Source organism: Calonectris borealis, chromosome 6 (assembly GCF_964195595.1).
Source record: "Calonectris borealis chromosome 6, bCalBor7.hap1.2, whole genome shotgun sequence".
NCBI lineage: Eukaryota > Metazoa > Chordata > Aves > Procellariiformes > Procellariidae > Calonectris > Calonectris borealis.
In genome coordinates, this window is record NC_134317.1 from 1886942 (window position 1) to 2112473 (window position 225532).

General features: G+C 46.0%; 2 protein-coding genes across 16 annotated transcripts; one reads left to right on the top strand and one right to left on the bottom strand.

Moving 5' to 3' along the window:
* The first annotated feature begins 18781 nt into the window (after positions 1-18781).
* Positions 18782-45801, top strand: PRPF40A (pre-mRNA processing factor 40A). Of its 11 annotated transcripts, XM_075152641.1 has the most exons (27): positions 18782-19072; positions 19156-19428; positions 20804-20941; positions 23960-24040; positions 27079-27109; positions 27348-27370; positions 29522-29623; positions 29726-29836; positions 30295-30415; positions 31522-31546; positions 31924-32238; positions 33011-33119; positions 34058-34122; positions 34704-34868; positions 35548-35656; positions 37161-37311; positions 38111-38244; positions 38635-38749; positions 38895-38998; positions 39174-39290; positions 39803-39940; positions 40597-40692; positions 41643-41729; positions 41818-41914; positions 42015-42076; positions 43218-43352; positions 44536-45801. In XM_075152641.1, exons 2-27 carry the CDS (start codon positions 19309-19311, stop codon positions 44626-44628), a joined length of 2844 nt encoding a protein of 947 aa, XP_075008742.1. In that variant the 5' UTR covers positions 18782-19072; positions 19156-19308; the 3' UTR covers positions 44629-45801. The 11 variants fall into 11 exon arrangements, with proteins under 11 accessions (XP_075008742.1, XP_075008736.1, XP_075008737.1 ...); XM_075152635.1 differs by having other exon boundaries at positions 18802-19428; positions 29546-29623; XM_075152636.1 differs by having other exon boundaries at positions 18802-19428; positions 29546-29623; positions 38907-38998.
* A 2246-nt stretch (positions 45802-48047) lies between these two features.
* FMNL2 (formin like 2) lies at positions 48048-202136 on the bottom strand. 5 transcript variants are annotated; one of them, XM_075152629.1, is made up of 27 exons: positions 201953-202122; positions 120042-120125; positions 109336-109416; positions 105759-105835; positions 103551-103634; positions 101747-101899; positions 91145-91253; positions 89829-89905; positions 87293-87386; positions 74126-74200; positions 70060-70170; positions 68577-68726; positions 66571-66672; positions 65312-65627; positions 64647-64850; positions 63437-63457; positions 61004-61128; positions 60184-60386; positions 58753-58987; positions 57970-58038; positions 57719-57799; positions 57220-57349; positions 56881-57044; positions 56498-56599; positions 55883-55981; positions 54850-54973; positions 48048-50205 (listed from the first exon to the last, which is right to left on the bottom strand). In XM_075152629.1, the coding sequence occupies exons 1-27, from the start codon at positions 202067-202069 to the stop codon at positions 50096-50098; spliced, it is 3297 nt and encodes a 1098-aa protein (XP_075008730.1). In that variant the 5' UTR covers positions 202070-202122; the 3' UTR covers positions 48048-50095. The 5 variants fall into 5 exon arrangements, with proteins under 5 accessions (XP_075008730.1, XP_075008732.1, XP_075008728.1 ...); XM_075152627.1 differs by lacking the exon at positions 48048-50205 and adding an exon at positions 50546-51696; XM_075152631.1 differs by lacking the exon at positions 63437-63457 and having other exon boundaries at positions 201953-202136.
* Between the last annotated feature and the right edge of the window lie 23396 nt (positions 202137-225532).

The window sequence follows — 225532 nt, forward strand, 5'->3', positions numbered from 1 at the left end:
CTTTTGAGGACAATTTGCTTGTTCTCATATGGCGCAGTCAATTACAAAAATGTAAATCAAAACAAGTAACACGTTCCATTTCAAAAAGAAAAAAAAAAAATCGGGTAACATTTATAAGTCCTACAAAACCGAAATGAACAGTACATTACAGGTAACAGTCTATTTAAAGAAATATTTTACTAGAAAGTCATTTGCTTTGCTTCCATGCTCAGCTCTCTGCACAGGCTCCATTAGCAGACTGATTGCCAACGCGCCAAGTCGGAAGCTTGGAGGTGAGCCGATTTCTCGACACTTAAGCTCACAGTTCCCACACTCCTTATAAATCGCGGTACCAATTCAGTCCCTCTAAGAAAAATGCAGACGACTGCTGCAGTAACGGCTACCGGGAGCAATGTTTTGGAAATGTCCATGTTGCCTCTGGCTGGTGATGAAGATTCTTGAGCGTCATACCTTTATTATAACCGTTTTACCTTTTCTGCTCTTCCCCATCTTCTTTCCTTGGTTTACTCCACTTGGTTTTATTTTGCCTCCCATAGCCCTTTCCCCGACTGTAGCACAGGCCAAGTGCCAGAAGGGGAGGAATGACGGGATCAAAAGCTCAGTCTGGATTTCCGAAGCTGCTCTTGCATCTACAGTATGTGTGAGCATCTGAATAATTCATTGCTTAGGATATTATAACACAGTTTTTGTAGGTCACGGTTTTCAGCGACAGACGTTTAGCATACACCAACTGTTTTAAATTGCTACATAGAGTGAAATTTAATCCAAATCTGTGAATTATTTGGAAAAGCTAAAAATAAACTTAAAAAAATCCCCAGTGGATGTTACGCGTGCTCTCAGAAGTGCAGAGAACGATTTCACACACAGTATAATAAAGAAATAGTGAACCGTCTACAAATGCTGAAGACGTTCCATACACGCCCAGGGGGACGACGTTGTGTGGAATGACTAGGGCTGAAAGATCACGTTTCGACCCACAGATGAGTAAAAATGATGCCAGAAGGGAGAAGGCCACCCGAGCACCATTGCATTACCTCTCGACGCTCTTTCAGCGACACGGAGTTGGACCGTATGGACTGTCTTTGCCGCCAGCTGCCAGAAGGCTGGGTGGGGAGAGAAATCTTAAAGCTATAGTGAAAATCGGACTCTGCTCAGAAAGAAGGGTGCAAGGGTCCGTGTCAGGGATGGGCTGTCTCTGTAAAAGGCAGCCACAGACCGTACAGCATCCTCGGAGTCGCACTGTAAAAGGGCCCAAGCACTCTACTTGTGTACTTCAAGAGAAGCAGATGGAAAAATACCGTGCAGAGTCCTATCCCAAGCTGTGATTCGCCTCGCATCGCTTGCTGGCTAGCCTCACGCGCGCTGGGAGGAGGGTTGTCTCCATCCCTCGAGGGAGCCCCGCTCCCTTCCTCCCCGCAGCAGCTCAGCTCTTCCCCACTAACGGGGCAGGACTCTGCTCTAGCAACAGTCCTGCTCAGTTTCAAAATGCATTTTATTCAATAGAAACATTTCCTGAAATAATTGAACCAGGCCCTGCGAAAGCATATTGACTTTAAAATGTATTTATTTCTAATTCTTCAAATTAGCAAGTTAAAAGAGACTTGAAATGGGAGCAGCAGTTTGTTTTCCCACCCACGACATTGACAGCTGGAGGAGGAACAGGACAGACCTTGTTTGACTGCTTTGTATAACAAGTATAAAAACTCGGCATAACATTTCAGAGACATTGCGTGTATTAATAAAAATATATTTTTATACATTTTTAATTTGAGCTGTCAGTCATAAAATACCTGCTGTGATTATGGCTGCTTTTTATTCACATCTTTGAAGAAACCTTCTTTGACAGACACATTCTCACAGTTACCCTGTAACGCACAAAGTGTCACTGGGATGACAAGTGAACGTGGAAGCCTGCAGGCAGGCAGGGGCTGCGGGTTAGGCAGGCAGGATAAATGATTGCAACACCTTTCTCAGTGGGATCTGGTGCACGGGAAAGGTACCGCTACCTGACCACCAGCCTAATTCAAAGAAAGCTCAACTCTTCAGTGAGCTTGCACTCAATACAACTGTGATCCCTGCCCAGGCACCTGAATAAAAGCAAAAAATCCAGCATACTCTCTTGATAGCATGGCAATTTACCCTCCCATGCTGCTGCGTGTTAAATAAAGCTCCTTTTCCAGGTCAACCACCGCATTACACAATGATACTAATCAAGTCCACGTCATCTGTGTACTTTTTATTTTTCTTTCTTGAGCTGTAATAAAGTAACATGTAATGAAGGGCAGACGTAAGGGATTGCTCTACGACAGAATCAGGCGCTTTTGGCTAAAGCTGTCTCTGCCGACCAAAACTTTGCAACTACTCGTCCGTTGAAGGAACTGCGCTTCACTGGGTGGTGACAACGGGAATCCAAAAGGGCACCGACAGGCACAAAGTGAAGGATCACACCTATTTCATGCAACACTAGGAGGATGCGGATGGTACGAGAGGAAAGTATAAATACATTAACCTTACCTGTGCAATAGGGCAAGACATACCAAAAGCAGCAGGTAAGGTGTTTGCATCAGTTATTGCAAACGTACAGTGCTTTGCAGGTCGTGCCTCCCACATCCAAAAGGGCTCAGAAGGGAACTTAAGGAGCTTCTTACTAGAGTTTTAACACCAAATTGGGCGGACACTGGACGTTTTAGCTGCTGACAAGCAGATCTGAGAAGTAACAACGAGTTGTCTTTACTCCCAGTCGTGGGCAGTTAAGGAGTACATTGGAACTCGAGGCTACCTGGATTTTGGCTGCTACACTCAGCTGTAAAGTCATTCAGAGCTGGCACCCGGCAATCACCCCTGCCAGTTAGCCCAGCAGTAGCTGCATCAGACACAGCGCACAGGAGAAAGCATTACAACAAACACAAAGCCTTCCAAACCCGCCCACCTACCATACATACTGTATCACAGACATATTTATTCTATTTTATATAGCCATTTTAATTAAGAAATTTAATTTCCAATGTAACACAATGTAAGGAGACCATTTTACATGCACCAGCTGATGAGACTTACTCTAGACCTTCTGTAACCAAGAACAACCACTACCTCGATTAGTGCTGTGTACATAGACCCCAATTCTGCCCTAAGCAGAGAACATAAGAATTATGGGCCTGAATAATTCGAGACAAAATGGTTTCGAACGAGGAAAGGTTCACGTGGTTAAGGAACACAGGGTGGAAATGCTGCCAACGGTATTTGAAAAAGCATTTACAAACAGACCAACAATATTCTGCAACAATACAGGTCAGAAAACACAGGTTATTAACAGCATATTTAGATCTGTAGTATTTTCTGTGCAGTGCAAAGTGAAAAAAGGAAAACACTGATGATATTTGATGGCATTTGGTGACAGCTGTATGTATAGGTTTACATAAGGAAAATTCAATTCCATATACATGTGCTTTCATACAGAAACAGGTTTCAGAGTACAGTCAACTATTGTGGCATTTGCCAAATTAAATATCAAGACTGTAAATTCTTAAGAATATTGACTTTGAAACCATAAATTTACTTAGAAATTAATGTTTCTTCACAATTTCAGTTATAACATACAACCACTTTACATTTATCTAAAATGGAATTTTTTTCTGATAGATTATGTTAAGCAAATTAAGTGAGACAAACCAAATTCCATCGTCTATCACTGCACCATATATGACTGGCAGACTTGATCTTCTTAAAAGCATGGGAAAAATACTGCAGAAAAGGTAAGCAGTTTTATATACTTTGCAAAGATAAAAAACCTGTAACAGTTACTTCTGAGGCTCTTCAGTGTGTACATCTGCCAACAAATTCTAAAACACATGAATATATGTAAGATTTAAGTGTATAAGAACAGAGCAGCATTGTTAGCCTTTGTTTCTTTGTCAAAATCTTCTTAGCGCAAATACTTTTGCATATTCAATATTGGCTGCACATAGCTGCATTCCTTGCAGGTAAATACAACATCAAGAAGTTTACGCACAAGATTGAGATTGCTTATAAAAACATAGGAAGGAGTAAGAGATATAAAAGAAATTATAGTTTCTCTAAATCCAATAAAAATGCTTAAATAACTTCTTCCCTGCAGTGTTAGGAAAAAAAAAAATAACCCAGTGCTGTGCAAATATCAGAGAGCCCAAGTACTTGACTATATGAACTAAAAAATGCTGATTTTTAGCAGTATAATTTATACAGCAAGAGCAGTGGGAAAAAAAGTTACTGGACTTCATTAACATCTTTAATTGCAAATTAGTTTTCTCTCCTTTTACCTGCACCCCTATAGCACAGCTAGAAGCACAGACAAAAATACTAAAAAAAAAGAGAAAATATCTTACGGGTTTGAAACATTGTCTGATTTTCTGGAAGATAAATAGTCATATTTTGTACATAAGCATACATCCCCTTTCCTTTTTTCTTAGACATAACACCCCCTAAGTCTAAGGTTTCATCTATAGATCTGAAATACAGAGAACAGCAAACTATTCTATTTTAAGACCTGAACCACCATTCTCTACAGTGGTGTTTAAGACATCAAACTCCATCAGTAGGCTCGAGATGCATCTTCAAGGAAGCGTTAGCAAACGTCATTGAGTCACCACACCAGCCGCATCGGGTACCATAAAAACACAAGAGCAGCCACCACGCCATTCGGGGTTGCCACAGCGCAAACGGTACAGGAAGAATATCCTGTCGGTGCCTGCAGAAGAAAATCAGAATGCTAATACAGCAAAATTCATTAAAACAAATTCACTCCAAACCTTTACCCGTGGCGGACTCCTTTCTTTAATCTCTAGAAGACAGTACTATTGTAAAAGGTAAAGCCATGAGTAAGCACACAAACCACTCTGTATAGTGCTATAGCTTCCCATAAGCATGTATCATGTGAGGTGCTCTTCTGATATATACATATAGATATATACATAGAGATATGCGTAACAGCGGGCAAACTCAGATATTTTCCAATGGTTAGGCATTCATAACATCTCCCATGTGATTTTTTTGTTGTGCAACAAGAGCCGAGTTCAACCAATAGTCTTCACTTCAAGCTGGGGAAACATACTGTCTCTTCTGCTGACCCCTCGTCTTTGCAGGCTCTACCCTTCCAGCTTCCCTGAAGCTGCCCAGCGGGCTCCAAAGGTCTCTTCTGGGTGGTGATGGGCAACAGAACAGAGGAGAAGAAAAAGAGAGCAAATGCCCTCATCTCACAAGCCCCATTTTATCAGACATGAAGCTAAAATAACTATCACCTGAAGGCTTTGCAGGTTTAGGAGTTCAGAAATCGGTTCGGTTGCTCCAGCTTACAAGGAATTGCTGGCTGCAGCCACCAAAGCGCGATCGCTGCCCACAGTGCAGCCCCGCAGAGGAGTACAAACAAAGGACCGAATGGGCATGGAGATGCTTTGGAAAGCAAACATTTTGGATTATTCTTTTAAAACATCCCATAGCAGCAGTGGAAGAGGAAAACATGGAAAACATTTTTATCCAAACAGAAAAAATTTCTCAGATTTCTACAACGTGCCCTAAATATAAGCTCCTCGTTGGCGGATGCTTATGTTTCCACTGGAGCTACTGTGTAGCATAGCAAACAAATTTAAAATAAAATTTGACCAAAAAAGCACAAAAGAAGAGAACCTTGCATGAAAACCTGATCAGTACATTGACAAGAACAAACATTAATTAAACTCTCCTTCCACCGTCTTCCAGACAGCTGTAGGATCCATATTGAAACAGACAATTTGCAATCATTTCAGCTTTCCAATTTAGAGACTAGATTGCCAAAAGCCGTTGGCAGCAATCTTTATATAACATGGTCAGGATCCAATCTTCCATGCGATCTTATGCTGCGACTTCAGACGAATTTTAGATGTTTATTTATAACGTATTATCTTCGAGGTCCTGCAGCGTACTTGCACTCTCCGCTCCTTCCCAGCCTGCAGCAGAAACAATAGCTCTGATATGCAATCAGCGCTGCTGGCGCCCATCAGGGCCCTGACGGTGCTGTACGATGATGACAATAATTCAGCAGTAATCTTTGCATAAGACACATTTAAGCCACAAACTCTTCGCTGTGGGATTCAGGGAGCAGTTCTGGTCGGGAAAACTTTTTGCATTTAAAAAAAGTGCACCAATGCAGAAGTAGGAATCCTAAAGCCAGAGCAGAACTAAGGACAACAATGAAAAGCCTGTCGCTGACTCTACAAGCGCCTGAGCCCACACATCACTATCAGATCGCTGCTACAGCTGCTGGCAGCTTTGCTCTGGTCTAAAATAGCTATTTTAATGCTCTAAAGTACTAAAAAAAAAAAAAAAAAAAAAAAAAGATCACTGCCGCATTTGCTGTCCACTAGTGACGAAATAGCTATATCCCCAACACCCTGTTCTTGTAGGAAGTATTAGTTAATGCAGCACTAGTTCCCTATACAGCATTTGCACAGAGGAAGCCAGCTAACTGTCCCTGTGTGGGACCTCCGTGCTGGGAGACGCTGGAACCCAGCTGGACAAACCCTTCAAGGACAAACCCACCGCAGAGCTGGCCCTGCTCCAGTGCTGGCCCAGACCAGGCGGCCTCCGGGGACCCCTTCCTTGCTCAGAAATGGATTCAAAGACGTTCATGAACACAATCGATCGTATGATTGCTTTCTGAAAATCTCTGAAATTGAGATTGCTTAAGAAGCGAGAGTGAAACAATGAAAATGGACAGCATCGGTGCAGAACCTAGGTCCAGCTCAATAGAGTAGACATTGTCAGAATTAAAGTACAACATATTTTATTTACATTTTGCATAAAATCCAATTTTTTATTTGTACTCAACACCTTTAAATATACTTATTGAAAGATTCTTCAAGAACTCTCCCATAATCATGGTTAACTCCGTAAGAAATGCTTAATTATATTTCTTAATGATGACAATAGTATTTGATTTGTCAGGTTTGCCCATTGCAGAATCAGCCGGTCTCCAGGAAATCCCTCTCCCCGAGTCACCCTCAAACACTTCTCCAAACCCAGATTTTGGACAGGGTGACAGTCCCGTGGGTTCCTGCTCCCCATGAAAACGCACAGTCGGCAGAAAGTGTTGGTTGTGGGACAGGCTGTTCTGCTCTCCATGCTGCCCGGGCTGCGAGCACACCCAGCGGGAAGTGGCGTACCAGCAGGAAAACATGAAAATTTGACTAAAATTTTTCATTTTTAATTGTTGACATCATTAAAAAAGTTGCCTCTCACAGACTTTTCCATCGTGCATTAGGAAGAACAGTAAAGCTGCTGAATGGTGCCAAAAGCAAGCAGGTGTACAGATAACATTTGGTACTGTCAGACTGATTTCATTTTCCATTACACACCATGCAGATTGCCAGAACACTTCAACACGACGTAAGAATAAGAAAAACACTTTACAGCAATGCAGGCTGAAATTTTCTTTTTATAGAAAGGCCTCCACAGCAAGGGGTAGGGGTAGCAAACATTCAAGTAAAAGTCAAATGAAACACTGACAAAAGTTAGTAATTTTAGAAGCCATTTTAAGCTGAACAGAAACGTGGCAGGATGACCAAGCAGGAAGCGTTGGCTTGTTTCAAATGGATTACTGAAAAAGACATTTGCAATTTCCCCATTATTTCATTCTGCGGGCACATGCCAGAGTAATTAAAAAGCTTTTTTGAGCGATTATGGAGCACACCACTTTGGAGATGGCATTCCTAACACCTCAGGGACAGGGCTCTTCCCGATGCCCTTCCCAGGCGTAGGACATGATCAGAGAAGGAATCTGTTTTCCCCGTGTGCCTATACCTCTGTCCATGTTCAGCTTATTTCTCATGTTCAACATCAGATTAACATATTAATTTTGATTATTTTGTTCCTCCCACACTATTATCTGCAGGATTAAATAGCAGATTAGAAAACGCCTACCGTTTAATAGGATGGCTTCTTCTAAACATTTAATCACCTGTAGTCTCGGTGCCTTTTTTCCCCCCACAGGAAAGCCTGGACCTTTCCTTACAATGGACTCAGAACAGGACTCACTGCAAAGTTACACCAGAAGATTTAGCTAAAGCAATCGAAGCAGACCCTCCTGCTAGGTGATACCCCATTTTTGAAACACCCATGCTCTGACTTTACATCTTTAATGGATTCATTGAACTTCTGTAAGTCTCTGCGACCACCAATGACTTTCACATTGACTGTCGTGGTAGAACACCATTCTAGGAAGTGAATAAAACTAACAAGAAGATTAAGCTCATTTTTATGCAACAGTATTATGGATAGTAAAGCCTACTTTCCATGACCCATTAGACCAAAATTTAACCATTTGTAATACCATTGATTCTCTTATACCGATAACACTCATTCCATGTTTAGCCATGTAAGTTCAAATCAGGACCATCAGAAATAAGGAAATATATTTTCATCAGAAGCCTGATGAACAACATTCTTCTGCATAGCGAAGCTCCATTTACCCTGATTTTCAAGCTTAAATTCACAGAAAACAATTATCTGCAGAGACAACTTCCTGGATCACAACAAATTGATTCCTTTATCAATGCATTAAGAAGTTTCCCTAAGAAATGAACTCCAGAAGTGAAATAAGGTACATAAGACTTAGTATATTTGAGGGAAGGAAAAAAAATAATAGCATTCAGGAAGATTATCAAAGAATTAATTTGCCTTCCTGAAGGACAGGCCACACTCACGTACGGAGCAGGCTGCATTTCCACAACTATTTCCAAATATACCCTTTTAGGATTTTTGTTCTGACTTTTCCATCACTTGACATTAACTTGAAAGGCTGTCATTGTTTTTCTCTCAACTAAAAAACCCTTCCTGCTGATAGGTGCCCTGAACTGAAAGAAACCACCTTCTGAAACAGGGAGAATGTCCAGGCATTGTAAGATTTCTCTTCCTACTGCTAACGTTGTTTGTGAATTAAATGTAGCTCTATTGCCCTTTAAGCTTTATCCCTATGCTTTTATCTTTAGGTTCATTAGTCTCTTTAGAACACATTTCAGACAGGCTTCAAAGCTTTCCCATGTACAAAATACAATTTTCAGATAACCTGGACTGCTATTTTATTCTGATTTTTCTCACACATTGGTGGTGGTTTTTTTTTCCTCCCCTGCTTTTATTTCCTGTATTTAATAACTTCAAAGGTTCATAAATGTTGGTTGAGAGGGTCAGATGCTATTAAGCAGATGTCATTACTCTCTTCGTTTTTTTAACATTTCTCTTGAGAGATTTTTTTTTCCAACTTTAATCCTCTCTTATGACTTCAGGATTTGTTTTTCAACCAATAGTCCCGAGTACATTTTTATTTCTAGCACTTGCTAGTAATGAAATACGGATTATTTGTCTTAAATCCATGAATTCATCAGCTATACAGCAGTAGGATCAAGCAACAAGCATTACTGATCTATGTTTCACTGCATGATTTTTATGAAACAAACAAGCATATGAACGCAATAAAGTGGGATACGCAATTATTTAGCATAACATCCCTTATTAGCTTTATCAAAATCAGTAACTAGTCTTGCATCAAATTTTAACAAGCATTCTACTAAAAAGCAAATCAGGTGAAAAAGTCCAACGTTTACCACACAAGATCTGCAAACACACAAATTATCCATCTCAGAGTGAGAATTGCCCTGGGCATACTACACACTCAGAGATGTAAGCTACCCAAGGTGAATATCAATATTTTTTTAATTGTCACATACTTTTGCTTTGCATTTTGCCTTAACTTTGCTACAACTGTCTTACATCCTTCATTCAGCACTGGGTTCGGATGTGTTGCTTCTCATGGCACCTGACACCTAAACTCTTACCTTCCTGAGCTGACAGAGAAGTAGGGATTCAACTAGTTTCCCCAGAACCCGAGTTCTTCAGGCTCCCAGATTCCCCAAAAGGGTCTCAGGAAACAGACACCTCTGGGATCAAGTTGCTCAAAGGAAGTTTCAGACCCCCCAAAGAAGACACCTCATTTCCAGAGGCATTCCCATTCTGTTTCTTCTGACATCTATTGCACGAAGCGCTCCCTAGAAATAACACTGTATTCATTCTCAGCTTTAGACTGTTTCAGGAAAAAAAGTTAGACATAGCCTTGTTATTGCTCCCCGCATTGGACTGATCTGAATTCAGCCTGCTCTTGGCCTGACGTTTTCCATGATGGCAGTGCAAGTGGAAGCAGAACACAATCATGATAACATGCCATGATCATATAGCACCCAGCATACAATGCAATCCCACAGTTTATAAAGCAAAATACACTACTGGAAAATTTCAATACATTTTTCATAGCCTAAAGAGTGAGAATTAAGTAACATTGTTCAGAGGAAGAAATAAGCTGCACAGAATACATTTGAAACAGGGGAAAAAGCTTCCTACAGCTCTTGACAAAAGAGACTAAGGTTACGTGCTGAATATATCTAACCAGAATATATCCGATATCCCTGGGATTCCTTGCAAGAAAAAAAAAAAACAAAACCACCCTTACCACAACATCAAAACTGTATTTTTAAAAAACAAAATCAATTCAATTCTTGAATAACTTATGAAGCTCTAATGGAAAAAAAAAATAAATCCTTCTGTATAACTTAAGGCACATTTGTTGTGAAATAATCAGACACACCAGCAAACCAAAAACATAACTAACTTCATGTGGAATATGATTTCACCCTTTTTTTTTTTTTTTAATGTCCAAAGAGATTTCTTTAACTCAACATGTTAGAAACCAGTAGTTCTAATCTATCCAGAAACTAAGACCGCAGTTGCTAAGGCAACACTGCCTTTTAGACCCATTTGCTCTTTGCTTCATACGCCAATATTTGAAAATATTTTACCAGTGCATATAAAGCAGGACAGAATTCTAAATGACATTCCAAAATTTAAAAAAAAAATCTTACAAATGTTTTTTCCTTAACAAGCTGCTCCTGTTTTATTAACTGAATCCCAAGACAGACAAGCTGGAAGCTTCACTAATATTTCCTTTTAGATTCACAGTCTTAAAGCATATTCTGTGTACAAGCCCTCACCCTGCTGGCCAGACCACAGACCGTCTGTCTTAGAAACTGCTGTATTTCCAAAAAATAACCATCTATACATAAAGTGACAGGTGTCTAGGAAACATTTGAGAGTAATTTTATATCTGGTTTATACATAAAAAGCGTAAGTGCATTTCTAAGAGCAAACCTAAAAGACCACTGTGTTTTTAAATATAGCCTAACTAGTAGTGCTATAATTCCATTGCAAAAGAAACTTAAGCACTCCTTCTCCCCCCAGATTCCTACAACTTCTGCATTTCAAAATACAGACGCACCGGCAGGGAACTTTCCTACAGGACCAGAAAGGAAGAAAGGGTGAAAGATATGTGCTCTATCAAAACATATGAAAAACAATACAAAAAGTTAAAAACTTGGGGGGGGAAATCACTGGATTTAGACTTATTTTAGGCAGCAATGTTTAACAAAAAAAGAGAAGAGACTGTAAATAGCAAACTTGAACTTCAGGATAACAAAAGCAACTTTAATCCCTGTTGAAGCTATGCTCACTGTAGGAAATCAAAAGCAGTCAGATTCAACTCTCCTGAACGCAAATGCAAAATCAATTGCATCGCCCCTTAGGACAACTTGTCTTTTGAAATTATTCCATATTGGGGGTTCCTGTGGCAAATTGGGGTTCTCGCACCATGCAAGTTCAAGTCTGCACCTGACAGGCAGGGAAGGGGAAATGCCAGAGGATGAAGTGGTGCAGCAGCCACAGGGAGAGGGTCACAGCTTGAGGAGGCAAACACATGCAAAATGAAGGTGAAGCGTTCACACAAGAGGGCAAGAACATCTTTCAGGTGTCTTTGTTTGGGAAGACGTGCCTAAAAAATGAGGAACTGCACCTACAGCTTACAGTAACCAGCACCTAAATCCGTTGTAAATCACAAGGCTAAAGGGAGTAACCTAGGGAATGCTGGGCAGAGACAGGAAAAGACGAAGCCTCTGCTTTCAGATTTTGAATGAGACCCCTTATCTTCTTGTATGAGGTGAGCAGATCTTGTTCGGGCAGGAAGAAGTTTCAGATTAAATGGGATGCTTTAGCAGCACCATTAATTCTAGACAGCAAATAATGAGATTTAAAAATTTAATTCCACCATGGCAGAAAAATCTGATGAAGTAAAGGCCTTTTAATGTTTATGTATTTAGAGACTGTTAATTTGGACTCTGCCAGAAATGCAAGGACTATGGTTTATAGTTTTAACTCAAGATATGTATGACCTTTGTAAAATAGTGATTGAGGAGGTATTTCACACAGATCAGTATCTCCATGCTGAAGTGGCAGAACTGGGTTGGTGTGGTTCTGGAAACAGTAAAAGCACTGCCCATTCAATTTTAATACTATTACAACATTTGGCTGAATTCTACCCCGTTTGTAACAAACCTTAAACACTTGAGAAGTAATGTCTACAAACAGGGTAAAACCAGCTTTCTTCTCTAGCACTGAAGAGAAATACCCAACTCAACAGAAAACATTAACACACACACACATCTGAGATACCAAATAAATTCCTCATCAGAATACCTTTATTTCATATACTGAACAATGTAAAATCACAACATATAATGCATTCCTTCAATACATGTAGGTATGCACAAACACATACAGAGTTGAAGTAAAATTATACAAGCTGATTGCATTTTTAATCTCTTATCTGCAACCTAAGAACTACAGTGGATATTCACAAAGAAATTTTCCTTGATCCCACAATCCAAGAAAGATTAGAAGTAAAAGGCAAAGGGTACTCTCGCTTACTTCCATCATTGGAACACCACAAGACACTTAAAATACGTCTATGTAGAAACAGACAGGCTCACCCTGCCCTCACTTGAAGTGAGCTGGACTTGTGCTCTCCCCAAACTGGGAACCAGCTGGGTGCTGCTGCACCCTGCCCTTATTAGCTTCAGAGCAATGCTAACGAGCCAGCACAGATCAAAGCTCACCAGTTCAGCATCTTAACTGAACGAGCTCATGTCTGACTGCGGAAAAGTGGTTTAAATGTCTCAAAGTGCAATATTAACAGTGTTTGATAATAATGGAGGTGGGTGGAAATCAGATAATATTATACAGGCACAAAAATAAAATCCACGTTCCTTGAATATCTACTCTCTTCAAACGAGAAAGCTATGTAACATATAATATGCAGTGCAATGCTAGTAAAAGAAAAACATATTACAAGTGTTGCAATTATAGGAAGTACACTCCAGTTATCATAGTTACATAGTAGCAATAGAAAGATAAACATGACATCACTCTGACAAACAAACACTAACTAAGGGAGCAGGTCTGTGTGCTTTTTTCTTTAGTTCCTACAGAAGTTATTTCCAGAAGTTTTTTACTACAGTTGTTAAATTTAACTCTTGTTTTAGCAGTACATTATCTCAGTGAAAATTAAGTAAGAAAACAAGTCCTTGTGCATGACAGCATCAAGAAAATTGCACCAGTTTTTCAATTCTAAATAAATCCTCATTCTCCAACTTGAGTTTATGATAAAGTAACTTTTAAAATTAATTTTTAATCTGAATGCATCACCATTACAATTCAGCCTGAGAAGCTGCTGTCTCTGCACAAGGAACGTGTGCAGTAGCCACTTCTTCAGCACTGCATCTCACCTCTGTACATATTCTGTGCCAGATTTTTATTTGTCCAGATCATTTAAGATCACAAGCAGATCAATCAAAGCCATGCCAATGCTGAGCGCAGCAGAGATTATCCCTGGATCTCTTAAAACATGCTCCTGTGAATTTCAAGGTAGCATTTGCCTGTTTTGCAGCACCATGACACTGGTCACTCCAGTTCAGCTCATACTGCACTCAAAGTCCTCACTCCTTTCCTACACTACTGCTGCATCAGGTGTTTCCACAGCTGGACCTCAGCAAACAACCTGCATCACAGCTAAGTTTGGTGTTGCAATTAAGTGGCACAAAACAAAATTATAAATTATTTGGAATTTTGCTGTCTTTACTAGCCCTCCAGCCCTTCTCCCACATTATTCAAGTATCTATCCCACTGACTAAATTCACAGGCAGTAATTTTATTATTAAGATCATATGAAATGATTTCTTAAATATGCAGTTTCACCTGTACATTCATATTAGATTCCTTTGTTTTCTCTAAAACCAGAACATTTTGTCTAAGTTTAATGAGTGCATCGTATTTTAAATAATACACATTTCAGCAATAATCACAGCACCTAAATCGATGACACCATAATTATAATGGCCATATGTATTAACTGCTGAGCTTTAACAATTATTCAGTGACTCCTTAGCTTACACGCATGTACACACTGCAGTTACTTACTGCTGCCGTAATACAGATCAACATTAGTTCCTTCCACTCCTCTGAAAAAAAAAAAGAAAAAAATAACAACTCTAAAACCCATTCTAAAGGCTTCCAGCTATTCTGGCAGCCCACATGGACAACTGTCCTGGTTTCGGCTGGGATAAAGTTAAATTTCTTCCTAGTGCTGTGGTTTGGATTTAGTATGAGAAGAATGTTGATAAAGCACTGATGTTTTCAGTTGTTGCTAAGTACCCCGCTAGTCAAGGACATTCAGCTTAAAAAAAAAAAACAAAACAAAACAGGCGCTGGGGGGAAGCAAAGCCAGGACAGCTGGCCCAGCTGGCCAATGGGGTATTCCATACCATGTGACGTCATGCTCAGTATATGAAAGGTAGGCGTGATCCAGGAAGTACTGATCACTACTTGGTTATCGGTCAGCGCGGGTGGTGAGCAATTGCATTGTGCATCACTCATTTTTGTATATTCTATCATTTTTTTTTCTCCTTCCCTTTTTTGGGAAACTGTCTTTATCTCTACCCACGAGTTTTTCTCACTTTTACCCTTCCGATTCTCTCCCCGTCCCACGGCGGGGAGTGAGTGAGCGGCTGCGTGGTATTGGCTGCCTGTCAGGTTAAACCACAACAATAACTCTACCACATGTCAAATCAACACGGCTGGTTTCTTTTGAGACCCCTTCTCAGAGGTTTGCTAATCAAGCTGTCTGGTGAATATACTGCATCAGCGTAAACAGCAAAAGAAGAAATCTGCCCGCTCACCATCTGCAGAGACTAACAATGAGAACACGGAACAGCTGTAACACAGCTGGTTCTGGGCAAACAAACTGCTCAACTTTGCAAGATGTTTTTAAACAAGAGATTAGGTAAATTCTTCACTTCAGGCAAAACTCTTACCTCCATTGTCTCTAGAATATTGTTCACATCTCTTATATGCATCCATCCCTCTTGTAAGTTTCGAGTACAAACTGGTAGGTTTTTTACAGTGGGTTCCTGTAACTTTCACAAAACTACCAAGAACAGACACTTGTTGCCTTCTCTAAGGGCACAGCATGAGTTCAACTCTCCCCAGAAAATAAGAGCATTCACCTGGCAGCTCATTCACAAACGCAAGTCTCTGCAAAACTTAGTTTCCAGTGCTCACAGCACTGCTTCCTCCTGCCTTAAAAAAAAAAAAAAATCATGAAACCACATCTGAAACTGTTTGGCCAGAACTTTAAACCCAAACATCATCCTCACTGAAGACAATAGTGCATTAACACAGTGGAGCTTTCCCTGCTGAAAGCAGGGCACAGTTTCCAGTTTTTTGGTAGCTACCATGGCAGTAGCTGCTGCATCAGGGGAACAGTACAGTCAGAACCCGCTTTGCCATGCGTACAGACACACCTTACTGTTAGTATCTGCATCTTCATAGTTGCTCTGACCACATCGTTAGGAGAACACTAGTTATAAATAATTATGAAGCTAAATTTCCAATGCTTTTCTGACACAGACAGTAGCCTTTTGTTTGTCTCTAAATCACACATCAATCCTGTTTACCTGTGTTGTCCAACATCTCCATCCAGACCCAGGATTTCGCAGATGGCGATGATTCCCTCACATGATGAATACCAGATGACATCTTTTGCCCAGCAGCGTGCTGCCCGCAATTGGATTTGAGCCATGCGACACAAAGCTGCACACACCCCCTGTTTACACAGAACCTGGCTAGAAAAGTATACATCGGTCAGTGCGCAAACTACAAGCAGTTTCCAAAATAATCACCTCAACTGCACAATTAAGTTTGCTGAAGTAGCAGTGATTGAAAAACATAATTTTGCATTTGAAAACATATTCAAGCCTAAGAATCAAGTCTTAAATCATGCCAAGCTGTTAGGAAAGGATGCCGATCTCATGAGCTGATGAAGATACACCAATTGTTTGGTATGACAGAAATCAAGTTTTAATATCCTGTCCACAAGCTGCCCTGTTTTATCACCTGTACAAAACTTCAACATGGTAAAAACATATATTAAAGCAGGAGCACCGTTCCAAATCAACAACTCAATCTTTTTGCATTATTATTCCTGCTTTTTAATTTCCACTTTTGGTCCTGGTAAAAGTTAACATCAACCTGAGCAAATTCAGCGTGTTTCTTCATAAAAGGATAACTAAAACTCAATCAAAAAGACGCTGGATGTTAGAAGCGAGGTATGTGGTCCAAATATCATTTGCCTAATGCTTTTGCCTCCTTGAAAACACGAAGCTGAGAATTTGCTTAATATGATTAACTTTTTTATAATACACCTATAAAAGCTAGCTGAAAAGCATCAAGATAATGCTTATCTACAGTAATTTGACAGAGCCACACACACTGTTCTGCTCTCTTCAGCTCTTACTGGACAACCAGTTGGGAATTTAATATCTTATTCAGATGAGAACTCTTAATTAGAGACTCTCACCCAAGCCTAGTGACATTAGACATGTATTCTTTCAGCCTGGATATAGTACTTCGTATTTACAGAGTTTTAAAATAATCTGTGCATATCACACAAAATAAATTAAGCTTTGATATATAAGTGTTGCTCCTTATTACGGGATAATGAATTGACTTGACAGGTACATTTGGTACAGAGGAAAACCAGCGGTGGAACTAGAAACAGCTTCTATCAACAAATTCCAAGTTCCACCACAAGCATATCACTACAGTAGGATGATCCTGTTGTAGGGTCACATAACTTTGGATCTTTGTAGGATCACATCTTATACAAATCCTATCAATCATCATATGGAGCTTAAGACTACTATTAAACAGACTTGTTAAGTGACAGGAGTAGGACACCTGTACAAAATGCTTCCCCATTTAGCAGCTAGCACACTTATTTGCAGTATCAAAAAAAAACCCAAACCAAAACAACCTCAACACACTACTACATCTAAAGGGCCACATTCACAACTGATTTTTAAAACATAAAAATATGTATGTTGTGCTCACCTCTACTTATAAGTTACAGATACCGAGACATAAAATATTGACACTCCATGTGTGCATATATGTATATAAAATAAATAAAAAGACAGGGTTTACACATATCATACACTTTTTATCTTGATATAATAAACTCCTTCCTCCACACTTTTCAGTAGGCGTATATATTCTTATAAAAAGCTAGCTACACACCATATGCAAAAAAACCCCACAGTTTGACACGTTTTTTACCATTTTATTGAAAACCAAGGGTTACATGTTACACTTAATTTCAGTTGAAGTTACAGTGTGTTTTAACATTGGCTCATTTTTTAGGTCTCCTTTTCTGGTTCCCCCCCTCTTCTCTCACCATTTCCAGCACTGAATCCGACCACAAACTACGAAGGGGGCAGAGGGACCAGGACTGAAGTAGTAAGGCACATTCTGATCTGATGTAGGGCAGAGGGGAGGAGAGAGAAGACCCAAAGAAACAGTGCGAAATTGATGTTTAAGATAGTCTGTTGGTTAAAGTCAAGCTCTGTCAAACCCAGTTTATATAAAAATGCTTCACAGAACCCATGAAAGCATCAACACATCCGCAACGCTACACTTTGCCCAACTGAGCCTCTCCAGTTCTCATTTGAGGCGGCAGAACAGGATTTCTAAAAAGGGTAAAATCTCTCAGGTTTTTTCCACAAGTCTCCTTGGAAAAGGTCGAAGGCTTCAGTGCTTGGAGAAGCCCTAACTTCAACTGCCTCCGGCCAGATTTTCAACTCTACCTCAACATCAGTACCTCGAGTGGCCCTAATTAGAGCTTGCGATTTAAGGCAGGACGCTTTCTTTTCCTGAACGACAAAGCCCACGCACACTGTGCGGATCTCGACCCACAGAAAGCCACCCTTATGGCAACGCTACCCGTCCCACCGGCCACGGCGGGCCCGAGCGGGCTGTGCGCGGCCCAAGAGCGCGTCAGGAGCGCTGCTGCTCCCTCACGGGCCCACAGCTGGCCCAGCGGGCCTGGGGCCCGGAGCGCCGCCACCGGCCTACCTCAGCCGAGCAGCCGCGGGCCGCCCGCCCTCAGCCACGGTTCGGCGGTGAGGAGAGCGGGCGGGCCGAGGGCCTCCTCCCGCCCTGAGGAGCCGCCCCCGCCATGGCGCCCGCCGAGCGCGGCCCGCTTCCTCCTCAGGAGGCACCTACCACCGCGCGCCCAGGGCGGGGGGGCAGGGGAAACGGCTCGTACCAACCCGGACCGGCATGGGGAGGCGGACTATAAGGCCGAGCCTCTGGGCCGACGCGTACCACCTGCCGCGCGGCGGAGGGGAGCGCGGCCACCACCTGCCGGTCTGCTTGAACGGGCGGAAAAGTTGGCGGTGGGCGCCTCCCCCCCCTTCCTTCAGACGCTCCTGGTACCGCCCAGCTCCCAGTGCCCCGCCCCCGCCCCACGTGAGCCCTTTCCCAGCGTCCCCTCTGCTCGGCCCCCGCCGCAGCCACTTCCCCCCGCGCGAGCTCCGCGGCCCGGCGGGCCTGCGCCCCGTACCCTGCCGGCAGCGGCCCGCTCTCGCCGGGAGGCGCCTCTGCTCGCCGCAGGCCCGCCGCACCCCCGGTCCGGCCCGGCGAGCCGACTTTTCTCCGCGGCTCCCCCGCCCCCCCCCCCCGGCGCGGGGCCTCTCTCCATCCGCCTGGTCCTTGCCGCCGCCAGCGGCTCCGGGCGCCGACGCTAGGAGAGGCGGAGAAGAGCTCCTCGCGGCTGGGCCGGCGGCCAGGATGTCAGGTGGGGATTCGGCGGCGGCGGCGGCGACCGCCTCCCCGCAGCCGCTCCCGTTCTCCTTGCCGAAGCCCCCTCCCCTCATGCAGCTGACGCCGGGGGACGCCGTCCGCCCCGTAGCTTCCGCCGCGGACCAATCGCCGAAGAGCACCCGACTGGCGGGCCGTCCGGATTGGCCGGCCGGGAAGCCAGTCAGCCTGCTGGCCCCGTTGCTCCCGCCCCGCGGGGAGCCCGAGCCGCTCATGCCCTTTGGCCCCTCGTCGCGGCAGCCACTCAGAGGGCGGCTTCTTGGCAGGTGCAGCGGGGGCAGTCTGCTGAGCCCCTCGATGCGGCCCGGCGGCGTCGACCGCGGCTCCCTCATGGTGAGTAGGGGGCGCCGGGTGGGCCGCGCTGCGGGGTTGGCGGCACTCGGCCGTGCCTCGGGCCGGGGCCGCGGCCCTTTGTGGCGGGGCCGGCTTTGTCGTGTGAACGGGGGATTGCTGCGAGGGCGCTAGGGCCTGGCGGGCTTCCGCCTCTGGAGGCGGCGCGTTGCTGTCGAGCCCCGTGAATGGGTGTGCGGCTGAGGGGAGGGGAGGCTTAGCCGGTGCCGTTCCCGCCGTAAGAGCCCTCTGCCACAGCGACCGCCAGGCAGGGGCTGGCGGGTGACCAGCGGCACCTGGTTGGCAGGTCCCTCAGGAAGGAAAAGAAAAGGCGGTGACACTCGGAGGAGGGTCTGAGGAAACACTGTTGTTCTACCTTGAGTTATGTGGACAGCATCTGAGGCTCAGTAAAGAGGCAAGCTGTCACTGCCTGTCCTGTAAGAGTCAAGGATGTGGCGGGGGTCAAGTGTTACATTTGGATGCTTCAGACCTTTCTAGTTGTTTGTGATTTCTTTGTATGAACCACACACTCCCAGCTTCAGAGACAGTTAGTATTCCTGTCTTCTGGTACAAAAAGAAAAAAATCATAGAAAAATTGTTTTTGAAAATATCAAAAAGAAGCTTTACTTGTTTTTATTTTTTGCTAAGCACTCTTCTAAAATGATGTTTTGCTTAAAGATAGTTTTCATATTTATAAACTGGAGCACTTATACACACACAGAAATATGTTATTCACTTAAGTTATCTCCTCAAAGAAAAATGCTTTCCAGTGTTTTTCCTGAGGTACTCTTAGAGCTGTTGCTTCTAAGTAGAATAGAAAGCTCTCAATATGTTTTGGTAATTAAAAAAAATAGGAAAAAATGTCTGTATCCATCTTTGTACTAGCAGTGTGACTACACCAAGTATTAGAAGAGCAACAGCATTCAGGTTTTTAGGAAAATACGGGGATGGTAGTCAGTGTAGAAGTTATTTCAGACTTGGACGTCAGGAGTAGGAGATACTTTCTTTCTCTGATTTACTTTTATGCCACAGGGTTACTTGCGTTAATCATAATTGTATGGAAGAGCATGCAGAAACAGTTCCATTCCTAAATTTAGTGCGTTTTTGTGTGACAAACCACAAGATGAAAGATTGTGGAGGATTTTTTTCATTTGGATGATGGTTTTGAAATTTTAAATGGATTTGTTAATTCTGATTGGCTCTGGCTCTAGAGGACCTAAGAAGAGTGAATGATCTTGTTTGCTGTTTTGCAGTATCAATCTAAAATTGCCCAAATCATGTTCAGTTCAGTGTTGAGCGTCTCTTTGTTATTAATGCTTTTGTGAAGTTTGGGTTGTTGGCTTCGTGCTGATTTTTCTCATTTGTTGCTGTCTTTCAGATGGGACACCCAGGCATGCCACATTATCCTCCCATGGGAATGCACCCAATGGGTCAGAGACCACCAAATATGCCGCCAGTTCCCCACGGTATGATGCCTCAGATGATGCCCCCCATGGGAGGACCACCAATGGGGCAGGTAAGGCAGTTTTACAAGATTTTTTTTTTTTCTTTCTTTCTTCCCATAATGATGTCGGGTAATTCCTGAGGTAGGTAAGTCTCATACAGTAACTTGCATATGTTAAGGTTAATAATTCGGGGTATTTTATGCCACAGCATTCCTATCCATGCAGAAACTCTTCTCATTTGTAACAGGTAATTGATGCACCTCATGCGTAACTTTAATTGTAAATAGCCGTAGGTATGAATCCATAATTTGTTTTTTATTAAAGCTTTTTGGTAGTTTTCTTTAGATTTTGATGAGGTAAGGTTATCTTACTAATACAAGCTAGAAACATAAAGTAGTGCTCTTTTCAGAGGTAGTAGTGGTAGAGAACTTCATGTTTCTTTAATTCTTGGCTAACTCTTACATCTACACAGACGGAAATTATAGGGAGATGCAAGGCAAGGAATAATTATGTTTTGAATTTTTGCAGAATTCCTTCTTGAATCCTAGGGAGTGGTTTATAATTCTGTCTATATACAGTTGTTGCTAGTCTCATGTGATTGAAAAATAAACTTGGCCATTCAGATCGACAGGTGTGAACCTGGGTTGGCAGGCAGAGTAGCCAGAATCATATCTGTGCTTTTTGCAAATTTAAAGCTTTTATTTTCAACAATTAAAGATACTTTCCTGTGTGGTTTCTGATTAAATTCTGAACTTCTAAAAGAAGCAATTTCCTTTCTGTATATAATAAATGTTCTAGTGATACTACCTGTGATGGTGGTTTCATAATTAGAAACTGAGTGTCATCGAGTAGACCAGAGTAGACAGAGGATGGCAAGAAAGATTAACCCTTTGAGAAGAGCCACAAGGTCATGCTGGCAACTCAGTGTCTTTCTTTGCAGTACCTTAGATAGGGCGTGTGTCGTCTTTTTTTTTTCTTTTAGCTGGTGTATAAAGGCTTAGTCGGAGTCTCTTCAGCATGGTTTTGCAGCCTCTTCGAGCTTCTGGTGTAAAAATAATGCAGTGTTAAAAGATGAGGAGGATTTGACCATTATCATGGTAGCTAATAGCGTGAGCTTTTGTGTGTGTTCATTAGAAACTTAACTAGCAGTTCTGTTTTATTCCTCTACTTAATAGTTCTTTTGTAGCTTCTGTTCCACTGTTCTCACTCTCATGTATCGAATATTTCAGTCTTTAATATTTTAGTGAGCAATATAGAGAACTGGGGACTTTTTGATAGGTGTAGAGTAAAAAGCTAAGTATAAATGGCACGGCAGAGAGAAGCTTAGAGGCTTGGTTATCCTACAGCCTTAAGGATGGAAAGGGACGGTGACATCCTCACACCAGAACTATTGTGCTGGAAGTATCGACTCACTTTGGCTTGTTTCCTTGAACGATAAGCTCTTCCTTCCAGCAGATATCATAGATTTATTTGTGAGGCCTTGCAGGATGGGATGTTGTGTAGCTTGTTTTCTCCTTTCTGAGGTGAACCCCTGTAGGACAGGTACTTTGCATAGATAGTAGCAACAGCCTCCTGCCAGCGTCATTCAGAGGAGGGTCTTTTGGAAAAGAGTTCGCCCTCCTTCCCAATTTTTTTTCCTTTGCTGACTTTGGGTTAGTGTTATGCAGAAACTGCGCAGGGTTTCTTCAGGACCTGAGCCAGGGCTTTCAAGAAGTTTCACACGCTCAGAGCCCCCTTAGTTGCAAGTAGCGGTGGGGCAAGAGTGCTTTCTTCTCCTGCTTCTACAGGATGGCGAGGAATAGGAGGGGCCGCCTTCCAGTCTTTCCTTCCTCCCTCACCCTCCCAAGAAAACCTTGTGGATTGAGGGTGGAGCAGTAGCCCTACCACATATCCCTCTCTCCGCACGAGATGCAAGATGAGGAGAGTGGTAACCTGATGCTCCCTGAAGATACAGGGGGATGGGGTCACTTGGCCAGCCTGCCAAGGACAATAAAGGTAAAGGGGCATAACTGAAAGGTTGAAGGGGTTTGACTTCTCAAGACCTGTTTGGGATCAGTGGCCAAAAGTTCATGTTCGTAGTGACCTAAATTGTATATTTAATTCATTTTGCCACTTTTTTATGGCTTGTTAGTTCTCAAAAGCCGGGATCAGCCAAAATAATGGGAAATGTGCAAGGTATTAAACGCTTTTTCAGTAGCATTTTTGACACCTTTTCAGTGCATCGCTTCAGTGATGCATAACTTCTGTATAACTATCCCTTTGAGACCATAAGCATAAATACTTGAGCAAAAGCTAGCTTATCTGAGTTAGCAGTTCTGTGGTTTTTTGGTCTCATCAGAGCACCCAACAAACTCAGATAGAAGTCTAGACTCAAACTTTTCATTTCTGTAGTGTCATATGTCCCCATTACCAAGTTCACACTGTTACATGGTTTAATATCGTGTGTCTATATTAAGGTTTTTTTCCCCAGGCCTTTAAAAAAAGAGATCACAATTGTTTTAGAGCTTTGATGTTTGAATTTAATAGCTCTTTTCATCCTGAAGTTGTTGGCAGAAATTCATTCTTCTTTACAGTGTCCCTTTAAAGTGTTTCTTCCTATTTGTGAGGTAAGAGGAAAGGGAGACAGGTTGAAAGTTGTCAAAATATGTGAGCAGAACTAATCTTAGACTCTTGAGTTTACCTTTCCTTTGTTTAGTTTGTTCCGTGTGGCCTTGGAATTTTGCAGAAATCTTTCCCAACCTTTATTTTTCCTGCTTTAACTTAGGATTTCAGTTATAGCTTATTAACAGATCACACATCTTATCATTTGCTGTTGTTCTTTTGTAGTTTAAATGGTCTTCTTTGTTAATACTTCATATCAGACTTTGAATACTGTAGACATGTTATTGCTAACGTCGATTTTGTAGGAGTGTAATGAAGGGAATTAGAATTTTATAAACCTATCTTACTTTTTGTTGCCAAGTGCTTAAAAGGGTTTTTTTTTATTAAAAACTATTACCAGATATTTGCTTTTAAATAAAAATAAAAGAATCCTCATATTTTATGTTTAAAATATAATAAAATATATCTGAAATACTATTTAATTATAGATGCCTGGAATGATGCAGTCAGTAATGCCTGGAATGATGATGTCTCACATGTCTCAAGCTGCTATGCAGCCTACGGTTCCGGTGAGTTTAACTTAACTTTTCTGGTTTTTAAAAGGTCTTTGTGTCAGTTGCTATCATTACTTCAGTATGGGTATGCCTTTGTTTTCTTGATTTAGACTATGAAAAAGGTATTGCTAATTACAATGAAGTTTTATGTAGCTTTTGAATTATTGTAAAAAAAGTAAGATTTCTGCGAGAGGTAGAGCTAGTGATACTTGGTGTCCTGTGGATTTTCATCAGTCTTTAAACTCTTCTCTGTATCTGTGCCTGCTTTTCCCTTCTTTTTTCTGTCTGGATTCTGCTTCCCATAATGCTTCCCGCACCCCTGGCCTCCTCCCTTGTCCCTCACCTGCTTGTAGCTCGGCAGGAACCAGTGTGAACTCTGGCTGTTTGGAGGGAGGGCTAATTGTCTGACCGCTATATGTCTGATTTTTCGTAAAACTTTCTGAAATTCAGCACGTTTGAGATCTTGAGTAAAGTTTGCTGAAATCAGTAGAGGTATGAAGAAGTTATTTGGGTGGAAATGGAGAGGGAAGAGTTAACAGATATGACAGATGAAGTGTCTCTGAAGTGGAAAAGGCTAAATTTCTTTCCTATTAACATAATCTTTTTGGAGATTTAAAGTAACTGTAGGAGATCCACTTCAAAACAGTTCTATCCACTTAAATTTAGAAATAAATTATTTTTTGTTTTCTACCATGCAGATACTACATCCCCAAGTCAGATTTCATCCTTGTAGAACTCTGAATTTTCCTATAGTGCTAAGTACAAAACCTTTGCTACTGCTTTTGTTGATTATTTTAAAAAATAAGTTGGTTAATATTCCACTTGGTTTTTTTCATTAAGGGTTTGCTGAAAGAGATCTTTAATTCATCTACTAAATATGCTGTGTGTAACCAGATGTATTGTGTTAAGCAGTCCATCCGCCCTCTGGAGTAATGAAAGAAAAATCACAAAGGTGCAAAGTATCTGCAAAATACATAGAGAAGGGACTGTTAGGAAAAGGATGTAATGTCACCTTGACGTGTGCTAGATGACTGAGAATTCATACCAGAGAAGGGATGTTAATTATCTTAACAGTGGAGAAAAATTTAGTGCTTGGGCTTTATCAGACACTAGAGAATCTGCCTGTTAGTTACAAGTTCGTTTCTCACTGCTGTTCTCTGTTTAATGAGATGTGAGTGTATGTTACAGCCTTAGTGTAATTTAAGTAAAAGTCAGTAACTCCTTAGGCAAATTCGTGGGAACTGTGCTTCAATAGTTCTTGTGCTTATATAGCTGCTTCCTAATGCACTAAATATTTTAGAAGCTACCAAGTAGGAAGGATGTTAGTGATTTTCCTCCATTTCCCATACAGAAGTTGTTACGAATTTCTGACAAATGATGCTCATGGAAAATTTTGAAAGAATTTCAGACCTCCAGAGAAAAATCTTAAAAATGCTATGGCCAAAAGAGACTTAAAAGGGGAGGGAGGGATCAGCACTAAAATCAGTCTAATTTTGAGTTTTACTGTATGTTTTTACATATTTTGGCAAGAAGGCAGATTTGGGTTTCTAATATGGGATTAGGAATAAATTTTGATTGAATTAAGTCTGTGGATATATGGTATTTAGGAGTTAAAGTAGCATAGCAGAGGGCTCCAGCATTTAATTTTGCCCTTAACCCTCTTGGCAGTGATAGGAGGAGCTCACACCTTTGCGCATGTGTATGAGAAGGCATTTGTCTGTCATGGCAGCATTCTTGTACCTCGCATGTGTACCACAGCATGGAAAGTGTTTCAGAAATAAAAGAATGATTTTACCACTTCCTAATTTAAAATAATTTGTAGATGAGCAAAAAATGGTGACCTTCTTTGCAGCCTTGATGATTTGCTTGGTAAACTTCATGAGATTATTGACTTGTTGAATGGCTGTCTGATGGAAAATACCTTCTCGAAGTGTAAAATGTAATCTAAAGCTCATTGAGGCCAACGGAATGATTTATACTGATGTCAGGGCTCTTTGGTCTTGACTGTTTCATCCAAGTGTGGTGGTCTTTCAAATGACTCCTATGCAGGTCGCTGTTCTGTGGTCTACAGAAGTGTTTACTTCCAGAAAGCTGATTAGAACCAGTGTAATTCCTAAAAATTATTATTTCAGTCAGATTAGTGCTCTTACAATACACAGAAAATCAGAATAGAATTTGGAAAAGTAAACATAGGCACAAGAAAAGAAATGTGTCAGAAAGGTTACTTACCAGAGACACAAATTTAACTATGGCCTTGCTTAACTGACAGTACTTACGCTCATAGACATATGCATGCACACAGAGTAGCTGAGGTTTTTTTAATATACAGAATGCACTTTAAAGGCCTACATTTCATTGATGATTCACCTGGTTTAGGTCTATTGGATAATATCAAACATAATTGATCAAACATGATTTCTTTTCTCTTTTTAACAAATTTTACTTTTTTTACTTGAGGAGTTTTTTGTTAATAAAGTTTGTAGAAGAAAGCTGAAAGATAAACCCTAGCAAAAGATAAGCTTGCAGGCTAATTTTTGCCTACAGAAAAAGAAAGAAATTGGGAAAACTCTATGTGAATTCTGTTAATCTTTTTCCTTAGTTTGAAAGAATTTCAAAAAGGGTATGTGTAAGAGCTTTGGTTATTTGCAAGCAGTTCCATGAATGCAACAAATTCAACACTAATATGTTCAAAGGCTTATGCCACATAACTATAACAGAAGCCTACTAACCTACTCCAGCAGAAATTCAGAATCCTTTTTTTTTTTTTCCTCCCAACCTACTCATTTGGGAGATAAAGATTTGTATTGGAAAGGGCAAGGGACCCCCTGGTATAGTTTATTGTATATATTGCCTTTCTGAAAAGTAGCTTGATGTTCCTAATCGCTTATTTAAGAAGTAGTAATAATAAAGTGGGCGATGGGAAGATAGGAATCCGTATTTAAGGCAGTAGAGCATTTGGTGTTGAAAGCACTTGTTTGGATATGTACTGTATTTATTGATGATTTAGTTATAATTGCACTCAGTACTTAAACGTCTGTTGATTGTTTCTACAGCCAGGAGTGAACAGTATGGATGCACAAGTAGGTAAGTATAAACAATTTGTTACCATTTCAAAATATTTCAGCAAAATTAGGTGAAGTATTTAAAAAAAAAAATATTATACTTTTCTGTAAAATGTGATTTAGCATATCAGTAACTGATATCTTCATTGATTCACAGAAAACCTTTTTTTCTTTCAAACACTGATTAATTGCAGTCTTTTGTAGAAAAATAAAGCAACCAAACTCATTTTTAAATCAATTTTTTAAATTTTATTTTTTAGGTGTAACACCTCCTGGAACTCAAGTAAGTGAAAATCAAAATTCTAGAAGATTGTAATAGCTGTGTGGTGTTGTGCATACATGGCTTTACAGGTTTAAAAGAAAACCTTGTATCTTATTTTTCTTCTTATATGGAGCTTCTTTGCTTATTTGACTGTCAGTCTGTAATTAATGTTAAAATTAATAGCTCCAAATGTGTTTTTTATTTGTCAGATACATATGGTTTTCATGATCTTTTTGTGTGAATGTAGTATTTTGTCATTTAAAGAAATTTAAGCTTGAACTAAAGTAGGTGTGCCTTTCTGCTGTATTTCTAGTTCTTCTAGTATGCAGGACAGCAATATGAGATGTTCCTTGTAGTGGTTTTAGGTCTTTTTGCCCTATCTGAGCAGCAAGTGAATTGTATCATAGATACCTATGTTACTTTAAAGCTGACTGTTTTCAGATTTAAATCTTTGCAAGTGTTGGGCTAGATAGTTACTCAGAGTAGAGTTGGGGTTCTATTTGCGCTGAAGAAGATTGAAGGTTGTTCCTCTTTCTGTGTTTTCCTCTTTTTTTTTTTTCCTTTCTTTTGTCCTTCCATATCAGTGACCAGTTTATAAGCAGATTTTTATTTTACTTACATTTGGGTAACTTTTTGCCTATTACATATTAATGAATATTTTGCTTTAGGAGTTCTAATATGTGTAGCAGAATTTGCTAGGCAATGATTAAGTCTTTCTTGCTGTTCCTTAGTGCAGCTGTGCTTAGCAGGAGAAGCCAGGTCAAGGTTCTGGTATTGTTCAGTCCCATGTGATTTATTGGAACCTTTATTAGCATTGTCAGCTTACTGAGAGTTTTGTTACCAAACACTTTAACAATAAAAAGAGAATAGCCTATATAGTTACCCATAATAATTTTGAAAACATCATTGTGGTTTTTGAAGAATATAAAGTACTAACCTCAAAAGAATAGTTATCACCACTTCATCAATTTTGCTGCTTGTTGGTAATTTAGCTTAACTTCTCCCCCCCGAAGTCTTGACATTATTTGAAATTTGCTTTTGTTAGTGTCTCTTTCCGTGTTTGTGGGAACATAGCATAATTCAGTAGCTTAAGTAGAAATAAATATTGGGTAGGTTGCATGGAAGGTGATTCAACATAGGTTGAACTTGTAAACAGGAAGGTCGCTTGCAGGCCAAATTTACCTCGTTAGGTGATTTTTCAGTATTCTTCCACCTTTCCATCAGATGGGATATCGCTGATGGAACAGAACTGGTGCTGTGTATCTCAATAATGAAACTTTTGAATCGTGAATTAATGTGACTTTGTATTGAGGTAGGCAGGTCATTTGGAAGGAATCTCAAATTTTGAATTTGTCTTTCATGACACCTTGAATGACCATGAATAACTTTCAGTCACTATCAGATTTCTATTTAAAATTTTGTAAATGTTAAATTACTTGTCTAGAAGATATCCCAGACATTTACCTTTAGTTTTTAAGATGATGAAGAAAATAGTTTGGCTAGATAACGAAGAGGCGGAATCTGTAAAAATAGTCATGTGGCCTCAAAGATACCCCATTGTAAGTTTTTTGGTTGTTACTTCAAAATTTGGGGACCTTGTACCTAGCTTAATTATTAAATATCGGTTAACATCAATTGTCCTTTTATTTCTATGAGATTTGCATTCTGTGTAATTGGGCAAGGCAATTGGACCTGTAAAAAGGTTGTTTCACCTCAGCCATACCCGGTAACTGAAACAGAGTAGATGTCTAAAGCTGTATTCCGCCAGCCCTAATTTCAGAAAGTTTATATAAACTGTTGATGAAAGCAGTAGCAAGGTACTCCTGAGTGCACACTAAACTCTTGAAGTCAGAATCTTCTTGAAGCAAATTTTTCTTAGTTTTGAAAACATGGAGTGCTTCTGGGACTTTCACTTGAAGTTGTTAGGGTCCGATCATCTTCACTTTTGCTTTCTTTTCTGATGGTAATTGGCTGCCTTGGATTGCTGAATGGGAGGGGGCTTTGAGGGACTCTTAATAGCTCTTGTCTCAAAATAGTAGTTTCTCGAAAACAATGTGGACTTAAATGTGTTTAGATTTTGGCTTGCTGTTTTTCCTTTGTTGCTGAATTACTTAGTATATTTAATATACACATTCAAATGAAAAACAAATATTAACCAGAATGTCTTTTCAGAGCTCTGTTTTGTTTCGCCCTCAGACAACACATCCCGTAGTTTGTGCAGCCCAGCAAACTGCCACAACCAACAGTTCTGTTAATGAAGAGCACTCTAAACAGGTTTATCAGCTTTCCACTTGTATTTAACTTTTTAGTGGCTTTTGATAGCATCTCGGTCAGCAATTATTTTTCATCATTAATGGTACCTTTTATTTTTCCTAGAAATCTACATGGACAGAACACAAATCACCTGATGGAAGAACATATTATTATAATACTGAAACAAAGCAGTCTACATGGGAGAAGCCAGATGATCTCAAAACACCCGCTGAGGTAAACTAAATTCAGATGAAGATTACCGTACTGTGTGAGTTTGTGTGAACGCAAGAATTTGCTAGCATAACTATTGTGCAGGATAGCTGTGCCAATAGATTTTTTTTTTATTTTTTTAATGGGAGCAAACTCTTAAAATAAGGAACGTTGCAAAAATGTTTATATCACATTCCTTATGTTGTTGGAACTTGTGGCTGCAAAAAAGACAAAGTTCTCAACAGTTTTTGTCAATTTTTAAATAAATTTTCCTTATTAGAAAGATGGCTTTCTTTAATATTTAGATAAGTGATGTATTTATTTATCACTAGGGAGGATTTTTCTTGCAAAGTATATGACTTGTATTCATTGATCCTTAAGTTATTTCTTGGCATAGTGTTTCTGGCTCGCTTTTAGCTATCCTTTTAATTTTAAAACACAATTGTAAGTTTGATTTTATGTTTTTGTTTTCTATCCATTAGCAATTGTTGTCTAAGTGTCCCTGGAAAGAGTATAAATCGGATTCTGGAAAGCCCTACTATTATAATTCCCAAACAAAAGAATCGCGCTGGGCAAAACCCAAAGAGCTTGAGGATCTTGAAGGTAATGTTAAGAAAAATTAGTAGGGAGAGTGGCAGTGAGTTGTAAGCTGTGCATACGCATGACTTCTAGCAAAAATTTGGTATCAAAGCATAGCAGTCAAACTTCTGTTAGAAATGAAATCTACTGGAATAAGCTGTATGTAGTAGAGTTAATGCAGTCTGAGGTTTCTATGGAGCAGTCTTGTCTCCTGTGTCCACACCCCCTCACCTTTCCCTTTTTCCACTGTACCCTTAGTTCTTCCCTACTTATGTGGCAGCAGCATCAGCTCCCCCTCGTGTCCCTGAACGGGAACTGGATTAGGATGTGATGTGCTGTGGCTTGTTCAGGGCTATGTGCATGCTTTCTGTCTTAGCAGTAGGTAATGCTTCTAGTCTTTCTTCATTTTAGGGCTGTTGTAGGGTTTGACTCTTACTTAGCCACTAATCCTTTGGAAACTTGTAGGAACTTAGTAGGATTTGTGAAGGGGTTTAGGTTGATGGGGGAAGACGAGAGGCAGAGGGGTGACTGTACTAATCGTCATTGACTTGGGAAACCAGGGTAAAAGGTGCTGGACTTCTCTTATACAGTATAGCTTATAACTGAGTAAGAATTACATTTTTGTTTTGGTGTCTTGGAAGAATTTTAAAAACAGTAATGTATTTTATCCTCAGAGCACTAGTATTGGCTGTCTGCTGAAAGCCAGTAAGGGAAGTAAGATCTTGATGAAAAATCTACAAAATCAGCTGGGGTAGTCAATGAGTATTTTAAAAAGTACTACGAAGAGTAAGCATCAGTGACTGTTAGAATAAAAAAAGAAGGAAAGATCTGTTTCAGTAAACCTGACTTTAAAAGACTAGTTTAAAGAACAGATAAAGTTGAAATAATTATTTTAAACCAAGAAGTCGTTTTTTATATACCCTAATCTTTATTTAATGGGATTTCTAAATTTTGTTTTAGTCTGAATTGATGTCAGTCTTTAAAGGGCACAAATTTTAGAATTATTGATAGTAACAAAAATATTTAAAGCTATGCTTTTATTAAATCATATTAATTATAAATTTTTACCCTGCATATATAAACTATTTTTGAAGCTATATTTTGATTGTTTCTTCCCCTTTCTCCTCTAGCAATGATTAAAGCTGAAGAAAACAGGTATGTTTTTAATGGTATGCTAATGTCTTTTACATTAGGCTGCCTATTATTTCTTAAAAATGGAATCTAGTCCTTGAATCTTAAAACATGCTTCTTCCAGCTTTTCATTCCAAATGGTGGCTTAATATATAAAAACGCAAATCGTATATTCTAGATTTCTTTTTAACTGAAATGATTGATCTACATAGTTACACAGTTTCAGTAAAGCGTTTCCTTTGTCTGAGCTAAGATTGTTTTGTGTTCGAGATACAATCTTTGTAACTAGACCTAAACCTCTCGTTTCATACTTCATTAATTTATTTAAACTACAGGTTTCTCTAAGCCATTAAGTTATCCCATGCTTCTATGTGACTGTTCCTGTTTTTTGATACCTATAGCACAAAACCCGAAGAATCGACTCCAACAACATCTGCTCCAGCTGCTGCAGCAGAAGCCACAAACACAACCACCACAGCCACAACCGCTGCTGAAGCTGCTGCGGCTGTTACTACCACCACTGCTGCTTCTGCAGCAACAGCAGCCCCCGAAGCAGAATCTGCTGCAGCTACTTCTGTTGTAGAAAATGAGAGTACTGGCACAGCCGCAGCTGAGGAACAGGGACAAGCAACTTCTACACCTGCTGTGCAGGAACAGAGTGGAGAAACTGCAGCTAACGCAGCAGATGACTCTTCCAAGCAGGAGGCTTCGGGAGAGTAAGTGAAATGACAACGCATGTGGCTTTGCTGCAGTTTTGTATTTCTTCTAGGATCTGGTTTATCTTCAACTATAGGTGGCCAGGCTCCTTTGACAGTTAGCCATTTCTTCAATGAAATGTAAGCATGGATCAATGGCAGCAAGAGAAGAATAATGAGGAAGAAGTGTTAAATCTATTTTTAGAAAAATTAACGCCCTGCCCTTGCTAACCCTCTCCCAAAGCTCTTAAACCCTACAGAGAATGTTAGTGGTTTGAACATTTCATTTTTTGATAGCTGCAAGAGTTTCCCAGGGTAATATTACATGCTTACCCTATATGTTTCCTCTTACATAGATCTGTGCAATTAGCTATCGTTAGAAGAAAATGCAATACTAAATAGATCTTTATCTGTTCCACCAGACATGAGATCCTTTGGTTTTTAATAATGGAGAATTGATTATGTGGAGAATTACAGCTTATGATTTTCATCATTCAAACAAAAAAGAAATACGCTGTGGGGGATTATAGCCATCGGGAGATAACTAAGGGCAAGAGGCATAAGTGATAATACTTTTCTGAAATAGTTTGCTTTGTTTTTGATCAGTTGTGTATGGTGTCTGTAAGGAAAAGTCTTGTACAAATTGTGGTGTTTCTCATGTGTAGCATTATTTTTCTTTGAGTTGCTATTTAAAAAACTCATTCTATCTTATTATGGTGGTTTATGACTCTTCAGTGCCTCTAACTTAGAAAAAAAAGGCTTAAAAAATAAAACTACTGATTCTTTTATATAGTGCTGCTTCAAAGAAAGAGGACGATGATGCTCAACCAGTTAAAAAAACCTATACATGGAATACAAAAGAAGAAGCAAAGCAAGCATTTAAAGAACTGTTAAAAGAAAAGGTATTTCAGTTAACTATTCTTCATGCTTTATTGAACTATAAAAACTGCATTTGCCAGAAATTGCTAGATGTTTTTTCATGTGAAGAATTTCTCGCTGTTGTGGAAGATGACTTTTGTACTAGACAAGAAATAAGGAAAAAGAATGCAAAGTGAAAACAATACACAGTTGGAACTTTTTTCCAGCTCTTGGGGTGAATGGGAGGTGTTGAGTTTTCATCCGGGCTCTCAGTTCAGTTTTTTCTTATTTTCTTCGTTTTACATGATCCCCACACTGCAATGCAAACTTGTAATCTGGTCTTTGTCCAAAATTCAGACTGGATCGGTGAGTGATTTCACGGACAGCTTTACTAGATGCTTCAGAGACAGACAGTGTAGAGGTCCATACAGAAAAAGGACGAACTGTTAGATTTAGTATGCAGTGTTTCCATAAGCTAGTATGATTTAAAGACACTTTTTTTTTCCCTATGAAGTAGTAATTCTAAAACTGTATTTAAAGTGTTGTGGAAATTATGGCGGCCAATATTTTTGTCTGACAGTGAGGTACATTTCTAATAAAAGTGTTGCCTGATTGTCTGAGCGCTCAATTTTTTATCTTTGTTATAAAGATGAAGTGGGAGTAAAATGAGACTGGCTTTGGTTTTCCCTCAGAGTATATGGGATCTGTTTGTGTTTTGTCTAGTGAGTCAACATAGTTGTATAGTAGACAAACTTCCAGAAGAATTTATTGTAGAAATAACAATAATCCCAAAAGTACCTTGTTTCGTTTTCCATGTCGACTATTAATAAAATTTTAAAAAGATTTGTGGCAAAGAACGGTGTCTTAACCTTGAAAGTGTAGTGCTTTTTTTTTTTTTTTGTAAGGGCTATTTTTTAAGGAATCTGTCATTTTTGGATGTTGGTTCCATATCTGATTAGGTAATGATTTAATGTCTTCACAGCGAGTACCATCCAATGCTTCTTGGGAGCAAGCTATGAAAATGATCATTAATGATCCTAGATACAGGTACTGCTTGATTCTTTCCTCATTACATTTCTACGCAAATACTATTAAGGTAGTTTGACTTTACTGATGTAACTTTTGATTGTTTTAATAGATATTTTTGCATTTGTGAATGTGTACCATTGTCGGGGGACTTTGTTCCTTTACTACATAAAGAAATGCAAGTCCTAGCTGTAATCTTTCATTTGGAAAAGATGTGGCAGTTGTTGTATTTTATGCTCTTTAAATGATTTTCTTGGGAATAAAAGCATGCATTTACAACGATGGAGCTAAAGACATTCTAGGTTACTTTTTTAAATGGATGGCTGCTATAAACCTTGGCAGAAAAGTGGTTGATATCCATGATAAAAATAGTATTGTAACGCGAAATGTGTAAATGCAACCTGAAAGCATGATAGTAGCTTGTGGTTTATTAACTGCTTTTATTAGTAAGTGCTTGTTTTCATTGCTTTTTTGAAATGATCTTCCATAATCCTGAGGGAGAGACAGTGTGATGACTTTTATCTTTTGGCTCTTTGGTTTGTTTTTCTAATTTAATTCCCTTTTGTATAATTGACGTTGTTTTGTTTTTCTTCCATATGAAGTGCTTTGGCAAAATTAAGTGAAAAAAAGCAAGCCTTTAATGCTTACAAAGTTCAAACAGAAAAAGAAGAGAAAGAAGAAGCAAGATCAAAATACAAAGAAGCTAAAGAATCCTTCCAGCGTTTTCTTGAAAACCATGAAAAGATGACATCCACAACAAGATACAAGTAAGACTGATCTTAAATGAAGTTCCAGCCTTCACTAGCTTGCCAAGTTAATAATCAAATCTTGCTGGCTTGCTCTTGGTGAATGCTAATCTTTGTATGCGCTCAGCCTGGAAAAGCCTGTAACTTAAAATTTTTATAGGAACACAAATATTCTCATTTTCATAGACCGAGGCAAAAAAAACACTCAAATGAGTGTTGTGCTGATGATAATGGTTTGAGCTTCTAATAAGTAGAAATACAAGATAACGCTGAGAGGAGTTTTATATTACATCTGCCATTAAGAACAAAGTAGTTCTGATAGCAAGTTCATGCCCAAAGGGAGGTATATCTAATAAGCCTGTCATTGAAAATTTCATATATCTGATTTCATATAATGTTTACTGGAACAGTGGCCTGAACATGTGCTAGCCCTCAGATAAAAATACTAATGTAATGCACTCCTCTTCTATGGAGAGGAGCATATAGTGGCATCAGCTTTAGTTTTTAACTGTTTTCTTTGTTTATAAGAGATAGAAAGCTGTCACAGAAAAAGTTGCCCAAGACAGAATATTAGGGAGATGCCATACAAAAGCATTACTACTTAAAACAGAGTTCATTTGATGTTATTGTAAGTCAATGGGACAATTTAAGTGAGTGTTCACCAGCAAATGATTGTGTGCTTTTTCTTCGTTTTGTACAGGAAAGCTGAACAAATGTTTGGAGAGATGGAAGTCTGGAATGCGATATCTGAGCGTGATCGTCTTGAAATTTATGAAGATGTCTTGTTTTTTCTGTCTAAGAAAGAGAAGGTAACTTCCTTTCAAACTTATCTTTTCACTTGTTACCTGTAAATTAGTTTATACCTCTCAGTAAAGAAATCTTGCAAGCAGTGCAATTTTAAGTGTCAAAATGCAAACAGAAAGGGAGAAATCTGTAGGAAAGGCATGGAGAAGCAAATGAGAACGTTGCTGCGTTACTGTGAACCGTATACTGCTTACAGGGTACAGGTCAGTTTACTCCCTTTCCAAAGGGAGAGAGAGAGAAAAGAACAGAAGAGAGGCAAGGTTTATCAACAGAGACACTGCAGAGAGGGGACTCTTCAGTTTAGAAGGATGTGATGGGGGAAGGGGACAAAGCAAAAAGCATTGGTGGAACTCTTCAAAACTGTCACTGGTTTTGTAGATGTGAATTTGGAGACACTTGTTCCTGATTTCTCATTATACAGTACATAAGGGGTATAATAACGTTAGCAGGCAGAAGGTAATGAATCTTTACCTAAACAAACTATTGGAAGTTCTGTTCCTGCACAGTACACAACTGAAGTTGTGGAACTAGTTGCTGCAGGGTAACATTCTGGAGATCACAATTTGCTGAAAAGCTACCTGTCTGAAACTGGGCAAGCATACTAGGAGTAGATCGTTCTTGTTATCTTTGCCTAGTTCATTGCAGTCTGCTGGTGGAAAAGATGAACCCTTGATTTGACTCTGTATGGCAGATAAAATAGCAGTTTCTTCAAAAGGTCTTTGTTCTTATTGAGCTTTGTTGCTGTTAATTTTGCAATGTGTTTAATTTTCAGTATGATTTTAATAAATTATATGATGGCTTTTATTCTGAACTGCTGTGAATCAGACTGTGAAACTGTCATGGGCTTCTTAGAGGAAGCTGTGTTTCCTTTAACCTCAGTGGTACCATGCTGACTGTGAGGATCTGGCCCTGACTGTGTCTGGTCAGTTCATTTTCACTGAAATTTGGTAGTGATGCTAGCACTCGCCAACATCCTTGGGTAGACAGAAAAGTAGAAACAGGCAATTAGAAACAAACTGTGTAGCAAGACAATTTCTGAAATTGATTTAAGTGGGACTAAGCGTTAAGGTCCACACTTGCTAGAAAAGGAAAACAAACAGAAAGGCCAGCTATCTAAACAGCACCGCTTAAGGAATGGCCTATGATTAGCATGTCTGGTTTAGATCTGCTCTTCAGCAGCACGGTGGGCCATAGTACCCTGTTGCAGCACTGACTGTTTACTGAAAGTACTGGCAGTTTCCTAGCAGCATCTCTAAAAGATGAGCACCCTTTCATGAGCTTTTCCTGTCTGTCGGGAACAGAGATAATAGTACTGAGATGGTTTATCTGTGGATGCAAGCAATAATAGTATGTAAAAATTGTTTGTAGGTCCAAATTGTATTACGTTGCTTTGCGTGTAAATGAAAGGTTAATTTTGTGTTTTCTTAGAGAACAAACTTTTCAGGGGTTATGTATTTTTGTCTAGACAACCTCAAATTTAAAAAAAAAAAAAATTCATTTTTTCCTCAGGAACAAGCTAAACAGTTACGAAAGAGGAATTGGGAAGCTTTAAAGAACATACTAGATAATATGGCTAATGTCACTTACTGTACTACTTGGTCGGAGGCTCAGCAGTATCTGATGGACAATCCTACATTTGCAGAAGATGAGGAACTTCAGAGTATGTAAAAAGTCTATGCGTTTCTTTTGGAAGAGGGAATGGGTTTGTCTTTAGCAGTGAGGACTCCTGACTAAGTATGGCTTGCTCTTGCCCAGTCCGGGGCCGCTATGACAGCTGCTGAGCAGCTTGTGTAAAGGAACCTGTCTTGTTTTGTTCCTAGGAAACAGATGTCAGCTTCAAAAACTGTTACTGATTAATCTTGATGGTAAAGCAAAGGCTATCTTTTTTGGGTATTGAGTTGCCTTAGTAGTTGTTAGCCTTTGAAATTTGAAGTATTATTTGACAACATAATCTGTGTTGCAAATACTTACACTACCTTCTGCTAGACTGAGATCCTGCTGTGTTTGTTTTCCTAGAAAAAGTAATTGTTTTACTCTTCTAGAGTAAGAGGGTAGTTTTTCCATTATGAGCACGTTTTTCCTATAAATGAGTCAATCCTGTATTTTAAGAGCAGCATATGCATTTACACAACTGCTAAAGCATTTGATAAAGATACTCTGTTCTTACTTCTGTCCTGCATTTCTAAGATACCTGTGGTAATGCAGGGAGATGCACAAGTGCTCATCCACAATACTTCTGTCATAAAGGCTTCTGTGCTCTGCATTGGCAATGATAATTTATCCAGGTTGGGGGAGGTTGGTTTTTGCTACTGCACAGGTTTTCATGTATTTCAGCGCTCAGTGAAACTTCCACTCACAGTAACAACTGGCAACCATTATCTCATAGTAAGAAATTTTCTACGGTTAGTGGGAAGAAATACCTAATTTTTACTCTTATCACTGTTGTTATCTGTTGCTAGACATGGATAAGGAGGATGCACTGATCTGTTTTGAGGAACACATTAGGGCATTGGAAAAAGAGGAGGAAGAAGAAAAACAGAAAAGTTTGCTTAGAGAAAGAAGGCGGCAGCGTAAAAATAGAGAATCTTTTCAGGTTGGTGGACTTTCTTTTTCTGTCCTAGACATGTTACGTGATTAGATATTCTATGCGGCTTTTTATTTCTTAGGGTAGGCTAATGGGCGCGTATAATGCGTCAGTTATCAGCATTGTAGCATTTTGTCTGCTGTATAATACATCTGTTTGCCAGAAAGCTGCAAGTGTAGGGGAAAGTAAGAGGAAATAAATTTCAATGGAAATGAAATGCAATTGGAACATTGTAAATGGTGGAGGAAGGCAGGAAGAAATGATGATGTAAAAAATGATTTTTTCCATGGCGTTTTAACAAAAATGGTATTCCAATTATCAAGAGTATCCATTCCAGCTGTTAGCCAAGTAATAGTATGATGAGTGACTACAAGTTTCCATTTCACTTGTATTTTGTAGCTATTTTTAGATGAACTGCACGAGCATGGACAATTACATTCAATGTCCTCTTGGATGGAGTTGTACCCAACCATAAGCTCTGACATCAGATTCACTAATATGCTTGGTCAACCTGGTAAGAACACTGTCTCTTCCAACCCTGTAGAAAGTGAGGTACAGGTCTTGGATTTGGGGCAGAATAGAGCAGGGTTATTTGTATATTTTCTAAATGTTTAAAAAAATGCAGCTCTTTTATTAGAGCTAGCTTTTGACTTATCTAGTTTTTTCATCAGGATCAACAGCACTTGATCTTTTCAAGTTCTATGTTGAAGACCTGAAAGCACGTTACCATGATGAAAAGAAGATAATAAAAGATATCTTAAAGGTGAGACGGGAAAATGCTCCATTATGTGGTTTCTTCTTTTAATGCCAAACATATCATTCAAGTGAACTCTTTGCTACTGGGAGATGGCATTTCAAATTGTGTTAATGTCATGTGCATTCGCACTGAAGTGAGAGTTCCTGACTTACCTGATGCCAAAGAAGCAATTTTCTTACAGGATAAAGGATTTGTGGTTGAAGTGAATACTTCCTTTGAAGATTTTGTTACGGTCATCAGTTCAACTAAAAGAGCTACTACTTTAGATGCAGGAAATATCAAGCTGGCTTTCAACAGTGTAAGTATTCATATATAGGAATGTTCAAAAAATTACAGTATTAAATCTCTTGTAAAAAGAAGAATTGGCACTTATTTTCACTGTATTGCTATGACTGGTAATATTTAAGCAACTCTAAAGCACAGCATCTCTCATTCTGATATCGGTTCCCAAAATAAAGATTGCAGAGATATGTCTTTATTCAAAACATAAACATTTCAACTTGAGAAATTCTGTGGTAGGAATTAAGTAATGTTCTGTCATTTATACGTAACTTTTCTCATTTTTGTGTGTGTGTGCGCTTCTGTAATTCTGGCTTGCATTATGTACTAACTCTATTTTAGATTCTGTTTGAGAAACAGCAGTTGCATGCTGTAAGAATACGTAATGGGTTAATTTTCCTGTACACCCAAGTGACTAGTAGAAAACTCTAAAGGTGAACTGTCATTGGGCTTTCCAAAAATTGCATTAAACTGAATTATTAGTCCTCCATTTTGATATCTTTCAAATGATCTTACGTTTGTTTGATATAGCTGCTAGAAAAGGCAGAAGCCCGTGAAAGAGAGAGGGAAAAAGAAGAAGCTCGCAAAATGAAGCGGAAAGAGTCTGCCTTCAAGAGTATGTTGAAGCAAGCTACTCCTCCCATTGAATTGGATGCTGTCTGGGAAGATGTATGTATTGTCACTTAACATTGAAAGTCTTTCCAAATATATTTAACAGGCTGCTGCATGCTAATGCTTTTATAAGTAAACCTAGATTCTCTAAGCTCTTAGCGTTTCTCTTTATATAACTTAGACCCATAAAAATTGTCCTGTCATTTCTTCAGTAAAATATGAAATGTCATGTTAATAACTTCATTCTATTGATACTTTTGTTTGAATACAATTTAAAACAAAACAAAACAAAACCCTAAACCCAACCAACCAATCAAAAAAAAAACTCACCCCCACCCCCAAAAAACTGATCACACAAAGCCCCCAAACTTAATTTAGAGATATAAAACACTCTGCTTAGTCTATAACTTTCTTCTGGTAGGATGATCTTTCAAAACCTTTCCTCTCAAAGTATACTTTGTATAAAAATGCATGCTTTAACAAGCTTGCATGGCTTAAATGGCAGGAAAAAACAGTCTGATTCTGCATGCTTCCATCTGTTACAGTTTTACTGAAGACCATTTTGGTTGTGAAGCTGGCATAAAAAATAAGTTTAGCCTTGTGACAGTACAGTGGCTTTTTCAACTGCTGAAATTATGTCTTTTTTTAATTATTATTTTTATTTCTGAATGGCTGTATTTCATATTAGTATTTTATTGCTATTTTTCTTACAGATCAGAGATAGATTTGTGAAGGAACCAGCATTTGAAGACATCACTCTGGAGTCTGAAAGAAAAAGAATATTTAAAGATTTCATGCATGTACTAGAGGTAATTATTACTTTATTTTTTCCTGATTAGAGAACATACAAAAAAATTCTTAGTTGATAGGCTCTTAAATTGTGTGGAAAGGGAGAGGGATTTAACAGAATTCTACTGATTTCTGTTAACAGTGGACATTGTGCGTTACGTAAAAGTAATGGATATTAAAACCTCATCTTGAAAGTAAGGAACTGAAGAACACGTTAGAGTTATTTGATATTATTTGATACATAGTTGTTCTTTTAATCTGCTTCCCTACAAGAATTTTCAGAAGTTAATTTAGCATTGTTTCTTGCTGTGATTTCATACAAAACATGATGAAACTTCTGGGGTATTTTGTTCACTACAAATCTGAAACTTCAAGAACGTGCCAAGCTCTGCAGATGTACTTTTTTTCCCACCATAGCCAATTTTTTGCCGATGTGCAAAAGTGATGTTGTAGTTTAGTTTCATTCTTAACTTTAGGATCGGCCGCAGTAAGAGTTAAGCTGACAAGTCATTCTTGTTGAATAAGGTGCTGTTTTTTGCTAGATAATGTGAGATTTGATTTTACAGCACATGCTCTTTGGGTTTTTTGTTTCATTTTCTGGAGTTTGTAAGAGATTTTAAAATGGCTTAATTTCAGAATTTGAAATTTGGCAAAGCAAGCTACGCAGTATATTCTAGGCCATCTTGAGCAGGGGCTTAATTGGAAGTGTTGAAACAGGGATCCAGGTAATAGAAGCTGTGTGCATCCACGCCTAAAGCTGTATGCTTCCTTCTTTCTAAATGCTTCTTATTACTACTTTAACATGGCAATACTGGTAGCTGTTTATGGGTTTTGACACAATAAATGCTGGATTCTATATTTTTTTTTAACCACTGCTAGCTGTAGATGCCTTGTGGATAATAAGAAACATTACAGTTCCTTGTTGTGTCCTATAGACCAATTATAACATTTGTCTTCTCTTGTACTTTAGCACGAGTGTCAGCATCATCATTCAAAGAACAAGAAACATTCTAAAAAGTCTAAAAAACATCACAGGAAGCGATCACGTTCTCGTTCGGTAAGGTGTTCCATGATGTCTTAAAATCTAATTCTGTAACTATTCGCAGTGCTGTTGTCTTGCTAACCACGTTCTTTTGTATCTCAAGGGCTCGGAGTCTGAGGATGATGATAGCCATTCAAAGAAGAAAAGGCAGCGTTCAGAATCTAGATCAGTTTCTGAGCGTTCTTCCAGCGCAGAATCTGGTATGAGATTGTTTTGTTTGTTTTTAAATTAATGTTACTGTTTTATTGCTGGGTCTTCATAATTTTATTGATGTATTTTTATTTCTCCCTATGTTTGCAGAGAGAAGTTACAAGAAGTCAAAAAAACACAAGAAAAAGAGCAAGAAGCGAAGACATAAGTCTGTAAGTGCAGTTAACTTCTTTGAGTTGGCTGATGGACAACTTGACACCTTATGGTTTTAGTAATCCTTTTTAGGTACCTGTAGTCATCCAGCTGTCTTTGTAATAGGCACTGGGTGAGATCAAACTGCAGGAGGGTATTGGCAACTTAATAACTTTGTATATATACCTTAATATTAAACCATTTAAGACTGCTAAATTTGGGGGGTTTAACTGCAACCATGCAAGCAGATGTAAAGGACTGTACTAGTAGCCTGGTATTTGCCGTTCATCATGGCAAATCTTGGCGTTGACTTTTACTGTGGAGAGCTGAGAAGAACCCCAGCCATCTTTTCCTTTTGCCTTATGCTCAGCATCATTCCGTTTGTCTGCTTGATATCAGGGTTGCGTTAGAAGCACTCATAGCAAATGTACTATCAAAAGGACCTAAAGAGCAGAAAGAGAGCTTTCACTCTCTGTCCGTTGAAGCCAAAGAATATTTTTTGTCCTGGATAAGGAAAGAAGCTTGGGTCTCTGAACTCGTGTTGGCTGCAAAGCACTTCAAAACTGACGTATTCTTCTGTTTCTGCAATTCCTGAGCGGTTAGCTGTGCCCTTCAGTGGGCAGTGGTCACAAGCGGGGGGGATATTAATTGTTAGCCGTTGAGTAAGGTACTTGTGCTAAAGGGTTGCAACACAAACAAGGTCACATAAGCTTAGCCACACTGGGATGAAACGTGGAATAAAAACACAGTGGTGACACCTAGTCCCTCACAGTATGGTTAATAGTCCAGTAAAAACCCAGCGATGTTACAAGCAGCTGTGTAACAGAAAAATGTTTCCCAGATTTCACCCTTTCCAGAGATCTTACTGAGCGAATGACATTTGTGTACAGAAGAGATCTATTGCATCGCATCCAGTGTGCCCGGTCTTTGCATGCACTGAGAATGGTGAAAGTTCTTCTGTATTGAACAAACCTCTCCTTTTCTTTTCAAATCACTTTAGTGATGTTTTTGCATTACTTACTTCTGCCATGGTTAATAGGAAGTGCTTAATTAGTAACCACTTTAAGCAGTTTTTCTAATATGTTCTGTATTGAAATGAAGTCAGACTTTTCTGAGGTGTTGTTATTCTACAAATTAATATTTTCCCCTCTGTTTACACAGGATTCACCAGAATCGGATATTGAACGAGAAAAAGACAAAAAAGAAAGAGAGAGAGAGAGCGAAAAGGATAGAGCTAGACAAAGATCGGAATCAAAACATAAATCTCCTACTAAAAAACGACCTGGAAAAGATTCTGTAAGCTTGCTCGTTTCCTTTTTGTCTGATGCTTTGGGCTTTATGTATCAATGGGATGCTGCAGTATAGTATGCAAGCTTTATAGGTTTACTTTAAGAAAGCTTTATTTATGCTAAAGCTTTATTTATGTTCCATTTATAGATAAAAATGACCAAATGTTCAAGCAGAGCTTAATTATACAGATCTTATTCCCTCATTTAGTGTTTTTTTTTATTGATGTGTGAAATTACTATTTGATTAAGTGCTATTTGTTGTTGCTCGTTGACGTAAAGTGTGAACGAGGCACATTATTTTATAGACAGTACTGAAGTTTGGTCCGTACTGTGACGAAGTAGTATTTATGACTAAACTGCCCTTCTTTTTTCCATCGCATTGGCCAGATTGATCTCAAAAGAGATGAGCAGCACAGCTGGTTAAACATTTGAGTGACTGTGTGGCACCCGCATTCTAAAGCTTCAGTAGTTGCAGTGCGGGGCTGGCGCTAGGCTGACACTGGGAGAAAATCTTAGTGGAACGAAGTTCCACAATTCTTGCACTTTTCAAGCTGGGGAGTCCTGTGGGAGCGTGCTGGTGGCTGCGGCCCTGCTCTTTGCTGTGGCGCTTCTGTGCGTAACTGGTTTTGGAAGGGGCTTGGGACAGTATTTTCAAAGACACATAAAAGTGTTTGAAAGAACAACTTCTGGTTCAGCATCTTTTGGGGTCTCTTCAGGGGGGGATGGTACACCCCGCTCTGGTTGTTTAGATTGTGGTCGTGGTGGTGTCCTTCCGGGTAACGCCCCATACGTTCCACCTTCCGAGAGGAGATGGGAGGGCAGATGTCTGCTTTTCATATTATCTTAAAATAAGCTGCTTTGGCCTCCAGATGCCTTTGAAAAACCCAGTTACACGGCCTAACGCGGCATCTTCCATTGGGAACGCGAACTCGGGTGTGATCAGGCAGACGCGGTCTGCAGGAGGAGCTCAGCTTAGCTTGCCCTTTCCCCCTTGCCCTCCCCACTTCTTCTGGCTGCCGCCGCTCGGGGTGCGTGAGCCTGGCACCGAGCAGCCCCCTGTGCCCCCAGCTTTCGGTCCCTCTCCTGCTGGGGGCTGTAAGGGGGACAGCGGGCACAGGCTGTGCCGCCGGTGAGCCGGCGCCGCGTGGAAAACCAACCCTTCTTGCCGCTAACCGTGCTTCTCTCCGCAGGGGAACTGGGACACTTCTGGCAGTGAACTGAGTGAAGGGGAGTTGGAAAAACAGAGGAGGACTCTTTTGGAACAACTGGATGAAGATCAATGAGAACATTATTTATACCAAATATGTTTACATTGTGGCATAATAAAAGAAACCAATGTCTAATTCAGGATGTGGGTTCTGATATCCTGAGTTCCATTGTTGAAGTAACAGTGGGTTTTAATTTTACCACATAAATACATTCAAGTACTATTATTATGGGCCTGGCATCAAATCTAGAACAGTGAATGAAATTCTGAGTGCGAAGCTGAGTGTCTGTCCAGGACCTGCTAGGCAGGACGGGCACTCTGCTCGCCGTGGAGGGAGCCCTCTGAAGGGAACGCCGCGGTGGAGGTGTTCCAGCGCTCACTGGATCTTGTCTGCAGGCCCAGGGAAGTGTTGGCACCTTTCTAGCAAAGCATCTCTTAAGTACGGTCCTTCCTAGAAAGGTAGTAACGCTGCTTTTCCCGGCCGGTGTAGGCAGGTAAAATTTCATTTTTAGAAAGAGATTCTTAATATAGTTTCTTGTGGTTTAATTTGTTTTATGGATTTGTTTTTATTTTGAAAAGGGGAAGGCAATGGAAGGGGAGTAACGAATCCATTTCTTGATCTGTACTGCAAAAAGATACCGGATATTGGAATTGCTCTTTTGTGAACTGCGTCACTGGCCAAACCCATGTTGAGCTTTTGTACGAAACGGAGGACGTGACTTCCTGGCTGAGATTCGTGTCTAAGTACCGTCTCGGAGCCAATTTTTACGGTAAATTGTCAAAGCCCTGGAACTGCGGCTGAGGGGAATGCGAGGGGCCCTTCGCTGCGGTGCCAGCAGAGGGTGCTGCCTGTCCCAGCCGCCTCTCGCGCTCCCCCAGAACCCGATCCGAACAGCTACGGGTGTTACTTCAGCGTTACCTTCCCGTTAAGAAAATTTAAAAACAAAAATCAAATTGTAAATGAATTTCAGTGCGTTGCCTTAAGAACCTGCTGAAGAATGTACCACTGCGTTTCAACAGCAGCCGCGTAGCCGCATCTAGAACATCCCTTGACAAGGGGAAAGGAAGAAGCTGAAGCCCCGTCTCCTGTTTGCTCGCCTCTGACCAGTTTGTGTTCAGGAAGGCTGTGCCAGCCCTGCGCGGTGACAAGCAGCGGCTGCTGTGGTACGCCTTCTGAAACCTCTCCCGTTGGAATATTTTTGTACATTTTTATCAATTATTAAACCTTGTCTTCTAGTGTGTACTAGTATTTATTTCTAAATACTCTGTACAGCTCTGGTAAATAATTATTACTGTCTTCTGATTGTTGGATTTAAGCAATGTATGTGCTCACAGAAGCTATTTGAAGACTATTTATAAGAGTTCAGCTTCCTTTTCAGTGCATTTTTCCCTAATATTGACAGCTGTTACTAGTGCACAAACCCCCAAAAGGTCCAACTCATACAGCGCATTTTCCTGCTAGGGTGGTTACGTGATTCAGACTGATTCTTAGAGTGCTCTTTGGGATTGAAATTAGCCAAGTGAAATAGAAGGGGCTGGCGGCAGCTGAGCGCTGTACTCGGTGGGACCCGATGACCTTTTTTATTGAACTTCGCGGGGTCTTTAGTACCGAGTGTGTGTCAAGATCGGTGTTTTCCAGCAGAGTGAGGAGTGGTTGCTCATCACCCACTCCTTGCCCATCACTTAGGGGCAAAACACCTGAGTTTGGGCAAACAGGACTTGGAATTCTTTGTATCTACTGTCAAAATCTGAGAAGGTGCCGGCTGAAGCGCTGGCAGCTTTGTTTCTCCCCCGCAGCAAGTGGCTCTCCCAAGCCTGGCAGGACGGGCAGTAGTTGGTGCTCCCAGGACTAATCAGCCGAGACTTTAAACGTGTATTTTGCTAACTGTGTAAATTCACTTTCCTGGATTTATATTTTAACACGGACATGTGTAGATAGCGTAGTAGCAATGCCCAAGTGGAAGACAGCCCAAGCAATGGTTCCGAGGACGTGAGGCGAACGTTAGTCGCGTCTGACGTGGGTTTCACGCCGATGTAGCGCTCAACGTGGGCAGCTGGCGCGTCCTGAGCTAACAGAACCGGACAGGCCGCAATGGTTTGCAAACGCATTAGAACGTATGTACAATATTTTGTTACTGCCTTGCATTCGCGTAACTTGCATAAGGAAAACGTTTCTAAGTAAATACTACTTTTAAAAGGGTTGCCTTTATTTTTCCATTAAAAATAAAAAACTGTACATTATTCTAATGGAGTTTTTTTGTATGTCTTAATTGGATCTTGCAAAAGAAATGCATTTTGAAAGGAGACTGCTTTCAGAACAATCCTGGCAAGGCATAATTTAGTTTTTAGGGAAATAAGTTCAGGCTTTTTTGCAGGGTTTGGGGTTTGTTTGTTTCCTCCTCTTTCCCGTTTCACAGCCTCATCTGGTTACAGTGGCCTGTCGCTGGTGTGGTAGAACCGCGCTGCCTGTGTAGCCCAGCCGTGTTCTTACAGGGCGACTCTCTCCCTCCTGCCTGGCCAGCACAACGATGCTCTGGGCTCAAACTCTCCATTTCTGCCTTGAAATTGAACGGATTTTTTAGCAAGATCAGTTATTTTTAAGTGTTAATGGTGTCCATCACAGTGTTTAAATTTGATTGTGTTTGATTTGCTGTTTTGCGCAGCCCAGCGCAGCTTCCTGTCCTGTGTGTGACGGTTCAGTTCCAACCCCACCTGGCAGCTGCCGCCCCGCAGCGCCCGGGGCCGCTGCAGCCGCTCTCACCCTACGCTCCACTGTATTTGTTTTGTTCAACCCTTCTAAAAATTAAATCTGCATTTTGGCTAAAGTATGAAGTTGTTCTCTGTAAGTTTAGGACTTAAATACTTGTACTCTTGTTGGTTTTTTTTATTTATTTATAGCAAACGACTCACCGCCACTCATTTTCACAAAGAGGGTTGGCAGCTGCTGCGGACACGCACCCTGGTCCGTACTCCTGCGCCAGGTATCGTACGGCACGTGCCCACCGCAGGAACAGCGATGCAGAATTTGTCCCCTTCCTAGCCTGGCTACGCCGTAGCTAGGAGTAAACTGATGGTGCAAATAAATACAAATTACCTGGAGACTTGCTCTGGCATCAGTACAGCAGAGGCCGGGTAGTGAACAGCGGGAACCCACGGCAAAGGCGGCCTCGGTCCAGGGCCGGATCGCTGCAGGGGGGTGTGGAAGGACCTCGGCGGTTCCCTTCCATCCCTTCCCCAACTCCAAGAGCCCCGAAGAATTACACTTCAGAGGGGAAAAAAAGAAAGAAAAAACAGCACCAGGGTCCGCTTACAGTCATTGAGGGACTGGAGGTACAGCAGCAAACAGTGAGTGCTTTTAAAAATAACAAAAAAAAACCCAAAACCAAACCAGCATCCAGGCTTTCTCTCTGCCCCTGCTGAAAGCTCCAGGTGTTCACCTGCAAAATACCACCATTTGTGGGAAAAAACATAAAAGTGACCAAAAAAAAAACCCTGTGGATTACTGTGTAGTAGTGTAAATAGTTTATTTGATCTTATGCCAGGAACAGACCAGGAAAGTAACAGGAACTGCTTTTATAAAACACTTCTAATATTGCTAAGAAGCAGGTCTATTACTAGAAAAATATTAAAGAGAACATGCCAGCATTATATTCTAGTTGTATGATCATTTTTGTCTTCAATTAAAAAAATACCTTTGAGCTTAAGAATGTGAGAGCCAGTGCTTTTAAGCATTTGCCTAACAATTTATTAAATTAATTGTCAACTTTTCTTACGCAGATTAAAATACTCTTCTGTCACTGTCTGTGAAGCAAGAGGCAATTGGCATGTTCTCTTTAGCATGTCAAGTACACGTTGCTGTAAATGCAAGAAGGTGGCAGTTTTTAAAGTAAACTTCCTGTAAATAGGTAAGCAGAGGTCAATGTGGTAACTTTGAGCCCCAAACTGTCCATTTAGTTAAATATAAAAACAAAAACTATAAGTTAAAATAACATTCAGATTGTATAGCACAGGCTGATGCATTTTTTTTAAACAATATTTACAATATTACCCAGAGGCTAAAGTGGGAATAAAAGAGAAGTGTAAAAACCATAAAAAACTGCACCAATTTTGTAGCAAAATATCTGTACATTTAAAAACAGATTATCATATAACTACACATTATCCAAGAAAAAAATGGGACCTTCACCAGTGGTTCACATAAGCACAACATAAAAGAAAAAGAAATTCAGTGGTTAAATACTATACAATAAACTTTACAATTAACATATTGATGCAATGAGACCAGGAAAGGTAAGCTGTAAGCAAAACGTATCTTGGGAAGTACAAATTTCTCTTCAGTCCAGTTCTTCACTTCTGAGAAGATCGCGTACCCTGCCGGCACCAATTCGGCTTCATCTTGCTGCTCTGGGATACTGGTGCAAACTGGCAGCGGGGGGTGCGTAACGTTGCTGAAGTCAGTCTCCTCTCCCTTTTTAAGCTTTAAAAACGCAATGTATAACCTATAACCTATCGGGATTTTTAGGCTGGGCTTCCCTTCGCTGACCAAATGATCCTTAGCAGGGAATTTGAACCGGATTGTCCAAGGAACTTGGAGCTGCAGCGGGGTATTAATCCCACAGAGCAGGGCACAGGATGATTCCCTGCGCGAGTAACTGAACTGCAATGGTCCTCAGAATCCTAATACTGATTATTGAGATGTTAATACCTTAGTGCTAATTAATAAATACACTGTTACTCAAAAGCTGCCTCTAGCTGAAGAACATAGACATGCCTTAGCCACCCTTCTCGTTTTCTGCATTTGCAATGCGTCTGTGCCCCCGCACCCCCGCGCCTCAGCCCCGCACTGCAACTGCAAACCTCAAGGTGAAGACTCGTGTTCGTTTGCTATACATCTTGTGATCACTGACGTGCACGGTACCACATCCTAGCTACGGCGGTGCGGAGTCTGGGGGTGTGGTGGGAAAAGGTACGGGTCTCCTCTTGGAATTATTTTCATATTACAAATAGAAAGCCCTTAAATGTCTTCCTTTTTAAAAAAAAAAACCCAAAAACAAAACACAAAAGCCAGTAAGTGCAGCTGAAGCCAAGGTTAATCCCTCGGCGGACAGCACAGGAATGCATTTAAAAGCAGAGCACGTCCAAGTATTACCTGTTCACAACCAGTCGGGATGCAGGTCAGGTCCACAGGAGACCAGTCACTAAGCTTTTATATAATCAAACCAAACTAAACACCCAAAAACAACACGTATTTTACATTTTGGTTAAAAATACTGAATAATGTATTGGTGTAAAAAGATACCCAATCAAATCAAGTCCTATTGCTTTGATTAATTTGAGCAGGTACTTCAATTTTAGGCACTTGTTAGCTACGGTCGAGTGGAGAGCCCATCGCTGACGTTCCTATGCACTTTCTAGGTCTTTGAGCCCTTTGGAAGGTAAATTTTACTGTTCCCAAGGCTGCAAATGAGTGGCAGAACACAGAGTTCACACGGACAAGGTATCATTCAAGCACCCCCTTTCCTTGACACCTGCAGGTCTCCAGCTCACATGGTTATTTCAGCACCGTTTGCAGAGCGCAAGTTCTGATCATCAAAGCGCCGCCGGACGCTTCTCCTCACCGCGTCGGCCCGTCGGTATGGCTGGTTTCTAAGATCTGCGGAGAGGAAAGCGGCGTTCGTAAACACGCACGGCTCGCCCTCGTGCACGCACACACGCACACACGCACGCACGCGCAGTCTAGACAAGGAAAAGTCCTGCTGGAAGCCAATCAAAGCAGCTTGTGTAGGAACAGGAGAAGGGACTTCAACCCAACGAGAGCAGAAGTGAGCAAATACTGACGTGCCCTTTTACTACGCACCCAAGCAGCAGGTAATACTGGTGAAATGCGCCGAAATGCTGGTGAAACTAAACGGAGTTATGCCGTCGAGTTAGTGTGAACGTCTCCCCACCCACGGGCTGCTAGTGTTCATTAACGCCAGTAAGGAAGGCATCGTCAGCTGAAACCAGCCTGCTTGACGTGTGCCTCGGTCCTTCACGCAGCCTCTCAAACACTAGCGTGAGCTGAAGGAGTTTTCTAAAGCAGGATGAAGCTCCCTGGAGATGTGTGACCCAGGGTACAATGGTGCAAGTGTTTAGCAACACAAGGGTGGGTCTATGCTCCCTATATACCCATTTATTTAAAAGAGGGTGCCCTGAGAAAAAGCAGCTGGTACGCTGCAACCGGCTTGCAAAGCTCCAGCTGCCGTCCTGCCCCCCTGCCACCATCTCGCCCGGCTGCGGAGATGCTTCCTTAGCCGAAGGCAGCGGAGCGGTCAACCCCCTCCCTCCTCCTCCTCGCCGGCAGCAAAGCCCGGCCCGACCCGCCCTGCTGCTGCTGCTGGGGAGGCGAGAGCTCGGGAGGAAGGGGAGGGAATACTGAGCATGCAGCGGAGAAAGCTGGAGATGGACGTGTTGATGAAAGCCTGGGTTACATGTGCTGTTACATGGGTTACGTGTGTGGCTACGATATAACGAGCACACTTGGTACACCTGAAGACTAATTAGCGTTAAAATACTTCTCTCCCGGAAAATTTGCCTTGGACTGGGCAAACCCTCCCTCAAGTTTCCTGGACGCCTTATGTCTTGGTTTAAATACAACTCCCGAACCTCTCAGCTCTTGGTGTACCCCAGCAGAAGGTGCCTCTGCTTGAGGCTGCCCTCTCCCACCTCCACGCTTTGAGCTGCCGGTTCTCCATCTCTCCCGTCGCGTTTGGTGGCCGTAGCAGGACCGAGACGGGGCAGCAGAATGTCCAGGGAACTACGGGGTTGAAACAGCCTGGGGACAAGACTGCCTATCTCGGGCTAAACTTGGAAGAGGAAGGGCCAGAACGGAGTGTGCAGACGGTCACCAGCCCGTGGCCTATGGATGCCCCACACCACAGAGGGTGAAAATAAAGGGTCTCGGTCTCCACGGGCCTTCAGGCTCTCACCAGTATTACTCTTAGCCACATCTACCAACAGGCTGTCTGGCATACAGAGAGAGGAGGAAGCTAAGTAAAAAGTGATGCTTGCCAGCTCTGTGTATCCTCCACCACCGGTGTGCTAGAAGAAATCCTTACCCTCGAGTGAACATTTGGAAATTTAGTGATATTATTCTTCTTTAGGGCTAAACAGAAAAAAACAAAACAAAACAAAACACAAAATGATGGTTAAGTAAAAAATGGGATGGAAAATGAAGAGCAAGTCAACTCAGCGTTCAAAACTCCCAGGCACGTTAGCCAACAGAGCAAGAGGGGTAAGGCCAAGGCTACGAGAGGAGGTTAGACACCGAGAGGAAAGGACAGCAGGGCCACCCTCGCCTCTCGCTAACCAAATTCCAAGCTGCTTTGAAGATTGGCTCCAGGAAGATGATACAGCAATTAACTCGAAAGAGCAAATAACCGTTGAGCTGATTATAGTTTGCAATTTTATTAGAAGCATTCATAAAAATACATATCGCAAAAGTGAAACACTGTTGTCTTCTTAAGCCGCTGAGTCCTTAAATCAAGACAACAGTGTTAACAGACATGCTGGGTTAAACACACCCGTCTTACACTTTACACCACACGATGTAAATTGCTCAGTTCCATGTCAAGCTTCTCATCGTCACAATTTCTGCGGTTCTGGCAAATAACCGAGTGTTTCCCCAGCTCCGCTCCTTCCCTCTCCCCCCTGGTTCATGCACCGCTGCCGCTACCGAGCCCAACCCCAGCACTGCACAAAGTCCAAGGGAATTGGAACTGGTTAGTGCTCAGTAAACATCTCTGACTTTATTTAGATAAAGTTGGCATGGAACTGAAAAAAGTTAAATATGGATGTGACCGAATGAGAAAAGATTTTACGCTGTTCATTTTATCCCGTATCTCACATGCAGACAAACATGCAGGTGCTGGTTAAAAAGTCTAAACCAAAACACTCCTCGCAGAGGACGTACGTTATTACAGACAACCCTTCCAAACCAGAAAGCAAACCCCAAGAAAGTCCCACTTAGTTCATGCAAACTGTAATTTTGCTTTGGCATACCGCTGATGTATTACATGCATTTTACACAGGTAGATTGGCATACAGAGAAAGATCTGTAGGCCAGAAGAGATGACATAGAAAAGCCAAGTGAACTGTCACTTCTTGACTGCATTTGGTCTCCTAAGTCTCGTGAACTGCAGGAAACCTGCACCAAATCTACCGTGACTTCCACCACTTGCTGTTCTATGGCACGAGGGTGAGAGATGCCTTTGAAACGCAAGGATGGCCAAAAGCATCAAGCACAAAGTCGATGGGATGGAATAAAAAGTTACTGAAACACAAGAACATGCAACAGAGGTGACATAAATACAACTTCAGGTGGACGCTGGACATTACTATACACTCAACATTCACATGATCCTGGCTGAGATCCGTACAAATGGAGAAGTGTCAAAAATCTACAGCAACCTTTCTTTTTTCTAAGAGCATCAGATGTGAAAGAGGAATAGTTTAGTAATGGAATTCCTCAGTGAGAACAGGTTCGCAGAAAAACCGAGAGCCCCGCTTGGCGGTTCGAGCAGTAAAGGGCACAGTCTTCAGCACTGCATGGGAATAACAGCCAAACAGACAAACAGAGCCGTGAGAAGCGGATCTATCGCATTAGTACAGTGTTAGCGCTCGGTTACGGACACCCAGGGACGCTCTTACATGTTCCAACCAGCTGTCTAATCGCACTGCACTTCAGTAGGCTTTGGCAACAAGGCAGTTGTAAGTCTCTGAGTCAGCATTTCTTACATTACATCGTTTTCAATGGTTTTGAGAGACTACTGCTAAACGTGCTCCAGAAAGGGTGGGTTGTTAGACAGTGCTCTGCTCCGGATCAGCAGAGCTTTTCTGGGCATCTGATGAGGCACTATCCCATTTAAAATGACACTTTCAGTCATTTCCATACCATTGAGAGAGATCTCACGGGCCGCATTCGAGTGACCTCGGTCCTACCTGACTTTCTGTGCCTAACCTTTATTACTACGTGGCTTGAGGCCCTCAGAGACACCCCCATAATGGGAAATACTAGGCACAAGACCATATGAAATGTTTAATTTGAGTCTGGCACTCCCTTTTGCATGTGGATGTTCTTCTGCCACACAATCTGTTTTTCCCACAGAGCAGGAGAACCGCTTTACCAATTAAACAAGCTTCCAGGAGTCTGAAGGAGTTGTACAAGCAGTAACAGATTAGATATTATAGCAACTCTGCCCTTTAAATAAAGAATATTCTCTTAGGAAGCTATTAATCAAGGTTAAAAAGAGTTGTGAAAGCTTCAAGCATTTCAGCCCTGTCATCTAGTTGGGCAAAAATTCCCTGGCTTTCCTTAGTGAGTGGTAAAACCGCTCTCCTCCCCTCCTGCAGGAAAAACTCATGTGAAAAACATTCAGGAGCAGTAGCCAAGGAAATCCTGCCCAAAGACCTTTTTTTGAGCTTCTGTGCAATGGAAACAAAGTACTGTAAAGCTATCGAAGTGTTAAAATCGTGTTCCTTTCACACCACGGGTGAAGAATGTGCAGTAAAATCAAAGTACTCCACTCAGAGCAGCTGTATAGATTAAAAATTATTTGACTCCTGAGCAAAATGCAGTTTAGAAGGCAGCTCTTTTTATCAGCAAATATTTGCACCAAAGTCCTGACTTTCTCTGGCTACGACAGCAGGTTCTGCCCCTCTCCCTCCAGCCCAAGGTTGGGATCAGCGCAGACTTTGCCTACCAAACTGAGAAGCAGTAAAACCAGAAGCAGATTAGGGTCGTAAATCATTCAGGTTTGACTAAATGATTTGCTGTAACTGTGCAATAATGTGGTGCAATTACTGTTAGTACATTTTAATGAAAATGTAGGCTCTTAATAATGTTAAACATCCGTCATTCGTTCCATTTATGGGGAAAAAAGATTTCTGGGAAAGATCTGCATGCATATCCCCACCGGAGCATCTGCTGAGATCAGACACTGAACTGGCTACTCTAAAGATCAGAGACCGAGTACGTCCCCACATGCTGGAAGAGAAGAACTAAGAAACAGAGCGTGTGTCCGAGGCCTGCGCACGCAGCATTGGCAGCGGACACGTAAAGGCAGGTTACTGGGTTTGTTTGTTACATACCATTAGCAAAAGTTTCTATACTTGATTCACATCATATAAACAATGTCCTAAGCTGCGCTCGAGTAACGCTTTTTTAAGAGTACACGAAGCACTTACAATAGCTACTAGGCAGATACACATTTTTATCCTTTGTGAAAGGGCCTCAGATCACGGAACAAAAGGCGTTTACCTGTTATAATATCTTCAATAGCACCATCCTTCCCTTCGTACACATGCCTGTTATCCTTGACTTGCCGCCGTCTGAGCTCTGCAATCAGCTCTTGCTGCTGTCTCTTTGTTTTATGTGAAGGAGACTGAAAGCAAAGAAGAGAGGACTTGTAAGGCCTGACCTCCAGCTACCCTGCCTCTCTCTTCCCCAGCGTCAAACACCAGGTGATCCCACCGGTGATCAATCAGCAAACAAAACCGCCAGCGCTCTGCCCAATTTTGCAAGACCGGGAAAAAACACGTGTGCGTTAGCTCACGTCCCGTGGAGAGGACGGGCAGAGTCACAGGTTAACCTGGCTGCCACGCTGCTTTTCTTTCTTCCATTTGTAATCTACTTCCAAGCCTTCTCATCACTTGGAACTGGAGCTCCAAGCTCTTACCTCTGAAAAGCATTAAGGGAACAAGGAGAATAGGCTTTCCTTCCGAGGGAAAAAGCTTGGCTGGGAGCAAAGATCCCAACAACAGCTGTGGGAAGCAGCACCAGCCAACAAACTGGCTGTTTTAGAGCCATGGGAAACTTTCTCCAGCAAATCTAAGGTGTTACCTCAGAAAAAAAAAAACACGTCAGGAAAATTCTATAAAACGGTAACATGGGGCTCAGTCCTGCTGCCGTGCTCGGACAGGGAAGGATCTGGGGACGATCGCTCCTGTCCCTGTAAGCGACGGGAGGCTCTGCACACTGACACCAATGAGGTTTTAACAGATACAAGGCTAGAGCAGAAGAAAGTTTAGCTAATGGCAATGTGGACGAGATTACTTTCTCTCTCTTCAGTTTTTCTTAATTTTGCAGACTTCAAAGTAGCACAACTATACACTTGTAGACTTTTAGCTTATTTTGGTTCTCTCCCCATACGGAGAAAACTTCCAGCGACTCTATTTAGAGGCAACTATAAGTTGGACAATTGCAGTTCTTATACAGAGCTGAGGTTTCTGAACTACCAGGGAAAACACATGAACATGATGGCTCCTGCCTGTAAGATGTATCTGTTTCCTACCTTTTGGTCCTGTTGCTCCATCAATGCTTCTTGCTCCATAAGTTTTTCCATCAAGGCCTGTTCCTGCTTTTTTCTCAACTCATTCTCCTCTTCTGCTTGCTATTTATCACAAAAAAGCACAGGTTATAGCTTCCAATAGCTAGAGGGAACCTAAACATTACAAACGAGTAACACTATCACTTGCTACCACGGGGCTTTCCAAGGAAGCAAGCTTAGGTGTAGCAATTTAGCTGCCTCTGAACACAGTCTCAAAAAACTGGGCTGGGAGAGACCCTACTAGGTCGCACAAACCATCCTCTCCCAGTCCCAAAAGATGTGTATTCAGGGTTAAAGGTGTAAGCTGCAGCCAGCCAGACATTAAATTTCTGAGGATTCCTCCAGCGTCCCAGACAGCCGTGTTGTCTTTAAGCCCTAAAATAATCCCCAAACAACTATTTGTGCTGCCCTGGGCTGGTGTTGCCGTGCTGTCGGGGATGGCTCACATTGCATCAAAGCTAGAGGGAGCCACAAGCTGCTTTGTTGGGCGCCCCGAGCCACGCAGGTACCAAATCAGTTCAGGAAGTTCAGAAAAAAGTTCAGAAGGACAGAAGAGAAGAGGAGGATGCTCCTGTTTACCTTGTAGGCCTTCACAAACCGGACAAACACTGGGAAAAAGACCGAGGGGGGTGTTGTCTTGGGATTCTCCCCGAAGTACTTCACAGCATCATCAAAGGCATCCTACAAAAAGCACAGATTTACTGCGTTGCACGTATTTCAAGATAAACTCACCATCCACTACTGCAGTATTCAGTGTAAAAGGTCTAGATTTCCTCTGCATGTGAACCCCTTGGCTCAGACCAGCACACCTACCTCTAGCACCTGAACTCAGAACAAACCCACAACATTGCTGCACCTTCTCCTCCCTGCTGGGTAGATCAAAGCACACCCTTGGCAGTGACGTGCTGCTATTCACTGTGTCACTCACACTCCCTCACCAAACCCCGAGAATAAAGAAATACCTGGGCTATTTTGGCATCGTCCTGCAGTTTCTTCAGCTTCCCTTCGTTGTTCTGAATGAACTCCTTCAGCATCGTGTTGTGGTCATGCATGGTGTACTCGCGCTTCGTCAGATCCAGGCCCCTCTGCAGCTCCTTCACGTCCAAGAGGACGTTTTCAAGAGACACTAGGAAATAAAAAAAAACCTGCTGCATCGCTCCTGCGCCACAAGCACACGAACCCACAGCTTGAACAATTCCCCACCAAGAAGTGCCTCCACAGCCCATGTGTGGTGTGCCATGAAGTCCCTCGCATGGCATGCATGTCACCACCGCTGGCCAGGCACAGGAGGGTGACAGTACCTGCAGCAGCCTTCTCTACGTAATGAAGTTCGTTGTAAAAGAGGGATACGTGCTGGTACTTCTCCTTGACCACATTTGAAATATAGTGCAGCAGGGTCTGCTTTCGGTCTGTTGACTTTGTTTCTAGGAGCTGGGGAGAGAAGGCAAAGACACTGCTGGGTGGAGGTGCAGCAGGCTCCAAGCAAAGTCACTCAACCGGTGCTCGCCTTTCCCTGGTGTTTCTCCATCTGATAAATGAGCTTTTACAGACGTCCCTAAGTGTTTAGCAGGTGGTTTTCAAGCTGTGGTCTGCAGAGCCTCTGAAGACACGTGCCTTCTCCTAAGTGGCCCCCCAAAACAACAACAAGCAAAGCAAACTCACAGCGCCTGGCCGGGAGCGCCCTCCCCGCTGCTGCTCTCTGCCTTCACCGGCTGGAAAGCACTGACCGAGTCCCCCAGCAGCCACTCGCCGTGCACGTGAAATGCGTTCCCGCCCGCAAGACACCTCTGGTTTACTTACCAGGTCTAAACTCTGTAGCTTAAATCCATACACAGCTCCTCGTTTACTGCTGTTCATGTAGTTTCCAAGAGCCAAGATTATCTGCCAGGATGAAACAGAGCAGAGCGTGAGTTTTCAGGACAAATGCACGGCGCTTTAGCAACCTCTGGAAGGGGAGTTGGTATGTCAGCGTCCAGGTACAGTTTCAGTATATGTAAGGGGATGCACCGGTGAGTGATGGAGCTATTGAACTTATCTAAAATAAGACCTACCTCCAGTATTTTCTTAAGCTTTTGGGATGACTTTATTGAGACAGATGCAGCTATTATTGCGTGAAGTTGCTGCAGGTAAACACAGGAAGAGCTTTGGTTAATGCACATCCAACCCAAGAGTAAAATGAAAATCTAAACATTCACATTGTGAAAAAAACCTCTTGTTTTTCATCCATACTGTGGGCCCTAGCATGAATGTTATCCTGCCCTGACACATCAGGATTTTAAGCAATTCATTTGCACCGCAGATTTACCACACTTAGATGTGGTTGCATAAAAGTGTATTTACATTTCAATCCTTACGACTGTGAAAGATGCATCAGGCTGAATGGGACACACTTCAAAGAGCCCACGGACCAGCACTGATAAGAACTTTCCCTGATGATACAAACAACTAGATTTTCATTTAAACCGGTTTTAAACTTCTACAGGGTAAAGAAATAGGACAGTGCGGAGCACTGCAGAGTACAAACAGCACCTGGGATATCAGTCGTTGATATATGAAAATATAGCTTGAAAACCACTTTTTCATTTGTGTAATTGTTTCTTGTTCTGTCTCTGTGAGAACTAATAATCACTTCACAACACTCAAACCATCTCTCTGTCTTAGAAAAACCTTCACCAACTGGCCCACACCTTCGCGTGCCCGCAATGCTCCCCGCAAGCTGACCCCACGCCGCAGAGCGCAGCTCCCAAGGGGAGCCTGACCCCCCGGGAAGCCCTGATCCCCGCACAGCCGATGCATCCCCAGGTGTTCCCAGGCGTTGCCCCTCACTCCCTCACCGGGGTCAGCATCTGGATGCTTTCTGCAAAGTTGCCTATAAACGCCATGATGGTCATCTTCTGCATCAGCCTCTCAATCTTGCTGAACTGCATCATGAACCGGTCTTCGTCAGACAGGTTCTCGATGGGTTTCCTTTCCCGCTCATAGAGCCGCAGCACTTTCACTTCGTTCTCCGTGGGCAGGAACCGCATGAGGCATTCAACAAAATCCACCGGCAATGTTTTCAGGTCAAACCTACGTGATACCAAACCAGAAGAAGTGGTGTTACGTCAAGGCTCTACAGAAAATGATGGAAAAGTGAAAGAAGTGAGAAAGCTGCCAAAGGCAGCTCTGCCTCCTACACTGCCCAGCTACACATGAGCCTGAGTCAGTAAAGCAGGGAGAAGCTATACAGAAGCTGTGAAGTTACTCCTGCCCGTGTTGCCCGGCCTGGGGTGGGGGGCACGGTCCTGCACGTGAAGCTCCCTGCACATGAAGATGCAAACAAGGTTACCGTGCTGATGTGAATGGTGCTGCTGGGCACCTTGTTTCTGTTTTCAAAGACGTGGTCATTCCCCCCACCCCTGCACGGCCACACCTCATTTTTCTCAGAGAAGATAGGCGGGGAGGAGCAAATAGCAGTTTTATTTAACTGGGCCACAGCCCTGTAACCCCAACTGCTGGACCTGCCTCAATTGGGTCACCCTCCTCACCAGCCCAAAGGTAATGCTTGCGCATCCACATTTTGAAGATATTCCTTAACGGAGAAATGGGAGATGTTTGTCATGGCCACGAGTACTAAGTGCTTCTGGATGGATGCAGGATCAGCCCCAAGGAGCAGGCACACCTGCCTCCGTCCCCGGGAGCTGCTGGAGTCGGCAGACAAGGGTCCGTATCAGCCTGGGGATGGGATGGGGCACAGCCGAGCCCCGCGCTGCACTCCTGCGGCGGGGGTCTGCCACGTACCTCGGGCACACCTGCATCACATTTGGTTTGGCACTGCCTGGGGCCATTACATAAACCTAGTTCTATGCAAAACCCTTCCAGTGCACTTGGACTAAACTCGTCCTTTATGGAGCAAACTAAAATAGTTGCCTCTTCCTGATACTCTGGCTTTTGAGCGTTCCTTACAACAGAAAGTATGGTGCAAACAGAATGAGTGATGCAGTATGCAATGGCATACTGTGCATACACATGAATTAGCTTCTTTTATTAAAGAAGTGTTAATTTGTTAAGCCTATATAGTGATACAGCAACATAAAACTGCAAGTCTTCTATTTTAGTTCAAGAGAATCTGATTTCTGGGAATTCAGAATGGTTCCATCCTTACTCCTGGATTTCTTCCAGATGCAAAAACATTTACATCAACTGCCAATTCAAAACCATTCCACTTACCAAAAATCACAGTAAATCTTAAACACAATTTCTTTGCTGACAAGTGTTTTACTTACACGTGAATAGCTTTGCATATTTCATCTGCCGTCTTTCCAGCTTTTCTTAAAGTAATGGCAAGATTTTTTGCCCTGTTGGCATCCAGTAACGTGACTTTGTTTGATCCTTTCTGAGTTATCTTTTGCTTGCTTGAAGTAAGATCAATGGCTGGACCTTGGGCTTTTGTTTTGAATATTTCTTCAAATTCATCCACATTTAAATCCTAAAAAGGAAAGAAAATGATTTATCCCTCCCACAGCAAACACTAAAACCCGCGCTGCCTAATATTGTGCCAGAACTGCAGTACAAATGCTGCGACGCTGTGACTACAGCAGAGTACTTTGATCAGGGGCTGCAGGATGTAACGAACATGCCTCCATCCCCAATAGCCCCATACATGTTCAAAAGTTCAGGAAAACAGTCATGTTAGCACTCAGGCTTTATCCAGCCACGTGCCTCTTCAGGGCATGGGGAGCACGCAAGACCTGCGTAGTCAGCTCTGCTCCGTGCTGCTTTAGGCTTCGTTCCCTGGCACGCAGCCACCCACCCAAGCCTAACTCCTACAGACTGGAGCAGCAATTTTAGGCTGGGAAAAACGCATCTTCCTCATCTTGGTTGATCTGTTTTAAACAAATGCACACAACAGGTATGCACCCTTTATAATCGATACTACCAGCTACCATCCCTAATTCTCAACCAAGGCACTCACGCTGACCTACTGCGTACCAGGGGCCACTGGATGAGCTGTTTGCCAAAATAACTGCGGCAATCTATCCCTGCAAAGACCGATATTCACTTGTGTTATGGACAGAAGTGGGAGGCAGAAGGCAGCACTCATACCTCCAGGATCCTTTCGTCATCTATTTCATTGAAGACCGTCCCATTGATCTGGTTGGGTTTGAGGGCGACCCAGTTGAACACCGGCATGCGGAACTTGGTCTTGATCGGCTTCTTGATTTTCACAGCTAAAGACAGCAGAGGAGAAGAAATGACAAATTCCCCAACCGCTGAAAAACACCCTGCGTGCCCGAACTGCAGCTTTCGAGTTGGCATTTCAGCACTGGAGGAAGAACTGGCCAGAGCTAAATTATCACGCTGGAAAGCCTGGAAAGATCTTGCTGCCCTGACAGGCAAACGGCGCCGAGAAGCTTTCATCCAGCCCCTCAGCTGTTTCAGGCCCAGCCTCTGCAGAACCAGACTGAACGCCAGAGGCTGTGAAAACTTCACTAAAGGAAATGTGTTATTACTTTATTACTGCATGTTGTCTGGATTGATTTAAAAGCCCAGGCTATTTTTAAACGCTACAGAAAATGGAGAGTGGTCGAATTTAACCCTATCCTGCTGGGTGCAGAGCCCACCCTGGTGTGAGCTGATGCACAGCCATGCACAGCTGATCCGTGTCACAAAACTCAACGCAGAATAGATGACAAGAAGAAAAAAAGCCCCTTTCCCAAAGTTTTGGTACAGGGAGCGGCCCTTCCCACTGCCTGCTGCAATGGGGCAGTGCTGCCTCTCACCAGGTTTGTCTTTTAAAGCAAAAGGGGGTGGGCTGCAGCACACGTGAGCTTTAACATGGTTGAAATAACAAGTTTAATCTTCTTGTGCTGTGCAGAACCAGTAAATGATTTAGTAGCTTACACAGAAAAGCTATGAAAATGAAGACTGACTACTCTCATTAATCTGTGAACAGAGTACAAAAAAGCAATGTTGGAGCAAGGAAAACAACACTTTTCTATGCCTATTCCTAACAAGCCTGGAAGGTACGTGAATAATTTCTGTAATTCAGTTCTCATTTCTTTGTATCTTGATGTAAACATGAAGTTGTTAGTTGCTACAAAATCAGGATGCTCAATCAAGTGACCAATCAACGTTTTGGTCCTGAATTACTTAGAAAATAAACCGTTTCTTTCCAAGTTGCAAACATGAAACAGAAACCCTGGTCCTTCCTCTCCAGTGCTGGAAAAAAGAGCCATTCAGCCCGCAGCAGCAGTCAGTGGCAGAGGCATGCAGGGGACAGCCCCCGCGCCCCGGCCGGGGACGCTCAGCCCCGCAGCACGCCCACGCAGATTCACCGCTCCCCCCAGCCGAGGACGGATCACGTTTGGTTTTGTTCAGTCCAGTGTTTGCTCCTGACTCCTGCCTACCCCGCATTCATAGAAGGAGCAATCTTCTCCAGATATTTGATGCTCTGTAGAGATGCTAGATTTTTTTTCCCCTCAGTTTCAGAAGATGGCCAGGTTCCCAGGTTGCAAAGCACTTGAGCAAGTATTTATTTTAATTTCCCCTAACGATTCTGTATGTATGTTTTTGCCAGGATAGAGACGACCTATTTCAGGGGACAGTCCTGTTGTGCACTGGAGCTGGGTGAATGCTGAAAACATCTCTCGCTTTGTCATTCCACTTTTAAAACAAGAGTCGAGTTGTGTATCCATGTCCCTTTCAAGCTCACACTCATTTTGCAGGGACATCACAAAGAATAAATTACTGGCAAGAGTATTTGCTTGAAACAAAGAACCATAAGTGAATAACAGGAAACATATACAATATTCAGCTTGAAAGTCTGTGTATTTTGAGAATTATATTCATCCAACTGGAAGACAGGAACACACGTGATCAACTTCTGCTCATCTAAACTAAACAATTTTACTCTCTGCTTAATTAGTGTGGTTACTTCAAAATAATTCCTAAAATCAAAAAAAGAAATAGCTTTTTCCATCTGAAACACCCATGCAAAAAAACATTTTCTACTCATGCATACATTAGAATAGATTATTAACTGCTCCGGGGTTATTTCAGGACAGGAAAGGAGGCTAACTGCCTCATGGGCCAGTTCCTGATGTAGCTAATAAAAATCTTTTAAAATTTCCGTTCCTGCTCCGTTACAGAGCCCTGGCAAAGTGACGTCCCCGGGAGTTGTGCCGCTGCCGGGACCAGACCCACAGAGGATACTCACAGCTGGCGAAAGCTGCCACAGCTCCGCACTTGGCCTCGTTGGGAAAAGCCTATCCTCAACGTGACCGGTGCTGAGAGCATGGCTCCAGGATGGCTCGAAAGAAACCGCATGTCTTAATTACTTGCTGAAGTGCTTTGCTGAATCAGGGCCTCCCCTGATGGTTGGCAGCATCCCCAAAGCTCCTGTGTGCTCCGGCTCTGTCCAGCCTCCCCCTCCCCACCGCCTCCCCATCGCCCACACGAGTCCACGGGCACGCACACAGGCACAGCACAGAGGGAAACGCGGGGAGGTGGGTAAATACTTAGCAGAAAGCAACCTACAGAAAAGCTTGATTGGCCCGTCTTACCAGGAAGCAGAAAGAGCAGAGAGAAAATGTTAGTAATGGTCAAGAAAAGCAAAATTCGTTATTTCACTGACTCCCCTCTGACCCAGAAGGTTCCCGCCCCGAGAAACGCTCTTCTGTGCAGCCATCGTATCAAGCAAAGGTGTTTTCACTCTCCTTCCTTCTCCTAACCCACTGAAGAACAAAATATCCATCCCACCCGGCTTTGGGCATCTCACCCAAGCACCTAAGCGAGGGGCTCTGCTGCAGGGGCTTGCCCCTGCCGTCGGTGCAGCTCAGAGGAGCCACGTGCAGAAGCAGGGCTTGCTCCACTGCTCCCATCCCCAAATAATACCGCGAGGATGCCGGGCTAAGGCACGGTGTCTGGGACGGCAGCCCTCCAAGCACCACCACGGCCACATCCTGCACCCTGACGCTCTGCACCGCAGGACCACAGCCTCCCATCGGGAGGGACCAGCCCGTAACCTCAGCTGTGTCGCGCCTTTTGGGCTTTTTTTTTTTTTTTTTTTTTTTTTTTTTTTGTAATACACCCTGGGACCCTCTAGCTCTATGATGCTTTTTGCTTTCAGAGCAAACTTTAAAGGCTAGAATACTTAATCAGTTTTCAGGAAAAAAGCTATTAATCAGAGCTCCTCGGTTTCTCTTTCTGGACTCATATCATGCTTTTGAGATTTCCTGGGGGGGTAGTGGTGCGATACCAATTAGCATTTACTTGCTTGGCATATGTCAGAGAGTGCATAAAAACATGATTAAAGACAATCAGTAAATTTTTCTTCCTTCGAAAAAAATTACAAAAGGTTTGCCATTTTTTTGCAGATATTTCTTCATCAAGTTCTCAGAAGAAATCAAAACCATGAAGCTTTGTATTTCTTTCAAAACCATATTTTGTTTGCTTAAAGCCAAAAATGCTCATGTTTGAAAAGTATTTTTGGCAATAGCTTTAGTTTCACTGAAGAAGCCATCTCTTCCAGACCAGACCCAAACTGTTTGGTTGATAAATGCTCTTTCCTTTTATAAACCCCTCTAAGTACAATACCAGTAAGAGATAATGGGTATTATTTAGGGGATTAAGAGTAACAAAGTCCCACCTCGGCACCCTGTCCGCTCTAGCTGACGTGCCCCAACCTTGCCTTTGCTTACTTTGCCAGCAATCCACAGCATGCTGGGGAGACGCGCGGGCGTTTTACCTGCAAGCCCTGAGTTGAACACCACGGTGGGAGAGGCTGTCCCGGGCAGGGGGGGTGCCGACGGCGGGGGTGGTGGGGGCAGCGGAGCCGCAGGAGCTGTCTCCAAAGCTGGACCTGGGAGAGGAGGCGGTGGTGGTGGTGGTGGAGGTGGTGGTGGAGGCGGCGGCGGAGGCGGCATTGGCACTGACACAGGACCGTTTTGCACTACGAAATGAAGGAATAATATATTACTGTGAACACCGACCAAAATACCACAAGCATGCGCAGGGAAAGTCTCAACATCCATCTTGTCCCCCACTATGCATCTCCTCTCCACCACTACACTGGCCCTTATTGGGGGGCCAGCATTTTTTGGACCTTTCACCAAAGTATTCAGTGCATTAACACAGGAGGAAACTACCCTAATGAAAGAAGTCAGTATTTTTTTCTATCAACTGAAGGGCTCAGAAATAGATCAGTCAAACATGGGAGCCACCAGAGAGTGAGAGTGCAAACACAGCTGGGGGACCCCAGCATCCTCGGCTGCTGCAAGGTGCCATGACCTGCAGGCTCATTACAACTGAAGGTGGTTTTGTCGTGTAAGGTTGCTGTGACTGTCCCTGGCACAACGAACTGCACCCCCAGCTCCCAGCCAGCCCACCTCTCGGGGACAAAGTGCTTCTTACCTGCCTCAGATGCTGCTGCTAAGGCGGGTAATGGTGGTGGAGGTGGTGGCAATGGTACTGAAGATGCAGCTCCAGCGACCGGTGCGACACACGTGCCAGCCACAGCCTCTGACCCTGCCGGCACCATCCCAGAGGCCAGAGCAACAGGAAGGATAGAGATGTCACCATCACCTTTCTTCTGGATCTTAATGGTTCCCTGCTTCTCCAGTTCATGGATCTTTTTCTCCAGTGTTGACTGTCGCTGGATGGCTTCTTCTTTTTCTTTCACCATTTTTCTCAAGGTGTGAACCTGGGTATTGGCATCTTTGTAGATTTCCTGAGAATGCCGCAGAAACAAGGAATTTGCACTTGTACTCACAAAACACAATACCAATACCAGAAATAGAACAGCCTGACATGGGACGGTCACTGCACCAGTGAGCTTTGATGCAAACCATACATCTTCGTTGGTGAGGAAGAATTCATTTTGTGTCTTTCCCAAGCTGGCAGCAAGGCTGTGCACAGTACGGAGTCCCGGGAGAAATCTCACCTGTGGGCACCAACACCTCGGGGTGCAGAATTTCTCATCATCACTTTTCATGATGTCTCCCATTTCTTATGCTAGTCTTAAACATATAGTGTAGGTATGTTACCTCGATTTTGACTTTAACAGAGAGTATCTGATGCCTTGCTGGTTGTTCTACCTATGAGCAGATGTTGGCCCATAAAGGGAAGCAGGAACAGAGCTCCTGATCTGGAGGGGAGATTGTACCTGCAAGTACCCGGGGCAGACCCTCCAAAGGAACCCTAGAACCACATTTAGGCTGAAGTTAGTTAATATTATACTAATAATTTTTGTTACTAAGTTTGTACACCGAGAAGTAACGAGTCTGGATTGTGCACAGAAAGCTGGCTGCACTTGACAGCACAGACACAGGGCACTTGCTCCCGTCCTGCTGCTGTGCAGCCCCAGTCTGAAAGACTCCAGGTCCTCCAACGCCCTTCCACAGCCAACCATACGTGCAAGACTCGACACACAGATGCTACAGACCTGAGTGATAAGAGGTACTGGTCTCATTCACTGATTTGCTAGCACGTTCAAAGAGTTTTATGTCCATCTTTGAGTGCACACACCAGTAATTCTACTTGAAATCTGTCCTACGTTCAAAATTAGGAAGCTAACAGACGGCAGGTGGCCCATTAAAAGAGTCATTACCTCCCAAACACAAAGCGCACAGGAGATCGCTACCCTGAAGCCAGAGCTTTCCAATCGCACTTACCCGAATCACATCCAGTTCTTTATTTCTTTGCATAAGTTGCTTTTCCAGTTCCACAATCTTTGCCATGGCTTCATTCTCCGTATCTTGGAGTTTTTCAGATAACTATCATTCAAAAGAGACATAGATTATATAAATAGGCAACAGTAGTTTTCTCAACCAAAACGTCAGGAGCAGTGGTACGTAGTAAATTATTGATATTACACCAAACCCTGAAGTCTTTCTTTGGAAAGAGAGAGGGTTCCTGCATGCGACCAGGGGGCACTAAGTGCCCCAGTGAAGGTTCCTCTGATGATGAATGTTACCCTTCAGTTATGACCAGCAGGTAACTTGGCTGGGCTGTAGCTATGAACCTGTCCAGGTAAGAGAGCATACTCCACAATAAAGCACTTAAAATGCAATTATTTTCATACACACTAAGTCTGATCTGAAACCCCAAAACCCCACAGAATACCACAATGGCACTGTTGCAAAACCAATAGATGCTGAAATCGTGCAACCTATAAATATCACCTCTCACAATGAGGCTAATTTGATTAGTAATGAATGCAATGGTTTATTTTTTTTCCCCCATGGTCTTTTGATTTATTTTTATTTTTTGCCAGCCCCACAAACCTAGGATCTGAAAGCCCCGCTGGTTTTGCTGGCTTTTTCCATCAACCACCAATCACGCCGACTCAGGCGAGGCTGCAGAGGTGGTGAGGTGGCATGGATTGCTGTGTTTTTGCAATAAAACTTCTGCAATTCTATTACTAATATTTCTGTCAACATATGACAGAAAATTATGTCCATACTCCTGGGATGAGTCTAGTTTATATAACAAGAGATCAGAAGCAAGCCCTTAAAAATTTGCCACCAGAGTAAACCATCACATTTCTAAACAGCTAAAAGGAGTAGATCTATGAAGCAAATGCTGCCATTTCTACTGAATTACTTTTCTCTAGCAGAAGAGCACCTTGGAGGGGCAAATACTGCACGTTTAAGAATGTATTTATTCTAAGTGATGACCATATAGGAATGCTAACAGAATGACCCTTTTATGATTTTTTTTAAAGTATGGAAAACATTTTAAATTTGAAACAGCCAGGCCATGTTTTCTGGACTAAAGTACCTGACACAAAGAAGGTATGGGACAGAAAAGCCGTGAGCAAACACTGAGTATCTGCACAGCGCTATTTTTCAGTCTTAAGCCCCATAATGTTTTTTAAGACAGGACGGTTATCTGCTCTATTTACCGGTACTGCATTGCTGAGGAATTTGCAATTTCTATGTAAATTAGCTTTCCCAGCTCATAAGATAACTCTTTGCAAAGGCTCCATGCACCAAGTGACTCCACCTGGAACCGCAACCGAACCGAAGCTGAAGGCTCCGAAGCTGCAAACCCGCCGTGCCAGGGCCTCGGGGGTGCGACCCTCTGCTCAGCTGGGCCCCCGGCACCGGGAGTCATCCCCTCCCGGCTCACCGCGGCTTTCGGGGGATAAATGGGCGAGTGCTGCAGCCATGGCCACGTAAGCCCTTAGACGGGCAGGCGCCGCGCAGCACAGTCCCTTGACGTACACAGAAACGGCGTGTCAAGCCCCACGTTAACAAGGCAATGCTACTCCTTTATAAGAAGCTGGGGGTTGTGTCAGATAGGAGAGTAAATAAAATGACAGACTAAGACATTTTCTCATCAGGTCAATAAACAGCTTATGAACAAATCTTTGTAGCAAGTGGAGCACCTGTTAACTAAAACGTGCAGAATATGAGGTTCAAAATATAGCATGAAAGCACCCAGGAAGTTTACCTGCCTAAGATCTCCTGAATTCCTTCATTTGCCAAATATCCGATTATTCTCCCAATACAGAAGCATAGCAGTCCTAAGGCTTTTTCTAAGTGAACCTCACTCCAAAGGTTGTAGCCCCACTGCGCCTGTGCTTCCACCTCCCGAAACGGGCAGTAGCAAAGCCCACGCGCAGAGCGGGCTCTGAACTACTTCAGAGACAAAGCTGACAGAGTTTGGTACTAACATGGGAAATGTTTTCTTCCAGTTCTTCAACTCTTTCCAGGGCTGCATTCTTCGTTTCAGCATCCTCCAGTAAAGCTCCCACATCAAAAACGTTATCCAGGTAAGCTTGAATTTGCACCTGCAGTTTGTCGCTCTCCGTGTGTTTCAGTTTCTGCAAATCCAAGAAGACAAGGGTGTCACGCGGCACTGGCAGCCCTTCGCAGCAAGAGGGCCGCAGACAGCAAACGGGGTGGGAGAGCGGCGGGAGCTCAAGCCACTTCCATCACCCAGGAAAACACTTTGCATTTTAACGTTAGCTGGGGTCGTAAGTGATAAACAGTCATTTTTGAAGACCAAACATCCAAGGCTTTCAAATAAAACTAAGCACTATCTTAGGTTCTGTTACTACAGAGGATGCTACTGCTTTCCTCCGTGCTTGCTGCTTGACCGTGGCAAGCTCTGAATCCACCACCCGGCCCTGGGACGGTGCGAGGCCAGCGAGATGGGCGGCCGGTGGGGCTGACCCTGCTGCTGCCCACGGTGGCCACTCGCTCGGTGGCCGGTAGGCAGAGGTGAGGCCACCACTTGTGTTTGGGTTCGAAGCAGCCGCGTGGCCCAGAGCAAATCCTCTGATTGCTCTCGCTGACCTCGCGCTGGGTTTGCTGTGTTCAAAATGAGCAGGCTTTATCTCCAAAGATAACATCAGAGCATGCTTTGAACTGCTCTGTCTGTTCCCGATGGACTGCAGGGTTTGTGCCACCCTGGGACCCCAAACAGACCCGTGCTCGGTATCACCATGTACAAATACTTCTTGCAGACAGCAAAAAACCTCCCTCCTGGTTACTGCTGAGCAGAAGTCAGCAGGGACAAATCAATCCCTCGTCAACACGAGCACTGTTTTCCTGTGTGTGCTCCCGAGGGCAGGGACAGGGAGAGAGAGAAAAAAACAAAAAGGGAAACATAAAAGCAGCTTTCTTCTGAAAGAGAATTTCCCACAGGATGCCAGAAAATGCCTGGCTGTCAGGAGAAAACTCAAAGGAGGATTTTTTCACAGGGGGACGGAGGGGGCCCTCGCGGCACCTGAGCCGGGGCCGACACGAGGACTGCAGCCCGTGGCTGGAAGTCAGGGACGTGGCGTGGGCGAGGACGACTGCGGTTCATCCTCCCTTTGTTATAAGGCGAAGCTACAAATTTAGCTCCCAGTCCGTAATTGCAGTTAGTTGCAGTTGATTCTTCTTCTGCAGGGGTGGCTCCACGCCACAGCCCCCAGTCAGCGGCCAAGGCACTGCATTTTTAGCAGAGACTACGGCACAGCCCGGCTCTGCCCTCCCGAAAGCTCTCGGCTGAGGGGGTTTAAGGAGGTTTAAGGCTAGGCTGGGCAGCGGCGGTGCTGGGGGACATGGCATGGTGCCTCCACAGCCGCAAGTGGACCCAGCCCGCGCCGGTCAGCCCCGCCGGGAGAGCAGACCCACGCTGCGAGGCATCGAGACCTAGGTCATACTCACATCCAAATACTCGTCCAGGCCCAGCTTGGTAAATTCATACTGCAGGTGGACTCTGAAGTTCATGTCCTCTACCGAGTGGACAACGATGTTGATGAACTGCATGCAGGCCACCTGCAAGGAGAACCGCTGCACGTGAGAGGAGGCGACGGCGCGGCCCCGGCTGCCCCCCGAAAGCCCCAGGCACTCTCCTGGGGCCCCATGGGTCAGACACAGCGAATGACCACATTTCCTTGCAGTTACTACAAGGGGAAACTGTGATCCGCTATTCTGCAGCTTTTTTCCAAGCCGGTGCTAGATTCGGGCTTACGGGGCGTTTGTCTGCTGTGACAAAGGCAAACACAGGTTCCAGAAATTAAGTCATGTCTGCAGAGTCTACCTTTACCGCATGCCGGTGAACAGAAACGCTTTCCATGCCAGCTCGCACGGCCAGACATCATACAAGCACACAAGCTCTTAAGAAAACAATGCTGTTTCTGAAACGGCCTGTAAAAGAGAGATTAATTTTGCGACTGGAACCCCTAGCTTAGGAAACGGGACTTTCACAAAAGGCGCTTTGTTGTTTGCAGAAAGCATATTTTCAAAGCTGTGGTTTGGTAACTGAACAAGGGACCAGATCATAGGAGTTGGCATCCAAACACGTCCCAACACGGCGAAGGAAAGGAAAAGGCTCTCAAGCGAAGCGGGTCGCGAGCAGTATGAGAAACCTCCCGCAGAGCGGCAGGAATCGGGCTACAAACCCCAAAAGGTTTGCCCTTCACTTGAATGTAAGGCCAAATCCTGCTCTGCACAAGTATCCCCAGCCCTCTTTCAGCTCACAGATGATCATGTCTGTCACCTTTGAGCTGCCTTAAGAGAGGGTTTGCCAAGTCCTTGCTGGGCTCCTATCCTGCTATCCTAGCAACGCCGCAGCAGGGGTAATACCAAGCTTCTCAACGTATCTGGGAAGTATCTCAGTAGTTCTAGAATGAGAAATGATAAAATCAAAGCAACCTGATTTTACCTGCAGGATAAGCCTCCAGGAGACCCCACGTCTCTGGGTCATTTTGTGGGAAGAAAGAACTGAAGGCCACTCGCTGGATCAGCAGTTTGCTACAGGAAACTGGCCAATTCTCTGTGATCTGCTTAGGGCCCAGAGGATACAACTCATGAGCAGGCATCTGCTGCATGGTGGCCTTTGACTACAGGGCTGGCCGGGATGCCCCAGGCTGCTCCTTCCAGCCGGAGCTCCCAGCAGCTGCTAAGCTGCCATAAAAACTTTCCTGGCTGAACTGCCTGGCAGGGCCCAGCTTTGGAGGAACTGGGACCACAGGGACACAACCAAGGTCAGTCAAAACCTTTCAGCCACATCTTCCCATGTAGACCCTGACCAGCTTTAACCACTCTGTTTCCAAAATGACTTTAACCCTAGATAATGCAAAGTTGTGAGACTGGTAACAGGGATAACCCCTGGGAAGAGAGGAAGGAAGACAGATGGTCTAAAGACTCACCCAGGAGCTCCTGTGATGCCTCATCCCCATCTCTTGGTGTGTATCCATCTCTTACACAAACAACCCGATCCAGGCAGCTGGAAACCCAACTTTAGGTTTTGAGTCTTTGCAGGACCCTTTCCAGCTCCTGTGGCGAACCCTGGTTCCTCCTAGCGCTGGTTCTGGCCTTCGCCAGCTGAACCCTGCTGTCCCGTTGTATCACCCAGAGCCAAATACCTTTATTTCAAAAGCGCTTTTGTTACACTTGCTTTGGCTCTCGCAACGTGAGGGCCAAATTCTCATTTCCTTTCTCAGATCCTTACATACACAACTAAGGAATTTGTCAAGTCAAAGAAAACTAATCTAAGAAAGTTGCTTTTAAAATGAAGCAAGTCAGTGTCAACAACAGGAACCTTCTCTAAAATACTTTTGCCTTTTTGTTGTTCTTTCCTCCCTGTCGATCCATGCAATTAACTGCGGCCCCTTCCAGCTACAGCTTCCCAGACAGCTCTCCATTTAGGGCAACGTGAAAGCCAGGTCCTGCAGGAATAGCTCTTTGTTTATGTTCAGTCGCTGCAACTCCTTGAATTACTCGAGCTTTAACGTTACGTCCTGGAGCCTGAGCTCCGGCACCCGTTTTATCCCGTCCTGCGGAAAGGAGCGATGTCTGCCCTGGGCACAGCCTGGTGCAACCCGCAGGCTCCCGCAGCGCCGGTACCGCAGCGAGCCGAGGGGCAGGGGCCGCGGCGCTCCCCGCTCGCCGCCCGAAGCATGTCGGCCAGCGCTCGCAGCAGCATGCGGAGCTCGTTAGGGCCAGATGGTGACAAGAACAGGCAGATCTGCTGGATCGTTTGTCATGAGCTCTCTCTTGTAGCTTTAGGCTCGTCATATAGTCAAGCCTGTAGTTGGTGGAAGCAGCCCAAAGATGCAGATTTTATTAGTATTTGGGCAAGTCCTGAAAAAAACATACTTACCCTTTTTCAAGCAAATTTCACCACTACCTTCAACCTATGGCCTGAGAGGACCAGGGAATTTTCTTACAGGCCATCCAGATGGATGCTGAATATTCACAGCTCAACGGGCTTGTATGGACACATACTCACATGCGTATTCCCTATTATATCCTTACATATATCTTAAATAAAGATGAGAAATGGTTTGTTTTGGTTTTTTTTTAAAACAGTGGACAAATCCCATAGCTCAAAGCAAGGTGGCTGGCTGCAGGCTGCTGCCACCATCTTGCTTCCAGGCTGCACTGAGCTGTGCTACTCTCCCTGCTCCCCAAATACAATTACTTTTCCCTGGGAGCACAGGAAAAATTACTAAGAGTCGGGTGTTGAGGACTGACACATCTTTCTGTTAAATTACAGACTAAACTGTATGTACATCTGAGAATACTTAATGTATACTGTGACTAGCAACATGTCCTTAGTAGGACTGCAGTAATGAGGAACAAAACCAACTGTAACATGTCGGAGAGTTACTGAGAGCAGCTTGCCAACTTGAGTAAAATTGCAGGGATCACTGTAATTTTTTTTTTTTTTTTAATACAAGAAAGAGGCTAATCCTATCTTTGTCACACCACCTCCTTTTTATTCTGCTGTCCCCTCAAGGGTGCGAGCCTGCCCCGGCCATCAGGGCTGCAAGTCACTGACACTGGAGTGCTGGAAACACCGCACTGGGTGCTTTAACACCTAATTCCTGGCAGAAAGAGGTCTTTAACACAAAGCTCAGCACTAAAATAGTATAAAGTGTAACAGATGCTTAACAGAGGCCGAAGCAGACCGGCCAGTGTGACCGGGTAGGAAGCCCTCCTGCTCTGCTCTCACCTCAAAACATCAGATCCGAAGCACCGAGCACAAGCAGTGCAAGGGAGACTGCACTGACCATGCCAGTACCACATTCATTTTGTAATTTAAAACAGGGCTTTAATTTCTCAGCTTTCTGACCTGAGCACTGGCTGGCCATGCACTTTAAAGAAATGGATGCAGAAGTATTTTTGATATCAGTCACGTAACCAGCTAGCTCATCCTTACTGTCACGACCGCTGCCTTTCACGTGCTGCCAGCGTGCAAGCTGGGGCTGGTGTTTGTGGGTGCCAGCCAGAGTTTCCTCTCTCGCCCTTCTCTCTCGCGCTCCAGGGGAAGTGGTTTTGGTGAATAATCATGCATATGCACATTGAGGAACCAAAAGTGGTGCAAACTACTGCTATATTTATCAGCAGATAAGGACAGACAGCAGCTGCAGTGAGTCTCTCCCACACTTCCCTGTCTGTGACTCTGAGGATGTTGGCACACAGACAGAACACGCATCTTGATATTGCAGAAGCTGCTGCTTTGCTGCAGCAAAATAGCACACACAACCAAAAGGCCACTTTCCTCTTACCTTCACTATGGTACAAGGCATTTCTTGAAGATAACCGAATTGAACTGAAGCTAAAAATGAAACGCATATTATGTAGTTTGGAATACAAAAAATTCTATTGTGGTAATTTTAGGCCAAGGATCAGAAGGCAGATACATCTTGCTGCTGCCTACGACAGCAGAACCAGACAGAGTAAACACTGAAACCAAAGTTTGCTGATGATAAATAGCACTCACCATAAAGTCTATATTGTTGTCTTCATTTCGGAAATGCTCCATCAGCTTCTCAAAGCGCTGTTTCTCTCCACACACCTACAAAAGAATCACCACGTTTGTTAAACTACAGCTTGCAAGAGAGAGTATTAAACACATTCAAAAAGTAGCTCATCCGCTTGCTCAAAACCTCTCCGTCCAGATTTCCTCTTTTGTTAAAAATATTCTTCTTCGTGACAAATCCAGCGGAGGAATCACAGGTGAACACCTGTGCTGCAAGTCTACGGGGTCAGGTACAATTATCTCTTTTCCTCCTAAAAATTAAATCGTACCCAGTGATGGTACGAACATAAGCAACAGAGTTGCACCAGGGTATGCCACAGGAAGACTCGGCCTCTTTCACAGTGCGGAATTGGCTTTCCTCTGTAATATAATGTAATTAGGAAGAAGAACAAATTACAGGGAGGAAGAAAAGAAAATTATCACCGGCTAAATGAGGAGTGAAATACATCAGCGTAACTATCAGCTGGTCAGAATTACAGAGCCGTAATACCGGGGTGTTGGCAGGAAACACGAGCAACTTGAGGGAGTAATAAGATCTAAGATAAAGCAGGTCTCAGGATACTGTTTAAATCTTATTACTTCCCAGTAGCTTCTCTAGCTCAGTTCTACTCTTCTCAGCACACAAACGACCTAGAGTAATTCACACCAAATTCACAAAATATTAAATAAGTTGGAAAGCAGAAGAGAGCAGAGGTGAGCACCAGGAGGTGCACCCATTTCCCCGTCCTCCCTACTTAGTAACCGCAACTCCTCCCTCCGTGGTGCATCGTTCGGGGTATTTTTTCTATCCCTGCGTGGACAGACTACACGGAACACCTAGGCTGTAGGGGTAGGAGCCGGTGCACAGCAGCTGCCCCCACACAGCCCTACTGTCCCAGCACGGTCAGATGGGAAGTGATGGGGGCAGTGCAAAGTGTCCCACATGTTCCCGAATCCACTGGGAGCTTCCTCATACCCTGCACCGTGAGTTGACTTCTCGCTTGCTGGATTTTGGCGTCAAACTGAGCAGTGAATGCAGGAAGAACACAGGCGTGCTCTTCTGAACAAAGCTGTAAGGGCCTGGCTAGGCACATCCATCCACCAACAGCGTTAAATGCTGTTCCCAGCTTCCCTCCTCAGATGCTGGCTGTGTGTAGAGGGACAGGAGAAGCTCTGAAAGAAGGTCTTTTGCTCTTAAAGGTCCTGAAAAGCAGAGTCCCGTCATCTGGAGGACTGAAACTTCCCTTCTGCTGAGAAACAAAACCCTCGGCGAGCCCAAGAGCCGGGGCGACAGCAGTGGGACCTCCAACGCGGGCCGTCCGCTTGGGGTCTGCCAGAGTCTGAGCGGCACACCCCCCTGAGACATCAGCTGCTGTTTCCCTTAGCAGCCAGCTCACGGCACAGTAGTTAGGTGAAATTAGCCAACGAATGGTAAATTAAGGATTGGCGGGAGCACTGGCTACTTCTTCTTTAGAAACTAACCTCTCTGGGGCAGGGGCCAGTTCTTTGTACGTATTTCTACATTTGTGTCTCCCGAAAGGAGACCAAATCCCCAGTTGGGGTTTCTAGATACTCCCAAAAAGCAAGTTCTTTACAAAGTATGCATTATTATTACTATGCCCATATCAGCCTCCTCCTTCTAACTGCGTCTATCTTATAGTATGTACCTACACAAAGGTTAAGGCACCGAGCAGACCTCAGTGAAGTCACACAGAGTTTAGTGCGACCTGAACCGAGCTGATCACGAGATCTGCAAAGGACTGCGAGTAGGAGCCTGCTGGGTGACCTCTCACCACGCTTTCTGCTGTCTGCTATGACTGAATAAAACATACTTGTGGTGTATGCGATACATCTTCTGTCATTCCTAAGCAAAATTGCCACAACTGAGTTATTATTCAGATATTTGTGGTCAGTACCTGACGTCAATGAGAATTCTACCACTGGATCTCTGCGAGAGGACAGGGACGCTGGTTATGATGAAGTATTGGATAACATTACCATCAATATTCATGGCCACAATCCCACGAGTTGCAACTAATGGGCTCCGTGCAGGCTCAGCAAGCCCCACTCGCACAGCCTCTGGTAGGCAGGGCGCTGAAGTCCGCACAAACACTTGCTAAAGTTGTATTTAAGTGTTTCCAGCTAAATCTTAACGACTCACAAGGTAGAACACACTTACACAACAAAGCATGCACCCTCATGAAAAACAGATTACACTTGTTGGTCAAGCAAATTATCATGATCTTAAACCCAAAGGACTTGGCTCTCTCTACAGCCTAGGCCATGAAAGCGATTTTGAAGCATTGATCGCCTTTACATGGGCTGTTCCACTAGGCCCACAAAACACACATTAAGGTCTAAGATAGAGTAAAACAGAGCCCCGACAGACCCACTCTTGGATGGAGCAGTCTCCACGGTGCTGCCTGGCCTGCAGTTGTGCAAGGGGATGACCTGTCTCTCTGCTTAGCAGAGGTGGGGTCCCTGGGACACGGAAAGGACGGGTGAGTTTGGAGAGCCACTGCCATTCAGGTTGTAAATCAGTCCAATCTCAGGCTTTTCTTCAGGAGTAATCCTCGTAAAGCCTCCCTACAGCGTCAGGAATCACCTTGCTGGCAGATCAAAGCCCAAACACCGCATACACATTGCTGATGGTTGAGCAGCTCCCACGAAAACTGAGGGCGAGCGAGCGAGCCCTGCCCCAGCCTCCCAGCGCGTTTGCTTTGCAGCGGGTGCTCGAGAGCTGGCGTCACTGGTGAAGAGCCTTAGGCTCTGCAAAGCCACCAAATGGCCAAACTCAAATCCAAAATGGCCAGGAGCACCCTTGGGAAAACAGGGAGATCATCGTGAGCATTCTGGCATGACTATCCTGGTTTCACAAGAGTGCGTTTAAAAGCGAGAGGCGGGATGAGCGCGCTCCGGCGGGGACCAGAGCATCTCCGCACCAGGCGACAGCACCAGCGCCTGCCGGCATCCCGCCCGGCTCCCCCGCCCTGCGCGGGCAGGACCGGCAATCGATTCCTCCTGAGGAAGCTCAAGTTCATCGAACACGCAGCAACGTGACGTGCTCCGGGCGCTCCCCAGGAATGCCCTACCGCGCAGCTCTCACCCAGGGCCCACCGAAAGCACGGCTGGCAGGGAGCAGCCTGCAGGCGTGCAGCTCTGCCCGGGACGCAGCCCCTTCCCCGCAGCAGCAACACGCCCTTCAGGAGCAACAGAGGCGAAACGCTGCGAAAGGGCCGGCCTCCGTCAGGAAGAGCCAAAGAGAAAACCAGAACCTGGCCGAGATTCAGGAACCTACTGGCACTGTAAGGATCAAAGGCAGCAGCTGCCCGCCAGTATAATTTGATTTTGGAGGCCTCCGCTGGGTCTGATCCAAGTCCCGCTCAAAGCAACCCCAAGGAACCCTCTCCTTGACTTGCACCACAGGCTGCTTAGATGCACTCATCCCTACGTTATTATCCCAAGCCATTTTTTTCCTACTACAGTAAATGGGATGGTATTTCAGTTCAACCAACTGCAAATTCTTCCAGTGATCTCTGTACTCTCTCCTCCCCACAAAACAGTTAAGAGTCAACGCAACAAAAGAAAAGAAGTAGGTTCAACTCAACTTTGAGGTCTAAACAATCGCATCTCTCTTGTACCCACTTCAGAAAAAATGGAGCCGATTTAAACAAAATCATGTATTATGGAAACAAACATAACAATGGTGCATACGATCACTTAACAATAAAAGCCAGACGGACTGATTTCTGGGAAATCTAATGTAAACCATTCCACATGGATGAGAAAAAGCTGACATAAACAACTACAAGCCATTAATGGCTGACTAATTAAATTAGGGAGCAATTCGAAGTGATGCAGCCCCGGCAGAGAACTGCCGATCCCGGGACGCAAGCAGCCCCGGCTGGCTGGGATACAGCAGCTGATAGCAAGAGGAAAAGCAACAACAACCTGCGGCTTTCAGTGGCTGCTTGCAGATATTTCACACTATCATCAGATGAGTCAGAGCTGGGAACGTGTGCGTTTCAAGAGACAGCGAGCTGACTTTCATGAAATGATATAATTTATCCTGGAAGATTAAAGAGAGTGTAACTGTAGATGAAGCCTACAGCCTGAAGATTGGCCAAAATCCAAGATGAATGCTGAAATCAAATCCCACCACATAAAACCATATGTTGCCATTTATATTTGAATAAATTTCCAAGGTCTGTCATTTGAAAGTATGGCTGGGACTAAGAAAGGCTGATCTTTCTTTTATTAGCATTATTCTGTGCAAGAAGCAAGATTAAACGGGTTACCACAACTATAAAAAACCTCTGCCTCTATTTAGGCTGTGAAAAAAAACTTTTTAGGTTGCGTTAAACCCACATCATTCTAGAAGAACAATGTGGCTTTATGGAAAACCACCCACGAAGGGTCCTTTCTCTGGCAAGGCTTTGGGTGCTAACGAAGTCAACCCGTCACAGATCTATTACAAAGGTACAATACAATCCTATAAGGAAGCAAAAGGATCCGTTATGAAAAATGCAGTGACGATTATATCCATATCCACCTGGCAATGCTCTCAGGTCACACAGTTTGCATCCAGACCACCCAAAAGCAAAGTTCAACTACGACAACCCTCGCGTTGCTCCTGCTCACGTGGCCGGATTACTGTACGATGCTCCAGAAAGGCATGTGGGCAGACAGCAAAAGACACCCAGGGTATTTTGGAAAAACTGAAGATGTTTTCATGTGCAGTGTCAGGCAGAAAGTGAAAATCCAGGCTCATCAAAGCACGTCCATCGTCCTCCTACCTCAGACAGTTTATCTAACAACATGAAGCACCACCTCATTTTGTTGGAGAATGGAGCTCATAACTAAACTTCACCACAAGCAAATACAGCGTGCTCCGTATGGAGATGGCAGCGAACACAGGCAGTGTTTCAGGCTCTGGAGCTGCAGCTTGTTGGCGGTACAGAACGCACACTACGAGGCACAGCTGCCAGACCGCTACCTCCTCCACATCTGGAGGACTGATGCTCCAAAGCCTGAGATGCAGTGCCCCATCCAGACACAGAAACTGCCTACTGCAACCGCCTCGAGGCCAGTGTTGGTCTGTCAGCAAAGGGGGGCAGAGAGAATGACAGCTCTGAGCTAGCACATAGGCTCGTAGCAAAGACATTAGTAAGCTCACCAACTCACAAAATGCCCCTGTGCCAGGAAGCAGGTAACGCCTGGTGGTCCCAAACTCCACACAGAAAATGAAATCATTTTGTCTGCGTTTACACTCGAGGTGAATATGGTCTGGCTCGGCAAAGGCAGCTAACAGTGACCTCCAGGCAGGGAAAACAATCTCTGAAGGACCAAATTTAAAATACCTAAACCTTAGCAAAGGCTTTGCAATACAGGACATTTTCTGTCAATGCAAATGTTAAAGTGACCATGTGTTGCCCAAAGGTTGTTTTAAGCTGCTCCCTCCTCCTTCAATAACTTTTCGAGTTCTGCAAGAGCGAGAAGCGGTAGCACAATTTCACAGCAAATATGCACTGTGTACATGAACGCAGCCCATGCTGGATATGGTGTTACAAATAGCCTGATGTATATGCAACCCAAAAATTCACGGGACCCTTTGTGAACCTTTTCTCCTGTCTGTGCTCCTTTATCCGGCGGCACAATGCTGGCTTTCTCTCCCCCACAACAGCCCACTGTGATCAGCAGATCCCACCACCGGCAAGCAGCACTCCACAGAAACACTTTGTTTGGACTGATCATGCTGACATTTTTGCAGTTTGCTGAAGAACAAAAAATCAGTTTTCCCATAAGTTACTGGTTAAGTAAACAGTTATTTAATACTTACTAGGTTAAAATACCTTTTACTTCTCTCCCAGCAGGGTTAAGGCACTCTCAAAATACCGCTGCAGTGCAAAAGACAACAAATGTATTTACATTTTCCGGCACTTGCAAGCAGTTTCTTCTAGTACTGAGTTATTATAATGGCCTGTAAGAATAATTCAGAACTGCTGTTTTCAGTGCCGCCATTCATTATTCAAATAGAGAAATCTGACTCTGAATTAAGCATTGTGAAAACTGAGGGCTGAACAATATTGTCTCACTTTGCCGGCGTGAAAACTGACGGAGGTAAACAATGAGGTTCATTTGCCGTGCCCCCGCCTTTCAGCTCGCGGCCCAGCAATTCAGATGGAGCCGGCCTCTGTAAGCTCGGCATTAACTGTCATACCCAGGCGATGCGTGAGGGGATCACAATTCTTCTCACCTGCCAGGTATTTCAGAACAGCAAACACGTAACTCAAATAAATTGATGTTGAAACAAGAGGGAGCACCAGTGTGCCGGACCCCGCTCCTCTCTTATCCCCCGCTCCCCAACAAGTTAGGCCAGCTCTTCTCTCCCCAGCACGTGGGGAAGTTCAGATGCTGGAATAACCACCAGACAATGAGTTTCCCAAAAGTTTTCTGGATTATCTGAATTCCCATTTATTTTTTAGCATTTCTCAGAGCAAAACAAGGTGCTTTCTTGAAAGGTATGGTTCATCGTAGGAAAAGCACCTCAATTCTGTTTTTATTTTTAAATACTAAAATTGTTTCCCGAACGAAGAAGCACACAAGCATACACTCACCTTACCAAATTCAATTATTCTGGTATAAGCTTGTATAATAATCAATTTAACTGCTTTGCTGGATTAGAGCCAAAGTCGGGAAGTGTTCCCTGCAGAGAGCCAGGATTATTTCTGGCTGGCTTTCTGTCTCACTACAGACCCCAGTCAATTCTTTTGCCTCCTCGGTTTGGATCCATTTTAAAACTACTATTGTGCTTATTAAAAAAAAAAAAAAAAAAAAAGTGGCAGAGTCCTCTGGTCTTTTCCCAGAAATATTTAGTTGTTATTGAAGTAAATTCTCCTATGTTTAAAATGGAGATTAACCAAAAGCTGCATAAGGATCTAAGCTTGTGCTCCTTAAAATGTTAGTTCAGAGTGCCGTGAAGTATATTCAAAAACTGTCACTGTCAGATCTTCACTAAAGCTGAGGAAATTAATATTTGCAAAAAACCCCACAATTTCTTTGTAACTGTTTCATTATGCAATCACATTAGTGCTGTTGGGTTGTGATTTTTTTCAACATATCTGTAAACTTACTGAAGCTATTCATTTATTGGCTACTATACTTTCAGTAAATGAAAAACATGTAAACCATGTAAATAAAACAGCTAACTAGAAATGCCACAAAAAAATTTAATTTTGAGGCAAAGCCATAAATGAGTTGGAAAACAGCTTTCTGCACTCGTAGCCTCAACAAGTTTAATTCTGTTGAACTAGAACTTTTCTGTTAATTCTATTTCTGGGTGTTCTCACCAGATTTCATGACCTTGCTCACAATTCGCCTGCCCACATTATTTCTGTGCTTTAGCTCTGAGGAATCCTCAGCCCTCCTTAGCCCTGAGGCTATCCCGTGATAGCCTGGGACCAAATGTGCAGTCTCCGAGCTGGGGAAGGAGTTTATTTCGGCTGGTGGTACCACGGGAGGTCTCGCTGCTTGCTTCCCAGGGACGCCCTGCGATGCTGCCCAAGCCCCCCATGCAATTAGACTAATTCAGGTATTTCTGGGGATATATAGTGCACTAAAACCTTTGCCTCCAGGCTCTGTCAGTGATGTTTTCTACAACTGAAGAGAAATGCTGAGAGACTCTGGCTCTGACTGTAAGCAAAAGTTCCTTAAAACCAACCCAAGAGTCAAAGGTGTGTGTATATATGTACATATATGTATGTATATAAATACGAATATATAATGGACAAAGCATTACGTAACTTTTACTAGGAACACACAGTCACAAGAAACTTTACCGTGCAGCAGCCCTAACCCATAGCACAGCTCGGAGGTGGCCCCTGAGGAGTCCGAGCCATGCTCCCCACCAGGGCAGCACCTGATAACACCGTTATCAGGTTCCCATCCACGCTCGCTTCAGGCTCCCTGAGAAGAGGCTCCAAGAAAGAGCTGGCCCCAGTTAAATGGTACACTGGTCTTCAGTAGAACATAACACAGGTCAGCCAGGAGAGCAGAAACTCCTTTACGAGCTGTGCTTCCAAGGGGAATGCAAAGCAACGCGGGGTTTCGGCACTCAGATCAGAAAAATGCACCCTGAGTTAAAAACGGCTCTTGTACCCGAGGGATCGCTTTGCCAAGGTGCGAGCCAGAGCCCGACGTGCGACTGCACAGGCAGACACCATGCCGCTGGTGAACAGCAGGTTTGGGTATCCTCATATTCTTTTTCTCAGCTCTGTAAAACCTTCTTCATCTTCCAGCCAGTATCAACTGCAGCAAAACATTTCCTACGCAATTCGCTCTTGGCATACCAGTATATTAGAAGTATCCAGTCAATGGCAGTGATGATTAAAAGGTCTTCTCAACCTGTAGAATCTCACCAACATGAAAACATCCTTCCTTGACACAGCAGCAATGAATGACAGCATTTTGATTATGGCAAGATGTCAGTGAAACGACAGAGAGCAAGGGCAGCTTTGGAACGATGCTCGTTTTGGGTCCTGAGTGAGTTACCATCGCGTGACTATGCTGTGGTTTAAGCAGCACCGTCTCCACGCCGTCTCTACGTGAAGTGCGCAGAAGCGTGTGCGAAGCCACACGCTTGCACCGTGCTGGCTCTCACCATTTCCCACGGCCACGGGCAGACTCACCAGGACACCGACACGCCTAAGCTCCAGCGCAACGTGCCTCTGTGAATTCAGCATCTCCAGGAAACAGTAAGGGGAGTAAGCAATGAAATAATAGTAAAACAAAGTTTTATTGTTGGCAGTAAAAGACGGCAGCTTAATTCTCTGTATACCCACATATGCAATCGCACTATTAAAATGAATTAACTACTCTGAATAAGCATTAGGAAAATATATCTTGTTTTCCAACAGTGCACTCAGCCTTGCTTCGATTTAGATGGGGCACAAGCTCTTAGCATCTGGCCTGTGACCCTCAGAGCTCCCCCAAAGCTGCCTTGCGGCTAACTCTGCTCTCCTCTTCTTCCCCTGGCATTCTGCTGAAGTGCATTTGCTCATCCCGCAACACAAATCCCAGGCAACTCGGATAAAACCGCACAGCCAATTCTCACAAATCCATGGAAACAAGCACAAAGGGACGGGAACACTGCTAAGGAAGCCCACTGGCGAGCGGGTAAAGGCAGGGGTCGCGGTCGTGCCGAAGAGCTCTCCCAGCCAAGGCTGCGATACTCCATTCAAGCAGCATTTGCCTTCGGTGTGAGGTGGCTGCAAACAGAACCAGCAACAGGCCAGAAAGTGTCAAAAAGATAAGGGAATAGCCAAACGCCCCAGCTATTCTGGTGGGCTACCTGTGGCACAGTAACTCCAAACTATTTCCCATAAATACAGCAGAATTCAGTCAAGCATCACTCAGAAAAAGGAAGTTTTCCAGCTGCAGAGTGCAGGTGGCCAGAGCACACCCGGAGCCGCTTGCTGAGCAGCAGCACCCAGCACCACCACCACCTCCTTGCATTTCTGCTCCGAGACCTTTCAGAAGCTGTTCGAGGCCTGATGACATCGAGAGTGGCTGCAGGAAAACCAAAACATCTGCGGGCCTTCCTGGCTAGCAGAGCTCCTCATAACTAGGATCTGACCATCCTGCAAGCACGAACTTAGCCGGGCTGCTGAGGCTTTTCTTGACGTAGAGGCTAAGCAGCACCTGGGGGTTCACCCAACGTCTGCACTGGCCTGGAAAGAACGACCAAACGCAGGTGGTGTGTGAACATTTGGGACATTTCTCTCTCAGAGAGCTGGAAGTTGCCATTCTGTCAGTGCCGAATAGTTGGCAAAACGTAGAACGGGCTGCAGAAAGCAGACGCGTGCACCATGACAGACTGACCTAAATCAGCCCCTGCTTGTACTCAACACGCAAACTCCTTCAACATTACAGGGAACACAAGGGAGAAATACAAAGATGGATAAGAAACTAATACTGATATCCCCCTTAAAATTGCTAATTCATTCCGTACAATACAGATGAGGATTTCATTGTAACCGCTTTCTGCCTTTTGGCAAAATTAAAAAAAAAAAAACCGTACTCAACAGCTCTGCCACGCACTGGACTGAACCAGGGGGCTCGTGCTTCCTAGCACCAGCGCGACTGCGTGAAGCCTGGTTTCCTCAACTCTAATGAACTTTGGATAAACACCTGCCTTTCCTTCCACCCGTCCCAAACTACTCCTTCCCCCTCCATTCCCCATCAGTAACAATGGTTCTGGATTTTCTTTTCCTGTTGAGTTCTGCTTTACCCGACTCCTTCTCAAGCTCCTGGTTTGTTGTAAACTTCTTGGTGGCTTTGAAATATCCTCGTGTTTCTGTGTTCGGAAGTGATCTGTTCAACACGACCTTAACCCTGTACTAAAAAGCGAGCACTGGGCTATGTCTGTAATGCACAGAGCTGAGTCCCCGGCACACAAGAATCAATGATTTCAGGTGAAGTAACTGGACAAGAACAATTTGCAAGAGACAGCTTAACAAAACAAACCATTCTCCATTTGAATATCCTGACCCCAGCCAGAAAAAGATTTCATTTTCAAATCAAAAGTCATTTTCAAAAGGAATTCTTGACAAGATTCAGATCAACTGTGGTTTTCCAGCTCAGTCAGGCCCTGAGAACCAAATTCTGTTCTCATTTACATCAGAGCAAAGCTCAAAGCCTAATGAAATATTTGATGTTCACCCTGATGTAAACGAGAGCAGAATTTGGTCCGAAATATCCTGTTTTCCCTACTGACTTTATTACAGGGTAAGTGTTAAGCGGGAGTTCAGGTTTCTTTTGAAGTTATTTTATGGCAAGGAGATAGAGTGGCAGACATCTAGTTCGACGAGTCTAATCTGTCCTAAATATGCACACAGTGTCTGATGAAAGAACCACAGAGAAGCTGTGGCAGCCCTGCAATGCATAGTTACAGAAGCCACACAAATATTATTGAGCTTACAGTAATTTAAATTGGAAGTATACTGCTAGAAATCTAACCCTGAGTACTTTACACGTCAGCAACTCAGAGATTTTTAATACACCAGTTGAATGAGTTACAAACATGAAGACTTGAAACCATTACTGAAAACTTGCCCAGAAGGAAACTGGAAAACAACAGCATAGAGCAAGAAATAGGCTGCATAATTGGATAAAGAGAACAGCCAAGCATAGAATTGAGAAAGGTAGAATACCCTCCTTGCATGGCCGCTCCACCTGCAACATCCAACAGTTCCACTATAGCAAACGTCTTGATCAAACACAAACAGGAATGGAATAAGTAAATAATGGCAGACAAACCGAATGTGTTACAGAGGAATTTTTGAATGTCAGCAGGAGAAAAGAGAGATGATAGAGCACTTGGAAGAAAATGAAGGAGCAAAACCTCGACTAAAAATGTCAGGAAGGTAAGAGAGCAAATGGGACTTCACACATCCTTCCCTGTGACATGCAAAGGGCCTGTTTAATGAGCCTTACAGACCGTCCCAACTGCTGGTATTTCGGCTGTATCATTTGCCCAACTTATCTGTAATCCCTCACACCGTCCTCCCTAATGAGTCATGTTTCTTCTACAATAGAGTAGTAATAAGCCAGAAGAATTTAAGCCTAGAATAATAACATTGTACTTTGCATGTTTACAGTGCTTTTCCTATTTAAAGCACTTCTTTCATATTACCCAATTGTTCTTCATAACAACCTCATCTGCATTTGCTTCCGTGATTCCTTCATTTCACAAAGGTGCAAATAAAGACAAGATACCGGCAGCTTGCCCAAGGCTACAGATGAATAAATGAAAGAACCAAACTACAATTTCCAGTTCTGTGCCTGCATTAAAGGACTGCAGACCTTTCCCCAGCTGGAAGCAGAATGCCTTATTTCCATATTCTGACCATCCCTTCCGCTGGTGTAACCCAGAAGCAAGGCTTTCTCCATGGTCACACAATACTTCCAGCTCGACTTCCACTTCACAGCCGGGGAAGCCTCGCCAGCAGCCGTGCCATTCCCATTACCTCTGTCCTCAGGTCGCTCTACATACACAACACAGCTCGCACCTAGGACAGGTCTGGTCTTGCAAAGCTGAGGGTTCTACAGCAAGCCCACACTGGAGATTACTTCAAACCTTTTGCTCTGGCTCTGTATAATGACGAGCACCTCAGAAAAACAGTTATGGTGCAGCTCTACGACATGCAAATACTTACAGTGGATGTAAATCAGAGATTGGTATCTCCCCACCAGAAATGATTCCCCAAACACAGAAAGTAAAAAGATTAACAACTTGGCTTGTTGATCATCTGCATTAACCTACTTCTAGCAACAGCAGCATTAAGGAAAAACATGCTACATGTTTACACACAGTCCAGCTGGGACTCATCAAGTCTAACAATTTTTGAGCTGGTAAGTCGAGATTCATTTTTCCTTTGATAATAAATCCACACATATATCCAATATTCAAAATAAACTAGAACAGCAGCGTTCTAGGACTTGATTCTCACACCAGTGCTTCTGAATCTTCATACAATGTTCTCAAATCCCACTACTGTATGCAAACATGTGATACGCTTGAATGTATACACCTACGAATGACACTGTTGTGCTCCACTTGAGCCTGCTGGAACACGTGTATTAATTTCAGCAGTCAGTGCTCCATTACAGAGACTTGATTTTGTAATTTCTTCACAAATAAAATTCCTACTGATAGTAAAACTCCTGACAGGAGGTTTGCATTTCAAGGGCTTGTATAAATGGCTCTGAAAATGGGAGATTTAATACACCATTCCCGGTTGTTTCATCTAAGAACGTACAAAAGTGTTTAGAGACAGAAGAACTGGAGTAAAGCTCTCAAGATCTCTATTAGTTTCCCACTTCAGGGACACAGCTTGACTGACCAAAAAGCAAAGGGAGCAATTCACACTCTGGATTCATCTTGTTGGGATTATGGCTCTTTTACGCAAAAGCGCACAAAATGGCGGCATCAACACCACTGTCCGATTCTTTGCAGCTCACAGTGACTTACAGAATATCTGCAGTTTATGGAAATCTAGGAAATTTAGCTGAATGAGAAAACTGTAGCCAACACCATGTAAGAGAACTATCGACACGCGCATCAAATTCTAATAAAGCAGAGTAACATACCTCCTTAAAGTTATCGAATGCAGATAAAATGATTTCATGCCCTCCTCTGACGAGGCAAACAGCTGCTAGAAGTTCCAAGACAAGGGCCTTTGTCCTGCGAAGAAAAGAAACCACAACAGTCAGTGACCACCATGCGATGAACCACTTTCTTTCTACCTGTTTGCAAAAGGGATGCGGAGTCACTGGGAGACATAGTTTGCATCCCGTGAATTTTCAATCTCTTCAAACTAGTAAACCTGTAAGATGCATAATGCTGAGCATCATCTGATCCAGGGCATTTTGACTCTCCCAGGATCATGCAGTTTTCCCCCATTTTAATGCTTCTCAAAACATGCAAAAATTTAAATCACAAATTATACTTGTGGAAATTCAAGCAAACCCAAGGCAGTTGCATAACTCTGGTAAAGACAGACCATGTCAGCCTTCGACAGCTTGTACTCCCGGAGAGTTCACCTGCCCAAACCCGGAGAGGAGGCAGTTTCACACAAGCCAGGATCACCGTACATCAGCCATTAGTCAGCTGTCTTCACCACAAGGCAGCCCATTTCCTCTGAGCCCCGTTTTTAATGAATGTGCTTATAATTCAAACCTGTATTTTTCCTGATACAAATCTGAATTATTTTCTATGATAATTTGTGTTATTCATAGCCACAAAAAAAAAAAAAGACGTGGTTCGCTGAAGTAAATATAGGATGCCTTAGCACGTCTTTCCCCTCTTGAATCAGAAATCTGGGCAACTGATTGACAGCAGTACTAACACAGGCACATTAATGAGAGAAGACAACAGATTACTGAAAGAAAAGCATGCAATAGACTCAGTATAACTCCAGTATAAATAATCCCCAGTACTTTCTTATAGGGTTCACGTAAGGCAAAAACACCAACCGGACTTTATGGTCAGATGAGCTCTGAGCAGATATTAAAATCATGCAGACACATATGAAATTAGTCTCATGCTAAAGCCATGACTCAAACCAGATGTTATAGAAAAAGAAATACCTTTTGGCTTTCAAAGTGTCAAGGTTATCTTTGGAAACCAGATAAAATGTTCACTTTCCTAGGAGATTTTAAATGTATCATTTTCAATTCTTACTCATCAATTTTTTTTCCTTCCACAAGTAGAAAATCCAAGCTCTTTCAGACCGGATCAAGGGGTTCTTACTACAGATCTTCAGTAACACCCCCTCCGAGGGCAGGCTATGAACCGTGCGTGCGGGGAGAAGGGAGAGCGACCTCTGTGAGCAGAGAGCCCAGGGGGATGCCCAGGTCTCCGACGCTGCCCGGAGCGCTCACCCGACGGCTGCCCACACATCTGGGGTGGGGACGGGGAGAGGACAGTTACAGCTGTGTCTGTGGCATCCGTTTAGGCACAGCCAGAGGAGACGGAGTCCCTACATCCATCCTCCACCTGGCCTGCCCCCTCCTACGGCACTTAGCTCCGCAGCATGCACGGTCTGGGGATGGGATCAGCTCTGCAGCGTCTCTCAGAGCTGCTGCTTCCCTTTTTGCACATCCCAGACAACCCTAAGCACTCAAACCTCTGGTTTCTTCAAAAGTCATGATGGGGCTAAACCAAAAAGAAATTAGGTTTTGAACAGCACTAACATTAAGTTTTGTCTTCAGATTATTTTAGCCACATTTGAAAATTTTTTTTTTTCCCAATAAACGGAAATCTAAATAACCGACTTCTTTCAAAAATAAAAACTTAGGCTCTCTCTTGATGACCTGATTTCCAGGAACAAGACACCAAAAATGATAAAAACAATAAACTTCCCATATCCTTCCCATGTATGCTGTGCCCAGGCTTGCTGACTAAGGGCTAAATAAAAGAAAGGAAGGAAGTACCTACTTCCATCAGGACAAGACTTCAAGCAGTGCACTGTAAGGCAAGCGGACAGCCTAAGCAAAGGCTATATATATGCACATATATAGTGCTGTTTAGTTTTGTCTCATCCCCTAGTTTTACCTTTCCTTGCAAACATCAGTACGTCAGATTTGGTTTCGTTAGACATGCAAGAAGTTCACAGCTCCAGGCTTTGCTGGAAGTGGCCGCCAGGGTCACAAGTGTGTGCGGGGAGAGGAGGGGACGCAGCCTCGCAGCCATCAGTTCCACTGTGCAATTACAACGTTACTGCTGTGGCTGAACAGCAACCCGACACAGAACAAGAATGAAACCCTCTCTCAAAGAAATTCAAATCTAAGGACCCCTCAGACAAAATCTAGTTAAGAAGGTTTTCCTATTCTTCAGGAAAATCCCATGCTAAGCTGCTCATTATCAGCAGAGTCTTCTTTGCACTGCAATAGAGCTGGAGTGCTTTAACAGCAAATTTTCAACCGAAGAGTCAGTAGCTCCTGAAACCAATGGAACTAGATGGCAACTGCTCATCTATTTGCACCATAATACAGATTTAATCTGATTCAGAATGAAGTCTATTTTTTGCTATGGGTTTGTGCATAAACATACCCCTGAAAATCTCTTTCCATGTACTCTTTACTTACCTACTTCTTAAACTCTCTAAAAGCAAGTGCAACCTACCTGGGATTCTTGTTGTTCAAACTTAGTGCAATTTCATTAACGGCGTGTGGATGTGACATGACCATATTGAATCCATACTGAAAAGAGAAGGGGAAAATACCATTTCAGTTTTGAGACTGAAATTATTATTTTTAAAATCCAACAAATTACATATCTCTGACCAGATCTGGCAGCAGCCTTTCATAATGCTGTAAGCCAAACAAAACGTTGTCGAATTTACCAAGTCAGCCAGCACATTTCCATCTACCACCATGCCTATCAACTTCTCTGCCACTAACAGTGTCAAAAGTACTCGGTTTGGCCACGTCAGCCAACGGAAAGGGGTCCAGGAGCTGCTCCTACACCACTGCCAACCCCACTGCTCATCCGTTCCCCTCCCTCCTCTTTTTATTTCTGCCAGTCAAGTGCATCATTTACTCTCTAAAGAGGACTTTGCAATTCAGCTGCCAAAATCACTTCTTTTCCAGCATGCGTGCTGCCATAGATCGACTGCATCATGCAGTTACTGCACGAGTACTGCTGGCTTTGTTCTCCAAAAATGAAAAAAGAACTGCTTTGGAAAATACTGTACTGGCTATTAGTACAAGATCGTTGTTTGCATCCTTCCCATCAGAGGTAAGAAACTGTAAATCCCAGGGAGCTGGTATCCCCAGGGGCAGAGTTCACATACGCAGCCGTGTTAGAAATACCTTGTACGACCATAAACTCGTAATAAAGGTGTTCACCACGGCCTTTCTTTGAAGCACGTAACTTTTAGCTGTTACTGTTTTTGCGAAAAATCCCAAGTCTCTGAAGCTACCTGGGCATGCCATGTGATCACAGCATCCCACTGAAGAGAAAAGAAACTCACGAAAATAAGATTAGCTTTGGTCTGGTTTATTCTTTGACTTGCAGTTATTGCAATTGCCTTGCGGCAAACATGTAACAAGAGTGAAAGCCTGGATTTTCCACCAGTGTATAGCGCTTGTGAAAAATTCTATTTCCTAAGTGTTAGTACTAAATTCTGAGACAAATTGTAACTTCAGTTGTGTAGCTGCATGTCTAATCAGTTAGTGCAAACTGAGCCCATCACTGCAAACAGGAACTGGCCCAATATGCACATGCTCTTATCTACGTGTGTCTTCACATCTGTATTAAATAATCTGCATGGGTACACAAGGACTGTGTTATATTGCTTCCCAGCTACACTGCTTAAGAATGAGTAAGAATTTAAACCTTTGCATCAGTTTTACATTAACAACTCACCCCTAACGTTATCCTCCCTGCTCCCAACAACAAAATAGTTATGTGGCCCAAAAGAACAAAAAGGGAAATACCTGGTAATTCATTATGGCCCGTAAACACATGATGCAGACATGAACATCATCTTTTTTACTCACTAATCTGGAATTTTTTAGTGTTCTTCGGCTTGGCAGGGTGTTATATCTGCAAACAAAAACAGCTCTCATCAATCACAGGACTATTTTTAGGCGGTAAGAATAAAGGAATGGAAATACTCCTCCACTGGGTGAAAATGCCAACGTCTTTCAGTTCTGCAGAGCCGACGACCATCGGACAATACACATACAAATAAAGCAGAAAAAAGGTCACAGGCTGTTTACACTGGCAGCGTACGAAGCTCCAGATGCACGGCTCCACGACTGCCTGCTGGCCACCGCTGCCCAGCCCAGGGCCAGCGCAGACCACGAGCTGCCGGTCTCAGCCCTTCCACCCGGCGCAGCCGATGCCACCAGCCACAGCACAACTCATCCAACACCAGGTACCTCCAACTCTCATGGCATGCAACGGGGAAAGAATGATCCACCCACAGCCAGAGGTATTCCGGATTTTTTTCCGTGCACTTTACTCTGCACGAGCAATGGCACAGACTTTTAATGGAACTGAGCATTCGTAGGCATCAGCAAATGTATTAATTCCCGCTGCATTTCGTTTAAGAATGGTGCCTCTCTTCTATTCTGTAGCTGAGCTTTCTGAAAGCCCTCCAAATTATTTGAGGAAAATACAGCCCTTAGGAAATTTCCTCAGAAAAAAGGCATTAATTATTTTAATTGTAACCCCTAACTGGTAAATCAACCTTGAATTCAATTAAATAAGTACACGGAATAAACACAAAGGGAAACCTCTAAATCTGTCATTTCTATGGCATAAATGAAAACCACATTTCAGCTCTTCCTGAGACACTGCTTATTTTCTTTAAAAAAAAAACATGCTTTGAGACCTGAGCGCAGGAAATTGGAGACAAGGAGACGGGCCGCCATATGAAATACATACATGTTCTTACATATGTGAAATTAAATAAGCAACAAGAAGATTATGATTATGGTCAAGAAACTCTTTTGACAGTGATCCACCAACTGCTGCAACTGGCCGACGGTGCCCGTGGTGCTGCCGCGCTGCCCCGGGAGCAGCACACCACGCAGGACAAGCCCCATCCAAACTGCGGGGGGTCCGCGGGGCCCCCCGGCTGTGCCAGGGACACGGAGGTTCTCTGCAAAGCTGTGCAGGCTGCCCCGCGCAGCCCCGGCCAGCGGCATGGCGGGTGATGCTGACAGCGAAGGTGAAGGGTGGTGTTTGGGATTGGAAAAACAGATTATTTATCCTGCTCCCCCAATTTACAGTGTAGAAACAGCCCAGAGAGAAGGTCCAAGCAGGTTCTCAACAGGGCTGCAGCATCCAGAGATTTGCTCCTGATTTACACCCATGCAGGTGAAAGCAGAGACCAGAAGGGCATCAGCTCGCCGGTTTGGAGGCTAACGAAACCTCTAGGCAGGCACAGTAATCCTTTTGCATTTCCAACTATCACACTCGGGCCTGAAAATGGAGGAAGAAGGTATAAAAATCTGCTGATAGGAAGACAGAAAGAAAAATAACGTGATGCACGTGCAGCGATGTGCAAATTCTGACATTTGTTATGCAAAGAGCAACTCTACTAGGGGAAGAAAGAGAAATTCATAGATGAAGCCTGACTGGTGGAGTAAACACAACCTCCAGCAAAAACAAGGCTTCTTCAGACAACTGCAGCTGGCCTCATACTTGCTAATGCCACCTCTGCAGCCTGGAGAACATACACGGGAAGGCTTTTCTTCTCTTTGATTCGGGAAAACAACTACAGTGGGGAAAGCTTCTCGATTACAGCATCCTTAGCTCTCACTCCAGTCCCTAACCAGGAGTTAAACGAATCAGTGCTGGCACCCAGCAATGACTCAAAGCACAACTGCAAACACATGCCGAGGCAGGGCGAGAAGGTGAGATGGAGAACGGGGTAGCTTCCAGGGGACACGCACACCCAGGCTTTTCCGTCTGAGAACTATCCCAACATTCCAAGAAAGTATGAGAGTCATGGAAGGAGTCAACGGGAACGATCTGTCGTTATTTCTCGTAACATGGGAACTATGTGGCATCACATATAATTATCAGGTGACAGGATCAAAGCAAACCTGGTAGTTTTCGTGGCACTCCTCCACACAGTGCTCTGCAGAGCAGGAGCTCTTCAGCACGACTGCTTAGCCTGGCACGGGCTCCAGAAGCACTTACACCAATTCACAGAGGAAAAAAAATCCATCAAGAACTATTGAGCATGAGGTGCAATCCTTAGATCAGGGTGCTTAAATCTACAGACTGCTGGACGCAGGAGCATGTACCAGGAGAAACATCACTGGGTATCTGCCTTGCTCGTACTCAGCAAGTGCTCCAAGCACCTCCTGCACATTGTCTGCTCCTGGGCAATGTCAGGGAGGGAATTAGATACAGCTTTGGTGTTATCACACTTCACTGTTCTCCTTTGACTTCCTCTGCATATTTTGAGTGCGTTTGGGGGTTGCCCTGTTTATTGCCAATGCTACTGTGCAAGTTACTTGTCTAATCCACGCTACTCACTTTGTTTAAAAAAGAGGTGTGGCTCTTAAAATCAGTGAATAACATTATTAATGATGATGACAATAATAATAGTAACAGTAAAGATTAATAATAAATACATGAACAAATAATAACAGACTTGTTTTATTCTGACTCACTAGCTCACTCTCCAACACAAAGAACATCCTTGCAAATTTTCTCACTTTAAATGTACAACCAAAACGAATGAGCTAGCTGGTACGGGCTCTGGGCGTACCGCGTGCCGGGCAGCCACCACAGCTCAGCAGCACCCTGGCTGTGCCCGCCTGTGCGGCTGCGGGAGCCTTCCCCGCTCCGCAGCTCCAGCGCGGGACGAGAACAGAACGCGCAGCGAGCTCCGGAGCACGGTGCAAAACCACCCTGCCCACGGAGAGCTGGCGACTCTCGGGCTTCAGCAATTACTTCCCTTTGCTTTCATTTTCCAGGAGCGCCGAGATGAAAGAAACCCCAAAATTCAAAGCAGAATTCAGTCAAACTGCTTTTTCTTCCCATATATATGAATGCATAAATCAGCTCAGGGCACTCCAGACGGATTTCAGATTTGCAGGAAACATGACCTAGTTTTGCCTGAGCCAGAGCGAGCGGTTAAAGCACGGGAGCTGGGTTTTGGGGAGCAGACCCTGAGGAGGGGCGCAGGCTGTGCCTCGGAGGACCAGGACAGGATTAGGCTGCTCCCCACGCTGCAGGGCTGTCCCCAAGCCACCACGAGCACTTTGGATGGGGTGCTGCACTGCACCTCACACCCGGGCTCCGGGACACTTTGTCCGGCGGCTCCTGGCGGGAATGGGGCCGGCCAGGGAGCTCCAGCTGGGGCTGTCCTGCCGTCCTGCCTGCATCCCTGCGGACACACAGACAGCCCACACACAGACCCTGCGCTCGGGGACCCATTCATCTTACAAACCTCCTTCCTGAGACAAAAGAAGAGCGGTGCAACCTTTACCTGGGAGCCCTACATTGAGTCTGAACTGGGAAGTGTGGAAGCGCTGCCGGTGTTGGCTGGAGAATGCATAACTACACCGCACTAGCGTATTTCCATACATTCATTTCACTAAATATGAAAAACACTGCAATAAAAAGATCTAAAAGTCATTTCTAGTCATATAGAGATCGTTCCTACAATGACTTATCTCAGTTTTAAATTACCAAAGGCTGCATACATTATTTTCCTTTAAATTGTAAATGAGCAGAGTAATTAGATCTTTATCATGCCACTGATAGAAGCAAAAAATCTTCCTCGGTGCCTGGTGTATCAACTTCTTAAATTTCAGAATGCCTTTAAACATCTCACAGAGTTTTGTCAGCTGTAACAAATGGGAGCAAGTCTCCTTAAACTAATGAAAGATGACCATAAAGCCAGAATTTGGCATTTCCAGCCGCTTGGGGAGTGAGGAGAAACAGAATCGGGGAGCAAAGATACTCTGCAATGCAGCAGGACCCTGAGGCACGCTGGGTCTGATCTCCCTGGAACTCAGCCTGGGATCCAGCCACCTGGACGGAGTCTTCCCGGGCTGAGAGATGCTCTCCTCTACACCTCTTGCTAGCCACATGGCTTTCCGGCCACCTAATCAAACCCCCGCTCTGCAGAGCGATGCAGGCACCAAAAGGAAGGTTTGAGGTGAAGACAGTATCTGCCTCTTCTGAAGAGGTGGAAAAGACACACAGAAACCCAATAAGGGCTGCAGACATCCCGTACGGCACTACCTGCCCGCAGCCAGGAAAACTGCTGTTTTGAAGCCTGGAGGATCGTAATGACCAGCCAATAGGCAAAGTCAGAGGTAGCTGTTGTGTTCTCTTCCCAAAACCCAAGACAATCCTCACCTCTGGGGACTCTGCCCCAGGGCAGGTACACAGCTCCAGCCCCAGCTGCACACCTTGCTCCGGGCTCTCTCCGCAGCCGTCCCCCCGCCTTCCCCACCAGCCCGCACACTGCTAGTCGGTGGTGTGTTATTCAGTGATATCATCAGTGATATTCAGAGCCCACACCCTCCGGCTCACAGAGCTTCCACCCATTTCCACCCATAGTTTACGATTAGGCTGAGAAACGGGTACAGAATATGCAATCGAGAGCTGCAGTGCAGAGAAAATATCTCTAGCACAGATGGGATTCTGCCCTAGATTTAGATCGCTTCCCTTCAACAGATGCAAATTTCTTCACACAGACATCAATGCCAAGAATTAATGAGGATTTTTTGTAGAGAAACTCTTTTACGACGACTCTGCACACTGGAACTAAGGCTCAAGATGCTTTCTCTGTATAGTGGCAATTGCAACGACCCCTATTTGTTTCCTTCCTAAAGGCAGGGCAGACTGGCGGTAGCTCTAACACCTCCCTTTACGCGACATGAGCCAAGCCAGGGTGGATGATCTTCTTTTGCTTTTGTTTCATTTCTTGTTACTAAACATTAGGCCGATCCAAGCATCTGGATGAATCGTTGGTTTTGATTTCCTGTCTGCTGCAGGTCAAAGATTATGTCACCAAGGGTATATTTATCCTGGTAATTAAATTCAGATGGTTCCTCTTTTATTTCCTCTGCCCCTCCTTTAAAGAAGAACTATAAAACCTTACTTCTGAAAAAAGCAGAAACAGAAAACCTGACCATGTGCAAGCTCCTGCAGCGTGTAATGCTTTCCTCCTGCCAGCCGTCGGCGGTGGGTACGGGCTGTCACACGTGGGGAGGGAGCTACTCCACAGCTTTGTGCCTTTGCCGCCGGAGGCTACGGGGAAGCAGGCAGGATCTGGCACTGCCACTGCCGGGACGCTGCACCCGCGTGGGAAAACCAACAACCATTAAAACCGGGGCTAAATCTGTGCTGAAATACACAGTACGGTTTAAGGTTCTTTTTCTCGCCCAGATCTAATAGAAGTACACTCCTGTTCAAGAATAACTCATTCTTCATTTTCATTCAATTTGTTAACAATTTAGTTAATTCCGTGCTTGTAAAGGCACTGCCATGATGTCTCTGGAGACCAGGCTGCGCTTTTACCCACCAGCCTCCTAGAGAAAGGTGAGAAGGACCTTCAGCCCAGGCAGCCTGAAGAAATTAAAACCACTCCTGCCTCCATGTCCACCTTCCTTTGTTAACGTGATCAGCCAGAACCGCTGAAAACGTCCAGTGTGTCCTGGACTCATCCAGCACTTTGTACAACCGAGACATAGAAAACACAACACACAAGGGCATCTTTTGGTGCAAAACGGCTCACACTGACACTGAAGACCCACAGATGGATAATTAAAACACCTACGCAACAAATCGGGATACTCAAAGTAAATAAAAGCCCTTTCCACCATGGGAACTGAGCACAAAGCTCAGTACAAATTCCTGCCATCTCCACCAACTGTAATGGGAGGACTTTCATGCTTAAAACACGGACATGTGCCCAGTCCAATGACGTAGACTTCTAATGCACCACGTTAATAACACGTAAATACAAGATACAGCTGGTTTCTCCTATCATTTTTATTTTATTATCTGCTAAAGAATATCATGCCCTCATTTGTCTACACTCTCTCCCTCAGAGGAGAAGCAAGGAGAGCAGAGGACGGCCCAGGGTGGACCTCACCACCCCCATGGCAGCTCGCCCAGCTCTGTGTGGGCTGGGACTTCTGGTTTTTGTTGGGGTTTGGTGGTTTTTGGATTGCATTTCTGCAATTTTGTTGGTGGTGGTTTGGAGGTGGTAGTGTTTGTATTACGAATGTCCTTCTGACAGCAGAAAGGGACTTTGGAAGAGGAAAGTCTTGGTGCTTCCTACTAACTTTGCATTTCTCTGATCTCGTCTTAGAGCAAGTTACAAGCTGGGTCTGCTGGAGGTGGGGACCCTGAACGTGCACCCCTCTGCAGGGGATGAGTCCTGGAGAGGGAAAGACCACCAGCCTGTGCTCGGTGCTGGCCCCACAAGCACTAAAACCAGTGAGGTGCCACCAGCTCCTGCGCTCACGCAAGGGCATAAATATCTGCCCTGGGCGAGGCAGAGCAGGTGGCTGTGCTGCCCGAACACGTCCTTCTGCCACTTCAGACAAGGGCGACAATGCTGGTTTGTGCTACAAATGTAAAGAAAATAAATGACTTTGAGCCTACTGGTTTTGTCTTCATCTAAAAGAATGTGGGAAAATTATTAATCCATAAAGCTGAGGAGGTATTTGCTGCTTTAAAAAGGTGAGAAAAGAAATCGGAACAGCCGGTCTTGGTCTCCCTCCCTCCTCCCAGGCTACGCAGCCAGTGTGTGACTCCAGATGTAAATGCACACGCAGGTGGGGCTCAGCTCTGCAACGCTGTGCGCGTCCCACGTAACTTCCAGCACGGGAACAAGCGTGTTTCTTCACCTCTGTACGCAATCACAGATGGGTACTGGAGCGGATTCTCCCCCAGTTCGACCAGGGCATTTACCACTACCTAACTAATGCCTGTCCAAGGTCTGTAAAAATCGTGGTCTTCAGGTGGAGAAACCAGAAGAATCACAAGACTGACAGCTGACTGCTCAAAAACATGCTCTGTTAAATTAGCAAGTATCTGACAAAAATTATGACAACCAAGTCAGCTGGTCCCTGAGCAGTGAAAGTGTTAATGGAGAAGTCCAATTCATTGCAGCCTAAGAAGCAGTTCCAAATTTGACTCCAATTATTGAATGCATTCAAAGCCCATTTATGGATTAAGATACATTTGCCTAGATCACTCTCTCATTATGGACTCCACGGATTTTGAAGAAAGAAATGAATTTTCTCAGTTCAATCCACATAAAAATTGAAGTATTTGACTCAGAAGAAAGGGAATTCCTAATAGGCTGGGACGTTACAAAGTCTGCATTAATATTTATCTGACAGGAGAGTATGACTCTCATGTGAAAGTAATGCTCTTTCCCCCCAAAAAAGCAGCAATAAAATCCCCAAAGATTCATCCCCGTTTTTATCCTTCTGCCCTCATTTTGGTGTTCGCTTCCCAAATCCCTGTGCCTCCTCTTGAAAAAAATAAAACCTCAGTTGCCAAGGAAACCCAGTGAGCCGGGAATTGGCAGGATTTAGCACTACTAAAAAGAGCTACGGGAAGCCAGTTAAAGTCACAATTAGAAATGGATAGCCTCAGCCACGCAAACGAAGAGGCAGAAAGCCTCCGTGCCCACGTCACCGCCGGGTGAGTTCACACCGCAGCAAGCTTGCCCTGCCTGGTTGCAAGGGAACTGCTCAGTACGATGGAACTGCATCGTCTGCAAGTGTGCAAGGGGTATAACCCTGCCAGGACTTCCTAGTGTTGCTCTGTGCTTATCTCCTGTTCTTTTTGCTATAATTAACTGTGTACAGCACAGATCAGCTGGGATCGTGCAGGGTCCTGAGGGCTACAGCAGGTTTACTGCTATTGAACCCTGAGGGCAGGCAGGAAAACTGGTGCCACGACACTGCCACACAAGCACCAAAAATGAGAAAAAATGGTATTAAAGCTGGCACGAAACACTATCTCCCCAACTCTTCTTGCTATTTTAATAAAAAGTAATCCAGGCCAAATCTGTTTTCATTTTTCATACTGCTGTGGCATAGCAGGGATGAGTCCAGCTCCTGAATTTTAAATTACCCTGTTAAGATTGTCAGACTTCTCCTTTTTCATCCAAGAGGGAGGACCGCTTCTTCCTTTCTCTCCATTTTAATGTTTTTTATAACAAAGACAGAAGACGAGCTTCCACACAAAGAACCTATGGCTTGGGTCTCTGCGTGTCCCAGACACGTCATCTACCCAGCAATGGGGCAGTAACCTCCTGGTTTTGACCAGAAACGCCATCCTGCACACCCTCCTCATTCGATGAGCACCGAGCTTGTTCTCAGGAAAAGATTCTGTTTCAGTTAACCAATATTTACTAATTATACCAAAAAACCCTCTTAAAAACTTCCCACCTACTTTTAGCTTTTACTTTTTTCAATACACGTAGTCCCCAGCTATTGAAAAAGTACACATTTTAACACACAGGGGTTTTCTTTAACGAAACACAAACCAAAGATGGTAATTCACGTAAAAGTTGGACAGTTTCTGCCCAAGCTGCCCCGGTACAAAGATGGCTCTGCAGGCAGGAGGGGGCACTTGACTGAAAAACACTGTACTAGGTTACATTTCTGTGCCAGTGTTGGATATGAGTGAAGTCTCTATTTGTAATAAAAAAGATGAAATAACATGGACAATGACTAAGGACTCTATGTCTTAAGTATGAAACTAGTAATACTATTTGCAATATGATAAAGAAAACTAGTATCTTGTTTCAAAGTAAACCACATTTTATTTTCTTTTAGAAAATCCCACTCTACGGAAGCAAACTACACTTTGAAATTATAATGTGATAACCACACGTTTTGGAGGCTGAAAACTCCCCCTGATGCTCAGGCGGCCGCTTTACCACGACGTATGATTACCAGATTATAAGGCATGGGGAGCAGTGCTAGCCACGCGGCTCCCATGCCCTGCACAGCCCGTGCTGCGTGTAACCTTGCACCTGGGACTTACGAGATTTTCCGGCTCGAAGCCTCATCAGCAGAGCGCAAAGTGAAGCCGCTCCAGAGGCAGTTGGCTGAAAAGCAGCTCTGGCGGCGTTTGAACTGAAGTTGCTCAGGCAGAGAAACCGATCTGATGGTATGTGAAAGGCAGATGAGAGCAGAGGAGGAAAGGATGCGAGAGAGAGAATTGGAGAAGAGCATTTGAAAGAGGGAAGGGAATGAAGGATGTAAGGAAGGAGACATTGAAATGGAAAATTAAAAAGGTAAGGAATAAAGGAGGATGTGAAAAAGGAAAAAGGATGGAAAGAAATGAAGAGAAAAAAAATGTAAGACACATGTAATGTATACCTGACATGCATTTCTAGTGTAACCCATCACAAGCACACCTCCCAAAGACAGAGAACAGAATCAGACATCCTCCTGCAAGCACAAGACTCTACCATTTCTCTGTCATAGTAATTAAAGATCAAAGAAAACCAACAACACTAAGAACACCTTTGCAACATTTAAAAAAAAATAAATCAACTGGTCAAGTGATTTTGCTGCGCTCCACAGCCTGTATCTCTTTACCAGAACTGTGTGTCTGTCTCCTCCTCTCCACTGCCTGAGGTCTGTGAACTACATCTTCCAGGTATCACATCCGCTGCCACTCAGGCTGTAGGTGGAAGGCACTCACTTAACATCAACATTACCATTGACTGACAAACCAAAACTGAACCTCAACTGGAAGATGTAGGAAAAAGCTGCAAGTCCTCACTGGCTCCATCTTTTTTGGACTCCTTTATGCTTATAGTACTATTTAACAAAACTCCACAAAAGCCAAAAAAAGTCAAGAAGTAAATGAGTAAATGCCATTCAGCACTCTGAGCTGCGCCCCTAGGTAACAGTACTGCTAGTCTAAAGGTGATGTTTAGTATGCTTTATAACAGTGAAGCATCGAAGGAATGTAACAGAGTTGACTGCCATTCAGTCCTGGGAAGTGATCCTGCCTTTTCCAGAAACTAAAAAAAAACCAGTATTCGGAAAGAGAGACTTCATAGTAAAGCCTGGGGTGGTGCTAGTATTTACAGCAGGTTTGAAGGATGGAAGTGGCCTTTAAAAAAAAAGAAAAAATCTTGTTCATAGCAGCACGGAAGGAATGTGCTGCTAGAAGAGACCTTTTTGGACGAGACACCAGATTGGAGCCCCAGACTGGCTGGGTCCATGGAAATCCTGAGGCACTCTTTGGAGAAGAGGAATTGCTTCCTCTGTGCAAGCCACATTGTACCTGATGGAAACGTATCGTGCATCCTTAGATCATTCTGCCATTGGAAAGGGAGGCAGAGTTATTCTTGTCTCTTCCTCAATTGCTGTGTAACGCTGCCCCGCGTTACTAGCTTAGCACTTCTTTCCACCTCAAAACCATCAGTACAATGACACGTTTCCTATATATGTCAAGCTTACACTGTGAAAAGAGGGAAGATGAAAAATATTCTAATTGAAAAACCATACTGACTCTTCTCACTTGGGCACTCGCTGTTTGCAGGTCACCCACTGCCTGATTTAACTCCTTACCGTAAAGTTGAGTGTCTGCCAGAGCGGGAAATGCTGTTGCCAACCGGTGAGGGTAAATTACTGCCTCTGTGCAGGTCCTCAATAGATCGGCTCCAAGGTTTGGACTTGTCCATCGAGTTTTCCACATTGTTCTCCAAACTTTCAAAGTCAAACCTGAAAGGAAACAGAAATTCCAATGCCGGGTTAGACAGAAAAGATGCACACAGCGTTTTCCTTCCTGTTCAACATCTGCAGATTTTAGTAGGTCCCAAAAGATTACAAAAAGAAAGGAAGAAGGCAACGCAGGCTAACTTCCCTTCGGCCGCAATTCAGCGCGAGCTTCAAATGCATCGTGCAGCAAATCTGGACCTTGACAAAGGGAGCAGCTAACCACACGAGCATACAATTTCAGAAAGATCAAACGGCTACGTATTCTACTTCAATGTAACATAAATACAACGTTGGCTGCTTTGCTGATGATTAGTCCTGCCTTGAAGGAAAGAGGGAGAATGCTTAAAGCTGTCTCCATTTCAATGAATCAATACGTCGTGCAAGTACTCATTCCGTTTCCTCCATCAATATGTGACCAAGCACTTACTCTGGCTTGCTGGCCCTCATGAATCTCCCAGCATATGTAATACATTACCATAATCATTACAGATTTTCTTTGATTTCTGACTCATTGCCCATTGTACTGCTATTTCAAGCAAAAATTGCTTGTTCCCCTTACAGCTTTTGAGGTTATTACTCATGTTTACCATGCTAGAGAGGGGAAAAACCCAGCAAGCTAACTTGCATACATTTGTATAATTTTAGGAAGATAGTCTTTATACAAACACTTCTTTTCGCTGTGCAGTTTTTTCCAGTGTTAGTAACATTTTAAAACATATAATTTTCCTTCATTAATTTTATTGCAACCCCACCAAAAATCTCTTTTCTTTGCGATGGTATACATACATCTGATGGCATCTTTTCTAAAAATAAAACATCAACGCTACTCAGCTCGAGTTCCTAACTACAACAGTATCTTTAACCTACCGCTTCTTTTCATACAATTTTATACAAAAATCTATTGCTACAATATCCTGAAGTGAAAGCCTGTGGATATATAAAACAAAATCCTCAGCTGAACATCTATTTCAAATTGTGCGATATAATGACTAGCAAAAGCTGATTTTTTCCCCAATTATTTTAATAGAGTACATTTAATGATTTATTACCTAAATGACTAAATCTGACTCCCAGCTAATCAGATGTCAGAACTGCAAAAGCTTGCTTCATAGTCTTCCTGACTTGCAAAATCACCTTGAAATTCCTACTCTTGTTTTGCAGTGCAGCTGCTGCACACAATGCTCACAACTTTGCTTGCCACGAGCCTTGTGAGAAATGGTTCGTGTGTGGATGTTGCTTTGAACATGGTAGGCAGTATTATAATTCCTTGGGGTTGGACACTAATTACAAACCTATTTCTAAGGAAGCCTGCCTGCTTCCACACATTTGTGGAATGTTTTTGCACTGTACCCCTAAGACGGTCAGAGGCCAAAGCTAAAAAATATGTCAGTACAGTCTTAGAAATAAATAATTTCAAGGCTTAAATTTAGGCTTTTTTTTCTCTGCAACATGTTATGATCCAATGGCTTTGGATTAACGTTACCATTTTCTCTGCTCTGAGGTACATACATAGTATTATACCAAGCTGCTGGCAGGAAAGCTCTGCTAGAAAAGCTGAGCATCTGCCCCGGCATTTCCCCTCTTGCTTTGTAGAGACGGCAGGAGGCTTGCTTTGCCTTGCAACCCCAGAGAGTACCAGGCATGTCTTACTTACGTGACTGCATACTGTGCAAACGACAAGTACTCCACCAGAACATCCAGGCCTTTGTTTTCTTCGTTCAGGAACTCCCTGACCCATCTGTTAGAAAAATCATTAGACATCAGAGCGTTTCACAGGCTTTGTGCAGTTACTGAAGTTCTTGTCAGATAAGCTAGAGACAGATCCATTGCAGGAAAAGCAGCACTGCTGAGCAAAACTTTGCTTTCTCACTCAGGAGAAGAGGACTTTTCAAAAATGCCCTTTATTATTTAGAGGACTTTAAAAAGTCCTTTAGAGGGCTTTACAAATCTACTGAAACAAGCTTTTTTGCAGCACCACGATGGGAAAAAACATTCCACCAAAAAAAAAAGCATAAAAACCCCTATGCCCACTCTGCATTGCTCAGAAATAGAGGTTTGCTCTTCTAAGTACAGAGCTCTGGAGCTGGTAAGTGCCTTTCCCACCATAGCGGAGCTGCTGCAAGAGGGCCACGGTGCGCCGGGGAGCTCGGCTGCTGCCCGGCTTCGCTCCAAACCCAGGCTCATCTCCTCCCTGGCACACGCCGCTGTGCAAACCGCCGAGCAGTGGTTACAGCTGCCTTCTAAAGCATGAGTCGCTGGGACCTGGTTTATTTTTTTCCACATCCTGATCTCTAGCAGTATTTCAAAAGCATACGGACAGCACACCAGCAAAAGAGCAACGGCTCCAAGGGCGAGATCTGCCATCCTGGATGTGCATTTAACAGTAACTTTGCCTTCTCTTTTTAAAAGATGTTAACCTATTACTGTGAATTTTGGTCCCTGAGAATTATGAAAAATAATCTTCAATTCAGAAAAGCCTGTTATCTTCCAAAGCTTTCAAAAACTCAAAAATGCCAAGTGAAGTTTGAAGATCCATACATCTGGGGGCAAACCCAGGTGAGCAAGGAGCCTCAGCACAGCCCCAGCTCAGCTCTCCTCCAAACTCCGGCCGGGGCAGCCGAAACTCCACCAGGAGTGGGTTAGGTGCCACTGGAACGAGTGGGGAGCCAGGGAGGGAACTGGGGCTCTGGGCTCGCTCTGCCTCCAGGGCCTCACAGCTATGGATCCCCTGCTCTCAGCAGAGTGGGAATTCATTACCTCTGAGTTATTCTAGTCTTCAGGCTTTAAATCTTTCGCTGTTTACCTGCTGAAATAAACAACCTGGCATTTTTATAAAACGTATTTTGAAACACATCTTTCAGCCAAGTGAACCAAATAAATAAACATTGGACTTGTCAGCCTCCTTTATTTATCTGGTGCACCATCACGTTCCTTCTGCGCACCCATGAGCCGTCATAAATCTGCAGAGTGTCATGCTTCGGATGCCCTAAGTCTTTGGTGGGGAATCTTTTGTGTTGGAAAATGAGAGAAAACATAGCAGGAGGCAGAGCAGGGGTGTGGGAGAAGTTTCTTGGAAATATTTGCGACCGGTGCAGCTTGCGGGAGGGTCCCCCACTGCCACGCCTGCCGTCCGTGCACGCCACGCTGGGGAGCCGGCTCCCACGGAGAAAGAATGGCTATTCCTCCCAGTTTAAAATGCCCTTGTTTCCACGAAGTAAGAGCAGCATCCTGTAAAATCGATGTAATTGAGCTGGACACAGGGTGTGATCACGAAACAAAACACTGAAGAAACCTTCCTGGCTGATGTACCAGCGCTGAAGCGGCTTCTGGTCCCGAGACCCAAAGCAGAGAGTGAGACCAGTGGAAACGTGGATGGGAACAGCATGTTCGATAAAAAACTGAAGTCTCTGAGATTCTTTTACTTTTGCTATTTAAAAGGAATTTTGTGCTTTGTAGAAGTAAAATACTGGAAATATTACTCACAGCCAGTCTTCATGAACTGCATCATGTTAAAGCTATAAAACAGCATGGGGGTTTTTTATACATACATTTATAGCTGCAATACTATTACTATTCTAGACACAATCGTGTTCACTGCTGCTCTGACTGACTTAGGGTGAGCAGAACTTGACTGCAATCTTTTTGCAGCCTTCACAGAGATGTGGATGAACCCTATCATGAAAGGATTAAAGCTGAATTATTCTCCTGAGATGCCCAGTTATCCCTTAACTGAGCCCTTCAGGCCTTAACGATTAATCAAGTGGTATCACTGCTTGACATGCAAAGAGATATTCTCTCAAAGGCATCCATCAGATGTAAAAAAAAAAAAAATCTTAAATCAGAGGACATCAAAAATTCTTACCCGATGTGATTTGTTCTTAAAGAAATTTCCAGTTCTCTGAGTACTTGAGTAGACTCTTGGACTCGTCTTCTGAATTTCTGTAATTGAGTGAGCAGGCAAATATAACAATTAGACTCATGTGATGCTATTAAAAATATCAACATCTCATGCAGTGCAGAATGAATAAATAAAAGATTAAGGTAAACTGAGAACGCCTCTAAATCCTGAGGAATGCAACAACAATAGTCCGGCAGTCAACAAAAACACACTCAGAAAAATAACTTCTGTTCCCATGCACATTTTTGAGTTTCCAAGATTAAAAAAATTAAAAGCCTGTAGATAAATAAACATTTCTTTACAATACAAGCTTTGTTTTAGTATCAAACTCTCCATTGAGAAGTACAGCGTTTGGGTTTCATTCTCAGCCTGGTGCTTTAATTTCGCTTTCGAGACTTTACACCCACACCAAAAAACCTGCCATGATTTCTAAATAATTACCAAATCTGTGGGTGCAAGCCAATAATGAAATACACATGTGCTGCCACCTGCATGCTTTAATAATTTGTGCACACTAAATTGTATCTGCAAAATTAGATGCTGGGAAAAGGCCATAAAACATCAGAAGTAAAACACTGGGCAGCAACGCAGCACAAAGGAGATGAGGTTTCGTGTCATCTCCATATCAGAGCAGAAAGGGCGACCTGGGAAAACCTCACTGGGACACAGTGAGAGCCCCACTTCACTCCACGGCTCAAAGCAGGCACCGGTCATGGCAGAAGACCTCTAAATGCACACCGACTCGTCTCGAGTCGAGTCCAGCAGCTCCTCTCCACCCTCTGGAAAACCAACTTGCAGCAGGGCTACCTTCAGTGTGCAGACAGAGCAAGTCAGCAACGCCTCCTCCTCTCCCAGCTGGAGAAAGACTGTCGTCTTCTCTCCTGCCTGGTGCTCCTTGCCCATGGAAATCTACTAAAACAGCTGGATAAATTGTTCTGGAGCAGCTGTTTTGGTAAATTCTCATTCGTGAACAAGCTAAACGAGAGCAGAATTGGATGGACAACGATAGTCATCTTGGAATTGCAGTACTTAACAACCAACTTGGTCATCAGTTATCACACACACAGACTTGATGTGTTTGGAAAGGGCTTATAAATGCTTAGGATGCAAGCGATGCTGCTACAAGCAGGACTATGCTCTGAATACTAGGGAAAAAAGGGTTTGTTCTCAGCGCACCGCAATAAACCCACAATAAAATCAAGGCAGTTAATAATTGTCATGAGTTCATTTACTGAGGTGAAGATGATGAAAGGATAGGATTTACCTTGCCTTGCTGACCTAAGTGAAAATTATCAGCCGCCTTTTCAACCAGGGTTTTATCACATGCTAGTTAGCACCACTGGCTTACCTGAGGTGAGGCTAAATCCCAGCTCAGAAAGCCACTGGCAGACTGAAACAGATGCCTCACTGTAAAGTCCTAGTAGACACAAGGCACTATTAATTTTTACTTTGAAATAGCTAGTTGAGATCAGACATACAGCTTCTCTGGACCTCAGTTAATTAGCTCCGAGTACAAAAACACAGTGCCTTCTCTCCTGAGAGAGTTTACACAATATAACTGCAAGCAATATCAAACCTTACCTCTCTAGAAGTAAAGGTAAGATATTGATGTAGCAAGAGGCAGACAGGAGAGAGGGGTGGGAGGGCATGGCAGAAATAGGCAGCACGTTCCCACGCGGGACCGTCATCCCCCAGGGAGGCCAGGCTGCTCTTTGCAACCACGGCAGAGAGCAATGAACCGGCTCTGTGCTTTACTGGGCTCTAGGAGCCACCAAACTGCAATTTCTTCAAAAATGTGTCATTTCAACACTTTCATTTTCCTGTTTCAAAATTCAGCTCAGACAAAAAGCAATTGTTTTCCTGGGAAGAGCCATTATGACCCCAATTACAAGCCGAAACGCACATTTTGCAGCAGCATTTGGAGCCACCTTCTCTTGGCCATGCTGGGGATCATCAGCAAAAACGCTGACACCACCTCAATTACAGCAATAATTCTGGTAATACGAGCTCTCCCCACAATATCGTGCGTCTGTCCAGAAGCGCATTTGTAAATCTTTCCGCCTCGCAGCCCAGGCTGAGGAAAGGCTGCTGGTGATACAGAATAACGCGACAAAAGAGAGGAACTCAATGGAGTTATTTTTAGGCTCCTTCGGATTTGTCATTTGTCATGGGACTCCTATAGTGGTATTAGGCTAAGAAAGGCTTCAATGTGTGCCCACGGAGTAACCACAGAGCAAAGCCAAACTCTAAACAAATTTCAAAAACCCTTCAGGAGAAAAACACAAAGATCCCTGTTCACCATTTTTGTTAAAAAAGCCTATAATCAGCTACAGGCAAATTTAAAAGTTTCCTGCTAAATGGTTTCCTACTCCTTGTTAGAGCCTCCAACAAGAGAAGCACTGTCAGAAGACATCACTGCAGCCTCGAAGACACGAGCTAGCGACGGCACACTGGAGGCACAGGGCACCCAGTGTCTGCCCCTCGCCTGTCGCAGGGACGGAGGTGCACCTCCGCTGCGGCTGGAGCCGGCCCCGGCCTGGAAGCCCTGTGTCAGGATACGTATTTTACCGCAGGGCACCAACCTCAGCTAATTGTACAGCAACACAAAGCAGCGATTGTTGAGGACAAGGCAGAGCCAGTCAATGGCAGGATCTGCTATGCCCTCCCTGCCTTTTTTCGTTTTTGTTTTTTTTTTTTTTTTTTTTTTTTTTTTAAAGGCTATTGTAACTATCAACACAGGATATAAGCTGATATCCAAAGTGGTTAAATACCAAAGGTTCAGGTCCTCTAAATGGGACGTAGGTTTATTGTTACTCTAAAATCCTGGAGGCTATTACTAACCCCACCAGAGCAGCGCAGAAATATCAGAACCAGCCACAAATACATCCCAGTACAGAAGCCACATTCAGGGATGCACGACGTTCACATGAAAGGCCAACTGAAGCGCCTGAGTCTTTCATGAGTGATTATCAAGCTATTTTGGACAAAATAACACACAGAAGGATGGCTGAGGCTCTGCCATGTAAACACACCCCAGGTTACGTCCTTACTTCGCAACCCCGAAACCTCAGATGAGACTGCACGCAAGAGGTGAACTGTGCCAGCCGTACTGAACTTCTGTCACGCAAATGCCCAGAGAAAAGGACTCAAAACTTCAACACCCGCTTCACTCGGGTGAGAAAAGTGCCATCCGACAGAGGTTTTGTTCACCATCAGCACTGCCCACATGAAAAGTCAGACCTAGAGTACAGCTCAGTGATAATTTGTCAGACTATTTATTGAAGCTAAAGTTATTAAAACAAGCTGTTTCGTGTGTCAGATGGCCCTTTTCTTTGCAACATCTGTTCTCCTTTCTGAGCTGCGAAAACTGCAGCGTCTTTCCAATTTCTCTTTGCTTCTCTCTGCAATTTGTTCCATCTCCGAGACTTTTCTCAGAGACTTTTACGGGGCCTTTTACACAAAGGCAGGAAGGAACCCGGACCCCGGGACCATCCTCGCTGAGGAACGAGGGACAGGCGAGAGGAAACAGGACGCTCCTCACCTTCCTGGTTACAGCCGGGTCCAGATAGCCCTTCAACTTCTGGATGTATGTATGTGGAGGATTCTTCACTTGAAATCTTTCCTGCAAAGGATATAAAATGGCTGATGTTTATTCTTGTAACATCTTCTATATTTACTTACTATATATATAAAATGCATGCACACACATATGTATTTAAACAGTATATATTTATAACATAGTTTTATATGTACATATCTTATATTCATAAGTATATAATCTATGCATATACAATATGCATGCAAATAAAATATATTTACATGTATCTTGATATTCTGAAATTTGATATTTATATAGGATGCATAAAAATATACCTTACATATTCAATGACGATTTTGAATTTTAGTTACACATACAAACACAAACATCTGAAATAACAGGGTTTCTGCTAGCCAGGAGTACTGAGAGAAAACAAAAGCGTTAGAAGAGCGGATGCCTGTCCATGTTTGATTGAAAGCCATCACCACAAAAACCGAGACACCTTTATTATCATTTGGACCAAGCCTAAAAACACGCTGCATGGTCTATCCATGGGAGAATCATAGAATCATAGAATCATACAGGTTGGAAAAGACCTCTAAGATCATCATGTCCAACTGTCAATCCAACACACCATGCCCACTACACCATGTCCCTAAGGGCCTCATCTACACATCTTTTAAATACTTCCAGGGATGGTGACTCCACCACTTCCCTGGGCAGCCTGTTCCAAGGCCTGACCACTCTTTCAGTAAAGAAATTTCTCCTAATGTCCAATCTAAACCTCCCTTGGCGCAACTTGAGGCCATGTCCTCTCGTCCTATCGCTGTTACTTGGGAGAAGAGACCAACCCCCACCTCACTACAACCTCCTTTCAGGTAGCTGTAGAGCGCGATGAGGTCTCCCCTCAGCCTCCTCTTCTCCAGGCTGAACACCCCCAGTTCCCTCAGCCGCTCCCCATCAGACTTGTGCTCCAGGCCCTTCACCAGCTTCGTTGCCCTTCTCTGGACACGCTCTAGCACCTCCATGTCCTTCTTGTAGTGAGGGGCCCAAAACTGAACACAGGATTCGAGGTGCGGCCTCACCAGGGCCGAGTACAGGGACAGAAGTCACATCATTTCATTGTTCAGACTCCAGAAAAACAAACGCCAGAGCGGTATGTTACCAATAAACAAGGAATATTTTAACTCCGTGATATTAAATTGCATTATCTTTGTAAGTGGCCCACCAGGTCCAGCCCAACCCTTACTGCAGGTTCCCGTTTACAGGGAGGGCACCGGGCTGGCGAGGGCAGAGAGCCAGACGGGCACAGGCAAAGTCTCCCCTGCCACGGGCACAAAGCGGTCACACAGTATTTGGGCCACGGTGAGCTCAGCTCGTCCTGGTGGAGCCCCATATGCGAACGACGACCAGCGCTCAGTCTTTATTTCCATTACAAAGCACGCACGAGCCTGGCCAGCTCTCCTGGCAATAACGGCGCAGACTTCGTTACCAGCCCTGCCCAGCCACCGCACAGGAGAGCTTGTTTGTTCTACCTTAATACACCCAATCACAGCAGCATCCCGCTTCCTACGTCAAGATGACGTTTGAGCTCCAACGCGTTCATCGTGCCTTGGGGTCAGCTCCCCACGCTGTTTCTGCCAGCACCGCTTGCACGGGGAGCACGTCGGTGGTGGAGCTCATCCCAGCCACCCACGGCTTCCAGCGATTCGGAGGGTTTCCTTCAGCACTTGTGTCACACAAGGGCAGAGCTGAGGGATCTCCAGCATGGTGGGAAGCAAGCCAGCAGATGCTACCGAGACCACCGTTACACCACCACAGGCAAATTATGGACCAGATGCCCATCCCTGTCCCACTGGGAAAGCCCGGGAACCACCACGTGCCTCTCCTCCCCACTAAGGTTGGAGTCTTACCAACCTCGGACATGGAGAAAGGCAGGCTGTCCACGATCGTGGGCTTTACTCGTCTCCTTACCCATGCCTGCTTTCTGTCGTGCGCCAGCAGCGTGCCTGACCCCTTCCCCATCCCACCTGCTGCTAGTCCAGTGCCAAGAGATTCCCACCTACTTTTGAGACTCACTGCTCACCGAAGGTTTCCCAACGCCTCACCTTACAGGGGGACAACTTGGTCTGCAATCCAGAATCAACCACATTAAAGATTTTAACGACAAATATAAGGTCTGTAAGGTTTGCATTCTGCGAGCTGCTTGATTTTTGCTTGCTTTTTTACCAGTTGCACGGCCAGCTTGAAACTTATCCTACAAAAGCTGCTGTGAAACACGAGTTGTTCTGCAAGGAGTATGCTATGTCCAAACCTGTTAAGAGCATTACCAAAAGTTCTGATACTATTTGTATCTTGGAAGAATTTTAAACTATTCTGCCCTTTCCCTTGAGGAAAGATCTCATAACAATTTCCTCCTGAAATTTCACATTTTATAACTGATATTTGAAACCTCCTTTTATTAGGTCAGGATGCAATTTTGACTACATTATCTGAAAGTTATTTCATAATGAATAGTACACTGCTGCCCAGTTACCAGAACGTACTGTCTGCACACCAAAAGTTGTTCCTGTTATTATCTTGCTGCTTGCTGTAAAAAAGTAATTCATCATGGTCAGAAGGAAAAAATGAACCAAAAAGTCTGCCCTGTGGTCCATCAGCCCCGGGCGAGAGCTCTGTAAGACACAGAGCAGACATTTCTTTCCTCTTTTATAACTGGATTTTTTTTCCATGCACCTTCACGTGTATGGGCCAAACACAGTCCTGGAATTGGCATTTCCTTTCTATCTAAAAAACAGTTCAAAAAATGCCAAGTTCTTTGTTGCCAGCTCCTCTCTGGCCAAAGCGACACCAAGGGTGTCTGCCCTGCGCCATCCTCCCCCAGCACCGTGCCCCCGCCATGGCTTCCTCCGGCTCTGCAGGCACGGACTCTTCAAGCCAGTCTCATCTCAGCTGGCCCGCACAGGTCGGACAGTCCCTTTCACACCCTTGTAGTTAAATTTGCTGCTAATTGGAACTGCTGCCAGTGTGTGGGGAAAGACAGACACACGGGACGGAGGCACGGAGTCACAGACAGGTTTGGAAACAGTGTGCCAAGGCTCCATCACACAGCTCCACCAGCGCACGCAGAAATCATCTGCCGCTTCCCGAGAGGTGGGCAACGGTCAGCCCTCGCATCCAACTCTCCGGAAAATGGGAGCAGGAACATCCACAGATGTTGACAGGGACTTTAAAGGAAATTAAAAAATAAATTTAAAAAAAAAGCATGTAAAGTAAATCAGTTAAAAGAATAAGATGTCAATATTCAAAGTACCTTAACTGCTAGCTTAATTTATGCACTTTTTACGGGACACTGCTAGGCCAGTTTCTCAGTCAGACTTACAGCTCCCTCAGGATACTGGGGACTGTGGCTTTACAGTGGGCATAAATATAAGTTATTTAGAAGCGATTTCCATCCATTAACCCATTTTAAAACTTCTTCACACTGGCAGACAGACAAAAAACCCACTTTGCTGTAAATGAGAATCTGGCCTACTGTAGACTAGTAAAGAGTTATAGAGGTATCTGGACCTCGGAGACCACTGCCGTTTCTGATTTTTCCCCTCAACAGTTTTATATTAGCTCCAGAGACATTACAGCATTTGAATAACCATGTCCTTCTCTACAAAATAACAGGAAGGCAGAAGTGTTTTCACTGTACCACTTAATAACCATGTCCAAATATTATTCTTTGTATCTGCAAAGTGGTGGAGCACCAAGCCGAAGGTCCACTCTTGAAGAGTGGTGGGCGACGTGAGAGCACCAGTGAGCCCCAGACTAACAAGGCTCCACGCTAGCTCTCGTATTTATTCCTCCCCTTTTTGGGGGGTTCTGTCACGCCAAGGTAGCTCTGCTGTGTTTAGCCTAATCCTCCAGAGAAGCTATTTCACTCTTACGGATTTATTTCTCTTATTAACTAATCAGCCATCATCTGCTAAAGTGACAGGAGCTTTTCCTAACTGCCAGTTTTAATATCTGGAGTTTTCAAAATGAAATGCTTATAGAGACTCAACGAGCACATTTAGTAGTCTGTGATGCAGATACTATACGTTTTTGTTTGTTTTCTTAAAACCTAGCTGTAATTATGTATTTATGTAATAATCTCTACAGCGACTTCATTAAAAAAGATGCTGCTCATTACTGTACAGTGGAATTATTTGTGCTGAAGAATTTTAAAGACATTATCCATGAACAGCAGATACCAGCAACACTCTTCTCTAACTAGTGACCAAGAACCGCTCGTGGTAAACATCTACTAGCCCTGGAAACATTTTTATAGCCCCTTAAAGTGTTTTTTCTGCTGTGGAAAGCCAAGAGGGATTAGCCTTTAAAATTGCCCTTTCCTGGCTGCAATTACTGTCTCGGTTTATCCAGCTTTGACTGTTTTATATTAGAGGCTGATACACTGCAAGCTGCAAGAACCAGGGCTCGGTGCTGTGCAGCGACGGCAGCCCAAGGCTCCCCGACGCCTCCGGAACACCCTGAAGGTCTGCTTGCAGCCATCGTCCTCCCAAAAAACTGATGGTCTGCCAGAGCTCACACGGGGAAGGCACGGTGCTGCATGACTGCAGTCTGATATTTCGCTTGCCATGAATGCTGTAAGTGACTGTGCAGGCTGGCCAGCCCGGGGTCCTCTCAAGGTCCTCTGGTCCTTCTCGAGAGAATCTAGTTCCCTGTGGAGACAAACACGCTTCCCGGCTAACACTGTGGCACTACCATTCACACGTAACCCGCTTGCCTTAGATATTGTAGATAATGAGTTAAAAATTGTTGCTTTTTCCTGTCTGCTCCTCCTCTCCACTTTTGGCAATTTGCAATCGCTCACTGGCCAAATCTGCTTTCAAAATAAGAATTTATACGGCAAGGGGTTTAACGCTATTTGAACGAGGAGGTTGGGGATTTTTACCACACACATATAAAGTTTAAAATCCCTATTTGAGTCTCCCAACTTCGCTGAGCAAAAAGCATAAGCCAGTGGGTGACATCACGACTGGGACATGGTGGCTTCCCCTCCCATTCGCTCCAGGACTGGGCCATTCAGACACAACAAAGTTAATAAATCCCAATGAAACCTATTTTATCTCCACTACGTGACTCATATAAGCACCAACACTATCTACAGCCCTGAAAGGAGAAAGGCGCAGACCAGCAATAACTCAACCCTGCCTTTGTCAGCCACCTAGAAAGCAAACTAACTTAATTTCCCAAGGATAAAAGGCCCTTTCTTACTTGAAAAATTGCTGAGGAGTGGTGCTGTAAGCCCGAACGACAGACAAGCCCAGAGAAGCACATGCAAGGAGCCAGCGGCACCGGACCGGAGAGCAGTGAGATGACCTGGTCCCCAGCAGCTCCCCTCAGGGCAATAAATGACGAGCATTCAGGGAAAAAGATTGGATGGGGGAGCACAACACCGCTCCTGTGCTGCTTTTACCAGCAATCTCCAGAATTAGCACTTTCTTTTCTGATGGACAGCAAAAAAAAGGGGGCTGAGGGGGGTTTACTTCAGCAGCAAAGCGAAACTGCCGGATTTCTGCATTTCCTCTTCCATGTGATCCTACAAAGAACTCGACACATCTCTTGTTCACCCAAATCTGGAAAATGTATTAATTCCGTAATCAGGAAATTGTGGCTTTTCCAGAGATCTTTTGCTTCCAAAAATATTCAGGACATTTTCTGCATTAGTGACATATGTTATTACTATTATTACCCTCGCTAACTTGTTTCATTCTTAGGATTCATATACGTTAAGTAAACACACAGTGCATCCGACTCGGTATCCAGGCTTGTCAGAAACCCCAGCAGGCAGTCAGGAACCGCCAGGAGTGCATAAAGCACATGGGTGGTGAACACTGGTGAAAGGAGGTGGACAAGCAGGGCTGGAGACCAGTGTCTTCTCACTCCCGAGGCACAAACACGTCGTAAACGCGGTGCACGTTTCCACCGCTCGTCCCCCATCCCACACAGACCTGGAGGGTGGCTCAGTCCCGGCCCCAGCAATCCCGCCAGCCCACCGGCAGGACAGTATGTCACTTTATACGTCTTATTATGGAATGAAATAACAGCAGCCATCCATCTCTGCGCTAATTAGGGGGCAGAGGGATCCGTTTCCACCACTATTAATTTTCTGCAAAACCAGGTCACCAGCGCAGGACCTGGCCAAGAGGCACGAGAGCCGCAGATGCTCCCGCCGAGGCCGGAGATGCCAGCCCCTGCCCGGCCCCACGCCACTGAGCCTTGGACCCCTCGCGCCCCGTGCCTGTACCTCCAGCTGCTCTATCACCCACAGGGTCTGATTTTCAGTGAGCCACCTCTCTCAGGGCCAGCCAGTCAGATAAATGAAGCTGCGAGCGTCTCTACCGTCCAAACGCTCGTGAGTTCAATAAAACACTGGATTTTCTAGCTTGTATTTTACCCACAACAGGGGAGATTCAATGGTATACAAAACATTTTTTTATGCAAAGGCTCTCAGAACAGAGCTGTAAATGGCTGCTGCAGCATGTGCAAAGACATGGAAAATGCTGGGTCGAATGTTGTCAAAAAAATCCAGATCTCTGCTGCAAAAGGGTTAATGGCACCGTATGGTAACACACAGCATGAGGTGCCACTTTTCAATCACCGTCCCTTCATCGCATTTCTGAGGAGAGGTTTGGGGCTCACCTGAGATGTTTGTTTCAAACAACAAACAGCACAGCGTCCCCGCAAAACCCTGATCCTCGCTCAGTCCCATCCAGCAGTCACCGTCTGTCCCCTTCTTCATCAGCCATCCACCCGAGACGCACCGGCAGCACGCGGGAGGGCGGATTGAGGACCACGCGGGAGGGCGGGTGGAGGACCACGCGGGAGGGCGGGTGGAGGACCACGCGGGAGGGCGGGTGGAGGACCACGCGGGAGGACCGCTCCGCTGCCTGCAGCCTGGACATGGCCCAGCATGCCTTTTAAAGTAACTCCCAGCCCGAATCCAAAGGACACCTAGGTATTTGTCAGCGCTCCCCGGTGCCCTGGACTTTAAAATGGCAGGCATGGACCACCACGGCTCTGTGCGGTTACACTCTCAACCAGTCCATAGCGCACAATCTCACAAAAAAAAAAACAAAAATAAAAATAAACGTAGTATCAAGAACCTGCCTCTCCCCAGACCCGGTTTATGGAGGGGAAGGCTGCACGCCATTTTCCCTTTGCAGAGCTCGGGAGGCAGTGGCAGAGGAGGAAGGGGCGCAGAAGCAAGCCTGGTTTAAAGGGCATGCGGGTGTGTGGCACACGCTAGTATGCACCAACCTTTTTTACAATATAACAGAGCGCTTAGTGATTAACATTTTCGTCTCATTTAGAGAAGGATCTAACCCATTTGGGTCAATGCTGGTTGAACCTAAGTGTAAACGAACACAAGTCCGACGGTCCCTCTGTGGTTTCAGATGTTATCCTTCTCCAGGCTGCCTTGAACGCTGCCTGTTTTCGATAGCCTAATCTCACAACACCAGATTTCTGTGCTGGGGCTCCCCCTCCACCATGATGCTCATGGGCAGCAAGCCCAGGTAGCCCTCCTCTCCCAGGGGAAGGCCACCCTGGTCTTGGCAGAGCTGGGGTCTCATCCAGAGAGCTGGAGGACTCGGGGAGTGTCAAGCACAACCTTCTCACCTGGGACCGCGTTTCCAACAAGGGCCCGTACCTGCACATTTCTAGTCACAAATAAACCCTGAAGCGGAACGTGGCGCCCCGCCAACGCGCCACACGTGGCCTTGTTTTAGGTGCAATTACCCCCAACACAGGCACAGAGGGGCCCGAGCCCCCTGGAAGCAAAGCTGAGGGGTGGCACAGGGACCCCCACCCGGGAGGCTGCTGGAGAAACCCACCGCCATCACAGTGAGCTCCACGCTGGCCACCAGCCTCCAAAACAGCCGGCACCTGCCTTCATTACAAGTTTGATTAGGAAAGGGAGAGACTTCTACAAACACCCCAGTGAGGATATTTTGGATGTAAACCACACGACTTTCATCTTAGGTCTCTTAACCCGTTATTCCCCACACACACCTCCAGTGTCCCCAAAGGTGAGGACATGGTGATGCCCCTGCCACAATTTGCCATTAGAGGGCAATGAAGAACTTTGCAAGATGTCCCCAGCCTCTTCCCTCAACACCCGTGCCCTCTCTGTAACACCTCATGGCATGCGGCTGGATAAAGGGGCCCAGAGTACCACCAAATGTAGCTCGCCGGGAAGCTGGGAAGCCAAAAGGGTGGCTCGCCATGCCAGGAAATGGTATCCTCTTCCCTGCCTGGATCCTTCCCAATGCTCACCCCTCAGATGACCACCGTTCGGCCCTCTCCAGGATGCGAAACAGGTTTACTGGCTTTGCTCTTCTCCTTCTTCGCAAGCCAGAGAGGTAGGGAGCAAGGTTTCAGGACACCAGCAGAAACGCTTAGATGACTTCCAAGGTTTATAGACAAAGGAACAGAAAATACCACACAGGACGAGTCCCCACAGCCAGCCCAGCAACCCTTACAACAATACACTACAACATGCACAATCCTATTCACGGTGGATTTTTTTATCATCATCATCATCGTCATTATTATTACTACTACTCCTACTACCATGAGACTGGTAGCTCCTCACTTCCATTAATCTCACTTCTACAAAAGTGAGAGTTTCTTTTGGGGGCCGAACTCTCTCCCCTAATATTCTGAACATATTTTACAGAAAAAGGGCCAGGGTCTGCTTTACAGACTATTTAGAAAATATCATTTAAGAGCAACCTCTCGACCCTTTCTCCTTTCAGACATAAGTTGAAAACCAGCACAGGAGGGTAAGAGTTAATTTCCTCAAGCTGTTATATTAATTTACATCCTCAGTCCTTCACTAAGCAAAAACAGGCGAAATCGGTGTAATGAGTGATACCAATAGAAAATAGCAGTCAAAATTTGCATCCACACTAAAAACATGCATTCTGTACAAAATCTATTCCTGGAAGGACTTTTATCCACGCACCATAATTACGTGGACAGATACAAATATTTCACACCCCATATGCTGTATTACAGTGCTTTTACAGACACCTGCTTCACGCTGCTCTAATTTACAGCGGTTGGCAAGCGCCCACCAGGGATGCCAGGGCTGCCGGGGAGCTGCGACAGATCGCAGATACGCAGCCCCTTATTGCCCAAGCACGTCCCCTCGGATGGCCAGACCCTGGAAGGGTGGCACACTGTCACCTCCCGTCCCCTCGGGATCCTCGCAGTGTTGGGCTACGCAGTGCAGGCTGGAACAGTCCTGCACTGCTTCTCTGCCTGCCCTCTCCAAGCGATGGGAAGCAGGCTCATCCCAACCCGGGGGTGGACTGAGTGTTGTGCAAGGAGCTATTAAGATACTTGATTACTCCAGATTGCAAATTTCCTTCACGGCGTTTCCATCTGCTCATCCCTCCTATCTTGCTGTAGAGTTTAGGAGTGAATCAGCAGCAGCTGCACGTTGCAAAGGGTGGATCCGCGCTGAAGTGGGAGTTTGCACATCGAGGCTGTGATCTAACTGCTTCTGCCTGTCCTGCTGCCAACTCGGTGCAAACAGAGCACACAGACTCTACCACAAAGCTCACGCTTCCATGTGCATGCTCTGAGTGTGCATGCTCTAAGCAAACACCCATGAAACAAATCACTTACAGTAGACAAAGCAATTTGTTCAGTGTCTCACTAAACCGAAACTTTAAATAGCTCAACGCTTTAGGTTTTCTGCACAGAAAACTCATGGAAAAAAGCAAGTAATTCCTTATTCAGCTTTACTTTAAGGTAGTTGGATTTTATCAGGGGCTCCACCACTGTAATAGCTGAATAGGAAACATCCCACCAATCTATTTATTAAAATGTTCCTGACCTCACAGCATGACTGTACCTTCTGCCAAACTCTCATCCTGGTACTGCGGTGTTTACACTTCAAGGAAACATCCTACTTTCTCAGTTCTGGATCAATTATTTTCATTAGTGATTACTTTTGAAGTTTATGGCATTTTGCTGTTGGCTCACAAATGCACATCCTACCTTTTGCATGCTTCACTTTCTCTAAATAATGCCGTTTCTGTTCATTTGTCATGGCAGAGCCAACCTGTTAATTGTTCTACATTGCTGCCAAGTCTGCACGCCACAGCAGAGCTCATACACAAAAGATGCCACAGCATATGGTGCTGCTTAATCCGAGGTTGTTGTTCAACCTCTGGAGGCGAAGAGGAGTTCAGGCTGCATCACCATTCGCCTCTCGCTGAAGGCGACAGCTACCGCCAACTGCGACAACAGCTCGTGATGTGGAAAGCCAAATACTCACTGGATTGAGACCATTTTTTCGTGTTACACAGGACAAGACAGACCAAACTCATAGCACTTGCTGAGAGGTGACTGTGCTGGGCAAAATAAGCAGCATTCACTGCCCAGAGGAAACACACACAGAGGTGATGGTAACATCAGAGGGGAAAGAAATATCGTTCCGTGGCAAAAAAGGGAATTATTGTTACAAGGCTTCTATGAGTTGTTACCAATAAAGGTGCATAAGGCCAAAGAAATGAGTGTTTGAATCCGTTCAAATATGTGTCCTCTGCAAGGTCCCTTTCTAAGCCTGAGGACACTGCTGACAGAACCCAGTTTGTGGTCTCAACGGGATGTCTGCCAAAAGCCCTCCCGGCCACCCTTACCTGGTCACAGATGAGCTCCCACTTCTTCTCATTGTCGTACTGCCGCAGCAGCCGGGCTTTGTCAGGCGGCAAGTTCATCGCATTCTGCGGAGAAAGAGAAAGCAAACGTGAGGGACCACAGAGGGCTCGGGCTCAGGCGGAGTCAGACATGAGCAAACCAAGGCAACGTGGCTGCGGTTGCTTTAATTGTTTTATGTGAATTCCTGTTGACAGGGTTATTCAGAAACGTTCCCTCTAAATGTCATCCTTGGCCCCAAAAGCGCCAGTGAATCACAAGGCACTGAAGGGCAGGGCTCGGCGCTGGGCTACGCTGGGACACAGGAGGAGGTGAGCGACTAGAGCTCAGGACCAGCCACCTCCGTCCGGAGGAGAGGACGGGGCTTCCCCATGCTGCCAGGGCACAGCAGCCACCTTCCACCCCAGACAGGTCCCTGCAGTGCACCACATCCCCTCTTCCCTTCGCCTGCCCCCGCCGGAGCACATCCATAAGGGAAACGCACACTCCAGCTGCGGGCTGGGGACTGCAGAAGGCCAGTTCTCTCCAAACTAGATCTTGAAACGCCACTTCATTTTACTTCAACGGCGGCACACTATTCAGGTTTTTAAATGTCACCACATGCAACCTTATCTGGATAATACAGATCCTGGAGGTAGAACTGCTGCTGCCCAGTGACGTTGTGCTACTTGCACACGCAAAGATAACGATCCCAAGACTGTGAATGACAACCTGCAGTAACGAGTTAGAAAGCAGGGAGAGGCAGCAATTAGATGATGCCTATCATTTGCTGGCTCCTTTGATGTCAGTTGAGATATCCTTCCACGGGCAGTTGTCTCGGGTTGGGTGGCACAGGCTGGCTACTCGCTCCCAAGGCAGTTTTCCTAAGAGCCATGTCTCTAAACGCGCAGCATAACTGTCGTGCTTACGATCCCGGAGAACCCAGGAATGCCTCGAGAGCTTCGCAAACACCAAGTCTGGAGAGCCTCCCTATCAGCCCAGCGGCGCGCAGCAAGGTGAAGTGGCTGAATGAAAACCCGCTAAGCACCTCTTGGTCTCCAGCACCTCTCGGTCTTCCAGCTCGCATTCCCAGACCGGCCAAGTTATCCCTAATTAACCCTTCAGGACCACAAGCCTCTGTCGGTCCATCGCGGACCGCTGCTGGGATGGGAGCAAAGCGCCGGCCGGGCCCTGCGGCACTGCACACCGCAGGCAGGTCAGGCCGGTGCCGCGCATGTCTCCAGCGCCGGCAGGCACTACCCTTCCACGTTTCATTTTAAAAAGGCTGCGGGAGGCACAAGAAGAGGCCAGAACCAAAGGCTGTTAAATAAGCCTGCAGTGAAGCAGTAATCAATAAATCGGCATTTAGGTACTGAAACACTCTGCTCTAGAAGCACACATCTTCACAACCTGTGCAACAGGCAGTTTTACAGGTTTATTAAAAACAGGCTGTCCTGGGGATGCTCAGAAACGCCCCCGGACCCATACTCTGCTACAGCCGGACTCGCGCAGCCTGGGGCCCAGACCTCCTCCATCTCCTCGCACAAACCCTCCCCCAGGTAACAGAAGAGGAGGGACACGGACAGCCCAAGCTGCCACAAACACCGCCAAGAGCATCTGTTACCATCAGCCCAGCCTGCAGGTCCCCCAGTCTGCTTACCCTGAATGGCACACTACAAAACCAAAATTTAAGTGAGTCCTATAAAGGGCTGACTGAGACCCAGGGTGATAATACAACCACAGCAGCCACACCTGAATGCAAGCAGACACTCAGGACATACCGCGTACGAGATGGAGTGATAATTAAAGAATTTCAATGAGTATGTTGAGTTGTCATGCATCAGGAATTGGTATTTTTAAAGTCCACCATCAGAAATGCACTCCAGGTACGGAAGAGACCCAGAGGCAGCGGCACGGGGACACCTGCTCTGATGACACCAGGTCCTAGCCCCGGATGGGGACCGCAGGTGCCAAGGGCAATCCCCGTGCCGCTGGGACGGTGCGTACAGCGCTGACGGGCACCGCAACGCCCAGGCAAGCTTTGGGGGACGAGGGGCTTTGAAGGAAAGCCGAGAGATTAACTGGCAGCGGCTGGCCATCAATGGCAAAGCTTTCCAACAGTTTCTGGGTGGCTGAGCGCTACGTCCCCATCACAAAGACAAGGCTTTCCCCGCTCGTATTGCAGCACTTGGGTACGAGGCAGGACTACCTTCCCCTACACCTCCCCAGGGCTTTCACGCCTTGGTTGCCCTGCTAACTGGCAGGCCAGACTGACTGTCAGCCTGCTCCCAGCCCAGCCCAGCCCAGCCCCGGGGGGAGGCAGGCGCAGGGTCGGGGCTGCTCCTGACCCGGCTCCCTCATGGCCACAGTTTCAGATTTCCGTCTCTCTGGGTTTACTGTGCAGCCCGGCCTGGAAACCAGGAGGGCTCGGGCGTGATCCAGGAGCAGATGCGGCATTCCTGCCCGCGGGCAGCGATAGCTGCGAGGAGGCAGGGCGAAGGAGCGGAGGCTGCTGCAGCCATCTGCCTTCCCCACACCCGCGGGGAGCAGCCCCGCAGGAGGCTCGGCACAGAGGGTCCCCCCCACACAAGGGTGATGCAGCCACCACCTCTCGCCTCCCACCGCAGCGTCCTGCCAGCACCCTGCCTGAAAGCACGGGAGCACAGGCAGGAACAGCGATGCATGCCCCAAACACCGTCCTTCCACATCTTCGGTGCGACAGCAAATGCCTCTCCTTAGAGGGAATACTGCGGACCCCCAAGGGACCCCTCTGGTGCACTTGTACCTCCTGGTCCATGCAGGACCACCAAGGGAGGCGAGGACAGCGCGGGTCTCCAGTCAATCTCACTGTCTGCACATGGCAGATGTATTTGCTACCGTCCCACGAGACCTTATCTCCCTCCATCCCAGCTGAGGAGCGTCACCCGCTCCTGGGGATGCCCTCCACCGCCCTGCTGCTGTGATGACTGCTCTTCCTAAAGCTTGTTTTCCATCAGATAACAAATACTCTTCCTTTTGCTCATCTGTGCTGTCATGTTGACAGTATTTATAGGCTGTGATCATATCTGTGCTTGATTCTCCTCTCAGTCTCTCACCATGTACGTTATCAGTTCTACTTATCATTCTAATGCACTTCTTGGTATTTTTCCTGGGGCTTCTTCAAGCACCATTCCTTACCTCTGAGGATGCAAACGTATTTCATAGCTACGCTAAATCTCAGCTGTAGGAAAAGCTTCACTGTTTACCTGCAATACACCCCTTGTCAAACTCTGATCTTCTTATAGCTAATCAGCTTACCCAACCAGGCTGGCGCTCAGACAAGAAACCTGCCTGGAAACCTTTGCAGAATTCAGTCATGGCAAGAGTTCAGCACAGATGAAAGCCTGAAACAGGGAAAACAAGACCCAGGCAGCAGGTTCCAGTGATCTCATTTCGAAATGAATTAAATCTGATCTCATTCTGAAACATGAACTCCTTCACTCCACGCCGTTTTGCTGCACACAACCATTTCATGTATTTCAACAATTACTGCAATTCACTTCAGATACCCCCTGCCCTGGTCCAACAGGTAAAATTATTTATGAATACATTGTGCGCAACCAGGTTCAAATCCTGTGTGTAAGCAGTGGATGATTTGCACCTACTCACGTCTCAAGAAGAGATCTGAAGCAGTTTTGAAACCTGCTTGTGTGCAAGTCCATTACGATGCTATGGACAGGACCCTCCGCTGAGGCAAACCATGGCCCCAAACCTCTAGCCCCTTCCTTCGTCTCTTCTGGAGGGAACTGGGAAGGAAACTACTACTTCTGCTGTCTGCTGCCCCTCTGGCCTCATCATTCATGCGGCAAGGAGGGAATGCACTTGGACCAGGGCTTTTCACGCTGGCAGAGTCAGTTTGACATTAACTTTTATGTTTTATACATAAATCAGTTTGAATGGCTTTCTTAGCAACTGGATCAAATTGCACGCGTTTACTGGAAACTATCACAAGACGTTCTCACTCACAACCTGAGGCTCTCCGCTTGTCGTGCGGGTTTATTTCTGCACCACGCACGCCCTTCTCCCCGTCTACAAGATATCTGCTGAATCGGATCTCCTGACCCCCCGGAGCTCCCTGTCCTTCGGCTCGGCTCTCCTGCAGCCTCTGGTGCCCCAGCACACCTGACCCCGCTCAACATACACCTTCCTCAAGGCTGTCAGCAGCTGTACCAAATAACCCTCGTTTCTTTGCATGAAATAAGGCAGGGGTAGATCCTACCTTCTCTAAAACCTGGACTAATGCTGGTCTTACTGTTAACAACCGTTCCCTGCTGGAAAACTAGTTTCTAAACCATGATATTTTTACTTAAATGGGAAGCAATATATTTTCTTTATGTTTATGCATGGCACTATACCAACTGGCTTTCTGAAATCCAAGCGTACTACATCTAATTGCATAACCTTTAGCTGTTGCATCAGTAACTATGGCAAAGAAGGCTACTGAATTGGCTGGCTGGCCCTTACCAGTTGCAATAGTTTTGACTCTAGTCATAACTAACCAGATGCATTAGCAGCCTGGATTTCTTGTTCTCTGTGGATCAGTGAAATGACTCACAAATGTCTCCTGACCACTTCCAGCTCTTATGACTATGGGCTTCACACATACCAGCATTTTTTAGTTAACTGCAGGTCTATGACCTGTGATTTCTCTTTCCATCTTTACCCTAATTAGAGTTCATGCTTTGAAGGTTTTTGATAGCGTAACTATTCCACTCCTGATACAATCTAAATGCCTGCTGTTGCCAGAAGGGATGGCCCCACGCTCTCCTCTCCTGCCTGTGTCCCCAGCCAGGTCATCCCTTACCCACATCACCACCAGCACTTATGCAGCTAGAGGCCCTTTGCCAGCAGGACAGGCTTTGATCAGCTCAGGAAGAACTGCACCATTATACTGGATACCCATCTTCCATGAGGATCCCATCTTGGGCCACAAAATACCATTTCTTTTAGTGGCAAGAGCAGTTGGAGCAGCCCCACTGTCTTGCATCCCCATCCCCATCCCTGGCTAGCCCCGCGCACACACCTGCACGGCTCGTACTGAACGCGACCTAGATTAAAAATAACGTTTCTGGTCAAGCTATTTTTAATTCAAGTCAGTGCCATGAGTCCGACAAGCTGCACGGTGGCACTAACTGAGAGGCTGCCGGGGCCGTGCCATGGCTCCCATGCTGGACCACATAGTAGCCATGGTACAACCTCCCTCTTGCACCTTTTGCCTCTTGCACCCTGTCATTACCCCGGGTCACGCAGCCCTGAGTAAAACCCTGATGCCCATCGGTCCAGGCTGAGCATCTGCGCCCAGGTGAGCTCTGTAGCTTTGCTCCACTCCCTCCTCCCACAGATTCACAGCCTTAGGAAATTAGTCCCATCTTCATCACCATACTGCAAATTTCCACTACGTCACACCACTTCTAGGACTGAATAGAGAAAAAAAGCAAACCTGTGGCACGTCATTCTGCCTTGATGTCTGCAAGGCAATAGGAAATCGGTGCACACTGCCGCTTTACAGCCTCCGAGTGAGGTTTCCGACTCCTCAGAAACACCTACAAACATAAATCTGGAGCACTGCACTCAAAAATAACTGCAGCTAGACCCTAGCCGGCATCGTGCTGTCTGCGAGGGTTGGTTTCCAATCATATTTTGGCTCCAAAACCACATAACTTCTCTTTTTCCCCACAAATTCCGAAGTTATTCATGTCTACTGCTACATGCCAAATAATATAGGTAAGGTTTCCATTCCGTTTGCTCTGCCTTGGCGTTATAAAGCTAGAACTTAAATTAATTACAGTAGCAGATGGAAAACTGGGGGAAATACTAGCAGACCTACAAAATATTAAATTGCTTAAGAGTTAAAAATAAAACCAACAGCGCATCAAGGAAATATATGTATTTTTAACCTATGAAACAAAGCCCAGCTCTGTCCAAACTGGCAGCCCTGACAGCCTCTCCGAAGCACGGGGCCAGATGACTCGGTAACGGCGCTGCGTACCAGGACACGTCGAGATTTAGCCTCATCCCGAGGAGATGATTTCACCCGTCTCAGTGTGACGGTGAGAGCAGTGGTCCAGCACAGGGCAGGAAAATGCTGTTTCCCACGCAGCAGCATTATCTTCTGGCCGTGAGCAGCCGGAGGAAAGCAGGACGCTAGTGCAGGCTTCTCAGCTTTGCACTTCACGCGCCACCCCCGAAAAAAGAGAGCGACTGTCAATACAGCTTCATCGCTGAGAGCCGAACTCCTCCGTAACTCAAGGTAAAAGCTGCGGGTTGCACTTCGCCACCCTGAATAAATTTTGTGCCGGTTGTAACCCTCTTACCGCTGTTCCGCTGAAGTCTCCATAGAAAAGCAGTTTCAAATTAGGTTTTGAGTCGACAGAGCACCTGAATTTACTATGGAAACTGCGTAGCCTCCGTTTCCATTTTTTGGCACTAAAGTCTCTTTTGGGAGACTGATTTGGAAGAGTTAGGCACCACCACCACGGTGCTTGGCTTCACCCTTGGCTTCATCCCGGCCCTTGGGGATCTGCACGCCGTTCCCTTCCACAGAAAAGAGGGGCACCGGCTCAACCCACAGAGTCACTGGTGGCCACGCGTGGTGGCCCTGGCCACGGGGCAGAGTGCTCCCGCTGCACCACGTATTATCAGCATTATGCACAGAAAACGGTGAAGTAGCAGCCCACGCGCTCCAGAAGGATAAAGCGCCCAGCTGGCTGAGTTTATTCACATTACAGAAATACCAAAACGTTCAGCAGCATTCGCGGTTTCGCTAAGGAAAGGACCAGCACACAACTACAGGTTTGAACTGCAGACCAGGTCACACCGGCGTCAGCACCGCACGCTAGATGCTGGTGGTGGGATGACTGAGCTGTATTTTTTCTAACTTATTCCTCGTTTTAATGAGAATTAAAAGGCTCAATGTTTTGGAAAACATGTGTAGCAGCAACTTGACTGATTCAAAAGCATAAGCATTGCTAATTAATAGCATTAGACTGTTGCTCTTTCTTATTAAACTTATCATCTTTAAGTCTAAATCCTTTTATTTATGAATCATGACATTAATGTGCTAGCAACAAACACGACAGAATACTCCTGATCCATTTGTTCCCATGAACGGCCCTGCATATGTTAGTAAGAGAATTGGAGCGCGTGTACCACTAAAAGACGAGATGTTTCCACCAGCCTACTCCTATCCGCCGGATGGCGATGGGAAAAGCCAGCCCTGCATCGCTCCAGGTGCTGGTACGGCAGCAAAGCTCAGCCTGGCCAGGCAAGGCGAGTCAGCCAATGCTACGAACTTCAGAGCTGGAGGAACACAAAATTTAAAAGCCGTTTCAGCAAAGAGTTAAACTTTCCACTTCCACAACGGCACTGTTAACTTTAAATGAAATAAAGGTATCCTCAGCCCAAGCAAACCTTATGTGCCACTACCGCATCTCCAGCGTGGCAGGGAAGGGTGCAGGTTAAAACCCACTCCTCTCTGAGAGCTGGTAGAGTAGCTTATATTCCTGAGACCTAATTCCCAGCTCGCTTTCTCCTCCCGGCCCTTCTTCTGATTGGGATTATTCCTGACTTGCACTACTACCAGAGAGACAGAAAAACAAACCTGGGTAGTTTTTGGCTTCACAACAGTATTGATGAAAAAGATCAGGGCTTTAATACATTTAAAACAATATTCTTGGCCCTTGTAAATTAGATTCAGATTTACATACCGACATCAAAGCTCTGCTCGTTACTCCAGCAATTGCAGACTTCAAGGACCCCCCATCCTCACCTGGAATTTCCTAATCTGAGCTTATTCTCCAGCTCATCAGTTAAACTTCCCAATTCCTTGCAGAGTTTCATGACAGCCACGTCTATTGCATTTTGCCTCCAGCTCTCCTGGTTTTATCTCCACTGTCTCCACCATGATGAGCTGCAATCTTACTTTTTTCTGCATTACAGTCAGGGCTGTTTTAAGGCACAGCCTGAACTATTTTAAGCTTTTATTAATATCTAGTGAGTTCTTACAAAGTAGATCCAAAATTGGTTCATAAGTCAAATCCATACCTCCCACCTTCATAAAACTGAGGCAGAGCAGCCCCTTCCCTGGCTAGAGCAAGCCTGAGAACAAAACACCGGCTCCTGAGTGGATCCAGGTTTACTTCTTGGCACTGTGAGGTGCCTACATCTTCCCAGAAACCAGGATCCAAAAGTAACCAAATTCCAAAAATAATAAAAAGAGAATGGAAAGCAACATAACGTGCAGTTCAGATCTGTTCATGTATATTCATAAAGATGTTGACATTGTCACCCTTCGTTGTCGGGTATGTACGATTTCTGAGTTTGTAAATGCTCCTTCACGTTCTCTAAATTTAGTCGCTGTGAAAAGAAACCAGTTTATAATGTTACAAAAAGACATCTTCTTTACTAAACAGAGGATGCACAGGCAGCAGCAGCAAGCCAGGGTTTCATACTCATCCTTTAAGAGCGATGAAGGATGACTCGCAGCTACTCAGCTCTTGTCCTCTGCTGGGATAACCAACTCCAGAGGAGACAGTGGCTGCTTGATGTTGACTCGGGGCCATGAAGCCATCACGAGTGAGACCTCCTTACTCATCCCGCTCACTTAAGATACTTCTGACCTGAGATCTACTAAAGATCTACAACATCTAAAGCCTTGGTACAGCATTCTTCATCTCAAAATACTTCCCAGGTGAAACACACACCGACCAGATCACCCAACGCCGCAATGCAGGAGGTTGGTGGCAATCAAGTCTGCTTAGCCTGGGGTAAAACTCTGTAAAAACTAGACCCCGGCGCCAAACTCGCCTCACTTGCCGTCGCTGGAGAAGGTCAGCTCGCAGCACTGCCGACCCGCACTGCCCAGGAGGAGACCCCCCCCATCCCATCTGTCCCTGCCCCTAACTCTGCCCCTTTCTGCAAGGGAAAGAAAGAAAAAAAGTCTATTACTAACTTCAGCAGCTGCCTACTAAAATAACCCTCGATATTTTTGTACAGTATTAAAATTTAATTCCAGGACCTGGCCCATAAAACAGCCCTTAATACTCTTCTACAATATAAAAATTTAACTTTTTGCAATTTTCTGTGCTACTTAACTTCTTAGTCCTGCTATGGTGTGTTTATTTAGGAAAGCTAGAGGCAAATGAAGCAATCTCAGTGTTCGTTGACTTTATGAGGAATCCAAGCTAGGCTAAAATTAAATGTACCTATTGTTCTAATCCTCCTCCTTCTTTTTTGTTTGTGTTTTTTTTTTTTTTTTTTTATTAAACTGGTCTTTGATCTAAAAATACCAATGCTCTCGCTGCACAAGTCCTTCCTCCTCCTAAACACACGTCGGCTCTGCAGGGAGAGCACTGCAAAGAGCCGGATCAGACTCGCCAGCACGGGGTGACTTGCGGAGGGCTGCAGCGTCCCTGCTCAGAGGACACGGCGCAAGGGGGGTCATCACGGCCCAGGGCTGCGGTGGGGACATGCTCACACGGAGCTCATCCTCAGAAAAATGATTGGAAAAAAAACCAAGGCAAATTCTTTAACTCTGGATCTGTGATTCCCCACACACATCTCAGTGGGCCTGACGAGGTCGTCCAGCAACGTCCACTTTACATATCGAAGGGGAAAGCTGGGATCCAGAAAACTGCTGTGAGTACCCGCAGCTCCCCAGCAGACAAGGAAGGACTAAACCATCCAGAAATCCCGCGGCAGGGAAGGGTAAATACTTCTTGGGAGGTCAGTCACCTCCTGGGTGTTTACAGACAAACGGCCCAGCTAGCAGCAGTTCTGCTGGCAGCACATCAGCCCTGAATCCTGACGGAGCACGGCCCGGAGACATTCCCAACGAGAGAGCCGAGGGGTCCCTGCCCCACGCGGCGACGGTGGACGACGTCCACGTGCAAGGCTGACACTCAGATGCCAAGAGGCTTGTTTCGATGCCTGTGTTTTACCATCACTGCGGTTCTCCACGACTTCCCCGAGCCCCTCCACGTCTGGCCGCACTCATCACCCCTCCTCTGAGCTTCCACGTGTTGCTTTTCACTTTGCTTCTCTGCTTGGTTTTATCAGCATTGACATTTCCATATTTATAATAAACTAGCATTTAACTTCAAAGCTCTTCACAGAGGTTAACCCCCACACTATAAATACTAGCACGGGCCATTGTACAGATGAAAGCACCGACACGGAGACATTTAACGCTGCTGCACATGAAGCTGCAGGAGCGAGCGGGAATCCCGGCATTCCCCCCCGCCACTCCGGGCTCGTCCCCATGCAGACACAGCCACAGCTCGTGTCCTGCGTCAAAACCCCTTCGCCTCCGCGTGGGAGCAGGCGGCGAGTGGGGTCTTGCTGGGCTGTCACGACGTCCCTGACGCCGCTGCTGAAATTTCATCTGGGAAACCTCTCGAAGGTTTTGGTGGCCAAGGACTACTGCTGCTACCACAGAGCTGTTTGTTCCTTTCAAAAATTCAGACTCGGCCTAATGCGTTTCACATTTTGGAAAAGCTGAAACCTCATTAATTCACCACTGAAAAATAGTTTTATGCTACAAAAGCTTCAAAGCCCAACTCACCGCTGATTCACCCGGCCTGGAAGATTGCTCCAAGCAAACCCCGTGGCTTTATTAAATCATTCAAAGGCACTCGCTACTGATAAAGCAAACCACAAAATCCAAAATTAAAGCCATTTTAGTGAAATGTCTGAGAAAGTGTCTCCAAAGAACCAAAACATATACGCTAAAGGCTGTGCTCGGACTTGCACAGAGTCGTGGCGTCCTTGCCGCAGGGCAGCCGACCACGGCACCAGGCACTCACCCCGGCTGCTGGGCGCTGCAGGACAGGGAAACGGTGGAAGACATACAGACGAGGGTTTTCAGCGATTTTTACACTTTTTCTGACCCTGCACTGGCACGCAGCAGTACAGAAGGGCGAATCCTGAGCATCTCAACAGTTATCCCAAATATGCTGATGGGTTTTGGTTGTTTTCTTAAACTTTTATCCGGATCTCATTGAAAAAAAGCTTTACTGTAAGTCAGAGCATCCCATCCCCTTGTGACGTTGTTCACTACAAACCCTATGGCAATAAGAGCAAACGTTGCAGAGCTACCTGTGTAACCGAACTGCTGTTCATCAATCACTCTGTTGGAAAGAAAAATTAAAATTAAGGGCAGCAGCACCTATCAGCGGCTGCCAAAAACCATCTGCCATCTGTGCACGCAAGACGACTGCAGAATCTCAGCATAAAAGCAGCTGCAAAGAACAGTTGGTTCAAAGGCCACGTTCTTTCCAAAGGTGTAAATCTCATCTGCGAAATAAAGCGGTGCTGTGTAACAGCCCCTTGATTTCAAGAGGAGGAGAGTCAGCCCCAAGCACCCTGCAGGAAAAGCTGAGGTGGTGAGGGGGTGCCTTGGGCAGGAGTCAACCAGGATGGCCCAGCCAGCAGGGTAACGAGGTGAGGAGGATGCTACCCGTACACAAGCTGAACATTTAGGAGCACCATTTTATATTACATCCCTGAGGATGAGAGAAGTGATTTGCAGAGGGTGGGTAGAACGCGATACCTCCGACCTCTCCTCCCGCACGGAGGGTTCCTAACTTCACCACCACCTAAAGCAATGACCTGTTCACGGTCTGCAAAGTCAACCTTGTTGGGTAAAAAGCTGCAAGCTCTCGATGAAATAATAAAAAAGCAGTTAAATTTCCTCTAACTGCAATTTTCAAAGCAGCTGATGATCACAAATCATTCCACATGCACTTCTTCAATAGAAAAACCAAGTCTTTTCCCACCATAAATGCACAGGTGATGTAGGGTAAGCCCACAGGGTTCAAAGAGCAGCAATACACCGCTTCAACGGCGACAGGGGGACAATTCCCTTATCCAGAAACAACGGGAAGCAAGAGAAGGAGCAATCATGCCCGTGCTCAGCTGCCCCAAGCCCAGAGCTTATCACTTTTCACACCCGTCGTGCACGCATGTACAAGCGGGAGACTTCCCCGGTGAAAGCCGGGGGAAGCAGCAATCCTGCTTTTTCAGCAGAGACGGGTGAAAAGCCCATGCCGCCCGGGCGGGTATCGCTGTCCCCACGGGCAAGCTGCTGCCCAGAAACTCTTCCATTTAGCGCTGGGCCTGCGCTAAAGGCATTTGGCAAAAATATACTCCAACATCACTGAAGCTTCTTCCCTGCAAAAATAAGGTGGAAGAAGTGCTTTGGAATTAGATGACAAAACTAACAAAAAGTGGGCTTTGTGCTATCACGTGCACTTTCTTTCCCTCTCATGCCCTTGTATTATCGCTCTACTGAACGCCTATATAGGAAGGAAAAACACAGCGATTTCTGTCAGGAATCCGTAAGAATGTTTCTAAAACAGAAGAGCTTTTATTTTTCACATTAGTGTACATTAAATGAAGAAAGCAAGCACTCCCTTTCTCAACCTACCGTTTTAAGAATATCACGTTTAAGATTATAATTGCACAGCTAGATTTGTATCGTAGCACAACTAAAAAAGCCTGAATTCAGTGAAAGCTTGAACAGTTTCATACATATGAATGCACCTTTTCCCCTATATACATACACATATGGATATAAATACATGTAATTTATTCAGAGTGAGTTTCTTAAGCCAATGCCTACTGATATTTGAACGATTCTATTTTAAAGTGCCCACAGAAAAACACAAGGCAAAATCCAAACACCATCAACACACAAAAATAAAAGCATAAAAGCCCCCCAAAACCAGAATAAAATACATTGACGCACACAGTGGGCACAAACTGAAATAGAGGAAATTCCACTGAAAATGTGAGAACAGACTATTTCACACGGAGGACAGGCGGGCAGTCGCTCCAGCGGGGCGAGGACCCGGCCGCCTCCACCTCCTCCACTTCATCGTCGCCCGCAGGCTGGGACAAGGGCCCCGGGGGGTACCCACCGGTGCAACGGAGAGGCCGCCCCAGCCCACCCTTCTGCTCCCGCTTAAGTTGATACACATTTAAAACAGACAATGAATAAAAACTAAAGGCAAATAAAAAACCCACACAGCCACCGCGTTTTAGTCCTAAGACACAGAGGAAACAGTATAGGTTGGCAGCTTCCCTGATTTATGTCGGTCTAGAAACAAAATCTTCATTTGAATAATATTAAGGACTGAATAAACCAAGAAAAATAAATGAACTCAGGGATAAAAAGCCTGGCCACCGTCCCAGTCCCAGGTTTTATGTCTCCGACGATGTCAGCATGAGCCCTCCTCGCAAAACCACATCTCAGACAAAACTCCTCTTCTTCTGAAGCAGACGTGAACTCACTGACCAGGTGCTCAGAGTTCACTTCAGCAAAAGTAGCCTTTAGTGCCTATTTTTAATTTTCCCTGTACATAGCTGAGCTCTCTTCTCTGCCTGACAGTCCTCCCAGACTCCCAGCGGGTGCAGGTCTCTGCGCCTTACTTCATGCTGCCTAGAAGGGAGTAGATAAGCGATAAGCACTTTCTAAAAAATCGCAAATTATTTGCGTCCCTCTTTTGTGCACTCAAATACCTGATGAACAATGAAAGCAATTTATCTGAAAGCTTGTTACACCTAAAAATGTAAACACAAGAAAAGGCTCTCATATGCCAAGCTTAAATCCCAAGTGAATTTTTAAAGGCAAGCTATAAACTTTGGTTTACATTGGAAATATTTACAGGTCTAACTACTGGAGGCACCACTGCAACCCAACAGAAGAGGTGTACGGGAAGCCAAAGTAAACCACAAACGTGTGACTTTCTACCCATAATGAGAACTACTTCATACAGCAAGACTGCTTTGTCTTCTACTCCGTTACAACTGACCCCCAAGGCTCCCTTACATTATGTCTGCCTGGGTTGACAATAAAAGTCAGTAAAAATGCGTGACACACAAGCATGCACATATACGCGTGCACCTCATATGAATAATTTTAAGTGCCTAAAAATTATGCATCTTCAATCTACCAGCCCTGATAATTGCTGTTTCACCAGTCACATTTTCATGTATCCTTCTTGAAGTATTTTTTTTTTCATTGCCTTTCAGTGTTCAAGTGTTAGGCTCCAAGTATTTGCCAAGTATGAGGCATCGCGATTTGACTGAACAATCACACATGGCCGCTGAGCAAACATCTCTGTCTTTTCTCCCTTTGTTTCCTTCCTCGAAAACCCGTCCTTGATGGGCACCGGCTGCCCTTGCTATGTCCTAACCCCGAACGTGTCCACGTGTCGCCCTCGCCGGCAAGTTCCCACTGCCTCCTCCTCATCCTCCCTGCTCGAGACGGACATTTTACAGCACTACAGATGTCAAACTGAACAACACATTAGCGTTTATGTAGCGCACGCCCTGCCAGACAACTTGGCATGAAATATAAATGAAGAGTTGCTGCAAGCGGGGAAAGGGCCCCAAGCGCTGCACACAGCTTTGCTGAAACACCGACTTGCTGCGCGTGGCTCCTTGCACGAGGGCACACACAACGCTGCCCTAAATGCAACCCCAACGGTGCACGCGTGCTGCAAAAATATTCCCCTGCCTCTCACAGAACCAGAATTCACTATCGTGACCCGGTCACGATACACGTTATTTTGTACTAAACCAACTGAAGGTGCATGGGGAATTCAGACACGTGCATTACATCAGTCTCCATCGTTTTTTCGACAGGTATTTAGTGCCACACTAATAGCTCCCATAGCAGGCAAGCGGACTTCACATAGTGGCCCAAGATGCTACAAAGCCACCAGTTCTTTGGTTAAGTAAATTAATTTTTACAAGCATAAACTCCCCTCACTCATCCCGCATGGGTTTTAACCCCGAAGCCTCAGGATGCTCTTCTCAGTATAAGCAGTATTAAGGTCCAGCGTGGACACAGCCGACCCCCCTCATCCCAGCGGTGCTTCATTTGTTCTCCTCCCCAAAATCTGGGATCAAAGACCCGCAGTCTGGCACGCTGAGCTGGCCGTGCGGCACCGAGAGGGTCGCAGCCTTACGGAAACCCCGCTGAGCTCCCGGGCGTGGGACAAAACCCTCCTCGGAAAAGCTCCACTTTGGGAAACACACTTTGGTTATTCTTTAAGTGCTTTTACTGCAGTCATCCCAAAACCAGTCTGAAAGGTAGATGCTAGACCAATAAATGTTTGAACTCTCCCATAAAAGCTTCTACTAGGTTACTTTTTCCAAATAAAGCCCTAACCGCATTTTCTGGGCTCCTGCTATGATCAGCGTGCTGAAGTTTCCAGCATGCCCCAGAGTCACTGACACTTCATAGACCTCAGCTTTCCTTGCACGGTTTCTAATTCACTTCTAATAAACTCTCACAGTAAGTCAGCGAGTCGTTTACAATACACGTTACCTAACACAACGCTCACACGTGACCCAAAGAAAGTGTTGTTAATGCAGAGACTGGCGCGTTAAAGTTACTTGCTCAAAATGCGTATGTTGGAAAATGATGAGGCAATTCTGGATGCTATTTTTAATCTCTGTGAGAAGACAAATACCAAATTTCTGGAAACTTCCCGTCTGCACCACACATACACGGATACCTACACACAGAAATACAGGCTTAATTCTTTATACGTGCTATGTACAAATACCTAAACCTGCTATGTGTATTCAATCAGGGCTTAACTCTGGGCAGGTGCTGTACACAAATTCACAGCACACCCACTGCAATGGATATATTTCTTTTTTTGTTTTTCCGTTCTTAGCTTCATTCTTTATGGTGGGATGAAAGTTATCATCTGATTCCTCATCAATAGGATGTGCCAGGACACAAGGAGAAAAGTCATTGCCCAAAGGGCTTATGCCAACGTGCCAGCCGGTGGATTCTCTCTAGCTCCAGTCACGCTCCCAGGGTCGTCTTTATTACTGGTTCCCACAGGATTTCTCACCTAATGATAACACAGATACTACAATGGCCTCTGTTTATCCTCAAATATGTTTCTAATTTAATCTTTTCATCTTAGAGGTATTTCACCGGCTCACCCTCCAAGATATCCACCTTGTGATTTTCCCGGTGCATGAAGACTGTAAACAGAAGAAACTTGTACTTCATCAAAAATCCCTTTGATAATGTTTATAAACTATATAGCAACCGGAAACGTGACAGAGCATTACACTGCAACGCCGCACGCTTACGTCTCCTGCCTGGAGCACACCAGGGGTGCTAGCAGGATTCAGTTGCCTGAATACCGGTGTTTCTTTGACAGTGTCTGTTAGGGACACCCTGGAGTTCCCAGGGCACCAGCATGGGGTGGGCAGGTAGGAAACAGTGTGCACTTGTAGAGCAGGAGCTGGAAGCCAGGCAGGTTACCCACAGCGCTTAAAAGGACACCACGTTTAGGTGACCAAACCTTTGAATCTTCCTAAAATCCCTCCCTCACTGCCAAAGAGATGGAGCAAATCCACAGGTGTTCGCGAAAGTCAGGTCATGTTGATATTAGAAGAATATATACACATTTTATCACTGTCTAGCTTATGCTTTGGAAGCTGTCTGCTACTTGACCATAAACCTCTCTCCCTGAGTTAATCAGAATATTTTCCATTTCCCAGGGAAGATGCTGTAAAGCCTAGGCTCTGATTAGAGGCACAGATTCAGCGGTCCTTCTCCCTGCTCCAGCGCAGGGGCACAGGGAGGCAGCCCGGCTGCTACGAACCCTCGGTGCGGAGGCTCAGTGCTCAGCCAACGCCAGCACCGACCACCCCAGCCTTGGTACAAACCAACCGCCTTCCCTTCGTGAGGACGAGCCGTAGGTGAGCTTTGTCTGGGCTCCCTACAGCACATGGCAACGTTGCCAGCTCCCAACGTCACCTGCAAAAGCTCTCTCCCTGCAAGCATCACAGCTCTGCTCCTCCAGGCTCTCGGCTCCGGCAAGGGGACAGCATCAGCTCACACGGGCTGAAAATCCGACCCACTGCGTCATAAGCCCTTCACGCTTTGTCATTGCAGTGAAAAATTTAATCAGGTAACGGTGAGCGGGAGGCTGTTGCACAACCATTGAGACAGGACGTCCTGGGAGAACGAGGCTGGGTTTCCTGGGAAAACTCTCAGGCAAACGGCAAATACTTCACCCCTATGAAAGAAAGCTCAGAGCACACAGCCCTCCCCTCCTGTAATTCTCTTTTTATGACCTTGACACTGTAAATATCAACAAAAGAAGAGGAAGTAAAAAAAAGGAGGTTAAGCAATCCAACGCCTTTCCAGAAGGCTCTGCTGCTCTTTAAGAGCCCCAAATTAAGCGGCAATGCTCTTTTGATTAACCCCCACTAACAAGAGAAGGCCATTTGTGGAGGATTTTAAGTGTCTCTAACCTTGAGGATAGCCAAGCAAGCAGGAGGGCGAGGGGCTGATCCGTGCCTGCCCGCCCTCGCTGCGCCCCAGCTGCCTCCTGAGCACTGCTCTCTCATTGAAGTGCCACCCTGCTAGGCTGGCTCAGGAAATCGCTGGAACACCAAAAGCGCTGCCCGTTTCCTCTATACAAGGGTTTGGATTTACTTAAGCAGTGACCGCACCAATATGTGAACCCTCACAACTTCAACGGCGCCCAGAAGGAGCTGCCAGGGCAGCGCGAAGCAGAACGCCTGCGGGGTTTTATTGATGCGCACGGGCACAGCTAGCACCTTCAGATGCTGCTTGACAGCCAGTAGCATCCAGGTACCGCTTGCCTGAATCCGACCTCCCCTTCAGGACAGGGCCTTAGTTCAGCAGCGACCCTAATCAGAGAGGAGTCACAGACCTGCACACTGTACAAACGGGCTTTGATTTTACCGCCAAGGTATCCGCATTACTGCTTTTTGCAAAAGGGGCTTGGGGGGTCTGCAAGTTCTCTCTGGTCCGTAAGGTATGTGCTGCCCGTGCAACACACATCCGAGCACACAGACTCAGCAAAATCGTTGCTCCTAGAAAAACAACTTCCCATCTTTTTAGCAGATCTCCTCGCCTCCTTCTTCTGTGCAGCAGCCACACAGCTGCGATCATTACACAGCACCAGCACACTTCAAACAAGTCAGGTAAACCCAGCAGAATGCCTCTCCTGTCTTTATCTCCAACACGTAACCAGCACTTCCTCCCTAAATCACCCTTACAATCAGTTATCCAGTACAGCATTGCCAGGATGAGGTCTACCAGCAGAGACCTCAAGCCAACCAAGCTGTCACCATTTAACAGGCAATTCTTACAGAGCAGCAAACAAGCCTCCAGGCACTCCACAAGCGATTAAAAAGCTGCGCTCCGCATGAGGAGGTTGCATGCGTTTGTGTCTATCCGCCCGTGAATCCGGCTACTGAATGGAGAAACCCCAGTTTCTAAAATAGCTCGAGCACATTTCCTAACTTTCACTGAAATTCTGGCAGGGAGCAGGGACAGTATTGTCCCAGGGAAGACCTGAGCAGGAAGGCTCGGCAGCACGCCGTGCTTCACCGCAGCCCCAGCCCACGGCATAGAAATGGGAAACACTCCACGTACCTGCTCTTCCTCGGCTTCTTTAAGCCAGAGCTGCTGTCCTTAATTGCGGGCTATAAACTGCCTCTTAATTACTTAGAGAGTCAGGATGGTTATGGAGGAGGAAGCTGGATTCAATTATGCTTCACAGTCTTTGACTAAATAACCAAGGACCTTGACTTGCGGATCCCAGGCAGAAGGAGCTGGGCTGGCTGTCAGCAAAATCAGTAAACTGAATAGATTTGAGCTTAAAAATACCGAAAGAGAGAAACAGCTGAAAACAGCTATTTATAAGGAGACTCTTTTCTGGTAACATTTTAGGCCCCGTTGAAAGCTGCATAATTCCTTCACCTGGAGGCACGTTTATTTATTAACCATACAGCCTGCTACACACCCCAAGTGGCACCGACGTGCAAGGGCATCATCACGCATGAGTGAAAGTCTGGTTTTCTAATGTCTAAGTCACTTGGGCACGTCCCGCAGTCAGAGCTCTTCAGAAGTGCTGAAATGAAGATATCTTTGTTAAATCGAGCTCCGGCTTTCCTCGGCTTCCCACGCCGGGAGCTCAGGCTATCCCTGGGATGGTAATTAGGTTAAACAGCTCATGGGCTCACACCGAAGCAGAGCATGGTACTGAATGAAAACGAGCCTGCGCACAAGCAAAAGCTCTCAGTCGGCATATGACCAAGACGACCAGCAGAATTAATCCCACACCGGCACCGCCATCAACCTGCCCCCAACCTGGCATCAGGACAAGAAGCAATGGGCACAGGCTGAAACACCTCAAATTCCATTTAAACATTAAAAAAAAAAAACAACCAAAAAACAACCTTTTATACAGTAAGGATGATCCAACACTGGCACAGGCTGCTCAGAGAGGTTGTGCAGCCTCCATCCTCGGAGGCCAAACCAGACCCAGCCCTGAGCAACCTGCCTTGCGCTGGGGCTGGGACCACCTCAGCCCATCATCAACTCGAACGAACCACCACAGGAAAGCTCACAGGATCCGTCAGCAACGGGAGAAGCAGCACCAACCCCACAGCAAAGCACATTTTCTCTGACAGACAGACAGACCCAGAGGAAGTTTCATGCTCCAGATCACAAACAGCCTTTACCCTTAGTTGGAGTTGGCAAGGAAAAATATGTTCTTCCCAGCAATCGTACATCCTTATCATACTCACACTTCATTATCCTTATCTGAAAAAGCTCAAAGATGCTATCTGCCAGGTCCCTACTACGCACTTCCGTGGCTGACGATGCCTCAGAGAAGAAATGTCAAAAAAAAAGTCAAATTCACACGTATGAGTTCAGATATACTTGCTTTATACAGCATATTTGAAAGCAGCTGGGTCAGCTCTCTTTCCAAGCCTTGGCACAGGTCCCACTGCCAACAAAAGCTCCCGGGCCACGACGGAGACAGTTCCTGCCTGGGAGCTGTGTGCTCCCTGGAGCCGCTGTGCTTCCATCGGGGTGGTGTGTCAGCTCCGGTGCTTGAACACAAGACCGGCCCGGACTTCTGCATCTCTTAAAACCAAGTGACGGTGTCTGGAAGCCTTGTTTGAAGTATTCCTAAGGGACCTGAATTTTGGGTCCCATGCAACACGGCATGGCACGCACCCGGAGAGCTTCGGGAAATATGGCCCCAGTGCTTCCCTCCTCCCCAGCCTCCCCCACGCTGCTCACCTGCCCTGACAGCAATTTTGGGAATCTCTAAGGGATGGCCAGCATGACTTTTGGGTTAATTGTTGCAGCACGAAGTCACAGGAAAGAAGAGAGCACCAAAAGCAAACACGGAGCCGTGGGTCTGGCCGGCACCCACCAGCCCACACGGCCGACGCTTCGGGGCAGCAACGCTGACATCCCGCAGGGCTGGGATAGCCGGCATAGCGGCATAGCGGCAGCGTTCGTAACAAATGCAGATGCAATCACGGACAGCAACGGCTCTTTTGGATGGCGCTTCAGCAGGGTGGCAGGATACAGAGCCCACGGCAGGGCAGCACCACCAGCGTGCTGCCGGACTCCTAGCCGGTGGGGTGCCACCAGCAGCCCCATCCCTGATCTGAGACAGCCGGGCATCAGCCAGACACAACCTTTCAGAAGGCTTCAACTCCTCAGCCGCCTTTGGGAGCATCTTCTCAACCCTGATGGGCACCAGAGATTACTGGAAGACTGTAAATCCCAGTATTACCAAGGTTGCAATGAATTGCTCCTAATAACGCCCCTTCTGAACATATGCTCAGCCTTCTGCCATTAAACACAAAGCAGGCTTTGAAAGCAGACGAAGCAGAACATACCAGCAGCAGGCCCACAAACAGGATTTCACACTCACAAAGCGAAACGCTGCATTTGGTCAGAGGCGCGGGGGCTGCTGCACGGCAGTACGCCACCGCATCCTCGGGACATCCGCATCCTCACACCTCTGCCACAGAAAGTACAAAATAGGCACGGAAAGACTGGGGTGGAAGTTTTCAAAAACTTACCTATTTGAAATTAAGCACCTAAATTCAGGTTTTAGTGGCCTAAACTTTCAGAGGTGCGGCAGGATAGGTAATTCATGACTGTCCTGCTACGCTGACTGCAGACAGAGGTATGGAGAGCCGAGACCAAATATCTGACTTTAAAGAGAGGTGAGACAAATCCCATCCTAATGTTTAATTGACCAAGTATTCAAAAATAACATCAGCAGAGAATGAAGCTGAGGCCAACACATTGTGGGAAACGACTACAAAAGGAATCTCAGCTTTTTTGATCGTGCGGTCTCCTGCCTATCCACTGTGTACGTTTATTTATGCATCAATTGAAATTCATACCTTACAGGAATGAGTTTGGGCTGTATGTTGCTAATGTGAATTGCAGTCTTCCTGTGGTCAAGTTACTTTCCACATTATGCATGGCACTGGAAACTCAAGCAAGCATCGTAAAGTACGCTTCAAATAATAACTGTGTATTTTTATAAAAAATAACAACTCCTGGTCCTCACAAGGAGCAGCAGGACCTACCAGATCACTCAGTATTTTGACTCTTTTCATCAACATTGCAAAGAAGGTATGGAGGCATGTCATACAGGCAAGTGTAAAGGAAAACCCTTTCTTAACCCCCAGTGCAGCCCTTCCCATGTGCTGGACAGATACTGCTTGAAATTTGGAAGTGCAGAGAGAGCCTTCAAGTGTCTGCAGCCCCACGACTGCTGCACTGGGCTGGGCTGCTGATTCCCTGCTCAGGAAAGCACCTACGCCAGCCAGCCTCCATAAACGCACAGGGGGACTCCTGCAGGGTGAAATCGGGGTGGGGGGGAAATGTGGGAGCACCACAGAGCAGAGGGAGCACGCTCGATGGGAGCTGCAGCACCGCACCGCGCACGACGGGTGTGCAGGCAGCTCAGGGCAGCCCGCCTGAACGTCCCCAGCCAGCCGCGCAGCGGAGGGCAACGCCGACGAGGGAGGCTGGCTCCGCTCCTAGGAACAGCACACAGCAGACCCACACTGAGCAAAGCACAGGCTAATTAGTCTTCCTTTTCTGCTAAGCTAATGAGGGTGGGAAACGAGCACTGCACTGTCACTGTGATGTCTGTATTTCAGGACGGCTGACGTGAAAGTTTTCCCGGCTTGAGCTGCTTGGCCGAGTAAAGGACTGGGGAAGTTTCTTCTGCACGGCAAGAGGGGGCAGGTCCTCGCACCTCCAGGGACAGGCATGGGAGAGAAGCAAACCTCTCTCTCCGTGTTTCAAAGGATGACAGTAGTGGAGAGCAATTAAATGTGCCGCCCTTACACACACAGAGGATTGCTTAATCTCAGCAGGGAAGAAAAGTCCTGAATTAGAGACATCATTTCTTCTTTACCATGCACGGATGGATGCCCAATGGAGACGATTTTCCTACAGACAAAGGTGTCCCAACTGATCTGGTACACAGTGAGAGCATTTGGGGCTATCAGTAAGGAAATCTATTAAACACAGCCAAACCAAACCTCACATAAAAGCAGCAGTCAATTTTATACCACGCATCTTTGTATCTCCTTTGGTTGGTGAAGTTTCTGCTAGCTTTAAAAGGCCAGTGGCTCAATCCTAATATGCTTTTACATAATCCATTTTATTTCCATGTTTCTCTGATTGTATTTTAGCCTTCTAAATAATGCAAGATAAAGCCACACCTTTAATCCCTCTTAAATGTCTGCATTTCAAAGGAGCTCATGCTGGTGTGTATGATATGCGTACACAGCTGCTTCGTAGACGGACACTCTCAGCCAGAACAACCCGGAGAGCGCAGGGCAGCCCCAGGACACCTTTACTTCAAATGTCACCCATAAAAGACACCAGAGAAGTAGGAACCCAAGACGGACAGATGAAAGGAGAGGCAGCAAGCAGAAAACCTGGTTTCCACAGGCTTTTTTCTTTGAAAATTATGTGGTATCAACACTGACTTTGCATGAATGATTGCTGAATTAGGTCAGGACCAGGACATGGCCTTTTCCCGTACTTTCAGCAATTATTTGAGGGATCTGAGCTGATACGCTGGACTTAAACAGCAGTTTATTTTATACTGCTAAGGTACCACGTTGATTTGATGGACAAGGATATATGACATTAACTCCCCACAGTTCAAAGTGAGAACAAATCCTTAAATTTGAGCAAAACAGTGGAAACTGATTAGCACAACAGCCTAAGTAAAAATATATATTGACAGCATTTGGCGGGACGGATGGGTGTGCTGCTGAGGATGCAGGTGTACCAGGGAAGGTGGGGCACTGGGCAGCAGCTCTAACCACCGGCACGGCACCTTCTGACAAGTGATGGTCAGAACTCTCTGCCTTTCAAATTTGCGCATGATTCTGGGAATTCAACCCAAAACCTCAGACCCAAAGTCACCTAAATGCTGGGGAAGTTCAGCTGTATCTCCAAATACAGAGGTCATCTTCTGTTTCTCTAACGAACTAAAGTGCTGTGATTTAAACATAATCAACTAAGGAAATGGTTGAGTTGGGGTCCTAAAATTGACACCCCAAGCCCATCTTCCCACACGTCACGCACACCAGAACATGCAGTTTTCTGTACTGTCGTCTGACACCAACTCTGCTAAGGCTCCCAGGCTGAGCGCAGGGAGGGCCAGTGAACCAGCAATACAACGGACTCTGCCACAACTACTGGAAGTGCTTAAAAAGCAGGTTATTATCCAACCCCAAAAGTAAACTGGTGATGTATACAAATCCATGCTCGCTTGACACAAGAGTTGTCAGTCTACAAAGGATCCACAGAGGAACAAGAAGAGTGGCTGGGACTGCTCCAGCCAGGAAATGGGTCACTGAAACAGGACTTAGTTCACAATTAAAACCCCTGCATTAATCAGTCTCCTCGGAAGGGTAGAAACCACCAGAAGTAGCCAGCAAGCTGCGGAGCAGCCACCTTTCCTGCCAGCAAGGCAAAAGATGAGCAGAACTTGTGTCTGCAATCAGAAAATAATTTGGCGTGAGCATTGCTGATGGGACCCAGCCACCTCGAAGACCAGCAGACACCTTCACCGCCCCGCGAGCTCCGGCTGCCAGAGGTCCTGCCTCCGACACCACCAGCACCAGGGGCAGCAAAGGAGGACCTACGGCTCTTTGCAGAAGGCAGACAGGAGCCCTCGCCCACAGGCAATGTTTACGCCTCACAGTCATTAGTCAGGAGTTTGGCTCATACCTCGAAACAAGATTTACATCCCCTGAAAGAAATACCAGCTCACAGGAGCAGCAGGAGCCTGAGCACTGACCCCAGCATTCCCCAGCACAGGAATTTCTCTCTGCAGCTGGCACACCTATTTACTTCCATACCATGCCAACTTATGAACAAAGCTGGTTTTAATGGGAAGCGAGAAAAGCGTTGCACATATAAAAGACAAAATGTTGCATGTGCTAGGGGCTTAGCATGCATCCAGGTTGATCTGTACCCCAGCACTCATAAGGGAGTGCGCTCGGCGTACTGTACCTGTGCTCCCATCCGTTAATGCAGCCTTCATTTTGCAGATCTCTCTAGTATTTTGGTTTTGCCTATAAGATAATAATATAATCAAGACAGAGCTTCTGGGGCCTAAATACCTGGCCACTTTTTTCTTTAAGGCAGCAAAATAACTAAAACAAATGTGGTATTTAGAGAAAAATGTGTCTTTTTTGCTCCTACGTGCCCACCCTTTGCTGCCCCAGCCCACCACCGGCAGTCCAGGCATGCCGAGGCTCTGCTGTGCCTCCTCACTTGCCTCTCGGCTTCCCCGTCCTCCCCAGCTCGCGCTTCGGGAAGGAAAACAGGCGTCCCTCCTGGGGATGGGACAGCACCAGGGGAACGCTCCCTGCTTCGGGCTAACAGACTGGGAGGTTTCATTCACGGAGGACTGAGGCCAAAATGTTATTTCTATAAATATCTACAAAGCCTAATAACAATGGAAATATTCAAAACAGTTTTTCCTCCTAGAAAGTGGCAATCGAAACCTGTTGCTAAAGATTCCTTTGAAACCCAAACAACCAGAGCACCGCACGCACCATACGCTGAAACGCAAACCCACCGTTAACAAGTTAAAAGCAAAAAAGTGGACACTGAAACACGTTCTCTGTCCAAACGCAGGCAGAAAAAAAAGCACAGATGAAAGAAAAAATGAGGACAGAGAAAAAGAAGTGGCGAAACGGCTCTGTGTCGGTTCAGAGGCAGGTGGGTGGCTGGAGCGCTGCTGTGCTCGGCCGCAGGCAGCACCCTCTGCGAGGCAGATGGGAACACCCTCACCCAGATGGACACGTGGCTCCGCTGGACCATCGCGGAGCAGGCGGCTGCGTCGACGTGACGGCAGCGCTCGGGCAGTCAGAGGATGCCGGCAAACCCCAAGAGATCCATGCCACTGGCTGCCATGCCGTCCACTAGCCCATGCGTGCAGGACCTTGACTGTCTCCAAAACACCGTGATTCTCCTCACCCTGGGATGCTTTATCTGGGAGCAGTCTCCAACACCAACCCCGTTCCCAAAACAAGTCTGAGCGAGGCCCTGGACGATGCTGCGGGGTGGCGCCGGCCAGGACCGTCCCCAGCAGCCCGGGATGCCGGGTGGCCTCAGCTCACCCCACGGATGACGCTGTGCGTGGGGCTGCCATGGGGTCAGAGCCGCCGGGCCACAGGTTACCTTGTTTCACTCCACAAACACTGAACACAGAATTTCTGTGATTTGCAGGAATACAAAAATGTGCTGGATGCTTATAAGGCTTTACTTAATTTTGCATGACAAAAATTCCCTCCCAGCTTTCAGCCAGGAGCAAGCCGACAGGGCCAAGTTTCAAAACCTGAAAGATCCAGGGTTACCGCACCGGCACCAGGGACAGCCACAAGTGCAGAAGCATGGCCAGCACCGTAAGGGCTAGGAGAGGCGAGACCAGGAAGAATGGTAATGGAAAAGAACAAGATGCAATCCTGCTCTCTTAATGCTTCTTGGAGAACATTAAAAAAATCAACTTCTAAAATAGGCGCATGAGTCAGGTCCTCCTTCAAGCCATGCTGCAGGAAAAGAGGATGGGAAGAGCACCGATCAGGTTTACCCCACTTTCAGGACAGTTCGTGCACTGTACTAATACCCAGCACCCGTTACACACCCACCACTACTGGCCACAAACCAACACACACTTCTTCACAGGCACCAGGGTCAACTTCTCCCAGTTGACAATTTCTTAAATGAACTGATATCATCAGCAAAGGTACGACCAGGGGTACACCCTCAGATGCCTGAGGTGAAGTGGCAATTCTCCAGCACAGACCTCCACCAGTCCTTAAAACGGGGCACGGGAGCCCCTCCTGCCTCAGTAGTTCTTCCAGAAGGACAAACACTGTTGTTGCTTCAGCGCCCTTGTGACATCAAAACTGGCAGTGCCATGAAAACTAATGCTTTTCTCAATTTCTTGCCTTGGCTTTATTTCCCAAATGAGCAGGGCATGCTCACCTCTGTGCAAGCTGCAGCAGTTCCCTTGCAAAACCTGGTCGGTGCTACCAGGCTGTGTAGACACCGAGTACCAGGCAGCTAAACAAGAATACCACCCATCCTCTGCAAACAAATGGTACCTTACCACCTCTTCGCCGGAAAGGGCACCAATTTCAAGCCATTTGCTCATTCCAGCTAACCCTGAATGCCCTTGGGCCAGGCAAGAAGGAATTCCTGACTATCACTTTGCCCAAAATGCCCACTAGCCAAGTCGTTAGGAAAAGGGAACGTAAAGATTTGGAGGTAAACATTGTGATTTCATAGCCAGTATTACCCATTAACTGCAATTCATATCATTAAAATGAGTAGTTTTATTGCGCAGTTACACAATTAATACCAGCTACAATTATGGGCTGTTGGTTTAAAATGAGACAGAAAGGAAGTATTATAAAGCCAGTGTGAAACCCTCCGAACACCTCATCCATCTTAATTCCTCTCTGCAGGAGCAAATGCAGGATCTGGCTGGGTAATGCCCATCCTAACACTCTGCCAAGAAAAACAAAAAGCAACCAGATACGTTACAGCGCTACAGGATTAGAAAAGATGATCAATTCCCAAACCACATTAACTCAAAACATCATAATGAATGCTTCTTCCAGGCAGGCACATTCACTCCCAAGGCATCAGGGAACTAATGGTCAACAGTCTGCAGCAAATGACTTTTAGAGGAGTAGCAGAGACCCCCCGAGCAGCGCTCTCCTGAGCAGGGGAACCCCCTGTTCTCTGATGGCATTCTTAATATTATCAACGATGTGGCTATGCTCATTTGCACTTGCAAATTCCTTCTGCTAGCGCAATAGCATAGCAAACCAGAGAAGGTACGCTGAGAAAGAACAGCTTCCAGTCTTTCACGCCGCAGTCTGAAAGCCGTGCTTCCAACTGAAGGACATCTACATGCAAAAGAAGAGCCTGTATTCCCTAAAATGACAAAGAAATACCAGAAGACACACAGGATCAGACACAAAAGGTCACGCTGGACAAAAAAATACTCATCTGTGAAAGAGGAGAACAATACAAGACTGTTCTTTAATGTATTTCTTGCATCTCCCTTTGTGCCTCTGTCTGTAACAGGGCTGTGAAAACACCTCTCTCATAGTGCTTCATGAATACTTTTTTAGCAAATGGTCTGAGTTTCCATGTTAAAGGTAATCCTTATTATTGATACCAGAAAAGAAGCGATCAGATGACTTCTGAAAACACATCGCAAGGGACGCTGCTTCAGATCACAACTCAGTTTAACTGGAAAGCAGGAGTTGGGTACTGCCTGGCCCAGCAGACATCAGCCCCGAGAAACCACAGCCCCGCACCCTGATCTGGCTCTTCGGGCCCCTGCTGCCGGTGGTGATTAATCAGCTTGAGCAATCGAGTTCTCCACCACCCCGAGAAACACACGCCTTTGTCCAAAAGCATTTGTCAGAAGAAAAACAGAACCACCCAAAATTGAACATCACTCAACTACTTAAAAAAGAGAAAGGGTAAGCAAGCAGCAAAAGACAGGGATGGACGTCTTCATCAACAGCAGTCTGAGATGCCTGCAAACGAACGAATGAAAAAGCCAGGAGAGGGATTTATGCGGTGTTTTCTGCAGTTTGACAACACTTATACCAGCGAGACATAGTTTCCCAACAAGCAGGGGCTGAGCTGACAGTGGGAGTTATGCTACCCCCAATACCTTCCATGGAATGAAAAACCAGAGAAAACACCTTCATGCCAAAAAGCACCCAGTTACAAACCAACTGTGACACTTACTGCTACAAATCACTCCAAAAGTAGGATCATGAGTACTTATGTCTGTAAGGATAACAACAACTGCTGCACTAGAAAAAATACTTTTACAAGAAGTAACATAAACAATGGAATTGCATTTGAATCTCTAAATCTGACATTGCTTTCCCTTCCCCACCACAGACCACAGCAGCCAGCATGACTCCTGACACACTTAAACCGTGATTCCGGGACCCCTAAAGGGCAAGAGGCTGAGGACCTCCAGAACACGCCATAAAAATACAGAGCAAGAAAAGCCCCAGCCTGCACTGTTACACCAGGTGCCCGGGAAGACGCTTATTCTGCCAGTCAAGCAGGACCAGGCAGAGACGAGGTCATTAGCGTGTTTGAGGGATACGGCAGCTCCCGGCGCAGGCGAACGCCGAGGCTCCAGCCTCTGCCTAGGTACCTGCTGCACCTCCCGGCGCTGCCAGCCCTGCCGCGGAGGACGTGACTTTGCAAGTGTGAGAAAAACCCAGTGGAGCTTTCACAGCCTATTAGCTAAGACAGCCTGTGGCTTGCAAACGAAGCGGGGCGAGCTGCGGGGCGGCCGGCTGGGACTGCAGCCCGGAGTCCAGCTGGACCTGAGCTCCTCGCAGATACACCCATGCAAACCTCACGCCAGTGAAATCCGGGCGTAGCCCTGCGGGGATTTCAGCGTTCCTGCGCTTCCCATCTTCCCTGACAAACATTGTCTCTGCAGAAAGCCAAGCATGAGGGCAGAGGGCTATTTTAATAAAACATGTTTTACCAATTAGGACCTCGTGATATCCATCAAAACATCCAACACGACACAGCAAAGCCATTAATAAAGCTCCACACATGTATCGGGGTTTTACAGATACCATCTCAAGCCGCGGGTCCTTTCTTCTCCTGGCTGCAACACTGTCATCAGAACCCCTTGAAGTCCGCCTGAGCGGGTTTAATTAATTATAGTCCCTTGTTATTCAAGTCATGCCGTTTCCCCATTTAGGTATGTTTAAAACTTCATTACTCTATTTCATCCCAAGATTTTCTTCCGTTGCAGCTTTCCATACGCAAGCTCTGCCACGGCTGTTTTCTGCTCCGAGAGGTATAAAAATCTCTGGCTACTCAGAGCTCCCAGGGAGGGAGATGGCTGGCTTCTGTACCAAACAACTATGCGGGTGCTTGGCAAAGGCTATTAAAGGAAGAATATTAGGGAATTATGAATAATGCAGAGATATTAGCATTGATCAAGGCCTGTTATGTTTTCATTTAGCAGAAAACAGGAAGCATTCTGCCCATTATTAAAACTGAAACTCCTTCCCACCCAGTGCTGTTCAATCAAACATAACGAGCTCACGGAGTTTGACTCCCCGCTGGCAGCCACGGCTGTTTCTGCCCCGGACAAGGAGCGACTGCAGTTATTCTGCATGTAAATGTGTCAGAGCACAGGATGCTCCTTGCTTCCATATCTCAGGTATGTTAGGGACCATTTCTGATGGCACCTCAGTAAAAATCACTAAAATGGCAAATGTCCTTGGGGATGCAGCACATAAATGAGGTCAGGGCACAACAGGACTCTTCTTCCAAAGTCAGATGACACTCCTAATGGTGTTACCAAGCAGATTTTAAAAATAATTTATATTGTCTTTACTGTCACCTGATTTCAACGCCGTCTTAAGGGAGATACATTTATCAGTATTTAGCTTATTTTTGTTCTTACTGAAGTCTAACAGTCTTACTGAACTTTTAGCCTCATTATTGGTACATACAGATGGGACAGCCACCTATCCCACCTCGAATCATAGAATCATTAAGGTTGGAAAAGACCTCTAAGATCATCGAGTCCAACCATCAACCCAACACCACCATGCCCACTAAATCACGTCCCTAAGCGCCTCATCTACACGTCTTTTAAATACCTCCAGGGATGGTGACCCAACCACTTCCCTGGGCAGCCTGCTCCAAGGCCTGACCACTCTTTCAGGAAAGAAATTTCTCCTAATGTCCAATCTAAACCTCCCTTGGCGCAACTTGAGGCCATTTCCTCTCGTCCTATCGCTGTTACTTGGGAGAAGAGACCAACACCCACCTCGCTACAACCTCCTTTCAGGCAGTTGTAGAGCGCGATGAGGTCTCCCCTCAGCCTCCTCTTCTCCAGGCTAAACACCCCCAGTTCCCTCAGCCGCTCCCCATCAGACTTGTGCTCCAGGCCCTTCACCAGCTTCGTTGCCCTCCTCTGGACACGCTCCAGCACCTCCATGTCCTTCTTGGAGTGAGGGGCCCAAAACTGAACACAGCATTCGAGGTGCGGCCTCACCAGTGCCCAGTACAGGGGCACGGTCACCTCCCTGCTCCTGCTGGCCACACTATTTCTGATACAGGCCAGGATGCCGTTGGCCTTCTTGGCCACCTGGGCACACTGCCGGCTCATGTTCAGCCGGCTGTCAACCAGCACCCCCAGGTCCTTTTCCTCTGGGCACTTTCCAGCCACTCTTCCCCAAGCCTGTAGCGTTGCCTGGGGTTGTTGTGGCCGAAGTGCAGGACCCGGCACTTGGCCTTGTTGAACCTCATACAGTTGGCCTCGGCCCATCGATCCAGCCTGTCCAGGTCCCTCTGCAGAGCCTTCCTACCCTCCAGCAGATCAACACTCCCGCCCAGCTTGGTGTCACCTGCAAACTGACTGAGGGAGCACTCGATCCCCTCGTCCAGATCGTTGATAAAGATATTGAACAGGACCGGCCCCAGTACTGAGCCCTGGGGGGAAAAAAAAAAAAATCAAAAGTATTTTAAAGACGGGAATCCATTTCAGCATGCTCCTCTTCTGATTTCGCGATCTGAACTACACCAGCCAAGCTCTTACAGCACCTGCTTATCAGGTGTCCAAAAAACATGCCAGATTCTGATCTCGCAAGTTGTGAAAAAACACCAAGCGGTGTGACAGCAAAGCAGACACCGTGCCCGCGGCGATGAATGGCACAACCGGTGACAGGGGCGCAAGCAGCGCTGGCGTTCAGGCGGTTGCACAGGCAGACGTCAGCGCAGCTCCCGACACGGAGGCACCGCAGCAGCAGCAGGGTACAAACGCACCCTCAAAACACAGCAGTAAAACAAGCTCCATAACCCTCATCTATGACATTTTAATCTGCATAGAGCCACTCTTTGGATTTTTAGGGTTCTCTGATGTCCTGAGTTTTGCAGCTAGGCTCAGCGATCCTCGGCCTCCGGAAGAAGGGCAACACAAGGAGGATGCCCAGAGGGGTCCCGAGGCGGAGCTCAGTGCAGAGAGGGACTGCATCCCAGGGACCCATCCTGTACACCAAAACTAACCCGGAGGGAGCTCCGGCTGAGCATTCAGTTATTTTAATGCATCACTAATAAAAAGACAGGCAATTTTCTCAGGATTCAGTAAACAGTCGTCTTCTGCCAGTTATGCAAATTTCATGTATATTTATCTTAATAAACTTGGCCAGCCTCACCAACTAAAAACAAGCCAGCATCTCGATCGTATCTCCCCCGTCTCGGCCACTCCATAGGAGAGGATCCGGAGCCAAAACCACGCAGATGCCTCGACGTGCCCGGGAAGCGCTCCCCTTACTGCCCCCCGCCCCCAAAAACGAGGCACCTATCGCACCCCAAATTTCCAACCACCACACCGCACCCCAACATCTTTATCGCCTTCAGTTTGCATTTCAAAGCTTTCGCTTGCTTTTCCCCAAAGTCCTCTAGTGCAACTCCTCTTTCACAGAAGCGGTTACTACATTGCTCAATGAACTCCTGCTTTCCGGAGCCACTGCCAAGCTCACCCAGGAGAAGGGACATGCAAAGCACCCGTGTGCCTGCAGACCCTTCCTTCTCGGTCCCGTACCTATGGAGTTAAAGCATCTACAAACACAGAGGGGGAACAGACATTCCTCACACCAAAAACCCCACTTCAGCCCCAAAATCCAGTGGGACCATTTTTGTTCTCGGGGGTTAAGCATAGGACTGCACAGCTTCTTTAATGGGAGCCCAAAGCAGGAGTTCACATCCCCGAAAATGTGTTACTGCAGTGTAGAGCCGGGGGGCTCGCAGCAGCCAGCAAAAATCTGGCACTACATAGTGCTTAGGTGAAGGTGATCGTAGAGGGTATTTGTAACAATCCTGGGTCAAGAAAGAGGACTGCCACCCAACACCCTGGGGACATTTAAGTGTGATTTCTCTGATCAACAAGACGACTGTTCTCTGCCCCAGATGATCCACAAGACACATCCAACTCTCCCCCAGGAACAGCTCCCAAGAGACTCTTCTTCCCTACCCCAGGACCAGGAATTGCACATTCAGACAAAATGTTGGTTGTGGGAGCAATGTGACACAGAGTTTTGGGGAGGTGGGGACCAAACATGGAGCCCATCACCTTCAACACTCCTGTCCAGGCGCCAGACTCTTCAACACCTTCAGCACACGTACCTGCATGCGCTGCTCTTCCCCATGGCAAATAATTCATGCTTTTGAAGGGCTCTAACACTATCTGTGTGTTAAGTCATGACTTCATTACTCAATTCTCATGCAGAACGTGGCTCTTATTTGGAAATGTATTATATTGATTTCCTGGCACACGACATGTGTTGAAATGGGCGTTGGTATTAGTTTCCTGTCTGAGTTGTTTTAAGCCAAACTACAAAGTCTCATAGTTATGCTGAGGTTCATGTTGCTAATATGTACATTCCACGATTTTAAAATAGTGGTTTTATTTTTTAAAAATATCAATGGAATAATTTGATTACATTTCTTAGGGTCAAGAGCTGTCCGGCAAACAGTACATACCAAAAACTCCCATGAAAGTCAGCAGGAAGTCTTTGCTGTCCTGGTCATTTTTCCAACCAGCATTTCAGACGAACACCATTCCCTATCCTTATGTATAACAACTCACTCCCCTGTAATTCAAATTTATAAATCTGCAATCACACATATGTTGGAAAATTTGACTTGTAAGATATTCCATATGAACCCTTTTGGAGATCAACACAGCCACTCCCAGGGCCACACCTGCAGAAGACGGGACCTGGGGACTTGGGGCTCCCCCTCTCTTCCTGCTCAGGGGAACTTTGCAAAACTCACTTGAACGTGCTCCAGGGACAGGACCAGGACGTCCTCAAAGGAGGGTCAAGGCCAGCTTTCAAAGCTGGTTGCTGACCAGATCTGTACTTAAGAACCTAAAGACACGCCCTTGGGAAAGGAATATGCTTATTTAGGTGATCACATATAGATTTAGGAGCCTATCTTTAGATCCCAGAAGGTTTTCTTAATTGCTGATGAAGTAGCGGCCAAATTGTTAATAAGAGTGACAGGACTGACAGAACAACAACCTGTGGGCATACAGCAATAGCAGAAGATCCATCTGACGAGATGCATCCAGACAGAGACTCAACATCCAGTGCTTTGAGGCTGGTTGCTTGGATAACTGCTCCTGTCCTCTACTCCTTCCAGCTGAAGTTCCTCTTAGCCCCGAAGCACCATGGACCAGGTTAGGAGAGCCCAGAGGAGTCCACCACTACCACATGTGCCAAATGCAGGCTTAAAACATCTTGCTCCAAGTCATATTTCTAGTACTATTTCTCATTTTGGTGGCCTAATCTCTAAGTTATTCTTTGCCCCAAAAAATGTCTTTAAAAGAAACAACAGCCAAAACCCCTAAGATTCAAATTATTAGCAAATTTTTCACCTCTTGAGAAAGCACCAAAGCATAAAACTCCACGTAGGCACTGTGATGATGTAGGTTACTAATTAAAACATTAGCAAAATAAAAAGAAAAAAAAACCAAACCTTCTTAAGATTCCTGTTTAATTAGATTTGTTTACAACAGCAACAGTATCATTCTGGAGATATTCTGGGAAGCCTCCTGCCAGAAGTGATTTACCTTCCTCAGAGGTAAAGGTCAGGCAGGGTGCAGATTTAGCACTTTCATGGACATCTGCTGATGCATCCGGAAAACAAAGGAGGAGGCAGGAAAGGCTGGAGTCAGCCAAACCTCCAAAATATGTTATTGTACAAACAATTTTTTTTTGTGTATCCCAAGAACAATAAAGTAAACTTGGCTGGGTGTGTTTCAGTGCTTATTAAAACTGGCAGCTCGCTCTCCAAATTCTGCTTTTTATTATTGCGAAATCAGGATGGGACTGAGCGGTGATGTCAAGCTTTAACATGCTCGGTGAGCCCAGGCGAGCAGACAGTGTGGGTGTAGGGGAGAGGTACAGCAAGGGCAGACATCATTCCAGACTCAAGCTGAGAGCCTGAACTCAACAGGAGTCATTCGTGAACTAGCAGAACTCATCCCCATCACCACTTGTGTATGAAGAATACAAATTAATTACAGCAAAACAAGGGAGTACCTCCAAATAAAGGATAATTGTCACTTGAAATTGTTCACATCTGTTGAATGCCTTTCATTCTTGGATCAAAGTTCTTTACAAACCTGAATCAATTAAGGTTCACAAAGCCTATGTGACTCATGCACCATTTTATTAATATTTGTTCAAGCAGAGCCTTCTGCCAAACTGAGTTTGAGAGGAGACACACTAATACTCCTTTGAAGATTATTTAGTTATTCAGGATCACTGGAAGTTCTATAGGATGTTTCAAAAAGTCCACGTTGAAAACTATGAAAGCCCAGGATATACTTGCAGTACAGCCTCATGCCCCGACACCGTCCACGGAAGGTGTATTTCTCTCAATTTCTTTCCCACAGTTAGACCCTCTCCTTAACTCTACTTGCATAACTAATTACCGCACTATTTTTATTGCCTTCAAAGTTTAACAATCCTTAAGGCTCTGAAAAGAGCTTTAAAAGCTAATGCATTAGGATGGCTCCACTGTAAAGCAGCACTGAGTCACTTCTGCATGCTATGAGCTGCAAGTCGGGCATCGCAGCACGCCAGCTCCAACACACAGCCCTGACTGCTGGTGGCTGAAGTTTCCACACCTGCATTCCCAACTGCATGAACAGCACTGGAAAACCTGACCACAGCATCCCGCACCTCCACCAATACATAAATAAACGAAAACTGTAGGGACCTTGGGGAAAAAGAAAACAACAAGCACTGTAAATATACACTGGCTGTATTCTTGTGTGGTCTTCTAAGAAATACAGCCTCCTTGGAAGGCAACGGGACTAGCGCTTGTGGGCTGGCTGCGGCGCGCACACAGTTTACCTCGGATACTAACCACTACAGCACCATTTATCCAAGTAACTCTGGAATACACCTGGGTTCCAAGAGTACATGCATGCCAGGCGTTAAAGGTGCTTTTTTCCAATAAGCTGGAAAAAAGCAAAACTGCTGTTCTGGAGTACTCCTGATCCGATGCCAGCTTTCACTCACCGAATGCATCTCCTCATTCCCATCGCAACTAACCCCCATCATTTTGTTTCTACCCTGTTAAAGAGAAGTGCAAGAAAAGTATTTAGATTTTCATGCAGTTACTTCCTATATGCTGTGTGTGCAGGTCACCGTATGTCTGCTGTGTCCCAGTTGCTCCATTAGATAAATCCTGTAAACTTTCTGACCTCCCTGGCATCCCAAAAAGCAAACCCGTTTGATCCAGGCATTTGGGTCAAAGACAAGACCGGGGGGGGGGGGGGGGGGGGGGTGTTCTGTGTCTGACTACAGGGCTTTTATTCTGTTTTTCAATAAAATATCGGAAAAATGCTGACAAACCCATTTTAAAGTGTGAACAAAACATTTTGCTGGTTTACCATATCCTAACACAAAAATTTTGTATATACAAACATAACACACATACCCACACCCCTCCTGGGTTCAGAGCCTTTGCCCAGTGAGAATCCAGACGAAGGGACTATTTTGAAATTACACCACTTTCAATGAAAGCAGAATCTGGCCCAAAATAATTTCAGCCAGCTGCTGGTGCCATGTGTACATATTTGCAATAGTAAAGTAAACAATTACTTTTGGGACAGAAATCAGAATAACAACTTTAAGTTAGGCTTTTGGCATCCTTTTACTTAGCTATTCATGGAGGAAAAATAAAATCTGTGGTTAAAAAACTACTGTGGAAATGAAAACCGAGCGCAACTAGAAAAAGGTAATAAAAGCTTTTTTAAGTAAACCTGTTCTTGCAATATTAAGAATATTCCATAAGAATACTGAGCTCTGCCCACCACGTGCTTGTGCCCGTGAACTCTTTTCAGTGGCAAGGTATTGTATTTTACTAGTAGCACCTGAAGACGTCCAACCAGGTTGTGGTGGTCATATCCTTTATAAACGTAACCCTAAAATCCTATTGCCCTGTTACTGCACTTTAAAGAAAGCGAGCAGCCTGCGGTGGTCACCCTGCCGTTACTTTTGCCCGCTGAAGCAGAGAACAGGCCTGATGCCAAGCTGTTCGGTCATGCCTCTCCCAGCCCAGAGCACTGCAAAACTTCTCAACTCGCAACACAAGACCGAGCTCTCAGCAAGATACCGTTTACTTTTCTGTGCTACCTTGGCTCCATCGAATCTTGCTCCCGGTGCTGTGCTGCCCTGCCGGTGACTGTCCCAACACCTGGCACAACACAAGAGCATTTTTCATCTAGGGAGCTCAAAACTCTCTGCCTGCATTCGCTAAAGAAAGGCCACAACCCCGCGAGCAGGGCAGGCAATGCTCGTGCTCCCAGGAGCTCAAGGCTGAAAAACCTCCAAAGCAACGTGCAGCTGAGCAGCTTTACTCATCCATACATGTCATCTGTGCTCTGCAAGAGCAAACTGCCAAACTGCCAGAACCACAACCGATGCAAAGTGATGCAAATTCATCAGGAATTAATTTGGCTTTTTATTATGGCTGCTGTTGCTGCTCGAGCTCATTGTTTCCCCAGCTAAGACAAAAATATTGTTCCTGACCCAATTAAACTGCCATCTAAGATGACAAAAGGTGAGGAGAGGGTAGGGAGCAACTGGAGCAACCTTAGGCTCTCACACAAATTAATTTGAAACACGGCCCTCTTCCAAACTGGCGAGCCACTTACAAGATAAATAAACGCAATATGCAAAAAGGGTATTTAGCCAGCTTATTGCTTTTAGGTGATTCAGTGGCTCATCAGAACAGATTTACATAAAAAATTGTAATCTCTTGGGTTTGATGCTGTGTTCCCTGCTCTCCATTTACTTCCTTTTGATGTCACTGGGAATTTTCCCTGCGTGGGATCGCAAGTCAGGCTTGTCGCTAAGGGACCTCTTCGTGCAGACGCCGTCCAGCTCACACAGACGCAGGAACTGCTCCATGAAGTTATGACTGGTCTTATGCAAGATGGGAAGTGGCCCTTAAATTATAACCAAGCCTGGAAATTTGTAAAAAGCCTGAGTGGAACTGAAACCCTGGCCATTGCGAAGAAAACAGCAAAAATCCCTTTTAGCTTAAATTAAGCTAAGATTTCATTGCCTGGATCTAACATTTTATCTTCTTACTTTCCTTATCAGATACAAAAAAATCTCCCGACAGTTTGTTTTGTGACTGTTTTTAATAACAGCTATTCTTGCGATAAATTCTCCTCTATTATCTATGGAAAATTCTCAGTACTTCAATACTCCAGGCATCATTTAACTCTTGGACGCGTCAGCTCTGCCTTCAAAACACACATTACCTTCAGAAATCCTCCTAAAACCTAAAAAAGAGTGTTCAGCCAGTGACTGTGTATAAAGCAAAGACAAATAACCTCTGGAGAGCAGGAAGCTGGCCGCTGCCGCGCGCTCCAATTCACACAAGCCCGTCCTACACCCACAAGAGCTTTGGGTCATGAGTTCAGCCCAAGAACCCTTTCAGTAACTGCAGCGATCACGCAGGCGAGGAGTGTGTGTGCTGTATCTAGCCCGGGAGAACAAGAAAACAGTAAATGTTTCATGCTAAAAAGCACTTTTAAAAAAGCACAGAGCTGTACACGACTCCCCTTCGGGTCACGGCGCGGTGGAGGAAGGCAAGATCAGGCACGCAGAAGCTGGTGCACCGCTGGAGACCTGGGCGTGCTGCAGAGACAGCACAAGCTGTGGCGGCCAGAGCAGAGGGTAACAAGGCTGCGGTGGCCACCTGCTTCATTTAGAGGGCGCCTGGAAAGGTGGTGGCTACCAGTCCTGCACCGTGGACTGGAGGGACTAGTCTAAATCAGAGCAAAGGGGACAGAGCCAGAGCAGGATCTGCCTTTACGCACCGCAGCCAGTCAGACTGGTTTGGGCCCACGCTAACGCGTCTGGCGTGAAACCATCCCAGAGCAGCTCTCCTCCAGCAGCAGCACCCACGGCCGCAGCCCTGCGCAGAGGGGTGAGCTGGCGGGAGAAGAGCTTTCACCAACGACACCGAATCCGACACTCCTGGCGAGCCGTTTCCTATGCAAAAGAGCAAGTGCATCCTTAATACTTGAAGCCAGCAAGTCACCCTCTCCCTCCTCACAAAAGGCAAGAGCAGGCAGTAGTGAAGGGATTTTCAGCCTTTCCCAAGGATATTCTGAGTGTTTTCCAGACACACCGTTCTGGCTGCAGGTACTTTAAGCAGAAATTAATTAGTTACGTTTAACAGCACGCCCGGGGTGGCACAAGCCTGGCTGCGTGCTGCAGGCACGGCCATAGTGCTGGGCAGCTGCTGGGTGCAGCGGGGCTTCCACCCACCTTCAGAAAGGCCAAATCCCACATGCTGGATCTACTCCTAACGCACACTGCAGCTGTGCATCTAGCCACCCTTCACGGCATCGCTGTGAAAAACCAAACAGCATCTGTCCCACTCTCCCCTCAGGTCGCCCGTTACCCTCATCTCCTAATCCAGGCTGATGGAAACAGTTCCTATTGATTTGTTTTACATAGTAATTGTTTGAAATCTTATTGCTGTGACATTTAAAAGCTATAATATAAATTAAAAAAATATATACGCAATGCCCTCCTCAGTGGGAAGCATGATTATTGTCTGCACCTGTGAACGCAACATATCTAACAAGAAGCCTATCCAGGACAAGGTACAAGGAAAAGGAGTCCATCATTTCATGACTATACCATTGCTTTCACTTTTCATCTTTTAAGAGTCCCTACGTGCATGTTCAAATATTCTCCCAGCTAAAAACCTAGCTGGAATGAATGTGGGGGTGATTTTGCACAAGCCCATCACAAGTTTGACCAGGTTTCTTTCCCCAAAGGAGGCAGACTCCCTGTGGTCTCCTGCTCCTGCCACTCCAGCTTCCCACACAGGCATCCTCCGCTCTCCCACGGCAAGCCTCGTCCCGCTAGCACCCCACCGGCACGCACCGTGCTCCGCCGGCCACTCAGCCACAGCAGTTCAGGTAGCCAACCTCCGAGGCGGGCTGGCATCTCTCACCCCGCACGGGCTAACTCAGGTCCTCTGCTTCCCCCAGCTCCTATTCCAGACTGATGAAAACAGTATTGCACTGCTGAACCTGCGCAAGTGACTGTGCAGGTCAGCTTAAGATCTGCCCCGCAGAAAAAGCTGGTCTCTACATACAAAGGGAAATACTGTCATATTGGTGTTTTCTTTAACCCAGCTCCATTTTGGGGGTTCAGATCCCTTCCACCCCTTTGTGCTGGGCTCCTGCTGGTTGTGCGCCTGCATAAAATAAAAGGTTGGCATCTATGAGTTTAAGAGAAGAAGGAAAAAAAGAAAAAAAAAAAAGGCATGAAAAAGGCTTTCCTTCCTGATCTTGCTTCTGACAAATCTGCAATAACTTGCTATTAACTTCTAATTTGTTGGAGAACTTCCTCTTTTCCTTGCCCCCTCCACTCTTTGGAGGATTTGCCGAGATGACCATCTAGCTTGTTCTGTCACTTACCCAGTGAAGTGGGTTTTGCCCATTCGGGAGCAAACCAGCCCGTTTCACGGGGACCTTCAGCAGCAGTGATCTGTGGTACTGTGCCCCTCAAAACAGCAACACTCTCCGCTGTAACGTACTGCCTTGGGGAGATACATCTCCTCCAGGTAGTAAAATAGACATTATAAAAAAATAACAGTTTCTTCAGCGAGGTTTTTTGTGCATCACACAATAGAGGGAACAGGTTCCCCTGGGGCTGGCACACCGTGCTCGCCCCCAGCCCCCCGGCCGGACGCCGCTGCAGGGCGAAGGCAGCGTTGTTCCTCACGGCCCGTGCGCCGCACTGAGGTCAGACCAGCTAATTCTTGGAGGCGGCCAAAAAAATATTGGTTGGAAACATATGGCAAACCATGCAGCGGGTTGCCTCGGCTTCCCTGGCCTTAGGCTGGCCGCGGATGGCCGAACACGGCAGCTCTCCTTCAGCAGCACATGATGGCCATGCTTTCCACCAGAGGAGCTCGGCTCATACGGACACCACTTCACCCAAACCCCCTCTGCTGTGGTCCTGTCAAACCCCCAAAACTATCATTTCACAAGTACCATGTACTTTTCCTTCTTGGTTGAAAATTGAGGGGAGATGATGCCGATCTTCACAGCTACAACACGCCACTGCGCAAAGTGGCAGCAAGAGCCACCCCGATGAAACGAGGCAGATCTGTTTTTCAGTTTGCTTTCTTAATTTTGGGAGCACAGAGCGCTGGACCATGTCCCTGTCAAAGGATGAGCTGCCCGTGGAGACAGTCCTGCCTGCTTCCACTCGAGGGAACCAATTTTCGGATCAGGAGAAGCTTTGCTGCACTGGGGCTGGTGATGACTTGCATGCTGCAGAACTACGGCCCACGGACTCTGCTCCATGGATGTAAAACACAGCGCAAGATGTCCCTCAGGATGGAAACTAGGAGAATAACGCAGGCGTCCTCCATACCACGTTTTCCTCAATTTCTTATTATTTAGGACATATACACGGGGAAAAAAAAAAAGGGAAAAAAATCCAGGGAAAAAAACCAAACAGAAAACAGAAAAAGAAAAAATGGAAAAAAAAGGAAAAACAGAAAAAGAAAGAAAAAAGGAAAAGAAAAGAAAAAAGCACTCTCTCAAAAGCACTGGGTGTGCGCCTGCACTGGAGCTGCATAGCAGAACTACTGCTGACATCTGTGCCACGACAGACAACCCAAGATTTCATTTTATGATTTTAGAAAAGGCCACGGAGGGAAATCAGCAACTTCCGCGGGCATCTTTCATGTGCTTTTTAATAAAAAAGCTGCACTGCTCGTTAGTAGAGCTGATGGAAGCCATCTGAAGGCAGCCACATCAAGCGAGGACGGCTGCAGCTGGCGGAGTCCACAGCAGAGCCACAGAAAAGGGCCAGAAGAATTAAGACGGGGGAACTTCGCTTCCCACTGCCGGGGCAGCACCCTCGGACGTGACGGAGTTACCTGAGCTGCACCGTGACCAGCACCCCAACCTCACACAGAGCAGCCACGTGCCTGCTCTGCACGACGGACGCGAGGGAGAGGCAGGGACGAACACGTCCCCCTACCACCCTGCAATAAACGCAGGATATGGATGCAAGTTCTGAGCATAATGGCAAAATTTTCCTTATTTGTCATTCCCCTTTGACACGGAGCTTCCTGCAGCAGCCTTTCATGCATACACAGCATGGGTTTAAGCACCTCCGCAGGAAAATACATTCTCTTTAATTTCCTACACTTTTTTTGCTAGCATATAAAGGGACAATACACACCATGTTCCTCCTTCCTGCCTTTGGTAGTTCTGCCGCGCTGGGGTCTCCACTCAAAACTAGGTAATTACTGGAGAAGAAAAGCTTTCATGACATCTTGGTCACTTTCTGTTCTTCAGATTCATTATTTTTAAACGGCAATAATCCAGCATACCGCTTACAGATTATTTCATGTCCTTTTATTTTTCATAGAATTCAATGGCTTTCAGGGAAAACAGAAAACATTCCCAGTACTAATCCAATAAAGGCACCAAACTAGATTACAGCATCTTCAATAATTTTAATGTCTTCTTTCATAGACGCCTGGTTTAGGCATCTGCTTATGACTACTCATGCACCCTCCTTGCTCACAAAGCACTTGGGAGCTTCAACATAGATGATGAAGAACTTCCAACGTAGATGATGTTGAAGCTGACAGAACGCAACAGAGAGGATGGGGGTTCTCTTATAGACTTGCCTTCTCCATATAGATACCTACCTCTGAGGTCATGGTCCTTTGCGGCCAACGCAGAGGAACGAGTACATCCAGCATCCACCTCCCCCATGCAAAACTAATACAGTCAAACCTCTTGCAGCCCTGGGCGCCTGTTTCTCCCCATGCTACAAGGGGCTAGTTCAGATGTAAACAACCCCATTACCGACTACAGCGGGAGAGGAACACCCTCCCTTCGCCTGGGGTGGGCAGTTCCCACCCGCAATTACAGCCCAGCTGGAAGGGCTCAGCATCTAACGTGATCGGATGCTTTGAAAATCCGGTTGTTCATTTACTACTTCAATAGGAGCTGAGCTCTTTTGAAAATCTAGTCCTGACTAGCCACTGAGCTTCTTTAGAAAACTGGTCCTTAATCTCTCCACATCTTGGTTTCCTCACCTTTAATTAAAAGGTATTTAATATATAAAACTCCTCCACTGGGGCTCCGTCAGGCAAGCTGCACTCAGTTTCCCTTCCTGAGAAGGATTGTGCAAGTATTACCTTCAGTGACACACACACTGGCAGTGCTCAGAAAATGCACGCTCCCCAGGAAGAAAGCCAAGGGGTATGCTCCGCAACGGAAAGCACATCGTTGTATCTAGAGGACTCTTGCTGTTTCATGGCCATTGCACAGTAAGACCCCAGGCAGGGGCGCAAGAGTCTTCTCATCCCTGTCCCCACAATATCCCCTCAACTCCTCACTGTGTTCAACAGACAGGGAGCAGGAGAAGGTCCACATGTACCCGCCAGTGGTGGTCACAGACGGCTGCACCAGTTGCCCAGCAGCCTCCTACAGCAGAGCTGCAGGAAGAAGAAACCACGGCTGAGTTAGGAGGCCTGGCTAGTGCATCCACCGGCCAGCGAAATGGATGCAGATATGGATTAGGTCACTAATAAAACAAGCCTTAAATTAATCCCGGGGGGGATATGCATCCCAAGCACAAAATCCCTGCACGTTCTGGCACAGATGCAAATCTCTTCCCAAGAAGAGCTGCGCATGAAAAAGCAGGGATGGGGGAGGGAGGAGGGACTGGGGAGACTGGTTAGCCCTGGATCCCGCAGCATAGTCGTGCAAGGTCGCCTGCACCAACGCTCACAGTCTTTTACTTTCTCAGGCATAAAAATCGCTACATGTTTTAACTAGAAAAAGAAGAAATGATAAACAGACAGACACAGACAACTAGCCTACCAGCATGTGAAAAGACGCCTCTGACTGAAGGTTGTGCACTTGTCTGGGGGAGGATCGCCGCCGTTGCTGTCGGCGGTGACCACATCCACTTGGCAAGAGCCCCGGCACCGAAATCACTTTCCCCCAAGATGGGCTCCGCCACCAGCCCTCAGCGGAGGCTGCTGTTGCAAGACTCCCACAGCTGGGCGTTCTTATAAAGTGCAGGTATCTCCTGTCACCCTTTTCTTACCTTAAGCACCATGCTCTCCTCTGGGCACCGAGCAGCTCCTCAGGCATGGGAGCTTCTCCTGCTGCAGAATGTGACCCCGATCACACGTCCCCGCTGCTGCCCCAGCACATCCCCAACACCAGGAAAACCCCACACCAGGAGCAGTAACATGATGGGTCAATGCCAGGAGCTGGGGCAACTCAAGGGGGTCATAAGCTAATAATTAATTAACTCTTGCAGTGCTACAGCTACACCAATCAAATATGCAGTATGTGACCATCATACCCAGATCCCCATCTGGTGTAAAGAGGTAATGATGCACTGGAATGAATGCAGCTACACCGATTCCCACAAAATGACGATCTGTCCCAGAAAGGTAACCCATATTTTGCCTTGGCAAATACAGTGCACTCCAGGGGATCTACTTTGCACCTTTGCAGCCCAGTCCCGTCTTCAAACACCCCCCCGGGTGGTGCCCAAGCCCCAGCTCCACAGAGCAGCGACTCCAGAAAATAAGAAAGTTGAGCGGCAAGCGGGCGTGGAGGAGATTGCAATGATTAAGTGGATTCTGCCTTCATGTGAAGCCCACTAAAGCTATTTATATAAAAACACAACTTTAAGCCAAACATTGAATTGCATTACAAACATAAATAAATAGATAGATATCCTTGGCTCATCCTCTGCTTTGTGCCTGGCAGCCACCAGCCTGCGAAGGCTGTCCCATGCCTCAGGCAGCGCGGGTCCCCATCTTTCACAACTTCTGTTCCCTCTCCTGTGAGTCAGGAAAGCAAATAACTTCCTTTGAGTTTTCCATTGAAAACGCTGCACATTTGTTGATCCCTCCCTGAGATACTGCTTCGTCCTGCTATGACTAAGTACTTAGTGCATCCTCGCATACGTTAACCCATACTTGTCCCTTTAATCATGTATTTTCTGATCCACAGCAAGGCAGGTCTCTCCGGGGCTGGCACACGCCTCCAGGACCGACCCCGGTCTGCTCAACCTGCCCCTGCTGCCAGGCTCCCCGCACAGAGGAATAACACGCACGCTGTTCAGCCAGCCGCAGCGGGCTCGGAAAAGCATCAATGGAGCATTTCACGGGGAATAATTGTTGTCTGGCACAGGCGCGTCCACAGCGCAGGGCAGCCACTCTCCGCAGGAACGCCAGGAATGCTCGGCACTGCCCCGGGCAGAGTCCCGCAAAGCCGCCCCTGCCAAGCTCAACGCAGGGGAACAGCCACCTTCTGCTGCCTCCACATCTGCCTGGGATTAGCCCCACGCAGTCTGGAAGGCCGCAGTGCCCGCTGAGGTCTGGTTTGCAACCCCCAGCTCAGGGCCAGCCCAGCACCCACGGCAGGTATTAGCACCCACAGCGGTGGTGCAGGACGGGGCTCCCCACAAGCTGTACGCCCAAATCAAGGCTTTGTGTTCTGCTTAGCTCCTCTGTGCCTTCTTCCCCAGGGTGCTTATGCCTCAAATCTCATTCTCCGAGGCACCACCCACTCCTCAAGGGCTCGCACCAGGTACCTTTCGGCCAGGCAGCTCGGAAACCTTACTGCTCTCCTGTGAAGTACAGCCGGTACTCCACGCGCTCACTGAGGCTGAGACGAGCCAGAGGAGGAGTGGGGACTAAACCTCCTTCCCAGTCTTAGCAGCCAAAAGATAAAATTGCCTCTGGCGCCGTACAGATCTCAGCTGATGGAAGGCACCGCACCCAGCTCCCCGCCGGCTTGATGGCACCGCAGATCTGGCCAAGAATTTCTACACATGAAAGCAACAGCATCCCCTTTGCAAACTAGATCCTTGTTACGTATAAAACAGTATTTTCACTGCTCTAATTCTTCCCATAAAACCACTTCAGTCCTCATCTATTTCGAAAGGAGTGATTATTGCCATTGCTTCAAGGTGAATAATATTCCTATTAAAGGTGAAAAAAAACAATGCAAGGTTTTTCCTCAAATCTTTCAAGCGGTGACAGAACCACCATCAAGTCGCAGCCTGTCTTGTCTTAAACGCAAAGGCAGAATAAAACATGAACCTACAGCTACGGTTTATAGGAGGAACATGACAGTTTCCAAACTACCCAATAAACCCATAAGGTGCTTTTATTGATTCTTTCAAACATTTTTTAAACCAACATTCGCAGGCTACAAGTAGGGGTGCTTGCCTGGAACGGTAAGGTGCCTCCACACAGCTCTCCCTGAGCTGCCTGGAGAGAGCCTGCACGGGAGCTGAATAAACACCTGCACCTCCCCATTTCTTGGGGCGTCCACATCGCACCTCTTGGTCCAACTCACTAGTCCCAGGCATTGGGGACGGGCAGACACAGCAGGCGCTTCCCAGGCTGCGGCGCAGCGTGCGCTGCCAGCTGACTGGCATTTCATTCCTCCCATCGAAATATGTGCGGGGGGACCACAGCATCAATACTCCTTTTGTAATCTCTTCAGCTGACTTCATTCCTAACATATATCCAAATGGAAGAAATTAAATTACATGACAAATCCATGACATTTTACATCTGATGAATGCTGAGGAGAAGTATACTCACTGGGATGAATTACGTTTCATTGCTGCCAAGCATGTATCTTAAGGAAACTGATAGTTATTCTGCCAAAGGGTGGGGGGAGACCAGATTCCCTTCCTGTCTATAAATATTTTTCTGCTGCTCTGCTGCCTTCAACAGAGCTCTTCCAGATTTCTTTTGGAGAAAAGGAGAGCTGGGGCTGACTCTGACGCAAGCCTGGAGCAACTCCAGCGAGATCAAACACGAGAGCAACACCGGAGCGAAGGAAGAATCGGGCATAACCCACGCATACGATCTTCTACCACTCCTCCCAAAGACTTCACCCAAATCCCTTTGCCTGTCCCACCAGGCTGCCAGCGGGCAGCCCCACAGACCTCCCGGGTGGGTGGGTCATGGGGAGATAACGCTGTACCATCCAACACGCCAAAGGTCTCCGAGGATGATCCCAAAGGCTCTCTGGTGCCTTGTCCAGGGCTGGACTTGCAAAATCTGAGCGGCAGGTGGGTGGTAATCTGAAAATAGGAAGCCTTCATCTGCCTGCTGCATTTCTGGAGCCTCCACAGCCACTTCTGCAATATGCAAGGGAGAGAAGCCCAGCAAGATTCTCAACATTTTCACCAAAAGGGAGGTCTCCAGGTCATATTTTTAGAAAGCAAGCAAAGAAACTACTACGCAAACACTGGAGGCTTGTACCTTAAATCTGCTCACCAGATGTGAACTTCAAAAAGTCTCTAAGTACAATTTAGCTGTAGAAAATAGCTCTTAAAGTCCTGTGCTGTGTGCATCTGACCTACATCCCGGCCTCATTCTTTACTTCTTCAGCAAAACTATTTCTTTTTTCACTTGACCTCTGATTGTTTCCCGTTTTATCCCGAAGGCTTAAAAGCCGTAAGAAAGTGCATCGCCAGCAATTTACAAGCAAGGAGGAGAGGCGTCCAGCTCAAATGAAAACCCTTAATTTTTCTGTTATACCCTCGAGGGCCGAGCATTTCCCAGGCAGACATCTAGAAACCCTCTACAAACAAACCCGAGAAGTCTGTTCGGGCACAGAGGTAGCCAAACAAAAGCGTCACTCACTTTGTGGAAGTGCTAGGCTGAGATTTTCTCCCCAGCTACTCTGAACAACGTTTAATGGCAGGAGCATTAATGTCTGGTCCATTCTTCCAGCTTTCTGCAAGACGGCTGATAGCTTGCCCTCTTCGGATGTTTATAGTCGCGCAGCCTTTTGCTCTGCCCTCCCTGCCACCTCCAGCACGCTTGCCTGCTGCAGGACTCTTTTGAGCCCACGTACCACAGTCGCAGCTGCGATGTCCACAGGCGTATCAACGGATGAGCACAGGTGAACCCGGGGAAGCGTCCCCATCCCACCCACGCCACCAACGCCCCCCCGGTCCTTCTGCGTGTACTGCAGGAAGTTATTAGTGCCCAGAAAGGGCTTCCCGACACTGAGCGACGGCAAGCCGGGAAAAAACATGGCATGATGCCACGCAGCTCATCCAAAACAATCTTAAAACTCTGCAATGCAGCGCTCGGTGCCAGCCGAGGATATAGATGTGCCACTAACCCAGTAACACACTAACTGCGGGCAGCCGCACGTGCAGCCCCAGCGCTGACATGAGACAAGCACCTCCAGCGACACCAGACCTTTTAAAGGAATGCGTAAGGTGCTCCCGCAGGTAAAACCGAAAGATGAATCAAGAGCGGCTGCATCAGCTAACGCTCCTGAGCTCTGGGAAAGGGACTCCTGCAACGTAACCAGAAGATAGCGAAAAAAATGTTTCTGTCCACTGGAGCCATATTCCAAAGTTGTTTACCCCCACATATCTTTAATGCTTAAAAGGAAATGCATTTGCTGGCTCATTTACAGTAAAGGTTTTCATACAAGCAATTCTCTGCAGCAGTGTAAACCACCCAGTCACAACTCCAGGAGAACAAGCATCGCCAAACCCCAAAAGCTGTATCTGCAGCTGGGCCAAAGGGGAAAATAATAATAATAATAATGGTTTAGGAAAGCCCTCCCTGTTTGCATTCTTTCCTCAGTATCATCCAATACAGCAGGAGCAGAAAGGCAGTGTTCTTCTCATGCTCAATAATATCTCATGGTCTGATTTTAGTCTTGACCCCCCTTTGAGCAGGAGGACCAGAGACGTCCTCAGGTCCCTCGCAGCCCCAGTGCCACTGCAAGTCCCTGAGCCTCTGCAGCCTTGTAACACACGGTGAATGTCACGGGCCGAGATTTGCGTCCTTCTACACACCACCAGCATTGGCAGCACAAGGACACAGAGGGTTCACTGCATCACTGGAGCTTGAATTACCTATCTGATTTAAGAGAGATGTCGGGCACGGGTCCTGTGCAGCTCCCATCCTAAATTTGATTATTGCATTGCAATCCTCACTGAACACTACTGAGAGTCCAGCCTGTGCAGGATGTTAGCAAGGTTTGGGTACTTGGTTTTTATCAGTCTGAGACAATGACATTTGCCTTTATTTGCTGGCATAATCTTTAAAATAGGACACTTGATCATAATAAAAACAACAGATACATCCACATATACAGTGACAAAACTGTGTCCAGAATGGTACCAACACTAACCTGCTTTCTCTTATTTTCTTACAGTAATTTGTTTGCATCAAAAGCACAGATACAAAATGCTTCATGCCTTTGCTTTTTGCTTGCATTTTATGATGACAAATCCAGGAGCAAACCTTATAGACAAAGGTCTTTCACTGCAAACCCTCCAAACTGATGGGAGTTTATTTTAATTTTTCTGAAACAATACAAAAGCAAACATTTAAGTACTACCAGGAAGGGTCTTGTATTTCTGAGGGGTTACATCTTTATCATTAAAGTCACAATTTTCTTATTTGCCAAAAATCGATTGCATGCGTTTTCTCAAGCACTTAGGGAGGAAGAGATAAAAATTTAATCAACACACCTTGATAGGGGCAGCTCAATAGGTGTAGTGCCTGCTTGCCAAGTCCCCCAAGGGTGACAGCAACACTTATTGTCAGGTTGTAACGAGGCATTTTTACACAGCCCGAACCCAGCACGGGTTCCCAGAAGGACAGGTTTGACAGACAATGCAAAACGCTGTTCCCACGTTACGCACTGCTTCTGGAAACCAAACTGTAAGGTGAGTTTGACCTCATTTTATAGCCTGCACCAGACCCAGCAAGGAACTGGCATCACTGCCCCGTCTGTCTGTCCCCCCTCCCATCTTACTTAAAAACAGCGATATTAGTGATAACCCATACAAAACCAGGAGCAGCAATGCTCAACGGAGCACAAACACCTGCTCAAGTACTCATGCCATCATGTTTTCCTTGAAATCCTGGCCACGTTTCAGCAGAAGCCCTCGTCCCTCTGCCCACTCCTCCTCCCCTCGTTAGGAGGATCCATAACCTGTTCCCATAGGAACCGTCATCAAGTCACCGGCACATGTTGACTCAATAGCACAAGGGCAGAAAGGAGTCCATGGACCCCAGGATCCGCCAAGCTCTTACTGGAAACGCAGACACACACTCACTGGTCCATCATCATGCAAAACCACAACAAAAGTGCTGGTTTGCAGGGGAATTTTTTTTAATGAAAGAGCCCTTTCAACTCCAGAAGGTACGACAAGGAAGTAAACACGCACGTGGGTGTAAGAAAATAAAGCCTTTTCATTTAAGCAACACTTAACATAATCTCTAAAACAACAAGAAAATCCAGGCGTGCTCCTGCCATTTTGTACTTGGCCGGTCCGACGTTTCGCAGCGTGAGCAGGTCGGGGTGTCTCTGAAATGTGCACAGAGCCTGCACCCCTCAGTTACCCCCTTAAAAACTCCTTTCTGCTATCCCTGGGAAGCTCTCCCGAAGCCACTGGAGTTACACCTACTGACTGCAGCTCTGGGTTGACTTTAAAGCATTACTGAAGCCTTATGGAAAATTTGGGGAAGAAAGTTCATGTTGTGTCTCTTCCCTGGCCTCCATCTTATCCAGAGACATGCAGCTCCAAAGCTAAGTGCTCGCTGCAGACCTGCAGCACTTCTGCTGAGCACCAACACAGCACCCCAACAGTGCTCCCACTGTGGCCCCTTCCTCAGGTGGACTCAGGATGCCAGTTCTGTGTCTATCGATACTCCAATAGCCCCAGCATCTCCTGCCAGCTCTAGAGAGGGCGCAGGGTCACAGCTGAACCCAGGGTTTGGCACATCATGTTGTCTGAAATGTAACACGCAGCTGGCGCAGCAATACACGGCTGTTTGGCACATGCCGCGGGAAGACCTTCCACTTTGCTGTCTCTCTGTGCTACCTTCAGACATGGGGAAGTCAAAACCCAGAGCCACATCACTCAGGGACTGGAAAGTACAAGAGGAAACAACTGGGAGGGCACCGTGTCACTGCCATCAATGATAACGAAGGTTCCCTGGCCATATAGCTAATTAAGGAATTATTAACAATTTTGACCCACAGTTATTGTATGATGTGGCAAACCCATTCCACATTCACTGGAGCAGCCACCCTCCCTTGGGAGCCCAGTTTACTGCGAGCTGCAAAGACACAGATAATGACTGCATTGAAGAGTTTAATGAAACCTGCAAGCAAGGTAATTTAGCCACTCACTAATTGTCATTGCAGGCAACAAGGGGGACTTGTTCACTGCAGTAACTTCTAAACAGATTTCCACCAAAAAACTAACTTTCTTGACCAGTTGAAAGCCCTCCTCTATGGTGCAGCACACCTCCTCACCTAGGGACTCTGGCCTCACACCTCGTCCATCAGCCGTTGGAGGGCTCCTGACATGACATTGTGCTGGTCTGCAAATTACTCCTGCCTGGAGATATCTGGAAGACAGAGATCTCAAAAGTGTAGGGGGGAAATGGTGATGCTGAAGATTCATGAGTTTTCCCCCTCTTCCTTATCTTATTTGGCCACTCTGTGTCTGTCGCCCACCGAGCCCCGGGGAGGGGACCATGCGGTGTGCTGGTGGGAGGACGCCACAGGAGGCAGCCCCCGGCGCTCCCCAGCAGGCAGAGCCTGCTCCGACCCGATCTCACAGGGGACAGAGGCTGAGCAAAGCAAAAAAAAAAAAATCCTTCCTCAAACTCCAACTCCCTCAGATAATCAAGCAAAGAAAAGGAGGGAAAACGTGAGGTATATACCTTTTTTCTGAGGTGAGCATCCAGCAACACCCTGCCCTGTGACCAAGGTCTTTCAAGGGCTCGCAAGGATCATAAAGCCCAGGAGATCCTGCTCGCCTGTGCTCCCTGCAGCTCCCTTGCCACCCAACGCCCCTCTGCCCTGATCCCCGCAGAGGGGAATTTTGTCTATAGACCAGAAGGGCTTGTGGGTTTCTTTCACTTTTAGTTTCCCAGCCTGCCGCTGGAAATCTCCCTACTGGTTTTGGATCAAGAGCTTATGCATCAACTGCCTTGGGCCAGGAGCCAAAGCAACTCCTCTTGGAGCCTCCACTGCCGGGCCAGCCCCATGCCAGGTTCCCCTCCACAAAGGGGACACGTAGTGACAAATCAGAAACACATTTAGAAGGGTTTTTCCAGATGTCCAATAGGAAATACAACCCAACTGACTACACGTCTCCTCTAAACGTAGGGGGCTGAAGAAATCCAGGCTCACTTCCCTCCTTTCACTTCATCTGCTAGAAAAGCAAACACCTATGCAACCGAACACGAGAGCACGTGTTCATGCAACCACATCAAAGCCCGTCAGAGCCTCATCCCTTAAGCGTTGGAGTGGAGCAGTTTGCAGCTAAAAACACCCAAAAATCCAGCAACGCAAAATCCTTTGGAGAAACAGAAGAATTCACACAACTGTTTTCAAGTCACTCAAATTCAAAGTGGTTTAAACTTCAAGTCACTTAGCAGTCCTGCATTCTCTTACAACACATCTTTAAAAGCAGCTCATGCTTCAGCCAAACACCTGAGTCAGAATTCATTGCCTCTTTTCAAAAACACCCCCAGCTTTGATGCATTTTTACACTGCTTAAATAAAACCAGAATTAGCGATCTCTAAGAAACTCTGATGCAGGCAGAGAGTTGAACATGAGCCCAGCTGCCCATTTCGCAAAGGCCTGATTTCAGAGTTTAAATCTGACTGTGTCATTCTCATCAAGTTAAATCAGAGTGTGCTTGGCTGAACGTGGGTTAATATTATCTCTGCTCTTTGCTAGCATGTTTGGATGTGCAATCCACATCATTATTACAGATAATATCCCTCGTCTATGACAATCATACAGAAATTAACATTCCTGAGTTCACTGTTAATGGCTTCACAAAGTACATCATTTTTTGAAAGGACTACACCTACCTTACAGTGAGGTTTTGCACTAACATTTTACTTTACAGTAATGATTTTGCACTCACATTTTACTTTTCATCCGCAGATCTCTAAATGTTTTCTTAAGATGGATATGTGCATTACAATATTTCCTGAATTTGAGGGGAACCAGGGAGGGTTAAGCTTGTTTTATCTTTACAGCTTAGATTTATTCATACATTAATGCTCCAGACTTTTTGCCGTAACAGAGGCCGGGGTCTTACAGCATTAACCTCCCAAAGCAGATACCCAGATTTCCAACCCACCCCACGCCCCTTCGGTTCCCCCCATGGTTTCGGCCAAGCCGTGCCACCGCACCACGGCAAGCCTGCTGGCACCCCCAGGCACGCGGCATCCCCCTGCCAGCGGCGCAGCGAGACGTCAGCAGCTCTGGGGACAAGAATATGTTTAGGCAAGTCCGGTGCTGAAGCTGTAATTTCGCAGAAGGAAGAAGCTCCTGTGAAACGCCTTTCCGTGAATGCAGGCAGGTCTTTACAGTTATCCCAGCGCAAAAAATGCAAAAAGTATATGTTCAGACATGTGGTCGGACTTGGAAGATCCAAGGGGTCTATGGTGCGATTCTGGAAAAGTGGTTCAGGAAATATGTTACTCCCCTGGTATCAATATCATTTTTTATTATTTTTTTAATACAATTTTCTTTTGCTGATCCTTAATTTTTAGTTAGGACTCTATTTAATCAGTAAGTGTATCTGGTAAATGGCTCAGAATCCCAGGCAGTTCAGAATAAAGCATTTTAATCACCCTCTTATTCATTTGAAGGTTACTGACTTGTTAGGGTTTTTATTTCATTTCCAAGCACGGCAAACTCACTTCATTAAACTCAACGAGGCTTCAACGGGGAACTTTTGTATCAGCCTCTATAAATTACCCCTAGTAACAAAGAGAAGAAGGGAAGGAGACAGCCGATTCCTGCCTTGCTCCAGTCCACCCTCCCATTCCCGGGATACCTTTGCAAGCATGCATGTCCGGAGCGGGACAGGCACAGGGATAAGGCGGCTGCAGGCAGTCTGGGCTGTCCTGCGGCCATCCCACCTCCACCGCAGCCCCTGCAGCTCTGATGCTTTCCCCAGACCCTAGCCCATCTCTTGCAGAAGCCTTGCCAAATCTTCATGTTCATCGTGCTAAAGGGATGCAAGACTGTCCAAAGTGGCTACACCCATCCTAGTGTCTAATTTTATCTCCCAGCTCCCAAAACAAGATTTCTGCTGCTTTCTTCGAGACTCCCATTTTACCCATCTAAAGGCAAAAGCAGAGAGGTGCTTCAAGGGCACGAAGCGGCGCGACTGGTGATCATGCCAGCAACACGCTGCCACGAGGAACATGGCACCGGTGACTGCCGCAAGGGCGCACGCAGCGTGCTCCAGTACCGCAGCCTGCGAGCATTTGCGTTGAAATCGGCACGACAGACGGCACTAAGGCCATCTTTGCCAGCAGCCTCTGCAGGTGCCAAGAATCAAAAAGCCCACCGCATCCATCAGGCACGGCCCATGCTGGCGAGGGTCAAGTCAGGACAGAGCTCAGCAGCTTGGACAGATTTCTGGTGATCAAACAAGGTCACAACTGCTGCAAATCCCCTCCTGCTCTTCTCCAGGAATTCAGATGCAAAGGTGGGGTTTTTTTTGTTTTGTTTTGTTTTTTTAAAGTGTTAAAAAGATCATTTGCTTTGTAGGGCTGATGCTTAGTCCAGCCATACTTGGTTCGGAAGGCGTTACCCCCATGCCAACTAAAGAGCTATTCCTTTTGGGCTTCCCCTTCACGGTTCAGAGCATCCCACCAGAAGAACCAACAGCCCATTTTCAGCTTGCACTCACACCAGGTGCCAGCAGGTTCGGAGACTGCACATTGCAAGAGCAATTCGAGCACGAAGAGAATGGACAGCATCAAAGCTGAAAGGTGCAATTCCCGATTCACTTACACTATGCAAGGCTGTAAATCTGTACCTAGCCAGGGAACAGGATTTAGTCCACGCTTTTAAAACCACTTCATTTGAAAGTGACAAATGTGTATCCCAGCACCCAAAAACATGTCACTAAATACAGAACAACAGATATAAACACATACAAATACACAAATGTGAACCAATTCTCTAGCTTTCTCCCAAGCGTAAGAACCCCAAACAAGAATGTGGAAAGAGCAAAGTGAGAAACTGTTAATATTGTGAGATTGTGAAATTTAAACATATAGCACTGTTTGTACTCTTGGTTCCTTGACCTCCCACTTTAAATGCATTCGCACAGCGTACAACAATAATAGGGCAAGAACACTAACCAGATCTGTGTGGGATAGGAATAAATTTGGGTCTGAAATGAGGGGCATCTGTTCTTTGTAATGGCAGACACCAGAGATCTGTATCTGTGAGCCAAAACGAAAGCAATAAATGCATAAAATCATGGCGAGCCATACTGTTACATGCATCCAGCTTCTCTTGACGTCAATGAAGTTGTCTATAAGTTAACTAAAACCAGAATTTGACCATGAATATATACAGAATTGAACACAAATTAAATGTAAATTGAACTCTTCTAAAGAGACTGTATTCTGCTACAAAAGAAAACACAGGAAATATGAAGGATGAAACTGATTACTCAAGCGAGGCTACCACAGGGACAACATTTCCATCCTTCCTGAAAATAAATCATAAATTGCATATACACAAATCTAACTCTTATGCAATGGTTAGAAAATAGAAACCTTTCATATGTATCCCTAAACTTATTATTATATAGTTCTACAGTTATAAGATACACAATGATATTATGAAAAAAGTATTATGCTATGCCATCATCTAGCGGATCCTAAAGAATGGGATAGCATGTTGCAACAGCCTGGGAAAAGAGGGGCTAACCTCAAACCATTGCTCAGAGAGACAAAATTAAAAAATAAAATTTAAAAAAAGCGTGCCCCGAGCCCCATGGCAGCGTTAACTTACGCCCTGATGGTCACAACCAAAAGGTGCCAAAATTGACCAAAGCACAGCACGTCCCATTCTGGAACTACTCCCAGATAAAGGATCGCCCAGGCTCACATTTACTTAACAGAAATGGTAAATGCCTTTCACTCTCTCTTGTTGAGTGTTAGCAAGAAGAAAAATCCCCAATAGTCTAAACTGATATTACTAACATATTTTCAGAGATAACTTATTTAGGGTAAGGGCTTTTATTACTTACTGACACCAAATCCCACTACTACTCCTGAAAATTGGAAATAACTCATTCTTTTGCAGTTTGCTTATGCTCTGGGATTGCAGCACCACCTTTGCTTCCGAGCCCCTCTCCTTCGCAGCGCTGACAGAACCCAGGGCACTGAACGAGGACCCCCAGGAATGTGCCTGTATAGATGGCTGATAATTAGAGAACTGGCTGCAAGGTAAGAGCAGGTGGCTGCCCCAGCTGGTGCCCACTACCAACTCGGCAGGAAGACAGCTCAACCACTGACCCCGAGAGTCTTCCCGCATAATGTGAATTTTCAAAGTCACAGGGCTAGCACAGCCACTCGTCTGAGCCCTTCCCAAAGAGGGGATGCACAGCCTAGAAGGGCCTTCTGGGTCATGATCCACAAGTTTCACCCAAGGATGCCACGAAACGAAAAGATGTGCCACACTGGTGTGCGGAGGTGGACACACAGGAGCGGCATGGACTCCCTGAGACCTTATGGTGTACGCTTCCATGAAAAAGAGAGGGGCTGCCGTGCTCTGCCTGGAAAGCTACAGAGCAGGATCGCAAGGGCATGACGTGAGCGTGAGGAGAGAGGAAGGTGCTCTGTTCCAGGCACGGGAATGATGCTTCTCACTGTGCACCTACGGTTGTCTCAACTGAACAAGTATTATGTAAAACAAAGATCACTAGATAGAAATGTATCTTCTAATCCAATGTCAAAAAAGCTTTATTTAGGGTTTTGTTTCTTTGTCAGATCTATATTTCCTCTCTCTGCTCTATTCAATGAGAGAAGGTAACACCAGCTATTACTATCACTACGTCTAGTGACCTGCAAACCATTTGGTACTCAACTATTTTTTTTTTCTTTCCTTTCCTTCTGTATCTGCAGTGATTATGAAAGAAACTGAAAAGTTGCTAGGAAAAAGGAAAAAAAAAAAAAGAAAATCACTGCAAGTTTGGTATTAGCCTTCAAGTTGTGAGAACTCCCTTAAAGACAGGGGGAGCGCCCACAGCAATTCACCCCCGAGGCAGCAGAGCTGGACTCAGCACCATAGGCAACTGCCTGGGCTGCCTTCGCAGGGAGGATCCACTCCTTAAGATGTATGAACGCTACCACTGTAAAACATTCAATGGCAAAGGGAACTATACAGGATAAAAAACAACATTATTATTAAATACATCTCGAGCCCCCTGAGGACAGAAGATTGCAGGCATATTCGGATCTAATATGCTAGCTAGACAGGAAGGTTTCTGAGACCTGGTCAGGCAGGGTATTTGCAGAAGGTATACCTGTACTTCAGTATATAACCTCAGGCTATCTGCCCAAACAGAGCACGGCTGAGGGGGCCGTCACATAAAACACAGATTAGGAAGGTGAAACCTTCCCAGATTTCTCATTTCTCTTTGTTAAGAAATAACAGCAAAGAGATTTCCCACCGCGCTTAGGGAAAGCTGATCAGCTGGGCTAATCTCTAGTGCACGCACTGCCGGCAAAAAATATTGCGGTAGACATCCTAAAAGCACTAGTCTTACGAGAGCTAAATGAAGGTTTTGGAGAGAAAACCGGAGTTTAAAAGAGGGGCAGAGGGAGAGAAAAGAACCCTGGCATTTCACAAAAAGAAAAGGGAGCCAGAGAGACATGCAGTCTGAGGCTGGGAAAAAGGTCATTGTCTTCAATAGCTGTTTGTTAACTTGCTGTCATGTGTGTCTTTTGGGTCTTTTCTTGTCCAGATAGACTCATTTATTAAGTCCATCCAAAAACATTTCTGCAGTGCAAGCTACTCACAGGTTTGAGGTACGATGACTCAACATCAACTTGTTTCAGCTCAGTCTGTTTCGCTTTACAAAAGCAGCTGAGAGACAGCCAGGATCTCAATGCAGCCAGAGGAGGGTTTGCAGCAGAGGAAGATTTAGAGAGGGTTCAATGAACAGATGGCTGGTTGAGAAATAAGGCCTAATTAGGGTGAAATTTTTGTCCCAAAGTGTTAATGGCTGAAGCATCGCAAAATATGCACCAGACTACAGAAACTCTCTGAACTAGGGTGCTCTCGCGGTAACTATCACTAATACACTGTCTACCAAAAAAAAAGTCTTTCCATGTGGTACTCCAGTTGAGCAAAATTACTTTGATTACTCCCTCTTCGCGCAGAAAACCTGAACAGCAATTAAATTAATTTACTTTATGAGAATGTCCCATTTTCCTGATTACACCTTCCATGTTCAACAATAAGCATCTTTCAGTAAAATCTCTCTCGCAGTGCTCCACTGGGCAATTTCTACAAACAGGCCAAACCAGATAAAGCTGCATATTGGTGAAAGTGTGGGTGGTATTTAAAATAATGTCTTCTCTTTTCACTGTATCTTCTCCATCTTCAATCCTTAATTTTTCTTAAGTTGCCCTTAACCACTTGTGTCTCATCTTCCCTAACAACTGCTACTCCCTGCTGTACAGCTGAGTCCAGACAGCGATTGCCAAAAACTACAAAGAAAGATTTATTACAGTGCAGAGTTGATAAACAGCTCTCAGTGAGGATCATTTTGCACTGATAAGCCTAGATTTGGGTTTGCTGTCAAGTAAGTTTAAGAAATTGAAAAGTTAAAATGAATTTCATGTATTTTAATATGTTTTAGCCTACATTAAAAACATTTGCTAGAATGATTTTCATAAGAACAACCCATTCAATTGTATTAACTATCCGCCTTTACTAGTATTCTCAACTAATGCCATAATAAAAGCATTAGTCAATCAACACTGAATTATGTATGCTTATATTTATGCATATATTCCTGCATTAGCCAAGGTCCGTCAAAGCACACTACCATAAAGGCCAGGTAGTGTTAGACACCTGGGTGAGAGCCAAAAGCATTAGGCAAATGGGAGGGCTGGCAGAGCCTAGAAACATCCTAGCTTTTAGGACTCCTAAGCTTTTCCAATCCATGCCCTAAATTAATGACCAGAAAGATTATTATTGCTGCACTGCTTTTGAGTTGTCATATTACACCATTAATGCTACTGCCTTCAAAGAAATTTATGGAGATTTATCATAAGAAATCTAGCAGGGAAGAGTATTGCTGGGAGTGTTGTGCTGCTTAGCTAGAATACTACTCATTTCTGTAAGTTTTAACCTTTTGGAAATCATAGGGAAGAAAAGCCTCTGTTCAGAAAATACAGAGAAAACACAAAGCTCTGTTTATCTATTTGCAATTCAATCACATCATCTCGCTGGACAGTAAACTGCATATTGCCTCACAATTGTATTGCTCTCACAGACAGCTGTTTGGTGCTACAGTATTCATCACCAAGCATCCATGGCATTAGCTCAACAATGCAGCTTCCAAAGCAATAAAAAGACCATTTTTATTTTCCATAGTCCAGGAGTTAACCCCAGCTGAGGAATAAAGACAAGCAGCATGATTCATTTTAAACATCTGTGGGCCAGAGCCACGCTTCTTTACATTAGGCTGTGTTTAAGTTGGTTTCCGACCAGGTCTCTTGGCAAAAGGGGAATGACAGCCAGCCCCAGCGCTTCATCCAGTGGGAACGGCGCAGCTGAGAACAGCTTGTCTCACTGCATTGTTCCCTGCTAACTCCCAACACGCTGCCAGCCGCGCTGCAGCCCACTAACACCCCTCTGCAATGCGCTCCACTATGAAAATACAGGTTAAAGCATTTCTATAAACAGAGAACAATACACCGCATTTTCTGCCCATTCGCCCAGACACATCCACAAGAAGCCAAACAAGTCACGGCTGTCCCTTCACGGGCAGCACGTTCTTGCCGGGTCGCTCCTTCCCCAGCCAGGGTGTCATGGAGGTAAGCGAGTTTGAGCGCTCCAGGCTATCCCGAGTCTCCAGGATTGACTGTGCTATAAATAACCCTCGCACTGAATTACTGGAACAACTCAATTTTAATTGGGTAACCCAGGAAATTACTGGAAAATTATCCTCATTTTTATATGTAAGCTACTTAAGGGACATGCAAGTAAACCTGCGGAGTATTCAACAGAGACAACCAGGGGATAATATTATCTGTGAGTGAAAAAAACTGGATTAATTTAGACAGATCAGGATTAAGATATGGAAAAGTAGCTCTTGTAGCTCAGTGCAGACGAAAGGAGTCAGATACAACATAAAAAGCTGCAGAAGGAATAACAAGCTGTGAGCCTCACAGCTGGGCATGAGAATGCGGCAAGTGCAGGAGAACTAGTCTGGGGAGAGGGAGAGGACCACTGGACGGCAGGCGGTCAGTCGGTCAAAGGAAGAGAATATACAAAGTAAAGGAGCATTTTCAGAAACCATGCTGGGCTTACCAACCACCTTAGATCAAGTCAGACTGAGATTTGATGAATTAAGCTCCCCAATCTTCAGATTAAGGTTTCAGCAAAGCATGAAGGAAGACCAAAAGTCTGTAAACTGTTGGGATGTAGAATATTGAAGAGACAAGAGATGCTACACACAAGAGTAAAACCAAGTTATTTCATCATCAGTAAGGATTTTACAAAGCTAGAGACGTCAGATGGCATCAAATTACTCATTCAGGAGTCCCAGTCATTTTAGAAAGTTAAGAAAAACCGCATTCTCCTGGCAGAGGAGAGGCAAGGCAGGGATGGACTGTGACACACCAGGCTCCAAGAGGAAAAAGGAAGAGGGAGATACCCTTTCACAGTCACCAAAGAAAGGGAAAGAAAAAGACGGCATCTAAGACAAATATACCTGGGAAATTCATTCAAAAGGACAAAAGCAAATCTTTTCGTAGACTTCTCAAACCTTACAATAAACTGCTGAAGTTGTTGCTGCAAGCGATGAACAACATGAGTATTAAATAACACATAACAGGTCCACTTACTCACAGGTTATTTACTGTTTGGAAACAATTGGATTCCCTTTTTTTTCTTTTTCAAGAGCTTTAGAATGTCCTGAGAAGCAGTTGAGGAAAAAAAAAATCCCGCTGATGCCCACCCATACTGGTAATGATAATCACTACTGGATCATTTCATGGAGAAATGTGCTATGTAATTAAACAGCTTCTCCCTCATACATACAACAGTGCTCCCCAATGCTCCCTTGCCCCCAGGCTGGGGAACAGATTCATTTCTCCAGTGCAAGAGCTGGGGATAAGCCCAGAGCTGGGGACCGGCGCGAGGCTCCTCTGCGAAGGTTGTACCGGGAAGGGGCCACCGCAGAGCTGTCCCTCAGCCCCCCGGCAACCAGCTCAGATAGCGAAGGACAAACATTGCCCCGTGCTTGATCCCATTCTCTCTGCCTTTGCGCTGATGCTTACCAGGAGAGTCAGTGCCTCGGGTCAGAGACCAGAACCAGGCTGGGATCTACCCAGCAGTGTCTTGAAATTTTCAGCATCCTGCTTTCGTGTGGCAGGCTGCTGGTGGCTCCTCTCCTTGCATCCACTGAACACGGCGTAATCCTGCTCCAGAAGCACACCGGTGAGTTCCTGCAGCCTGGCGGGTTCTTGCACACCGGCGGGGTTAGCGTACTGTGCCCGTGGTTCAGCTGGTGGCACACTTGCTCTCCGTCTGGAAAGCCCCAGATCAAATCCCACACGTCGGTTTTGGCCCGCTAAGGTGGGGTTACCTGCAGTGCAGCTCCTGCGCAGAGCGTAGGCGAAGACAGCTAATTTGTTCTCTGGGATAAATGTTAAAATCCTAATGAAAATTAATAACCCCATCAAATTAAAAAAGCACACAAAAAATGCAGAACTATTTGGCTATTCTGTATTTCGCAGCAACCTTTTCAGTCCTTCCTAGAGCAACAGGTAGCGCTTACACCCAAGTCTGCAGTTACTCTCACCTGCTGTTTGCAGCCCTCCAGTGCACAAAACCCGGCAAAGCGCACCTGATGAAGTGACTTGCTCTTCCCTAGCTCCCGTTAGCTCCCCGTATCAAGACGGCCTGGTTTCACTCCCAGCTCCTTCCCCAGGACCAGATGCCTTTTCCTGGATTACCTCCTAGAAAACAGATTGCAGAACTCGCCCCTAAATACCGACATTTAATATAAAGCCTTTTCATTTAATACCCAGCATTTTTTCCAGGCATCTGTCCCTCATGAATCTAAATAATTGGCTGCACCTTTGGTGGATTTCCAGCTCTAATATTCATATGTTAAGATGAAAATAACACTCTACTTAAAGACCTGGAAGTCACTCTTTAAATTATACATTTTCAGAGACAAAATCTCATTTGGTCTGATGAGAAACATGACTGACTTGGAGTAGTACCTTCTGACCATCCCAAATGGCTTGCACGTTACTGTCAAATTACCAAAACCTACAAACTTCTTGCATTTTTTAGCACTCTAGTGCTGTATTTGAATGGGACAGTGCTTTGTTTCTCCCTGGTTTTCTACTCCAAATGATTATTAAACGTGACCTAGCAGAATGTAAGACTGCCTGCTCTCGGTCTTTATTTGGAAAGTAGCTGATCCATTAGCTGCCAATTAACATAAATTCTTCTGTTCGAAGCACCGTCTCCATTGCACTCAACCCTCCTAACTCATTTTCAGGATACTAAGAAGAAAGGGAATACATGAACAAAGCTCTGTTTTTTCATTATTCAGTTCATCTTATGCATAAATACTGGTAATAGAGTTGTCTGAATCTCATTTGAGGTTTTCCCGGCTTTCTGATTCATAAATTAACAAAAATTACTTGATGTTTAAAAGAACAGCTTTGAGGATTCAGTGTATGAAATTTGATAACACCACATCTTTGGCTGTAATGCAGTTTTAAGATAAGGTGAAGTTCACACATAAAGTGATAAAGTACATATCTGCAACATGTGTAATCAATCCATTGGCAACCAAAAACAAGTTACTGCCCCAATTACACTGAATTTGGGTATGATGGATATGCCAGTACATGAACTTTTTTAAGAAGATGGCCAGAAACTCTGATTCTAAGTACTTTAAACTAAAATTCCTGTATAAGTAAATGGTTTCACCATTACTTAGCAATCTCTTCTACTGGTAACTGCTTCTGAGTATTAAATGCCCTTGGACATGCAGCCGGACCGCACTCCTGTAGAATTCTCTCTTGCATTTTTCAATTATAAAATAATTCCAGGAGCGTGACCACCATACACAATTTCAGTAATACCTATGATGGAGCAGCAATGCACTTGCTACAGTACCCGTCAATTTGCCTCTGAAGTGAAAACCCTCATACCAAAGACCCTAGGTTTTGCTTTCATTTTAAGAATTACAGCAGTTACTTTGATGAGAAGCTAAAACGGTAAGTCTGTCATCTCCATCCCAAGTCACTGCTGGCCCCTGCTTACAGAACACAAGCAATGACATTTATACCGTATGTTGTCAAAATGGAAGCACAAGCAGGGAGGAGGCTGTTAGGGGCGCACAGAGAGTACGGGCACTTCAACTCCTTATTTCTAGTAGAAACTCCTCTAGCAACAGCGGTCAGGTCAGCCATTCCCAGGCCCATCAGTGCCTTTCCTATGCTTGAGCCTGCCCAGTCTCACAACGCAATACAATACTGATTTCACTAACAATATGAACTAACAGAGGAAAAAACACACTGCAATTCACCAAAACCGCAAGCCCCTAAGTGAATCAACACAAGTTCTTGACCTAAGAGTCACAGGCACCAAGTCACGGAGAAGCCTCGATGGCTTGTGATGCAGCACGGACTACAGCATGCAGGAGGGCCACAGCTCAGGCTGGCGGCAGCAAGAGCTCAGTTTCTGCTTTGTCACTGCTTGCATCGACAGGACACCCAGCCTGAAAAACTGCATTCACAGTTACCAGACTGTTTTGGTACCAGACTGGTACCGGAACAGACCCCGAACACCCTCTGGTACCAAGGTCACTGCATCCCGGTAGCCTTTTAGCATCTTCTGTTCACACCATCCAGCTAACATCCAGCCTCCTGCCTTCCAGGACAGCAAAGAAAAGGCAGGGGCAAAACCCAGCTGCCGTTATCCGTGAGCAGGGCAAGTCAGCTGTGGCGGCAGAGCCGAGTGCCAGGGGACATGTCAGACTGAAACAGCACTTCGGTATCCTCTTGTAAAATTACTATTCCCTGGCACATGAGCTCTAAAATAAAACGGTGAGGTTTTTTTATTTCCATGCCCCTGAAGTAACATCTGCTTCTATCTGGTTCTCATTTACAATATCTATTCAGAAAAAAAAACCAGAAAAACCTGTACTGTGGGTTTATTCTTTGGATTGTTATAATATTACAGTCTTTAGAAAGGAAGCTTATAGAATCATAGAATCATTTAGGTTGTAAAAGACCTTTAAGGTCAACAAGTCCAATCATTAACCTAACACTGCCAAGCCCACCACTAAACCATGTCCCCAAGCACCGCATCTGCACATCTTTTAAATACCTCCAGGGATGGTGACTCCACCACTTCCCTGGGCAGCCTGTTCCAAGGCCTGACCACTCTTTCGGTGAAGAAATTTTTCCTAATGTCCCATCTAAACCTCCCTTGGCGCAACTTGAGGCCATTTCCTCTCGTCCTATCACTGTTACTTGGGAGAAGAGACCAACCCCCACCTCACTACAACCTCCTTTCAGGCAGTTGTAGAGTGCGATGAGGTCTCCCCTCAGCCTCCTCTTCTCCAGGCTAAACACCCCCAGTTCCCTCAGCCGCTCCCCATCAGACTTGTGCTCCAGGCCCTTCACCAGCTTCATTGCCCTTCTCTGGACACGCTCCAGCACCTCCATGTCCTTCTTGTCATGAGGGGCCCAAAACTGAACACAGCATTCAAGGTGCGGCCTCACCAGGGCTGAGCTTAGAGCAACTACACTCAGGCACGGCAGTCTGAGAGTTTACCAGGTAAAGAGAATTTCTCATCATCTGGAACTGTGCACCAGATTTTAAAAACTATTAAGCTGTTTCTGACGTATACCGTGCTGACCGTAGAGGCTCTGCTGAGGTGGGACATCATTCCTGAGTGCTCAGGGCTGCACACTGAAGAAAACTTATGCCAACTTTTAGACTGGTTTAACATCAGAAGAAATACACGACATAATAGTTATATCATCTGGAAAACATCTTTAAGTAAAAGAACAGTAAAAACCTCTATAGATCCTAAATCGTGTATGACTAAGATTACAAGTGAAATGGTTACTCATGTAACATAACCTCCACACAATATGGTGCTACCACAAGCCAGGGACTCCGGGAAGTCTTTGGAAAAGATGTTGCACATTAAAATGAAAGCTTTGTATTTTCATGTAATCTGAGGGTTTGAGCAATTAACAGAAAGAAGGAGGTAAAGAATCTAATTGCAAAATGCTATCCAAAGAAGTCTACTCTTACAGGCTTGTAAGTATGATTATTGTTTTATCTAAAGTAAAACGAATCACCTTTTCATTTCACAGGAGCTCATATATAACATACTATATTCAGAAATAAATATATACTATTCCTATTATGTAGGAAGATAATATTGTAAACAGCAAGGAGGTGGTTTTGCTCCCAAATTTCCAATTAAATTTGTATTTACAAATGCTCACAGTGTATATTTCCAGTGTGGAGTATCTCTAACTTAAGAATGCAGACTGTTGTAGATTAAAACTAAGAAAATACAGGCCAAATCCAGCCCTCAGCTGCATCAGTAAAGCTCTCTGAGAGAACTGCGGGCATTAATTTCATCTTACGCATCCAGACAAGAACAAAACCAATGCAGAGAATTACCACACTTACAAGGAAGACTGTATTTTTGACCAAGAAGGAGGAGCAGAGACCACCTCTGGAGTCTATCAACTCCTCATAAATTTGTCAGATTCGGAAGATTAGATTTGCACCTACAGACACACAACCACCAACAGTCCTCACCAACCCAGATACAAAGATTTCTTGCAAGTTAGTGCCTTTTGCTGCTGATGCTCCTCGCCCCAGCACAACCAGATGGCGTAATTTTAAATAAACTAAGATGCCAATTCTTATCCCCCCAACACGCCTATGTATCTCTCTAGAAGTGGAAGAGCTTTTAATGCTAGTGAAATCAGGCCCCATGAATGTAATGAAAAACATCTTTCAGAAACATCAGTGGCATTCAAATTAAAAGCGGTATCCACCAGATGTTACAAACAAGCCATACGTTTCAGATGGCAAATACCATCAGATCAGGGGAATGACATTTGCTTCGGCTGACCTTCTTACTTACATGTGGAGTGCTCAGATACATACAGTCCCCCAGCAATTAAAAAAACCCAACTCATTAGTGTATCCAACTCATTAGTGTAGCAATTAAAAAAACCCAACTCATTAGGCACCTGTGCAACACTGATTTTTTTGATGAACATCACCTTTGATCGAGTTGACCCCATCCGCGGCCATGCCAGCCCAGGAAGGTGAGGGCGTCCTCCCCGCCGGGGACCAAGGCTGTCCCCTCTCCTGCGCTCCGGGCTGCATCTGCTCGCCGGTCCGACGCAGCACAGCCTATAACCAGCCACCCAGCCCCGCCTGACCTCTGCTCAGACCTGCGCCCAGCGGGGTTGGAAGAACCCTTCAGGAGACACAAATCCTGCTTTTAAGACAGATACACTTCAGCGTTAGCCCGTATCCACGTGTCTGGTCACTTGCAGGGGACCTGAGGGACTATTTTAACACCTGGATAAGCCTGCGGGATACAGACCTGCACCGGGCAGAGCCCACAGCCATACAAATGCTTTTACTCTCTGGGGAGGGAGCAGCAATGGCAGGCAATTATCCCAAAAAGAAAGGGCTTGTCTTTTGATTTCTTATTCAGCTGAAACACTTGGTGACATTTGCCAGAGATCATAATGTAGACATAAAAGTAGAAAAAATGGCATCACAGTTACATGAGATTTGCAAAAACATATGCTGCACTAATGCATGCTATGACGATGATGTGCAAACACGACCAGGTTCTCCTGACAAAAGTACAGGGACAGTGTTCAAAAAGCCTAGCTGTTTTGTAAGCTACAGGCTGCTCCGAGCAAAAATAAAGAAAATTAAGAGTGTAAAAGTAATCCTAACATGATAAAAATGTGGCATCATAGATTACATCGCTTATCACAGGACAGAGGTCCTCAGCTGACAGACAAGATAACTGCATCAGTGAAGATGCAGTTAAACGCCACTTCTTTAAATCGCAGCATCCCCTGAAGAGGAGCATTGCTTCCCGCAGCCGTGCCAGCCTCCTGTGCAACTCACGGTGCCCAGCGAGGGAGAGCCGCTCCAGCAAGTCAGGGGCTAGCGTGGCTGTGGGACGCTTTACCATTATGAAGAATTTTTATTATATATTGTCAAATTGCTCCCTGCTGCTCAAATACACAGTATGCAAGATCCCTCCCTCCATCCACCACCAAGTACACAAAGAAGACAGAAACAACACAGTTCAGCCTCCTACTAACGCAAAAAATTTTAAACTGTGCTCTCTAATGAACTGTACTTGCTCGTGGCATGTTAATATTTCTTCAGCCGCATTCCCTCCCACAAAGTTAGAAATGCCTTCAAGATAACTGAGGAGAGATGGAGCAGGCTGCTCTCTAAGTTAGTTCCTCAGCTGAGCTTGAAGTGTCCTGTTAATGTAAAATCTACGCCTGCAACGAAGCTAGGGCGCCCTTCGCTTTTCTAATAAACATACTGAATGTGCCAACTTGCCACCCAGCTCCTCCTAACTTTTCCATGCAAGACCACAACACTTCCCACATCACTGCATGGATCCACAAACAAAGCACAGCAACCCAAAGCCAAGGCTGTATTTAGGCCAGCACTCAAGAAAGTACTAAAATGCCTTTAAGGTTCCCAGACGGGTAATAAATAACGCTTGCACCCCCTCTGAGAGCCTTGTTGGGTCTCTCCTGCCCCATAGGCCTGGCAGTTCAACAGGAGTGAAGGCCACCGCACAGAAAGCACTGCCTGGTAGCTAGAAGATGCCCCCTGCTAAAACTCCTGGAGCATAAGATGCAAACACAAAGATTTTAAGATCTCCATCATTTTAAAAGGTCTCTGTCCTGTGCTGGCTGTTAACAGGGAAGTAACAGCGATGCAAACACCACCTTTACTGAGGACCAAACTCCACTCTCAGCTGTGCACAACTTTTGAGAAGTCCCTGCAGGAGGGACCTGCACAGACATATCCAAGGATAGTTTGGCCAGAAAAATCCATAAATCTACTGAACTGCTCTATTTTAACCACTATCTAAAGCCTTTATTGTTATTATAGTACGCTGAGATGCTGCAATAGCTGCTGATTCCCACTCCTGTGAGGAAAGGGAAAGTTTCAACCCAAAAATTCCTAATCAAGGCAATAAGCAGAAAACTAAAAATCTCTACTAATCGAAAGAGGAGGAAGCACCCCCCAGCCCCGGCACCTTAAGTAAGTGGCAGCAGCTTGGAAATCAAAATTAGGTCATTACTGAGCGTCGGAGAGTCAGTGTATACAGTTCCACAGAGGAAGGGCAGACATGTCCATGGACGTGGTATCACAAAGCACAAGGTCAGCCACGCTAAAAGCTCAGCGGGATAAGAGCAGCCACATTCAAGGCCTCAATCAATGTTTTGGCTACACTGCTTTTACAGTTCAGCAAAAGACTCCCTGCTTTTCACTAGTATCTTTGTGAGAAAAGTTCTCACTGCAGTAAACCGCGGTGCTCACGGTTCACCAAAGCGTGAAAACACGGCTCTCCCGCCAGCCACCAGCTGGGAAGGGCGGCACTTGGGCAGATGCAACGCTTGCACCACCGATGCAGAACTGTCACGAGGAATACCTTCTTAACAAGTAATTCCTAAACCCACCATTTCTGAAGACAGAATAAATCCAAATAAGGATTTTTTCGGTGTTAAGAGGCGGTGGTTTTCTCCTTACACGTCTTTTCTGTGGAATACGTTTTGGCACAGCAGTAGTAATTGCAAGAATGTACCCAAATAAGCTTGTAGGTTAATCTTAAAAATATTACAACAGGTATTCTTTTTTCTGTCTCAGTGCATCCACGTGCTTATTTATGTATACTGCCTGGGTTGATTCAGTTCAAGGAAGTGTCCTTTGCACTAGAAACACAAGGAATACTCTGGCCTACACGGGCTATCGCACCTCAAGGATCACTACTTCCTCAGAGCACCTAAAAGGGATCCGGTTTTAACAATTTACTGAATGCCTTACAGTGCATCTGGGTAGTTTTCACTCCACTTGCTAAACAGAAGGGATAATTCACCTTTAACAAAGATTTGCCATCAGACATAAAATAAACATTAGCAAAACCAAACAAACAATAGCTTTGAGCTTTCTAAGTAAAAGTACTTTTCCCTTTCAGTTGTGCAACCTTTTGTCTCTGAGCCAACCAAGAATTCACTGCCAGAAAAGAATTTCATGCTTAATCAATTTTTGCCTCACTCCGAGTTCCTCATCTTAACTGAAAATCCAGCCTGCTCACGATGCACTGAGTGCCCTCTGTGATTACTGCAGCATCTGAGGATGCAGGAGCAGTATCAGCATGTGAAAACTGCGAGCTGGTTTTCCTGCCCTGCTCTGTGAAACAACAAATTCATTTGCATCACACTTGCTGATGAAGGATCCTGCTGCTGCTGAACAGGGAAGGACTCAGCTCTTGTAAACTCTTGCACAATTTCTTTTATATTCTAATCGAAGCACTTAATCTTCTGCCAAAATCCTTCTCTAGTACAGAGGAAGCCCACCTACCTTCTGGTCTGAAAAACAGTCTGGATTTACAGGTGTATGCACAGCTTTATTTCTGGAAAACATCTCGGTTGCTTACACACCAAGCAATGGCCTACAAACATTGGGAGCTGGACAGCCGTGGTAATGGTACGGTACGGTACCAACGATTTGCCATGCAAAGCTTGTGCAGACTCACTGTGTGCAAGAGAGATGCCTCACTTAGAAGGAAAGGTCATCAGTCACATACCTGATCATGTAAACCTTCACGTGTGCTGATCTGAACGGTCATTTCCGTGTAATCCATACAAAGTCTGAGACTTAGCTTCCTAAATTTCTCTTCTGCCATTCTTTTGCCGTTTGATCCAAGTCAGCTGAATCTCTTTTCGTGAATGCATTCAGCATGGTAAACACGCACAAGGAAAACACTGTTGACTATCTATCCCAGGTATTACAGGTTCTCATATAAAAAGATTAAAAAAAAAAAAATAAAGAGAAAAGGATTTTCCCCCAGTGTTTTGTGTACATCATTCATCTGCTCACACATCTTTACATTAAAGAAGAAATTTGTCTTTCTTCTACTGATAGAAAACACAGAATTAATTTCCAAGTCAAGATGATTCTTCAGACCCTCATGACCCCCTTTCATCGTTTTCTCTCCTGAAATAAGCTCCACCACAGCTCTGATACTGCCTTTACTTCTCCAAAAGAGAGGTCTTCTGCGTGGCACTGGTGCCACAGCACTTCGCAGGGTGTGCTGAACAGACTGCAGCACCCACCAGCTTTTTCAGACTGAAGCATCTGTGGATGAATATACTCTCTCCCACCTTCCTCTGGACTCACAGGCCAATTATCTTTGAAATACGCCTCGCGGTCATCAAAAAGAGATGTTTCAATTCATACATATGTGCATACACAAAGAGGGACAAAAACCTCATCTCACCTCCACAATACAACAGAAAATTAAAAACTGGAAGAGAAGGTGAGAAGCAACAAAACCATTAACTCTGTCCCAGCCAAAATGAGATTTTTTTAAATACATCAAAGAGAAAAGATGCCCTGAAACACCAGAAAAGAAACAAACTAAAATGCTGCTCTTCAGCTTCTGTATAACTGAGCTAAACAAATGAAAGACTTTAAAGGAAAGCTGACATGATCTGCAAAGGTGACTTCAAAGAGCCAAATGCCAGCTGCCAGATCCCCACGCTAGCTGGAGAGAGGCACAGCGGGCTTCCCAATGTGTCAAACACATGTTTACAGGGGGAGGCAGCCAACATTCCCATTTTCTTTTCCCAGGGGTTACGGCAAGTGCTGGGAAGTTGGGAGACATTATTTCTAATCTCTGTCCTGTTGCTCACTTTTGGGGGGCTCATGGCAATTCAGGCTTCCTTTTTCAAAAGGTAACGAGTGCGACTCTCACTCCTCGTCTTCCTCTGCAGCACTGCGAGGCTTGTGAAAGATTCATGGATAAAAAATACCGTGAAGTACAAAAGTTCTTGTTTTATTTACCAAAAAGAATATTGCACATTTGCCACACTTAGATATTCATTTACATGATCAAGGGAACAGGCATTTGTACTTGAAGCTCTGACACGGAGCAGAACTGCTTTTTCGCAGACACACTGCCGCTTCCCTCTGCGCTGGGAGAGGATCGCTGAGAAGACATGACAACTCCTAGACTATTTTAAGAAGCCGCAATTTTTAGAGAACAAGATTCACAACAATTCAGAGTTACCTGTACGCTAGATGCTATCACAAAAGGATTAAAATTATTACCAAACGCTTCCTGGCTCAATGCATAGTGTACCTTAATAATTATCACTACGTCAAATTGACTTATTCAGTTTACCTGAGGAGTGTTGTTGGCCATCAAGCAACACCTTATGCAAATGCAATGATAACCTACAAGCCAAAGCCTTTAGTAGAGGTGGCATGCCAACCAACCCCACAATCCTCAAAAGTATGACTATACCACATAATGATTTGTTTAGGGCCAACTTCTCTCAAGAAAGTTTACCTTGTTTCAGATAGCATCCTTACCATCAGCTCCCCAGTAAAACTCTGTACGCCATATTTCATTTTGATGCCAGGTAACATGCTCGCCTATGAAGGTGGAACACAATTACTTAGATTGGCAGTATTAGGCTTATTATGTCTGAGAGGAGAGACAAATACAACATTGACCTAATGTAGCTGTGAGAGTGTACAGATACACAGAGGCTCTCATATACACATGCAACATCAAAGCTCCTATTTGACCACGCTTTAAGTTAAATATTTGTGATAGTTAATTTATTTGATCTTCTGTATTTGCAAGGCTCAGAGCTGGGCAGAAAGCCCTTTGAAGCATTCCCAAAAACACTAAATTATTGGAAACACTTGTCAGAAAACTGCTGTATAACTCCACCAAGCTATCTCCATCGCTTCACAGACCCTTTCGATAACGGTGCCACCTACCTCTGCCGGAACAGCTGGCCTCAGAACCACCGGAGGTAGATGAATGTTATTTGTTTGCCGCTCTTACGAGATGGAAAGCAGAATGAAAGGAGTTAGTAGAGGGACATGCCAGAGCATTAGATGGATGAACAACCAGAATTTCTGGATTGAACAATTTGCTGCTTCATTTTAATTACTGGCTTCTGAAAGACTTTCAGAAACTTTGCCAATTTGTGCAACTCTCTATTCTCCGCTTTTGGCCTCAACCGTACAGTCATTTCACAGACAAACAAGTAACAGATGTACAGTCTACATTCACCCCAAGTCCTTTTATAGTAAAATGATTCTGGCCAAATAATGTATATTCAAAAAAAAAAAAAAAAAAACCACCAACAAAAAAAAAACACACAAAACCCAACAACACAGACACAAAACCCACCCCACTAATTCTTGTATTTTAAGATATCTCCCACAACACCCAAACACACACTAAAAAACCTACGACTTCTTCATATGCCCCTGGAGGCCTCAAGGATCTTCTGCCCAGGAGCAACTTCTGCCCTCAGCCAACATCCGCCTGGAGGAGAGCGGCCCGAACAGGCCACAAACATTGGAGAAGACAAGGGCAACTCTGTGGACTCCTGCTGCCATCACTAAGCAGTTCTGCCTGCTGGATCAGGATACGACTTCCGAAAGGGCAAGAGGCCATGGTTAATACTGCTCCCTCTGCACTGTCCAGGCAACATGACAAGAGAAGTCACATCTGCTAGGGGTTTTCCCAAGGATCCTTCTGACATGGGAGTTTTCTCTGGGGCACAGACCAGGCTGCACCGACTGCCATCACCCGAGCAATCCCAGCACAGCGCAGGACAGTTCCCAGTTCCCACAGAGTGCCATTGCGGAGGTGTCCCCACTTGCCTTTCCAAGGCTTCAGCCGGGAAGCGGTTGGGCATGTTTCCAGCTCATGATCAAGTACACAAAGTTGCTCTCAAGAGTCGCAATGCAGAGTCCTGGAGGTTCACGCATCGCACAGCACTCATCTGAAGACCATTCATTGCCAACACAATACAACTATTATGTTGCTTTATGAATATCCTCCCCAAATATATGTTTAACGATGCACAGTTACAGAAGACAAACACTTGTTTTGTTAGAGATCCCATGGTGAATTGAAAACGAACACATGTCGAATTTCTACAGTATATTAGTTATAACAGAGTATGGGCAAGTTACACATTATCCAAGTCTTTATGGAATGAAACACTTGTGAAAGGCAGTAAGACACTATTTTACGAAGAGACAAAGCCTGGGACAAATTAATGCTTATATTTTCCAATATAGCATATATAATGTTGTGCATCTTGAGTTATTAAAACTACAAAACAGATGATCAAGGTCAAAATAATCAGTGCAAGTGAAACAATATTCAATTAAAACAGGGGTGCACATCACAGACCTTCTGCCACCTACAGATGCGGGAGCCCTTTGCAGAAGTAATTGGGAACACGGTATTTCTCAGCGACAATGCTATGTGGGTAAGAGCACAGCCCTTCAGGGTCAACTGGTGCGATGGTATGAAGTCCAAGCACTAAAAACCTGCTCATTTTACTATGCTGACCCTTCAGACTTGAAATTGGCAGAATGGGATAAATGGGAAATTACCGCTTTTTAAGCAACAGCAGCTGAAAGTGCTTTTACCTGACTAGCAGGCTGAGGCCTTTGGCTCCAGTGATGCTGCAACTCCTAAATACTGGAGGCTTGGGCTAGATTTTTTTTTTTTTTTTAAAACACAATTATAAATCAAATTGAATGAGTTGGTGTCACTTATTTCCCATACCAAATTCCCAAACGGACTCTTCCAAACAAAGAAGAAAACAAACAATAATTCAGCTCAGTTTGTCTAAAATGTGGCTGCACACTGCTCGTTGCGGAAGTCTTCCAGCGGCTAGAACGGCTGCTTCGCTGCCGCTGCCTGGAAGCGCATTTCAAACCCCTCCTCTCAGAACAGGCAACATACAGTTTTGCACCTCAGCTAGTTTTAAGGTCTAATCTTCTAGTTATACCAAAGAAAATCACGTTTACCTGTATTTTTCTCAGCAGTGAGAAAACCCTCCAGAGTGGGACACGCTCCATCCACAAGCACTCCTGGGGGACCAACAGCCACCCTGCAAAGCCTGCCTGAAACAGCCGTGCCTTCTGCTGTCACGCACACCTCCCGAGGACACAGCACCCAAAAGAGACCAGGAAAAACAACCGCTTCTCTTGCGGTTTTTCTTTATGGCTTCCTGCACTGGAAAGTATTTTGATCCTGATCATAATGTGCTAATTCAAACTCAAGAGGCAACCCAGATGCTTAAAAATAAACTGAAGCCGAAGAGCATTGCTGCATTAGCATGTTTTGCATAATTCATTTCATCGTGCTGTGGAGAGCTCTTCAGTTCCCGCTCCGTGCAAGGTCACGATGGCAGCGCCGGCACGTGCTCCTCCACGGCTTCCTCCGGGCAGAGCTGGGCATCAGCTCTCCCTGCCCGACCGAATCAAGCCGAGGAGGAGGTCTGCAAGCAAGGCACGGGGCGGCTGCGGGGATGCTGGCGTGACTTCCAGGCCTTTTTCACTATCTCTCCTGGAAGACCACCCTTGAAAACCGTAAGCAGGACAAAGACCTTACCATTTTTTAAACAATTTTAAATTTGCAGTTTCTGTTATCTAAGAACACTCTACTTAGGAGAGCCCTGTTAGCACCTTGGTTTAAAAGGAGCTCAAAAGGAGTCAAGTTGATGACGCCCTTTCACGTGAAGCTTCACATTTGGTTAGGCACGAGTCAGCTCACTGACAGCTGCCAGACACATCCCCTTGCACGCCGAAGCATCAACGAGCCGTGGTGTAAACGGCACTAAACTCTACCGAGGGACGTCACTGACTCCTGACAACTACTTCTGCAGCAGGATCTGCAGCAAAACTGAAGAGGTCACTTTAACTTCCTTACTCATGCTAAAGTCGGTGTTGAGCATCAGCGTTGACGTGGGACCATTTCATCTGGACATAAGTAGCGATGGTGCCACTGGAGCACAAACCTGCCCCGTGAGCCCCTTCCCCAGCCGCCTCCTGCTCACACCCACTCAAGAAGCTGCTGCTCAAAAGCAAGTGTCACACATTGCCGAAAGACCAGGAGCTGGGTCAGCAAAGAAAAGCAAAAGCAAAACTGAAATCCATCACAGGGATTTTCCACTTCTAAAAATGAACAGTAGGCTGTATTCATTTTCACTTCTCTGTTACCGAGTTGGAAGAACAACAGCAACAACACTGAAAAATGAGCAGAAATGCTGAAAGCTCAAGACTAAAAATGTATTTGGGGGAAAAGGCAGGAACTGGCACTAGGTTTGCCTTTTAGTAACACCCCAGTGACCAAACAAAAGATCAGAAAGTGAATGTCGGAGCTTGGTTTCACTTTAGAATGTATTCCAAGCTACAAATAATGAGGAAAACACCCAGCTACTCCTGTAGGGTCTTTCACTCCCTTAGCTAAGAACTGACAGAGCAAGATGACAGATTTGAACCACCTTTTCTAACAGACTGGGGGAAGGAAAAAAAAAAAAGTCGTTTATTCAGCAGGTGCAGGCCTCAAAATGACAGCAAAAGACTGCCTGGACCCTGTTAAAAACAGAGGCAAGACGAAGCACCGGACTGGTCCCTTTTGCAACTGTAAGGAGCACCCAGCACCCAAACCCCAGCAGGGTAAAATACTCCCCTTCTTCTTTTGAGCAGCCATACAAGCAAAGGACCCGGGCTGATAATTAGCACGCATACTTTCAGACAGCTGTTTTGTTTTACAAAGGATTTGGACTCTTTAAAAAGTTGCCGGAATAATTTACAATCTTTTCTAAATGATGCAAAAATATAGTAAAAATAACAAGTACCCCCATGTACTTTTGAGCAAACACATGGGGGAAATCAAACATTTCTGCTTGGTTTTTCTGTTTCTGCTGGGTTTTGCTATTCGGGGGCGGGGGGGGGGGGGAGTTTCTGTAGACTAACACCTTTTCACGCAGGATGAAAAGCTAAAGTGACTTTATTATTTTCTTTTAATGAAAGACAGTGGCTCTAAGTCATTCAATCATCAATCGAAAACAATTCAACAGCTACTGTTTTATTTAAGATCGTCTTGTAAACTCTGAATTTCATCTTGTGTCTCTGAAATTCTTTCCCTAGCATCACCCGCAGAAGAGACCATTGAACACCTCGGGGCCAAGTTTTGCATGACCTTGCTTGTGGAGACAAAATAAAAAACTTTATCTCGCACAGAAGGTTAAGGAAGTTGATAGAGATGCTTGATAAAGCTTCAGTGCACCGGAGGAAAGATGATGGCGCAGGTTAAGAGTAAAGGCAGGGGGTCTGCTAGCTCTCGGCGGGATGAATTCGGCACCCGCAGGAGCAACCGCCCTGCGAGCCCAAGGGTCACTGCACAAGCCATCCCAGACACGGGCACAGCCAGGGTAAGGACCTTACCCCACCGTGAGCTAACCCCACCAGCGCTGCGCAGAGGCCCGTCCCCTCCCCGGAAGAAACACAGGACTTCAGCCACCACGCGCAGCAGCTGCGGGGTCCTCCCCGGAGCCCTGCACAGCACAGGGGCTGCAGATGGAAAGCAGGGTCTGTGCAGCAAAAAACCCTAAGCACACCTAAAGGAAAAAAAGTAGCAGTCCTGCCAAGTTCATAGATGCGCACGTTTCTCAGCCCGTTTTGTTTTCCGCCTTAAGAAGTTGATTGACCTGTTGTTATTCGCCTTAGACAAAAGCACAGAGCAATTTGCAAGGAAACATGACATGATGATGGGTTTATACAGCGCACAGCACAAAAAGGATTAGAAAACCTCTTTGCCGTCATTACCATAAGTGGGTTTGCAGATTCAGGCTTTCACACCCAGCCGAGATGCCCTGCCGACCACCCCCAGAAGCAGCCCCCTCCTGGGACAGCCCAGGCCCTTTGGGGAGAGGGGTTCAGCCCCACCACATGGGCTTCAAACAGCAATCCCTTCCACCTGGGCTTTTTGACAAAAAGCCTACTACTTTCTCTCAGGCTATTCGGAGCTTATGAACAAGTGACACACGCAGTTTGACAGAATGGGTTCATACCTCCATCATTATAGTCCAATAAATTAAGGAGATTATTTTGTATGGAAAAACGGTACACAGAAAAATACATGCATCTACATGAGGTTAGCCATTTTCTAAGTCTTCCAGGTTTCCAGGATCTGAAATTAATTTTAGGAATGTGACTAACTTGCTAGTAGCTAAATACCCACCACAGCATCCTTGTATTCCAGACACTCAAAAAAAAGTTTTACAAAAATATTCTCCTGTGATGTCTAGGTGGAAAAAATTACAAATGCTACTGATTTACAAGGCAGCTTGACAGATGCGTCACCACCAAGTACGACTTCACTCTGTGAATTTAACCCTTCAGAAATACATATATTTAAACAACGTGATTTATTAGATTGTTTCTTCAAGCAAAAGGTGTCATTGCTTGAATCATTTAAACGAGACCTTGAGGAAAGAGCCCAGCGGCAGAAGCCTGTCAGAGATGAGGCCTGAACAAGAAAACACAACAGATCTTTTCAATATCTGAATTTTAGAAATCTCCTTTTCCTGAAGGTTGTTCCTAAACCTAATTTAGTGTCTCTCAACTTCCATAGTATTGCTTTCAAATTCCACAAAAACAATACAAATTACGCCTGATATGAGCGTACAGGATCTCAATTGAAATTGGGCCCACGCGAATTCTGTTAAATTTAGGAATTACAACAAGGAATCTAGTGCCCCACCGAAGTGAGGGAACTAATACTACCTCACAGATATCTCCTGCAACCATGTCATGCTCTTTAACGACTTGCAGACTCTAAACCATATATATTATAAAACAATGCATAATATATTTGATAGAGGATTAGGAAGAGGAATGGAAAACAGCTGGGAAACCTTACAGAGTTTTCACACTGAGCTTTCAAATTCTTTAGCAATAGACACTAAAACTCCCTTGACTGTATGGAAAATGATGCTCGAACAAAATCCACTGTGAAGAAGGAAATTCTAGCGGAACGAAGAAGTTCCTATCGGCAAAGCCTCGCATGCATTCAACAGAAGCAGAGCTGTACCGTCACATTAAACTGAGGACAGAGCACAGCAGGGCCAGGAGCGGGATGGCAGAAACACCTCCTCCCTCCACACTTCCCTCCATCCTACAGGACCGGGTACAGAAGGCTCCTTTGTAAAATGAAACACCACTTGGTGGGGGTAAGAGGATATTTCCTGTTAACCTCACCGCAGATTTGTAATCCAGCAGTCAAATTATGTCAATCACAGCTCATTAGGCAACAATTTACCCTGCCAACTCTGTCCTGGCTGCTTCCTCCAAACCATGTGTCATTTGCAAACGTGCAACCCTGTTACCGGTTCAGAGAAAGACCACCCTGCGGCAGGAGCTGGAAGCCTGGCTTTTACCCCCGCATCTCCAAACTGCATCGGATGGCGGTGCCATAAGGTCTACGGACGCGTTTGGGGCACTTCGTTTGCAAGGGTGCTCACACATGCTGAACAACGGCTTCCTATGCAATAAACTGGGGTTGGTTACCAGAATTCATAATTTATGCACACTTGCCCCATGTGTCCATGTGATAAAGCCAGGAAAAAAACCCAACGCAGCTGAGGAGGAAAAGGGAGCATGTTGGGGAAGGGACAACAGCAGGAGGTTCCTGCAGACATACGCCTGAGGGGCTGTGCCAGTGCTGGCCAGCTCAAAGTCAGCGCCAGAGACAGGAGCTGGCTCTTGGTTTATCCAGCACCCCTCACGGGCCCATCGGGAACTTGATGGCAATAACACACCGCCACTTCCCTGGACTTTACACTCTTGCGTCAACTTGAAACTAAGGGAATTATTTCACATGTCCTACCAAAAGAGGAAAATTCACATCAGTTTGTGAGGATGGAAAAAGCAACACCTAGCTTACAGACAGAAACCTGGATCTCTTGTGGGTTATCCTCCACGTTTTTCTCTTCGGAGAACATCCCATCGAATATGATGCCTTCCTGAAACAAACAGACAGACCCTGGTCCTCACTAGCAGAAATGAGTACAAATCTTAATGCAACAAACAAGCCAGGGAAGCACATTTACTACACCAGTCCCAAAAACAGTACTAGGAAATTCACAGAATTTCCACAGGGAAAATCCTCTCGTGCTATTTGCCCAACAGACCAAGAGGTGTGATGCAGCCAGACCCGGCCTCGCTGTCCTTCACCTCGGTCAGGCACTGCCGCACGCGTGCTCAGCGCATCCTCAGTAATGCCAATGGCACCGATACAGACTGGAAGAGCATATTAGCACAACTAGATTTGAGAGCTTCACTGAAAAAGTGTGACCTGGAGCACTTCCCATCATCCTGCAATTCATGCACCTTAAACCTCAAAGAGTGAGGCTAACCAAGGAGCAATAAGGTGACTACATATGTTTAAAGTGGACAAACTACTTCATCAGAGACCTTCCTCAAGACTAAGGCTGCTAACAACCCGGCAAACGCAAGCTAGAGCACACGTGCATCACCTCCAGGCACACCACTGCTCACCCGTTCCCTTGCTGAAGAGACCACAGAGCTCCTGGAGAACATCAGGAGAATATGTTCAAAGTGGAAAAATAAAACAACCGTCAATGACACGGCACTCGCGGTAAAAATGTGACTCACCTGCACTCTCCTCACAGACACACACGTTTTAGAGGGCTATGGCTCACTGTGCTGGTTTTGCACAAGGAGAGAAGAATAAAACTTCAAAATACTTTTGTGAGGCTGCAAAGGAGGAACCTTTCCCACATGGCTCCACTCCTTACATACAGGAACGGAGACAAACTGCTCCGCGTGATGACTGTATACCTGCATGCAGCTGCAACTCAAGCAGGCTGCACGTTCATCAACGTCAAAAACAGTCCTGGAAATTTCATTAGTGCTACGAAAATTGCTATTGTCAGGAAAGCCCTTCGGGACCTCACCAGGGCTCTCCGAGTGCGCAAGCAATGCTTGTGCCAGGCTAATTTCTTAAGGCAGCGTGTAAAGAAGGTGAGATTTAGTCCTATAACCTTCAGCATCTCCTTCTTCATATTCTCATCTCCTGACTAATCCTCTCTCCCTACAGAAAATATTCTTCATCTTTTTTTCCCCCCGACCGCCATTCCTTTCTCATTAATCCCTGCTGTTCTACTGCCTACCCCATTCTGGGGTTTGACCAGTGGCACAGTCATCTTCCCCTCAGAGCCACAGAGAAAACAAAATAATGACAGCCTAGAAGCTTATTCTTTCATAAAATGGTCAGATATTTCCTGGAAGCCGCAACAAACACCAGCCATCCCCGGCTGGCTTCGAGAACAGGCTGAAGGCGATTTTTGGCTGTTCCAGCAGTGGTGTTTGGGCCCCATCTTGCAGCTCCTCCTGACGGGAGCAGACTATCCAACACCATACAGACACATGTCTGCATGGCCAGCCGCTCCCTCCAGCAAAGCTACAGCACTCGTCCTCTGACCCTTAACTTAAGTCCATCTTCTAAAAACAGATGCCATCTACTCCTTTCAAGCACCTCGAGAAATTACAAGCGTGGCCCTGTTATCTCCCATATTTACGTTATATGGATCTAACACACTCTGCTTTCCCAAATGACATCTCTTCCTTTTACTGATCTAATCAATCTAATCCTAACTCAGAACCACTAATTTTCTCCCACAGACTATGCACACAAATTAAGCCAGGCACCCTTTTGGTAGGTTAAGACGAACCAAGACTTGATTCTGAGCAATGCGCTGCTTCTGGGGGCATCTCCCGTCTGTAAAATACCCACGGGCTTCCCCAACAAGAGCAATGTTAGATCAGACTTTTTCCACTGTGCCTAATAATCGTAACATCTCACTCACCATTTGGCTCGTCAGTGGGGGTTCCTGACTGAATAGGCTTATTCTTTTCTTAGACATGATAATCTAATTGGGTCTAACCAGAAATAATCCCCAACACACACCAGTTTGTGAATCCTCGCTCAGCACCAGGACTATTTCAAATACCAGGGGGGTTGCTCTAGTATCTGATACGGGAATTGCTCTCACAACAGCTCAACTCGCTGGGTTTCACATGGCATTACCGGGAACACAGGGCATGGCACACACATGGGTTTTATTCCTTCTCCTCCCCAGCTTCTGTTTTTCACATAAACGTTGCTCAAAAGTAAGAAGGGCATGCAAGAATAGATGGGTCGTTATAATCTATCTGCACTACTTAGATACCTGAAAGAAAACAGGACGTTTGCCCAAAACACTCCAGTGCAGCACCAAGGGAAGCACTGCCCTTCCTTAGAAAGCTCTACCTGGGAAGGGGATCTCAAACACCGAGTCCGTCGTGCTACTCGGGTGAGGGGAAAAGAGTGAAATAAAACCCAGAGCCCGACAGAAACCCCAGCAGCCCAGAACCAGCCCCAGGTGAACCACACACGCGTGCCGGGGAGGTGGGGACGGCAGGACCGGCGTGTCCCGGGGGGTCCCTCCGCCGGCCGAAGGGCGCGGGCCCCTTTCCAGCCCGGGCTCCTGGAAGCCGCCAGGCCGAGGCGAGGCCGCACCGGGGCTCCCTGCGGCCGCCAGCTCCCGCACCGGCCCGCCCGCTGCTCCCCGCCGACGGCCGGGGCCGGCACCGCCAGCGAGCCGCCGCAGGCTCCTCTCTCCCGGCGGTTCCTCTCAGGTTCGCCCGCGAGGAGGGGACAGACCCCGGCGTGAGGGAACCGCCTCGGCTCGGGCGAAGGCGGCTCTTTGGGGGCTCCCGAGACAAAGAGCCGCAGCCGGCGCACACGCCGTGCCCCCGCTCCGCTCCCCTCCCGCCCGCCACCGCCCCGTCCCGCCGCCTCCGGCCGGGCCGCGAGGTGCGGGCGGCACCGCCCCGCCGAGCCCACCTGTGCCAGCCCCCCCCGGGGCTGGGGCGGCCGCCGCCGCTGAGGGGAGAGCGCGGCGGGGCAGCTCCCGCCTCGGTCTCCAACTTTTCCCCGATTCCTGCCGCGCACCAGCCGCCCCCCGCGCACGCCCCCGGGCCGGGCGCGGGACCCCGCAACTCCTCCTCGGCCCCTCCGCGGAGGCCCGCGGCCAGCCGGAGGAACGCGGCGCCCCCTCCCCGGCGGCCCGACCCGCTCCCCACAGACAATGGGGCCGGCACTCACCAGGACGACGGCGAAGCGCTCCTCCAGCTCGCCGGGCTCGGGCATGGGCAGCTTGAGGGGCACGCTGTGCGCCCTGAACTCCGTCTGCTGCGAGTCCACGCTCCCCGCGTTGCCCATGGCGGCGGCGGCGGCGGCCCCTCCGCGCTGCCTCCGCGCTCCGCGCCGCCGAGCCAGGCGGGCTCCGCGCCCCGCGGTCGCCCTCTAGCACCGACGGCGGAACGCCGCGCCGCCGCCCGTCATGGCTCGCCGCCCTCGCCCTCCCCCCGGGGCGGGCTCGCTCCGGCTCCAGCTCCGGCTGCGGCTCGGCGGCGGCTCCCCCGCATGCCGCCCCGCGGCCGGCGCGGCCCGCACAAAGCCCCGCTCCGCCCCCGGCCCGGGGCGCGCTGGGACTCGTAGTCCCGCCGCCGTCCGGGGGATGGGCCGGCGGGGGAAGGGGCTGGCTGCGGCCCCGCCGGGGGCCTCGGGGGCGGGCGGGGGTTCGGGCGCCCCCTCGGCGTCCATTTTACCTCAGCGGGCTGGGCCGGCCCCTGCGGCCTTCCCCACCCAGACTGCCACCGGCGACCCCCGGCCTTGCTGGGCGGGCGGGAGCCTGGGGGTCGGCGTGTGCCGGGGCAGTGGGGCCCGGGGTGTGTATCTCCAGGTACTTGAAGCGGTGTCGGTGGTTGGGCTGACAGACACCGGCTCGGGGGCCCGTTGGCTTCGAATCGCGGGGAGGCTTTCTGCCGCGCTGAGGGGTATTCAAGGCGTCACGGCCTCGCTTGCCGCCCCCACCTCTTCATATACTGAAATCGGAACAACGGGATGGTAAAACCTCCGCAGGTTCAGGGTGACACCACCCAAACAAATCCATAATCAAGACAACGTTGCCTCGGCGTAATCGGGAGGATCGTCCTTTTCCCGAGCGTATCAAAGCTGCCTGCCCTTCAGATGTTGTTTTCCATTTCTTTATCATTCCCTGCAAGTTCTCTCCGACACAGTGTTTAAGCACTGCGGTGGTCAAACCCAGCCCCCATTAATGCTTTAACCTGGGCTGTTGTGCAGGGGCTGTGTGAGAAACGCCAGCCCCAGCGGCACGGTACGTCAGTACCTCCCTCCGGTTTGAAGAAAATTCTGCAGCCGGGCTTGAAGTGGTATTGACCCATTTGGTGACTGTGCTGTATTGCACTTACATGTTTTATTCTCTAGTCCAAGACCTAATTCCCTTCCTGTCACCCCCTGCCTATCCATATCCCTCTGCCTTATATTAACATTCGATTATCCTTCCAGAGAAGAACGATTTTCACCTTCACGACGACGCAACTATTGCTGTTTCTCCTCCTGGTCATCGCTGCCTTCAGCCCATCCTTGCTTTGGCATCCCAGCGCAGGGGTGTGCGCGTGCACCGCTTTGGTGCTCAGCGTTGTGCCAGCCTCACAATTACAGATAAAATTATAAACATCATTAAAGGCTTTTTCTGTGAAGTTCTGCCTTTTGCTGCCAGCTAGTTCAGGAAATTCAGTAAATCTCATGAATCAAGCTACACGATGATTTACGAGCGCTGTTACCTGGCAGCCGGCAGTAAATGTACCAGCGCACTCTGCAATGGGATTTGGCCGGATCCGTAAATTTCTACTGGCATATGGGAGCATTTCTGGCTTTGCATTTTACATACGTTTTTACGTATGCTTTTTACGTTCACGACTGGGACGGCGAGCAACACACCCTGGCCCAGCATACACCCTACCGGGGCACCTTGCCCATGGAGCGCCAGCCAGTGCAGGACTTGGCCCGGGATGCCGAGTGATGCTGAAGGTGTGGATTCTCCCTCCACGGATGCCGGGGAGGGCGTTACCCCAGGGACGGGTCAGAATTTTGTACAACTGCTTTGTTAAAAGCCTAAAATTCTTGCAGTATCCTTAATAAACAAAGTTTTAAAACCCTAGACAGTTCTTGGGAGTTAATAATGATGTTATTGTCAATAGTGAAGGAAATAGTAATAGATACTTTGCCTGATGTCTTTTATCTAAGACTATCACAATTCTTTGAAAGATTAATTAGTTAATTAAGCTTCAGAAGGCTGCTGTGAGATAAGAGAGCATTAGACTATCGCAGATAACAGATGAGGGTCAGGGTACAGGGCGCTGAAGACAGTCTCTAAGCAAGGATCCTTCGCTCTCCCAGCAGCAGATTGCCAGCGGTGCTGAGCGCTCGGAGCAGGACCTCACCGACACCCCAAAGGGGTCCCAGGTGCCTGAAGCTGAGCACTGCAAACCAGAAATCACCCACCATTACCCCTTAGCTCCCTTTCAAACCCAGCAGAAAACATGGTGCTTCTTAAATATCTCAGACAAAACAGTTGTGTGGTGTAGGGGACTGTTACTTGCCTTATATTGCATATGGGAAAGTGAAAGGCATGACACAGCTTTGCAAATAAACCCAAGTGTCTCTGTTAATTACCCGTGACGACAAACTTACTCCAAAATGAGGATCCCAGCATTTTCCCAGTCAATAACTCCCACCATGGAAGCACTCAGGAGCCTTAGTTTTCTGAATGAAGGGGAAATCATCTCAGCGTTTTTAAGTCCCTCTGGACGAAGGGAGACGTTTGAGGACCGGGAGGTGCTGCTAGCCACACATACCTAGGAAAGGTTAGGATAATTGCAGGGCAAACTGGATTCTTTGGCTTACATTTAGGCAAGAAGCCAAAGGCAGCTCTAAATCATGCTATAAGGCATATTCAGTTCAAAACCAGACTTGCAAAATTTTTAATGAAACTAACCATTCATACGTACGGCGACTGTTTAACATCAATGCAGTAGTGCAAAGGAAATGAATTCTTTTAAGAGAACAAGATGATTTTTGCGCAATTTGTTGTAGTCTGTAACCAGGATGTCGACATTTGCAAATGTCAAAATTAGTGTGGCAGCATTGCTAAATAAAAAAGCTGCTTAGCTAGTTCACACTTAAGCTAAAGAAATTATTCTGGGATAAAAATTAATAAACAAGACCTTCGTTTTTACATTTATTTATTTAAACTAAATAACCAGCTACACAATGCGTAATTTACAGAGCTCATCCCGGGCGACTCACGCTGGGTGATGCCACCAGGGATGTCATTGTCTGCACCGGGGTTAATGGCCGTACCAGCTCTGCAAGGGCTCCGTGCCACGAGCGCGTGTGGAATTTCACTGGAGAATGAGACAAATACTTCTCAGCATTTACTGAAGCTAACCAGTAGCTCTGTTTGTCACCAAAATCTCCACATTAAAACAAAGCTGGAAGTTTGGGACCAAGCCTTTCTTAAATTCACCTGAACCAGTGTCTACTCCTCTATCTATGGAAGAAACTCTGAAGGGGAAAAAGAAGATCGTTTTGTGAACCCTCATTTTTCCCCAATGCTCAGTATTTCCAGGCGAACCCTGAGCTGACATTTCAGTGAAGTTCCAGATGATCTGATTTAATGGTCTTGAAGCTGGAGGGTCAGCATCAGGCTTTAATAGCTAGATCCTAGCTCAGCAGTGGCAAAGGTAGCATTCATTCATAATAAAGATGTAGTGCAACCATAAACTCTATTGCGGAGCTGAGCGGTGTACACTTAAGCAGCGATTATTGATTGCAGCACATGAACAGCTGACCCTGCCTAGAATACTACAGAGGACTTTTTCTGTAATAAACGCAAAAAAAAAATAGGCTGCTTTCTGAGAATAGTCTTCTCAAGGAAAATCAGCTTCTGCAGGGATTTCCTGATGATGGGAAATAAATACTTGATAGCCTTTATCCTCATGCACATCCACTGTTAAAGAAGAGGCGGTTTCACTTTGGTTCATCGTGTTTTACCTGGTACAACATATCTGCTCTCTACTTCAGTGCCTATTAGTCTTTTATTTATAACAATTTCCTACAAATACCAGAAACCTGCCTTATCTAGCCTCAACAGATTGTAGAAATAAGTTGCAAAATAATTGTCAGGCCTGCTAGCCTTAGTGTTATTGTAGGTTATCTTAGAACAGCACATATTTTGTTTGAGAATTAATTAAATACAAACCTAAAACCCACCTGGAACCAGAGGAGTTTGCAGTCGTTCTGAAGGTCCTTACCGACTGCCATATCGACATCTTTTCTACAACCACCTATACGTCGGCACATAAAGCCTCGTCGGCTTTGATCCTACCTTCTGCCACGTAGGTGGGCATGTCTGCCCGACTTCTACTCTCTCTTTTCATGCCTGTGTCCACATCCTCATTGCGCAATTGCTGTTTCTGCATCTTGTGCTGAGATCTGAGCTTGTGATAACAGATGGAAATGCTCAGTCCCAGTACACCGAGTTATTAGGTTCATATCTTATTAGCCCTCTGATTTTTCTCTGTCTGCTAGAAATTAAATTATTAACTTTGAATCTGATTTACTTGCAGCAGCTATGCTCTGGCTTAACTGTGCTGACGTCCTTGGCCTTACTTCCAACACTTGTTTGTGTAGATCAGATGCAGCTTCATCAAAGCAACCTGTGATGTCAACAGTGATGAGATCAGCCCCCAGTTTCTGCTCAGGACCACTCCTCTACCAGCAGCAAGCACTAAATATCACGCCCAGATCTCCTACAGGAGGGTGCGTGGAGATACGCCCGCTTAATCCAAGACCAATCGATCCTTTCAGTCTCGCTGCTTCTCTCCAACGCGTGGGGCCACCTCCCAGCCCACGGTACTGGACTGACCAGCCTGACGCCAGGCTGTGATGACACACAGCAACACGCAAGAGGGTTAAGTGCAACCCTGACGATACCTACTGCTTTTTCTCAGCTTTGAGGAGAAGTACCATATGGAAATATTTAGCACAATGATTTTGCATCTTTCTTCTGACTTTTGATTTGTTCCTTAAAAATAGGTAGGCTTAATCGGTAAGCGCGGGCAGGGTGGTACCAGGGTGGGGGCTCAGCAGTGAGAGCCCTCCCTAGTCCGGAGAGTGTGATTTTCAGAGGAAGCTTGAGCAGATGCGTTTAGCAGAAAAGCTGCAGTAACGGCAAACAGCCCTGTTTCTGCCACTGCTGGTTTACTGACCTGGATTGAAGTGAAGTAAGGTCCCCAAACTCATTTGCCATTTCTCCGTGGGGCCCACGCCTGGTTTTCTGCCCGCTCGCTGGGTTGAAGGCAGAGCTGCGGAGTCAGCCCGTCCCGCCTGGCTGACTCCAGGGCAGGGCTTGGACCACAGGCGCTATCTGACTGCTTCAGGTGGGGACCCAGCGCCGTCCTTCAACACTCGTGCCTGGCCCTGGCCGTGCTGCTGCCATCTGTTAAAACAGCAGGGAGGCTGGTGGGCAGCCCACGGCAGAGTGGTCTTTTTTTTTTTTTTCTCCTCCTTTTTCCTTCTTTTTCCCTCATGCAAGGGAAGGGGGGAGCGGTCTGTAGCACAGCCTCCCCCCTTCCCCTCTCCTGCCAAGGGAAGCCTGGTAGAAAGAGCGGGTGCAGGATCACAAGATCACGATGGAGGTCATCTGGTTTCTGCAGCAGCTTCTTCATCAGTCCTGCCCGGACTCTCTGTCTCACAGCACCTTCCACCTTCGCAAACACCCTGTGGCTGCAGAGGTTGAGAGCTGCATTTGAGGGAACACGGCTCTTGCCTGCAGAGCCAGGTGGCCCTCGGTGGCACTGTGCGGTTGGGGTGGACCTTGGGGAAGGATGAGCACGGGACCCCACCTTCCCCCGTCTGTAGTCTGGCACAGACCAGCAGCGCTCCAGCCCCAGATCGGTGCTGGAATGGCTCCCACTCCAATGGGCACAACTGCCCATGGAAAACACCTCCGGCAAGCCCGGCTCCCTCTGCCTCCGCACAATTGGCAGAGGAGGGGTGCTGCAGGCCACCCTGCTCCAGGCCACCCCGCTCCACCCTGCCGGATCACTACCCCGGGGTCTTGGCAGGCAGGGCAGTGCGGGATCCTGCTCATTTTTAAAGGTGAGGCCACGCTGTTTCAGCAAAACTAGGATCGTTCTCCTCGGTTGAGTGCAAACCTGCCTGGCACCATGGGCTGCTGAGGACCCAGTCCAATTTATTTTTAGTAAGGCTCAGATTATTATTCTTCTCAGGACAGCTAGTCTGAATGATTTGCTACAGTTTGGAGAAAAAATCCGTTACAGAAAACAGCACAAGCATTTGTTCTGTGGGATGGAGTACAGAGAGTGTCTGCTTTTAAAACATGTCCCTGAGAGAGTCGCTTACAAACATAGGGTGCTCGCTCATCTGTTACACTTCTTCAAGAAATTAATGCAATTTAAGGCTAAAATTTTCCGTGCACTGAAAACAAGTGATCCTCACTCAGCCTGTATCTGTGCGCATCAGAGAAGCTCCCAGGACGTGCGCTGACCAGGAGATGCTCGGACAGTGCACGGTAGGTTTGTGGCTGGGCTGGGCTCCCTGATGGAGGAGGTGAGCTATTGAGCAGGGTCTGGACACTGGCAGGTGGCTCAGAGCCTGCAAACTCGCTCAAATTAAAGCAAAGGGCAAGCCAACAAAGCGGAGCTAAGGGGACGCGGGGGATCCCCCCAGCACAAGGACCCCAGCCGGCACACAACCCACACACCCTGCCTCCTCCATCCCCCGCCCTCCCACCTCCTCCCAGCACTCTGCAAATAATTGTATATTTGCAAATAAAAATTAAAGTGCAAAAAAATTAAAAATTTAAAACAGGGTGCAAAGGCCGGGGCAGAGAGTCCCCCAGTAGAGCACCGGACCGTGAAGACGTGCACGCGGGGCTGGAGGGCACCGAGCACCCCACATGCCCCAGAGCCCTTGCCAGCGTCGGGAGCCTCCAGCCCACAGGCAGCACTCGCCGGAGGAGCCCCCGGCATGTGCCCTTCCACACCAGGGTGGTGAGAAGAGCCCGCGACGGTGACGCTCCCGAGCAAGGCGTGGGATCTCCATGTTCAGCCTCATGCCACCTCACTCGTGAGCAAATGTAACATGAGTGTTATTTTCTGGTATGATGCACCCTGGCCGGGAGCTCGTTCATGATTTATTGGCAAGAAGGCAAGCAGACAAAACACAACTTCTGAATTCCCAGAAAGGCAAAGAATTGTAAATGCTAATGAAACTGAGATAATGGAGCAGAAAATAACGGTAGGGAATGAGTCAATATTTAATAAAGCTTATATCTGAGCGTAAAGCAGCACTTTCTGAACTCGGAGACAGAGGCTAGACTAGACGTGTATCTGTGTGCCTATCTCAGCTCTAAACTGCCTGCACAAACCACAGCTAGGACAGAACATCAGAATCATTTTTAAGACGGGGATGTTTTCTAACCTTTGTGGACTGTTGATATTAATTGCAAAAAGATTTTTCTCTCTTTTTTTTTTTCTCCCCAAAAGAGTTATCAGTGAGCAGAATGGAGGGGCTGTAGTTCTGTCGGCTCCTCGGCGCTGAGCTGGCTTGTCGCTCCGAACGACAGCCGTGGGACAATGCCCGCCATTGTACCCGCGGCAGGAGAAAAGCTCGGTGTGCTTCCACGCGGGCTTCGGACAGAAATGCCGCACAAGTTTCCATTGTTTTTCCACCAAAGGCTCTTGACAAAGAACTCCCGAGGATGGTTAGGCAAGAGGCATAAAATTAATTTCATTTCTTCAGCTGATAGAAGCTGTTTAGAGGCCTTAAATGGGTTTCAGAACTCATGAGAAAAATAGGGATTTCAATTTACAGGACTGATTAATAACATTTGTCTCCCAGCAAGGCAGGGGGAGGGGGAGGATTTCCAAGAGCGGGAGTTGTGCAGTCACTGGAAACACCTTTTCCAGACCTTGTGTTTTAAAGCAGATTTTCTAATCTCACCGGCTCTCTCTTTATCGACGTACCACTGCGGTCGAAGCTCCCAGCAGCGCTGAGCTCCCCTCGCCGGGGCTGCGCTGGGCATGGCCCCCGCCTCAGCCCCCTCCCTCCCCGGAGCCGGTGCCCCCGGAGCGCTCCGCAGACGCAGGGGCACGGGCAGGGCGGGCGGCACTGCGGCCCTCTTTTTGCTTTTGTTTTAAATTTGGGGACTCTTCCCCATTTCCCAAGTGAAAGAGTTGCCTGCACCCGTGTCCGCGTGCCTGACAGCTGGAGAGGTGTGGGGCGTGAGCGCTGCTGGCCGTGCCCGCCATTGCTCGCCAAACACGATCAGGTAAAGTCGGGGTATGGGGTCTTTGCGCGTAGCCGTAGCCTGTGAGGTCCCACCTGGTCCCACGGTGTGTGAAGGGTCGTTAGGAGGATAAATGGTGTCACAGGCTTCACAGGTCTGATTTCACAGGGGCACGGCGGACCAGGACGTGGACGGGTCCGTTCCTCTCCAGGTCTCACAGTGCAACATTTTGTTCCGATGCTAAATTAAACGAAAGATCAACAATGCAGATTTTCCCATAAAACAAAAATTTCCCCTTTCCAACCAACTCTAAACATCTCCGCTTCTGTTACAAGACAAGGATAACAAAAGTTCATGCTGAATTATTTACTGCCTCAGTGAAACAGGGGACTGAAGGCAGACTGGCTCGCTTTGGCTGAACCCAGACAAGAGTGAAATGATGTTAGACGCAGGGTGCGTGAAGACGACTTGCTGCATCTTTAATAGCTTTTTAAAGAAACTAGCTGTGAGGGTTTGGAGATACCAGCTGATACGACTTCCAAAGTCCCCATCGCTTTCTGGCCCACTGTACAGCTATGCCCGATGGTTACGGTTGGGCGCCTGTGGCAACACCGCCGTGGGTACCAGCATAGCCTTGGAAAGGCGCATCCCAAACCCTCCTGCATCTGGGGGGATGCCTGGGATATTGGTTGGCCGGGGTTCATGGACAGCCTCGAGGCATCCCCGACCTTAGGGCACTTCTCTGTGCGTGCAGCTGCACCCAGGCAGCACCCGCTTCGGTGAGCTTCGAAAAGCGTGGTGGAGTAGTCCCGTACCGGCTCACTCCTGATTTGTTTCTGACTAAAGCAAGGAACAAAAGCTGAAGCACTGCTTTGGAGCCCGCTGCATGCTCTCCTCTGCTAACCAGCAGCAGTTGCTCAGCCAGAAGGTTGCACCTCGTCCTTGACTGTCTGCACTTTCGGCTGACAAGGCGGAGGAGCTCGCAGCGCCGCCTCCCTGGGGATAGAGCCGTAAGACAGAGAACGCAGGTTTCCGAGTTGTTAGTAACGTAATTAAAGCACATTTCCCAGAAAACAGGACGGGGTGACAAACTGAGCCTCTTCTTTGCATGGCACAAAACTCAGGCTAAACCAAGACGTGTGTCTCTGCGTGCCTGCTGTATATTTTTTAAGACACGTGCCTGCATATATATGCATGTTAGAACTACAACCTTTTTAATATTTCAAAGGAAATGAAGCCGTTGCTAGAGAAAATATATACAGATGGATAGCAGTCGCTACATCCTTTTGGCTGGTGTTTGAATGCATGCATTGCAAATCGTATCATTCAGCCACAAAACCAGGCCAAGCTAGTAATTATTGTTTGGGATGTGAAACGGGAATTGAGTGTGACCAGTGGCCATGCAAAGTGCTAAGATGTGCGTCGGAGAAAATGCTTATTCAGAAGGATTTTAAACAGTGTCCTGAAATGTACTGCAACAACGTTATCTGAAAGCCATTTAACGGAGCACTTTTCCATACATGATTGCTATCCGATTCCTGCCGACTCAGCTCCTCTTTGTTTTGCTTCTCCTTGCTAGCTAGAACAGAGATACTGCAGTGCACGATTGGGTGGGTGACCTCAGTCTCAATGCCAAATGGATGACTAAAATGAACACAGAAAATACAATCCATTGTCTTCTCCCTGAAATGCCAGCTTTGTTCCACGTGGAGCTGCTGGCTTATCGGTATAACCCCTTCGATGCAGCACCGAGATTTAAACTCTGCAGTCCCTGCCCTATCATTAATTTAGATTTTTAAAAAATAGTGGTGTCATATAAAGGCTTATTTTGCACCTTGCAAACGGCAGATCAAGTGGGATGACAGGGTGATGCAATGCCACTCACTGAAAGCAACTTGTCCTCGGTGTGCAGAGTATTCACAGTTTGGTGCAAATCCTCCCAGAATCAGGTGTTTTCATCTCTGGTTGTGGCTTAACATGCGGGTGTGGGCTGAAGAAATTTTTTCAACCTGTACAAAATTACAGTCATCACAATCTTGGCAACTGCTGGGCTGGTCCCCTCCAGAAGACAGCCAGAGAAATGTATGGGGTATTTTATCCGGTGTCTCAGTAGCAGATCACTTACTGCGCTGCACGAGACACTCTCAGCTCTCTCCTCGCCGAGCTCAATTCCAGCAAAACATTCCGGGCTGTGAATCCCACACAGCGCTCGGCACTCCAGATTTAGGCACTGAAACCCTGGGGAAGGGTTAAAGTCAAACCTTGCCCTCCTTGTTTTCTCTTGCCCAACCTGCGCTGCTGTTTGCTGGGCAAGCAGCTTTCCTGGATCCGTACTGGACACCTTCGTCTCTCCGTGGGCTGCAGGGGACCCGGTTTAGCTCCGTGAAGGGGGGGGGCAGCACGCGAGAGATGGAGGCTGAGGGACAGGAGGGATGGTGAAAGGCTTGGGGCAGAGAGATGTAAAAGGTGGGACATCTCCACCTGGGGACATGACGAAGAGGGCGTGTGATAGAAGTCTGTACAATCATGGGAGGTTGCTCACTAATTCTCAAAAATCATTAAATTGCGGGATTTAAAACTGGCTTAATTCATGGCAGAGAAGGGTTATTCAACGGAGCAGTGCAGGTGCAACCTCGGGGTAAGAAGGTCCCATCCCTGGACTGCAGGATGCTCGAGGTGGCAAATCACCAGGGGAAGAAGATCCCTCTTTTTTCTACATTTGCCAATATATCCAGTACTGGCCATTCCCAGAGGCAGAAAGCTAGCTGGACCTTTGGTTATCCCGTCTTTTAAATCTTAATCTCTTTTCCAGCTGAAATTCCCGGATCTTAAGCGTGGACAGAGAACGTAGCCCACGCTGCGAGGTCAGACAGCGCCGAGCTCTGTCACCACGTGTGCCCTCCCTTGCCGTGGCTGCCGGGGCGGGGGGCACTTTCGGAGGGGCTGGACCCAAAAGCAGCCAGGCTAAGGAAAGACCTCACAATCATCATTTACCAGCAAACAAGCTCTATTACTATTATTTGTATTTCAATGAAACTCAGAATTAAAAAGAGCGTGTCTATATCAGCCAGCCGCAGAATTGGTAAAGCACTTTAAAACATTTTTGGAGGGTGGGGGAGAAAACACCCCTTCCTCCCCCAGCCGGCCCCCGTCGTACCGCTCCCGAGGGTCTCTGCAGCCAACGTAAGCGGCAGACCTGGACCCCTGCCCCGCCGAAGCCGATGCAGGTTTGCTCTTGAAGGCAGAAAGGTAGGATTTGATCAAAAACCGCATCTGTGGGCTGGTTTTAGCAGGGGCAGGATGTAGCACAGGTCACTGCCCGCTCTGGGCTGGGATGTGCAGCTCGTACAGGGATGTCTTCGGCCAGAACCCAGGGCCAGACGCTCTACGTTTGCACGACAGGGAGGACCCTCACAGGTACACGTCCTTCTCAGTGTCCACTGAATTGTCAGGCATCGAAAAAAGCTCTGGTTTTTGCTAAACATAGCAGGCGACATTTATGTTCTACGTGGGTTGTTGTGATTTCCCGGCTGGTTGGAAGCTCCTCCAGCTCCATCACTCGGAGAAGCACAAGTCTACCTCCTGCAGTCAGATGCCGCTTGTAGGGATGGAGCTGTGGTCCTCACTCGAATCGCGTGAAATCCCTTTCTTGCTTATCCGCAAGCTTGGGAATGTTACTGTCAGTTTGCTGTTGAATTTTCCAAGTGCTTTAACACACGTCTAGCAAGATTGCTGTGGGGTCCCAGAGAGCACATTCACAGCAGCCTTTTACATGAGCGTGATGTGGGGGTGCGGGGGGCACTGACCCCCGGGGTGACGATCTGCGTGTCCCTCTCGCGAAGGCTCGTGCAGCACTCAGTTACCAGATACACCAGATAAAAGGTCTTTACGTTAGATGAGCCGTCGCTGTGTTGACAAGGACAAGCACTGGATTAAAAGCAATGAAGATACAAGCCTGGGAGGGGCACAAGAGGGCAGGGGAATCCCGCTCCTGGGGTGGGTTTGCAGTGCATCGCTCTCCGTCAGTCCGCTCCTGCCATGTTCAGGACAGACGTCTCTGCACCCATCCTGCCCGCTGACGCCTTGCCCCTGCAGCTCAGTCCCTCACAAACAGGCTAAAAGCAGCAAAGCTTTTTGGGCACCCCAATCCCTGAGGGCTGGGCAGGGAGTTTGCCGCTGCTCGCCCACCCAGCTGCTCCCGGCCAGAGACATCCCTGCCCTCTGGACGTGCCAACCCATCCAGGTCCTCGTTTGGGAAAAATGTGTAAATAAACAACCAACCCACACCAGAATCCACCCCGGCCAACTCCTCACGTCCTCCCTCTGTGAAAAGTGAGTTCAGAAGAGTCGATGGTTTTTCATGATGTGGGTGTGATTAACGAACTTAATCACAGGATACTTTGATCCATCTCTTGTTTTTAAAGGATGGTCAAAAACAAGAAGAACTGCTACCCTTTGTGCTTTTGTAATTTTGTTAATCGTGGAAACCAGTGAGACTTTTGCATAGTCAGCACTTGCATGCATTATAAAATACATTTGCAAAACACAACAACACTTGCTTTTATATTCTGAAGCCAGCGAGCATATCCTAGTTGGCAGAAAGCTCAAAGGAAATTTATGAAGACCCAAAAATCTTGCAGGAATTTAATTAAACTTCAAACTTGGTAACACTCATACGTATCTGCTTATACAGTGTCATCTGCAAGCAAAGCTGCTTCACTATTTATGTCTCCGGGTCTTCTCGATTCAGTTTGCTGGCCACTCGTCATCAAGCCTGCTCGCATCTTCTCACACAGCTCAGCTGGAGATGATCCTGCTTGAGCAAGTCCCTCTGTCCCCCGCGTCCCCCCTTCTCACGTGCAAACAGAACGGGGACAAATTGCCTTTTTGTGCAGAGGGGTTCACGGGGCCGTGCTCGTCGTCCTGCGCAAGGCGCTACTGAACCAGCAAAGGCTGCAGCTGGAAAACAGCAATGTGGAGCTAATTTGCATTTTGTTGTCGGCGGAGCCAGGGCTGCATGGGCTGCTCACGGAGGGGCCACCTCTGCCACCTCTTGCGTGGCGCACACCTTGCTGAGCAGCACCCACCAGTGCCACCGTCCCCGCTGCCACCAGGGATGGGTGCCACGCGGTCCCCAGCGTGGCCGAAATGCAGATCCATCACCGGGCCATCACTTGTCCTTGGCCTCACCTCTGCCTCTTGACTGCAATGTTTAGAGAGTTTTAGCGTCTTTCGAGACAGTCACAATTCCAGCTGCCCCTGCCCCCTCCAGCTCCGAGCACACCCAAGCCCGGAGTTTTGCTCCCCGCCGCGTGAGCCTGAGTGCTGAGAACAGGCAAGATGTGGGTGAACCCAGCTGAGGTTAGCGGGGACCCAGCAATGCTCGTAGAAAGCAGAAAGAACATTGACGTAAAGGGAGGAAATTTAGACTGAATTTAAAAATTAAACTTTTTTAATTAGTAAATACTTTACTGAAGAACAATTTCCATTGGCGAGTACATGATTCCTCATTGCTTGCGGGATTTAAAACCAGACTACTCTCTGCTCCAAAAAAGTGCTATAAGCAACAGTTCTTTGCTTATAATGAACTGAAAATACTGGCAAGTCTCCATCTCCTTCAAATATTTTCCCTTGTATCTTCAGAGGTTAAAATAAATTATTCTGAGATGTAACAGATGTAGAATGCAGCCAGTGACATTCCTCCAGCTTTTTAAACTGAGTTTTCTTTCCTTTAAAATACCTAAGAAGCAGCAATGGTTAACGTCTGTTCCCTCTGACCGGGATGATCTCCAGCGCAGGCATCCCCGGTGATGGAGCCGTTCTTTCCGAAGCACGGTTGGGGTGCCCAGCAGCGGACCCGTCCTCGTGGGCTTTGGGAGATGGCACTGGTGGGACCTACCTCGTGGGCTTTGGGAGATGGCACTGGTGGGACCTACCTCGTGGGCTTTGGGAGATGGTGCTGGGGGGACCTACCTCGTGGGCTTTGGGAGATGGCACTGGTGGGACCTACCTCGTGGGCTTTGGGAGATGGTGCTGGGGGGACCTACCTCGTGGGCTTTGGGAGATGGTGCTGGTGGGACCTACCTCGTGGGCTTTGGGAGATGGCGCTTGGTGGGACCTGCCTGGTCGCCAGAGCCAGAGCCCCGACCCGTCGTGAACCCATCAAGCCCCACACTGGAACAAGGTAAACTTTATTGCCTGAACTGTCAATCATACAAATCACGCCTGCACATCAGCACTAGTATTAACGAAGCTACTAGAAACCCCCGCTGTAATAGCGGAGTCCTTGTGATACATTAACATCAATAATCGCAATAATAAGGATAAAAGTTATAATACTAACGGCCCGAGAAACCCACGGTTGTTCACGCTCCTGTGCCGAGGCGTCGCAGTGAGCTTTGCTGAGCCCTTGTTTCTGAGTTAGAAGCAGGAGTGATGGAGCCATTCCAGCTGTTACGGCATTTTCTCCTGAGCTCAGTCGCCACGTACCGATGCCACCCACCAGCACGGTTTGGTGAGCGGACAGGGCCAGATCCTGCCCAGAGTGTAAGCCTGGAGTAGTTCAGCTGAAGCCCACCTGGGACTTGGAAGTAGTGGGGGTGCAACCGAAAGAGGACCTGTAGTGCTTTAACCGCAGAGCTATTTTACGCACCGCCTTTTGGACAAGGTGATGTTCATTTTTGGGTAGTTCCTACATGCACACTACGTCCCGTTCAGCCCAGCAGGCACCACTGGCGCCGGCTCTCCTCCCCAGCCAAGCTGGCCAAACCCACTCTGTGTCCCGCAGAAAACGTCAGGCAAGTCTATTTCTGGAGCAGCGATGAAATAACATCTTTTTAAACATTAAGAAAACTCGTGTGACGCAGTATTTCAACTCATACACTCATTTACTCATGATACTCAGTCTTCAAGGTTTGGGTTTCAACACAAGTAAGAGACAGGGAGATGCGAGAAAAGGTATTCAAATGACCCATCCGGTATTTGATGGGGAAATGCAGCCACTTAGAAGTGGTTAAACAGGAATTATTCGACAATACCAACATGTCTAGATCAGGCATTTACACGTCCACATGCTTCTCTTGTACTGGCAGTACGGGGAAACCTTCTTCCCCTCGCCCCTGCCGGCTTCATCGCAGCCGCAGGACCGCAGCAGGCAAAACCCCTCCCTGGCCGGACCTGGCAAAGTGGGGGCTATGGCGGCAGAAACAATGCTTTTTCTGCTAATTAAATAACTCCTGATAAATCACTATCTCGTGGAAACTGAGCTGGCTATGTCACTGGGCTATTTCACGCACATTTATCCTATGTATATAATCCAGCTTGGATTTATTGAGAAATAAAGGTAAAACACAAGATGGACTGCAGGAGTGCGTTTTCTTGGAGCTGCTCACTGCTGGGAGAATGCAGGATAGCTCAGTAAACAGAAAATTAAGTCTATCATAAGAAAAGATTTGTGATTTATAGAATTATAACAGAATCCCCTTAGGGTTTAATGTTACAAAACACAGTAAAATGTTTTTAAAAATCAATTAATTAGTCCCTGTATCTGGAGAAGGTCTCAGAGCTGGAGGGTGTGTGGTTACAGCCAGGACGGGTGACGCTCCCCCCTGGTTTGTGCGTTATTGAATTTCCAGTGACGCTTCATAGACATAGGAGTAGCACAGCAAACGTTTTAGGGAAGGGAAATGTTACGATTCTCGCCCTCCCCTTTTTCTATATTAAAAAAAAGAAAAAAATCAGCTAGTTCTGAGTTCAGCAGCCCTGGATCAGAAACGGGAGTGAGCAACCAGCCTGCTCGGATGCAGTCACCCCGCGAGAGTCTTGCTTCGGAAAGGTGAGCAAACCAGCAGCATCGCAGCTCTGCTGCATTTTTAAGTCAGCGCTGTGGTTGCCCATGAGTAAGTTCAAAGCTGTAACCTTTTTTGATGACATAAACAAAACGGGTAGCAGCAGCCTTTCTATTATTTAAACAAGTCCTCAAATCCCTTGGCCCTCTTCCTTTTTCTTTTTTAACAAATGCCAGAAGCCTTTTCTGTAGAAAAATGAAAATCGCCGGTGGCCAAACCACCAGATTCGTGCTTTTGGTCCGTGTCCTAATGGGGTGTTAGCGTTGGCTGCTGCTTCGGAAGTGGCAGATGGCCGTCCGCACTGTTTATTTTGCATTTTCCCCCATTCAGCCGCAGCGCCCGCGTGTGCGCAGCATCCCTTGCCATGGGTGGCCAGTTTTGGCTTGCCAACTCATTGCTCCATACCGAGCGCCCAACACCAACTGCACTGCAAGTATTGAACAGGAAATACTACAATGGCTCTTATCAGGATTCATTAATTAGATTAAGCTGTAATTATATTGCCTTCTATTAAAATATTAAATAGTGCCACCTCCATCACACGGAGAACAGCCTGCTTCTGGAAGGGAGCTGAGCTGCTGGTCATCCGCCCGAGCGCCCGAGCTGCACCGTGGCTTGTGTGGAGGCTCCCCATCCTCTGCCTTCGGCCCCGGAGAGGAGCGCCCGCAGGCGGGTGCCTCCCCGTGGGCACGCTGGATCCCGCTGATTACAAAAGGTTTGCTGTACGTGCTGGAAGGAGCCTCCGAAACGCTTTGCGGGGAAACGCTCTGCCTGGAGATTTGCTCTACTTGGGGCTGGGGGGCAGCTTCTGCCTTTGCAGGAAGAAAAGCTCAGAAAGCATGGGCCCAGGGAGGGGACACGCATCCTTGGAGGAATCGAAGGGGCTGAGGTCCAGCGCTCCCCAGGACAGGGAAGCCCAGGGTGGCCAGGCAAGCAGCTCGTGGCCACCGAGTCATGTACAGGTCCAGCCCATTCACCCACTGCTGCCTTTGGTTAATGATCAATCAGCCCGCTCTGTTTGCAAAATGTCCCACAAATAACTCATAGACTTCCCCAACAAGTTCATCGTTTGCTAAGTACAGCGGCTGGCAGGGGCTGGCTCTGCCCCCCGTCGCCCGCCCGCTGACTGCGGCTTTCCGACTGCAAGACCGTAAGCGGGAGGAGGAGGAGTGAAGATGCGGGATCCCAGCTCGGCTTGCACAATTGTTTGAATTAGCCGTTTCGGTGAACGGCCCCACAGCAAACACCTTTGCCATAGTTTCTGTGACATAAAGGAACAAAGTTAAAACTGAGCTGAATTGATTCCCATATTTCAGTAAATATTTACAGGAAGCTTTGCTCTAACGCCGTGCGAATACAGCACAAATAGAGAAACAAAAGAAGGAGGAGGCTAGCTAAAAACAAATGAGTTTTCCTTTTTTAAAACTTAGAAAATAAATTTAGAAAGGCTTTTCTCAATTTATGATAAAATGCTAGCTGGGTTTACAGCAACGGAGGGAATTCTGCGTTTCGAGCTCCCAGGAGGGGTGATGGAAACACTCTTCCCAGGCCGCTTGTGCGATCATGCCCTCCTCGGTGTCTCCTTGAATTTAAAATTATCTCTTTATGAGGTTAGAAACAGTTTGGCAACTTACTATTTTGTGCTCATAAATCCTTTTTCATCTGAGGATCTCAGAGTACTTTATAAACATGAATGAAGCCACAGAACACCCATGCAGGGCCTATGCTATCATACTTGTCCAACAAGTGTGTAATCAGAAGCAGAGCTTGCCCAGGTTTGCACAGGAGAGGACATTTCCTTACAATCTGGGGAATTTCCTTTAAGTCATACTGTGGCAGAGCTGAAATACATACAAAAAAAGCCAGACAGGAAACATTTTCTTAAAGACGCTGTTAAAACGTAAAATTCAGGCAATCTTCTCTGCTGCAGTGTTGATTGCAAAGCACCCCAATACAGCGTCACTGATCCTGAGGCAGGAGCATCCTGGCATCACCTTTGGGTACCAGGGCAAACCTCTGCTCTTGCACGGCGAGGTACAACAGGATCCTGCTGTGAGTGGGACACACACCTTGCAGCACAGGACGTTTCTGCTCCCGATCGCTCCCAAAGGCACCGTTAACCACTTTGGAAGTTTACCCTGGAGGAAGCCGAATTCTCTAGAAAACACCCCAAAAGGCAAGCTGCTCGCAGCCAGAGGGGTCGGGGAGCAGGACCGGGGCTCCTCTGGCATCCCCCTGTGAGGCCGGCTGCTAGCCCGGCCCTAGCCAACGCCCCTGGATGGGAAAAGGCAGGCGCTTGCCTCTCCTCTGTCACGCTTTTGCTGGCAGTCCCAGTCCCACCTCTTTGAGCCTTCCTCTCTAGATGTGCCTCTTGATCCGTCCTCCAGCCCTGCACCCGCAGATATTGGGGTGCCTCTGCTTTTAAATATACCATGGGTGCCGGGATTGGGGCGAGGACTGTGCAATTCTTTATTTAAGTATCTCCCACTTTAATCATTTTGTCACTGGAAAAAAAATGGTATTTGATACCGTTGAGGAGAGGAGAAGAGTTGATGGGGCAACACTTTAAAATAGTACAGGAAGTCCCACGTTTCAGGTATTGCCAACAATATCGCACACCGCTCTGCCAGGGAGAAAAGCCCTTCCCAAACGAAAAGCGGGAACCGTTGCCGATGGTGTTGCTGCCGCCTTCACCGTAAGCCCCGGCTGCACAGACACAACTGTGTCACCCTGCACAGCCCTGTTCTAGCAGACTACGTCGAGGTCACGCTCAGGATCCTGCTGATGAGAGTTAGTCTGGATTCGTAAATCATATCTGAAGGGCATAATCCAGTGCTTCATTTATTGATTTCTTTTACCTCCCACTCCATCCACTTTTTTGACACATTTAATTTTAACCTTTGTTGCTAGTTACCTGCAGGGGTTAATTTTGTCAAGCTTGCTAACGTGTCTCATGAGTTTCTTTTTGACATGGTTCTGTTTTGATTTGTTCTGTTTTTCTGTTGAAGAACTAGAACAAGACTGGCAGCACAAACCGGACATGTTTTGTGATTTGAAATCAGCTGATTGCTGAGCATATATTAAATGTACACAATGGTGTAGGTGTCTCTGATACAATGACTGACTGTCTGGGGTGTAGCTGTGGTGCTCTGTCCTCTCCCCTACTTGAACATCCATACAGGTGGTTGTATGTATTCAGAACTAATTAAAAATGTACATTTGCATATTCTAGACTGTCTCGTTAATTACACGCTTCAAGGCACAGTATGTCTGGATACGCAGTCTTGTGTTAGGATGAGTATCCCAAAACAACGTGCAGTCTTGTTACCCAGCGCTGAGTTCTGACTATTTGCAGCCACAGCTCTGAAAAGCATGAGCCACTCTCGTACGGCATTCTTAAAAACTATGTATTTTGGGATCTGTCAGTCGTGAAAGAGTATAAAGCTAGAGTTGCCCCAGTACACTGAATGCAATCCCACTGACAGAGATGCAGACAGATCCAAATCTGGTCCCCGGTCCTGCAGAAAGAATCGCTTACACGCTGTCTGGGCACATGCTGTTACTGGATAACGAGATGCAAAGCAGCGTACCGGCATTTTTCATTCAGAGCATAAATGCTCGCAGTGAAAGGACATTGAACTTTGGAGCTCATGAGAGGAAGCATCTGATCCGAAATTTGGCTTGCACTGTAAAACAATTGGGATTGCCTGACAGGCACATTCCTCCCTGGCGTACATTGATTCAGACAAGGGGACGTGGCCGGGAGGCCATACGGTGCCAAAGGGAGGCAAATTTGTTGACAAAACCTGGGACTCTGGTTTAGTATCTACTGCCATACGGGATGGGCACAGAAACTCCCCACGTGAGCCGCCACTGAACAAAATCACTTCTTTGAGGCAAACTTACCGGGTTACTGGAGCACTTATCCTACACGCCAAAACACTCATTTCTTCTCAGCTGCTGGCTGGAGGGGACGGGTGGGTAGGAAAGATGGTCCCGTAATGGGCCTAGTCCACCTGCCTCTGACGTGCTGCTGTGGAAGAACAAGCAGCGGGCAGGAGCTGCTCCACCACGGCGAGCCCCAGCACAGAGGAGCTGCTCCACCACGGCGAGCCCCAGCACGGAGGAGCTGCTCCACCACGGCGAGCCCCAGCACGGAGGAGCTGCTCCACCACGGCGAGCCCCAGCACGGAGGAGCTGCTCCACCACGGCGAGCCCCAGCACGGAGGAGCTGCTCCACCACGGCGAGCCCCAGCACGGAGGAGCTGCTCCACCACGGCGAGCCCCAGCACGGAGGAGCTGCTCCACCACGGCGAGCCCCAGCACAGAGGAGGAGGTGATGTCCCAGCTCCACATGTTCGTGTCTGAGCTCCCACCTCTCACAGATGACAGGCACTGTGCATTCACATACCACTGCGGAGGGCTGTAAGCATCCCCAGAAGCCTACACTGCTGGAAGAGCATCTCCCAAAGACTCATAGACCAAGGCCGTAGACAGCGCTAGACATGTCTTTGTAGAATTCCCTACTGGAAATAGGGAGTCAAGAGCTGTGGCTCAAGGAGCCGCAGCACTCCTGTATAAAAAGCTACGTCGGGGCCAAGCAGCGTACGGGGAAATGTCTAAGGGTCGGGTCTTCTGGCGGCTCCAGAAGAAGCTACCCATCCTGCTGGCACAACGCTGCCCTGGCTGAGGCTTTTTTTTGGAAGGAGATGCTAAGACCCTGGGGCAAGGTCCATTAACCAGGTCCTTAGCCATTGAAATTGTCTCTCTGCATTTGGGTGACTACTGGATTTAGATGCTGGGTGGGTGCTCCGCATGAAAGAGGTGGGCAAAAGTGGGATACATCTGTTTTGGCTGCCTAATCTCTCTCCCTCTTTCTCCTCCATGGCAGCTAATGTGAGAAAGAGGAATCCCACTGTGTAACAACAGGTAAAAGAAAATAAAATCTATGATTAGAAAAATAAATGTATTCCAGTTATCATCAACTGGTTTCCAAGTGTGCTGCAACAGCCACGCGTGAAAAAGTGTCTGAGATGCTTTTACGAGGAAACTTGAGTGCCTGAGCTGAATAACAAAAGCCAAAGAAAACTTAACAATAATGAATCAAAGTCTTTAAACAGCAAGGGTATATTCCATTTAAGTGGCATCCGACTGTGTGTACAGTAAAATTTGTTATTAAAAACGCTCAGGCTTTTCCATACTTGTTTAATGCAGTATCGTTTCTCATGTGAGGGCATGACGGATACAAAGTCTGTTCATCTGCTGAGCAGAGAGCCATAAAAGTGCAGAATATTAACACTTTAAAGAGTGTGCTTCTTGCAACTTCCTTTGTCATGAGCATCACCTAACAGTAAAATCAGAAGAACTGAGGGGGAGAGAGTCCTCGCTTACATCTTGAAATGCTTTACACAGAATTATTTTCAGCATTTCTCTGTTTAATCAGTTTCTCTGTCTGCATGACTCCCACACAGAGCACCAGAGGAGAGAGTCCATTATAAAAAGAGGAAAAAATATTTCAGTAAACCATGAAGTAAACTAGAGGGCAGCTGGAGAAATAGAGAGAATCCAGTCAGATACAAAACAGAGCTAGGAGCCTTAGCAAGCTGCTTCTGTGCACTAGGAAAAAGCTTCCTGAGAGTTACCCAAGTTTTCCAAAAGCAAACACTTTGGACAATATAAATTGTCCTTTAAAACATCCGTTACAGAAGTTAAGGCTTGAGATTAAATATTATGACAACACATTGTTACAAAATTAAGGGGGGAAGCTCAGAGCTGCCCCCTCTGACGTGGGACAGGGCGGTGAGGAGGGGGAAGCATCGACTTCCTAAAAAGCCCAGCTGACCCATCAGTCTGGAAAAACAGATTTAGAAATAACTTTAATAGTTGTTTTTCTGTCCTCCTCTCTAGTGCTTCCTCGGAGTTCTCCTTAATCAACTGTTTGTTCCTGCAGGACTCGGGGTAACTGGCAGTGCCCTAGGGTGTTCTTTTCACTTCCAAGGTCTTATTATTACTGTGGATTTTATCACTTACTGTGGGATTTAGTTTTTTCCATTGGGAAATGTCCCGTGGCTTTGGTTGTGGTGTCACCTAGAGCAGAAGTTCTGTAGATGCTTCTGGACTGTATGTTCCACACGACTGCTTGAAGCTGGGGGGCTTAGACAGCACAGGCGGTCCTTTCCAGTCCTTCATTTCTAGGAAGTATAGCAGATCTCAGGTGCAGTGTCCCACCATGACCAAATAAAAAATGGAGCAAGCGAACGTGGAGATGTGTGACATTTGATTCAGTACTAAGGTGACAAAAACGTTGCAGAATTTGAAGAACTGGAGAAGCTATCCATTTATTTGCACGTGCAGCTGCTGCAATTATTGCACCACATGTGATACAGTGGATGGGAAGGGAGCTGAAGTTAATAAAAGAGAAAACTCATTGTCTTGAATTATACAGAACTCATTACAATTTTCTATTTCAGACAGACAACATTAGTGTTTATTGCATTTCTGTACAAATTGATTCATCCTTCCTTTTTAAAGCAATTAAACACATTAGTGCCATTTTTATTCGGTCTGATTCATTAAGTGAAATCATAAGTTTCAATGTCATTAGTAAATCTAAGACTGAGGGAAAGGCACTCCATTTTGCCTTAAAAATCTGACAGAAAGAGTTCATTTCCAGCAGTCAGTTCAGGATGGGCAACCACGGCCGTGAACGTGAGACAATGGTGCCACCTGCAGACTGCCTCAAACCCTGGAAAATGGGACCAAAATGGAAACTCCACTGAGAGGTTAGACTGGCTACACAGCCGGGCAAGTGATCCGCTAGTGCCATTTCATAATCAAACAAAAACACAGCACTTTCGATAATACTGGGACATTGTAGGCCCCCAGAAATGCTTCTGATGTACAAAACCTCCAAGAAATATAAACTCTGCTATCATTTTTGATAGACATCAGTGTATTCTTCAAATAAAATTTAATTTCTAATATGTAATCTAAAATTCCTTACAAAATATGCTAAAAATGTTTTTCACACGTGTAAGTGAAACTTACATACCTTTAAGTTTTATACTTGCATATCACAGCTGAGGAAAAAAATGTGGCCCCATAAATTTTAGATGAGTGGGAAGAAAAATATCACTGAATCATACAGAAATCTTTTGGCAATCTTGTTCTCAGTACTTTCAAAGTCCTACCCTTCTAATAGTAATACAGCCACGGTAACACTGCTGTCCCTCACTTTTCCACGAGTTTTCTTGTTGAGGAAGTCAAAAATAGGCTCTGAGTAATGCGCTGAGACTACCATGACGATGACTAAGGCTCACGACTACTCGAGACATGACTCTAAAACATATGACTGTGCATATTCCAAAGAGCACGTGGTGCTAGGTACGAAACCACTGACTCACACTCCGACTGGCATGAGTTCATTTTAAGTCACATTACTCCTCAGAGAAAGGAGGTACACTGGGCAGCTGCTTGGAGCTCCCAGGTTCCTGCAAGCAGCTGCTGACGGCTGTCCACAGGCGGTAGAGGGCCAGGAGGCCTCAGGTGTGCCCAGAGAAGGGCTTTTCAGGGAGTGTTTCCCCACTCTCCACCCTCCCTCACACCCACTGAGGCGACACAGTCCGTGCCCTCAGGCAGCTTTTAAAATCGGGATTC

Coding starts and splice junctions, on each gene's coding strand:
- PRPF40A (XM_075152633.1), top strand. CDS start 19,066: ATGTCAGGTGGGGATTCGGCGGCGGCGGCGGCGACCGCCTCCCCGCAG. Junction 27,371..29,521: donor TAACACCTCCTGGAACTCAA/GTAAGTGAAAAT, acceptor ATGTCTTTTCAG/AGCTCTGTTTTGTTTCGCCC. Junction 33,120..34,057: donor AAGAACTGTTAAAAGAAAAG/GTATTTCAGTTA, acceptor ATGTCTTCACAG/CGAGTACCATCCAATGCTTC.
- FMNL2 (XM_075152627.1), bottom strand. CDS start 202,069: ATGGGCAACGCGGGGAGCGTGGACTCGCAGCAGACGGAGTTCAGGGCG. Junction 70,171..74,125: donor ACAACAATATAGACTTTATG/GTGAGTGCTATT, acceptor TTCTCCTTGCAG/GTGGCCTGCATGCAGTTCAT. Junction 66,673..68,576: donor TGGAAGAAAACATTTCCCAT/GTTAGTACCAAA, acceptor TTTGAATGATAG/TTATCTGAAAAACTCCAAGA.